The sequence below is a fragment of the Oncorhynchus tshawytscha genome, linkage group LG25 (genome assembly GCF_018296145.1).
Source record: "Oncorhynchus tshawytscha isolate Ot180627B linkage group LG25, Otsh_v2.0, whole genome shotgun sequence".
Lineage (NCBI taxonomy): Eukaryota > Metazoa > Chordata > Actinopteri > Salmoniformes > Salmonidae > Oncorhynchus > Oncorhynchus tshawytscha.
The window spans coordinates 7,716,183-7,989,125 of record NC_056453.1 but is presented as its reverse complement, the minus strand read 5'-3'; the positions used below and the strand labels follow the sequence as shown (position 1 = coordinate 7,989,125).

General features: G+C 43.6%; 5 protein-coding genes across 8 annotated transcripts; 3 read left to right on the top strand and 2 right to left on the bottom strand.

The window, feature by feature from the left end:
* Nucleotides 1-45,509: 45,509 nt before the first annotated feature.
* Nucleotides 45,510-169,657, top strand: LOC112224153 (unconventional myosin-Id). 3 transcript variants are annotated; one of them, XM_042305907.1, is made up of 23 exons: nt 45,514-46,097; nt 46,303-46,395; nt 73,474-73,682; nt 74,345-74,438; nt 81,983-82,148; nt 82,246-82,299; nt 82,765-82,860; nt 83,736-83,852; nt 84,154-84,357; nt 84,699-84,844; nt 85,034-85,148; nt 85,324-85,494; nt 97,280-97,350; nt 98,913-98,987; nt 99,166-99,298; nt 99,642-99,808; nt 102,423-102,630; nt 121,505-121,728; nt 122,223-122,361; nt 122,620-122,724; nt 123,145-123,258; nt 132,550-132,704; nt 168,809-169,656. In XM_042305907.1, the coding sequence occupies exons 3-23, from the start codon at nt 73,541-73,543 to the stop codon at nt 168,963-168,965; spliced, it is 2,853 nt and encodes a 950-aa protein (XP_042161841.1). In that variant the 5' UTR covers nt 45,514-46,097; nt 46,303-46,395; nt 73,474-73,540; the 3' UTR covers nt 168,966-169,656. The 3 variants fall into 3 exon arrangements, with proteins under 3 accessions (XP_042161840.1, XP_042161839.1, XP_042161841.1); XM_042305905.1 differs by lacking the exon at nt 46,303-46,395 and having other exon boundaries at nt 45,513-46,097; XM_042305906.1 differs by lacking the exons at nt 46,303-46,395; nt 123,145-123,258 and having other exon boundaries at nt 45,510-46,097; nt 168,809-169,657.
* A 6,236-nt stretch (nt 169,658-175,893) lies between these two features.
* Nucleotides 175,894-187,053, bottom strand: LOC112224156 (cyclin-dependent kinase 5 activator 1-like). Of its 2 annotated transcripts, XM_024387512.2 has the most exons (3): nt 186,705-187,053; nt 182,421-182,755; nt 175,894-180,187 (listed from the first exon to the last, which is right to left on the bottom strand). In XM_024387512.2, the coding sequence occupies exon 3, from the start codon at nt 179,919-179,921 to the stop codon at nt 179,013-179,015; it is 909 nt and encodes a 302-aa protein (XP_024243280.1). In that variant the 5' UTR covers nt 179,922-180,187; nt 182,421-182,755; nt 186,705-187,053; the 3' UTR covers nt 175,894-179,012. The 2 variants fall into 2 exon arrangements, with proteins under 2 accessions (XP_024243280.1, XP_024243281.1); XM_024387513.2 differs by lacking the exon at nt 182,421-182,755.
* A 40-nt stretch (nt 187,054-187,093) lies between these two features.
* On the top strand, nt 187,094-192,565 carry LOC112224155 (26S proteasome non-ATPase regulatory subunit 11B). The gene is made up of 13 exons (XM_024387511.2): nt 187,094-187,250; nt 188,090-188,191; nt 188,467-188,663; nt 188,847-188,904; nt 189,251-189,445; nt 189,799-189,943; nt 190,058-190,118; nt 190,231-190,293; nt 190,501-190,626; nt 190,720-190,755; nt 190,922-190,973; nt 191,094-191,236; nt 191,379-192,565. The coding sequence occupies exons 1-12, from the start codon at nt 187,160-187,162 to the stop codon at nt 191,234-191,236; spliced, it is 1,269 nt and encodes a 422-aa protein (XP_024243279.1). The 5' UTR covers nt 187,094-187,159; the 3' UTR covers nt 191,379-192,565.
* A 3,555-nt stretch (nt 192,566-196,120) lies between these two features.
* LOC112224157 (vesicle-fusing ATPase) lies at nt 196,121-255,797 on the top strand. The gene is made up of 22 exons (XM_024387514.2): nt 196,121-196,260; nt 217,972-218,057; nt 220,160-220,259; nt 222,680-222,719; nt 225,044-225,210; nt 225,595-225,702; nt 225,995-226,070; nt 230,240-230,395; nt 233,929-234,128; nt 245,631-245,796; nt 246,729-246,803; nt 247,068-247,255; nt 248,042-248,137; nt 248,454-248,610; nt 249,692-249,825; nt 249,935-250,001; nt 250,660-250,739; nt 251,829-251,963; nt 252,118-252,231; nt 254,088-254,143; nt 254,251-254,317; nt 254,439-255,797. Exons 1-21 carry the CDS (start codon nt 196,249-196,251, stop codon nt 254,270-254,272), a joined length of 2,235 nt encoding a protein of 744 aa, XP_024243282.1. The 5' UTR covers nt 196,121-196,248; the 3' UTR covers nt 254,273-254,317; nt 254,439-255,797.
* Nucleotides 255,798-256,039: 242 nt separating this feature from the next.
* On the bottom strand, nt 256,040-263,212 carry LOC112223974 (proto-oncogene Wnt-3). Its single transcript, XM_024387270.2, has 3 exons — nt 262,978-263,212; nt 259,735-260,000; nt 256,040-258,349 (listed from the first exon to the last, which is right to left on the bottom strand). The coding sequence occupies exons 1-3, from the start codon at nt 263,102-263,104 to the stop codon at nt 257,870-257,872; spliced, it is 873 nt and encodes a 290-aa protein (XP_024243038.1). The 5' UTR covers nt 263,105-263,212; the 3' UTR covers nt 256,040-257,869.
* Between the last annotated feature and the right edge of the window lie 9,731 nt (nt 263,213-272,943).

The window sequence follows — 272,943 nt, the reverse complement described above, 5'->3', positions numbered from 1 at the left end:
TGCGCAACTCGGGATTGGAGGCAGTCTCAGATTTCCTGTTAGAAGAAAATAAGGTAAAATCATTTCAAACAATATCAAAATGATATCTACCAAATAAATAAACAGTAAGTTTGCACACGTTTTCACCACTTTTCTACTAAAATGTTAAAGGATAAGTATATATGGCATCTTTGGGCCATTTAATTATTTATGGAGATATGGCCATGTGAACTATGTCCAATACACCCCAAGTAGCTGGTTGGCGGCTGTACAAAAGCCCTCAGAGTGGAGCAGCATACTACTAAGATGAACTTGATCAACCAAGTTGATTTTACCCGTTGACTCTCTCATTACAACACGCTTGTCACTAATTATCAGAACGGCCTACTAATTGGTTGACGATGTAACTGGAAACACTTATGCTCTCTTTTTGACTGCAAAACATAAAAGCGTGCTATTTTCACATACAGTGCATTTGGAAAGTATTCAGACCCGTTCCCTTTTTTCACATCTTGATACGTTACAGCCTTATTCTAAAATTGAATTCATTTTTTCCCCCCTCACACATACCCCATAATGATAAAGTGAAAAACAGTTTTTAGACATTTTTGTATAACTGAATAACTGAAATAACTGAAATACCTGAAATACCTTATTTACATAAGTATTAAGACCCCTTCCTATGAGAATCGAAATTGAGCTCAGGTGCATCCTGTTTCCATTGATCGTCCTTGAGATGTTTCTACAACTTGATTGGAGTCCACCTGTGGTAAATTCAATTGATTGGACATGATTTGGAAAGGCACACACCTGCCTGTATAAGGTCCCACAGTTGACAGTGCATGTCAGAGCATGCTGTGGGGCTGTTTTTCAGCGGCAGAGATGGGAAGACTAGTCAGGATCGAGGGAAAGATGAACGGAGCAAAGTACAGAGGGCTCCGGAGCTCTCAGGTCTTCAGACTGGGGTGATGGTTCACCTTCCAACCGGCCAACAACTCTAAGCACACAGCCAAGTCAACGCAGGAGTGGCTTTGGGACATGTCACTGAATGTCCTTGAGTGGCCCGGCCAGAGCCCGGACTTGAACCCTATGGAACAGCTCTGGAGAGACATGACAATCGCTGTGCAGCAACGCTCCCCATCCAAGCTGACAGAGCTTGATAAGTTCTGCAGATAAGAATGGGAGAAAGCCCCCAAATACAGGTGTGCCAACCTTGTAGCATAATACCCAAGAAGACTTTGAGGCTGTAATCGCTGCCAAAGTTGTTTATTTTTTTTAACCTGTTTTTGCTTTGTCATTATGGGGTATTGTGTGTAGATTGGGGGGGAAACAATTTAATACATTTTAGAATAAGGCTGTAATGTAACAAGATGTGGAAAAAGTGAAGGGGTCAGAATACTTTCCGAATGATGTTGGGGTGGTGCTAGAGATGATGAATATGAAGTTGAATATTTTCCTTATTTGAGATGCAGTATATTGGTTTAATAGACACATCCTTATCACCTTTTATATTATGCAACCTGCTAGTGTCTCTGCCTTTTTGCAGAACCACACAAATCCAACCACAAGTCCTTAATACATACACTATATATACAAAAGTATTTGGACCCCCTTTCAAATTAGTGGACTTGGCTATTTCATCCACAGCTGTTGCTGACGGGTGTAGAAAAATCGAGCACACAGCCATGCAATCTCCATAGACAGACATTGGCAGTAGAATGGCCTTACTGTAGAGCTCAGTGACTTTCAAAGTGCCACCGTCATAGGATGCCACCTTTCCAACAAGTTAGTTCGTATAATGTCTGATCTGCTAGAACTGCCCCGGTCAACTGTAAGTGCTGTAATTGTGAAGTGGAAACGTCTAGAAGCAACAACAGGACCGCCGATTGCCGAAGCGCGTAAAAATCGTCTGTCCTCGAATGCAACACTCACTACTAAGTTCCACACTGCCTCTGGAAGCAACGTCAGCACAAGAACTGTTCGTCAGGAGCTTCATGGAATGGGTTTCTATGACCGAGAAGCTGCGCATAAGCTTAAGATCACCATGTGCAATGCCAAGTGTCAGCTGGAGTGGTGTAAAGATCGCTGCCATTGGACTTTAGAGCAGTGGAAACCCGTTCTCTGGCGTGATGACTCACGCTTCACCATCTGGCAGTCTGACTGATGAATCTCAGTTTGGCGGATGCCAAGGGAATGCTACCAGCCCGAATGCATAGTGCCAACTGTAAAGTTTGGAGGATGAATAATTGTGTGGGCCTTTTTTTCATGGTTCGGGCTAGGCAGCTTAGTTACAGTGAAGGGAAATCTTAACGCTACAGCATAAATCAAATCTAATTTTATTTGTCACATACACATGGTTAGCAGATGTTAATGCGAGTGTAGCGAAATGCTTGTGCTTCTAGTTCCGACAATGCAGTAATAACCAACAAGTAATCTAACTAACAATTCCAAAACTACTGTCTTATACACACAAGTGTAAGGGGATAAAGAATATGTACATAAAGATATACGAATGAGTGATGGTACAGAGCGGCATAGGCAAGATACAGTAGATGGTATCGAGTACAGTATATACATATGAGTATGTAAACAAAGTGGCATAGTTAAAGTGGCTAGTGATACATGTATTACATAAAGATGCAGTAGATGATATAGAGTACAGTATATACATATACATATGAGATGAATAATGTAGGGTATGTAAACATTATATTAGGTAGCATTGTTTAAAGTGGCTAGTGATATATTTGACATTTCCCATCAATTCCCATTATTAAAGTGGCTGGAGTTGAGTCAGTGTGTTGGCAGCAGCCACTCAACGTAAGTGGTGGCTGTTTAACAGTCTGATGGCCGTGAGATAGAAGCTGTTTTTCAGTCTCTCGGTCCCAGCTTTGATGCACCTGTACTGACCTCGCCTTCTGGATGATAGCGGGGTGAACAGGCAATGGCTCGGGTGGTTGTTGTCCTTGATGATCTTTATGGCCTTCCTGTAACATCGGGTGGTGTAGGTGTCCTGGAGGGCAGGTAGTTTGCCCCCGGTGATGCGTTGTGCAGACCTCACTACCCTCTGGAGAGCCTTACGGTTGTGGGCGGAGCAGTTGCCGTACCAGGCGGTGATACAGCCCGCCAGGATGCTCTCGATTGTGCATCTGTAGAAGTTTGTGAGTGCTTTTGGTGACAAGCCGAATTTCTTCAGCCTCCTGAGGTTGAAGAGGCACTGCTGCGCCTTCTTCACGATGCTGTCTGTGTGGGAGGACCAATTCAGTTTGTCTGTGATGTGTATGCCGAGGAACTTAACTTGCTACCCTCTCCACTACTGTTCCATCGATGTGGATAGGGGGGTGTTCCCTCTGCTGTTTCCTGAAGTCCACAATCATCTCCTTAGTTTTGTTGACGTTGAGTGTGAGGTTATTTTCCTGACACCACACTCCGAGGGCCCTCACCTCCTCCCTGTAGGCCGTCTCGTCGTTGTTGGTAATCAAGCCTACCACTGTTGTGTCGTCCGCAAACTTGATGATTGAGTTGGAGGCGTGTGTTGCCGCGCAGTCGTGGGTGAACAGGGAGTACAGGAGAGGGCTCAGAACGCACCCTTGTGGGGCCCCAGTGTTGAGGATCAGCGGGGTGGAGATGTTGTTGCCTACCCTCACCACGTGGGGGCGGCCCGTCAGGAAGTCCAGTACCCAGTTGCACAGGGCGGGGTCGAGACCCAGGGTCTCGAGCTTGATGACGAGCTTGGAGGGTGCTATGGTGTTAAATGCCGAGCTGTAGTCGATGAACAGCATTCTCACATAGGTATTCCTCTTGTCCAGATGGGTTAGGGCAGTGTGCAGTGTTGTTGAGATTGCATCGTCTGTGGACCTATTTGGGCGGTAAGCAAATTGGAGGGTGTCTAGGGTGTCAGGTAGGGTGGAAGTGATATGGTCCTTGACTAGTCTCTCAAAGCACTTCATGATGACGGAAGTGAGTGCTACGGGGCGGTAGTCGTTTAGCTCAGTTACCTTAGCTTTCTTGGGAACAGGAACAATGGTGGCCCTCTTGAAGCATGTGGGAACAGCAGACTGAGATAGGGATTGATTGAATATGTCCGTAAACACACCAGCCAGCTGGTCTGCGCATGCTCTGAGGGCGCGGCTGGGGATGCCGTCTGGGCCTGCAGCCTTGCGAGGGTTAACACGTTTAAATGTTTTACTCACCTCGGCTGCAGTGAAGGAGAAGCCACATGTTTTGGTTGCAGGCCGTGTCAGTGGCACTGTATTGTCCTCAAAGCGGGCAAAAAAGTTATTTAGTCTGCCTGGGAGCAAGACATCCTGGTCCGTGACAGGGCTGGTTTTCTTTTTGTAATCCGTGATTGACTGTAGACCCTGCCACATACCTCTTGTGTCTGAGCCGTTGAATTGAGATTCTACTTTGTCTCTATACTGACGCTTAGCTTGTTTGATTGCCTTGCGGAGGAATAGCTACACTGTTTGTATTCGGTCATGTTACCGGTCACCTTGCCCTGATTAAAAGCAGTGGTTCGCGCTTTCAGTTTCACGCGAATGCTGCCATCAATCCACGGTTTCTGGTTTGGGAATGTTTTAATCGTTGCTATGGGAACGACATCTTCAACGCACGTTCTAATGAACTCGCACACCGTATCAGCGTATTCGTCAATGTTGTTGTCTGACGCAATACGGAACATATCCCAGTCCACGTGATGGAAGCAGTCTTGGAGTGTGGAATCAGATTGGTCGGACCAGCGTTGAACAGACCTCAGTGTGGGAGCTTCTTGTTTTAGTTTCTGTCTGTAGGCAGGGATCAACAAAATGGAGTCGTGGTCAGCTTTTCCGAAAGGAGGGCGGGGCAGGGCCTTATATGCGTCGCGGAAGTTAGAATAGCAGTGAATGACATTCTAGACGATTCTGTGCATCCAACTTTGTGACAACTGACAAAGGCCCTTTCCTGTTTCAGCATGACAATGCCACTGTGCACAAAGCAAGGCGCATAGAGAAATGGTTTGTCAGGCCTCCCAACTGGCACAGCGGTCTAAAGCACTGCATCACAGTATTGAGGCATCACTACAGCTGGGGTTCGATCCCAGGCTGTGTCACAATTGGCCGTGACCGGGAGTCCCACAGGACGGCGCACAATTGGCCCAGCGTCGTCTGGGTTAGGGGAGGATTTGGCCTGGGGTCTTTAGTTGGCAAATCACACTCTAGCTACTCCTTGTGGTGGGTTTTGGAATGAGATGTTTGACAAGTAGGTGTCCAGATACTTTAGGTCATGTAATGTATGTGAACTTTGTCTCTGTCATCTGCTTATTGGAAACGACTGCCAGGCGGGAAATTGCCAAAAATACTCCTTTAGCCCTAGCTGTGTGTGAAATTTGGTATCTCTATCACAAAGTCCAAAAAGGTTTCACACAGCTGCTGGACTATGGTCAAAATGACCTCAATGTGAACCCCATGAAGGTCTTAAGAGTTTTTCATGAAGATAATTATTGTTTATATTATCTATGGGGATGATTTATTGGGTAGATAACATTATAAAGTCATTGTTATATATTTTTTGATTGATTTTACCAGATTTTCTTCAAACAGGAAATCCAGATGGCAAATATTTTATTAAAATGGCTCCTCAGACTGTCTCTAATCTTTAAAATGTTCCCTCTTGATTCTAGCCATCCCGGATCCGGGATTGTGAATACAGCCTCAAGCTCATTACCATAACGCAACGTTAACTATTCATGAAAATTGCAAATGAAATTAAATAAATATGCTAGCTCTCAAGCTTAGCCTTTTGTTAACAACACTGTCATCTCAGATTTTCAAAATATGCTTTTCAACCGTAGCAAAACAAGCATTTGTGTAAGATTATTGATAGCTAGCGTAGCACTTAGCGTAGCATTCAGCATGCAACATTTTCACAAAAACAAGAAAAGCATTCAAATAAAATCATTTACCTTTGAAGAACTTCAGATGTTTTCAATGAGACTCTCAGTTCGATAGCAAATGTTCAGTTTTTCCAAAAAGATTATTTGTTTAGGACAAATCGCTCCGTTTTGTTCATCACGTTTAGCTACGAAAAAAACCTGTATCCAGGAGTGTAATTATCCCCGCAGCTCATTAGCATAACACAACGTTAACTATTCATGAAAATCGCAAATGAAATGAAATAAATGCTAGCTCTCAAGCTTAGCCTTTTGTTAACAACACTGTCATCTCAGATTTTCAAAATATGCTTTTCAACCATAGCAAAACAAGCATTTGTGTAACAGTATTGATAGCTAGCGTAGCATTTAGCGTTAGCATTGAGCGGGCAACATTTTCACAAAAACAAGAAAAGCATTCAAATAAAATCATTTACCTTTGAAGAACTTCGGATGTTTTCAATGAGGAGACTCTGTTAGATAGCAAATGTTCAGTTTTTCCAAAAAGATTCTTTGTTTAGGACAAATCGCTCCGTTTTGTTCATCACGTTTAGCTACGAAAAAAACCTGTATCCAGGAGTGTAATTATCCCCGCAGCTCATTAGCATAACACAACGTTAACTATTCATGAAAATCGCAAATGAAATGAAATAAATACTAGCTCTCAAGCTTAGCCTGTTGTCCAGTACTCTGCTGCCTGTGACTGGAACGAATTGCAAAAATCGCTGAAGTTGGAGACTTTTATCTCCCTCACCAACTTCAAACATCAGCTATCTGAGCAGCTAACCGATCGCTGCTGCTGTACATAGTCTATTGGTAAATAGCCCACCCATTTTCACCTACCTCATCCCCATACTGTTTTTATTTATTTACTTGCTCTTTTGCACACCAATATCTCTACCTGTACATGACCATCTGATCATTTATCACTCCAGTGTTAATCTGCAAAATTGTAATTATTCGCCTACCTCCTCATGCCTTTTGCACACATTGTATATAGACTCCCCCCTTTGTTTTCTACTGTGTTATTGACTTGTTAATTGTTTATTCCATGTGTAACTCTGTGTTGTCTGCTCACACTGCTATGCTTTATCTTGGCCAGGTCGCAGTTGCAAATGAGAACTTGTTCTCAACTGGCCTACCTGGTTAAATAAAGGTGAAATAAAAATAAATAAATAAAAACAACACTGTCATCTCAGATTTTCAAAATATGCTTTTCAACCATAGCAAAACAAGCATTTGTGTAACAGTATTGATAGCTAGCGTAGCATTTAGCGTTAGCATTGAGCGGGCAACATTTTCACAAAAACAGGAAAAACATTCCAATAAAATCATTTACCTTTGAAGAACTTCGGATGTTTTCAATGAGGAGACTCTGTTAGATAGCAAATGTTCAGTTTGTCCAAAAAGATTCCTTGTGTAGGAGAAATCGCTCCGTTTTGTACATCACGTTTGGCTACCAAAAAAAAACGAAAATTCAGTCATCAAAACTTTTTTCCAAATTAACTCCATAATATCGACCGAAACATGGTAAACGTTGTTTAGAATCAATCCTCAAGGTGTTTTTCACATATCTCTTCCATGATATATCGTTCGTGGAAGTGTGCTTTCTCCTCTGAATCCCATGGGAAAATGCCTGCAGCTGAAGATTACGCACCAATTTAGACAAAGGACACCGGGCGGACCCCTGGTAAATGTAGTCTCTTATGGCCAATCTTCCAATGATATTGTTACGGTTTTCTTCCGTCGAAGGAGAGTCGGACCAAAATGCAGCGTGGTAATTTACATACATGTTTAATAAAGAAGAAAAGCGAACAATACAAAAACAACAAACGGAATGTGAAAACCTATACAGCCTATCTGGTGAACAACAAACACAGAGACAGGAACAATCACCCACGAAACACTCAAAGAATATGGCTGCCTAAATATGGTTCCCAATCAGAGACAACGAGAATCACCTGCCTCTGATTGAGAACCGCCTCAGGCAACCATAGACTTTGCTAGAACACCCCACTAAGCCACAATCCCAAAACCTACGAAAAAACCCCAATACACAAACACACCACAAAATAAACCCATGTCACACCCTGGCCTGACCAAATAAATAAAGAAAACACAAAATACTAAGACCAGGGCGTGACAGAACCCCCCCCCCAAGGTGCGGACTCCTGGCCGCACACTAAAACCCATAGGGGAGGGTCCGGGTGGGCGTCTGTCCACGGTGGCGGCTCCGGCTCGGGACGTGGACCCCACTCCAACCACGTCTTAGTCCCCCTGTAACGCGTCCTTTGATTGGCGACCCTCGCCGCCGACCTTGGCCTAATAACCCTCACCAAGGACCCCACTGGACTGAGGGGCAGCTCGGGACTGAGGTAGAAGCTCGGGACTGAGGGGAAGCTCGGGACTGAGGGGAAGCTCGGGAATGAGGGGAGGCTCGGGACTGAGGGGTAGCTCGGGACTGAGGGGAGGCTCGGGACTGAGGGGTAGCTCAGGACTGAGGGGTAGCTTGGCACTGAGGGGAAGCTCGGCACTGAAGGGAAGCTCAGTACTGAGAGGAAGCCCAGTACTGAGAGGAAGCCCAGTACTGAGAGAATGCCTAGTACCGAGAGGAAGCCCAGTACCGAGAGGAAGCCCAGTACTGAGAGGAAACTCAGGCAGGTAGTAGGCTCTGGCAGATCCTGGCTAGCTGGTGGATCTGGAAGATCCTGGCTGACTGGCGGATCCTGGCTGACTGGCGGATCTGGAAGATCCTGGCTGACTAGTAGATCCTGGCTGACTGGCGGATCTGGAAGATCATGGCTGACTGGCGGATCCTGGCTGAATGGCGGATCTGGAAGATTCTGGCTGACTAGTGGATCCTGGCTGACTGGCAGCTCTGGCTGCTCCATGCAGACTGGCAGCTCTGGCTGCTCCATGCAGACTGGCAGCTCTGGCTGCTCCATGCAGACTGGCAGCTCTGGCTGCTCTATGCAGACTGGCAGTTCCGGCTGCACCATGCAGACTGACATCTCCGGCTGCTCCATGCAGACTGACATCTCTGGCTGCTCCATGCAGACTGACACCTCCGGCTGCTCCATGCAGACTGACCTCTCCGGCTGCTCCATGCAGACTGACCTCTCCGGCTGCTCCATGCAGACTGACAGCTCCGGCTGCTCCATGCAGACTGACAGCTCCGGCTGCTCCATGCAGACTGGCAGCTCCGGCTGCTCCATGCAGACTGGCATCTCCGGCTGCTCCATGCAGACTGGCAGCTCTGGGGCTGCTCCATGCAGACTGGCAGCTCTGGGGCTGCTCCATGCAGACTGGCAGCTCTGGCTGCTCCATGCAGACTGGCAGCTCCGGCTGCTCTATGCAGATTGGCAGCTCCGGCTGCTCTATGCAGACTGGCAGTTCCGGCTGCTCCATGCAGACTGACAGATCCGGCTGCTCTATGCAGACTGGCAGATCCGGCTGCTCCATGCAGACTGGCTGCTCCATGCAGACTGGCATCTCCGGCTGCTCCATGCAGACTGGCATCTCCGGCTGCTCCATGCAGACTGGCAGCTCCGGCTGCTCCATGCAGACTGGCAGCTCCGGCTGCTCCATGCAGACTGGCAGCTCTGGCTGCTCCATGCAGACTGGAAACTCTGGCTGCTCCATGCAGACTGGCAGCTCTGGCTTCGCTGAACAGGCAGGAGACTCCGGCAGCGCTGGAGAGGAGGAAGGCTCTGGCAGCGCTAAACAGGCGGGAGACTCCGGCAGCGCTGGAGAGGAGGAAGGCTCTGATAGCGCTAGACAGGCGGGAGACTCCGGCAGCGCTGGAGAGGAGGAAGGCTCTGGCAGCGCTAAACAAGCGGGAGACTCCGGCAGCGCTGGAGAGGAGGAAGGCTCTGGCAGCGCTAAACAGGCGGGAGACTCCGGCAGCGCTGGAGAGGAGGAAGGCTCTGATAGCGCTAGACAGGCGGGAGACTCCGGCAGCGCTGGAGAGGAGGAAGGCTCTGGCAGCACTGAACAGACGAGGCGCACTGAAGGCCTGGTGCGTGGTGCTGGCACTGGTGGTACTGGGCCGAGGACACGCACAGGAAGCCTGGTGCGGGGAGCTGCCACCGGAGGACTGGTGTGTGATGGTGGCACAGGATGGACCGGACCGTGAAGGTGTACTGGAGAGCCTGAGAGCAGGGCTGGCTCAGGACGTGTAAGGCTAGGTAGGTACACAGGAGGCCTAGTGCGTGAGGCTGGCACAATCTTCACCAGCTGACTAACACGCACCTCAGGACGAGTATGGAGCGCTGACCCAGGTGCCATCAAATCCCCGACACGCTCCGTCGGGCGAATATCGTACCTAAAGCACCAACCTAGCAACTCCCTCATAACTCTCTCCTCCACTTTCCCCATTAACTCCTTCACAGTCTCTGCTTCACTCACCTCCAACACCGGCTCTGGTTCTGGTCTCCTCCTTGGCTCCTCACGATAAACAGGGGGAATTGGCTCAGGTCTGAACCCTGACTCTGCCACACTCTCCCTGAGCCCCCCCCCCAATACATTTTTGGGGCTGACTCTCGGGCTTCCATCCGCGTCGACGTGCTGCCTCTTCATACCAGCGCTTTTCCGCTTTCGCCGCCTCCAGTTCTTCTTTGGGGCGGCGATATTCTCCAGGCTGTGTCCAGGGTCCTTTTCCGTCCAATATCTCCTCCCACGTCCAGAAGTCCTGTGATCGCTGCTCCTCACGATAAACAGGGGGAGTTGGCTCAGGTTTGAACCCTGACTCTGCCACACTCTCCCTGAGCCCCCTCCCAATACATTTTTGGGGCTGACACTCGGGCTTCCTTCTGCGCCGCCGTGCTTTTCTCTTCAACTCCATTCTCCTATAGCCCTCCTCGCACTGCTCCAGCGAATCCCAGGCGGGCTCCGGCACTCTCTCTGGGTCGACCGCCCACCTGTCTATTTCCTCCCAAGTAGTATAGTCCATACTCCTGCTGTCCATAACGTCCTCCCATGTCCATTCCTCTTTTCGCTGCTGTTGCTGTCGCTGCCTGTCACCACGCTGCTTGGTCCTCTTGTGGTGGGTGATTCTGTTATGGTTTTCTTCCGTCGAAGGAGAGTCGGACCAAAATGCAGCGTGGTAATTTACATACATGTTTAATAAAGAAGAAAAGCGAACAATACAAAAACAACAAACGGAATGTGAAAACCTATACAGCCTATCTGGTGAACAACAAACACAGAGACACAGGAACAATCACCCACGAAACACTCAAAGAATATGGCTGCCTAACTATGGTTCCCAATCAGAGACAACGAGAATCACCTGCCTCTGATTGAGAACCGCCTCAGGCAAGCATAGATTTTGCTAGAACACCCCACTAAGCCACAATCCCAAAACCTACGAAAAAACCCCAATACACAAACACACCACAAAATAAACCCATGTCACACCCTGGCCTGACCAAATAAATAAAGAAAACACAAAATACTAAGACCAGGGCGTGACAGATATGCCTACAAATACGTCACAATGCTGCAGACACCTTGGGCAAATGGCAGAAAGCTTAGGCTCGTTCATGGCACATTCACAGCCATATAAGGAGACAATGGAAAACAGAGCCTCAAAAATTCTGCTCATTTCCTGTTTGAAGTTTCATCTTGGTTTCGCCTGTAGCATGAGTTCTGTGGCACTCACAGATAATATCTTTGCAGTTTTGGAAACGTCAGAGTGTTTTCTTTCTAAAGCTGTCAATTATATGCATAGTCGAGCATCTTTTCGTGACAAAATATTGCGCTTATCCATAAATTAAAAGAGCGCCCCCTATATCCAAGAAGTTAAGGTGTCTAGTATTAGTGTACCAAGTTTGGTACTTGTATCATAAAATGGAACAATTATTTCACCTATCTGCTGGACTTCACTGTCTCTCAATCACTCAGCTCTCAACACTTTAATAAGTCATTTGCATAATCTATTATAAGAAAACTACACTGAGTATACCAAACAATAGGAACACCTTCTTAATATGAAATTGCACCCCCTTAATCTGTCAAAATTAAATAACATCAGTCACTATATACAGTATTATACTCCTTGGTCTATTCCAATAATCCAATAGCTTGCTATTCACAAATTTCCAAAGACCATTATTTTAGTAGCTCATTGCTGTTGTCATCTGCAGAAGTTTATTTGGATAAGTTGATCATGAAAACCAACAGCCGTTAGTCATCTGACTAACAAGAGACCGGTGCTGTCTGGGCCGTAGCTTAGTAATGCAATGAGCTAAACAACAGATGTATTAAAAAAAACGATCTGGTCAGGCTTTTGTAAATTGACAATGTTTTGGTTGTTGTCTCAGGTGTGCTCGTGTGTATCCTCATCAACAGTAGTCTCTCTCACTCTCTCTATCTCTCTCTCTCTCTCCCCCTCCCTCCCTCCCCCCATCCTTTGCATCCCCATCCCCCAAAAACAACAAGCAAAACAATGTATATGACAATGACCACTGACCGGCAGCAGATTCTGTACTGTTGTTCACCTTCCTAATTACACTTATGAATTGTTCACAAGTAGCACTTCAACGATACACAACATGATGTTGGCATGTCAGTAATGAAATGAAATGCCCTCTAAAGGTGAATGTTGGAGTGGTCCCCCAAACAGCCTCATCCATCCACAATGCAACGGGAACTGATTGATCTCATTAAGTGGCTAAGTGGTGCTTTGGTCCATTTGGAGGAGTGGTTGTTCAAGTTGTGCTAAGTAGGCCATCAGCTCCCCAATCAGGGGTCACATTGCGGCCTGTTATTTACAAGGGGGACTGCAGCCTGGAATGCAGCCAGGACTATTTTAATTGTACCTTTATTTAACTAGGCAAGTCAGTTAAGAACAAATTCTTATTTCACAATGACGGCCTACCCCGGCCAAACCCTGAATTATTATGCAAGAATATATTAGCCGTTAGGTACTAGTAATTACATCGTTACTCATAAGAGCAAGGGTTGGACATTAGACCATAAAGCTGGATGATGTTCTTATGATCACCACATGGGGGTGTATAATCATAAGGGGAAGTGCTTTACATGGCATTTTCACGAGTGACTAATATTACATTTTTGACAACACAACAGATTAAACTGTATTTAGGCATTGACCATCAGTTAGCAAACTGCTGCCAAAATGAATACAGAAAAGTTATACAGGCATAGGTGTAGCAGAATAATTTCACCAGCCGTGACTTGGCTGAAACTCGTGCACCATTCATCATAATTGAATCACATTCAAGCATGTATGTTTTCCAACCTTTTAATCTTACAGCTCAGTGCAGTCTTTGGAGAGGTGTTTTAAATAGCCCGGTTTATCTAAAAGCACAATTGATGAGGTGATTGAGGGAGAAAACACTACATGTGAATGTGCACCTTGTTGGCATTTCTGTTGCTTATGTCATGATGGTGGAACAGCATGACTCTAGCCTGGGTGGCGGTCTTTTTAGCTAACATTCCACTCCTTGCCACTTCTTTTCATTGCCAAAGAGACTGGCCTTTTGTCAATCTTCAAATATGAACATTCTATCGTTAATGAGGAGATCAGAGGATTTGATCCTGATTTGATAACCCTCACAGCTATCATCCAATCACAATGTTTATGCAAATTAGACTGATACTCCTAGTCTGTATTAGATAGAGCATCTCGGCCCAGCCGGCGTGTGGGGAAAACAACCTATGGCTACACCATTGGCTCACAGCAAAAACTTCACCTTTTTCAAATGCAATTTTCTTTGTTTTAGTCAATTACAAAACTACATGTAAGAAAAGTACAGCGTGTCTAAAGTTTACTTTTCAACATTGTCCGCTCCCGAGCATACTCACTACTTAGAAAGACATAGTATTCATGATGGTGCTAGAAGCCGTGAGTGAGTGCAAGTTAGCTAGCGACCAGAACATTAAGTTAGCCAAGCTAGTTACGCTAACATTGGACAGCTTACCGTACGCCATCTGACCTGAAAGTGTAAATAACATAACGTTAGCTAGCTATAGACAATGGTAAGTGGCTAGCTAGTTTCTTAAACCACCATGTGTAACTTAATAACTTAGTTAGCTTTCTACTACTTAGTCAGTCATGCACATGCTGTCTCTTTCTCAGTCTTGTGTGCAGAACAGACACTAGCCTAGCTAATGTTATGTAGGTACAGTAGCTAGCTAGCTAGTCATTTGATTTGTCTCAAAGTTAAGTTAAAGCTGCGCAGTCCTTCAAAAGTTGTCGATTCATCTCTATTAGTCTTTTATTGTGCCTAGACCCATGTCTTCTATCCTCCGAGTGAGTTACTCTATGACTATTTCAGCAAGTGTGTATAGTTAGGCAGTTGATTCTCTTTACAAAACAGTTACAACAATGTTACAACCATCAGTATTTCAACACGTGCATATAGCTAGTTAGGCAGTTTATTGTTTTTATCAGTGCCGACCCGTCATTCAGGGTTTTGAGCCCCACATTTTTATATGTGTCACATATCACTTTACAAACAATGTAAAAATATATATATATATATTATTGAGTTAATAAAGCCGCATACAAACATGGTCTCTTTTTTGTTTTCTTGAGTAAGGCAGCTCCAAAATGCAAGTGCTTCAGCCCAGCTCAATGCTTTCTGTGGTTTTGGGGAAAGCCAGCAGAAAATATGGAGCATTGCACCGTGATACAGTAGCTTTGATTGGACTGATCATGTCAACATCATACTTTCAAAATCTTAGCTAGCAGCCATCATCATGAATCAAGTTGAGAATCTACTGGAAAATCCTTTTTAATCCTTGTCATATGAAGAGAAATATTGAAGAGAAATTATAGATAAAACGTACCAGTGTTCATCGGCCACATTACACAACAAGTTAGAAATCGCCAAGTCTAGGTCCAAGATGCTTCTACTCCCAAGCCATATGACTCCTGAACATCTAATCAAATGGCTACCCAGACTATTTGCATTGCCCACCCCCCCTTTACACCGCTGCTACTCTCTGTTGTTATCATCTAAGCATAGTCACTTTAATAACTTTACCTACATGCACATATTACCTCAACTAACCGCTGCCCCCGCACATTGACTCTGTACCGGTACACCCCTGTATATAGTCTCGCTATTGTTATTTCACTGCTGCTCTTTAATTACTTGTTACTTTTATTTCTTATTCTTATACGTATTTTTTAAAACTCTATTGTTTAGCATTTCCAGCCATCTCTGTTTACCCAACGCAAGACCCACTGGTTAATGCTTTTTAATAAAACCCTCTTAGGCCTCACTCTCCCCTATCTGAGATACCTACTGCAACCCTCATCCTCCACATACAATACCCATTCTGCCAGTCACATTCTGTTAAAGGTCCCCAAAGCACACACATACCTTGGTTGCTCCTCTATTCAATTCGCTGCAGCTAGCAACTCGAACGAGCTGCAGAAAACATTCAAATTGGACAGTTTTATCTCCGTCTCTACATTCAAAGACTCAATCATGGACACTCTTACTGACACTTGGCTGCTTCACGTGATTTATTGTTGTCTCTATCTTTTTGCCCTTTGTGCAAATGTCTGAACCTAACAATGTTTGTGCTGCTGCCATGTTGTATTGCTACAGTGTTGTGTTCATGCTGAGCTGCTTCCATGCTGTGTTGTCATGTGTTGCTGCCATGCTGTGTTGTTGTCTTAGATCTCTCTTTATGTAGTATTGTGGTGTCTCTCTTGTCGTGATGTGTGTTCTGTCCTACAGTTTTATTTTTAATCCCAGCTCCCATCCCCGCAGGAGGCCTTTTGCCTCTTGGTAGGCCGGCATTGTAAATAATAATTTGTTCTTAATTGACTTGCCTAGTTAAATCAAGGTTAAAAAAATAGTGCAAAATTAAGCTGCCTATGGCTGTAGTCCATCTTCAGACAGAGGAGGAGGAGGAGGATGACCACCCAGCATACACGAAGAGAAAATAAAGGTACAACTGTGAGTTGTCAACTATAATTTTGACATCCTTCATGTTCTTAAAACCGCATGATAGCCTAAATATCTCTCTGCATTAATTGCTTGATATGTTTGCCAACTGCCTGACTACAATAACATTTCTTGAGTGAAATAAGCCTTATGTATTTTCAACATCAGGAGCTCTAATAGATAACCAGTGAGACTGAACGTGCGGATTAAAATGAGTCAATGGACAAACCACCAAGGAAGGCCCAGTAAAAGACCACAACGGGACAGAGTTTACCTCCTGCATCAGTCATTAGACCTCCCCAGTGTAGCAGAAAGACACCAGTGAGGGTTGAGCCACTAGATAGCCAGAGCATTCAACAGCAGCCTTTGCCGCAGCAGTCAATGTGTGATAGTAAGTGTTACATGTGGGGGATAAAAAACAAATAAATAAAGTTGCACACTCAAAATATGCTCCCAACAATTTAATGGGTTTTGTTTAAAATGTATGTTCTTTGTGTTTTGTTTTGTATTTTTTTGCCGAAATTCTTTGTGAGATTTTAACATCAGAAGACGCAACCACAACAGCTGATTTTTCTAGAACTGCAAAGGCTACAGTTGAATGGTTCAACCCCATCTGTCAGGTTTCAGGTATGACCCAGATGCAGACAGTGTCGAAGAAACAAAAGTTTATTTCTAGTACAGAGGCAGATCAACAACAGGTCAAAGGCGGGCAGAGGTCAGTAATCCAGAGAGGTTGCAAAAGGTCCAGATAGGCAGGCAGTCTCAGGGTCAGGGCAGGCAGGGGATGATAATCCAGTGAGGTGGGCAAGGTATAAAATGGCAGGCTCAGGGTCAGGGCAAGCAGAATGGTCAAAGCCGGGAAGGGCTAGAAAAGTGGAGCAAGAAACAGACAGGAGCAGGTGAACAAATGCTGATAGGTTTCATGAAACAAAACAAACAGACAAACAGTGAACACAGGTAGAAATACACAGGGGGTAATGGGGAAGATAGGCGACACCTGGAGGGGGGTGGAGACAAGCAAAAAGACAGGTGAAACAGATCAGGGTGTGACAGTAATCCCCCCTCTAGAGGCGCCTTCCTGGCTTCCTACCTGGGCGCATTCCTGGTTGAACATGGTGCCTGCGTTGGAAATCCGTGATGGAAACAGGAGACAAAGGGCTGTGAGACATGGGTTTAACTCTGGACACATGAAAAGTGGGGTGTATACAGAGGGTACGGGGCAACAGAAGACAACCAGTAGAGGGGCTAATGATCTTGGAGATGGGAAAAGAGCAGATGGGGAGAGTTTGTGGGTTTCCACCCGGAGGGGCAGGTCCCAGGTGGACAGCCATACCTTCTGCCCGAGACGATACCGGGGAGCCGGGGTCTGGTGGCAATCCACTTGTCGTCGATACCTGGAGGTGATCTTGAGGAGGGCCGACCGGGCTCTCCTCCAGGTGCGATAACAGCAGCGGACAAACATCTGGGCCGAAGGTATGCCGACCTCTTCTTCTTGCTCAGGGAAGAGCGGGGGCTGATACCCTAGGGAAAAGGGTGATAGGCCCGTGGCAGAGCAGGGAACTGAGCATCTGAGATTTACTATGCTATCTGACACACGTCAAATCAGTTTTCTTGATCTTCTGATCTTGTGTGAAGATAATGTTCTATACACTGATCTTTACAGGAAGCCTACTGATCGTAACAGTTTGTTGAGGGCTGATAGTTGTCACCCACTTCCCTTGAAAAATAGTTTGCCCTACAGCCAATTCTGTCGAATCAAAAGAATTTGCAAAAAACAATCAGATTTCGACAGAAATATGGCTGAGACGCAAAGAAAGTTCAAGGAGAGGGGCTACAAGAATGATCAGATTAATTGAGAAAATTCAAAACAAAACGAGACATGACCTTTTTCAAGGTCAGTCTCGCAAAAAGACGCATTCTTGCGTTCTAACTACCCGCTATTCAAAGTGCTCTGAACAAATCAAGGGAATTGTTCACAAACATTGGCACATCCTAAAATCCGATGATAGTCTTGGTAATGTGTTTTCGGACCTTCCCTTGGTCGTATTCTCGCGGGGCAGAAATCTCAGAGACCAATTGGTAAACTCTGATTTACCACCCCAAGATATTCCTGAACAACGTCTATTTGCGCCCCTACTGGATGGAAATTACAAATGTAATGGCTGTGCTCAATGCAATGGCACTTATAAATGTAGATCCTTCAAACACCCACAAACAAGGAAATCGATCCCAATCAAAGGTGTTATTACGTGCTCCACTAAGGCAGTCATTTATCTTATAACTTGTCCTTGTGGTAAAAGTTATGTAGGTAAAACAAAGCGCGAATTAAAAGTACGTATCTCAGAGCATCGTAGCACCATTAGGTGTAAAAACTTTACTTATCCAGTTGCGGCCCACTTCTTGAAGGCAGGCCACTCGATTTTGTTTCTGCATTATATTGGCATCGAACATGTCACCCTTCCTAGGAGAGGGGGTGACCTTGATAATTTATTGTTAAAATGAGAGGCTGCCTGGATCTTTAATTTAAAGACCCTTGCGCCCTTCGGTCTCAACGTAGACTTTGATCTGAAGCCATTCTTGTGATTATTGTGACTTTGCCATTGTAATTGTTTGTAAGCTTGTGTAGTCAAATTAATCTATGATCGTATGCTATCCATTTGTTGTTTGTATGCTGTTCTTTATATGACATTTTAATATTTGATTATTAACCAATGATATTAGGCCACTCTTGGCCATGATTACAGACACCTGTGTCTTTTGACACGATATAAACGAGTCATCCCGCAGTGTTTGTGATTATACCCTGATGAAGACAGCTTGGCAGTCGAAACATTGGTAATTACATTTTTGCATCTGATCTCCTAGAGTGTGCGGCTCTCTTTTATTTTCAAGAGCAGGGAACTGGCCACAAGCTACTGGCTCCAGGTGGTGGGATTGGTGGAGACTAGGCAGCGCAGAGTAGTTTCTAGGTCCTGGTTGGCTCGCTCTGACTGGCTGCTGGACTGGGGGTGGAACCCGGAACCCGGAAAACAAGCTGGCCCAATGAGGGTGCAGAAAGCATTCAAGAACCGGGACGAGAACTGAGGAGTCTTGTTCTGTGCACAGCCCGTGCAAGCGGCGATGAATGTGGAGACGTTAGGAACCATGGTAGGCCATAAAAAGTGTTGTCACACAAAAGCCAGGGTCCGACTGGAGCCAGCCTGGAGGAGTGGGCCCATTCCAGAACCGAGGAGCGGGCTGCGTCAGGAATGAACATCCGGTTAGGGTTTTGCTGGGTATGCTGGGCCTCACGAACCTGCTTTCCTATTCCCCAGCTGAGTGCCATCGCCAGGCATGAGGTGGGAAGGATTGTGTCAGGTTCCGGGGTAGTAGCTGTGGCATGACAGTGCGTCCTGCTTGACATTCATGGATCCCGGCCGGTATGAGAGGGAGAAGTTGAACCTCGGTGAACAGTAGGGCCTACCTAGCTTGCCTGGAATTGAGGCTCTTGGCGGTGCGGAGGTATTCCAGGTTCTTGTGGTCAGTCCACATAATGAAAGGATGTTCTTCCCCTTCCAGCCAGTGCCTCCACTCCTCCAACGTCATCTTCACCGCGAGAAGCTCACGATTCCCCACATCGTAGTTCCTCTCCGAAGCATCGGCCTCCACCACAAACTGGCGGGACGGGTCAAGATGAACCAAGATGGGAGCCGTGGTGAAGCTGTGTTTGAGATCTCAGAACGCTCGGTCAGCAGCTGGGGACCACGTGAACGGAACCTTGGGAGAGGTGAAGGAAGACAGGGGGGAAGCCAGGGTGCTGTAGCCTCGGATAAATCGGCTATAAAAGTTGGTGAATCCCAGGAAACGTAGCAGCTGCACTCTGGACGTAGGCTGGGGCCAATCCACCACCGCTCTCACCTTCCCGGGATCCATCTGTACACTCCTTGCAGCGATGATGTAACCCGGAAAGGGGATGCTGGAGCTATGGAATTCGCATTTCTCTGCTTTTACAAAAAGCTGGTTTTCCAGGAGGCGTTGGAGAACCTGTCGGACGTGGAGCACGTGTACTTGAGCGGAGCAGGAGAAGATGAGGATTCATCGAGGTAGATGAAGACGAACCAGTTCAACATGTCGCGGAGAACGTCATTAACCAGAGCCTGGAACACATCAGGGGCATTGGTGAGGCCAAATGGCATGACCAGATACTCGTAGTGACCGCTGGCCGTGGTGAAGGCAGTCTTCCAATCGTCCCCTTCCCGTATCAGGTGGTAGGCATGCCATAGGTCCAGCTTGGAGAACGTGGTGGCCCCCTGGAGCGTCTTGAAGGTTGAGGAGATGAGAGGTAGCAGGAGGCGGTTCATCACCGTGATGTTGTTGAGACCCAGAAAGTCGATGCACGGGCGCAGGGTTTTGTCCTTCTTCTCCACAAAGAAGTACCCTGCACCGGTGGGGGAGGCAGAAGGACAGATGAACCCTGCAGCTAGGGAGTCCTCAATGTAGGTCTCCATAGCCTTAGACTCTGGCCTCTAACGTCCATGGGAATGGAGAGGGGCTGAGTGGGGATATCCAGCTCAGAAGCCAGGGTAGGATACAGCTGTCATTGGTCCGAGAGTCGATGAGTACCCGGAGAGATTTCGACTGGGTCCCCCACAGCAACATGGCATGAAAAGGGATGCGAGTAAGGGGAGAGGAAAAGTTCTCCGTATGGCCTACCAGAGTACTCGCTCCTACCGGTGAGCCTGGCCTTTTAGTGGACAGGTGGAGACGAAATGACCAGTAGTCTCGCAATACAGGCAGCTCTTAGTGTGAAGCCTGCATAGCTGTTCAGCTGGAGACAGTCTAGCTCTGCCTAGTTGCATAGGCTCAGGAAGTGGTGAATCGGCAGTCTTCGGAGGCTCTCGGGGGAACTCCGGTAGCCTCAGGTTCTCTCGGCAACAGAGCCATTGGGGCATTCCGGGATACCTCGGAGGCGAAGTGGAATCCTTGGACGGACGAGTGAAATTGAATCTCCTCTCCTTTCTTCATTCCCGTAATCACCCATCGATCCAAATGGTCAAGGTGATGAGCGAGGCGAGATCCGTTGGTAGTTCAGCTTGTCCTTTACTTCCTCCGATAATCTGTGTAGGAACATGCCGAACAGCACTTCCGGGTTCCAAACACTCTGCTATCGTGCGGAAATCCACTACGGGAGTCTTAACAAAGCTGGAGCAGCTTGCGAACAGCCTCTCTCCCGGACCACGGAGAATCAAACATCTTCCAAATCTCCTCCACGAACTCCTCCAGACAGAGGCAGATGGCGGATTGTTGCTCCCACACCACCGTGGCCCAGTTTAGTGCCCTCCTGGACAACAGCGTTATGATGTACACAATCCTCAAGCGGTCCGAGTAAGCATTTTCACTGTAAGGTTTACATCTGTTGTATTCAGCACATGTGACAAATACAATTTGATTTGATTTGATTTAATATCCTGCCTTAAGGTCTTATTTGGAATAAGCTGTTTACATGCACATTTGATATCACACTCACGAGTATCCCTGTATGTGTTACGGATCCCCCCGGTACTGCTGCTCATCCTGTCCACCAGCTCCGGAGGTCTACGTCACTGGCCTTCTACGAGTCATTGAATTGGATTCATTACCTGCCTCGGACAATATTGACACTGCGACTAAATTCTCCTTTGTTCTCAGAATAATGATAATGGATGTCGACAGAATCTCAGTCATTGACACACAACATACTAATGGCTTTTGAATTTTAATTAAACTGCAGAAGTTGTGTATGAATTTCTTGTCTTTCGCTTTAGACAACCCATAAGCCTTGTCTATGTGCCCTCCTATCTTGACCACATGTTTGAGCTTTTCAACATATTTTTAATCTGGCCATGTCTATTGGTCCATCTTCCAGAACGCTATAAGGGCCACAATTGAGAACCATGAAGTCAGCAACAGTCTACCACCCATTCAAGTCATGGTGGCCATTGGAGGAGAGGACCTGTCAATTAAGGTATAGTAAATCCTTATTTAAACCTGTTGTGTAAGATTTGACCCTTACTCATTCTGTTTAATGTTAAACCAAGCCGCTAATCCCTGATAAGATTAACACGATTGGGCCTGCTTTGAATTTCATACTAAGAGCCCATAACCTAGTATTGCAGTAACTTGATCTCAGTACTGCTTGTTATTTTGGAGATCTGACGGTGCACCTGGCAGTGACATAATACAATACAGGGGAAACTGAGGGGCCTGTTGTCCAATTACCTTGACAATATGCAGAATAAATTACTTGGCTTGGCCTATCATCAGGCAGGCTGTTGAATTTGAGCCAATGGCACAAGGGGCACCCACATGTCTTCCTGGCAGCATCTCCATAATTTTATGACTGACATTTCCTCCACGCCAGAGCCAGAGATGGGCAAGCACTCGCAGACACCATTAGTGAGTGTCTACATTCTTTGCCAAGTCTATTTCATAGACCAGAGTCGTATTCAGAAGGGTGCAACGGACTGAACATCTCAGATAGAAATGGCAAGAAATAGAGCTGACATGATTCCTTACTCTACATGTAAGAGAGGCATGTCTGTCTCAGTTCTGCACAATATATTTCTATCCAAAACATTGAGCCCAGCCCAGTCTTCTAAGTGTTTTCACTCACCCCCATGTTTGTCAGTGTATTGAAGCAGCCATGGTTTAACCCTATTGTGTGTCACATCTCCAGGCTGGCTTTGGCTACTGCCTGCCCATCTCCCGCCTCTACGCTCAATACTTCCAGGAAGACCTGCAGCTCTACTCTATGGAGGGATACAGCACTGATGCTGTCATCCACATGAAGGTCAGCTACTGTACATCATTTACATTTGACATTTTTGTCATTTAACAGACGCTCTCATCCAGAGCAATTTACAGGAGCATACTAAGACAATGGGACTTATGTAATTCTCATATAAGTCATCTTGCTATGGATTCATTCCTGGAAACTCTCTAATACCCAAACACTCAAATTGTCATTTCACAACTGTGTATTTCTCCAGATGATTAGAACACAATGCAATACAACCCAATCTCCTTCCCTCCACAGGCCTTGTCCACAGACTCTGTGGAGAGACTCCCGGTAAACAACAAGACGGCTCTGAGGCACTACGAGGTGATCCAGGAGGCAGACAACTGGCGTGCAGTAGCGGTGCGTGGGTAAAATCACTGGGGAAGCCAGAAAAAAAAGCCATATTACAACTTTTGTGTTGTGATAATTGCGTTATTTTCTCTATAACCTCTTAGTTCATATTCTTTGCGACTGTGATAATAACAAGACACAGTGGCAGAATAAATTCAACCACACCTTTGTTTCATCACAAAAGTGGAGAGCAACCCTCTGTCCGGTGAAGTCCACAAAGCATATTGCATGTAACAAACAGTTACATAACCTACAGCATGGTCAAGCTAGTTAATGTTTCCGACATATTTGGACCACTAAACAACTTTTGATTTAGAACCACGGAGAGTTACCGCAAGTCACAAAGAAAACAGGAGCTGCCTCCACTATTCCAGCACCATGTCAACTTCAACATTTCAACATCATCAAATCCCTCTGTCATACAGTACACGATTACATTTTTTTGTTTTCCTAGGCTACCTGACTAAAAAGCTTGCACGCTAGCATAATTTCCTTTTGTGGGCAACGTTAGCTAGTTAACATTAGCATTCTACATCTAGCTGCATTTTGAACTTCCATCCTCTCAGGCCAGGAGCACAATGCATGAATTTATGGTTAGATTAGAATCGCCGTTAAAATCATTGGCCAATATGGAGATTTAAGTAAAACCACAAGTCCAAATCCCTATCTCCATCCATGGTTAATTTAGCAAAGGGACGATTTTAGCTAGCTAGCTAACCACCGGAGTACAACAGCACAACGAGATACACAACGAGTTTCTGTCGGTGAGGTCTGCTCTCAATGCGATGTGATTGGAGTGAAGCCAAATCCAAACTGGCTTCCCTTGACACTTTTTTTTTATACGCCAGGACCATTCCTGGTGTATAACTGGGGCGGCAGGGTAGCCTAGTGGTTAGAGTGTTGGACTAGTAACCGGAAGGTTGCAAGTTCAAACCCCTGAGCTGACAAGGTACAAATCTGTTGTTCTGCCCCTGAACAGGCAGTTAACCCACTGTTCCTAGGCCATCATTGAAAATAAGAATTTGTTCTTAACTGACTTGGCTGGTTAAATAAAATTAAAAAATAAATTCATAGTTGAGCTCACTCAGTTTAACTCAATGCTGATTGGCTATTTTTATTTTTTTTTTTATCAAGGGAGGACAAATGCTCGCTGGGTTCCCTTGCATTCAATGCTACGGGCAGCAACAACGTCATATTCTTTTGGACCAGACAGCATCAGATAGATGGCCTACACATACAGAGACAGGGGGGTGCTGTTTCGCTCACTTGGATGCCTTCTCTGGTGAGATACATTCAGCCGTTTGCCAATTGAAGGAGAATTCTGAAACACAGAGAGACAAAAGATAAATAATTTTCTTATTTTTTTCTTAGTCAATTTTTCTTGACACCCATGAATACAAGGCCACTGCTGGCCACTGCTGGCGCGTGCCCAGTAGAGAACCCCTGGACCTGACCAATTCCAGGGTAGCCAAATGAGGATGATGGCGATGCCACCCTGGTTTTGACTATGAGGCCTGTCAATCTTTATGCTAACCCCCTTTCCCCCAGCAGCAAAGGCAGACAGCTGGATGATGATAATGTGTATTCCATACAGGTTTTGCCATTAGCACATATTCTGCTGTCCTCAAAATGATGCCTGCTATTCATGGTTTGCTTTTAGAGTGTAGATTGGGGACATATGGAAGTGTGAAGAGTAAAAACGCATAATGTCACTTTTAAAAAATGAAAAAATATATCATCTTTGTCCACCTCATGAGGGCCTTTATGTGTCAGATGTTGATGAAATACACCCAGGGCCCACATGGTCGGGTGTCGGGTGGGGAGGCCTCAAAATCATGCTTCATTTTGGGAGGAGAGATGTGGCAGAGTGGGTCTGAAGACCCAGACATTGTGCCCAGTACATTACTGAGTCGGTGTCATGTGACAGTGGGAGAGGGGGAATGTGTGACACCAGGGTAGTGTTCAGTACAGCACAACGTTATAGAACGTTCAGGTAGATACATGTTGTGTAGAATAGCCATGCTCTTTCTATTATGTCGACTAGAGAATCATGGCATCTCTATATATTACATTACTATCTGCAACATTCAGAACGTTGCTTCCTTCTGAAAGTGACCCAGGTCGAAAAGACAAGGCAATGTTTTGGTTGACCTCTCTGCGAGGCTCTTTATGTACTGTTTAATGGAGGTGTAGATGTTGAGCTGTGTTAGAAGTCAGATGAACGAACCAATAATTGAATGTCCTGGTGGGCATTAGATCTCCTCTCTGAATCACCGACTGCCAGAAAATGTCACCTCAGCCTTAGGTGCTCAAAGAAAAAATGTCCACAATCATCAGTCGTGATAAGTTTATTTACTGGAAACATGTTAATTATTAACAATGTAGTATTCAATCTATGAGAAGGGTGCTATTTACTAACTAGTGCCATTGAATGCAGTCTATTTCATTGATTCTAAAAGAATATGGTTAAGTACTGTTCGACAATGTGTCTTGATGGCTGCATGAGTATTGGTCCTGATGCCTATATTGATATCATCATTTCATATTTCAATATGTAGCATTATTGAGTTGAAATAAAAGTGATTGGCAGCCAGCCAGGTTGTGGTTGTCCTGAGTTGGTCCAATGCCAAGTATGGGAGAGGTGGCGGCTACAGTGGGCCCAGAATAAACAAGTGTCTGGGAAAAATCATAGGGTTCAATGACTGTCTCTCTCTGGCACAACCATGGCTACTTTTAGAGTCCCTACACAGGACTATTAATAGATTCCCTCTGTTAACTTTTATAATGCTGTGTCCTATGTGTAGCATGTGCCAACCTCCATTGCTGCCATCTGCTATATACTGTATGTTTAGCATTACCACTGCATTACCATAGACATTATCCTCAAAGTGATGCTCATTTGACATAGCAGACGAATTTACCTGACAACAACTAGCCTTGACGTCATAGGGATTTCTCATTGAGGAAGCCCGTTGTCTGTCTTGACTGAATGGAATCAAGGGTGGCATAGTCAAGTGAGGCTTGTTTTATAGTTAGTCTCATTCTCATATTGCTTGTTCCCTCAGCCAGCCTGTCCATATAAGGCCAGCAAACCTCTGTTTACGTACAGCATTCCAAACTAATGGCCCCTCTGCAATTTCAGATACAGCCTGCATGTATGTGTGACATTTCAGAGTGTGGGGTGGGGGTGGGGCATTTAGCAGACACTTTTATCTAAAGTGACTTACAGTCATGCGTGCGTACATTTTATGAATGGGTAGTCCCAGGAATCAAACCCACTATCCTGACATTGCAAGCACCAAAGCAGCATACTCTACCAACTGAGCTACAGAGGACCAACTCTTTAATAGCATTAAGTCCAAACATTGTTGTTCAACCGTAGATTCTCCATGTGTGTTATTTCTATACATTTCTTTAGTATGTTTTAAGCTATGCCAGTCAATTCGTCTTATCAGTGGCATCATGAAACGAGTAAGCTACCAAATGGGGATGCATATTTGATAGGTAAAGTTGTATTGCTACAATGCCCTGAAACATCATATGCAGCTGCATCCCTCAGTCTAGCAAAGGAAGAGCCTTTTTACTCAGGCATTACAGTGCTGAGTGAATTGCTAACATTTCAACATGTAAAAACTGGACATTTTAAATATAGAGGAGAGGAAATATGAAATAGTACCACATGCAGCACTTTCACACATTAACACGATCTATGTTTGAAGTATCAATGTGTTTAACACATGTTTTGCACACATATGATTGAATGGAAAATGCTGGTAGTGTTTTTAGATTCATACTGTTGCCACTCTTAATTGTGCTGATGCTGGCCAAACATTGTGCCCACCCCATAGCTTCAGCCAATCATATCTTGCATGTGGTTTACACATGCGCTGCCTACCCCATTAGCTGCTTACCCAAGGAACATGTCTCAAACCTAACCCAAAAAGATGAACCTTGTCCTTTGAATACCCATGGCTGATTTTACTTTTCAGATCGGTGTATTAGGTTTATTTTATTTAATGAACAGCATCAAATTTGTGGCTATATATTGATCTATTTTATTGATCTAAGTATCTGTTTTGTTATGATTCCATTTAAATTTAGCCCCATTAGAAGAAGTTTAAACTGTCCTCGTTGATTGTTTGTCTGTTTTCACCAGATGGTTGCCTTAGCTGTGGCTGTGTTCGCTATGTTATCACCCTGAGCAGTGGGCTCGATAAACAATGCCATTTCTGTGAGTATCATTTACTCCAAGTGATGTTCAAAAGGATTTCAAATTGAGCATTGGTATATACAGTTGAAATCAGAAGTCTACATACACCTTAGCCAAATAAATTTAAACTCAGTTTTTCACAATTACTGACATTTAATCTTAGTAAAAATTCAATGTCTTAGGTCAGTTAGGATCACCACTTTATTTGAAGAATGTGAAATGTCAGAATAATAGTAGAGAATTGGTTAATTCAGCTTTTATTTATTTCATCACATTCCCAGTGGGTCAGAAGTTTACATACACTCAATTAAAATTGGGAACCTTGCCTTTAAACTGTTTAACTTGGGTCAAACATTTTGGGTAGCCTTCCACAAGCTTCCCACAATAAGTTGGGTGAATTTTGTCCCATTCCTCCTGACAGAACTGGTGTAACTGAGTCAGGTTTGTAGGTCTCTTTGCTCGCACACATTTTTTCAGTTCTGCCTACAAATTTTCTATATGATTGAGGTCAGGGATTTGTGATGGTCACTCCAATACCTTGACTTTGCTGTCCTTAAGCCATTTTGCCACAACTTTGGAAGTATGCTTGGGGTCATTATCCATTTGGAAGACCCATTTGCGACCAACCTCAGGTTCTGGTGCAGGTTTTCCGTTCATCTTTTCCTCGATCCTGACGAATGCGCTGTATGTCTTTTTGAATCAATTAAAGCTCTCGGTAACAACAAATAACAACATAATGAATACAGACAATCTGGTGTCTATTAATATCTTCCTCTCTGAGGTTGTGTGTGTATACACTCTATATACTCAAACATTTACCTGGCAAGACAGGACTCCTACTTGGTCTGTCATTTTCGGAGGCTGTATAGTTGAGCCGTCCTGCTTCCTGAGGCGGAAACCAGTAGGATTGGCATCATCCTTGGGTGTACCATGCATCCTTGAAGATAAAATTGTTATTTTTTTAAGACCCTTTGTGATTAATATGGCTAGGATTTGGTAAAACCAATCAAACAGTGTTACACTTTCAAGGGCTCCGTTTCGGTGGAAATAGCAGAGCTCATGCATGATAGCTTTAATTATCTAACGTAGAGACTAGTATTTTATTTTCTGCCATTTTGTTTCATAGAGGTAGCTAATCACACATATCTATGAATACCATAGATATTTGATGTTAGTTTGAGCTTGCTCAACTGCTAGCGAAGAGACACATCGGAGAACCTCATCTCTCACAGACAGACATGTGAGTGCAAGTCCCACAAGTATTTGAGAAAGTGTTTAAATGATAACAAATTACTAACAGTGGATGAATCATTTGTTTTATTCATCCACGGTTAATTTCTTATCATAAATACCCCCTTCCTCAAATACTTATATTCAGTGGTGTAAAGTACTGAAGAAAAAATACTTGAAAGTACTACTTTTTGGGGTATCTGTACTTTACTTTACTATTTATATTTTTGACCATTTTTACTTCGCTACAATCCTAAAGAAAATTATGTACTTTCTACTCCATACATTTTCACTGAAACCCAAAGGTACTCGTTACATTTCGAATGCTTATCAGGACAGGAAAATGGTCAAATTCACACACTTATTGTATAAAAAAAATCCCTGGTCATCCCTACTGCATCTGATCTGGCGGACTCACTAAACACATACTTCGTTTGTAAATTATGTCTGAGTGTTAGAATGTGCCCCTGGCTATCCGTAAATAAAGATATCTGGAAAATGATGCGGTCTGGTTTGCTTAATAAAGAATTTGAAATGATTTATACTTTTAATTTTGATAGTGTATATTTTAGCAATTACGTTTCATTTGGATACTTAAGTATATTTGAGATGAGTAATGTAGGGTATGTAAACATTATATTAAGCGGCATTGTTTAAAGTGGCTAGTGATACATTTTTCCCTCAATTTCCATTATTAAAGTGGCTGGAGTTGAGTCAGTGTGTTGGCAGCAGCCACTCAATGTGGCTGTTAGAAGCTGTTTTTCAGTCTCTCGGTCCCTGCTTTGATGCACCTGTACTGACCTCGCCTTCTGGATGATAGCGGGGTGAACAGGCAGTGGCTCGGGTGGTTGTTGCCCTTGATCTTTTTGGCCTTCCTGTGACATCGGGTGGTGTAGGTGTCCTGGAGGGCAGGTAGTTTGCCCCCGGTGATGCATTAAGCAGACCTCACTACCCTCTGAAGAGCCTTACGGTTGTGGGCGGAGCAGTTGCCGTACCAGGCGGTGATACAGCCTGACAGGATTCTCTCGATTGTGCATCTGTAGAAGTTTGTGAGTACTTTTGGTGACAAGCCAAATTTCTTCAGCCTCCTGAGGTTGAAGAGGCGCTGCTACGCCTTCTTCACAACGCTGTCTGTGTGGGTGGACCAATTCAGTTTGTCCGTGATGTGTATGCTGAGGAACTTAAAACTTACTACCCTCTCCACTACTGTCCCGTCGATGTGGATAGTGGGGTGCTCCCTCTGCTGTTTCCTGAAGTCCACGATCATCTCCTTTGTTTTGTTGACGTTGAGTGTGAGGTTATTTTCCTGACACCACACTCCGAGGGCTCTCACCTCCTCCCTGTAGGCCGTCTCGTCGTTGTTGGTAATCAAGCCTACCACTGTAGTGTCGTTCGCAAACTTGATGATTGAGTTGGAGGCGTGCATGTCCACGTAGTCGTGGGTGAACAGGGAGTACAGGAGGGCTCAGAACGCTCCCTTGTGGGGTCCCAGTGTTGAGGATCAGCGGGGTGGAGATGTTGTTACCTACTCTCACCACATGGGGGCGGCCTGTCAGGAAGTCCAGGACCCAGTTGCACAGGGCGGGGTCGAGACCCAGGGTCTCGAGCTTGATGACGAGTTTGGAGGGTACTATGGTGTTAAATGCTGAGCTGTAGTCGATGAACAGCATTCTCACATACAGTGGGGAGAACAAGTATTTGATACACTGCCGATTTTTTTTCCAGGTTTTCCTACTTACAAAGCATGTAGAGGTCTGTAATTTTTATCATAGATACACTTCAACTGTGAGAGACGGAATCTAAAACAAAAATCCAGAAAATCACATTGTATGATTTATAAGTAATTAATTTGCATCTTATTGCATGACATAAGTATTTGATACATCGGAAACGCAGAACTTAATATTTGGTACAGAAACCTTTGTTTGCAATTACAGAGATCATATGTTGTAGTTTTTGATCAGGTTTGCACACTCTGCAGCAGGGATTTTGTCCCACTCCTCCATACAGACCTTCTCCAGATCCTTCAGGTTTCGGGGCTGTCTTTCAGCTCCCTCCAAAGATTTTCTATTGTGTTTAGGTCTGGAGACTAGCTAGGCCACTCCAGGACCTTGAGATGCTTCTTACGGAGCCACTCCTTAGTTGCCCTGGGTCGTTGTCATGTTGGGATACCCAGCCATGACCCATCTTCAATGCTCTTACTGAGGGAAGGAGGTTGTTGGCCAAGATCTCGCGATACATGGTCCCATCCATCCTCCCCTCAATACGGTGCAGTCGTCCTGTCCCCTTTGCAGAAAAGCATCCCCAAAGAATGATGTTTCCACCTCCATGCTTCACGGTTGGGATGGTATTCTTGGGGTTGTACTCATCCTTCTTCTTCCTCCAAACACGGCGTGTGGAGTTTAGACCAAAAAGCTCTAGTTTTGTCTCATCAGACCACATGACCTTCTCCCATTCCTCCTCTGGATCATCCAGATGGTCATTGGCAAACTTCAGACGGGCCTGGACATGCAGGGGCTTGAACAGGGGGACCTTGCGTGCGCTGCAGGATTTTAATCCCTGACGGCGTAGTGTGTTACTAATGGTTTTCTTTGAGACTGTGATCCCATCTCTCTTCAGGTCAATGACCAGGTCCTGCCGTGTAGTTCTGGGCTGATCCCTCACCTTCCTCATGATCATTGATGCCCCACGAGGTGAGATCTTGCATGGAGCCCCAGACCGAGGGTGATTGACTGTCATCTTGAACTTCTTCCATTTTCGAATAATTGCGCCAACAGTTGTTGCCTTCTCACCAAGCTGCTTGCCTATTGTCCTGTAGCCCATCCCAGCCTTGTGCAGGTCTACAATTTTATCCCTGGCGTCCTTACACAGCTCTCTGGTCTTGGCCATTGTGGAGAGGTTGGAGTCTGTTTGATTGAGTATGTGGACATGTGTCTTTTATACAGGTAACGAGTTCAAACAGGTGCAGTTAATACAGGTAATGAGTGGAGAACAGGAGGGCTTCTTAAAGAAAAACTAACAGGTCTGTGAGATCTTGAATTCTTACTGGTTGTTAGGTGATCAAATACTTATGTCATGCAATAAAATGCAAATTAATTACTCAAAAGTCATACAATATGATTTTCTGGATTTTTGTTTTCGATTCCGTCTCTCACAGTTGAAGTGTACCCATGATAAATATTACAGACCTCTACATGCTTTGTAAGTAGGAAACACTGCCGATTTGCACGTTATCAAATACTTGTTCTCCCCACTGCTCCCCACTCCCCACTGTTCTCCTCTTGTCCAGATGGGTTAGGGCAGTGTGCAGAGTGGTTGCCATTGCGTCGTCTGTAGACCTATTGGGGCGGTAAGCAAATTGGAGTGGGTCTAGGGTGTCAGGTAGGGTGGAGGTGATATGGTCCTTGACTAGTCTCTCTAAGCACTTCATGATGACGGAGGTGAGTCGTTTAGCTCAGTTACCTTAGCTTTCTTGGGAACAGGAACAATGGTGGCCCTCTTGAAGCATGTGGTAACAGCGGACTGGGATAAGGATTGATTGAATATGTCCGTAAACACACCAGCCAGCTGGTCTGCGCATGCTCTGAGGACGTGGCTGGGGATGCCGTCTGGGCCTGCAGCCTTGCGAGGGTTAACACGTTTAAATGTTTTACTCACGACGGCTGCAGTGAAGGAGAGCCCGCAGGTTTTGGTAGCGGGCCGTGTCAGTGGCACTGTATTGTCCTCAAAGCGAGCAAAAAAGTTATTTAGTCTGTCTGGGAGCAAGACATCCTGGTCCGCGACGGGGCTGGTTTTCTTTTTGTAATCCGTGATTGACTGTAGACCCTGCCACATACCTCTTGTGTCTGAGCCGTTGAATTGCAACTCTGCTTTGTCTCTATACTGACACTTAGCTAGTTTGATTGCCTTGCGGAGAGAATAGCTACACTGTTTGTATTCAGTCATGTCTCATATGGATATCCTGTACTCTATATTATCTACTGCATCTTACCATCTTTATGTAATACATGTATCACTAGGCACTTTAAACTATGCCACTTTATGTTTACATACCCTACATTACTCATCTCATATGTATATACTGTACTCGATACCATCTACTGCATCTTGCCTATGCCGTTCTGTACCATCACTCATTCATCTATCTTTATGTACATATTATTTATCCCTTTACACTTGTGTGTATAAGGTAGTAGTTGTGGAATTGTTAGGTTAGATTACTCGTTGGTTATTACTGCATTGTCGGAATTAGAAGCACAAGCATTTCGCTACACTCGCATTAACATCTGCTAGCCATGTGTATGTGACAAATAAAATTTGACTTGATATTTGAAACTAAATACTTTTAGACTTTTACCCAAGTAGGATTTTACTGGGTGACTAACTTTTACTTGAGTCATTTTCTATTAAGTTATCTTTACTTTTACTCAAGTATGACAATTGTGTACTTTTCCCACAACAGCTTCTAGTTTGTTCCTAAATGTATTTGTGTGCAAAAAAAATAAATCAACTTAGGAGCACATGTGCTTCTTGTAAAAAATATCAGCGTAGAGTCCTGTGATGCTTTTCAAATTTAAAGTGGAAATGACAGCATTTTAGCAACACGAAATCTTATCCAAATCTGTTCATACCACAATATGACACTATTTAAAAACATTTTCTAAGGGAGCGCTTAGATATGGTCATTTTCAATTCTTAGTGTTGGGGAAGGACATATTCTAAGGCGTTTGTGAAAATTCTATCGCAATATAGAGTGGCAAAGTGGCCGTGCGTTTATACAATTAATTGACATTTCAGTAAATAAAACAAAAAAAACATCCAGGAGCTTCAGTAGCTTCAGTAGCTTCAGTAGCTTCAGTAGCGCTTTATGCAAATTGCACATTTGCCACACGGCCTTCCATAATTCACTTTCAACTGGACTGTGTATATACAGGCAGGAGCAACAGCACAACTTTAGATCATTAGAACGCATTCACCAAAAGCCACAAAATACACCTGAATAGATTTCTGAAAATATGTCAAAACCACAAGAGTCCTCTTACATTTGGGAACTTTATAGTCCTATTGAGCAAACAACCATTAAAAGGTAGGCTCTCTCTGTTATGCACATCAACAACAAATGTTAGCCAGAGTAAGATGAGCTCAAATCTAAAAGGGGAACATTTAAATAAACCCTCTCAAACTTTTTCAGCTAGTTGGTGGTCAACATTGTACTGATAGACGATGAGGAATAGTGACCTACTCGTCCTTCTGCACTGCAGCTTGCCTGCCAATGCATGCTTGTCCCAACCAAGCACTCAAGCTGGCTATAGTTGGCTAGCTTGCTAGTTAGCTACTTCCAGACACAAATGAGAGAACACCTAACTCTGACCATTTTACTCACCCTAGCAGAGCTGGTTATGATGTTTACATATTATCTAGAGTGTTCGTGACTAACTATGACTTTTTTTTGCCTACGTTTACTGACACCGGTCATATTCACCGGATGTTGCGCGTTCCTAAATTCATCAGTAATTCAGAGCTCTGGCACACTCGGATGAGAGTGCTCTGAAATCGGAGTAGATAGTCAGAGTGAATTTGCGAACCCAAGAGATATTCTAACTGAATAACAGTCATTCAAGTTCAGCATAGCAAGCTAGTAATGACACCTGCATCTATAGCTATGTAGCCACCGAAAAACGATATGAGCGAAAAAAGTCAGTCACACACCCACTTCTCCAATGACATGACATCCTCCTAGCTAGCTAGCTATCTATCTATCTAGCTAGCTGCTATCTAATGTTAGGCTCTGTGTTTTTAGCTTGCTACATAAATAGATACGCTAGCCTATTTGCCACATTATGACTGACTTGTGCTAGTTTGATTGTATTGACAAGACATTCCCAGCCTTAGTTACATTTGTCTGTTTTTGTCTCAATGTCCTTGAGTGGCACACTGTGGAGACAGGCCCAACCAATAAGAATGAGTTTTTCCCCACAAAAGGGCTTTATTACAGACAGAAATACTCCTCAGTTTCATCAGCTGTCCGGGTGGCTGGTCTCTGATGATCCCGCAGGTGAAGAAGCCGGATGTGGAGGTCCTGGGCTGAAGTGGTTACACGTGGTCTGCGGTTGAGAGGCCGGTTGGAAGTACTGCCAAATGATCTAAAACGACGTGGTAGAGAAATTATAATTAAATTCTCTGGCAACAGCTTTGGTGGAAATTCCTGCAGTCTGCAAAACTTGAGACATCTGTGGTATTGTGTTGTGTGACAAAACTGCACACTTTAGAGTGGCCTTTTATTGTCCCCAGCACAAGGTGCACCTGTGTAATGATCATGCTGTTTAATCAGCTTCTTGATATGCCACAGATGTCAGGTGGATGGATTAACTTGGCAAAAGAGAAATTATCACAAACGGGATGTGAACAAATTTGTGCACAAAATATGAGAGAAATAAGCTTTTTGTGTGTATGTAAAGATTTTTAAATATGTATTATTTGGGAATTATACATGGGAAACGCTGTGAGCTCCACTGAGGCATATTTTTTTTAACAGCATAGCATGAGTGGAGCCATCTAGTATAATGAAAGCTTCCTCATGTACAGTATCTCCTCATCTGAAAAACTGAAAAGAGGGAGTGTGGTGGAAACATGTTAGTTAGGCCTATTGTGGGAGAGCAGATCCTCCTCACAATGATAAATCCACACATTGATAAAGGCCTAATTTTAATCACAATGTTAAACTTATCTTCAAACTTTTGGAATAGTCTCCAGATTCTACTCTTAAAAGCTTTTCTTTCACAAAGCTGCCTGTGAATCTCTAATGAGAAAAAGGAGATTGAAAATTAACAAGATTAATATTGTCACCAACTGATTACTTTCTTTTTCACACACACTATGATTTGTTTCCTTTGTCTTTGCTACTGAAGAATGCATAGGCTAATTTTTGCTCCCATATCTCTCACAAACACACATCCAGACACAGATCACATCATGGAAGTGATCTGTCTTTTCTGCCAGTGGGCCTGGGCCTGCAAGCAGATGGCCACTAACAGAGGAAGGGAAGAGGAGTGGTTTTGGAAAGCAGTCACACACGCAGCAAGAGACAGAGAGGAGAGAGAATGAGTAGACCAGCATCGAATGTGTCAGAGGTAGATTCATGTACACCGAAAATATTTAGATTAGACAAAATGCCTTTAACCCAAATTAGGCTAGATGTTATACTGTATGTTATAGTTTTGAGACCCATGTGTACATCTAACATCTGATCTACACCATAAAATTGAATACAGGGTGTCAGGTCCAAGTCACTAGTAAATTAGCTGGAATTAGAAAAACTAGTGTTAAATACCTTTGTTCATGAAACTATTTGAAAGTAAAAGATTGTCCACAGCAATTGTGAACTATTCCAACCTAATGGCTGCGATATTTTCCCAGTTACGGCTGTATTTAGTCTGCTTTTGCTCCTGATATGGGCATTGCAAAGTAGCTTTAGTAGACATTTGTGTACATACTCATGTTATTGGTAGGATTTGAACACTAGTCTCCCACTCCCGGAAGCAAACGTCTTGACCATTAGACCAAAAAGATATTCCGTCTTTGGCCAAGGGTGGTTTCAAGTTGCAGGCAAGGCAGCAGCTACTCTTCCTGGGGTCCAAACATATTAAAGCACTTACATTACATGTAAAACAAAATATAAAATAGTACATCATATAACATTATTATACCCCTACATATCTACAATTTAAAAAATTTGATACCACCATACAACAATATCACAATGCATGCGTATGCATGCATCTATCTTTGTGTGTGTCTCTTCACAGTCCCCGTTGTTCCATAAGGTGTATTTTTTACCTGTTTAAAAAAAAATCTGATTCTACTGCTTGCATCAGTTACCTGATGTGGAATAGAGTTCCATGTAGTCATGGCTCTATGTAGTACTGTGCGCCTCCAATAGTCTGTTCTGCACTTGGGGACTGTGAAGAGACCTCTGGTGGCATGTCTTGTGGGGTATGCATGTCAACATCTCTTACAAAAACAACTGGTGATGGAGTCAATCTCTCTTCCACTTTGAGAGACTGACATGCATGTCATTAATGTTAACTCTCCTCTTTGTGGCACCTGGCCACAAGACTGAACAGTAGTCCAGGTGTGACAAAACTAGGGCCTGTAGGACTTGCCTTGTTGATAGTGTTGTTAAGAAGGCAGAGCAGCGCTTTGTTATGGACAGACTTCTCCCCATCTTAGCTACTGGTGTATCAATATTTTTGACGATGACAGTTTACAATCCAGGGTAACTCCAAGCAGTTTAGTCACCTCAACTTGCTCAATTTCCACACGAGAGGCAGTTGAGATTTAGGTTTAGTGATGATTTGTCCCAAATACAATGATTTTAGTTTTGGAAATATTTAGAACTATTCAAATTTTTTCTAGAAGTTTACTAAGGGTCGGTAACAGTCTGATTGGTCGGATATTTGAGCCAGTAAAGGGGGCATTACTATTCTTTGGTAGCGGAATTATTTTAGCTTCCACCCACGCCTTGAGGGCACACACTTTCTTGTAGGCTTAAATTGAATATGTGGCAAATAGGAGTGGCAATATCGTCCGCTATTATCCTCAGTAATTTTCCATCCAGACTGTCAGACTCTGTGTCTTAGCATTGTTGATAGACAACAATCATTTTTTCACCTCTTCCACGCTGACTTTATGGAATTCAAAAGTACAATTCTTGTCTTTCATAATTTGGTCAGATATATATACACTGCTGGTGAAAAGTTTTAGAACACCTACTCACTCAAGGGTTTTTATTTATACTATTTTCTACATTGTAGAATAATAATGAAGACATCAAAGCTATGAAATAACACATATGGAATCATGTAGTAACCAAAAGAGTGTTAAACAAATCAAAATATATTTTATATTTGAGATTCTTCAAATGGCCACCCTTTGCCTTGATGACAGCTTTGCACACTCTTGGCATTCTCTCAACCAGCTACCTGGAATGCATTTCAATTAACAGGTGTGCCTTGTTAAAAGTTCATTTGTGGAATTTCTTTCTTTCCTTAATGCATTTGAGCCAATCAGTTGTGTTGTGACAAGGTAGGGAGCGTATACAGAAGATAGCACCATTTGGTATAAAACCAAGTCCATATTATGGCAAGAACAGCTCAAATAAGCAAAGAGAAACGAAAGAGAAACGACAGAGAAAGGTCAGTCAATACGGAAAATTTTGAGAACTTTGAAAGTTTCTTTACAAACCATCAAGTGCTATGATGAAACTGTCTCTCATGAGGACCACCACAGGAATGGAAGACCCAGAATTACCTCTTCTGCAGAGGATAAGTTAATTGGAATTACCAGCCTAAGAAATTTCATCCCAAATAAACGCTTCACAGAGTTCAAGTAACAGACACATCTCAACTTCAACTGTTCAGAGGAGACTGTGTGAATCAGGCCTTCGTGGATGAATTGCTGCAAAGACACCACTACTAAAGGACACCAATAAGAAGAAGAGAGTTGGTTGGGCCAAGAAACACGAGCAATGGACATTAGACAGGTGGAAATCTGTCCTTTGGTCTGGAGTCCAAATTGGAGATTTTTGGTTCCAACCTCCGTGTCTTTGTGAGATGCGGTGTGGGTGAATGGATGATCTCCGCATGTATATTTCCCACCGTAAAGCATGGAGGAGGAGGTGTTATGGTGTAGTGGTGCTTTGCTGGTGACACTCAGTGATTTATTTAGAATTAAAGGCATACTTAACCAACATGGCTACCACAGCATTCTGCAGTGATATGCCATCCCATCTGGTTTGGACCAAGTTTTTCAACAGGGCAATTACCCAACACACCTCCAGGTTGTGTAAAGGCTATTTGACCAAGAAGGAGAATGATGGAGGGCTGCATCATATGACCTGGCCTCCGCAATCGCCCAACCTCAACCAAATTGAGATGGTTTGGGATGATTCGGACCACAGAGTGAAAGAAAAGTAGCCAACAAGTGCTCAGCATATGTGAGAACTCCTTCAAGACTTTTTGGAAAAGCATTCCAGGTGAAGCAGGTTGAGAGAATGCCAAGCATGTGCAAAGCTGTCAAGGTAAAGGGTGTCTATTTGAAGAATCTCAAATCTCAAATATATTTTTATTTGTTACTACATGATTCCATATGTGATATTTCATAGTTTGGATATCTTCCCTATTATTCTACAATGTAGAAAATAGTGAAAATAAAGAAAAATCCTTGAATGAGTAGGTGTTCTAAAACTTTTGACCGGTAGTGTACTTGGATGTGTAGTGTCAACGTTTGTTGCTGGCATGTCATACCTAAGTTTGTTTTTCCTGCCAATGAAAAAGTAATTAAAGTAGTTGGCAATATAAGTCGGTTTTGTTGTGAATGAGCCATCGGATTCAAAGAATGATGGAGCCGAGTTAACCTTTTTTCCCAAAATGTCATTTAAGGTGCTCCAAAGCTTTTTACTATCACTCTTTGTATAATTTAGTTTTGTTTCATAGTATAGTTTATTTTTATTTAGTTTAGTAAAAAAAAAAATCTTAATTTGAAGTACGTTTGCCAATCAGTTGGGCTGCCAGATTTATTTGCCATATCTTTTGCCTCATACCTCTCAAGCATACAATTTTTCAAATCCTCATCTTTCCAAGGGGATTTTACAGTCATTTTCTTAATGGGTGCATTTTTATTAGTAACTGGAGAAAGCAATTTCATAAATGCGTCAAGTGCAGCGTCTGGTTGCTCCTCATTACACACCACAGACCAGCAAATATTCTTAACATCATCAACATATGAATCACTACAAAACTTATTGTATGACCTCTTATACTCTATATTAGGCCCAGCCGTTGGAACTTTGGTTTTCCTAGATATGGCTACTATATTGTGATCACTACATCCTATGGATTTGGATACTGCTTTACATGTTTGCAGCATTAGTAAAGATGTGATCAATACATGTTGGTGATTTCATTCCTGTGCTGTTTGTAAATACCCTGGTAGGTTGCCTGACAACCTGAACCAAGTTGCAGACACTGGTTACAGTTTGATGTTTTTTTTCTTGATTGGGCAGCTTGATGAGAGCCAGTCAATATTTAAATCACCCAGAAAATATACTTCTCTGTTGATATCACATACATTATCAAGCATTTCACACGTCATCCAGAAACTGACTGTTAGCACTTGGTGGTCTAGAGCAGCTACCCACAAGAATGTCCTTAAGGTGAGGCAGATTAACCTGTAGCCATATTACTTCTACAGTATTTACAACAGAGGTATTCAGGGCAATTAGGGAGACATAATTTAAGTTACTCACATTGTCAGCCAACACCCCTAGGATAATGTACATTTGATGCAGCATTATGATGACTCATAACAATGGTAGCGATTAACTGAGCTGGTCTTGGGTCATTGATGTCATTGTTTCAAAGCAGCCTTGAAATGCGTGGACAGAGTCGAGGAGCCAAGATGATTTGGATGGACTCCGTCATTCCTGTAGAGCATCTTCTGTTTCCAGAAGGAGTCAAAGTTATCTATAAAAGTGATTCCAGCAGAGCAACGGTAATCTTTTAGCCAGATGTGTAATGCCAGTAGCCTGCTTAATCTGTCACACCCGCGGCGACCCAACGATGGTACTGGACCTGAAATGATTGACCATTTTTTGAATCTTTAAATACTAAAATCAGTTCTTTAAAATACATTTTCAGATGTTCCAAGCTAGCCCTCCTGATGTCATTTGACCCCACATGGACTACGACAGTGTCAGCTCCCGGCATCTGCCGTAGAACAGTCGAAAGCAGCCTTGTGCTCCTGGGAGGCACAGGGTTTTTGCATTGGGAACCGAGATGTTTCTCACCATAGAGCTGCCGATGATGACAGCTGGTGATGTTGAATGGGCCGGTCTCTCAGGCAATCCAGAGCAATTTACAGTAGTGAGCGTATACATCTTCATATTTGTTTTTGTACTGGCCCTCTGTGGGAATCGAACCCACAACCCTGGCATTGCAAGTGCCATGCTCTACCAACTGAGCCACACAAATCTGGGGTGGTGCCATATCTACATCTTCTCAGGGTCCATAAACATACCTCTGTTCCAAATTTATTAGGGACCTTAACCCTAATTGCTCTTGTAAGTTACTCTAGTGTCTGCTAAATATACTAAAATGTAAACATTTTCCATGAATCTATCGCCATGCCAAATTTGGTGCGAATTTATCACAAAATGCACAATTGTTCCAGATTTTTCTGTTTAGAAGCTTGATGAAAAGATTCAGGGCTGTGCACAGACCTTTTTGGGGGCATTTTATTTGTATTGATTTATTTAACCTTTATTTAACTAGGCAAGTCAGTTAAGAACAAATTCTGATTTACAATGAACACCTACCAAAGGCCTCCTACTGGGATGGGGGCCTGGGATCAAAAAAAAAAAAAAAAAAAAAAACAATATAAAGATAGGACAAGGCTTAAATTTAGCCACACGGATACTCTTAGTCATCTCCCAACTACTCCCCTATCCCCACCCCCCTCTCTCTGATTAGCTGGCTGATTAAATTTTTTTGTGGACGAAATTATATCAGACAAACAGACTAATTTATACTAGCTGCATGGCTAGCTGGCTAAGATCAAGATCAGGCTAGATAGATTATTATTATTATATAGTACACATTTCTCTCTAACTTTTGACATGCAAAAGTCATGGAATATTTTTTATCTGAAGACATCAAATGTTTTGTGAGAATCTTTTTGTACAATACTTACATGTATCAAGATGAACTAAATTGTCTTCCAATATTGTGAAATTGTTGACTGTAGATGTGTTGTCCACTGTAAATATATTCCTGACAGGAAAAATGTATGAGGATGAAAGGTTCCTATCAAATTCCATGAGAAATGTATATGGGTCATTTTTTACCCGGCATAATGCAAACTTGGGGTAGTAATGCAAAAAAAACCTATATAGGTTAATTAAGAGCGTTGTGAAAGAGCACAGTTTGAAAGATATGGCAAATGGAAGTCAAACCGGGATGGGCATCAGAAATAGATGAGAGGTTGAGGGTAGAAGAAGGACAGTAAAAACAAACAAAATAGAACTATTGTGAAATAGACTGTGTCCATAAAAGGCATATAGTATGTATAAGCTGGAAATACAGGCCTAAGCGTGGTTGTTCACTAGTTTGCTCCAATTGGTAGGGTTGTAGTGTAATCAAGGAAAATATATATTTAAAAAAGAAGATATGTATGTATATGTATTTATATGTATAAACAGTTGAAGTCGGAAGGTTACATAAACCTTAGCCAAATACATTTAAACTCAGTTTTTCACAATTCCGGACATTTAATCCAAGTAAAGATTCCCTGTTTTAGGTCAGTTAGGATCACCACTTTATTTTAAGAATGTGAAATGTCAGAATAATAGTGAAGATAATTATTTATTTAAGCTTTTGTTTCTTTCATCACATTCCCAGTGGGTCAGAAGTTTACATACACTCAATTAGTATTTGGTAGCATTGCCTTTAAATTGTTAAACTTGGGTCAAATGTTTTGGGTAGATTTCCACAAGCTTCCCACAATAATTTGGGTGAATTTTTGCCCATCCCTGCTGACAGAGCTCATGTTTGTAGGCCTCCTTGCTTGCATACGCTTTTTCAGTTCTGCCCACACATTTTCTATAGGATTGAGGTCAGGGCTTTGTGATGGCCACTCTAATACCTTGACTTTGTTGTCATTAAGCCATTTTGTCACAACTTTGGAAGTATGCTTGGGGTCATTGTCCATTTGGAAGACCCATTTGCGATCAAGTTTTAATCTTCCTGACTGATGTCTTGAAATTTTGCTTCAATATATCCACATAATGTTCCTCCCTCATGATGTCATCTATTTTGTGAAGTGCACCAGTCCCTCCTGCAGCAAAGCACCCCCACAACATGATGCTGCCACCCCCATGATTCACGGTTGGGATGGTGTTCTTCGGCTTGCAAGCCTCCCCCTTTTAACTCCAAACATAATGATGGTCATTATGGCCAAACAGTTCTATTTTTGTTTCATCAGACCAGAGGACATTTCTCTAAAAAGTACGGTCTGGCTTTTTTATGGTGGTTTTGGAGCAGTGGCTTCTTCCTTGCCGAGCTGCCTTTCAGGTTATGTTGATATAGGACTCGTTTTACTGTGGATATAGATACTTTGTACCTGTTTCCTACAGCATCTTCACAAGGTCCTTTGCTGTTGTTCTTGGATTGATTTGCACTTTTCGCACCAAGTACGTTCATCTCTAGGAGATAGAACGCGTCTCCTTCCTGAGCGGTATGATGGCTGCGTGGTCCCATGGTGTTTATACTTGTGTACTATTGTTTGTACAGATGAACGTGGTACCTTCAGGCATTTGGAAATTGCTGAACCAGACTTGTGGAGCTCTACAATTTTTTTCTGGGGTCTTGGCTGATTTCTATGTATGTAGGTCATATGTGATGCAAAAACTATTTTTACTTCAAAAATAAGAAATTAGAAAACTAAACTATAATGTTAAAGACACATTATTTAAGGAATTCCTGGAATATTAGATGATGAAACTTTAAAGGATTTGTTTTCTGGCCAAACAAGTGGAGAAGGTGTCTTAAGCATCTACCAGAAACAGTCTTAAAAAGGTATTAGAAATACATCAAAACACAATAATGTTGAAGTAAAGTCCCCTGCAAACTACACTGAACAAAAATATAAATGCAACATGTAAAGTGTTGGTCCCATGTTTCATGAGCTGAAATAAAAGATCCCAGAAATGTTCCAGTCGCATAAAAAGCTTATTTCTCAAAATAAATTTGCTCAAATTTGGGCCAAGTGAAATCCATAGGGCCTAATGAATTTATTTCAATTCAATGATTTCCTCCTATAAATTGTAACTCAGTAAAATCGTTGAAATTGTTGCATGTTGTGTTTATATTTTTGTCCAGTATAATATCAAGACATATTTAGTTTTGAAGAAATTATTTGTCCTCTGAAAGTGTAAGAAACATTGCCTTGTGCCTTGTAATTCCATTACAAAACCCCACATCTTTAAGATATTTTCTCATTTCTCTCCCTCATGAGGAAGGAGGATAATGAAAATTGACTGTAGTAACAAGTAGAGGTAGACCTACCAATTCGTTAAAGTATTTTTACTGATATCAAGTTTGTTTATAAATTACTATGTGATTAAAACTCTTAATTCTGTAACCAAATCGGTAAAGGAATTACTGTAATTTAATTAGCTACAATGGGAAATCGTAGTAGTCATAAACCACAGTTAGGTCACCTGCTACTGTCCTCCAACTGGCATACTGTTATGTTCCGCTAATAACTTTTTTTATTTGCTTTTTTTTGTCATCTGGTGGTCACAGTGAGACTGTGAAAACAGTTTGGACAACCCCTCCCTCTCAGTCCCTCTCTCTCTCTCTCTCCTGCTCTCTCTCTCGCTCGCTCTCTCCACTCATGTCACCTCTCCTGGCTATTACTGACACCAACCACCATGATACCTACCCTCTTTCATTTACTGTAACAAGAATCCTCACCCACTGAGCACCGACCGACACCGGACATCCATGGATGCTACAAAGTACTTGAAATTTGGCCAGTCCTCCCTGGCAGAACCATTTATAGACGTCTATGTTTCATATGTTTGGACAGAAAAGTATAGTACAACAGTATAGTACAGTAAAGTACAGTAGAGTATAATGTACTGTATTATACTGTACTGAACATATCTACTGTACTGTAAGGAACTCTACTCTGTGCTTTGTTGTGCTGTGCTGTACTGTACTGTGATGTCCAAACTTGTGAAACATAGACGTCTATGATTATTTCAGATTTGGTCTGGTCCGGAACAACCAAATGTGGTCTTGTTTGGGAGCAGAGATCAATACAATAATAGCCAGTGTGTGGAATAACCAAATATGCAAAATAAGGATATTGCATATTTCTACCTTTGTGTACTTATTCAGGATACATCACCATAAAGAGAATAATATTAATATCCATAATTATGCATTTCTGTATAGTACAGATCAGGGACCCATGATGTAATTCTGTTACCCGATGTAAAATCCACTTCGACTACTCTAGTACAATATCCAAACCATGTGTTTTTTTCAAACTCTAGGTGTCATGTCAAAGCTGACACCCCATTCTTTCTGCAGGCAGCTTTTCATCTTAATTCAAAGCTATGAGTGCATAAAAAAACAGAAAAAAAAAACAGTTACCAAACTTTGCATTTGCACAGTTATTCCAGGAAATGTGTTTTTGTGAAGATTTTTGTGTTCAATTGTTCAAAGTAGTTCTTGTGCATAGAGTTGGTTTGTTAAGCTTTTAAGTGAGTGGTTTTTGTTTGTTCACTTTAAAATGTTTGCCAATCGGATTCCTTTACAGTGGAACTGCCGAGAGGCAAAAGGCACCAGTAAAAATACTTCCCGACTGTGACGTTCAGAGTAAAATGACGTGTTAGTTGATACTGTATATCACTAAGACAGGCCTTCTGCATTTCAATACGATTACAGTACAGTAGTAAGATATTATAAATTAATACCTCTCTGAAACACAAGATGGCAGACTAGCGTGTACAATTGCCATTAGTAGGCAGATTGCAGCAGCATCAGTGAAGTGATAAACCAGATTGTACCGCAGCATCAGCTGTCTCTCGTAAACCTATGTATTGAGTTTGAGTTTGGCAGTGTTCAGTAGGCCTACTTCCAAGAAACTAGAAGTGTTTTTGTCATATGTTCATCCTCATCACATACATGGTCAGATAGTGGTCCAAATTCTGTGACAGGGAGTTGAGTTAGTTTAACAATTTGTTATATCTTTATTAGGCTATGTCTTTTTACATCTTATTATTTTTTGACACACACAAAGTCCCCAATGTCACAAATGGTAGGCCTGCATGTAAGATAAATTGTAGGCAATGAATGTTTCCTTATATGGTATCATTATAGGGCATCGTTTGAGGCCATGACCGTACCTGCATTTTCTTTGGAGAACTCGTCAAAATGACTCGCCATCCCCGAGAAATGTACTAAACTGTTCACTATTGGTCTTGGGGGATTTGGGTAATATTTTCAAACTTACACACCCGACACGTTCAGAAGGAGGAGCGTCGGGAGGCGGGTGGGATTCTATTCGTATGTATAAAGTCGAGACGAGAAATTCAAGGAAAGGGCTCTATGGATAGGCGTTAGTGTAACCATATCTTCTCGCCGAAAGCAACAAGTCTGGATGTGAATACATATTCTGGAATAACCATTACTTTTTCAAACCGGGTAGAGTAATGAGATAAAAAAAAATTGATATACGTTTTGCTATTGGTTTAGTTTGGCTGTTTTGTGTCGTTTCCTAGCGTGCTTATTTGTTCAGCTTACTCAAAATGAGTAAAAAAAACAACAATGTATGACGCATACTGCTGATTAGACGAACGAAGACCATGCTCATCGATCATTTAGCGCTTGAATCGGTGGACTGACGAGCTCACCATCGTTTACCTGGTGTGGCGGAGGAGCACTTCGCTTCAAAACAGTGAAGTTTTCTTTTATCAAAAAATATATAGATATTTTCCCCTGACCCGATATTTTTTGGGGGACCAAAATACAACATGGCAGAACACGAGAGTCTGGAGTTTGGAAAGGCTGACTTTGTTCTTCTGGACAGCGTTTCTTTGGAGGAATTCATGGCTAACCTAAAGCTCAGGTAGGCAGTGGCGTCCACGGTCGTTCACCTTTGCAGTGTCAGTGAGATATATATATATATATATATATATATATATATATATTAGGCGCAGCCTAGCCTGCTGTAGTCTACTGTAAGGACCAGCGTGGTTCATAAAAATCATGTTACCTTGTATGCTTTTGTTAGCATTAAGACTAAATAATGATACTTGTTTTATTTTCATTAGATTGGACCCGTGTGTTTAGGACTGAGACTGACTAATGTATGAGTGGTTTCCAAGCACCGGAGGTGCTTGAGTGCTTGCTGCTCATTTTGACAGGTCAGAGTTACAATGTTATTTAGAGGTTTGTTGTTGCAATGAACTGTTGCACTTGCAGTGCTACATTCTTACACCACACCTTACGAGAAAATGGTATGAGTTGTTTAGCTTGTTTTGTCAGACCGCCAGTACCACAGCCCGTAAGCTACTATTGAATGAGTGTGTAATTGGAATGGAATCAACGTTCCATTATGGCGTGTACATCTAACAGAGCAACTTTGTTTGTCATAGATGTCCCAGTTATTCATTGTCATTTCACTGTGGGAACAAGGAACAGCGGTTTTATTTCTTGGCCTTTACTACAGGAATGTAGTATCATGTGAGAACTATTCCTCATGTTTTGTTTGCGTACATTTATTATTTTGACCATTCATCCACTGCAGGTCAGACAGAACAATGGGCATTGTTTCCTATTGGAACCTGTTCTGACAGGACACTGAGGGGCATTCCTCTGAGATGTTGTCTTTGTCAGACTGGTAATTCTATGAGCCATGCTGTGTGTGAATGGGGCTCCACCCAGAGAATCAGTGAAAAGCATCATCTGAACAAACAGATCGCCCTAGGCTATTTTGCATCCTGAGTGGTTTCAGTGGGTTGATGCCAAGTATGGTATGTCGTTTGGGAAGGTGAATGTGGTAGAGATTTGAAGTCACTCACTTCCCTGGCCCTCTGTGTGTGTCCTCTGCCGCAGCTGCATGCAACTTTACATGTGGTTTCCGACACCCCCATCTAATGTCAGGGTGGGAACGTGTGGATGGGAGGCATTTTTTAAATGTAATAGTAGGCCTATTCCTGTTTGACTTGAATATGGACAGATTTGATTCTAGTAGAATTCTCCCAAATGCTTTTCTGACAATCCAGTGAAATGATTCTGAACAGTTGTACGGTCGTTCCACCTCCAAAAATACAAGAAAGAGGATTTTGACACCCACCATCTCAGATTGTTCTGAAATCGTTTTTTGTTGTTGTTAGAAACAGATACAATTAGCATTTACTTCAACATTATTTTGTTGAAATGTAATTTGATCTCTAAGAAACTAATTGCACCCAAATTGGCTATTTTAATTTATGGGATTCATATAATATTCAATAAATATAGTAACTAACATTTGATTTGGACTACACTTTTTTCTAACTATGACTTAGAATCCAAAGAAATTGACAAAATCCCACACCAATCCCACCCCAACAAAAAGTATATAGTGTCAGTTTGTCTGTGTCTGACAAGTAGTATGGAGCTGAGGGTCGGAGTATTGTTTCTTCATCCAGTGTCATTTATTCTTTGATTTATTTTTCTCCTGTTCAGAGAAATTAGTCATTGAAGTTGTTAGGTTTATGTCCCATCCAACATCCAGATATTGCCAGTTTTTTTTTTTGTCCCCCCTCCCTCAATGTAAAGGAATAAACAGTCTATGGACAACTCAATGATGTGACTTATAGATTATTTTATATATTTTTTTTTTTTTTTTTCTCGTCAGACACAGAACTGATGCTATATCCATGTGTGGCTTTTTACCATTTCTTTGAATTCCTCATATCTTACTCATTGTTAGAAAAAAGTTTGGGGCAAATCGGTTGTTAGATTCTATAATGATTGCATATTATATGTATGAATCCTACAAATTAAAATGGCCAATTTGGGTGCAATCAGGTAGCTTCATTTCTCAGAGGTCAAATAATAATATAATTCAGCAAAATAATGTTGCCGGAGTGCTTATCTGTTTCTAACAACAACAAAAAAACTATTTAAAAAAATCTGAGATGGTGGGTGACATGGCTTACTGAAATGACCCTGTAGTCGGTTTTGCTGAGCACCTCTTGCCTACATCTGAGAGAAAGAGGTGAAGCGAGAGGTTTATATTTTTGTATGTAGGTCAATGACAGCGTGTTGAATTTGGTCAACACTAATTTTCTACGTGAGGCTTATTTGATAAAAAATAAGTTTCATAGTGGTCAGGTTGTTACGAATGCTCTGATATAAGTGGACACACGTGGCATTTGGTCAACTTAAAAAACCCAGACTTTATATCAGAGTTTTGCCTTTTGTCATAGAGGTAGATAGAGGACTCATGGATATAACCCATTTTCACATGGACATTGCCATTGAGGGCCTCCACCATTTTTTTAAAGTAGTCAACTGGGTGGGGATTCCTATGATTTGGGAGCAGTCAGCCAATGAATATGAACATGTACTGCTTTATAATCCTCAATGGTGCTGCCCATGCTGTCACAGACACTATAATAGCACAGATACAAAGATGAGTCCTGTATCTATCTCTATGGCCTGTTCTTTACACAAATCTGCCCTCTCATTGGCTAGAGTGATCCCACCTGATCTCGCCTTCTTCCGCCTGCCTTCCATCTTTGAGGACATTGTTCGAGCGGTCACTCGAATATCTTGTTAATATAATAGAAAAACTTTGACTACATAAAAGTGCAACTCACACTTATTGCTGACAACCATTTCAATTAAGGACACCTTGAGCTGTTTGATATATAGGAGTAATAGCATTGGGCTGAATTTTAGCTTACAGGGCCATGTTTTAGACTTTTAGGCTTATGGAAAGTATTTATAATGTTATGGTAATGGCAGAGAACCAGACTTCAGGATCTATAGTTTCCTGAATATTCGGAATATAGCTTACCAACAGATCTTATTTTCTAGGTGGCCTCTCCAATATTTGTATCTGCACAAATAAACAAATAACTTGACATCCTGCAATGGGTCTCGTATAATAACCAAGAAAGTGTTAAACAAATCAAAATATATTCTATATTCTTCCAAGTAGCCACCCTTTGCCTTGACAGCTTTGCACACTCTTGGCATTCTCTCAACCAGCTTCACCTGGAATGCTTTTCCAACAGTCTTGATGGATTTCCCACACTTTTCCTTCACTCTGCGGTCCAACTCATCCCAAACCATCTCAATTGGGTTGAAGTCGGGTGATTGTGGAGGCAAGGTCATCTGTTGCATCACTCCATCATCCTTCTTGGTCAAATAGCCCTTACACAGCCTGGAGGTGTGTTGGGTTATTGTCATGTTGAAAAACAAATGATAGGCCCACAAAGCGCAAACCAGATGGGATGGTGTATCGCTGCAGAATGCTGTGGTAGCCATGCTGGTTAAGTGTGCCATGAATTCTAAATAAATCAGTGTCACCAGCAAAGCACCATCACACCTCATCCTCCATGCTTCACGGTGGGAACTACACATACAGAGATCATCCATTCACCTACTCACAAAGACACGGTGGTTGGAACCAAAAATCTCAAATTTGGACTCATCAAACCAAAGGACAGATTTAAACCGGTCTAATGTCCATTGCTCGTGTTTTTCTTGGTCCACGCAAGTCTCTTCTTATTGGTGTCCTTTTTAGTAGTGGTTTCTTTGCAGCAATTCAACCATGAAGGCCTGATTCACGCAGTCTCTTCTGAACAGTTGATTTTGAGATGTCTGTTACTTGGACTCTGAAGCATTTTTGTTCTGCAATTTCTGAGGCTGGTAGCTCTAATGAACGTAACCTCTGTAGCAATGGTAACTCTGGGTCTTCCTTTCCTGTGGCGGTCCTCATGAGAGCCAGTTTCATCAACGCTCTTTGGTTCCACATTGACTGACCTTCATGTCTTTTAAGTAATGATGGGCTGTCATTTCTCTTTGTTTATTTGAGCTGTTCTTGCCATAATATGGACTTAGCCCTATTTTGTAAAAAAGCCATCTTCTGTATACCACCCCTACATTGTTACAACACAACTGATTGGCTCAAATGCATTAGGAAGGAAGGACATTTCACAAATGAACTTTTAACAAGGCACACATGTTAATTGAAATGCATTCCAGGTGACCTACACCATGAAGCTAGTTGAGAGAATGCAAAGTGTGCCAAGTTGTTATCAAGGCAAAGGGTGGCTGCTTTGAAGAATCTCAAATATAAAATATATCTTGATTTAACACTATTTTTGGTTACTACATAGTTCCATATGTGTTATTTATAGTTTTGATGTCTTCACTATTATTCTACAATGGGGTGTCTAAACTTTTTACTGGTACTGTATATACTGAACAAAAATATAAATGCAACATGCAACAATTTCAACGATTTTACTCTTCATATAAGGAAATCAGTCAAATGGAATAAATACTGTAGGCCCTAATCTATGGATTTCCTCGACTCACCTGTACCCCCTCACATTGACTCGGTACCGGTACCCCTTGTAAACTCAGCAAAAAAAGAAACGTCCTCACTGTCAACTGCGTTTATACATGTGTAAATATTTGTATGAACATAACAGGATTCTACTACTGAGACCAACTGAACAAGTTCCGCAGACATGTGACTAACAGAAATGTAATAATGTGTCTCTGAACAAAGGTGGGGTCAAAAAGTAACAGTCAGTATCTGGTGTGGCCACCAGCTGCATTAAGTACTGCAGTGCATCTCCTCCTCATAGACTGCACCAGATTTGACAGTTCTTGTTGTGAGATGTTGCCCCACTCTTCAACCAAGATACCTGCAAGTTCCCGGAAATTTCGGGGGGGAATCGTCCTTGCCCTCACCCGCTGATCCAACAGGTCCCAGACGTGCTCAATGGGATTGAGATCCGGGCTCTTCGCTGGCCGTGGCAGAACACTGACTTTGCAGGAAATCACGCACAGAACAAGCAGTATGGCTGTTGACATTGCCATGCTGGAGGGTCATGTCAGGATGAGCCTGCAGGAAGGGTAGGAGGATGTGGGTCTTCTGTAACGCACAGCATTGAGATTGCCTGCAATGACAACAAGCTCAATCCGGTGATGCTGTGACACACTGCCCCAGACCATGACGGACCCTCCACCTCCAAATCGATCCCGCTCCAGAGTACAGGGCTCGGTGTAACGCTCATTCCTTCGACGATAAATGCGAAGCAGACCACCACCCTTGGTGAGACAAAACTGTGACTTAGCAGTGAAGAGCACTTTTTGCCAGTCCTGTCTGGTCCAGCAACGGTGGGTTTGTGCTAGAGGTCGACAGATTAGGGGTCGACCGAACATGATTTTTCAACTCCGATACCAATTTATTGGAGGACCAAAAAAGCCGATGACAATTACAACAGTACTGAATGAACACTTATTTTAACTTAATATAATACATCATAAATCAATTTAGCCTCAAGTAAATAATGAAACATGTTCAATTTGGTTTAAATAATACAAAAACAAAGTGTTGGAGAAGAAAGTAAAAGTGCAATATGTGCTATGTAAGAAAGCTAACGTTTCAGTTCCTTGCTCAGAACATGAGGACATATGAAAGCTGCTGGTTCCTTTTAACATGAGTCTTCAATATTCCCAGGTAAGAAGTTTTAGGTTGTAGTTATTATAGGAATATTTCCCTCTATACCATTTGTATTTCATTAACCTTTGACTATTGGATGTTCTTATAGGCACTTTAGTATTGCCAGTGTAACAGTATAGCTTCCGTCCCTCTCCTCGCTCCTCCCTGGGCTCGAACCAGCAACACAACGACAACAGCCACCACCGAAGCAGCGTTACTCATGCAGAGCAAGGGGGACAACTACTAGAAGGCTCAAAGCGAGTGATGTTTGAAACACTTAGCGCGTGCTAACTAGCTAGCCATTTCACTTCGGTTACACCAGCCTCATCTCGGGAGTTGATAGGCTTGAAGTCGTAAACAGCGCAATGCATGCACAACGAAGACCTGCTGGCAAAACGCATGAAAGTGCTGTTTGAATGAATGTTTACGCGCCTGCTTCTGCCTACCACCACTCAGTCAGATACTTAGATACTTGTATGCTCAGTCAGATTATATGCAACGCAGGACACGCTAGATAATATCTAGTAATATCATCAACCATGTGTAGTTAACTAGTGATTATGATTGTTTTTTATAAGATAAGTTTAATGCTAGCTAGCAACCAGGCCTAGCCAATCAAAAAGAGTTTTTCTCCTCAAAAGGGCTTTATTGCAGACAGAAATACTCCTCCGTTTCATTAGCTGTCCGGATGGCTGATCGCAGATGATCCTGCAGGTGAAGAAGCCAGATGTGGAGGTCCTGGGCTGGTTACATAGGGTCTGCAGTTGTGAGGCCGGTTGAAAGTACTGCCAAATTCTCTAAAATGACGTTGGAGGCGGTTTATGGTATAGAAATTAACATTAAATTCTCTGGCGACATCACTGGTGGACATTCCTGCAGCTAGCATACCAATTGCATGCTCCCTCAACTTGAGATATCTGTGGCATTGTGGTTTGTGACACAACTGAACATTTCAGAGTGGCCTTTTATTGTCCCCAGCACAAGGTGCACCTGTGTAATGATCATGCTGTTTAATCAGCTTCTTGATATGCCACACCTTTCAGGTGGCTGGACTATATTGGCAAATGAGAAATGCTCACTAACCTGGATGTAAACACATTTGTACACAAAATTTAAGCGAAATAAGCTTTTTCTGCATTTGGAAAATATCTGGGATCTTTTATTTAATTTCATGAAACATAAGACCAACTCTTTACATGTTGCATTAATATTTTTGTTCAGTATATACTGTATGGCTGCAAATATCTTAATAATGCACTAAATCGCAGATGTGGTACATCATTGCTCCCATGTTATTACACATCATTAAATACATTGAGGGGAAAAAATACAGACTGTAGCCTACAACTAGGAAAATATAACTCAAATGAATCAATCAAATGTATTTATAAAGCCCCTTTTACATCAGTAGATGTGACAAAGTGTTATACAGAAACCCAGCCTAAAACCCCAAACAGCAAGCATTGCAGATGTAGAAGCACAGTGGCTAGGAAAAACTCCCTAGGAAGAAACCTAGAGAGGAACCAGGCTCGAGGGGTGGCCGATCCTCTTCTGGCGGTGCCAGGTGGAGATTATAAGAGTACATGGCCATTAAGGCCAGATTGTTCTTCAAGATGTTCATAGGTGACCAGCAGGGTTGTAGATGGTCCTAGGAGTAAATGACAATTTGCTTTTTGAGAGAGCAGATGCTGTAGAGAGAGTGTGGAAACAGCAGGTCCGGTATAATGTAGCACTTCTGGTGAACAGGTCAGGGTTCAATAGCCGCAGGCAGAACAGTTTAAACTGGAGCAGCAGCACAACCTGGTGGACTGGCGACAGCGAGGAGTCATCAGGCCAGGTAGTCCTGAGGCATGGTCTTAGGGCTCAGGTCCTCCAGGTAGGGGAGGGAGAGAGAATTAGAGGGAGCATACTTCAATTCAGACAGGACAACAGATAAGACAGGAGAATATAACAGACTGACCCTAGCCCACCGGCACAGGGGCACTATTGCAGCATAGATACTGGAGGCTGAGACAGGGGTGGGTCAGGGGACACTGTGGCCCCATCCCTTGTACAGGGTCAACCAGGCAGGATATAACCCCACCCACTCTGCCAAAGTACAGCCCCCACACCCCTAGAGGGATATCTTCAGACCACCAAGTTACTACCCTGAGACCAAGCTGAGTATAGCCCATGAAGATCTCCCCCACCGCAGAAGCCCGAGGGGGTGCAAAACCAGACAGGAAGATCACGTCTGACTCAAGTGACGCACCCCTCCTAGGTACGACATGGAAGACCACTAGTAAGCCCCTGTAATCGGGTCAGAGGCAGAGAATCCCAGTGGAGCCAGCCAGGCAGAGACCGCAAGGGCAATTCTTTGCTCCAGTGCCTTGCCATTCACCTTCGCACCCCTGGCCCAGACTACACTCAATCATAGGATCTACTGAAGAGATGAGTCTTCAGTAAAGACTTAAAGGTCGACCGAGTCTGCTTCTTTCACGTGGATAGGCAGACCATTCCATGACAATTGAGTTCTATAGGAGAAAGCCCTGCCTCCAGCTGTTTGCTTAGAAATTCTAGGCACAATAAGGAGGCCTGCGTCTTGTGACCATAGCGTACTTCTAGATATGTACGGCAGGACCAAATCGAAGTGATAGGTAGGAGCAAGCCCATGTAATGCTTTGTAAGTTCGAAGTAATACCTTGAAATGAGCCCTAGCCTTAACAGGAAGCCAGTGTAGAAAGGCAAGCACTGGAGTAATATGATCAAATTGTTTGGTTCTAGTCAAGATTCTAGCAGCCGTGTTTAGCTCTAAGTTTATTTAGTGCTTTATCTGGGTAGCCGGAGAATAGAGCATTGCAGTAGTCTAATCTAGAAGTGACAAAAACAGGGATTTCTGCATAATTTTTGGACAAAACTTTTACAAAGATGGTGGGGAAAAAGCTGTCTTTGAAATATTCTTCATATGTTCGTCAAAAGAGATCATTGTCAAGAGTAACGCCGAAGTCCTTCTGTTTTATTTTAGACGACTGTACATCCATCAAGATTAATTGTCAGATCCAACAGCAGATCTCTTTGTTTCTTGGGACCTAGAACTAGTATCTCTGTTTTGTCCGAGTTTAAAAGTAAATGATTTGCCGCCGTCCACTTCCGTATGTCTGAAACAGAGGCTTCCAGGGTAAACAATTTTAGGGCTTCAACTTCTTTCATCGAAATGTACAGCTGTGTGTCGTCCGCATAGCAGTGAAAGTTGATGTTTTCCGAATGACATCACTGATGTAGAATATATAGTGAAAACAATATGGGTCCTAAAACGGAATCCTGATTTGTCAGAGGACAAACCATCCACGGAGACAAACATATCTTTCAGACAGATAAGATCTAAACCAGGCAAGAACTTGTCCGTGTAGACCAGTTAGGGTTTCCAATCTCTCCAAAAGAATGTGGTGATCGATAGTGCTCCTTGACCTTAGTGCTGCTTTTGACACTAAGGTCTAAAACCAGACTGAAGCGTTTAGTATACTTTAGTTGTCTTCAGGAAGGCAGTGGGTTGCTGCGCAACCGCTTTTAAATATTTTTTTTGATGAATGGGAGAGTCTATATCGGCCGATAAGTTTTAAAAAATCCTGGTCAAAGTTTGGCTTTTTCAAGAGAGGCTTTATTTCTGCCACTTTTAGTGAGGTTGGTACACATCCGGTGGATAGGGAGCCATTTATTATGTTCAACATATGAGGGCCAAGCACAGGAAGTAGTTTAATTGGAATAGGGTCCAGTATGCAGCTTGACGGTTTAGAGGCCACTACTATTTTCATGAATGTGTCAAGAGATACAGGTTTAAAAAACTTGAGTGTCTCCATTGATCCCAGGTCCTGACAGACTCCGGACAACTGAACTTTGGAGAAATACGCAGGTTCAAAGAGGAGTCCGTAATTTGCTTTCTAATGAATGAACATGGAATTGATTTCAATATTTTTTTAAATATAGGCTCAGCCTATACTATAGGCTATTTATATTTTAATGCAGTCATCTCTGTTTTCATTTCAAGCATCTTTTATCCTTCGCTTGTTTGTAACAATTGCAAATACATTGGCAACTATGTACATTGCATTTGAATGGTATTCAGACCCCTTCACTTTTCCGCATTTTGTTACGTTACAGCCTCATTCTAAATGGAATTAATTATTGTCCTTATCAGTCTACACACAATAGTCCATAATGACAAAGCAAAAACATTTTTTTGTTGAAATTTCTACAAATGTACACTGCTCAAAAAAATAAAGGGAGCACTAAAATAACATCCTAGATCTGAATGAATTAAATACTTTTTTCTTTACATAGTTGAATTTGCTGACAACAAACTCACACAAATTATCAATGGAAATCAAATTTATAAACCCATGGAGGTCTGGATTTGGAGTCACACTCAAAATTAAAGTGGAAAACCACACTACAGGCTGATCCAACTTTGATGTAATGTCCTTAAAACATGTCAAAATGAGACTCCACGACCTCCCTTGGGCATACTCCTGATGAGGTGGCGGATGGTCTCCTGAGGGATCTCCTTCCAGACCTGGACTAAAGCATCCGCCAACTCCTGGACAGTCTGTGGTGCAACGTGGTGGATGGAGCGAGACATGATGTCCCAGATGTGCTCAATTGGATTCAGTTCTGGGGAACGGGCGGGCCAGTACATAGCATCAATGCCTTCTTCTTGCAGGAACTGCTGACACACTCCAGCCACATGAGGTCTAGCATTGTCTTGCATTAGGAGGAACCCTGGGCCAACCGCACCAGCATATGGTCTCACAAGGGGTCTGAGGATCTCATCTCGGTACCTAATGGCAGTCAGGCTACCTCTGGCAAGCACATGGAGGGCTGTGCGGCCCCCCAAAGAAATGCCACCCCACACCATGACTGACCCACCGCCAAACCGGTCATGCTGGAGGATGTTGCAGGCAGCAGAACATTCTCCACGGCGTCTCCAGACTCTGTCACGTCTGTCACGTGCTCAGTGTGAACCTGCTTTCATCTGTGAAGAGCACAGGACGCCAGTGGCGAATTTGCCAATCTTGATGTTCTCTGGCAAATGCCAAACGTCCTGCACGGTGTTGGGCTGTAAGCACAACCCCCACCTGGGGATGTCGGGCCCTCATAACACCCTCATGGAGTCTGTTTCTGACCGTTTGAGCAGACACATGTACATTTGTGGCCTGCTGGAGGTAATTTTGCAGGGCTCTGGCAGTGCTCCTCCTGCTCCTCCTTGCACAAAGGCGGAGGTAGCGGTCCTGCTGCTGGGTTGTTGCCCTCCTACGGCCTCCTTCACATCTCCTGATGTAATGGCCTGTCTCCTGGTAGCGCCTCCATGCTCTGGACACTACGCTGACAGACACAGCATACCTTCTTGCCACAGCTCACATTGATGTGCCATCCTGGATGAGCTGCACTACCTGAGCCACTTGTGTGGGTTGTGGACTCTATTTCATGCTATCACTAGAGTGAAAGCACCGCCAGCATTCAAAAGTGACCAAAACATCAGCCAGGAAGCATAGGAACTGAGAAGTGGTCTTTGGTCACCACCTGCAGAACCACTCCTTCATTGGGTGTTTTGCTAAATGCCTATAATTTCCACCTGTTGTCTATTCCATTTGCACAACAGCATGTGAAATTTATTGTCAATCAGTGTTGCTTCCTAAGTGGACAGTTTGATTTCATAGAAGTGTGATTGACTTGGAGTTACATTGTGTTGTTTAAGTGTTCCCTTTATTTTTTAGAGCAGTGTATATAAAAAAAAAATTCAGACCCTTTGCTGTCAGACTCGAAATTGAGCTCAGGTGCATCCTGTTTCCATTGATCATCCTTGAGATGTTTCTATAACTTGATTGGAGTTCACCTGTGGTAAATTCAATTGACTGGACATAATTTGGAAAGACACACACCTGTGTGTGTGTGTGTGTGTGTGTGTGTGTGTGTGTGTATATATATATATAAAGGTCCCACAATCAACAGTGCATGTCAGAGCAAAAACCAGGAATTGGGAATTGTCCCAATTGTCTGTAGAGCTCAGAGACAGGATTGTGTTGAGGCACAGATCTGGGGAAGGGTACCAGAACATTTATGCAGCTTTTAAGGTCCCCAAGTACATAGTGGCCTCGATCATTCTTAAATGGAAGAGGTTTGGAACCACCAAGACAGAGCTGGCCAAACTGAGCAATCAGGGGAGAAAGGCCTTTGTCAGGGAGGTGACCAGGAACCCAATGGTCACTCTGAAAGAGCTGCAGAGTTCCACTGTGGATGGGAGAACCTTCGAGGAGGACAAGCATCTCTGTAGCACTCCACCAATCAGGCCTTTATGGTAGAGTGGCCAGATGGAAGACACTAATCAGTAAAAGGCACATGACAGCCCACTTGGAGTTTGCCAAAAGGCACCTAAAGGATTCTCTGACCATGGAAAAATGAGAGAATTTGGTCTGATGAAACCAAGATTGGACTCTTTGGGCCGAATGCCAAGCGTCATGTCTGGAGGAAACCTGGCCAATACCATCCCTATGGTGAAGCATGGTGGTCGTAGGTGTGGGGATGTTTTTCAGGGACTGGGAGACTAGTCCAGATCGAGGGAAAGATGAACGGAGCAAAGTACAGAGATATCCTTGATGAAAACCTGCCTCAGAGTGCTCAGGACCTCATAGTAGGGAGAAGGTTCACCTTCCAACAGGACCACGACCCTAAGCACACAACTAGACAACGCAGGAGTGGCTTTGGGACAAGTCTCTGAATTTCCTTGAGTGGCCCAGCTGGAGCCCGGACTTGAACCCGCTTGACCATCTCTGGAGAGATCTAAAAATAGCTGTGCAGCGACGCTCCCCATCCAACGTAACAGAGCTTGAGAGGATCTGCAGAGAAGAATGGGAGAAACTCCCCAAATGCGGGTATACCACGCTTGTAGCTTCATACCCAAAAAGACTTGTCAATGGTGCTTCAACAAAGTACCTAGTAAAGAGTCTGAATACTTATGTAAATGTGATATTTCTGTTTTCTAAAATATATAATACATTTGCAAAAATGTCTAAACCTTTTTTTGCTTTGTCATAAATGGGGTATTGTGTTTAGATTTGATGATGGGGAAACCAATGTTATCCATTTTAGAATAAGGCTGTAAAATAACAATGTTGAAAAAGGTCTGAATACTTTCCGAGTGCACAGTATCTGTAGTCAACTTCGTTGTGAAGTTATCGGCGGTCACAGAGAGACAGATGTTTATTTGATTCAATGTTTATCGTAGATCTTCTTTATGTAGGTAAAAAAACACATCTAACGATGGAGGCAATGTTCTATGAGTGGTGCAACTTGAGTAATGATGGTTGTGGGGAAACAGCCAGGATATTTAATTATGTCCCTTACGAAGGTTCTAATGATGAAACCTGGGCCCAGACTGCTTGTCCAGTTGACATTGACTTTGTTTGACTTGAAGTCGGGCAGTCTGGCCTCCGAGAGCACAGTGCCAAGGAACTTCCTAAATATATCCCCAGCAGATGCCCAATCTCTTTGTGGAAACGTTTTGTATGGAAACTGAAATTCCAGTAAAGGTCCTGGGAATTCTGCTTCAACGGACCAGTCCGCAGATAAGGGGCCGAATGTAAGGGAACCATGGCAGATTCTGGAACATCCTTATCTACACATCTCTGGTGGTGTAGCCCACTCAGTGTTCCCCCATATTCATTTAGCACTAAATTGTTGCCGCCCAAAACATAATTTAACAGAACATAAAACGTTTTCAGTGTAACCTCAAATGACCTAAAACAGATATAAAGTATGTAGAAAAAATAATGGAACTATATATTTTTAAATAAGAACTAACAATAACCAAAATAATAACTAGACAATTTTAAAAATGGATTGATTTTGTTATAATGTTTGAGAAAATTAGCTTTAAAACTGCAAATTTTTTTGTTTCTGAGGCTAAGCGGAGGTCCTCTAAAATATTTGGTCGGAATTGTTGCCGTTGGCCACACCCACTACAGTGCTATATGGAACTTTGGCAGTGTTGTTTTGTCTGCAGGAAAACTTTTTGGCAAACCGCTGCCATTAAATATAATTGTTTTCCAAAACAACTAGAGGTGTTTTTTTCCCTTTTTTTTCTTCCTAACAGGAGTCCCTGATTAAATAGCTGATAACTGCTGACATGGTGGAGTGGTTAAGACTGTTGTCTTCTCTCACTGACTCCCAAACCTACATCCTCGATCTAGAGACATTCCTTGGAAAATGTATTTTTTTGCGTGGAAAAACACTTAGAACTAGTGTAATGGTGACCCTGCCCATCACCCCCAGTTGGGTCGGTTAGACTAGAATGTTTCTTTTGCCAGCCTTATCTGATGGTTTCCACCTAATCAAAACATGAAGATGGTGGTGACCCTTGTTGGGGACATCATGACTTAGTGACTGCAGTATTTTTCGTGTAGTATTCAAAGCTACTCTTATTCTGTCTCTCTCTTTGTTCCAATTGGTTTGACCTTTGAACTCCTCTAAGAGGGGATTGGAACAGGAAGGAGTCAAGTATATGGAGCCTGGAGGAGGAAAGCTGCCTCTTCGCATTGGCATTTCTCTTTAACTGGCTTCACATTTAAATGCTTCCTGCATCTCCTCTCTAAGTCTGAATATCAGCTGACAGGGCACAATGTCTTGAGATTTAAAGTCATATGGAAGTTATGATGACAAGATAAAACTGAGAATAATACTCAGATGACAAATAATACGATGAGGAATAGGCTCATATGATTTTCATCTAGGCTAGACACACAACTGGTGCTCAGCTTCCTGCTCAGAGTGGGACTGCATCTGCATGAAAGCACCTCCCAATTCCTCAGGGAGAGTTGTTAGGCATCCCTGGCTAGGGAAGGCTTTCTCTGTGAAATTGTGTGTGTGTAAGACTGTGTCTGGCCTATAGAGCCCAAATGTTACGTACTTGTAGAGTATGTTGCAGGGATTTTGTTGCTAAAGAAATACTTGGGTGGACCGAGCCGTGAAAGCGTTTTTCGGGATGCCTTCAGTGTAAATTTAACCACGCCCCTTGTTGATCCATAAAAAAACTGTATTGTTCCAAACACAACATTTTTTTTAAAATTAACAAAATAAAAAAGGTTGTTTTGAGATATTCATACATTTTTTTTTATTGTTGAATAAATTCATGTGAAAATGTGTATTTCAGAATCAAGACACACTCCATATGTTTGAGCGAATGATAAGGTGTATAATGACACCAAGATCTGTTTGTATCATGTCCGGTTCACGGGAGGAAGAGGCGTGTGTATATATCTGAAAAGGGCCTAAAGTGGCCACTTTTACATGATTTACTCAAAAATGGTTTGTGATAGAAACGTAAAATACATGTCAAATATCCTTCCTCCTAATGACGTTTGTGAGAATTGCCGAAACAATCTGAGATACCAAAAAATATTTCCCGCTCCCATTGGCTTTTAATCACCCTGTAGGTGTCCTATAGGTCTCAATAACATTGTGTGTGCTTCACAGGTACAAACTACCATTGAGCCCCACTGTAATCCAGTATCTGCCATGTATCCTAAGTATTTAACCACTATTAAAGTGCAGGGCCTGGCAGCTTCTCCCGTTTCAGGCGTATAAACACTCATTTGTTGCCGTAACAGCAGATTGAATCGTCGACGAGATGAGAGACACCAAACATAGCAACCCGACTCCCTCCATGTGACTCCTTCCCTGCAGAGCAATCACTGGGATCAAAGTCTCCACGGTTTGGGTGCAGTGAGCAGAAGCAGACGGGATAGGTGAAAGGTTCTACTTCCTCTTTCCATGATACAGGATCGGCCTAATATACAACACCACACTATCTCTTCTAGCATAGAGGAGAGTTTATAGGAGTCCGAAAAGCAAATCTATTGTGGAATACATTGCCTTCGACCAAATCAACCAAATTTTACAACAGGTGTAGTAGACCTTACAGTGAAACGCTTACTTACGAGCCCCTAACCAACAATGCAGTTAAAAAAATAATAATAAAAAAATAAAAGCAACAAGTAATTAAAGAGCAGCAGTAAAATAACAATATTAGATTAGATGTTCAGGAGTCTTTTGGCTTGGGGGTAGACCATGCTCCATTGGAGTTAATGCAATATGGTAGCACTTGGCCAAGAGCCTTTCTTGTGCCAGATCTTGCATATTTCTTTTTTCTTTGTTCTTCCCCTTTGTTCTTCCCCTGATAAAAACAAACTCCAGGAGAACACGTTGTCCTGACAGACATTGCTGAACCCTGGAGCTAAAATAATAATAATTGGCGATAACACGCCACATAGCCTCCAGGAATGTTAGATCCTAAACCCTCATATTAAAGTTTTTTTTTTTTCTCCCCTTAGTGGTAGTCGCTATTTAAAGACACAGAACTCGTCCCGTTTCTCTACTTCTCGCTTGCCTTTGCCCAGCTGAAAGTTCCTCTTGCCAAGAACAGCAAAGAAGGTGGATGGGATGTTGATGAAAGCAGATGACTAGAAGGAGACTTCTACAATGTCACCCCACAAGATCATTGCAAATGCACAGGCAACTACCAAAATAAAGGAAACGCCAACATAAAGTGTTTTTAATAGGGTGTTGGGCCACCATGAGCCAGAACAGCTTCAATGCGCCTTGGCATAGATTCTACAAGTGTCTGGAACTCTTGGAGGGATGCGACACCATTCTTCCATGAGAAATTCCATAATTTTGTTGATGGTGGTGACAAACCGTCTCAGGCAATGCTCCAGAATCTTCCTTAAGTTTTTTTGAGATCTGGTGATTTGAGACTGCTATGGCATATGGTTTACACAGTTGTCATGCTCATCAAACCATTCAGTGACCACTTGTGCCCTTTGGATGGGGGCAATGTCATTCTATGGGGGCATATCCATTGGGAGCCAAAATAATGTCTTGCTCAGCATTTTTATACATGACCCTAAGCATGATGGGATGTTAATTGCATAATTAAGTCAGGATTGACACCTGTGTAGAAGCACCTGCTTTCAATATACTTTGTATCCCTCATTTGCCAAGTTTTTCAATGACTTTGGCAGTTACCTATAGGATGGTAGCTGTATACTCTTACACTGAGTCCGACGCAATCCTCAACATTTTAGCAGCAAACTGTATTCATCAGTGTTTTTGAACTAGACTACTACCAGACTCTACTCCATTCCTCTTTTTCAGCACAATTTGGTAGTATTTTAGACCCCTCCCTAGCCTAGCATACAGTACTCCCCCTCCCTATTTCCTTGACTTTTGCTTCCTCAGTACCCCCTACAGCATTATTTTCTAAAACTGAAAAAGGTAGGACCAGCACATGGATAGCCTTTTCTCAAAAATGTCTCCTTCCTTTTCTCTCTCGCTCTCCAGCATTGAAAAGGCCAGTCTTGCCACAAGAATTTCCATACAACCCCCTGTAATCTGAAACACATTACCGCCCTTACATAAACAGGGCTGTGCTTTTGGAGCCTTTCCCCTCCTAAAATAAGTCCCGCCAGGCTTCAGAGTCACAGACGTCTCATTTGTGGACTGTGTGCGTTGGCAGGCGGACGCTGGCCGTCCAGCGCCATGTTTGTGGTCCTTCTAATGCCTCCTCTTCCCCACTCTTTCATTCAAAATTTTCTCTCGTCATATCCCTCATACAGTTTATTGATTTTTCTCTCTCCAGATTTCTCTCTTTTTCCCTTGCAATTCCTCCCGGGCCGCCCCCCATTATGTTGTCCCCTTCTTGATATGTCTATAGTACAGTAGGATCATAATGTAACCCATCTTATGTAGAGAGTCTGTACTAGTCTTTCAGTAGATCAGTCTGTCTGGCATATGCTTACTGCCCAGGGCAACGTGTCCAAGCTCTGGGAGGACCTTGATTAAATCTTGATAGTTGGAAGCCTAATCTGATTGAATCTAAGGTTGTTTGGCTCATGCTATAACAAGGTGAACCACATCCTCTGTTTAATCAACTTTCTGCTGAAAGACCCCGGAAACTAATTTAGACACGATGACACATGTTGCATACATGTGGATAGTGATCAGAATGACACTTTTGAATTAATGATTTAAGGTGGTTGGTAGGAATCCTGTGTGTCATGTCATGCAGGAATGCTTTAAGTGTGAGTCATTCTAATTCTGCTGTGTGTTTGTAGCGGCTGGGGCGGACAGAGGTCATGTCATTCTCCAGTTCTTCTTGTTCCCTTTGTTCACCTGTTGGCTTTGTTCCCTGAGGCACTGTGAGGGATCTGGCTTTCACAGCCAGGTCTGAGATCAGTTCACAGCACTAGCATGACTCACTTCACACACCTCTGACTGGCCATCTAGCCACTCTTTATCATCATCTCTCTCGCTCCCCCCCTCTCTCTTTCAACCCCCCAGAAAATGTCCACTAATTATAATCCACACAATAATTTCCATTTCCTGTTGCTGCAGGATTATTTTATTGTTGTGAGAAACTGGTCAAATTAAGATACTGCATCTGTAACTTCTCCCTTTTCTCTTTGTCTCCCTCGCTCCTTTTCTGTCTGTTTTTGTGCTTTTCCCTGCCCTCTTTTTACCCGTGACAGAAATCCGAGTGCTTTCCTGAAATATCCTGCTGAGTAACGTCTGAGTCTATTTTGGGTGGCCTTGTCTTTCTCTCTCCAGCGGCCTATCGTCATCCTCCTATGTGCTAGTTGCTGTGCCTTTACATTAGTGGCTGGACAGGCCAACTTGTTAAAGTGCAAACGGGTTCCGCATTGGGCCGGCAGACAGGCCCAACAGCCAGCCAGACTCCCCTCCCCTCTCTGAAGTCTCTTTATTGAATTCTTGAAACTTAATCTGACTAAAATGAATCTTTTCTTCTCTCGCTGAGCTCCCCTAGCTCAGGATTGGCCTGGGAAGTAGCTGTGATCTTCTCCGTCAGGGTATAGACAATAAAGGCCCGAGGCACAAAGAAACACTACTGTCAGCCACCCGATCTCCAGCCAAGCTGTTTACACCTGGCTCCCATTGCCTAAGTATTCAGAGGCGGGCCAATGAAAGTGGAGTGCATGGGAACACATGCTAGTCATGCTAGGCTAAAACTCATGCGCTAATATGAAACATAAATCTGCAGATGTGCTGTCATTAGAGCAGAGGGGAGGTAGAGCTCACCCAGTCAGCCCTGCTCCAGCTGTGCTCCAGTAGCTACGCTACAGTACAGAGGAGGAATCCAGATCCACTCCTACAGTATATGCTTATAAAGATTGATTTGTCTTTGGGCCAAGGGCTGGGAGTGTTAAGTGTTGAAGGCCCCTGGTCTTCCACAGCCAGGCAGACAGGCTGGAGTGGGAGCTAGGAGCTGCTGTTTAGAACTAAGCAGGGTTTACAAAGCAGCGGAAAATCTCCTAATGCAGTCCCCAGATGTTTGACGAGCTGAAAGAGAAGGAGGCCCGTAGATGCATGTAGAAAGAGTGGGGGGGATTGATGCTAGGATTGCTTCATTCAGGTGTAATGGCCAGTAGGCCATCAAATAACATTTTGTATCAGATATACAGTAGTATGTACTTTGACTTGAAATTGTCATTCAGATGATCAAAGTCTTGGATTTGTCAATTGATGCCTGTGACTAAATATTTGTTTTATATTTATGACTTGACCAGTAATGGGTGTTTTGAAGTGAATATCTCTTCAATTTAATCAAACACTTCCAGAACTATGACTTCTTATACAATTGCATTGGCTGAAATCACCCAAAATGGCCTCAAATAACCCTTAACTACCAGTAGAAAAACTTTACGTATCCCTGAATCACCAGTTTCCATTTCTCTCATGAACTGCCCCATAAAAGTGTGAGAGAACCATAATCCATGAAAGGTCATACCCAGCATGCACTGGGCCAGATAAGCTGTAAATCAGTCTAAACAGAGACAGCAGAATGCTGCTTGATGGTATAGTCACGGAGAGAGAGAAAAGTGAAACAGCCGGATATTATCCAAGTCTTAATTACTGGAAGTCCCCAACAATTTGAAGCACTGATAACAGCCAGCCACCACGTGTTGTTGGATCTCTCGACACAGTTTTTGGCTAACACAGTGTCTGGCTGTGTCCAGAAACAACCCCTAGCCCTTTTACCCCTAGGCATCGTCTGTAGATAAACAAGTTATTGAATAGATCAGGGATGGGCAACTGGCAGCCCCCCTTTTGTAGGCCTGTGCATCAATTCCCTCTCCCCCACTTGTTTTCTTTGGGAGGGGGGTTGTGCATCAGAAGTTTTTCTCTTGTTATGTCAGTCACTGACAGTCACTAAATTTAGCTCCATGTCAGCTACAACATTTTAGATTGGTAAGTATGGCTGTAACGGTAGACTTATTCCTACTGAACCGCTCGGTACGTGGAAATCGGTTCAGTCTGCACTGTGAACCCGAATGAATATTTAAAGAAATAAAACAATATTTAAAAAAACACTAGCCCTATAGGCTATGCCTACGCTGCATTGTATGCCATTGCCTCATGAGTAAATCTGAGCTGAAAAAAACATTCTAGGCTATTCTGTTGAAACAACCACAGCCTATGTGCGCGTTGCAATCAACATTTCTATCTTAACTGGCGGATTTCAAATTATTATTTTGTGAGGCGAACTCAAGTCCTTTTGTTCACCTGACCTGGAATTCCTTACATCAAATGCCAACCGCATTATCTACCAAGAGAATTCTCTTCGATTTTATAGTCACCGCCGTGTATACCCCCCCCCAAGCAGATACCTCGACGGCCCTGAAAGAACTTCACTGGACTCTTATGTAAACTGGAAACCATATATCCTGAGGATGCATTTATTGTAAGCTGGGGATTTTAACAAAGCTAATCTGAGGACAAGGCTTTCTAAATTCTATCAGCATATTGAATGCCCGACATGTGCCGGTAGCATTCTGGACCATTGCTTCTCTAACTTCCATGATGCAAACAAAGCCCTCCCTCCCTTCAGTAAATCTGACCAAGACACCATTTTGTTGCTCCCAGCCTATAGACAGAAACTAAAACAGGAAAAGCCCGTGCTCAGGTCTATCCAATGCTGGTCTGACCAATTTGGATTCCACGCTTCAAGATTGCTTCGATCACGTGGACTGGGATATGTGCCGGGTAGCCTCAGACAACAATACGCTGACTCTGTGAGCTAGTTTATTAGCAAGTGCATCGGTGATGTATTACCCACAGTGGCTATTAAAACCTTCCCTAACCAGAAACCGTGGATTGATGGCAGCATGCGCGCAAAACTGAAAGCGCAAACCACTGCTTTTAATCATGGGAAGGCGACTGGCAACATAACCAAATACAGACAGTGTAGCTATTCCCTCCACAAGGCAATCAAACAAGCAAAGCGTCAGTATAGAGACGCTTTGTAGAGTCGCAATTCAACAGCTCGAACATGAGACGGATGTGGCAGGGTCTACAGTCAATCATGGATTACAAAAAGAAAACCAGCCCCATCGCGGACTTTGACATCTTTCTCCCAAACAAATTAAACAACTTCTTTGCTCGCTTTGAGGACAATACAGTGCCACTGACATGGCCTGCTACCAAAGCCTGTGGGCTCTCCTTCACCATGGCCAACGCGAGTAAAACATTTAAACGTGTTAACCCTTACAAGGCTACCGGCTTAGACGGCATCCCTAGCTGCGCAGTCCAGCTGGTTGGTGTGTTTACGGACATATTCAATCAATCCATATCTCAGTCTGCTGTGCCCACATGCTTCAAGATGGCCAACATTGTTCCTGTTCCCAAGAAAGCTAAGGTAACTGAACCAAATGACTATCGCCCCGTAGCACTCATTTCTGTTGTCATGAAATGCTTTGAGAGACGAGTCAAGAATCATATCACCTCCACCCTACCTGATACTTTAGACCCACCTCGGTTTGCATACCGCCCCAATAGGTCCACAGACAACACAATCGCCATCGCACTGCACACTGACCTATCCCATCTGGACAAGAGGGATACCTATGTAAGAAGGCTGTTCATTGACTACAGCTCAGCATTGAACACCATAGTACCCGCCAAACTTGTCACTAAGCTCGAGACCCTGGGTCTCGACCCTGCCCTGTGCAACTGGGTCCTGGACTTTCTGATGGGCCGCCCACTGGTGGTAAGGGTCGGAAACAACATCTCCACCCCGCTGATCCTCAACACTGGGGCCCCACAAGGGTGCATTCTCAGCCCTCTCCTGTACTCCCTGCTCACCCATAACTGCGTGGCCATGCACGCCTCCAACTCAGTCATCAAGTTTGCAGACGACACTACGGTGGTAGGCTTGATTACCAACAACGAGGAGACGGCCTACAGGGAGGAGGTGAGGGCCCTCGAAGTGTGGTGTCAGGAAAATAATCCCACACTCAACATCAACAAAACAAAGGAGATGATCGTGGACTTCAGGAAACAGCAGAGGGAGCATTCCCCCCCCCATCCACATCGATGGGACAGTAGTGGAGAAGGTTCCTCAGCGTATACATCACGGACAAACTGAAATTGTCCACCAAGGCCATTCAGAGACTTGTACCGAAGCCACTCCTGCGTTGTCTTGGTTGTGTGCTTAGGGTCGTTGTCCTGTTGGAAGGTGAACCTTCGCCCCCAGTCTGAGGTCCTGAGCACTCTGGAGCAGATTTTCATCAAGGATCTCTCTGTACTTTGCTCAGTTCATCTTTCCCTGAGGAGTATTTCTGTCTGTACTAAAGCCCTTTTTGTGGTGGAAAAACTCATTCTGATTGGCTGCCAAGTGGGTGGGCCTTTGCCCTCCAAGGCACACCCATGGCTGCACCTAATGGAATGTATTTCAATTGACTGATTTCCTTATATGAACTGTAACTCAGTAAAATCATAGCTATGACAAGCTAGAAGTTAGTATTCTAACGCGAGACGGCTTATGTTTGGTTGCTGTCTCTCCCTCCTTGCTCCCGTGTCACTCGCTCACGGTACACACACCTCAAGGCTCCTCCTCCGCCTCTCCCTTGTGCTGTATCAGCTCTGGTTAATAAAGTAGCTTATAAAATTACTTTTCTGCTGCTTCCCTCGCTCAGATCCGACCATGACTAATACGGAACTGGTCGTCCTCGTGTCCATTCGGAACGGGTCTCCTATATTGAAAAATGTATTTATGCATATTTGTCCAGCTGGGAAAGCCCCAGGTCCATTTTGGAACGGGGACACTTTTTTAAAACTTCTATTTAGACAAATAAACAAAAATGTTCTAGAGTAACTGTTGGCATTTCATTTTCCCGCTGTACCGTAGCCGAACCGTGAACCCAAAACCCCAATACGTACTGAACCGTAGGTTTGTTGAACTGTTACACCCCATTGGTAAGTTAGTCTAGCGACAAGCTATCTAAACGTATAGTAATCATGGTTGAATTACTGACTGTCCCCCATTTTTGATTTTGTTAGTCTCTCTCACTCCGATATCATAAAAACTCTAACATTTCTCTCCGCCCTAGAATTGCAGGAAATTAGCACAACAAAATGTCGCTTAGGGCCGACTGACTGTGGGTATGACTGTGGCTATTCAAAACCGTGAGCCACCCTCATGATGAGTTCTGATTTTTTTAAATATTTTTTTTGTGGACTCCACGTGTGTGTGTGTGTGTGTGTGTGTGTGTGTGTGTGTGTGTGTGTGTGTGTGTGTGTGTGTGTGTGTGTGGCATTGGGATGGTTATACGGACAGGGTGAACTGACAGTCACAGTGTAGTAGACATTAACTAACTAGTTCAGAGACCAGGGCAGGTCTTGAGATTGATTGTTTGTGGTCTAGCTTGTGGCGCAGCCCTTCTCTGTTTGTACTGTATAAGGAGGCCCAGTCTCTATCATCTCTCTGACACGTAGGCAGTCACTTGAAATAGAGACAACCAGTGTAAAAAGAAGAGAGCAGTAGAGGTCAAGTGAAAGCGACAGTCCCAAAGTTTTGGCCACACCTTACTCTCGAGTCCTGAATTCTCTTTTCTCCCTTTCCGACCTCACATTCTCAATTCAAGAGCTTTATTGGCACGGGAAACATATGTAGTGAAGTAGATAATAAACCGTACAAATGTACAGTAAACATTCAACTCACAGAAGTTCCAAAATAATGAAGACATTTCAAATGTCATATCATGTGTGTATATATACTGTGTGTCTCTCTCGCTCTCTGCTCTCTCTCTCTCTGGTCTCGCCCCCCCTCTCTTTTCTGCTCCGGGCCCAGTTGTGAGGGGAAGTGTATCTGACTGGCACGGCCCACAGCCTTGATCTCTCTCCAGTAGGACCCCTCCTTAGTGCTGCCGGGAAACGGAAGGAAAGGGAGGAGAAGGAGGGGTTACCATAGAAACCTCCCACCCACCTCCAATTATTCTAAAGACCATAGCCCGGGACCCAAAGGCCCACAACGTTTCCCAACCTCCCAGAAACATCCACACAATGTTTAGCCTACACTCCCACTCCAGTCTGTTTTATCTTTTTAGTTATCTCTCTGTTACTGAAATTCCCCAGAATGAGAACACACGCTCCCACAGATGTCTCATCATAATACACACACAATTGATTCTGTTTTTGAACTGATGCCCTCTGATACCAACTATAGATTATGATGGAATAGGATGTTAATCATAATGTCCATTTTTATAAAAGCCAGATATTGGGTAAACACTAGGTCACTGCTGGGATTTTACCAGACACTGTCTGTATTGTTGAAACTGGGTGGGACATTGTATTCCCATGAATAATAATTTAGTTTAGTTGTACCGCACACAGATGAGGATATTTCCTTGCCTATAATTTTTTTTCTTTTTCTGTTCCATATTGGGTGTGGATGGAAACCAAACCACAATGACAAAATTACACTCCCTTGTGATGTTCTCGATAACACTGAAATTCGGACTAAAGTATTTTCTCCACGTCCCATCTGAAAGCTGGGCCTACAGTAACCTATTATGTAGATTCACCTTCAATTATTATGCTGTCAATTTAGTTGATTTCACAGATCACTCTCAACTGGTAGTTCATTGTATACATTCTCCCAGAAGCCATTGGACACGTGCACTTTAAGTGGGCAGCTCTCTTTGTTGGCACAGGGTATGTAGGGAGAAGGCGGCCTATCTGTGCTTCTTAGACAAAGACCCCCAATTGACGTCTGAACAATGGAGCAGGCAGTGCACACAGCAGCATTCCGTCCTGGAGGATGGCACAATAGCTCTTTCTCCAGTGCCAGTTCAAAGCCAGGGCAAATTGGTTTTGCAGCAAAGGAGTGTAAAGAAACGACATCGAACATATACAATCCACATGGATCACAATGACACATACAGTTACAATGTGCTGGCATATCAAGTCATAGGGCTGACTCGCACCAGGGGACGTGCCACCAGCCAGCATGCCAGCCTGCCCACCACTTCAACAGGCCCTGCCTGGGGACACAATGCCACCCTGGGCACACGAGCACAGTGTCTTGGTGTCACCCGTGCCCAGTGGTGTGTGGGATTGATGACATGAGGGCTCAAACATGGCTGGGTGCAGAAGAATGAGCTAATCGCCGCCTGTTGACCTGTCAGAGAGTTAGCGGTGGCGTGCTTGTTTGTGGAAGTGGCTAATTGTAGTTTCTGTGTGTACTCTGTGTAGTTTTAATTAAGCTCTCCATTTTAATATCTAAAGCCATCCTTCTCTGCTCTTTCTGTTTGTACCGTTCTAAAACAACCCGTGTTTATGTGTTGTGGCTATTCCTCAGCTGCTCTGTCAATGTTTTGTAGATCGCTCTGTTTTATCTTTTAGATATGGGCAGTATCTAACATCACCAATGCAGCTGCTTTATCGGAGTCCGAATCAAAACGGAATCCGAGAACATGTATGCAGGCTGAACCACTATGTGATCCCTTCACTGACGTTAAAGATTGTGGACAGAGATTAGCAAGCCAAAACAATTCCATGTTCATTGAATGCCAAGGTTTCTAGGGACTCAAGGACATGGATAACCAGGGCTGTAGTAAAGTTAGTTCATTGTTGTAACCACTAACCGGGTCGTTATAGCACTGTAAAATAGGATCGGCCCTCAGTGGCTGACCAGGGTTGAAACGGGTTCAATCAAATAAGTGCATCAATCCAGAGCGTCACTCTTAGGACAAGCAGTGATTCTGAAGGTGTATAGTAGATATGCTGTATTATATTGTTAGTGTAGGCCTCTGGAACCCAGGGCCGCCAGGTGGAACCCTGGGACCAAAGCAGAGGTAGGCCTGACTGGGGTATAGCTGAGAATAAAGGCCCTATTCTTCTGTGTAGGCGGGGGGAGAAACCCTGGTCCACTCAGAGAAGGAAGGAAGTGAGGCAGGCTGCCTGAGGGCATAGAGAGAGAAGGCCCAGATCAGTCCCAGTCAAGACTCTCTCTCTCCCTGGAGTCTGCACAGCTCACTGCTCGAGGATCAGTGTGGCTCGTTGGGTGTAAGTTTTAGAGTTGGGGCCCTGTCATACCATTTTGAGCACCCTATCCTGTCCCATCTTAAAACCACCACCGAAGCCCTCCTTGCCAAGAGGTCTGTGGACAACCTCTTGGGCCTTCGCTACATCCTGCAACACCTCGACAACCCAAGGACATACATAAGGATATTGTTTCTGGACTTTAGCTCAACACAATCATTCTGGACCTGCTACAGCACAAACTCATCCAGCTGATCGTATCTGACTCCCATCAGGATACAGCGTATTAAGATGGGGGTGGAACATATTTCAGCACGGGGCACCGCAGCATCCAGGACAAGGAAGCGTGCAGGTCAGATCATCACTGACCCCTGGACACCCCGTCTTTCAAAGACTCCGCTCTGGCAGACGGTTTAGGTCAATCATGATCAAAGCTTCCCTCCACCTGAACAGTGGCCCTCATCAACCGACCATCGGGCTCATAGGGGTGAAGTGACTTTGCGTTGGGCCGAACACTGCACCTTGCCATCAATGGCCTGTAATACAAATAACTGCACTATACTGCATTTGCACTATGTACACCTGCACAACACTGTATATGCACTGGATACTGTCACCGTGGCAGCATCCCTCTCTCTGCTTACATACAGTATATCCCCCTCTCTAAATGGTATATTCCCACTGCAATCAGTCTAAACTCCAGAGTTTTGTGTTTACTGTACCGATATTGCATATTCTGTATGTTGTCTATGTGGAATACAGACGCGTGTCTATGTATTCTGTTTCTGTATTGTCTATTGCTGGCAGCACCTTCACTCTAAAGCAAATTCTGGTTGTGTGTAAATGTACATGGTGAAAAAAGTGGATTGTCATAGTAGGACCATGTGTCTGGTACACTGTATGTAACTTCTTGCCGATATGTTGACCCCACGCGCGCACAAGTATGTTGACCCCACGCGCGCACAAGTATGTTGACCCCACGCGCGCACAAGTATGTTGACCCCACGCGCACAAGTACCCCACGCGCGCACAAGTATGTTGACCCCACGCGCGCACACCCCACACCCCACGCATCCCTCTCCCTCTGGCTGCTGACCACTATAGAAAAGCTATCATCGTCTGCGTTGTAGTGTTGAAGGGGGGGGATTTACATATAGAGAGAGGGAGGGAAACATGACCTGGTGTTAGCCTGAGTCTCTGCTGCTTTTTGGTGCTAAAATGTTACTTTGGACTGTGCTACTGAACTGCATTTGTGGTGCTGTTTATTACGGAATGTTTTTAAAAAGTGCCTTTTTCTAAATAGTGTACCTGTCCTGTAACAGTGAAATGACTCAGCGGTATGGCATCATGTTGTCAGGTGACGGTGAGTTCCCTGTGCTCTTTCTCTGGTGTACTGCAGGTTTGAGAAGGGCCGTATCTACACCTACATCGGCGAGGTGGTGGTGTCGGTTAACCCTTACCGCGCCATGAACATCTACGGCCGAGACACCATCGAGCAGTACAAGGGCCGGGAGTTGTACGAGCGACCACCACATCTCTTCGCCATCGCAGACGCAGCCTACAAAGCCATGAAAAGGAGGAACAAGGACACCTGTATTGTCATCTCAGGTAACGGGGGGGAGCCCTCTAAACGGCCAACCAAATCACAAAGTTATCTGTCTAGTGAACTAATTCCAGCATATAAATACATAGCTAACGTATTATAAGCTTTATAATAGGACATTCATAAGGGCTCATACATGCTTATAAGAAGTAATACATGTACATATAACACTGGTTCAGGTCAAGTCACGTCTTCCTGGATGCCAACATAGATTTTGTTTGAAAATGTAGCTTTTAAAGTTCAAATTTAATGTTCTCTCAAAATATTTTTGTAATGTCTGACTTTTGCTCTGTTTTCTGGCTGGAGTAATGTGAGATTGTCATTTAGGTGGAGAGTATTTTGGGGGAAATCGATATGACCCTATTTAGTTGAAAATAGCAGGGTCAACGCTGCCTTCTTTCTAAGAAAACAAGCTAAGTAACCACAAGCTGTGACAGCATGGTGAAAGTATTTGGTTGATAAAGCGCCACTTAGTGGTGAAGAGTGGAATATTCTGTCTCGAATGGCTCAAAACCCTAAACTCACCTCAAAAAAGCCCATGATAATGGAGATCACATTTTAGAGGTTCCAATTGAATTCAAATCTGAAATGTCACATACATTGCAGTACAAAGCTATAGCAAATTATGGCACTATATAACAAAAATAATTATGTTTTTCCAATGCAGGGGAGAGTGGAGCCGGAAAGACGGAAGCCAGCAAATACATCATGCAATACATCGCTGCTATAACAAACCCCGGCCAAAGAGCTGAGGTCGAAAGGTGAGAAATGTATTGCCATTAAGTTGCCATTTTAACCTTCTCAGAATGTCCCTTTTTTAAATCTGCATTATGTAATTTTTTGGGTGACCTGACCAAATTCACATAGGAATGTGACCCACCACCTCAATTCAGTCTTATGCAGCAAAATTTGAAATTGTGTTTTTTTACATTGGATAAAAGTAGAGCGATGATATATCATGATATATCATACACTGTAGCTGAGGAATAATGGAAAAGGAATTATGCTTTGGATGCTAAATTTGTAATCCCACTTTTGAGAAAATGGACCTTCACTGTTTCGGTACACCAACTGGAGAGCTCTTCTTTGTCTACACCCATTCAGCATCATTCACACCCTCTTAAGCCTTAGGTCCACCCATCTCTTTAAGGATTCACATGTGAGGCCATGTGCTAAACAGAGTGAGCTAAACGAGTAACCATAATCCTAACGCATACTACAAGCAATACAAACTGATTGTCATAGCTAGCCACCATGCATGAATCTGCAGGTAGTTAAAGCTAACCAACTACACTACCGGTCAAATGTTTTAGAACACCTACTCATTCAAGGGTTTTTCTTTATTTTTACTATTTTCTACATTGTAGAATAATAGTGAAGACATCAAAACTATGAAATAACACATGGAATCGTGTAATCACCAAAAAAGTGTTAAACAAATCTAAATATATTTGAGGTTCTTCAAAAAGCCACCCTTTGCCTTGATGACAGCAAGGATTATCCACACACTTAGCAGCTCATGTTATAGACAGAAGCATGCTACATGGCAGACCAATCCGAACTCATCTCTCAGCATGTCCAGCCCTTCCATTATCTTTTTATAATTTTTATTATTATTATTTTTTAATTTTACCCCTTTTTCTCCCCAATTTTGTGGTATCCAATTGTTTTAGTAGCTACTATCGCCCATCCATTATCTACGCCAATCATGGCTAGCGGGAAGGTTCCAGCTTTTTCCGTGGCTAAACCAACTAGGCTCATAATAAAAAATTAAAATGGTAGTTACAGATGGCATACAAGTTTGTTATTAAGGCACATGAAAGTTCACATGTTTACGTTCAAATGCATCTCCTGTGAAGTAGTGACGTGTGACGTACACCTAGCTTCTTGAAACAGGTCACAAATGTGTTTATAGATCTGTCATTCTCATTGAAAGCAAGTCTGAGAAGCGGTAGATCTGAAAATAATTTAAATTGGTTTTGAAGTTGCATTGGTATTCACTGCAATGTTGTAGTTCCCAAGGTGTGTCAATTCTGATTAGCCAATAGGCTTTCATGATTTTGCAGGAGTTTCATATTATTAATTCAGAGCAAGACTACCCGCCTCGCCTCTCCTGCCAAATTGAAAACCACGGCAGCGCTGAAGGTGAGAGATTTGTTTTCACATGGCTAGCAAGCCTTCTTTTGTTATTTAAAAGGGTGCAAAAATGTCATCAGCTAAGAAAAATAAGGCAATTGTATGCTCGTTTATTGCGTCTTGGACAAGGGAATATGGATTTGTCTTACTGAAGTACTGGTCTGTTTGCGCTCCCTGTTGTAAAACTGTTGTTTGTCGGACATCAAGTGCCTGGCGTCATTTTGAAACCGAGACATGAGGAAGAACTCCAAGGATGAGGCAGACAAGCCTGAAGGAATCGAGGGCCGTGTCCAGGTATGAAAAGCAAATCAGTGGGTTTACAAATCTACAATGCAGTCAAAAATCAAGCTACAGAGGGGAGCTATAAAGTTGCACAGTGCAATCCTAAACATGGAAAACCATTTACTAAATGGGGAATATATCAAACTTTCCTCAGAAGTTTGCAGGTTTTATTTGATGGATTGCCTAACAAAGACCCAATCATCTCAGAAAGAAGTCATGCCTGTGTCTTCATGTAATGGAGCGGCACACTGTAGAGTTAAAAGACGCACCTGTGTTTAGTGTGGATGTGAATGAGATTCCACGTCTGGCAGTTGTTGCAAGATACTGTGACTCACAGCAGGTACGTGAGGAGCTGCTTTGTCTCAAACCCATGCATGGTACTACTAAAGGGGAAGATGTAGCAAAAACCTTCACAGATCATTTTGGGAAGAGGTGTCGATTTATTAAAAACATATTCGCGATTACAACTGACCGTGCCCCCGCTATGGTGGGGAAACCTAAAGGATTCGCAAAGCTGACTGAAGAGAAGATTGGCCACCCCGTGGTTAGATGTCACTACCATTCACCAAGTTAATCTGTGTTCCAAGATCAAGCCTGTGGTGCTAAGGGACAGTGCCTCTGTTTAGCGAGCTATGGAATTCTTCCGTTTGTGGGCAATTAGATATTCAGTAGACACAATTAGTTGTAATGCACACATGGAAATCATTACTGGCACGCAGATCTTTAGAAATGGTAGGATAAATTGACACAACACACCAAAAAGTATACCGACCCCATCCTCTACACTGTACTTTCTTGTTTTGCCACATAAACTGAAATTAGGCAAACTACTAGAATTTGAAAATGCATCTTTTCCGGACGTTGAAATTAGGTTAATTTTTGGTTCTGAAAGAATCCGGTGTGCTAGCTCTGGAATAGATCAATTACATTGAACGGCCTGGGATCCCCTTGGAGAGATTTGAGAACCACTACTTCACTATACTGTACTGTCTAAATTTGGGAAACATAGATGTCTATGATTGGTTCAGATTTGGTCCAGTCTGGAATTTCCAAACGCCTGAAGGTACCACGTTCATCTGTACAAACAATAGTACGCAAGTATAACCATCATGGGACCACGCAGCTGTCATACCGCTAAGGAAGGAAACGCGTTCTGTCTCCTAGAGATGAACGTACTTTGGTGTGAAAAGTCCAAATCAATCCCAGAACAACAGTAAAGGACCTTGTGAAGATGCTGGAGGAAACAGGTACATAAGTATTTATATCCACAGTAAAATGAGTCCTATATCGACATAACCTGAAAGGCCGCTCAGCAAGGAAGAAGTCACTGCTCCAAAACCGCCATTAAAAAAAGCCAGATTACGGTTTGCAACTGCACATGGGGACAAAGATCATACTTTTTGGAGAAATATCCTCTGGTCTGATGAAACAAAAATTGAACTGTTTGGCCATAATGACCATCGTTGTGTTTGGAGGAAAAAGGGGGATGCTTGCAAGCTGACGAACACCATCCCAACCGTGAAGCACTGGGGTGGCAGCATCATGTTGTGGGGGTGCTTCGCTGCAGGAGGGACTGGTGCACTTCACAAAATAGATGGCATCATGAGGATGGAACATTAGGTGGATATATTGAAGCAACATCTCAAGATATAAGTGAAAGCTTGGTCGCAAATGGGTCTTCCAAATGGACAATGACCCCAAGCATACTTCCAAAGTTGTGGCAAAATGGCTTAAGAACAACAAAGTCAAGGTATTGGAGTGGCCATCACAAAACCCTGACCTCAATGCTATAGAAAATGTGTGGGCAGAACTGAAAAAGCGTGTGCGAGCAAGGAGGCCAACAAACCTGACTCAGTTACACCAGCTCTGTCAGGAGGAATGGGCCAAAATTCACCCAACTTATTGTGGGAAGCTTATGGAAGGCTACCCAAAACATTTGACCCAAGTTAATCAGTTTAAAGGCAATGCTACCAAATACTTTAGCGTATGTAAACTTTTGACCCACTGGAAATGTGATGAAAGAAATAAAAGCTGAAATAAATCATTCTCTCTACTATTATTCTGACATTTCACATTCTTAAAATAAAGTTGTGATCCTAACTGACCTTAGACAGTGAATTTTCACTTGGATTAAATGTCAGGAATTGCGAAAAGCTGAGTTTAAATGTATTTGGCTAAGGTGTTTGTAAACTTCCGACTTCAGCTGTATATGGGTAAAGGGGACAAGGCAATAAGATACACCTGGTAGCAGCAGCCTGTATGTGTGTAGAGTCAGTTACAATGTACAGTGGGGCAAAAAAGTATTTAGTCAGCCACATTGTGCAAGTTCTCCCACTTAAAAAGATGAGAGAGGCCTGTAATTTTCATCATAGGTACACTTCAACTATGACAGACAAAATGAGGGGAAAAAATCCAGAAAATCACTAGTATTTTTAATGAATTTATTTGCAAATTATGGTGGAAAATAAGTATTTGGTCACCTACAAACAAGCAAGATTTCTGGCTCTCACAGACCTGTAACTTCTTCTTTAAGAGGCTCCTCTGTCCTCCACTCGTTACCTGTATTAATTGCACCTGTTTGAACTTGTTATCAGTATAAAAGACACCTGTCCACAACCTCAAACAGTCACACTCCAAACTCCACTATGGCCAAGACCAAAGAGCTGTCAAAGGACACCAGAAAAGTGTAGACCTGTACCAGGCTGGGAAGACTGAATCTGCAATAGGTAAGCAGCTTGGTTTGAAGAAATCGACTGTGGGAGCAATTATTAGGAAATGGAAGACATACAAGACCACTGATAATCTCCCTCGATCTGGGGCTCCACGCAAGATCTCACCCCATGGGGTCAAAATGATCACAAGAACGGTGAGCAAAAATCCCAGAACCACACGAGGGGACCTAGTGAATGACCTGCAGAGAGCTGGGACCAAAGTAACACGTCTGGCACTGCAGGATTTGAGTCCCTGGCGGCGTAGTGTGTTACTGATGGTAGGCTTTGTTACTTTGGCCCCAGCTCTCTGCAGGTCATTCACTAGATCCCCCCGTGTGGTTCTGGGATTTGCAAATAAATTCATTAAAAATCCTACAATGTGATTTTTCTGGATTTCTTTTCCTCATTTTGTCTGTCATAGTTGAAGTGTACCTATGATGAAAATGACAGGCCTCATCTTTTTAAGTGGGAGAACTTGCACAATTGGTGACTGACTAAATACTTTTTTGCCCCACTGTATATGCATATTATGTGTTAGTGAGAAAATGGAATGAGCGTTTGTGTGTGTGTTGGAGTGACTGTGTGTGAGTGTGTAGGGCCCTGTGAGGGTCCATAGAGACAGAGCAAAAATTGAAATAAAAGGTCAATAAAAACGTAAGGTTAAGTCAGATAGACCGTGTAGCTATTTTGTTAGCTATTTATCAGTTGTATTACTTGGGGATAGAAGCTGTTCAAGAGCCTGTTGGTGTCCAGACTTGATGCACCGGTAACTCTTGCCATGCGGCAGCAGAGAAAATAGTCTATGGCTTGGGTGGTTGGAGTCTTTAACGATTTTCCAGACCGCCTGATATAGAGGTCCTGGATGGCATAGAGCTCAGCAGCAGTGATATACTGGGCTGTACGCGCCACCCTCTGTAGCGCCACGCGATCGAGGGCGGTACTATTGCCATACCAAGCAGTGAGGTACGGGGCTGTCCGCGCCACCCTCTGTAGCGCCACGCGGGCGGTACTATTGCCGGTACCAAGCAGTGACGCAGCCAGTCAAAATGTGTCACATGCACAGAATACAGAAGGTGTAAACGTACAGTGAAATGTTTACTTGTACAGTGGCGTCTTTTGTTTGTTAAACAATGAACCATAATTCCTACTCATAACATTACTACCCTGCATGTATATACAGTGTATTCGGAAAGTATTCAGACCCCTCAACTTTTTCCACATTTTGTTACGTTACTTTTTGAATCCTCAATCTACACACGATACCCCATAATGACAAAGCAAAGACATTTTTCTTATTTTTTTGCAATTATCTTGAAAATAAAAAAACCTGTTACAATATCACATTTACGTAAGTATTCAGACCCTTTTACTCGGTACTTTGTTGAAGCACCTTTGGCAGCGATTACAGCCTCAAGTCTTCTTGGGTATGATGCTACAAGCTTGGCACACCTGTATTTGGGGCGTTTCTCCCATTCTTCTCTGGAGATCCTCTCAAGCTCTGTCAGGTTTGATGGGGAGTGTTGCTGCACAGCTTTGTTCAGTTCTTTCCAGAGATGTTCAAGTCTGGTCTTTGGCTGGGCCACTAAAGGACATTCAGACACTTGTCCCGAAGCCACTCCTGTGTTGTCTTGGTTGTGTGCTTAGGGTCGTTGTCCTGTTGGAAGGCGACCGTCATCCCAGTCAGGTCCTGGGTGCTCTGGAGCAGGTTTTCTTAGCTTCGTTCATATTCCCTCGATCCGGATTAGTTTCCCTGCCACTGAAAAACATTCCCCGTGCTTCCCCGTAGGCATGATGCCAGGTTTCCTCCCGACGTGATGCTTGGCATACAGGCCAAAAAGTTCAGTCTTGGTTTCATCAGGCCAGAGAATCTTGTTTCTCATGGTCTGACACTCCTTTAGGTGCCTTTTGGCAGATTCCAAGCAGGCTTCATGTGCATTTTACTGAGGAGTGGCTTCCATCTGGCCACTCTACCATAAAGGCCTGATTTGGTGGAGTGCTGCAGAGATAGTTGTCCTTCTTTTAAAAGTTCTCCATGTCCACAGACGAACTCTGGAGCGACCATCTGGTTTTTGGTCACCTCCCTGACCATGGGCTGTTTTTTTTTAAGCCAGTTAAGAACAAATTCTTATTTACAATGACGGCCTAGGAACAGTGGGTTAACTGCCTTGTCCTGGAGGCCTTGTCAGCTCAGGGATTCGATCTAGCAACCTTTTCAGTTACTGGCCCAATGTTCTAACCACTAGGGTACCTGTCACCCCTGTTTATAGCATTTTTGTGCTGAATATATTGCGCCTGACCCACTACATATTCCCTGTAGATATTTATCTGAGACTGTATTTTTGTGTTTTTTAAAGTCAATACTAACCCACAACTCTCACAGTTCTGCCCTCTAAGTCTGCCCTATCAGTCAGGAAACGCTACAGTCTGTATGGAGCTCAGATTTATGCGAGAGCCACAGCAGGCTGTGTCTCGTGTGTGTGTGTGTGTGTGTGTGGGCCATGACAGCCATGCAGCACAGTGTATGGGTGAGGAGCCTGTGTTCTGACCTAGCACTACACAGCATCAATCATCAGTGCCAAAGCAGTCTTTGTGTTAAGTAGAGTTGTGGTATACTTCTGCGAAAGAACTTGCCGATTTAAAAGACATTTCAAACAACTATAAACATGTCCAGACCCAGATGGGCCCCATAAATTACAGACAACTCTAGGATTTGAGTGAGTAATGACCCTACTACTGAATCAATGTGAAATGAATAACTTCAATCTTAAAGTTGAGAGCCACATAAGGTGAAACAGCGCCACCGGTCACCCCAGGCGCATTTGTTATTGTTTCTTGTTTTGTTTATGAAATGGAGCAGATGAGCACCCAGCATTGTGGTAAACCTCCTCTGCTTTTCTATTGCGTGTGCAAGGTTGTCAGAGGGGGAAAAAAACTGTGTTCGTTGTTTGAAGTAACATCTTTGTTGTTATAATACCACAAATGGACGTGGCAGTTTTCACCGCTACGGATTCCAGCTGCGACTCTAGCTCACACTACTGTATTCAGTCTAATCATTCGCTTTTGGCCACCTTATTGTTTGTTGATCTCTATGGGCTGAGGATCAGCTGAGTAATAGGTCATAGGAGCCAGGGGAGCTGTTAGTAGTACTTTAAAAGATGTGTTGCCTCTCTCTCCAGGGTGAAAAACATGCTGCTGAAATCCAACTGCGTCCTGGAGGCCTTTGGCAACGCCAAGACCAACCGCAACGACAACTCCAGTCGCTTCGGCAAGTACATGGACATCAACTTCGACTTCAAGGGCGATCCCATCGGGGGACACATCAACAACTACCTGCTGGAGAAGGTAGGGGGCACTGGGGGAGCAGTGAGATCACCTGTTATAAATAAATGATCAATTATGTTTCACTCTGTCTGACTCAAACCATCTGTTTCTCTTATAGTCCAGAGTCATCTTCCAGCAGGAGGGGGAGAGAAGCTTTCACTCATTCTACCAGGTGTGTGTGTGTGTGTCTGTGAGTATAGATGCGTGTGTGTATTACATGCCAGACTAGACCACCATAAGCTGGTATACAGACCAGATGGGCCGTGGGTCTGTGACTGTGTTGATCATACAGGCTTGGTGATATCAAAGGTCTTACAACTTTGCTGTGCTGCTGTTTAGAAATATCCATCCTTTCACCCGATTTAACTCCTCAAATACACATGAATCTTTCTCACTCCATAAACTCCCCCATTCTCAAGGTACTTCACCCTACATTGGTCAGGACACATTATTGATCTAGAATCTAGATTATTCTTGACTTTTGCTCCATATTACTGTGGAGTTACATACTGTATGACTCACCGCACCATTTGAAATTAAATGGTTTAGAATGTAAATACTGAACAGTCTCCGACATGTGTCACTACTGACGCTGTGTCTTCCTCTCTCGCTCTCTTTCTTTCTTTGTTCTCTTCAGATGGTTAAAGGGGGTTCTGAGTCCCTCTTGCGTTCCCTCCACGTCTCGAAGGACCCCACAGCCTACAGCTACATCAAAGTAGGAGGCCAGGTCAAGGTAGGTTACCACAGAAGTATATCCGCTTTGACCCTTTTGTATAAACAATCACAAAATGTCACTTTATTTCTCACGTTTTAGACCGTGAATGTCACTAATGCTGAGTTTATTTGGTAACACTGTTTATTTTTACAGGAATAAATAAAAGGCAAGCCCATGCTCAGCAGATGTGCACGGTTGTTTGAATTTCTGATCACGTGAGCAGCTGTGTTTACAACTGATGCTTTTGTGTTGCGTAACAAAATGTGCAGCTATTGTATGAATTCAAAGTAATACATTACGTATGAATATCCAAAGGGGTCAATGATGTCATGGTTTTGAGTGTCCGTCCCTCTAAAACAAGCCTTTGAAGTTTTTGGGAGCCGTATAATTCCAGCTGTTAACACACGCCAGCAAGCATCTCCGTTCTGCTGTCTCTGCACTTGCAGTTTAATAAGTAGGAACAAAACAAAGTTGTATAACAAACAATGTGACGTCATGGAACAGAGCAAGGCCAAAACAGCTGAAGTGGTTTGTACATGGTGTGCAATGCTCCCATTTTTATAGAAACGGTCCTCGGTTGATGCTCACACCATCCTGTCTTAGAGATATTTGTGGTCATCTTGTCACTCCTACTTTATGACTTTGGCTGCTGGGAGTAGGAACATGTCATGAATAAACTCATACTTGCCAAAGTGAGGAAGTGGTGTACAGTATTTGGCCGGTGTTACAGACTAGTGAAAAGTATGTGTCAAGTAAATCATTTTTGGACTAAATTTTACTTCAAAATTGACAAAGTTGAACGTGTTTTGTGTGAAGGGAACAGAAACGTTCCTATTGTTTCCAGTTTGATTGTCCTACTCATCCATTCCGTCCCTTCTTTCTCCCCGCCACAGTCATCCATTAACGACGGTGCTGATTTCAAAGCTGTGGCGGATGCCATGAAGGTGATCGGCTTCACACCAGATGAAATCCAGACTGTTTACAAGGTCCTGGCCACTATCCTGCACCTGGTAATACCCCATATTAACTCCTAACTCTTGGCCTTCCAGCAGGGTTAGCATAGGTTACAATTAAATGGGGTTAAAGGTTTACTCAGTAATATGACAACATCATATACTGAGGGGTGACTCCCTGTTGTGTGCCCAGTGTCCCTTTTTAAAAATGGAACAGGTTTGAATGAAACAGTCCTGCCCTTATTTGTCCTATTCCCCTACCCTTTGCTCCAATGCGATCACTCCTACCCTACACTCCACCTAGTCTCTTTAGTTTACAGGTAACTTCCTTGTATTTATCTCCATGTGACCTCTCCCAGGGAACCTGACGTTTGGTGTGGACGGCGACACTACGCTGATTGAGAACTCCAAGGTGGTGGCGGTGATCGGGGTCCTGCTGGCCACTAAGGAGGAGAATGTGGGAAAGGCCCTGCTCTACCGCACCGTTGCCACCGGCCGTGACGTCATCGACAAGCAGCACACGACCCAGGAGGCCAGTTACGGCCGGGATGCCTTGGCCAAGGTAGCTAATGCTAGTACGCTACGTTAACCGATTAACAGTTAACTGTCAAAATGCTGACTCTTAGCTAAGCTAGCTAATGCTGGCACGCTACGTTGGCCGCTTCACAGCAGTGAACGCTAACTCTCAATGGTAGTGCTAACCCTCAAAAAGGGTTTGAGAAATGGGCCCCAATGTTAGATGTGGTAGGCCTAACCAGTTTTTAAAGTAGCCAGGGTATTATTTTGAAGGCTTTTGGGTAAAATAGCAACCAGTGTAGGTAGCTGACCTATAGCACCCTGCTGTCTCTCATGTGATCTTTATCTACTGTTGTCTGCCTTGGTGTTGGGGCGTGTGACCCACAGGCTATGTACGAAAGAATGTTCTGTTGGATCGTGGGAAGGATCAATGATGTCATTGAAGTGAAGAACTATGACGCCAAAGTCCACGGGAAGAACACGGTCATTGGAGTGCTGGACATCTACGGCTTTGAGATCTTTCAGAACAACAGGTTAGGAGACGTGTCCGCTATAAATAATTCAATATTGAATATATTTCAGTGTAGAATCTCTACATCAATATGAAATATACTGATTTTATACACAATCTCTCTGTCATGACACTTGTATGTAACACGAGTATAAAACCAGGGTCACAGCCATTCACTCACCCTCTCCTTGTCTGTCTGTCTGTCTGTCAGCTTTGAGCAGTTCTGTATCAACTATTGCAACGAGAAGCTGCAGCAGCTCTTCATTCAGCTTGTGCTGAGGCAGGAACAGGAAGAGTACCAGCGCGAGGGAATCCCCTGGAAACACGTAAGGCCACATCTTGGTTCCACTCCACTCATGTCTTGTATTGCCTCCAACAGCATGGTCAATTTGCGTCAAGTCATTCTCCTTCCGTTGATTATGACTATTAGGAACGTCTTACTCCCTGTGCTGGTTGTAATGATATACCGATCCCCTGTTTTCTCTCTGTACCTGGGCGTAGATTGACTACTTCAACAACCAGATCATTGTGGACCTGGTGGAGCTGCAACACAAGGGCATCTTCTCTGTGCTGGACGAGGCCTGTATGACCGTGGGCAAAGTCACCGACGAGGTCTTCTTACAGGGACTCAACAGCAAGCTGGCCAAGCACGCCCACTACACCAGCCGCAAGGTGCGTTGAAAAACAATTTGGACATCATTTTCAATTCATGAATTGAATTTCAATTCGTTGACTGAATTGAAAGTGGAATATACCTGAACAATGTGGACACATGGATATGTTAGAGGCTTGTTCCCAGCGATTACCTAAGTAATTCTATTAGCCCAACAACCTAGCCCAGTGATTTTGAAACATAAGACAAGACTGAGGACTGTGTACGTTTGTTAGTTTAAATGATCAGCTCCATCAAATGCTGTTTAAAGGTCCAACGCAGCTGTTTTTAATCTCAATATGAAATCATTTCTGTGTAACATTAAGTGCAATACTATGATTGTTTTCAATTCAAATGGTCAAAAAGAAACATAAATAACTTCTTAACAAAGAGTAATTTCTCAGGCAAGAATTTTGCTATGACTGTCTGGGAGTGGTCTGAGTGGAGAGAGGGAAAAACTGAAAATTGGCAGAGATGTTTGAAACACTTTCTTATTGGTCTATTAACTAATTTACCGCATGGTGATGTCACCACGTTGGCCAAAACTCAATCCCACCAAAAAAGGCAAAAATTCAGGCATTCAGTAAAAGGGCATTATCATCATCATTCACCATTTCACAGTATTATTCCAACCTCATAGTGTGGAAATGTATATAAAACACTACACTGGGCCTTTAAAGTCAAATTGGCATTACAGCCATTGTACACCACCAGACTAAGAAAACATATGGAATTGTTTTAAGAAGGTCATAACAAGAATAATTTAGATATTCCATTTTTTATTTTAAGACTCCTTGAAGTATAAAACAATGTATATAAAAAATGATTTGAATTTGGCCCTACTGCTATTAGCCCATACAAACGCATTTAATAGCAGATTCTCTACATGGAACAATAGATAGTCCAGAAAATAATTGAAAGGAAGTTTGTTCTGAAGTGTCTGTCCTATATCTGAGCAATATAAGAAAGATCAGGAAACAATAAAAATATATATTTTTATTTAAACATGTATTTAACCCCTTATTTTTGGCACTTAACTATTCCCATATATACTGCACTTAAATAAATAAATAAATAAATACTGATACCGGGGGACCTTCAGATGAGTCTTGTGGTCATCCAAGAGCAAAACAACCAACATGTTTGTAAGAGTCTCACTTTTCCATAGAGGGGTCATATTAGTTGTAGCCCAAACGGTTCGGATGCTACAGACAGAAGTTGTCAGATCAGCTGTCAGACGAGTCTCGTTCGGATGCTACAGACAATTTAGTGAGAGAACCAATTTTCAGGATGTCCCATGGTTTGACAAACATCGCTCTGTCACCTTTCACCGCAGATACAGAAGTGCAACATCAGCGGCTGCTGTGGATTGAGATGCATCCCCCCAAATGTTTTATATATTTATAGCTTAAACTGGTGGATTTTGATGGGGATTGTTTTTATTATGCTAATTAGATTTCTGCGGGGCAGCGGAAATCCACTCTAGGATATTTAACAGGTTAGATGGCTGCATTTTACAGGGTAGTATTTCACTCAGTGGACCACAAGAGGGCAACAGGCGTCAGAGAAACGAGTGCTGGGCTATCAGACTCGACACTTTGCTCTCGGTGATGTCACTGGCAGCCAATGAGAGTCAATGGAGCTGGCGTCTTGCTGCGCTGGCATGGGTGTTACAGAGAGGGGGAGAAAAGAAGAGACTGAGGATCATAGCAAGAGAAACAGATATTCAGGTGGAGGGGAGGGAAAGGGTGCCCGGTAAAGATAGAGGCCGTGTCACTGACATCCAGGTTGTTTTTCCCTCCAACATCTTAGAATCAGTGTTATGTGTCATCATCCTGGCTGTTGCTGTCTTGTACCCTGTAAAGATGGTTCTTTAGGCAATGCTACTAGCCACGGTCTCATTCAGTCCAGTGGGTGATGTTCTACAGTGCCTTCGGAAATTATTCAGACCCCTTGACTTTTTACACATTTCGTTAAGTTACAGCCTTATTCTAAAATGGATTAAATTGTTTTTCCCCCTCTAACCAATCTACACACAATTCCCCATAATGACAAAGAAAAAATCGTTTTTTAAAATAAAATTGTGCAAATTTATTACAATACAAATAAACTAAATATCAGATGTACATAAGTATTCAGATCCTTTACTTAGTACTTTGTTGAAGCACCTTTGGCAGCGATTACAGCATCAAGTTTTCTTGGGTATGACACGACAAGCTTGGCACACCTGTATTTTGGGCTCTGGCTGGGCTACTCAAGGACATGAGCCACTCCTGCGTTGTCTTGGCTGTGTGCTTAGGGTCGTTGTCCTGTTGGAAGATGAACCTTCATCCTGAGCGCTCTGGAGCAGGTTTTCATCAAGGATATCGTTGTACTTTGCTCCGTTCATCTTTGCATGTGGGAGAAGTCCAGGGGACTGAATACTTTCCAAACGCACTGTTGACTGCAATTCCCCCTCAGGTGAATACATCGATTACATCTATATGTCATTCATCTAGTCATCGACCAAGTCATAGATTAGCTCAAGGCTGAGGCCTAGAGGACTGGCAGGCAGGTGGCTATCATACTCTGTGTGTGTGCACTGCCCTGTGCAGAGATAAAACACCTGGCGCTACTCAGAGTCCCCATAGGCTCCGGCGGAGAAGATTGATAGGCAGACAATGAGAGAATAAAAAATATATAATCAATGTGACCTTTATTTAACTAGAGAAGTGGAAGGAAAAGTAGATTCGATTGCTGGTGCCACGTGAGTATGATGATGTGGATGTCTGTTCCCGTAATGTATTTATGCTATCATCTACAATCTGGTTGGACACAGTAACTAAGCTCTGTAACAGTACAGGAACTTCTACTTAACAGTATCAGGAGTCAAGCATCTTTATCAGTAAAAAAAATAAACTCAAATGTTACTTTTAAAAGTTTGATTTATTGCGTGAGCATGATGTTATTGCAGCATAGCAGAGAATGCTCCGAGGCTCATCCCTGGTGCATTGGAGGGATCCATTTTAGATGTTTTTGATTCACAGATTCCCCTCACCTCACGCCCCGTACTCTAGAAGCAGCTCTGATTGGAAAGTTTTGAAATGTTCATGGCTGCCAGGTTCAAAGTGACTCACAGACTCTGCGGGCCTGAAAGACCTCAGGCAGTTTTTTATTTTTTAAACATTGCAGTTCTTGTCGGGAATCTTCCAAAGTGAGTGTGGAAATTGGAAGTGTGAAAGGGAATGAGGGGGAGGTAAAGATGGGATGAGGAAGAGATTGAGCGGGACCGAGCGAGGGAGTGAAAAAAGACCAAATGAGGGATGTGTGCGAGAGAGAGCGGGAGAGTGAGAAAAAGGGGGGAGAGTGAGAAAAAGGGGGGAAGAGTGAGAAAAAGGGAGGAGAGTGAGAGAAGCGGTGCTGTCGTATTCGATTAGCCTGTAATAGGAACCGCACTGTCTGTCAGCACTAATGTCCTCACCCTCCTTTCTATAAAGGACAAGTCCTGGAGCTGCTAGACACCAAGGTTTCTCTGTGTTCTCCTGGCTGACTGTCGCCCTGTAATAACCCTCACAACACACACACGTTGGCAAAGACCTCACACTCCAGATCGGAGAGCGAGAAGGCGAGAGGGTGGAAACGAAGCAGTGTCTTGATCAGTGGCGGCATCTTCAGGCGCGTCTTTGCTTCAAAAACTCCTCCAGATCTAGTCGCTATGTTATTGCTCTGAGTGTCTGATGGAAACATCCCTTTAAGAAAAATCCCTGTTATTGGTTTTCCAGACCTGTTAGGGCTGTTAGATATTAATCAAGGGGGTGTTTGAAGCGGTGGAGCTGTGTTGATAAAAGTACTGGATGTAATTGATACGGTATATAATGGGACTGTGATGGGCCGGGGGGGTGTCTTGCCTTCATTGTGTGAGATGGTAGTGGTTACTGACAACTGTATATAATGGGACTGTGATGGGCCGGGGGAGGGTGTCTTGCCTTCATAGTGTGAGACGGTAGTGGTTACTGACAACTGTATAATATAACTTTTGAAGACACGTTTAAACAGGACTGCAATTGTTCTTGCTCGATAAAAGTTAAGGGGAAACTTCCCTGCTTCTTCGAGAACTCTCTGTGTCGATACCATACTCGATCCTCCCAATTTCCTCTCTGACTCATGCCTTCTCTTCTGCACTTTATGAGGTTGTACCCCTTTAATACCATGTCGGAAGGCTGAGAATGAATAGTTTTAAGGGCAACTTTTCTACCACCTTTGCATGGGTCCTGGTCCTCTGCCACACGTAGGACTTGTTGTCGTCTGCTTTCCTTCTCCAGGTCGCTTTGATCCTCCCAGATGTTTTTTAAATATATTTTTTACACTGAACTATTTGCTGACACAGGCCTTCCTGTTGGGAGCGGTCGTCATGGCAGCCTCTACCCACCCCTCCCTTGCTCTCTCTCCCTCTATCACTCCCTCTTCATTTCCACCTCTTTCTCTCTCTCTCTCTCTCTCTCCCTACTATCATACACACACACACACACACACAGACACACACACACACACACACACAATCTCTCTCCTCTCTCTCCGTCCCCCTTTTCTCTTTTACCGTCTACCCTCTGATCCTACTATTTGCAGTCTCTGCACATGCCCTGTACAGTCGCAGCATAGGATGCTGTGTGTGTGTGTGTGCCTGTATGCTTGCGAATGCATGCAGCAGCAGCGGCAGGCTGCCCAAAAGTGATTACCCTTTCATGCACCATGTGGTGGAGATGCTAATAACGTGGTCCTGCTGTTCATTAGCTCTAATGTATTTACATTACAATACAACACAAGGATGGGGGGGGCAGGAAAGAGGTACGTCTAGAGTGGTTTCATGCATGTCTACGAGAAACCTTTCAAACAAGCGCTTCCGGTTCCAACACATAGGCTTTTTACCTTCTCAATGCAGCATATTCTTGATGTCACGTTTTGAACTTCTCCTCGAAGTGGGTGCTTAGTCTCTGTTGACGTTTCTGTTTTTAGAGAATGCAGTAATGATTGGCTCCTGTGGTGAGTGAATGACCGGTTTGGAGCAAGTCAGTTGGCCGGCGTGGCACATGTGCCCTGCAGGTGCCAGCTTAGTTAGCAGGCGAGACTGTGAGGCCCTGGTGGCGAACATGATGGCAGGTGGAAGTGGTAGAGGGGAAGCGCTGGAGGGAGGGCAAGGTTTGGGCAGGAGGACGAGGGACAGCAGGTGTTAAGGTGATCAGGGTGGTCTCTGCTATAAAGCTGTTCACATTTACACGAGGCTATTGGACTCGTGTGACAAGAGAAAATCAGAGTTGGACAGATATGAATGGCAGTGTCTAATTCAAAATAATGAATGTGGAACTAAAAGACCCAAGAGCGCCGTGGCCGAAAGAAGGGAAATAATACCAAGGTTTCCAGTTCTGTATACAGACTGTAATCCACACAATAGGTCTGTTCTGAACCTGTTGTGGCGCCACCTGCTGCCTTAAATGCTCCATCTGCCCTTTCTCTATCTGTCAAGAACCCAATAATCCCCCCCCTGTTCAAAACAAACGTCTCCATCTTCTCCATTCTCATTTCTCTCTCGCTCTCTCCCTCTGTCTCCCATCGTAACTCTCTCGTTACCTCTGTCCCCATCACCTCATCCCAAACGTAGCTCTGTCCTTCTCTTTAATTTCCCTTTCTCTTTATTTTCTCCCTCTCTCTAAACCCCCCTCCCCCCCACCCTTCCTCTTTCTCATCTGAAATTGGCATTAGACTGGATAAAGAGTGAGGCAGACGCGGAGAGAGACGTGGCAATAGCATAGCTGGTAGTGTCTGTGGAGGGGGACGTATTGTGGTAGATGAGGACAAAGGGGCCTCCGTCTGTCTGGCTGTGTGTCTAGCTGCCAGGATCACGGTCTGTTTGACTGGCTGGCTGCACTGGCCTGTATAGAGCACAGGGCCCTTCATGGATCAGTTCCCTATCACAGTTCGACTGAAGTATTTCTGCGATGGCCATTCCCATTCATTTCCAAGGCTTTGAATAGGAATTTGAATGCGTTCACACAGATTTACACACAGTATAGAGATTTGTATATTTTCGTCCACGGTTTTCGGCCTGTCAGGTGTTCTCGTTAGCAACATCCTCATTCCAGTCTTCAGGGACTTTCCCTTCTCTCTTTGTGTGTGTGTGTGTGTGTGTGTGTGTGTGAGCTCTCCGCTCGATGACTCATCCACTTCGGCTCTCTCTGTTCCTCCTAACATCTTGGCTGTCCCTCTTTTATGTAACACTCTGGCTGTCCCAATAGCTTAGGAGGCTCTGTATCATTGTACCCCCCACTATACATCCTGCAACCTCGTCCTTCTAGCTCTAATTTCTGCCTTGTTTTTGAATGGGACTGGATGCCCCTCTCTCTCTGATGTCAGTGTAATATTTGATGAATGGCAGTGTAGTAGTGGCACTAATATCATGCTACCTGCTTGCCTTGTATGTTGCCATGCCACATGGATGGATATGCAGACACAGACAAACGGGTACAGTCAGGTATACACGCATGCCCACAGACAGGTAAAGGACAGGTGGAAGAGGACTGCGGCAGACCTCTAAAGTCCCCTGCATGTTCCTTTTCTCTCCTCTCTGCACTCCACCACTGGCCTACATACAGTTGGCCACATCCAGTTCCTGCGTCACCACACACGGCTCATTCATATTTCACGTGCACACATTGCCCTCTCTCTCTCTCGGTCTCTCTCGCTCACACTCCAGTGGGAGAGAATAGCATGTGTCCCACCTGACTGTGCTGTTGTTTTAGCGACCTTGTTGTCTGCACCAGTGGCTCTGCAGCTTCTCTCTCTCTAATGGGGATACAGTACCGTAGGTTATATCTGGGGAAGCAGCTTCTCTCTAATGGGGATACAGTACCGTACGTTATATCTGGGGAAGCAGCTTCTCTCTCTCTAATTGGGATACAGTACCATAGGTTATATCTGGGGAAGCAGCTTCTCTCTAATGGGGATACAGTACCGTACGTTATATCTGGGGAAGCAGCTTCTCTCTCTCTAATGGGGATACAGTACATTATATCTGGGGAAGTAGCTTCTCTCTCTCTAATAACGTACGGTACTGTATCCCCATTAGAGAGAGAGAAGCTACTTCCCCAGATATATAACGTACGGTACTGTATCCCCATTAGAGAGAGAGAAGCTGCTTCCCCAGATATAACGTACGGTACTGTATCCCCATATCTGGGGAAGCAGCTTCTCTCTCTCTAATGGGGATACAGTACCGTACGTTATATATCTGGGGAAGTAGCTTCTCTCTAATGGGGATACAGTACATTATGTTATATCTGGGGAAGTAGCTTCTCTCACTCTAATGGGGATACAGTACCGTAGGTTATATCTGGGGAAGCAGCTTCTCTAATGGGGATACAGTACCGTAGGTTATATCTGGGGAAGCAGCTTCTCTCACTCTAATGGGGATACAGTACCGTAGGTTATATCTGGGGAAGTAGCTTCTCTCACTCTAATGGGGATACAGTACGTTATATCTGGGGAAGTAGCTTCTCTCTCTAATGGGGATACAGTACGTTATATCTGGGGAAGTAGCTTCTCTCTCGCTAATGGGGATACAGTGCCATACGTTATATCTGGGGAAGTAGCTTCTCTCTCTCTAATGGGGATACAGTACGTTATATCTGGGGAAGCAGCTTCTCTCGCTAATGGGGATATAGTACGTTATATCTGGGGAAGTAGCTTCTCTCTCTCTAATGGGGATACAGTACGTTATATCTGGGGAAGTAGCTTCTCTCTCGCTAATGGGGATACAGTACAGTACGTTATATCTGGGGAAGTAGCTTCTCTCTCTCTAATGGGGATACAGTACAGTACGTTATATCTGGGGAAGTAGCTTCTCTCTCGTTAATGGGGATACAGTACAGTACGTTATATCTGGGGAAGTAGCTTCTCTCTCTAATGGGGATACAGTACGTTATATCTGGGGAAGTAGCTTCTCTCTCTCTAATGGGGATACAGTACGTTATATCTGGGGAAGCAGCTTCTCTCTCGCTAATGGGGATACAGTATGTTATATCTGGGGAAGTAGCTTCTCTCTCTCTAATGGGGATACAGTACATTATATCTGGGGAATCAGCTTAACTCTCTCTAATGGGGATGCAGTACGTTATATCTGGGGAAGCAGCTTCTCTCTCTCTAATGGGGATACAGTACAGTGTTATATCTGGGGAAGTAGCTTCTCTCTCGCTAATGGGGATACAGTACATTATATCTGGGGAAGCAGCTTCTCTCTCTAATGGGGATACAGTACATTATATCTGGGGAAGTAGCTTCTCTCTCTCTAATGGGGATACAGTACGTTATATCTGGGGAAGCAGCTTCTCTCGCTAATGGGGATACAGTACGTTATATCTGGGGAAGCAGCTTCTCTCTCTCTAATGGGGATACAGTACGTTATATCTGGGGAAGCAGCTTCTCTCTCTCTAATGGGGATACAGTATGTTATATCTGGGGAAGCAGCTTCTCTCTCTAATGGGGATACAGTACGTTATATCTGGGGAAGCAGCTTCTCTCGCTAATGGGGATATAGTATGTTATATCTGGGGAAGCAGCTTCTCTCTCTCTAATGGGGATACAGTACGTTATATCTGGGGAAGCAGCTTCTCTCTCTCTAATGGGGATACAGTACGTTATATCTGGGGAAGTAGCTTCTCTCTCGCTAATGGGGATACAGTACAGTGTTATATCTGGGGAAGTAGCTTCTCTCTCTCTAATGGGGATACAGTACAGTACGTTATATCTGGGGAAGCAGCTTCTCTCTCTAATGGGGATACAATGTCGTACGTTATATCTGGGGAAGTAGCTTCTCTCTCTAATGGGGATACAGTACGTTATATCTGGGGAAGTAGCTTCTCTCTCTCTAATGGGGATACAGTACGTTATATCTAGGGAAGCAGCTTCTCTCTCTCTAATGGGGATACAGTATGTTATATCTGGGGAAGTAGCTTCTCTCTCTCTAATGGGGATACAGTACAGTACGTTATATCTGGGGAATCAGCTTAACTCTCTCTAATGGGGATACAGTACGTTATATCTAGGGAAGCAGCTTCTCTCTCTCTAATGGGGATACAGTACAGTACGTTATATCTGGGGAAGTAGCTTCTCTCTCGCTAATGGGGATACAGTACGTTATATCTGGGGAAGCAGCTTCTCTCTCTCTAATGGGGATACAGTACAGTACGTTATATCTGGGGAAGCAGCTTCTCTCTCGCTAATGGGGATACAGTACGTTATATCTGGGGAAGCAGCTTCTCTCTCTAATGGGGATACAGTACATTATATCTGGGGAAGTAGCTTCTCTCTAATGGGGATACAGTACGTTATATCTGGGGAAGCAGCTTCTCTCTCTCTAATGGGGATACAGTATGTTATATCTGGTTTCCGAGCCGGTCAAGGGTGCACCTCAGCCACGCTCAAGGTACTAAACGATATCATAACCGCCATCGATAAACGACAGTACTGTGCAGCCGTCTTCATCGACCTTGCCAAGGCTTTCGACTCTGTCAATCACCATATTCTTATCGGCAGACTCAGTAGCCTCGGTTTTTCGGATGACTCCCTTGCCTGGTTCACCAATTACTTTGCAGACAGAGTTCAGTGTGTTAAATCGGAGGGCATGCTGTCCGGTCCTCTGGCAGTCTCTATGGGGGTGCCACAGGGTTCAATCCTCGGGCCGACTCTTTTCTCTGTATATATCAATGATGTTGCTCTTGCTGCGGGCGATTCCCTGATCCACCTCTACGCAGACGACACCATTCTATATACTTCCGGCCCTTCCTTGGACACTGTGCTATCTAACCTCCGCTTCAATGCCATACAACACTCCTTCCGTGGCCTCCAACTGCTCTTAAACGCTAGTAAACCAAATGCATGCTTTTCAACCGTTCGCTGCCTGCACCCGCACGCCTGACCAGCATCACCACCCTGGATGGTTCCGACCTTGAATATGTGGACATCTATAAGTACCTAGGTGTCTGGCTAGACTGTAAACTCTCCTTCCAGACTCATATCAAACATCTCCAATCGAAAATCAAATCGAGAGACGGCTTTCTATTCCGCAACAAAGCCTCCTTCACTCACGCCGCCAAACTTACCCTAGTAAAACTGACTATCCTACCGATCCTCGACTTCGGCGATGTCATCTACAAAATTGCTTCCAACACTCTACTCAGCAAACTGGATGCAGTTTATCACAGTGCCATCCGTTTTGTCACTAAAGCACCTAATACCACCCACCACTGCGACTTGTATGCTCTAGTCGGCTGGCCCTCGCTACATATTCGTCGCCAGACCCACTGGCTCCAGGTCATCTACAAGTCCATGCTAGGAAAGCTCCGCCTCATCTCAGTTCACTGGTCACGATGGCAACACCCATCCGTAGCACGCGCTCCAGCAGGTGTATCTCACGGTTCATCCCTAAAGCCAACACCTCATTTGGCCGCCTTTCGTTCCAGTTCTCTGCTGCCTGTGACTGGAACGAATTGCAAAAATCGCTGAAGTTGGAGACTTTTATCTCCCTCACCAACTTTAAACATCTGCTATCTGAGCAGCTAACCGATCGCTGCAGCCCACCCATTTTTACCTACCTCATCCCCATACTGTTTTTATTTATTTACTTTTCTGCTCTTTTGCACACCAATATCTCTACCTGTACATGACCATCTGATCATTTCACTCCAGTGTTAATCTGCAAAATTGTAATCATTCACCTACCTCCTCATGCCTTTTGCACACAATGTATATAGACCCTCTTTTTTTTTCTTTTTTGACTTGTTAATTGTTTACTCCATGTGTAACTCTGTCTGTTCACACTGCTATGCTTTATCTTGGCCAGGTCGCAGTTGCAAATGAGAACTTGTTCTCAACTAGCCTACCTGGTTAAATAAAGGTGAAATAAAAAATAAAACATCTGGGGAAGCAGCTTCTCTCTCTAATGGGGATACAGTATGTTATATCTGGGGAAGCAGCTTCTCTCTCTCTAATGGGGATACAGTACAGTACGTTATATCTGGGGAAGCAGCTTCTCTCTCTAATGGGGATACAATGTCGTACGTTATATCTGGGGAAGCAGCTTCTCTCTCTCTAATGGGGATACAGTAGGTTATATCTGGGGAAGCAGCTTTTCTCTCTCTAATGGGGATACAGTAGGTTAATTCTGGGGAAGCAGCTTCTCTCTCTCTAATGGGGATACAGTAGGTTAATTCTGGGAAGCAGCTTCTCTCTTGCTAATGGGGATACAGTATGTTATATCTGGGGAAGCAGCTTCTCTCTCTCTAATGGGGATACAGTATGTTATATCTGGGGAAGCAGCTTCTCTCTCTCTAATGGGGATACAGTATGTTATATCTGGGGAAGCAGCTTCTCTCTCTCTAATGGGGATACAGTAGGTTAATTCTGGGGAAGCAGCTTCTCTCTCTCTAATGGGGATACAGTAGGTTCATTCTGGGGAAGCAGCTTCTCTCTCTCTAATGGGGATACAGTAGGTTAATTCTGGGGAAGCAGCTTCTCTCTCTCTAATGGGGATACAGTAGGTTAATTCTGGGGAAGATGCTTTCCAGTAAAGAAAAATGGAGCATAGCACATCTGAAAATAGATGCCCTTAATATTACAGACTAAAGTGCCCCATTGTTTTCGCTCCTTTGCAAAGGAGCTATTAGATTTCTAGGCAGAGTCAAGTGAACTCACCTCCTTGACTGTGGGAATGTATCCCTCCCTACTTCTCCAGGTTTGTTACTCAATTTCTCTCTCTCTCTCTCTCTCCATCCACAGCTCTCCCCGACAGACAAGAGTTTGGAGTTTGACAGAGATTTCCGTATCCGGCACTATGCAGGGGATGTCGTGTAAGTTACTGTATACAGTGGTGTACAGTACTGTATGGCACCACCCTTTTGTTATCAGTCATTGTGGTGGCAGAAGTGACTTCCTTACACTTCACTTTGTTGTTTAAATACCCTTGTTGGTTTCCATTTTCTGGGCTCCGTTATTTACTTAACAAATAAGGAACACTCAAAATGTGCACTTATAAATCAGAATTAAAAAAAAATCTAAATACAGCTGAAGACAGAAGTCATAGATCAAACATCACACATACAACTGATGTCTCTACTGAGTTCTGCAAAATTGGAAAAGTCCAATTTGCTTTTAATGTGCTTGCAGTCAACCCATAGTGATGTAACTGCCTACGTCAACACCTTCTACTCATGAGACCAAACCCATGCATATACAGTTATACAAACCTGCAGGAGAGAACAATAGTTTGTGTTTTCTAAGGGAACAACAGTAATTTTCCACTCCTCAAGTTGCTTTATAGTGGTATGTCTGACTTGTCTCTTATCTCTTTCACTCCCCTGCAGGGTTCTGTGTCTATGGATCTCTTTTAGCCTTGAGGCGCTTTCTCACAGACACCCTGTTTTGACTGCAATAACTCTCACAGCTCTCAGACCGTTTCTTGTAAGAGGCAAAGACTAGAAAATAACTGGGGAACGATATTAAACCTTATAATGAATATATATATATATTGCTAATCTGTAGTCTAGGACCCTATAAATGTAGTGTGGGAGGGGTCTTATAACCCCTCCCCTTCTATTAATACAACCTAAGCATAATCAATTATTATAATACATCAAGCATTTGGTGCAGCCCCTATCATGACCCTAAGGTGACTCCATCACCCTCATCATTACAAAAACACGAGATCATCAAACACTATCATCAACCAAATCACCAGCTGTGTATGCTACAGTATGCAAGTCATCCTCAACGCCTGCATGTCTGTCCTGCCCAGCATCTCCGAGCTACATCCCCATGGTTAATATCTTTTATTTAACCTTTGTTTTATCAGGGAGTCATACTGAGACCAAAGTCTGCTTCACAGAGCCCTGAATTACATGAATTAAAGAAAATAGACATCAATTATATGTCTTTAAATATGAGCGATAAATACCATGGACTGTGACATCCACTCTGCCTGCAGCCTAGCCTAACTGGTTCAGAGAGTACTCAAACTTGAGATCCACCGCGTTCCAAATGGCACCCTATTCCCTATATAGTGCACTACTGTTGACCAGGGTCCATAGGGCTCTGGTCAATGGGGTCCTGGTCAAAAGTAGTGCACTATATAGGGAATAAGGTGCCATTTGAGATACAGCCTGAGACTGTGGAGTCAGGCCTTTAATGGGCCAGTTTCCTCCTGCGTCTTACTGATGGCTCCAACACTCCCACTGTTTTTCTGGAAACAGAGGATTTGTTCTCTAATTCTTCTGTGATTCATCCATTGTAATCATTTCTGAGTAGGTTTTAGGAGACGCTGTTGTCATTTTTAAGCACCGTCTTTGGTGCTGTATGTTGTCTTAGTGTCTGAAAAAGATGATCAAAGTGTGTGTGTACTTATGTACTACCGCAGGTACTCTGTGGTTGGCTTCATCGACAAGAACAAGGACACTCTCTTCCAGGACTTCAAAAGGCTACTGTACAACAGGTTAGAGTCAACACACACCTGCTATCCCCTCTCCTCTCGCCCTCCTCCCTCCCTATCTCATGGTCCCACTGTAGCCTTCTATGATGCACTGATAACCAATTTTTCCTCCCCTTTTTTTCCCCCCGCTCCTCTCTTTCTCACTCTTTTCCTCTTCCCCTCTCTACCTCTCTCTCCGTAGCTCCAACCCAGTGCTGAAGATGATGTGGCCGGAGGGCAAGCTGAGTATCACTGAGGTCACCAAACGACCCCTAACGGCCGCCACCCTCTTTAAGAACTCCATGATCGCATTGGTGGAGAACCTGGCATGCAAGGTGAGGGTTGTGGCCACCTCCTGGCAACTATTTCATTGGCCAACAACAACATGACATTTTTTTTGAGAACGTGTACTACTGACTTGACAGAGCGAGTTCATCTCAATAGTCTACTCCTCTGAAATTATACATGTAAATTCACAGGATGTAAAAAAAATTTTTTAAATAAAGTCTTAAAAAAAAAAAAACATGTTGGATATCCTATAGGAATTAGCTTTCACCTGTCCAGTTGTTCCACATCCGTGCCGATAGAGGATAGGAGACTGGGGGGGGCTTTGTCTCCTCGCTTTGTCTCCTCGCTGTGTCTCCTCGCTTTGGTCATCCTGGTGGTTTGTGTGTACAGGAGCCCTACTATGTGCGCTGCATCAAGCCCAACGACGTCAAGTCGCCCCTGCTGTTCGAGTACGAGCGTTGTCGCCACCAGGTCGAGTACCTGGGCCTACTGGAGAACGTTCGTGTGCGCCGCGCCGGATTCGCCAACCGCCAGGAGTACCCCCGCTTCCTCCAGAGGTACGAGCTTAAACCTCATCTCCAGGTAGAAGGAGAATCAGGTCCCGAGTAGTGGTGATTTAGGGTCAACTCCCTCCTTTCCGTATAGTCTTATTCATTATGATATAAAAGGCCAGATCCCCATCCGATAGCAGCATTCCTAGTCTGACGGACATTTTCCCAGAGCAAAATCATTGTGCAAAGTTACAAAAATGCATTAAAACTGCTCGCAGTGGGATTTAATTTGAAGATTTTCTTAAACAATTCCCTCTTTGTGAATACGAGCCCACCCCAACACAATGTTCCTGTGCCCTGCCCTTCACTAGGAAAACAGCCCTGCAACAGAGTGGGTGTGTTTTTAATGACGTGTCTTTTCCATCGAATGCAGTTGACGCGCTGCACTTTAGTGGGGGGTGGGGGGGGGAGGGGGACATGCTCTGTCGTATTGAGACAGGATTCATCAACAATATGAACCTCACAATGATCACTTCTGATTCATTTTACGCTTTCAATGTGTCACTACTTCCTGCCTCTGTTTTCGATCCGCTCACCTACTGAACATTCCTTCATTCTTTTTTTTCTCTACCATTATACCATGACATTCATTTACGTACACCACCATTCAAAAGGTTAGGGTCACTTAGAAATGTCCTTGTTTTTGAAAGAAAAGCACAGTTTTTGTCCATTGAAATAACATAATCAGAAATACAGTGTAGACATTGTCAATGTTGTAAATGACTATTGTAGCTGGAAACGGCAGATTTTTTAAAATTTTATGTATTATCTACATAAGCGTCCAGAGGCCCATTATCAGCAACCTTCACTCCTGTGTTCCAATGGCACGTTGTGTTAGCTAATCCAAGTTTATCATTTTAAAAGGCTAATTGATCATTAAGAAAACCCTTTTGCAATTATGTTAGGGCAGCTGAAAACTGTTTTAAAGAAGCAATAAACCTAGCCTTCTTTAGATTAGTTGAGTATCTGGAGCATCAGCATTTGCCTTCTAGAAAGAGTTCCTCTGTCCAGTGTCTGTGTTCTTTTGCCCATCTTAAGCTTTTTGTTTTATTGGCCACTCTGTGATATGGCTTTTTCTTTGCAACTCTACCTAGAAGGCCAGCATCCTGGAGTCGCCTCTTCACTGTTGACGATCTGTTGACTATTTAATGAAGCTGCCAGTTGAGGACTTGTGAGGCATCTGTTTCTCATGATCAAATAGCCTTTTAAAATGATAAACTTGGATTAGCTAACACAACGTGCCATTGGAACACAGGAGTGATGGTTGCTGATAATGGGCCTCTGGACGCCTGTGTAGATATTCCATAAAAAATCAGCCGTTTCCAGCTACAATAGTCATGTACAACATTAGCAATGTCTACACTGTATTTCTGATATTTTATGTTATTTTAATAGACAAAAAATGTGCTTTTCTTTCAAAAACAAGGACATTTCTAAGTGACCCTAACCTTTTGAATGGTAGTGTACATCCAGTACTCTTAACACCAAATCGTGACTAAATTAATAGACTGGGGCTGGCCTTGAGTTTGGTAAAGCAGAATCCAGTCAGTACTGGACTAAATCATAGAGAGCTTTGCAGTGGGGAGGAGGGCCTTAGCATCATCACATCGGCTTGTGAGTGGGCGCTATGTGACAGCAGTGTTGTCACTTATGATGCTGCAAGTCTCTCGCATCAGATTAGACTAGACGACACCGTAGACAACTAAATGAGATTCTGTCTCTCAATCATACAAACGTGTGCACTCACACACTTGTTTTACATAATAAATTAGGACAAAATATAGCAAGATATTTCTTCTAAAAGTGTGATATTAAACATCTGGGAAACAGAGGCAGGTTCATATTGTGTGCAAAAGGAGGATTTTTAATAGGATTTATTTTGGACTCTTGGCAGTTCAATTAGGATTTTGTTCAAACTGCACTCACACACAAGCTCCAAATGGTCCCAAACAAATGGAAATACACGTGCAAACACACCTTTTTAAAAAAAACCTTGCCCCTAATACATTCACAGCTGTCTCGCCCTGTCTCGCCCCTGCCCTTCCTCAGTCAAATTAGATGAGGTAATATCTGTGGTAGTTAGCGGTGATAGTTTTGCATAACACACTTCTCCTCTAACTCTGTCCCTCATTTCCTTCACTGATGAATTTGGACTGTGTATTACATCATGCTTTGGCAGTAAAATGCCAGCGAATAACTAATGTAGGAATCGGTTGACAGGCCTGCTCGCAGTGTTTTGACCTCTCTTGGCCGTCCAATAATATCTTGTCACAGTGTCCTGTAATGTTGCCAATCGTTCTGTTTTCTCATGTATTTTGCGGGGCATTTTTTTCTGTGAGTCACTGTCAAAGAACAAATCACTTCAACAAAGTGTATGTTTTGTGAAAGAAGAAGAGTGATGCAGACACAATTGGGAATTCAAGTCAGTCATTTAGTCCAATGTGACGAACAGTTAACACACTGTTTGCAGTGTGTTTGGGCCCTTTCAGCAATAAACCCAATTACTGCATTGTACGCACCATGCTCTGAACTATCAGAACCACTCTGGTTAGCGATGGTGCTAAAGTGTTTTGAGGCCCACTAATATTGGACCCTCTCTGCCTCCATTCCGCCCCCTCAGGTACAAGATGATCTCGGAGTTCACGTGGCCCAATCACGACCTCCCGTCGGACAAAGAGGCAGTGAAGAGGCTGGTGCAGGGCTGCGGCTTCGAGCACGACGTGGCCTACGGCAAGACCAAGGTGTTCGTCCGCACGCCGCGCACCCTCTTCTGCCTGGAGGAGCAGAGGGACGAAATGGTTGGGAGAATAGTCCTCTTCCTTCAGAAGGTCAGTTTCAATGTTGTCACCTTTGTCCCTTAGCCTGGTCTCCATGGCAACAGCCCTATGTCGAGTGGTAACATTTGTATAGGTGTGACCTCTCCAGGTAAATCTGTTAAATTCAATAGTGTACACGTATTATATTCAATATCCTATTGACAATGAGAAATGAAAAGCCACTACTGTCACTAACATCATTCTATCAGGGAGATGGATTACTAGTCAAAGCTACCCATTCTCCAGTAACCTCATTATCTTGTTTCTTCAACACTCATTGTGTTCTCATTTAAATTCACTCTCTGTACTTTTCATATGAATAGCCAACTCTCGAGGCTTGATATGCCACTATGCGCCGAGATATTTTCTGGGCCTAAAATTATTATAGCGTTAGCTCTCTCTCTCTCTGGGTTCTCTCTCTCTGGGTTCTATCAGCCCGTACAACCCCAGCTCAGTAAATGTGCTGGAGGAGAAAAAAGAGCAGAGGTCCACACATCCGCACTGCAGACTTCTGGGAAGCCGCCGGCATTCCTGCACAGTAAAAGAACAAACAATCTCTGGGACTGAGAATATAATGTTCACATAACCCTAAAGCCATTCAACCCTTATTATTGACCCCTTATAATAGTTGGAATATATTACAAATATACCACAGATCCTGAGGTGCTCTGGGAGCATTCAGAGGATGGAAAACAAGATATGAATCTTAATATAAACCATTAGCTATGTAACAGTGTGAATATACTGGAGCCATAGGGAAAATCTATTTCGTATATGTGAGCACCTTCTATCATAAAGACAGTTTTACGACATTGATACAGACTAGAATGTAATCCCATGTTATTGCTCCATTACGACCGATTCTCCATTTAGTGTTCTCTATGCAATATAATTGGGATATGGATATTGACTTTCTTTTTTCTTTTTTACATCTTCCTCCCTTGATTGGCTGGTAAAGAAAGTCATGTGATTGTGTTGTGCACGAGAATGCGCCACTGACTTTCAGACACCTCTGGTAAGAATGATAGCATGTGTCATAACATGTGCCATTACACACCCATTAAGCCAGCCTAAGACATACTGTATAATACTTCTGTATAGATGGGAATAGGTGGAGGAAATAGTTTTTTTTAGAGTGTAGTGTTGAATGTGGCCCTGTCATTTTGCTGTCAAATCTAGCTGACCTTCTCAAAAGGTAATGCCCCCTCTGACTGACAGATACAGAGATCAAAACGTCCATTTGTCAGCATCTGACTGCTCCGTTTCATGTTTCCTTCTTCTTGTTTGGGATTTGAGCCCCTGTTTTATTCAATCACCTGGGAGCCATTCATACGATTGGTGACAGAATGAAGATTGACGGGCTATACATTTACCGCGCATGTTATTGCTACTCAAATTGCTAGGAGTACAAATACGTTCGTTCACAACACCTTTCATTCGGACAGCTCTCTCCAAGGACTGGGCTGCAATATGACTGCCCGCAGACACCAAAGGGTTAAAGCAACCAAATTGCTTCGTTGCAGGATTGATTGTTTGGCCTCTGTATTGATCTACAGGGCCCCGGTTGGGCTGCCCGGCAGACGAGCTCGGCGTGTGTTCCTATTCGCTCTTAGGACTATCTCAAAGGATGTCGCCACTTTGATAACCAAGTACAAAGACCAGAGATGAATTCCAGATGTTCGACCCAAAGAGAGGTTTTGGGGTTGAAGGAATGGTATAGGGCTCGCTCAGTCAAAAAAGAAGAAGCACCCAGGACTACACACACTCCCATTCACCACCCTCCACAAATAAGTAAAATAGACCTCTAACGTTAGTGTATTTGACTCCATTTTCCACCCTGCCCCCTACACACACAGCTCATCATCTGTGCCAAGCAATCCCCTTATCAGCAGCTGGCACACCACTGTGGCTTATGCCAACAGGCCCCACCATGCCAGGGGTGGCAGTACCTCAAGCTCTCTTCCCCTCCCCCTATGAGCCTCCTTCCCCAGACAACCACAATACCCTGTCATTGTCTGCACCCTACACATAAAGGAGTGAGGGATCCCATATATTACATTTGAGGTGCCCTTCTCCATACTTGGTTCTAGTACACAATGTGGCCTTTCTCCCTACCGCCCCTCCTTGCACCCTGACTCTCTCCCGCCGCATCTCATTTCACACTGCCTTTTGCTCCGTCGTTCCTCGTTTCTGCTCCGTCGTTCCTCGTTTCCGCCCCGTCAAAGCCGTTCCGCTCTGGCTCTCTTCTCCTCCCCGCGGATAGAACTCTGGATCCACTGAATCCACCCTCACGTTCACGGCTATCAACTCTGCCCTCACCACTGACTGACTGCACTACATCCCCGCAATCAGTGGTCCATATCTGCTCCACTAGACACTCCCTAGTGTGGACTGTGCAGTCAGTTGAACACACAAGCATGCATCCATACCACAATCAGAGCCTTATCCTCAGGACGGGGCAATAGTCCCAATCTGAACCAACCTAAAGGGGATTAAATACTACAATCCAACACAAATACATACTTTATGAATGATTCATGAGCTTCCCCATTTTTTTTTAATGAGTATTTCATAAATGGAAGCTCATCCATCCACATCGGTGTCTGTCAGGGCTGGGAATGGCGAGAGAGAGAGAGGGAGACATGAGAGTCCCCTGTGTATTGGGAGCCAGGGAATTAAAGCTGCAATCCGCAGACAAAAAAAATAACAACGCGTACTCACCGCCCCTGGTTCTGTAAAAATCTGAGGGATGGGGCTGGAGAAATGCAACCATTCTCAAATTCCATAGACTGAGCTATGGAGGCAAGGACTGACCCTCCACGATATCAAAATGATAGTTTTTACATTTACTTTGTTTACAAACATTTGGAGTAAAACAAGCTTATATTTTTGGGTTCTGATGGGATACGCCAGTTGAGCAACACTCATGAGGCATTTATAAGGTATATTCTTCAAGAATCAATGGGTACATATCATTCATTTATAAGTCCAAAAATGGATGTTGCAATGCACATTGCCCCTTTTAATTGCTGCTGTTACATGTGTCTGAGCGACTGTGGATTTATCAGTGAGACTGTAGGCTAGCATTAGCCTAGCCTACAATCTGCCGACTGGGCCAGAACTGATCCCACCTCTATCCACACGCCTCAGCAGTACTTAACCTGATCCTAATTCATCGGATGTAGGCATTATTAAAATAGCGTGTGAAGTGTTCTGTTACTTATGGTACATTTACAAATGCATGGCACCTGCAAAACACCTACAGTAGCTACCTCCCAAAATGGTCACTCTTCCAGACAAAATCAAAGGGAAACATGTTTCTCTTGTCACTCCTTTGTATCAGTGACTTTGGCTTCGCTTAGGGAGATGCTGTACCTGCACCCTCTGTTGTTGTGGAAGACTTTGATGATGAAATATCTCTTGATTAATACTGAAGGATTTTTCCCTTCCGTCTCTCGGAGCTCATCCGTGTTCACATCTTGTGTTCTTTGATGCTCTTTGTTTACCACTGTGCTGTCAACTATGCTCAGTAACCGTTTGAGTGTTCTCTTACTGCAATTTCACACTGCCTCAACCTAACAACTTCCCACTGTTAAAGAATGAAACGCATTCAGGCACGTGTCCTTTTGAATTCACTAACACTTATACATGAATAGTGTTTTTATATTTGAGATACAATGCAAAATAAATTAATACCGGCTTATATTTTATTCATAAATCCTGGTCTGTGTATCCTTGAGTTGGTAATGTAATTGATTCTCACCAGAACAAAACGTTGCAGGCTATTTGAGTATAATAATTCACACTTGGATTCACTGCCTTAACAACAAGAAGAGAAAATAGTGCCGGGCGTTTTACACTCAAAACGATCCACTGACCTGACAGCAATGCATCTCCTCGACAGTGTGGAAGGATATGGGTAGACGGGGGGCTCTCGCCATGGCAACCAAGGTTTGGCTCCCAGCCAAGGTGCACTGCTTTCCTCTGATATGACCTTCACTTGCCATTCTCTCTCTTTCCTCATAGAATCGCCCCTTTTCTTTCTATCCTTTGATATCCTCTATCCGTCTATTCATGTATAATACAGTATGTTATAATTAATAGACCTGACTGGAAGATACAAGCATTCATTTCTAAAGGTTTATTTGTTTCAGTTAGTGGCTGACAATCTGTCCATGGAGGCAACGCAAATTGCTAACAAATTCCAATAATTTCCATCAATATTTGTATCGATCAACATGACAAAGAGTCTATTCTATTTTAACCTCAATTCCGCACAATACATGAACCAAATGATGGAACATAATGAACATGTATAGAGGATGTTAGTCTAGAGAGGGTTTTGGAGCAAGCCACTGGCTGCTACCTTGAGCATGTGGTGATGGTGTTGTTCACCCGAGCGCTGGATTGATTTATCCGAAAAACCCATTGGCCCAGTGTCTCGGCCCAGTGTCCCCAGTGCTTGCCTGAGGTCAGTGTGTGTGTGTGTGCGTGGTGCCCTTGATAAATTGTGTCACACACACTGCTTGATGCCGTCTCCGCCCACCTCGGTGTATTGAGCATTTCACTGGAAAAACCAAATGTCCCGGGAGGACAGGGAAATAGTGGCACTCGGCATTTGATTGCAGTCAAGTGTGTCGCCCCGCCGGTCTTTCCATGTTTGATTTGTTTTGTGGATGACATGAATGATATTTTGTTTAGCATGTTTAGTCAGAGACTATAAATGGTATTGCCAACCCTTGCTTGTTTTACGGATGGATTGATGGCCTCTTTATTAGGCCTTAAGCAGTTGCAGCACTTAGTCTAACCTATAGTGTATGATTTACTATATATTTTTTTATTTAACCTTTATTCTACTTGGCAAGTACATATTTTTTTACTTTAGTTTATTTAGTAAATATTTTCTTAACTGCATTGTTGGTTAAGGGCATGTAAGTAAGCATTTCACTGTCAAATGCTTACTTTACAAGCCTTTAACCAACAATGCAGGCGCATGTGACAAATAACATTTTATTTGTTGCAGGAAAGTTTGCAGGAATTTGAAAACGTGTAATGTATTTGAGGCTTCTGAAATTCCAGACTAGATTTTCCCTCCAAAAATGTCAATTAAAATCCACATAATAATTCACATTTCCTGTTGATGCAGGATTATTTTCCTGCTGCGGCAGGATCCTACATCTGTATGTGATTTGTGCTGGACGGGCTCTCTCTACCCAAAATGCATTTCAAAGTGCCCTAATAAAGCCGTACCAATCTGTCCCACTTTGTCTGCCCGAGACGCCCCCAATTTGGCTTTGACGAGCTCGTAAATCTGGATCCCCAGAGCCATGGGAGTGTGTGGTTAGTACGACTCCATGATGGAGGGAGGGAGTCTGTTAAAGGATGATCAGATAGCTTTACTGGAGAGGAGGGAGTTTCGGCCTTGTTATTGACCTGATTTACCCACGCTCCCCTGGGTGTCGTCTCCTCTCCTCTCACCACCTTCCCACTCGTGATAATTCTACACCGTCTGCCCCTCTGTGTTTAAGCACAGCCAAGCAACCGTGTGTGTGGGAGATGGAGCCATCGGCATTTGAAATAATTGTACCATTTGAATAATATCATGATAATTTAGGATATATGGATAGTCGACATGTTTTATTTAAACTTTGTTTAAACTTGGATACTTGTTTGCTGCGCAGCCTGCACACTAAGCAAGGCGGGGGATGGACAGAGGCCGGTGGTGTGTGTGACCATAGAAATAGAATGAATAGAACGGTCTTGGAACGTCTATCCCTGGCAATTTGACTGGTAAACTCATGGGAACACGATGCAATAATTTCCATGGTATCAAATCCAATTTTATTTGTCACATACACATGGTTAGCAGATGTTAATGCGAGTGTAGCGAAATGCTTGTGCTTCTAGTTCCGACAATGCAGTAATAACCAACAAGTAATCTAACTAACAATTCCAAAACTACTGTCTTATACACAGTGTAAGGGGATAAAGAATATGTACATTAGGATATATGAATGAGTGATGGTACAGAGCAGCATAGGCAAGATACAGTAGATGGTATCGAGTACAGTATATACATATGAGATGAGTATGTAAACAAAGTGGCATAGTTAAAGTGGCTAGTGATACATGTATTACATAAGGATGCAGTCGATGATATAGAGTACAGTATATACGTATGCATATGAGATGAATAATATAGGGTAAGTAACATTATATAAGGTAGCATTGTTTAAAGTGGCTAGTGATATATTTACATTTTCCATCAATTCCCATTATTAAAGTTGCTGGAGTTGAGTCAGTGTCAGTGTGTTGGCTGCAGCCACTCAATGTTAGTGGTGGCTGTTTAACAGTCTGATGGCCTTGAGATAGAAGCTGTTTTTCAGTCTCTCAGTCCCAGCTTTGATGCACCTGTACTGACCTCGCCTTCTGGATGATAGCGGGGTGAACAGGCAGTGGCTCGGGTGGTTGATGTCCTTGATGATCTTTATGGCCTTCCTGAAACATCGGGTGGTGTAGGTGTCCTGGAGGGCAGGTAGTTTGCCCCCGGTGATGCGTTGTGCAGACCTCACTACCCTCTGGAGAGCCTTACGGTTGTGGGCGGAGCAGTTGCCGTACCAGGCGGTGATACAGCCCGCCAGGATGCTCTCGATTGTGCATCTGTAGAAGTTTGTGTGCTTTTGGTGACAAGCCGAATTTCTTCAGCCTCCTGAGGTTGAAGAGGCGCTGCTGCGCCTTCTTCACAATGCTGTCTGTGTGAGTGGACCAATTCAGTTTGTCTGTGATGTGTATGCCGAGGAACTTAAAACTTGCTACCCTCTCCACTACTGTTCCATCGATGTGGATAGGGGGGTGTTCCCTCTGCTGTTTCCTGAAGTCCACAATCATCTCCTTAGTTTTGTTGACGTTGAGTGTGAGGTTATTTTCCTGACACCACACTCCGAGGGCCCTCACCTCCTCCCTGTAGGCCGTCTCGTCGTTGTTTGTAATCAAGCCTACCACTGTTGTGTCGTCCGCAAACTTGATGGAGTTGGAGGCGTGCGTGGCCACGCAGTCGTGGGTGAACAGGGAGTACAGGAGAGGGCTCAGAACGCACCCTTGTGGGGCCCCAGTGTTGAGGATCAGCGGGGTGGAGATGTTGTTGCCTACCCTCACCACCTGGGGGCGGCCCGTCAGGAAGTCCAGTACCCAGTTGCACAGGGCGGGGTCGAGACCCAGGGTCTTGAGCTTGATGACGAGCTTGGAGGGTACTATGGTGTTGAATGCCGAGCTGTAGTCGATGAACAGCATTCTCACATAGGTATTCCTCTTGTCCAGATGGGTTAGGGCAGTGTGCAGTGTGGTTGAGATTGCATCGTCTGTGGACCTATTTGGGCGGTAAGCAAATTGGAGTGGGTCTAGGGTGTCAGGTAGGGTGGAGGTGATATGGTCCTTGACTAGTCTCTCAAAGCACTTCATGATGACGGAAGTGAGTGCTACGGAGCGGTAGTCGTTTAGCTCAGTTACCTTAGCTTTCTTGGGAACAGGAACAATGGTGGCCCTCTTGAAGCATGTGGGAACAGCAGACTGGTATAGGGATTGATTGAATATGTCCGTAAACACACCGGCCAGCTGGTCTGCGCATGCTCTGAGGGCGCGGCTGGGGATGCCGTAATGTAGAATGTTCATTCAAATGATGTTAGCCAGAGTCATATACAGTGAGCTACAGAAGTATTCATAGGTGTCACCTCCGGCACTCGGTCGCGTCATGCCATTGTTATGAACGTTCTCAAGCCGCCTTTCCCCGACGGCGCCATAGTGGTGCCCGTCCAGAATGTCTAGGTTTAATTACTGTTTCGTCTAAATTACACTATTGCCTGGAAATACGATGACATTGCTAAAGTAGTCAAATATTCAGTAGGAAACACACTACTTTTGCCATCAAATTTACTTTAGACAGTTGACAATGTTGTCATTAACTAACAAAGTTCATCAAAATAGCTAGCAATGCCAACGTTAGCTAGCTAAAATCAATCCCCATTCTTTTGTTTTTCTACAAGTTATTTGCCTCCTTTTCAATGTCATCGTATTTCCAAGCCACTGTAATGCATTTTTGATAATCTTCATCAGCGCTCATTGACAATGCATTGAGCAGAATGCTCAGTCAGGCATCAGTCCAAAATATTGTGACGAATTGGAACTTTGGCAATTTTTGTTGTTGTTTTTGGCTCTGTACTCCAGCACTTTGGATTTGAAACTATACAATGACTATGAGGTTAAAATGCAGACAGTCAGCTATAATTTGTGGGTATTTTCATCCATATCAGGTGAACTGTTTAGAAATTACAGCACATTTTGTACATAGTCCCCCCATTTTAGGGGACCAAAATGAAACAAGCAAGATTTCTTGGGACAAATACACTTTTGAAAAAAAAAGACACCTATAAACAGTATATTTCACCAAAGAGCTTTATTTAATTAGGCAGCTTGGTTTGAAAAATGGAAGAAATGGAAGACATACAAGATCACTGATAATCTCCCTCGATCTGGGCTCCACGCAAGATCTCACCCCGTGGGGTCAAAAGGATCACAAGAACGGTGAGCAAAAATCCCAGAACCACATGGGGGGGACCTAGTGAATGACCTGCAGAGAGCTAGGACCAAAGTAACAAAGCTTACCATCAGTAACACACTACGCCGCCGGGGTCTCAAATCCTGCAGTGCCAGACGTGTCCCCCTGCTTAAGACAGTACATGTCCAAGCCCGTCTGAAGTTTGCTAGAGAGCATTTGGATGATCCAGAAGAAGATTGGGAGAATGTCATATGGTCAGATGAAACCAAAATATAACTTTTTGGTAAATGCTTTTTGCTAAACGTCATGTTTAGAGGACAAAGAATGCTGAGTTGCATCCAAAGAACACCATACCTACTGTGAAGCATGGGGGTGGAAACATCATGCTTTGGGGCTGTTTTTCTGCAAAGGGACCAAGGTTTCCAGGTGCAGGGTGTTTCCTCCGACACATTGGTGCGGCTGGCTTCTGGGTTGGATGCGTGCTGTGTTAAGAAGCAGTGCGGCTTGGTTGGGTTGTGAATCGGAGGACGCATGACTTTCAACCTTCGTCTCTCCCGAACCCATACGGGAGTTTTAGCGATGAGACAAGATAGTGGCTACTAAAACCAATTGGATACCACGAAATTGGGGTGAAAACGGGGTATAAAAATAAAAGCAAGGGCATTGAAGATGAAACGTGGCTGGGTTTCAAACGTGGCTGGGCAGCATGACAATGATCCCAAACACACCGCCCGAGCAACGAGGGAGTGGCTTCGTTAGAAGCATTTCAAGGTCCTGGAGTGGCCTAGCCAGTCTCCAGATCTCAACCCCAATAGAAAATCTTTGGAGGGAGTTGAAAGTCAGTGTTGCCCAGCAACAGCCCCATAACATCACTGCTCTAGAGGAGATCTCCATGGAGGAATGGGCCAAAATACCAGCAACGGTGTGTGAAAACCTTGCGAAGACTTACAGAAAACGTTTGACCTCCGTCATTGCCAACAAAGGGTATATAACAAAGTATTGAGAAACTTTTGTTACTGACCAAATACTTATTTTCCACCATATTTTGCAAATAAATTCATTAAAAATCCTACAATGTGATTTTCTGGAGAAAAAAATTCTAATTTTGTCTGTCATAGTTGAAGTGTACCTATGAGGAAAATTACAGGCCTCTCTCATGTTTTTAAGTGGGAGAATTTGCACAATTGGTGGCTGACTAAATACTTTTTTGCCCCACTGTACAACAACACAGAGTTACACATGGAATGAACAAAACATGCAGTCAATAATACAGTAGAAAAAAATAATACAAAGTCTATATACAGTTAGTGCAAATTAGGTCAAATAAGGGAGTTAAGGCAATAAATAGGCCATGGTGGTGAAGTAATTACAATATGGCAATTAAACACTGGAATGGTAGATGTGCAAAAGATGGATGTGCAAGTAGAGATACTGTGGTGCAAAAGGAGCAAAATAAATAAATACAGTATGGGGATGATTTAGATAGATGGGCTGTATACAGATGGGCTATGAACAGCTGCAGTGATCTGTGAGCTGCTCTGACAGCTGGTTCTTAAAGCTAGTGAGGGAGATGGGAATCTCCAGCTTCAGTGATTTTTGCAGTTCGTTCCAGTCAGTGGCAGCAGAGAACTGGAAGGAAAGGCGACCAAAGGAGGATTTGGCTTTGGGGGCAACCAGTGAGATATACCTGCTGGAGCGCGTGCTACGAGTGGATGCTGCTATGGTGTCCAGCGAGCTGAGATAGGGCGGGGCTTTACCTAGCAGAGACTTGTCGATAACCTGTAGCCAGTGGGTTTGGCGACGAGTATGAAGTGAGGGCCAGCCAACGAGAGCATACAGGTCGCAGTAGTGTATGGGGTTTTGGTGGCAAAACGGATGGCACTGTGATAGACTACTTCCAGTTTACTGAGTAGAGTGTTGGAGGCTATTTTATAGATGACATCGCCAAAGTCAAGGATTGGTAGGATGGTCAGTTTTACGAGGGTATGTTTGGCAGCATGAGGGAAGGATGCTTTGTTGCGAAATAGGAAGCCAATTCTAGATTTAATTTTTGATTGGAGATGCTTAATGTGAGTCTGGAAGGAGAGTTTACAGTCTAGCCAGACACCTAGGTATTTGTAGTTAACCACGTATTCTAAGTCACAGCCGTCCAGAGTAGTGATGCTGGATGGGCGGGCAGGTGCGGGCAATGATCGGTTGAATAGCATGCATTTAGTTTTATTTGCTTTTAAGAGCAGTTGGAGGCCACGGAAGGAGAGTTGCATGGAATTGAAGCTCGTCTGGAGGTTAGTTAACACAGTGTCCAAAGAAGGGCCAGAAGTATACAGAATGGTGTTGTCTGCGTAGAGGTGGATCATAGAATCACCAGCAGCAAGAGTGACATCATTTATGTATACAGAGAAGAGTCGGCCCGAGAATTGAACCCTGTGGCAACCCCATAGAGACTGCCAGAGGTCCGGACAGCAGGCCCTCCGATTTGGCACACTGAACTCTATCAGAGAAGTAGTTGGTGAACCAGGCGAGGCAATCATTTGAGAAACCAAGGCTGTTGAGTCTGCCAATAAGAATGTGGTGAATGACAGAGTCGAAAGCCTTGGCCAGGTCGATGAATACAGCTGCACAGTAATGTCCCTTATCGATGGCGGTTAGGATATCGTTAAGGACCTTGAGCGTGGCTGAGGTGCACCCATGACCAGCTCGGAAACCAGATTGCATTGCGGAGAAGGTACGATGTGATTCAAAATGGTCAGTAATCTGTTTGTTAACTTGGCTTTCGAAGACCTTAGAGATGCAGGGTAGGATAGATATACAGTGCCTTGCGAAAGTATTCGGCCCCCTTGAACTTTGCGACCTTTTGCCACATTTCAGGCTTCAAACATAAAGATATAAAACTGTATTTTTTTGTGAAGAATCAACAACAAGTGGGACACAATCATGAAGTGGAACGACATTTATTGGATATTTCAAACTTTTTTAACAAATCAAAAACTGAAAAATTGGGCGTGCAAAATTATTCAGCCCCCTTAAGTTAATACTTTGTAGCGCCACCTTTTGCTGCGATTACAGCTGTAAGTCGCTTGGGGTATGTCTCTATCAGTTTTGCACATCGAGAGACTGACATTTTTTCCCATTCCTCCTTGCAAAACAGCTCGAGCTCAGTGAGGTTGGATGGAGAGCATTTGTGAACAGCAGTTTTCAGTTCTTTCCACAGATTCTCGATTGGATTCAGGTCTGGACTTTGACTTGGCCATTCTAACACCTGAATATGTTTATTTTTGAACCATTCCATTTTAGATTTTGCTTTATGTTTTAGATCATTGTCTTGTTGGAAGACAAATCTCCGTCCCAGTCTCAGGTCTTTTCCAGACTCCATCAGGTTTTCTTCCAGAATGGTCTTGTATTTGTCTCCATCCATCTTCCCATCAATTTTAACCATCTTCCCTGTCCCTGCTGAAGAAAAGCAGGCCCAAACCATGATGCTGCCACCACCATGTTTGACAGTGGGGATGATGGGTTCAGGGTGATGAGCTGTGTTGCTTTTACGCCAAACATAACGTTTTGCATTGTTGCCAAAAAGTTCAATTTTGGTTTCATCTGACCAGAGCACCTTCTTCCACATGTTTGGTGTGTCTCCCAGGTGGCTTGTGGCAAACTTTAAACGACACTTTTTATGGATATCTTTAAGAAATGGCTTTCTTCTTGCCACTCTTCCATAAAGGCCAGATTTGTGCAATATACGACTGATTGTTGTCCTATGGACAGAGTCTCCCACCTCAGCTGTAGATCTCTGCAGTTCATCCAGAGTGATCATGGGCCTCTTGGCTGCATCTCTGATCAGTCTTCTCCTTGTATGAGCTGAAAGTTGAGAGGGACGGCCAGGTCTTGGTAGATTTGCAGTGGTCTGATACTCCTTCCATTTCAATATTATCGCTTGCACAGTGCTCCTTGGGATGTTTAAAGCTTGGGAAATCTTTTTGTATCCAAATCCGGCTTTACACTTCTTCACAACAGTATCTCGGACCTGCCTGGTGTGTTCCTTGTTCTTCATGATGCTCTCTGCGCTTTTAACGGACCTCTGAGACTATCACAGTGCAGGTGCATTTATACGGAGACTTGATTACACACAGGTGGATTGTATTTATCATCATTAGTCATTTAGGTCAACATTGGATCATTCAGAGATCCTCACTGAACTTCTGGAGAGAGTTTGCTGCACTGAAAGTAAAGGGGCTGAATAAATTTTGCACGCCCAATTTTTCAGTTTTTGATTTGTTAAAAAAGTTTGAAATATCCAATAAATGTCGTTCCACTTCATGATTGTGTCCCACTTGTTGTTGATTCTTCACAAAAAAATACAGTTTTATATCTTTATGTTTGAAGCCTGAAATGTGGCAAAAGGTCGCAAAGTTCAAGGGGGCCGAATACTTTCGCAAGGCACTGTAGGTCTGTAGCAGTTTGGGTCTAGAGTGTCTCCACCTCTGAAGAGTGGGATGACCGCGGCAGCTTTCCAATCTTTGGGAATCTCAGACGATACGAAAGAGAGGTTGAACAGTATACACTTACAGTATATGTGTAATGAAGTTTAAGTATTTGGTCCCATATTCCTAGCACGCAATGATTACATCAAGCTTGCGACTTTACAAACCTGCTCGATGTATTTGCTGTTTGTTTTGGTTGTGTTTCAGATTATTTTGTGCCCAATAGAAATTAATGGTAAGTAATGTATTGTCATTCTGGAGTCACTTTTATTGTAAATGAGAATAGAATATGTTTCTAAGCAATTCTACATTAATGTGGATGCTACCATGATTACAGATAGTCCTGACTGAATCGTCAATAATGATGAGTGAGAAAGTTACAGATGCACAAATATCATAACCGAGGTACAGATCTGGGGAAGGGTACCTAAACATTTCTGCAGCAGTGAAGGTCCCCAAGAACACAGTGGCCTCCATCATTCTTAAATGGCATAAGCTTGGAACCACCAAGACTCTTCCTAGAGCTGGCTGCCCGACCGAACTGAGCAATCGGGGGAGAAGGACCTTCGTCAGGGAGGTGACCAAGAACACGATGGTCACTCTAACAGAGCTCCGGAGTTCCTCTGTGGAAATGGGAGAACCTTCCAGAAGGACAACCATCTCTGCAGCATTCCACCAATCAGGCCTTTATGGTAGAGTGGCCAGACGGAAGCCACTCTCCAGTAAAAGGTACATGACAGCCGGCTTGGTGTTTACCAAAAGGCACCTAAAGGACTCTGACCATGAGAAACAAGATTATCTGGTCTGATGAAACCAATATGTAACTATTTGGCCTGAATGCTAAGCATCACATCTGGAGGAAACCTGACACCGTCCTATGGTGAAGCATGGTGGTGGCAACATTATGCTGTGGGAATGTTTTTCAGTGGCAGGGACTGCGAGACTATTCAGGATCGAGGGAAAGATGAATGGAGCAAAGTACAGAGAGATCCTTGATGAAAACCTGTTCTAGAGTGCTCAGGACCTCAGACTGGGGCCCTAAGTACACAGCCAATACAATGCAATAGTGGCTTTGGGACAAGTCTCTGAATGTCTTTAAGTGGCCCAACCAGAGCCCGGACTTGAACCCAATCGAACATCTCTGGAGAGACCTGAAAATAGATGTGCAGGGACTCTCTCCATTCAACCTGACAGAGCTTGAGAGGATCTGCAGAGAAGAATGGGAGAAACTCCCCAAATACACATGTGTAATCGCTGCCAAAGGTGCTTCAACAAAGTACTGAGTAAAGGGTATGAATACCTATGTAATATAAAAAAAATTGTCTAAAAAACAGTTTTTGCTTTTGTCATTTTTGCTTTGTAATTATTGTGTGTGGTTTGATTCTAATCAATTTTAGAATAAGGCTGTAATTTAATAAAATGTGGATGAAGTCTGAATACTTTCCAAATGCGCTATATATACTGAACAAAAATATAAATGCAATGTGCAACAATTTCAAAGATTTTGCTGAGTTACAGTTCATATAAGGAAATCATTCAATTGAAATACATTTGTTAGGCCCTAATCTATGGATTTCACATGGGTGGGCCTGGGAGGGCGTAGGCTCATCCACTGGGGAGCCAGACCCAGCCAATCAGACTGAGTTTATCCCCACAAAAAGGCTTTATTACAGACAGAACTACTCCTCAGCACCCCGCCCTCCCCCCTCAGTTGTCAGGCCGGTTGGATGTACTGCCAAATTCTCTAAAACGATGTTGGAGGCAGCTTACGGTAGAGGAATTAACATCAAATGATCTGGCAACAGTTCTGGTGGACATTCCTGCAGTCAGCATGCCAATTGCACACTCCCTTAAAACTTATTTGACATTGTGTTGTGTGACAAATGCACATTTTTTAAGTGGCCTTTTATTGTCCACAGCACAAGGTGCACCTGTGTAATGATCATGCTGTTTATTCAGCTTCTTGATATATACCACACCTGTCAGGTGGATGGATTATCTTGACAAAAGATAAAATGCTCACTAACAGGGATGTAAACACATTTGTGCACAACATTTGAGAGAAATTAGCTTTTTGTGTGTATGGAACGTTTCTGTGATCTTTTATTTCAGCTCATCAAACATGAGACAAGCACTTTACATGTAGCGTTTATGTTTTTGTTCAGTGTAGGAGTAGATCTATGGGATCAATATCATGCCAAATGTAAATCACCAATCCACAAATGTAAATTGCTTTCCACAAATGCAATTCACTATCCACAAACAAACACCTTTTGATTTGTATTTGTAAATCCATGTATTGCATTTGAAACCTTTTTTATAACTGCAGACATGCAGGTCATTTCCAAGGGCCGTAAGTAAAATGACTGCCTTAAAGAAAGCGATTTGTATTCGGAGAAAAAATAGTTGATCCCATTGATGCTGTTGACCCGGGTCACTTGTTGCTGCGGAAAAGGAGGCGGTCAAAGGGGGTGAGTGTAACTGGTGTGAAATGGCTAATTAGTTGATGCGCGCTAATAGCGTTTCAATCGGTGACGTCACTCGTTCTGAGACCTTGAAGTGAACTCAGCAAAAAAAGAAATGTCTCTTTTTCAGGACCCTGCCTTAGAAAGATAATTCGTAAAAAATCCAAGTAACTTCCAAGATGTCATTGTAAAGGGTTTAAACACTGTTTCCCATGCTTGTTCAATGAACCATAAACAATTAATGAACATGCACCAGTGGAACGGTCGTTAAGACACTAACAGCTTACAGACGGTAGGCAATTAAGGTCACAGTTATGAAAACTTAGGACACCTAAGAGGCCTTTCTACTGACTCTGGAACAACACCAAAAGAAAGATGCCCAGGGTTCTTGCTCATCTGCGTGAACGTGCCTTAGGCATGCTGCAAGGAGGGATGAGGACTGCAGATGTGGCCAGGGCAATACATTACAATGTCCATACTGTGAGACGCCTAAAACGGGCTTCCTGCAGGCTCATCTCTTCCGTCCTCCATTATTTATAAGTCCGCTAGGGCAGCGAAATGGAGGGGCAAAGGGGAGTTTGAGGTCATAAGTGAGGGACAGTTCACTCTTGACTGTCCTTCATTTATCTCTGTGTGATTGATCCACTAGACTAGAGGTGGCCTCTGAATGGACCGTAGTGTTACTGTAGCGAATCTTTAAAGTAGATTTAATTAGATTTTGGATACTTAAGACATCTTTTTGGCATTATATTCTGTGTATTTGTACTTTGTAGGTTAAATGAATAAAAGCTAACAGGCAGAAATCAATGTTGTTTAGCTACAGTTGAAGTCGGGAGTTTACATACACCTGAGCCAAATGCATTTAAACTCAGTTTTTCACAATTCCTGACATTTAATCCTAGTAAAAATTCACTGTCTTAGGTCAGTTAGGATCACCACATTATTTTAAGAATGTGAAATGTAAGAATAATAGTAGAGAAAATGATTGATTTCAGCTTGTTTCTTTCATCACATTCCCAGTGGGTCAGAAGTTTACATGCACTCAATTAGTATTTGGCAGAATTGCCTTTAAATTGTTTTAACTTGGGTCAAACGTTTCGGGTAGCCTTCCACAAGCTTCCCACAATAATTTGGGTGAATTTTGTCCCATTACTCCTGACAGAGCTGGTGTAACTGAGTCAGGTTTGTAGACCTCCTTGCTCGCACATGCTTTTTCAGTTCTGCCCACACATTTTCTATAGGATTGAGGTCAGGACTTTGTGATGGTCACTCCAATACCTTGACTTTGTTGTCCTTAAGCCATTTTGCCACAACTTTGGAAGTATGCTTGGGGTTATTGTCCATTTGGAAGACCCATTTGCGACCAAGCTTTAACTTCCTGACTGATGTCTTGCGATGTTGCTTCAATATATCCACAATTTTCCTTTCTCATGTTGACATCTATTTTGTGAAGTGCACCAGTCCCTCCTGCAGCAAAGCACCCCCACAACATGATGCTGCCACCCCCGTACTTCACGGTTGGGAGGGTGTTCTTCGGCTTGCAAGCCTCCCCTTTCTCCTCCAAACATAAGGATGGTCATTATGGCCAAACAGTTCAAATTTTGTTTCATCAGACCAGAGGATATTTCTCCAAAAAGTACAATCTTTGTCCCCATGTGCAGTTGCAAACCGTAGTCTGGCTTTTTTATGGTGGTTTTGGAGCAGTGGCTTCTTCCTTGCTGAGCTTCCTTTCAGGTTATGTCAATATATGACTCGTTTTACTGTGGATATAAATACTTTTGTACCGGTTTCCTCCAGCATCTTCACAAGGTCCTTTGCTGTTTTTCTGGGATTGATTTGCACTTTTCGCACCAAGTACGTTCATCTCTAGGAGACAGAACGCGTCTCCTTCCTGAGCGGTATGATGGCTGTGTGGTCCCATGGTGTTTATACTTGTGTACTATTGTTTGTACAGATGAACATGGTACCTTCAGGTGTTTGGAAATTGCTCCCAAGGATGAACCAGACTTGTGGAGGTCTACAATTTTTTTTAGCTGATTTCTTTAGATTTTCCCATGATGTCAAGCAAAGAGGCACTGAGTTTGAAGGTAGGCCTTGAAATACATCCATAGGTACACCTCCAATTGACTCAAATTATGTCAATTAGCCTATCAGAAGCTTCTAAAGCCATGACATCGTTTTCTGGAATTTTCCAAGTTGTTTAAAGGCACAGTCATCTTTGTGTACGTTAACTTCTGACCCACTGGAATTGTGATGAAATTGTGAAATAATCTGTCTGTTAACAATTGTTGGAAAAATCCACTTTGTCCATGACACAAGTAATGTCTTAACTGACATGCCATAACTATAGTTTGTGAACAAGACATTTGTGGAGTGGTTGAAAAACCAAGTTTTAATGACTCCAACCCGAGTGTATGTAAACTTCCGATTTCAACTGTATATTTAATAACCACATAATCAACCTCCCCAGGTGAAACACTTCCCCAATATTTAATATGCTAATGTCAGAGACTATTTTTCAAATCAACCACCGCCAAACATACATACGTTAAGGAATCAAATATTCATGATCTGCAGAATTACAGCATATTAGAATTCATGTACTGTGTGACTAAGACTGATGCGTTACCATTGATATACAGTATATGAATTATATGACTGCAACATTAATGAGTTGCTTTTGAGTCTCAACATCAAACACAATTGAGACTGTCAGCACTGTATAGTCTTTGTTTGTTGTTTACAGTAAGTTAAATAGACTGGTACGGGTCTATGAATCAATATGAAGTCAAAAAGGAGCATATGGCAGTGGTTTTAGTGAGGAAGGAGCAGAAGACATGTCTCCCTGGGGTCCCACTACCATTTATTATTCATGTTTTGTGGGGGTGTTCCGGAGCGGTTGATAGGGGGGTGTGTGTAACTCAAAGTTTGGTTACGCCGGCTCAGAGCATTCTTTTCAATAAGAGTCCAACACACATGCTGTTCAGATTTACAGTAACATTTTATGATGTGAATCTTTGTTTTGGCTTTCTTGCTTCAGATCATAAAAATGTACATAAGTTATTTTAGACATTCTTTTCAATAAGACTCCCAACATACAAGCTGTTCCGATTTACAGTTACTAACATGAATGTGTCATTGAATTATGTGAATCTTTTGGTCTGTCTTGCTCGAGTTTATGCATCTGAACGTACTGTATCTCATTTGAAATGTGTCCGAGAAAATGTTGCTCAAATATAGGCTGCCTTCATTTATACGTTTTTGTTATATTAACAGTGTGTTTCATACTCTAGACATACATCCTGTTAAACTAATAGTTGTTATTGGGAGGTACAGGATCCATAGAGGCTTACTCATTCCCACTGTGTTAACCTATCCATTCTCTTCACCAGGTATGGCGCGGTACCATAGCCAGGATGCGTTACCGGCGCATGCGAGCCGCCCTCATCATCCTGCGGGCCTACCAGCACTACAAGGTCAAGTCCTACATCAAGGATGTCAACCGCAAATTCAAGAACGTGCGCTCCATGAAGGACCATGGCAAGCACGTCAAGTGGCCCACGCCGCCCAAAGTCCTGCGGAAGTTTGAAGAGGCGCTGCGGAGCATCTACAACAGGTAAACAAAGTGTCACGCGTGCACACACACAAACACACACACAAGGGGTTGTAGTATGAGTAATCCCACCTCTGTTTGGGTAAAACATCAACCCTTGAACACGATGCACTGTAAGCCCTTCCATCAGTATTATCAGTGTAGTACGAGTTGTGTGGAGTGGACAGTTTTCTACTCCAACTGGTTTCCTTTGAAGGTTCTTACCCATGTGTCTTCCAGCCTCAGGTCTGTGGTGGACATAGATTTTTCCCCATCAAAGCCTCGTTCAATACTTTCATCCGGAGAAAGTGAAATTTCACACTTGATGCTTTGAAAGTACAGTTTAAAGGCAGGATGTTTCATGTCAGAGAGAGTGCAGCCCCCCCCAAAATCCCTGTTATGCAGTATCATCACGTCAGAAATAGCCAATCATGTTATCAAGACCATAGACTCTACAGTGTCAGAGTCAATATCTTGGCTCCATTACTATTCCTGTGGGTGTTTCCATGCTGCTCTAGGTGGTGGGCGTGGACTCTGATCAAAGACCTGACACCAGAGGAGAAGCTGCAGATCAGGGCCAAGGTGGCCACCCTGGAGGCCCTCAAGGGCCAGAGACCTGACCTGGGGCTGCAAAGGACCTGGGAGGGCAACTACCTGGTGAGTTGGATTGGCTAGGGGGGTTCTGACACTTGCTCTGAGCTCCTCAAAGGGAGAGGTTAGAGGTTGATGTGTTGTTTCTGATGTTGTTTTTAATTTTAATATAGTTGTAAATGTGTGTGCGTTTTTGTCGGTGGTGGTGGGGGGGGTGCGACGTGTGTGTTGTTGAACTAAATTGTTATGGAAAGTGTTTTTTCTTTGTAGAGGAGTTTCTTAATGACAGTCTTTGTCTCTCTCTCTGTGTATGTGTGTTTTCAGAAGCGAGACAGTCCTGACACAGCGTCCTCCTTCACCTTGGTGTCCTGTGAGTTGCAGCGTAAGGACAAGTTCATGAGAGTGCTCTTCTCCTGCAACGTGCGCAAGGTACAGTAGGGTTGGGGACTATTACCTAACCCAAACCCTATACCACACAGGTGGACACATACACCATACACAGAATAGAGAATACGATCACATCTATTGCGCACACACCCTCCACACACAGGGGCAGACTGGGACCAGAAATCGGCCCTGACATTTTTAACACACCAGACAATTATTTTCCTTGAGGCCCCAGAAAATTCTAATTTTGCGGAGAAAAAAAATTACAATAAAATGTTACAGGCCCACTGGTCCAAAAAATGGACCAGCCATTTGCCCAACATGCCAGATGGCCAGTCTGCCCCTGCACACACACATTCTCACCCAACTGTCCCTGAGTTTAGCCAACTCCCAGTTGTGTGTGTTGGCTGTGTGTGTGGGGTCTCCTGTGGGGTGACGGATAAGGGTCTTTGTGTATCCCAGATCAACCGTTTCCACAAGGCAGAGGACCGGGCCGTCCTCATCACAGACCGCCACCTATACAAGATGGACCCCCTCAAGCAGTACAAGCCCATGAAGAGCATCCCCCTCTACAATGTAAGAGCACCTCCCCTGTGTGGTTAATATAGTGTATTGTGTAGTTGAAATGAATAGACATCTTACTATCTGTGGCTCTAAACAGTCTAAAGGGTCTCTCAAAATCATTCTCAATTGATAATTGATTAATAGCATGGTTTGTGGAACAGGAAATGAAACACTATGTAGAGATAATGGAATAATTGCCCTTTTCACGTCTCCGTAGACTGATTTTAAAGGAGATGAAATGGAATTTAGTTTTGTTTGAACTAATCGTAATTGTTATCAACTCTCGTCTTAGATGATCTTATCATACTACGTATGGAGACTGTTATTTGTCGCTAAGGCAACAAGGTTTAAATGTTCAACTCTTCCCATCCTTTATCCACTGCATTAATGTTGTGTTTAAAAAAAAACGTTCTCACTGATTTGGTGGACGATAAGGCACACGGATCCTATGATCCTTGTTTCCCGTGGTTAAGTCCTCTGGGTTCTTTTTCGATTTACAGCAGCACGTCCCTGCTATTGATTTATTTTTTCATGGCTTTTCATCACAACTCTGTTTATGTAACCTACAGTACACCTGAATTTGAACCTCTCGTTTTCAAGTAGTCAAAGTGCGTCTCAAAGTATAATCTCTAGTATTGCAGTACAGGCGGCTTATATCTTGAAAGTTGACCTTGTGGATAAAGAGCAGAAAGGGGGAAGAAACAGCGAGTGAGATGGGGGGGGTGAATGAAAGAGAGGCTGAGGAGTGAGAGAGGTAGTGGTAGCGAGGCAGAGGGGGAAGAAAGGTAGAAGGAGAGAGAGAGGGGGGCCAGATATCCCCTCCTTTCTTTTGATAAGGAAGCACAGTGTTCAATCTGACAAACTGTCAGGAAAGAATTATAGGACAAACACCCGGTCTTATCGTTGCATCTGTAATGGAAATGAGAAATGGAAAAGCAGGGCTAGGAGAAGAATAGAGCTGCCTGAAGGGCTATCGGCTATTGTTTACACACACACACACACACGAGAGCCCGGAGAGGGAAGGCTGTGTGTTGGACACTCAGTCTAATGCACAAGGTAACCAGACAGAATCATGAGTATTGTTAAATGGTGCAGACTTGGAGATATAGACTGAGTGTACAAAACATTAGGAACTCTTTCCATGACAGACTGATCAGGTGAACGCTATGATCCTTTATTGAGCTCACGTGTTAAATCCACGCCAATCAGTGTAGATGAAGGGAGGAGACGGGTTAAAGAAGCATTTTTAAGCCTTGAGACAATTGAGACATGGATTGTGTGTGTCATTCAGGGGGTAAATGAAAAACATGTAAGTGCCTTTGAATGGGGTATGGTAGTAGGTGCCAGGCGCACCGGTTTGAGTTAGTCAAGAACTGCAATGTTGCTGGGTTTCCTGTGTGTCGAGAATGGTCCACCAGCCAACTTGACACAACTGTGGGAAGCATTGGAGTCAACATGGGCCATCATCCCTGTGGAACGCTTTCGACACCTTGTAGAGTTAATGCCCCGGTGAATTGAGGCTGTTCTTGAGGGGAAAAGGGGGTGCTAAGAAGGTGTTCCTAATGTTTTGTACACTCACTGTATAACAAGACGTACGCAGAGGGGTAGAGAATGACATAACACACAATACAGACAGTATAGAACATTGTGTATAGTTACATGTATGACATCATGTATTGTAACTAACACACACACCACACACAACATATTACATGTGTGCCACCCCTCTCACTCTCTCTCCCACCACAAGTTTTATGACTTTACGATAGGTCATAAATTCCTGGCAGAGACTCTCTCCCTGGTCATGCAGAAAGAGAGGGGAAATAAACCTGTGGAACAAAGAGCTTCTCTTTGTTCAACTCCCAATCCCCAAAATTGTAGGATTAAACCATATTTATATTTTTCAGAATGTGGGAATGGTCCGTGGGTATTTTAAAGAACAATCCTGTCGAAGTTGTTTTTTATTTTGAGACATCGGGAAGGACGGTAGCACAGAATAACAGTAGCTTTGGAAGTGTACATTTCTCAGTTATTAGTTTTCTACCTGAAAAATATATGTAAAATATATGATTAAATATGAAACTATTTGTGTCATGTTGGCTTTCTAAATGAGATAATTGTTTAGTTTTAACTAGTCAGTGGCCACACCCCCGTGAGCCCAGACATTATGTCGGCATCATGGACCTATAAAACCCACGAAATGTACATGAGACCAGTCAGCGTGCAGCAGTGGCTACATGGCTGACAAATGGTTTAAAACTACAAGACCAGTGTTGGCCACACGGCTGGAAATGGTTCAACTCTGAGACTCTCGATCACTACAGAATAAGAGCAAGGAAGGGTATTGTGACTTCTGGGGACGTTAACTAGAGACTCTCTGATGAACTGAATTCCAACAGAGAAGACAACAACGACATACGGGCATAAATATATACATTGCAATTATTCTCGAATGAGCGGCCGTTCATGTGCAAAGGATTAGCATTTCAATTAATATAATTATCAACTGTGTGTAGTGAATCCATTTGGTCTTTTCTCCGCTTTCTCAGTCCCCACCCCTTTCCTTTGTTTACCAAGCCTTCATATCGGCTTCGTCCGCTAGGGACTTTTTCTTTGTATCATGTAGTAACCCAAATATCTACCGTTTGTTTGTTTAATGTAATTCTGTGTCATTATTTAGTTAGTTAGTAAATAAATCAGCCAATTTGTTTATCGCTGATTCATGATTTGGGTTTGTGCAGATATCCAAGAGTTTGCTGGTGAGGTAATAATAATAATACATTAATGAGAATGACTAATCGATAAGATATGAAAATATCTGAAGAGTTATATTCGTGAAATTGACACTCTATAAACAACATTTTTCCGTGGTGTGCCCCGACTTCATAGTTAATCAAAGTTACATGATTAGTTTAATCGCGTAATTAAAGGACACATGGAGAATTGATTTGCTAAAATAAGTTTTCACATTTAATCATAGTCACAGACACCAAATATGAACATGAAATAATCCATCATACTAAATGTCATCAAATCAAACGTTATTGGTCACATACACATGGTTAGCAGATGTTATTGCGAGTGTAGCTTGTGCTTCTAGTTCCGACAGTGCAGCAATATCTAACAAGGAATATCTAACAAGTAATATCTAACAATTTGACAACAAATACCTAACACACACAAATCTAAGTAAAGGAATGGAATAAGAATATATGAATATAAATATATGGATGAACAATGTTAGAGCGGCATAGACTAAAATGCAATAGATAGTATAGAATACAGTATATACAAATGAGATGAGTAATGAAAGATATGTAAACATTATTAAAGTGACTAGTGTTCCATTTATTAAAGTGGCCAATGATTTCAAGTCTGTATGTAGGCAGCAGCAGTCTGTGCTAGTGATGGCTGTTTAACAGTCTGATGGCCTTGAGATAGGGGTGAGAGAACTGGTCAAGGTGAGCGAGTCGATGAAGATGGAGACGTATTGTTGCTAGGGGAGGCATGAGCAGGAGCCATTGATTACTGGAAGGTCGGATGGAGGGGAAAGGCAGTTAGCGCCTGTTGATTAGCAAGCCAGCAACGTTGCTGCCCTACTAAACCTTGGCTACCCTTCTGCTTATTTTCTACCCCTGCTGGAACCAAAGGCATTGATTCCATCCCAAATGGCACCCTATTCCCTATATAGTCCATAGGGCTCTGGTTAAAGGTGGTGCACTACGTAGGGAATAGGATGCCATTTGAGACGCAACCTCTATACCAGACACCATCCTTTGCTATCTACCTCTGCCGCTGTCATGCCAACTTTGCAATAGATGTAGTTGTCATGGCGATTGTGCGGGAGGGCAGATCAGCTGATGTCTGGTATTGTTCAAGCATGTTCACAAATCGCCTGGCTGCAACATGTGTGCTGTCCACTTTCCAATAAAGCTTTTTGGTCTTTCCTTTGTCACTCTATTTCACTATTTCTATTCCTGAATCTTACTCCCCCTCTCCATTTCTCCAACCATGCGTTCTTTCTCTTGATTCCTTCTCTCCTAGATAGAATATTACTTATTTGTCATAGAGTACAGTAAAGTAGTGCAATGTATGGATCCTTTAATTTACAGGTGCTAAATGGGAATGTAATGTGTTAGTAAAGATTGATTGCTGGCTGACTGGGGATCCCATTAGAGGCAAGTTGCCAAAGCTTGTCTCATGGACACATGGATGTACCCTTCACCTCCTCCCCTTTCCTCTTGCTCCATCTTTGTTTTGCAGTGTATTTCTTTCTCTCTCTCTCTCTCTCTCTCTCTCTTCATATCTCTCTTTCTCTCTCTCTGTCTCTATCTCGTAGGGATTTTTCAATTTGCTAGTCAGAAAAAGAGTCTGCCAAGCCCTCTCTCGCTACAGTGAACAATATACATCTTTTGATAGGAGGACAGATGCCTGTCAGTCACAAAGTGAGCGATGACCGGGAAACACTACTGGTACGCAGAGGGGTAGAGAACGACATAACACACAATACAGACAATATGGAACTCTCCTCCCGCTGTGGTTGCAGTCAAATGTCTTTACACAGACGGAGAGAGCTTGAATTCGCACATCCCGTATAATATGGTAACAATCCACTAAGCCAATTTTTTTTCTGGCACGTCCATTTATTTTCTTTTGTTTACAGGTTTCGACATTAACGATGGCCTGCTGGCCCGCGGCCTGTAAAAACATGTCGGTCGGGCCAGTGGATGTTGTTAGTCTTGACCGACAGGGCCAGTAACTTTTCAGCACTTTTTTGCATTACAATTCAACATTTACCTTCTCTGTTGCAGTCTACCATTGAAAACCGTTGAAGACTACACTCGTAAATGTCAAGCTATTTGTATTTGAGCAATATGATTGGCCATTCATTCAAAAACCACAACGCTCCCGAGAGGCACAACTTCTCGAGCAGTACATGAGTTGATGCCTTCACACAGCTATCCAGAGCAATAAAAGTGCCCATCAATCTACTCGCTGAGCTTATTTATTTTATGGAAAGTGATTTACAAAATGAACATATTAGCAATATTCTGACTACTGTTGATAGTCTGCAAAAAGAAAGCTATACAAATACACCTAGCTTTCGTATTGGCTAGCCTACTGTATCCATGTTGATGTCTCTTTTGGAACGTTTGTCTTAAAGGGGCAGAGTCCTATTTTCAAATATTTTCAAAATGACATACTTTAGAAGCAAAATTGATTGCAATTAATACAATGCAATTATTTCCATGACATAATTTTAAAGCAATTTTGGACTGGCCATTCAGATACACTGACAAAATATAGAAACACAACATGTACAGTGAGCTGAAATAAAAGAGCCCAGAAATGTTAGACACACAAAAGCTTATTTCTCTCAGATTTTGTGCACATATTTGTTTGTATCCCTATTAGTGAACATTTGTCCTTTGCCAAGATAATCTATCCACCTGACAGGTGTGGCATATCAAGAAGCTGATTAAACAGCATGATCATAAAAGTCCACTCTACGATGTGCAGTTTCGTTACACAACACAATACCACAGATGTCTCAAGTTTTGAGGGAGCCCACAATTGCCATGCTGACTGCAGAAATGTTCACCAGAGCTGTTGCCAGAGAATTGATAGTTAATTTCTCTACCATAAGCTGCCTCCAACACCGTTTTAGAGAATTTAGCAGTACATCCAAACGGCCTCACAACCGCAGACCATGTGTAACCACGCCAGCCCAGGACCTCCAAACCTGGCCTTATCACTAGCGGAATCATCTGAGACCAGCCACCCGGTCAGCTGATGAAACTGTGGGTTTGCACAAACAAATAATTTCTTCATAAACTGTCAGAACCCATCTCAGGGAATTCTCATCTTTGTGCTTGTGATCCTCACCAGGTTCTTGACCTGACTGCAGTTCGGTGTCGTAACTGACTTCAGTGGGCAAATGCTCACCTTCTATGGCCACTGGCATGCTGGATGAATCTCAGTTTCAACTGTACTGGGAAGATGGCAGACACAAGTATGGTATCGTGTGGGCGAGAGGTTTGCTGATGTCATTGTGTGCCCCATTGTGGCGGTGGGGTTATGCCATGGGCAGGCATAAGCTACGGACTTTGAACACAATTGCATTTTATTGATGGCAATTTGAATGCACAGAGATACCGTATCCAAACCCTGAGGCCCATTGTCGTGCCATTCATCCGCCGCCATCACCTCATGTTTCAGCATGATTAATGCATGGCCCCATGTCGCAAGGATCTGTACACAAATCCTGGAAGCTGAAAATGTCCCAGTTCTTCCATGTCCTGCATACTCACCAGACATGTCACAGATTCGGCACAGCCATTGAAGAGGAGTAGGACAACATTCCACAGGCCACAATCAACAACCTGATCAAATGTATGTGAAGGAGATGTGTCGTGCTGCATGAGGCAAATGGTGGTCGCACCAGATACTGACTGGTTTTCTTATCAACGCCCTTATAATTTAAGGTATCTGTGACCGATAAATGCATCTATCTGTATTCCCAGTCATGAAATGCTTAGGTTAGGATTCATTTCAAAGATATTGAAGTATATGGACACCTGTTCAAATGAGTGGATTCAGCTATTTCAGCCACACCTGTTGCTGACAGCTGTATAAAATCGAGCACACAGCCATGCGATCTCCATAGAAAAACATTAGCAGTAGAATGGTCCGTACTGAGGAGCTCAGTGACTTTCAATGTGGCATTGTCATAGGATGACACCTTTCCAAGAAGTCAGTTCGTCAAATTTCTGCCCTACTAGAGCTGCCACGGTCAACTGTAAGTGCAGTTATTGTGAAGTGGAATCGTCTAGGAGCAACAACAGCTCAGCCGCAAAGTGGTAAACATTTTCTGTCCTCGGTTGCAATACTTACTATCGACTTCCAAACTGCCTCTGGAAACAACGTCAGCACAATAACTGTTCGTCGGGAGGTTATTGAAAATTGGTTTCCATGGCCGAGCAGCCGCACACAAGCCTAAGCTCACCATGCGCAAAGCCAAGCATTGGCTGTAGTGGTGTAAAGCTCTCCACCATTGGACTCTGAAACAGTGGAAATGCATTCTCTGGAGTGAGGAATTTGGGTTTGACGGAAGCCAGGAGAACGCCACATGCCCCAATGCGTAGTTCCAACTGTAAAGTTTGGAGGAGGAATAATGGTCTGGGGCTGTTTTTCATGGTTCAGGCTAGGCCCCTTAGTTCCAGTGAAGGGAAATCGTTATGCTAGAGCATAGAATGACATTCTAAACAATTCTGTGCATCCAAATATGTGTTAACAGTTTGGGGAAGGCTCTTTCCTGTTTTAGCATGGCAATGTCCCCGTGCACAAAGCGAGGTCCATACAGAAATTATTAGTTGAGATTGGTGAGGAAAAACTTGACTGGCCTGCACAGAGCCCTGACCTCAACCCCATCAAACACCTTTGGGATGAATTGGAATGCCGACTGCGAGCCAGGCCTAATCGCCCAACATCACTAATGCTCTTGTGGCTGAATGGAAGCAAGTCCCTGCAGCAATGTTCCATCATCTAGTGGAAAGCCTTCCCAGAAGAGTGGAGGCTGTTATAGCAGCAAAAGGGGGGACCTATTCCATATTAATTCCCATGATTTTGGAATGAGATGTTCGACGAGCCCCAGTCCACATACTTTTGGCCACGTAAATCTGTAGGTCTACAGATTTAATCAAAGTGTTGACATCTGCTGTTATCTTCAATCATACCTGTATTACAGATGGCTGAGAAAATGCCTCGTAAAAAGAAGCTTGAAACCTTTGGAAGTCGACACTCGTACAGGATTCTTTTAAAAGTGCAGTCAAAATTAAGTTTTTCCTGTGTTTTACAGTATATCATATTTACAACAGCTGATTCAACTAACACTGTAAAACGTGGGAAAAATGTGATCAGTGTTATTTCTTGATACAATCTAGCAATAGAATGTACCAGAGGCCAGCAAAATAGAGCTTGTTCTGCCTGGCTGGCTACTTTTTCTATTTGGCTGACTACTCCAACTCTATGTGTTTGTGGAAAACACTGGGATTTGTCTGTGTTACGTAACGACAGACTCGTCTCCCTCAAGAATAGACCAAAGGTGTACCGAACGGGACACTCGCTGCAGTACCATCAGTATCGCTATGAGAACTCGAACACTCATTAAAAAGAAACCAGGCTCATTTCGATCAATTAACCCTTTCATGTACTGTACATGTAACCTGACCCTCGTAAACTGCTCTCATGAACACAAGCATGTGGTGTTGGGGTATACCTGTTGAAATCGTTTCTAACCACGGGGCTCATTTCGCATTCTGTTATTTAGCTATTGGTAAAGCAGCTAGCTGTTGTTCACACCTCGATGTGTGGTGCCGTGGTGGCGGTGTCACATTTACTTAACCTGATGGAGATTGAATAATGATTATTTTTCTCCCAGTATGGTGCCCCTGCAGTTCTGGGCTGAAGGGATAATGTGTCTGACTCCCCTGGCTGTTTCCAGGGTCTACACTGTGCTCAATGGGACCTGGACTCGTGGGGGAAGGGTGTAGGAAAAAGGGAAGGAATTGAAAAAGAGTAATTCCAAGCAGATGCAATCTACTTCTCATTATCTTCCTTAGAGATGTTATGTTTGGTAAAACAATAAAATAAAACATTATCAGGACCATTAACCCTTGAAGCAGACAAACATTGCACACATAACCTTGGGGTTTTACTCGTCCATTGCAGTCTGTGTGAAGGACTAGGGCTGGGAATTGCCGGGGACCTCAAGATACGGTATTATCGCGATACTTAGGCGCCAATACGATATGTATTGCGATTCTCACGACTCTATATGTATTGTGATTCAATAGTGGGATTGTATTGCGTTTTTATGTTCCAAACATATTGCTCACCATATGTCTGCTGCAGAGGGACAATGAGAAAATGAGTTTTGATCAGTCATGGAAATAAAAGTGCTGAAAACAAATTTCAAAAGATGGCGAACAAGCTATGAGTTTTGGCGCAGGTACACCAACTAGCGCAAAAATAAGATTGTGATATTGTCAAAAATAATATCCCGATATGTAACTGTATCAAGTTTTCCCCCATCACTATATAGGACCATGTCAGAATCCCCCTGCACCCGTTCCTTAGCAAGTAAATGACGGATTACAGTTTTAATTCAGTGTGAGAACCCCTAGTCTATTGCTGTGTCCATTGAGCCATGCTAACTCAAACTCCCGTGGTGTTTTGTCTGAATGTGTGTATGCCCGTGTGCGTGTCTGCGCGTGTGTCCTCTCTCTCTCTCTGTCCTCTCAGGTGACGGGGGTGAGTGTGTCCCCAGGTAAGGATCAGCTGGTGGTGTTCCACACTAAGGACAGCAGGGACCTAGTGGTGTGTCTACAGGGCATGGTGCCTGCTGGGGACAGCCGCATCGGAGAGCTGGTGGGCACCCTTCTCAGCCACTTCAAAAGGTAACCTGTGTGTGTGTGTGGCATGCATGTGTTTGTCTGCCTGTCTGTCTGTGTTGGATGGTCGGGTCAGTGGGTAAGTCCGTTGGGTGAGTCGGGCAGGTCTTTCTACTTCTCGTTCTGTCTATCTGCCTGCCTGCGTCCTTCTGTCTTTTCATGTGTGCGATGTTGTGTGTCTGTCTACAGTAAAATATACTGCATGTATGTGCTGGGAGCAAACTATGCAGTACCTCTCCTCAAAGCAAAGTCCAGTACCTCCTTGTGTGGCGCATTCTCCCAGAGAAGCGCATGGTGCAGACGGTGGAGATTATCGTACAGACCAGCTGTGTGCCTCCCACATATTGCGGAGAGAAGTACATTATTACTTACTGTCCCTTCAGTCAACCCTGGAAAAACTACACAGGTAGCAGATTGGAACTGCTATACTGCCCCATCTGATAGGGTACTGTACATGTAAAATTATAGCATACTGTCCTGCTTTTTGAATGATCTTTAAGTGGATATAGGAGAATGGAAAAAAAGGGCAAGGCATCATTGTGATCATTTTACTGCGCTTTAAGTTGGGGCTTGTGTGATAATTCAGTAATGTATGATAGATGATTTGCGGCATATATTATATTTAAGCTGATCTCTCGTGGAAAGATCCTGCGCGTAAACCGAGAGAATCTGCCGGGACTGAATGGGATGTGAGGATTAGAGCAGGGTAGTTCCAGTGTTTGGGTTTTTCCTCACTGGTTATTTAGGGGGAAACTCCCGGTTTTCGCATCTTTTGAATTTCAGAAGGGGAGGGGACATTCGGCCCGTGACTTTGAAAAGAGAGAGGGTGGAGCTCCTCGTGCCACTTCCCTTAACATTTACGGACTCGGGACTTAATCGAGCAGCTGACCAATTACGTGAACCTTAGTTCTGGGTTAACCAAGATTATTTTTAAGCCATGCTGCTTTATTATATCCTTGGTCTGGTCTAAAACTGGTCTGATCTGTGTGTGAATGTGCCTGAACACGGCCCATCTTCGACGATATCTTGTCTCATTGTATACAGGCTCACAGTGACAGATGGCAAGGGTCCCTCTTATTGACTCTCCATGTGCTTCCTATAGAAGCCCATCCATCACAGTGAAACATGGGCACAAGAAAAGGCCGTGTGTGGTGTGTCGGTAGATGTAGATTTAACCTTTATCTCCACTTGAGCGTGGTGCACAGCCCACACAATGCAGAGCTCTGTAGCAGTTTACAACACACACAGGGACCTAGAGTCAATGGCTGGCTTTTTATCCTCCAAATGTACAGCATTGGAAAAACTGTGTGACCGTGTCATTGAGCCTAAGCCCCATTCCAATTAACTCTGTTTTGGTTCCAACTTACAAAATGGCATCTTGTTTTCCTGGAGGTTTTCAAAATTTGTCCCCTCAAAAGTCTGCTTTTTAGATTGAATTTGCGACTTGACAAGTTTCAACAAAAAAAAAATGCCAACACTGTCACATTTTAGGAGTAGCTTGTCAAAAGGCGTCATGGCCAAATCTGTTGAGAGTTAAAACAGACACTGCGAATTCTGCTCCACGTTAAACTTCTTATCCCCTGTGACGCGCCACAGTTGTTTAGAAACTCACAAATAGTCCAGAGGCTTTTATATCCCCATGGCCTCACTTCCTCCCTCACCCTTCTTCTTTCTCAACCTTTTTCCCTTTTTTGTCATTCCCCTATTGTCATCCCTCTTCTTTGTAACTCCCTCTCTCTCTCTTTGCACCCTCTATCTTCCTCTCACCTCTTTCCCTATATCTGTTTCTCTTCCCCACTCTCCAGCTCTTTTTCTCTCTTGTTCTTCCTCTTTCTTTCTCTGTCCCCACCAATCTGTCATTCTCTTTCCCCCCACCCTCTGCCCCCAATCTGTCATTCTCTTTCCCCCCCCTCTCCCCCCTCTATCCCCCCTCCTCCTCTCTCCCCCCCCCTCCATCTCAGAAGAGGAGACATGCAATGTTTAAGGAGATGCGCTGCTCCACTGTGAAAGCTTGCATGGGCTCTAGTCTATATTTAGCCCAGACCTCTGCTCTATTGACGTGCACCCCACACAGCTCGCACCAGGCAGCCACTGCTACTGCAGCACACCACACACACTTCACTCCTGGGACAGAGGGGGGAGAGACGCTCTACATCTGTCACACACACGCGCACACACACACACACACACACACACACACACAGATGTGGATAGCACAGTCTCACACACTAGCACACACACAAACACAGAGCAGGTTTTCATCAAGGATCTCTCTGTACTTTGCTCCGTTAATCTTTCTCTCGATCCTGGCTAGTGTCCCAGTCCCTGCCGCTGAAAAACATTCCCACAGCATAAAGTTGCCACCACCATGCTTCACCGTAGGGATGGTGCCAGGTTTCCTCCAGACGTGACGCTTGGCATTCAGGCCAAAGAGTTCAATCTTGGTTTCATCAGACCAGAGATTCTTGTTTCTCATGGTCAGAGTCCTTTAGGTGCCTTTTGGTAAACTCCAAGCCGGCTGTCATGTACCTTTTACTGAGGAGTGGCTTCCGTCTGGCCACTCTACCATAAAGGCCCGATTGGTGGAGTACGGCAAAGAAGGTTGTCCTTCTGGAAGATTCTCCCATCTCAACAGAGGAACTCTGGAGCTATGTCAGGGTGGCCATCGGGTTCTTGGTCACCTCCCTGGCCAAGGCTCTTCTCCGCCGATTGCTTAGTTTGGCCGGGCAGCCAGCTCTAGAAAGAGTCTTGGTGGTTCCAAACTTCTTCCATTTAAGAATGATGGTGCCCACTGTGTTCTTCAGGAAAAAAATCCTGTTTTCGCTTTGTCATTATAGGGTATTGTGTGGAGATTGATGAGGGGGAAAAAATATTTAATCCATTTGAGAATAAGGCTGTAAAGTAAAAAACATGTAGAAAAGTGGAAGGGGTCTGAACACTTTCCGTATGCGCTGTACAGTAGCATCAGAAATATTCATATCCCTTGACTTATTCCACATGTTTGTTTGAATTTAAAATATTTTTTTCACCCATCTGCACTCTATATCTCATGATGACAAACTGAAAACATGTTTTTTTTTGTTTTTTTAGCAAATTTATTGACAATGAAATACAGAAATAATTAATTTATGTAAGTATTCCCAACGTAAATCTTACGCCCCAGTCTAAAGTTGTTTGCACTCTGAAGCAGGTTCTCATCAAGAATTTGCCTGCATTTGGCTCCATTAATTGTATCCTCTATCCTTACTTGTCTCCCATTCCCTGCTGGTGAAAAACATTACCATAGCAAGACACTGACACCACCATGCTATGGGATATTATGGGGTATTGTGTGTAAATATTTTATCCATTTTGAAATCAGTCAGTGACACAACAAAATGTGCAGTATAGTCAAGGGGTATGAATACCTTTTTGAAGACATTGTACATTACATTTACATAATATTCAGCTTAATGTTACCTGATAATTATTTCTCACTGGATCTAACACATACCCCTTGGTTCACACCCGTCATAAAAATGGCCTCCATGTTAATTTATTCAGCTGAGACTTCATTTCTCTCTGGAATTATAACTGTGAAGGTAAATCAGTAACTCAGCGAAAAAGCAGCAATGCATAAAATCCGTATCCATTACAAATCTACTTTTGATTTTGATTTTATTAGGATCACTTTTAGTCCCCATTTGGACTAATCTTCCAAGAGTCCTTAACATTAAAATACAATTTTATAATACAAACACACTTTCACATATAACACACTATTACAAACATACATAATACTGACCCATAATGACCCAATAAATACTCAATCTAAAAAATAAATATATTGATTCTTCATCTACTATAGTCCCACAACATTTCTATATACTATATTTAAATGGTTTTAAAATAATGTTTAAACTTATATATTGAAAGGTTTCTAGTTTGCTCAGTTAATGTATTCCATTTCTTTATTGCTCTAAATCGAAATGTTCTTTTGCCCATTTCTTTTTTCTGTCTGGATAACGCATAGATGGTGGACAATCTATTCCTAGTATTTACGGAATGTCTGTCTCTTACCAACTGAATACCATTGTGAATAGAACTTGGCCGTTTTAAATGATGTATATTATAAAATAATATAAGCATGTTTTTTTTCTTGTCGATCAATCTTGTCGATTGATGACCAACCAAGAACACTGCGCATGACTGCAACAGAAGAACCATATCTTCGCCTTAAAACAATCCTTGCTGCTTTATTCTGTGCATTCTGCAGCCTCCTAACTTCACTAGATGATGCATTTCCCCAGACCACCGAACAATAGTTCACTTGACTCTCAACCAATGCCTGTGTTATTTGCTGAAGGATTTTCCCTGGTAAATATTTAGCTATCCTTCTGATTATGCATGCTGTTTTAATATTTTTTTTTACATAGATTAGTTATTTGAGACGACCATGATAAGCAGTTGTCTAGCTGCACTCCCAGTAGTTTGGTTTCTGCCACTTCTTCAATTTGATACTTAATTGTATCCCATGCTGTTTTGGCCTTTTTCTAGTTGAACAGACCAACATAACTTTGGTTTTCTCGGTGTTTAAAGCAAGTTTGTTTTGGCAAACCCATTTCCTGATAATCTCAATCTCCTTGCAAAGCTTGCTGTACCTGTTGAACCGATTGTCTTGCTGCATAAATTGTAGTATCATCTGCAAATGTAGTAGCTTGAGTTTCAACCAAGGCATAGGGAAGGTCGTTGGTGTATATTAAGTAGAGAAGTGGCCCAAGGCAGCTGCCCTGCGGTATTCCACAGTATAACACATTAGGGGAAGAAAATGAACCATTGATATAGGTGGACTGTTTCCTGTCAGTTAGATATCACTGTACCCAATTCAATGCTACCTCCTTAAAATCATAATGCATTAATTTTGTCAAAATAATTTCATGATCCACTAAATCAAATGCTGCACTGAAATCTAAAAATAGTACACCTACAAACCTGCCATTATCCATAGCATTGAGCCACTGGTCAGTCATGTCAACCAATGCAGTGGTAGTGGAATGGTTTTTGCGATAAGCATGCTGATTGGCTGTAATCAGATCATTCTTTTCCATATACGCCCACATTTGTCTACTCACAATACCCTCCAATATCTTACTGAGTGTAGGGAGTAAACTAATTGGTCGACTATTGGCAGGAGTAATGGGTTCTTTAAGCCTACTTACAGTACATGGGAACTTTTCACTTTGTTGCCCTTTCTAAACTATAAATAGCGCTTCAGTGGAAACCAATCGAATGAGAAAATTCTACTGAGTTGTGTAAGTGTTCTAGATTGTTGTGTAATGCTGTGTTTGATCTACTGGGATCTCAGAAAATGGCTTTCTGTGGCAGCTTGTCTTGCTGTTGTCCACAGTGACTACTGAAATTCCAGACAGTATTGACACGGGCGATGGAGGGAGAGACCGTTATGTAGAGCCAAAAAGCATATGATGTGTGTGTGATGTTATTCTGGGCTCAGCCTAACCCTATAATGAGAAGGAAGGCGTCACTCTCTTATGACCGTTAGGGAAAGATACTGTAGGAAGACACCAGTTTGTGGACTTACCTACTTCCTTCATCTTTATTCATGTTTTCTCTTCCTTTGTTCTCTCTCTCCCTCCTTGCCATGTCACTTCCTTGTTATGTGTAGCACAGACTGGAGGTTGGCCCAGATTTGTCAGGGCAGCAGGGTTACGTGATCAGTTGAGAGCGAGAGAGACAGAGAGCGAAAGAGATGCACGCATGACTGTAAGTCGCTTTGGATAAAAGCTCCTGCGAAATGGCATACGTTATTATATTATGTGTTGCTTCTCAGCTATGTGGCAGATCCCCGATTTGCTCTGAAACATCCTCTGCTCCCATTGTGCATTGGGCTGTCCTCATCATTGTCTGACCCCATGATATCAGGGTTCTGTCCTCTTCCATTCAACTCCAGCATGAAACCCCTCTGTCAGTGCCGGTACATCAACATTTGAAATCGTTTTCTAAGGAATTGCATTTCTGAGCCACAGCAGCCACCTGATCGAGCCGCTGTCCCTCTCCATCTTTGGAGGATGCGTGCGCTCAAAGACTTGATGTGTTTCTTGTTTGTTTTTTTGCTTTTCAAGCCTTTTTGAGATTCTTATGAAAAGCATTATAGAAATGTAGTAAATGGATTATTATTTTCCCTTTTTTATTCTGTGAAAGCGATTTTAGATTTTGAAGCTCAGCTTTAATGGAGGAATCCGTGAGAAGATAAGTTGATCTGTTTTCCTCTCCGGAGAAAGACGATCCATTACGTTTGTGTTACAGTACGAGGGAAGCGTGAGGAATATTCAAAGTGCTGCAATGCGTGAACAAATGTGCGGTACTGCACTTTCCTGTGTAATTGGAGATGGCATCACCATCATCATTCAAGACACTAAAACAGAGAGACAGAGGCGCTGTGTGTGTGCTGCTAGCTGGTGCTTTTTTTCTCCCTACCCCATCAAGGTCACCCTTTATGCTGAATCCAATATTTCAGACTTGAGGAAGTCATTCTCCCCTCCCATCTCATCTCTTCCTCTATCTCTATATCCCTCCCTCTCACTTCCCCTCCCTCTAACAGCCTTCCTCTCCAGCCCCCTGTTTTTAGCTCTCACTCCACCCTCCCCTTTTCTCCTCTTTCCTTCCTCCTCCTCTCCCTCCGTCCCTATGCAGTGCTGCAGATGCAGTTGCCATAGCGACCAGCCAATCCATGTTTGTCTGATATTTAGTCCAATAATAACACTGCTGCCTGAGAATACTAACGACTCATCTCCTCTGGGGGGAGAGAGAGAGAGGGTGGGAGATGGAGGGAGAGAGCTGGAGAGAGGCAGAAAAACTGTGTGAGAGAGGTAAACAGAAGCTGAGGGAGAGGAGAAACAAGGGGGTGGAGAGTATTTTTAAAGCTCATCTTGTTTTAGCCGTGAATGAATCCGTCTCCATCATTATACACTATGGATTGGATGGATTGGATAGTATTCCTGTCATGTAAAACTATGCAGAGCACCAATTCCAGTCATCCATACAAACACTAATTTGCCATCCAAAAACATATGCAAAGATTGTTTTTGCTCCTCCTGCGTAAATGTTATGCAACATGTAATTCCCCAATGCGCATGGATGCACGTGTGTGTGTGTGTGTGTGTGTGTATTGTCACAAACTCTTACATTTGGCTACAGTCCCCGAACACACATACTCACCTACACTCAAATATTTTCTAGATTAACACACACACACAGACATACTGTTTAAGCTGGACAGTAGAGAGTCCTGCTCTGTTTGGTTTATTTCCTTACCCTGCGGCCTGGGGGGGTTGGTTGGTGGAGTGATGGAAGAGGAGGGCTTTAGACTGACTGTGTGTGTGTGTGTGTGTGTGTGTGTGTGTTATGAATGTGTGTGAGAGCTGGATCTGACCTAGTTTCCCTCTGTGTCGATCCCTGCATCCCTGTGGTGCTCTCTGCCTGCCCGCCTGCCAACCAACCATTGGGAGATGCAGTGAGGTACAGGTAATGAGGCCTCTGCCATGCACATAGAGCAGTGCTGCAGCCCAAGACATCCCCTCCCCTGACCTCCCTTCCATACCTCCAGCCTTTCCACCTACCCAGAGCCTGTTACTTATTGTGCTATCTTGCTGCTCTCACTGGTCATAATGTGAGCCACTTTCTTTCTTTCTCTCTTTCTTTCTTTCTTTCTCTCTTTCTTTCTTTCTCTCTCTTTCTTTCTCTCTTTCGCTTTCTCTCTTTCTCTCTCTCTTTCGCTTTCTCTCTCTTGCTTTCTCTCTCTAGCTTTCTCTCTCTTCCCCATTTTGTCTTTTCTCCTGTCATCTCCAGCTTGGGCCTGATCAACATGATTATCTTGGTTCAATACAACCTAGTCCCCTAGCCCAATGTCTCTCGAACCCGTGAAGCATTGATAAACTGGAATGAATGGACTCATCATTGACGTATTGATTTGATGGGGTGACCAAGTATGAGCCACTGTATGTGTCTTTAAAAGTGAGCGTGTGTAATGGATAACTTTTATAGTTATTTAACCTTTATTTAACTAGTCAAATCGGTTAAGAACAAATTGTTATTTACAATGACAGCCTACCCCGGCCAAATCAAATCGAACTTGAGCCATGAGCCAAATACAACAAGTGTAGACTTTACCGTGAAATGCTTACTTACAAGCCCTTAACCAACAGTGCAGTTCAATAAGAAGAAAATATTTTCCAAGTTGACTCAAATAAAAAGTAACGCAATAAGAACAACAATAATGGGGCTATGGACAGGGGGCACCAGTACCGAGTCAGTGTGCAGGGGTACAGGCTAGTTGAGGTAATCTGTACATGTAGGTGGGGGCGAAGTGACTATGCATAGATAACAAACAAACAGCGAGTAGCAGCAGTGTATGGGGGGGGTCTGTCAATGTAAATTGTCCGATTTTTATAAATTTTTCAGCAGTCTAATGGCTTGGGGGTAGAAGCCTTTTGGTCCTGGACTTGGACGATGCTGGGCCAATTGTGCGCCACTCTATGGAACTCCCAATCACGGCCGGTTGTGAAGCAGGGTCTGTAGTGACGCCTCTAGCCCTGAGATGCAATACCTTAGACCGCTGCTTTTCCTTCTCTCCGCTTGGCTCATCCTCAACAACCTATTGATTTCCGTAATGGTCCTTTAGCCAAGTCCAACCACCCTTGTGATTATACTGGGTGCTTCAGAAGACAAGAGAGAGACTAGGGGTGCTGGTTCATTGACGAGCAGACACGGTCAGCTATTAGTGTCATGATAGGCCTATTGAACAGAATGGAGAGAAAAGTAACTGGAGGAGGGAAGAGCCAAGCGTGATTGTTTAAGACCGAAGGAGCCTCCTGCTGTGAAGCCATTGTGGCTCCAGCAGTGTTAAGACTCAGCCATCTGTGTAGGGTGTACTACTATCAATGGTCCCTCAGGGAAAGTGCTCCCTTGCTTTGTCCACCACTGGCACACATCACCATCATTGACCCTATGATCCTTTTAAAGAGAGGATCACAACACAGATCACAGCACAGGGAGGATGTGTGTGTGTCTTTGTCTAGGATGAATACTCTCTACTACCCTTGGTAATAATAGTCTCTTTACCCTTATGGAAGTAGAGTTGGGCTCACATTACTATGCGTTAAACCTGTGGCCGCTACACGTGTTCTGTTCACACTCACATTATCAATCCTATCGGTACTTATATTGATATATGGTATACCAGGGTATTTAGAAATACCATTTAAAAAAAAAATTATGCGAGGGTTGGGGAACCCGACCTTGCGGGTGCTTTGGGAGTGCGTGCCTCACTGCTTATAACTAACTAGAAGTGAACTATCTAAGAGGTGCCAAATAAATTATCTCCAGCTCAGGACTCCAGCAATGCATTTGGTTTGCTAACTTGCTAGCTAATCGGCTACCTTACTAGATCAACCTACTTGGTTACAGTAGAGACAATCAATCCCCTCTGTGATCAAGATCCCTGCTGCCTAAATTTGTTTTGTGCGGCCAAAAATGTGTGTGCACTGCCGGTAACACCATAAGGTACAGGAACGGGATGAAAATCTGTATATCATCTAACCCTAGAGGAAGTCCTATGGAAGTGTATTGTTAGTACAGTTTGTCACTCCTGTTAATTTATCGTGCTCTTATAATTCATACCATATGAATGAAGCACATAATATACAGTTGGCACCCTTTTTTTCTATTTTCTTTTTTTATAGTTCCCTTTTTCCTTCTACAATACATTTTTGTATACTTAGGTCCAGCAGGACAAATCAAATGTTATTGGTCACACGCGCTGAATACAACAAGTGTAGACCTTACAGTGAAATGCTTACTTACAAGCCCTTAACCAATAATGCAGTTTTAAGAAAAATAACGGTTTAGTAAAAAATAGATATGTAAAACATTAGAGTAACAAATAATTCAAGAGCAGCAGTAAAATGCCAATAGCGAGGCTATATGCAGGGGGTACCAGTACAGGGTTAATGTGCGGGGGCACCGGTTAGTCGAGGTAATATGTATATGTTGGTAGAGTTAAAGTGACCAAGCATAGATAATAAACAGAGAGTAGCAGCAGCGTAAAAGTATGGGGGGGTGTAATGCAAATAGTCTGGGTAGCCATTTAATTAGCTGTTCAGGAGTGTTATGGCTTGGGGGTAGAAGCTGTTAAGAAGTATTTTGGATCTAGACATGGCGGTCCGGTACCGGATAGAGTCTTTTCCAAATTTTAGGGCCTTCCTCTGACACCGTCTGGTAGAGAGGTCCTGGATGGCAGGAAGCTTGGCCCCAGTGATGTACTGGGCCGTACGCACTACCCTTTGTGGTGCCTTGTGGTCGGAGGCCGAGCAGTTGCCATACCAGGCAGTGATGCAACCAGTCAGGATGATCTCGATGGTGCAGCTATAGAACTTTTTGAGGATCTGAGGACCCATGCCAAATCTTTTCAGTCTCCTGAGGGGGAATAGGCTTTGTTGTGCCCTCTTCACGACTGGCTTGGTGTGTTTAGACCATGATAGTTTGTTGGTGACGTGGACACCACAGAACTTGAAGCTCTCAACCTGCTCCACTGCAGCCCCGTCGATGAGAATGGGGCATGCTCGGTCCTCCTTTTCATGTAGTCCACAGTCACCTCCTTTGTCTTGATCACGGGAAGGGAGAGGTTGTTGTCCTGGCACCACACGGCCAGGTCTCTGACCTCCTCCCTATAGGCTGTCTTGTCATTGTCAGTGATCAGGCCTACCACTGTTGTGTCATCAGCAAACTTAATGATGGTGTTGGAGTTGTGCCTGGCCATGCAGTCATGAGTGAACAGGAGGGGACTGAGCACGCACCCCTGAGGGGCCCCCGTGTTGAGGATCAGTGTGGCGGATGTGTTGTTACCTACCCTTACCATCTGGGGATGGCCCATCAGGAAGTCCAGGATGCAGTTGCAGAGGGAGGTGTTTAGTCCCAGGATCTTTACCTTAGTGCCCTCAAAGCTCATCACTATGGTGTTGAACGTTGAGCTGTAGTCAATGAATAGCATTCTCAAAATAGGTGTTCCTTTTGTCCAGGTGGGAAAGGACAGTGTGGAGTGCAATAGAGATTGTATCATCTGTGGATCTGTTGAGGCGGTATGAAAATTGGAGTGGGTCTAGTGTTTCTGGGATAATGGTGTTGATGTGAGCCATGACTAGCCATTCAAAGCACTTCATGGTTACAGATGTGAGTGCTACGTGTCGGTAGTAATTTAGGCAGGTTACCTTTAGGCAGGTTACCTTTTAGTCTGCTTGAAACGTGTTGGTATTACAGACTCAGTCAGGGACAGGTTGAAAATGTCAGTGAAGACACTTGCCAGTTGGTCAGCGCATGCTCGGAGTACACGTCCTGGTTATCTGTCTGGCCCTGCGGGCTTGTGAATGTTGACCTGTTTAAAGGTCTTACTTTCATTGGCTACGGAGAGCATGATCACACAGTCATCTGGAACAGCTGGTGCTCTCATGCATATTTCAGTATTACTTGCCATGAAGTGAGCATAAAAGTAATTTAGCTTGTCTGGTAGGCTCGTGTCACTGGGCAGCTCGCAGCTGTGCTTCCCTTTTTGTAGTCTGTAATAGTTTGCAAGCCCTGCCACATCCGACGAGCGTCGGAGCCAGTGTCGTACGATTCAATCTTAGTCCTGTATTGATGCTTTGCCTGTTTGATGGTTCATCAGGTGGCATAGCGGGATTTCTTATTAGCTTCCGGGTTAGAGTCCCACTCCTTGAAAGCGGCAGCTCGACCCTTTTGCTCAGTGCGAATGTTTCCTGTAATCCATGGCTTCTGGTTGGGGTATGGACGTACAGTCACTGTTGGGACGACGTCATCAAATCAAATCAAATTTTATTTGTCACATACACATGGTTAGCAGATGTTAATGCGAGTGTAGCGAAATGCTTGTGCTTCTAGTTCCGACAATGCAGTAATAACCAACAAGTAATCTAACTAACAATTCCAAAACTACTGTCTTATACACAGTGTAAGGGGATAAAGAATATGTACATTAGGATATATGAATGAGTGATGGTACAGAGCAGCATAGGCAAGATACAGTAGATGATATCGAGTACAGTATATACATATGAGATGAGTATGTAAACAAAGTGGCATAGTTAAAGTGGCTAGTGATACATGTATTACATAAGGATGCAGTCGATGATATAGAGTACAGTGTATACGTATGCATATGAGATGAATAATGTAGGGTAAGTAACATTATATAAGGTAGCATTGTTTAAAGTGGCTAGTGATATATTTACATCATTTCCCATCAATTCCCATTATTAAAGTGGTTGGAGTTGAGTCGGTGTCATTGTCAGTGTGTTGGCAGCAGCCACTCAATGTTAATGGTGGCTGTTTAACAGTCTGATGGCCTTGAGATGGAAGCTGTTTTTCAGTCTCTCGGTCCCAGCTTTGATGCACCTGTACTGACCTCGCCTTCTGGATGATAGCGGGGTGAACAGGCAGTGGCTCGGGTGGTTGATGTCCTTGATGATCTTTATGGCCTTCCTGTAACATCGGGTGGTGTAGGTGTCCTGGAGGGCAGGTAGTTTGCCCCCGGTGATGCGTTGTGCAGACCTCACTACCCTCTGGAGAGCCTTACGGTTGAGGGCGGAGCAGTTCCGTACCAGGCGGTGATACAGCCCGCCAGGATGCTCTCGATTGTGCATCTGTAGAAGTTTGTGAGTGCTTTTGGTGACAAGCCGAATTTCTTCAGCCTCCTGAGGTTGAAGAGGCGCTGCTGCGCCTTCTTCACGATGCTGTCTGTGTGAGTGGACCAATTCAGTTTGTCTGTGATGTGTATGCCGAGGAACTTAACTTGCTACCCTCTCCACTACTGTTCCATCGATGTGGATAGGGGGGTGTTCCCTCTGCTGTTTCCTGAAGTCCACAATCATCTCCTTAGTTTTGTTGACGTTGAGTGTGAGGTTATTTTCCTGACACCACACTCCGAGGGCCCTCACCTCCTCCCTGTAGGCCGTCTCGTCGTTGTTGGTAATCAAGCCTACCACTGTTGTGTCGTCGGTGAACAGGGAGTACAGGAGAGGGCTCAGAACGCACCCTTGTGGGGCCCCAGTGTTGAGGATCAGCGGGGAGGAGATGTTGTTGCCTACCCTCACCACCTGGGGGCGGCCCGTCAGGAAGTCCAGTACCCAGTTGCACAGGGCGGGGTCGAGACCCAGGGTCTCGAGCTTGATGACGAGCTTGGAGGGTACTATGGTGTTGAATGCCGAGCTGTAGTCGATGAACAGCATTCTCACATAGGTATTCCTCTTGTCCAGATGGGTTAGGGCAGTGTGGTTGAGATTGCATCGTCTGTGGACCTATTTGGGCGGTAAGCAAATTGGAGTGGGTCTAGGGTGTCAGGTAGGGTGGAGGTGATATGGTCCTTGACTAGTCTCTCAAAGCACTTCATGATGACGGATGTGAGTGCTACGGGGCGGTAGTCGTTTAGCTCAGTTACCTTAGCTTTCTTGGGAACAGGAACAATGGTGGCCCTCTTGAGGCATGTGGGAACAGCAGACTGGTATAGGGATTGATTGAATATGTCCGTAAACACACCGGCCAGCTGGTCTGCGCATGCTCTGAGGGCGCGGCTGGGGATGCCGTCTGGGCCTGCAGCCTTGCGAGGGTTAACACGTTTAAATGTCTTACTCACCTCGGCTGCAGTGAAGGAGAGACCGCATGTTTTCATTGCAGGCCATCAATGCACTTATTGATGTAGCCAGTGACTGATGTGGTGTACTCCTCAATGCCATCGGAAGAATCCCGGAACCTATTCCAGTCTGTGCTAGAAAAACACTCCTGTAGCTTAGCATCTGCTTCATCTGCCCACTTTTTTATTGCCCGAGTCACTGGAGCTTCCTGCTTTAGTTTTTGCTTGTAAGCAAGAACCAGGAGGATAGAATTATGGTCAGATTTGCCAATTGGAGGGCGAGGCAGAGCTTTGTATGCATCTCTGTGTGTGGTCTAGAGTTTTTCACCTCCGGTTGTGCATTTAACATGCTGGTAGAAGTGAGGTTAAACGGATTTTAGTTTCCCTGCATTAAAGTCCCCGGACACCGGGAGCTCCACCTCTGGGTGAGAATTTTCCTGTTTGCTTATCGCCGTATACAGCTTATTGAGTGCGGTCTTAGTGGCAGCATTGGTTTGTGCTGGCAAATAGACAGAAAACTCTCTTGGTAAATAGTGTGGTCTACAGCTTATCATGAGATACTCTTCCTTAGATTTCTTGCACCAGCTGTTTACAAATATACATAGACCGTCACCCCTTGTCTGACGAGAGGCTGCTGTTCTATCCTCACAAAAAAGCTTAAATCCCGCCAGCTGTATGTTATTCATGTCGTTGTACAGCCACGATTCTGTGAAAACATAAGATATTACAGTTTTTAATATCCTGTTAGTAGGATATACGTACTTGTAGTTTTTCAATTTTATTATCCAATGATTGTACGTTGGTTAATGGGACCGATGGTCAAGGCAGATTACCCACTCGCTGTCAGATACAAGGCACCCAGACCTACCTCCCGATATCGCTGTCTCTTTCTCTTGCGAATGACGGAGATGAGGGCCTTGTCGGGTGTCTGGAGTAAATCATTTGTGTCTGACTCGTTAAAGAAAAAATCTTCTTCCATTACAAGGTGAGTAATCACTGTCCTGATATCTAGAAGCTCTTTTTGGTCATAAGAGACGTGGCAGAAACATTATGTACAAAATAAGTTACAAATAATGCAAAAAAACACACAGAATAGCACAATTAGTTAGGAGACTTTAAAACGGCAGCCATCTCCGGCACCATTATCAACCCAAACACACCTAAAAAAACTGTAATGATTCCAGAAGAATTGCTGGACTGTTCTGGATCTGAATCTCATCCAAAACCTATGGTGAGATCTGAAAACAGCAGTTGGTTGAAAACATTGAAAAAGTGTGCCAAATTGCCAGTAGAAAGGTGCAACGAGCTCATTGATGGCTACAATAAGCATTTGTATTCAGTTATCTTGGCCAAAAGCTGTGCAACCAAGTACAATCTCCAGGTGGCCAATATTCTTGTTATTGCCATTTGTCTTTATTTTCTCAATTCAGATTGTAAACTTAGGTTGTTGAAAAATCCAATGACAACGTGTGGTGACCCAATGTTTTTTTATTTAAACTTATTTAATAAGAAATAGGGAACTCTTTTTTTTAAAGTGCAAGGGTGTCAATATATTTGGTCGCAACTGTCAGTGTTAATTTCATCAACCAAAATAGTGACTCAAATATTCATCAAATAACACATTTTCGGTGGCAATTGTCGAGACTCTAAGTGACTAAATAAACCCAGAAAAAACTACAACAAACAGAAACATATTTTTAATTTCAGTTGACTAAAACGAGACGAGGCGAAATTGTCTCAGACTAAAATCTGCCTACTAAATGGACTGGACAAGTGTTTTTGGAGAAATCGAGAGCTTTTCTGTGATAAGCACAACTAATATTAGCAGCAGAGATATGCAGCGCTGTTCTGTTCATCAGTGAGAAGGATATGCCACACCCAGCACACACAGCCTACATCAGCTGGTGAACTGCGGGAGCAAGCGATAAGTGTGGGTGGACTGGCTCCCTCCGGCTCCACCTCCAATAATACAGCTCGCGCAGGCGACTCTTGCTTCCCCGTAGCTAACCAGTCACCACCAGCCTTCTAGTTAGCTACCCTTTGCCTGGTTAAGAAACACATGCTGCTTCACAACATTTTGAACAATAGCAGTATCGAGTTTAATAGTAAAACAACAGTCTAGCTATGTTTTTCTCTCCCTTGAGTATGGAAAAGTAGACTGTCTTTCAATTTGGAGTCTCGCTCAAGCTCTCATTTTCCCAACTGCATTTCATAGCCAGGCTCTGTAGCCAATGTAGCCAAGTCTCCCTCTTTTCCTCAGATAAAACGGCTTGAGAGATTACCGTTGAAGTTATGTCCCATAATACCGGCACTACGTTTTTTTCTTTCGATCATGCATCGGCAGGTCGCATTTTACATTCAAAAGCATATCGCAGGCCGTTCTAAAACTAGGCTACTTGCGGACTGGACTGTTAACCATTTGTTTAGGCTACACCTTGTTCAGTCATGTTACCTCATTAGCTAGCTATAGCTAACAACCTGGGGCACATTCAGCAGGACACGTTTTGGAAAGAAATATGCTATGCAGAACAAACATGAATCTCTAACATGTTGAATCAGGAATAACGTTGGCTTTATTCATGACATGTCTATCTGCAACTTTCGAGAATGTTTTGCATCTTAAAGTGGCCCTGGTAATTGCCAGGAGCCTATATGTTAACATTTTGTGGCGCAAAAAGAAAGGAAAAGGGATAGCAAAACAATATATTGACTAAATTCCTCTTGCCACCACACTATCTGTTTGGTTAAATAACTTTATTTTTAGTTAATGTGGACCCATTGACTCCTGACTTGAGCACTTGGACCAGGACTCGAGCACTGAGACTCGGACTTCAGCTATAGGGGACTTCGGGGTCGATTCAGACTCAAGGTTTAGTGACTGGACAACATCACTGGGCGAAATGGTCATTAGATCCTGTTCGAAGTCATTAGCACCTGTTCTACACTGTACAAAATAAATGCAATGTGTAAAGTGCTGGTCCCATGTTTCAAGAGCTGATATAACAGATCCCAGAAATGTTCCATACTCAAAAGCTTATTTCTCTCAAATTTTGTGCACAAATGTGACCCGAATCAGGAAACTAGGCGTATGTCGCAAGTCACGATTTCACATGAGGGCAGTTTTATCAAAATGTGTTTTGGGGCAGAAATACCTTCTCGACCATTGTGAACTTTAATGTGCCTTAATAACAAACCTTGTATGCCATCTGTTAATACAAATAAAATTGTTAAATTACGAGCCTTATTGGTTAAGCCACAGAAAAAGTGAGCAACCTTCCCACTAGCCATGATTGAGTGGGCTGGACATGCCGAGAGATGAGTTCAGATTGGTCTGCCGTATAGAGGGCTTCTGACTATTTGAGCTCGTCAGTCTGTGTTGGTAATCCTGTCGAACGCGTCTCTTTTTTAAATGTATTTTGTAGTGGAGCTGCATAAGTGTTGCTCTCCACTTTCTGGAGGATCACGTTTTTGGATTACATCTTCAAATTAAGGGCAACTGTTGTATGGCATTCCTGACAGGGAGACGCATCCATCATGCATGATGATGTATACAGGTAAGATAGTCTAGCGTAAGCTAGCTACATTTTCAGATATTACATGTTTCTAATTTTGACAGAAAGTGGTTTAATTTCAAGTGTACTATTAGCTAGCTTGCGGTATTCATGCAGGGTAGTAACGACATGATTTGGCACTGTGTTCATTGTTGTTTAACTAGCTAACGTTAGCTGGCTGGCTCGTTAGCAAACGTTACGTGACGTGTGATCTTAAATGTTGTTTACATAGCTAGGTTAATTTGTATCCCAGAGACCTTAGCTTTTCTACTTAGAGCCTAATGTTAGCCAGCAAACATTGAACCTGGTTGGTTTGCTCCCGGGACTGTGGCATTGTTGGCACTGTTCATTGTTGTTTAACTAGCTAATGTTAGCTGCCTGGCTCGTTAGCTAATTTTACATGATGTGTGTACAACACCCGTTGATTATGGCGTAATGCGTAAAAGCGTAATGAAATTGTTGCTAGCAGAGCTGGTTAGGCTCTTCATTCTCTTCATGTTATCCAATCATCGGCCAGTCAAGTGTTCGCTCTGACAGCTAAACGAGATGGGTGGGGCTAAAGCTTAAGAGGGTGTGAACGATGCTGAATGCGTGTAGACAAAGAGCCTTTCACTAGATACCAAAACATTCAAAGTCCATTTTCTCAAAAGTGAGTTAACAAGTTGATCAACTTTAAAAGCATAATTACTTTCCCATTGTTCCTCAAATGCAGTGTATGATATACCATTTTGTAACTCTGAGTCTCTACTTTTATCCAATGTAAAAAACACAATTTCAAATTTTGCTACATAAGACCGAATCCAGATGATCAGTCACAATTTGATTACATCCCTGTTAGTGAGCATTTTAATCTTTGTCAAGATAATCCATCCACCTGACAGGTGTGGAATATCAATAAGCTGATTAAACAGCATGTACATTCCACAGGTGCAATAAAAGGCCACTCTAAAATGTGCAGTTTTGTCACGCAACGCAATGCCACAGATGTCTCAAGTTTTGAGTGAGTGTGCAATTGGCATGCTGACTGTAGGAATGTCCACCAGAGCTTTTGCCATAGAATTGAATGTTAATTTCTCTACCATAAGCCACCTCCAACATCGTTTTAGAGAATTTGGCAGTACGCCCAACCGGCCAGATAATTTTTCTATATTCTTATATACATGTTTGTTTGTCATATTTCTGCTATTGGGAAGAGAAAATCATTATTCAGAAAGATATGTTGGTAGGAGAAGGTTATGTATGTTTGTGCACAACACAGTCAGTGATTTATGTTTACTATAAGTTAATGAGGCAATACAAATGTGATGTGACTGGGTCACTGTTTTCGTCATTTTGACAGTAAGTAGACTAAATCATTATTCAAGTACAAAAATGTGATTAATGCTTAATGATATTTTAGTGAATATCCAAACACTTATTGTCAATTGTCAGTGAAGGTTGGAATGAACACCTGCATAATAGCTGTGTCCTTCAGGAGGAGGATAGGAGTGGAGTGGAGTATAGAGGTGAGGAGAGGAGTGGCGAGGAAGGGCGGCAGGTAGCCTAGTGTTTAGAGTGTTGGGCCAGTAACCGAAAGTTTGCTAGATCGAATCCCCGAGCATTCTGCCGCTGAACTAGGCAGTTAACCAACTGTTCCTAGGCCATCATTGTAAATAAGAATTTGTTCTTAACTGACTTGCCTAGTTAAATAAAAGTTAAATAAAAAATATAAAAAATTCTGCACCAGCTTGAAGAACCTCCACTATGATGACACATGGTGTAGAGATACATTATAGGATCTCTATAACTAAGAAAGGGACTTCTAGTATTATTGTCCCGTCCTTTTGACCCACCCCTCTCTCCACTTCTACAGTACATTAGGCGCTGAGCTAGGCTACACTATGGAGGCGTTTGGCTGTGATCAATGCTCTCCTTGGCAGCCGCACTTCATAGCTCCTGTGTGGCTGTTGTGTGAGTGTGTTTGTGTGTGTGTGTGTCTCTCTCCCTCTTTCTCAATCTTTCTCTCTCCCTCTTTTTCAATCTTTCTCTCTCCCTCTTTCTCAATCTTTCTCAATCTTTCTCAATCTTTCTCTCTTTCTCAATCTTTCTCTCTCTCTCTTTCTCAATCTTTCTCTCTCCCTCTTTTTCTCTCTCAATCTTTCTCTCTCCCTCTTTCTTTCTCTCTCTCTCCCTCTTTCTTTCTCTCTCTCTCCCTCTTTCTTTCTCTCTCCCTCTTTCTTTCTCTCTCCCTCTTTCTTTCTCTCTCTCTCTTTCTTTCTTTCTCTCTCCCTCTTTCTTTCTCTCTCCCTCTTTCTTTCTCTCTCCCTCTTTCTTTCTTTCTCTCTCCCTCTTTCTTTCTTTCTCTCTCCCTCTTTCTTTCTTTCTCTCTCTTTCTCAATCTTAACCTCCTTTTAAACCTCTCAGATTGCTGTTGTTCTTCCTCCTCTCCTCTCTAAGTTCAGCGGGGAATGTCTTTGATCAATAGACTTTTTGCTGCTAAGCCGTTTTCCCCAACATTTTTAGATGACCTACTTAGTAATCTCCCCAGTTAGAGTATATAGCTCTTCTTTTCATTAAAAAAAAGGAGAAGAGGAGAAAGAGACAGAGGAGGAGATATCCGCAGGCAGATTTGCCGCACTCTCACAGCTTAATAAATATTGGAGGAGAAGGCTGGCTTCCGTAATGATTTGGTCAATAATAACCTGGGATTAGGGTGGTTTTGAAGGGCAGCTATTGCTGCATTTGAGCAGGTTTTAACTTGGGAGGGGTTCTTTGCCTCCTAGTGTTGTATTGTATGTGGTTCACAGTCTAGTCTTCAGGTTCAATATTTTATTTTATTTTTTATTTCACCTTTTATTTAACCAGTTAGGCAATTTTGAGAATACGTTCTCATTTACAACTGCGACCTGGCCAAGTTAAAGCAAAGCAGTGCGACAACAACAACACAGAGTTACGCATGGGGTAAACAAACGTACAGTCAATAACACAATAGAAAAGTCTATGTACAATGTGTGCAAATGTAGTAAGATTAGGGCGGTAAGGCAATAAATAGTCCATAGAGGTGAAATAATTACAATTTAGCATTAACACTGGAGTGATAGATGTGCAGATGATGATGTGCAAGTAGAGATACCGGGGTGCAAAAAATAAAAAGTAACTATATGGGGATGAGGTAGTTGGATGTGCTATTTACAGATGGGCTGTGTACAGGTACAGTCGGTAAGCTGCTCTGATGTTTAAAGTTAGAGAGGGAGATATGTTTCCAGCTTCAGTGATTTTTGCAATTCGTTCCAGTCATTGGCAGCAAAGAACTGTAAGGAAAGGCGGCCAAAGTAGGTGTTGGCTTTGGGGCTGTCCAGTGAAATATACATACTGGAGCGTGTGCTATGTGTGGGTGTTGCAATGGTGACCAGTGAGCTGAGATAAGGCGGTGCTTTACCTAGCAAAGACATATAGATGACCTGGAGCCAGTGGGTTTGGCAAGGAATATGTAGCGAGGGCCATCCAACGAGAGCATACAGGTCGCAGTGGTGGGTAGTATATGGGGCTTTGGTGACAAAATGGATGGCACTGTGATAGACTACATCCAATTTGCTGAGTAGAGTGTTGGAGGCTATTTTGTAAATGACATCGTCGAGGATCGGTAGGATAGTCCGTTTTACGTTTTAATTTCTGTTTGAAAAAGCTAGCCTTAGCTTTCCTAACTGACTGTGTATATTGGTTCCTGACTTCCCTGAAAAGTTGCATATCGCTGGGGCTATTCGATGCTAATGCAGTACACCACACGATGTTTTTGTGCTGGGGCAGTCAAGTCTGGGGTGAACCAAGGGCTATATCTCTTAGTTCTACATTTTTTTAATGGGGCATTCTTATTTAAGATGGTGCGGAAAGCATTTTTAAAGAGCAACCAGGCATCCTCTACTGACGGGATGAAGTCAATATCCTTCCAGGATACCTGGGCCAGGTCGACTAGAAAGGCCTGCTCGCTGAAGTGTTTAAGGGAGCGTTTGACAGTGATGAGGGTTGGTCGTTTGACCGCGGACCCATTACGGACGCAGGCAATGAGGCAGTGATCACTGAGATCCTGGTTGAAGACAGCATTTGTGTATTTAGAGGGCAAGTTGGTCAGGATAATATCTATGAGGGTGCCCATGGTTACGGATTTAGGGTTGTACCTGGTAGGTTCCTTGACAATTTGTCTGAGATTGAGGGCATCTAGCTTAGATTGTTGGACGGCCGGGGTGTTAAGCATATCCCAGTTTAGATCACCTAGTACGAACTCTGAAGATAGATGGGTGGGCAATCAATTCACATACGGTGTACAGGGCACAGCTGGGGCAACGGTGAGAGACTTATTTCTGGAAAGGTGGATTTTTTAAAAGTAGAAGCTCAAATTTTTGGGGCACAGACCTGGATAGTATGACAGAACTCTGCAGACTATCTCTTTTGCAACTCTGCCCCCTTTGGCAGTTCTATCTTGTTGGAAAATGTTGTATTTGGGCATGGAAATTTCTGAATTTTTGGTGGCCTTCCTAAGCTAGGATTCAGACACGGCTAGGACATCAGGGTTGGCAGCCTATTATGGCTGCAACCCTTTGTTCTCAATTTCCGCCTGAAGACATACCCAAATCTAACTGCCTGTAGCTCAGCCCCAGAGGCAAGGATATGCATATTCCTGGTATCATTTGAATGGAAACATTCTGAAGTTTGTGGAAATGTTAATTGAATGTAGGAGAATATAACACAGTAGATCTGGTGGAAGAAAAGAGAAAGAAGGAGCATACGTTTTCTGTTTTTTATTGTTGTAGTATCTTTCACACGTACTAGAATAGGATGCTGGAGATAATTTTGATGGATAACACAAGAGGGCAACTGTAGGTGTGCAAAGTTTGAGACTGAACTTCAGGAATGGTTGAGCTACATGACATTTAGCATGAAGTCACCCAGGTGTCCCACACAAGTTGACCAAATGTACCCAAGTGGCCGAATTGGTGAAAGGACCTATAACTATATACAGCAGTGCAAATAACTATATACAACATATCAAAAATCAATTCTAACACACACACACACACACAAAAATGTTTTAAAAAATATTAGAAAATAAATATTTAAAAAAAACCAGTACACACCCCTTGGAAGTTCTCGTCATAATATTTTGCTGCCTGTGCCATGTCCCATAGCAGTCTCTTTCTGATGTAAAGCAGAGGCAAACTGAACAAGTGGTGCATTTAATGCGACACAAAACACAACGACGCCTCCATGCTGTGCCCTTTTGGCTCTGAGGCACAGTCATGCCTGCAGTAATGAACTGTGGCATATGAACACCACTAGGGGCACAGGTAGAGCGGGCAGCTTGGCACCGGGGCCTCCCAGTCGGAGTCGCTATCACTGTGAAAGAAAACATTTAAAAAATATTTGTATTGTATGAGCCTTTTATCATCACATAAAATAAACAGATATGTATTGATTGTATAGAGCAGAGGGAACAGTCACTAAGGTGTTCCATTCAACTCCGGCCATTGTTTTGTGTGTGTGTATATATACATATATACATAAAAACAAACTACACATTTCATTGCAAAAAAAAATATTTTTATTTTTTTATATATAATATATATATTTTTTTTATATTTCATAAAACGGCATTAGCACTTACCCGTCCAGAAGTACGTCCTGTCCTTGCAGAAACCGCTTCTCAGTTGGTTTGAATCATAACACTCCAAGAGAATACTTCCGGCGCCGACAGAGATGGCCGCCTCGCTTCGCGTTCCTAGGAAACTATGCAGTGTTCTGTTTTTTTACGTGTTATTTCTTACATTAGTACCCCAGGTCATCTTAGGTTTCATTACATACAGTCGAGAAGAACTACTGAATATAAGATCAGCGTCAACTCACCATCAGTACGACCAAGAATATGTTTTTCACGACGCGGATCCTGTGTTCTGCCTTTCAAACAGGACAACGGAATGGTTCCCATGCAGCGACCCAAAAAACGACTCCGAAAAAGAGGAAAACGAGGCGGTCTTCTGGTCAGACTCCGGAGACGGGCACATCGTGCACCACTCCCTAGCATTCTTCTCGCCAATGTCCAGTCTCTTGACAACAAGGTTGATGAAATCCGAGCAAGGGTAGCATTCCAGAGGGACATCAGACTGTAACGTTCTTTGCTTCACGGAAACATGGCTCACTGGAGAGACTCTATCGGAGGCGGTGCAGCCAGCGGGTTTCTCCACGCATCGCGCCGACAGAAACAAACATCTTTCTGGTAAGAAGAGGGGCGGGGGCGTATGCCTTATGGCTAACGAGACATGGTGTGATGAAAGAAACATACAGGAACTCAAATCCTTCTGTTCACCTGATTTAGAATTCCTCACAATCAAATGTAGACCGCATTATCTACCAAGAGAATTCTCTTCGATTATAATCACAGCCGTATATATCCCCCCAAGCAGACACATCGATGGCTCTGAACGAACTTTATTTGACTCTTTGCAAACTGGAATCCATTTATCCGGAAGCTGCATTCATTGTAGCTGGGGATTTTAACAAGGCTAATCTGAAAACAAGACTCCCTAAATTTTATCAGCATATCGATTGCGCAACCAGGGGTGGAAAAACCTTGGATCATTGTTACTCTAACTTCCAGACGCATATAAGGCCCTGCCCCGCCCCCCTTTCGGAAAAGCTGACCACGACTCCATTTTGTTGATCCCTGCCTACAGACAGAAACTAAAACAAGAAGCTCCCGCGCTGAGGTCTGTCCAACGCTGGTCCGACCAAGCTTACTCCACACTCCAAGACTGCTTCCATCACGTGGACTGGGAGATGTTTCGTATTGCGTCAGATAACAATATTGACGAATACACTGATTCGGTGTGCGAGTTCATTAGAACGTGCGTTGAAGATGTCGTTCCCATAGCAACGATTAAAACATTCCCTAACCAGAAACCGTGGATTGATGGCAGCATTCACGTGAAACTGAAAGCGCAAACCACTGCTTTTAATCAGGGCAAGGTGACTGGTAACATGACCGAATACAAACAGTGCAGCTATTCCCTCCGCAAGGCTATCAAACAAGCTAAGCGTCAGTACAGAGACAAAGTAGAATCTTCAACGGCTCAGACACAAGAGGCATGTGGCAGGGTCTACAGTCAATCACGGACTACAAGAAGAAATCCAGCCCAGTCACGGACCAGGATGTCTTGCTCCCAGGCAGACTAAATAACTTTTTTGCCCGCTTTGAGGACAATACAGTGCCACTGACACGGCCTGCAACGAAAACATGCGGACTCTCCTTCACTGCAGCCGAGGTGAGTAAGACATTTAAACGTGTTAACCCTCGCAAGGCTGCAGGCCCAGACGGCATCCCCAGCCGCGCCCTCAGAGCATGCGCAGACCAGCTGGCCGGTGTGTTTACGGACATATTCAATCAATCCCTATACCAGTCTGCTGTTCCCACATGCTTCAAGAGGGCCACCATTGTTCCTGTTCCCAAGAAAGCTAAGGTAACTGAGCTAAACGACTACCGCCCCGTAGCACTCACTTCCGTCATCATGAAGTGCTTTGAGAGACTAGTCAAGGACCATATCACCTCCACCCTACCTGACACCCTAGACCCACTCCAATTTGCTTACCGCCCAAATAGGTCCACAGACGATGCAATCTCAACCACACTGCACACTGCCCTAACCCATCAGGACAAGAGGAATACCTATGTGAGAATGCTGTTCATCGACTACAGCTCGGCATTCAACACCATAGTAGCCTCCAAGCTCGTCATCAAGCTCGAGACCCTGGGTCTCGACCCCGCCCTGTGCAACTGGGTACTGGACTTCCTGACGGGCCGCCCCCAGGTGGTGAGGGTAGGCAACAACATCTCCACCCCGCTGATCCTCAACACTGGGGCCCCACAAGGGTGCGTTCTGAGCCCTCTCCTGTACTGCCTGTTCACCCACGACTGCGTGGCCACGCACGCCTCCAACTCCATCAAGTTTGCGGACGACACAACAGTGGTAGGCTTGATTACCAACAACGACGAGACGGCCTACAGGGAGGAGGTGAGGGCCCTCGGAGTGTGGTGTCAGGAAAATAACCTCACACTCAACGTCAACAAAACTAAGGAGATGATTGTGGACTTCAGGAAACAGCAGAGGGAACACCCCCCTATCCACATCGATGGAACAGTAGTCGAGAGGGTAGCAAGTTTTAAGTTCCTCAGCATACACATCACAGACAAACTGAATTGGTCCACTCACACAGACAGTATCGTGAAGAAGGCGCAGCAGCGCCTCTTCAACCTCAGGAGGCTGAAGAAATTCAGCTTGTCACCAAAAGCACTCACAAACTTCTACAGATGCACAATCGAGAGCATCCTGGCGGGCTGTATCACCGCCTGGTACGGCAACTGCTCCGCCCACAACCGTAAGGCTCTCCAGAGGGTAGTGAGGTCTGCACAACGCATCACCGGGGGCAAACTACCTGCCCTCCAGGACACCTACACCACCGATGTTACAGGAAGGCCATAAAGATCATCAAGGACATCAACCACCCGAGCCACTGCCTGTTCACCCCGCTATCATCCAGAAGGCGAGGTCAGTACAGGTGCATCAAAGCTGGGACCGAGAGACTGAAAAACAGCTTCTATCTCAAGGCCATCAGACTGTTAAACAGCCACCACTAACATTGAGTGGCTGCTGCCAACACACTGACACTGACTCAACTCCAGCCACTTTAATAATGGGAATTGATGGGAAATGATGTAAACATATCACTAGCCACTTTAAACAATGCTACCTTATATAATGTTACTTACCCTACATTATTCATCTCATATGCATACGTATATACTGTACTCTATATCATCGACTGCATCCTTATGTAATACATGTATCACTAGCCACTTTAACTATGCCACTTTGTTTACATACTCATCTCATATGTATATACTGTACTCAATACCATCTACTGTATCTTGCCTATGCTGCTCTGTACCATCACTAATTCATATATCCTTATGTACATATTCTTTATCCCCTTACACTGTGTATAAGACAGTAGTTTTGGAATTGTTAGTTAGATTACTTGTTGGTTATTACTGCATTGTCGGAACTAGAAGCACAAGCATTTCGCTACACTCCACTAACATCTGCTAACCATGTGTGTATGTGACAAATAAAATTTGATTTGATTTCCTCAAACAAAAAGTCTGTCTCACTTTCACTTTTACTCCCCGCAAAAAAAACAACGTTGTTTGACTGTGTTGCAAACATCCAGAGGAATGCACTGACACCCACCATGACTATGTAAACGATTGTTTACAGGGGCGAAACACGCCGAATGCTCCGTAAAAAATTGATAGAGATGGAATTCACTGCACAAATAGTTTACAAAATGTTTAGATTTAGGCTATTAAAATGGATTTTATCAAAGAAAACGGCACTTCATTTGATCAATGGGATACTCAGGAAGAGAAATCAGTGCAAGATATCAGAATGTAAGTCATAATTTTACCTTCAGATGTAAATGTGTAAAAACTGTCATGGTGGAAAATGTTTCTGTTCTTGATTGCTCTTCTCAAACAAAAGCATGGGATTTGTTCTCTGTAATAACTATTTTAAATTGGAAAACGTAGTTTGATTAACAAGATTCTAATCTTTTGAAGGGTGTAAGACACTTGCATTTTCAAGAATGTTTAATGTTATGAAATTGTATTTTTAGTTGTCACTCAGAAATTTCCCCTGATGTTGGTCCCTGTACGGGGACAGCAGCCATAACAGGTTTTAAGGAGAGGCATGTGTAGCCGAGTGATCATGGGGTTCAATGAGCAGCAATAGGTGAGTCGTTGGTAGTCACTACTACATGAGGCGAGCTGGAGACACGGCGATTCAGAAAGCTAGCGGGCTAGGGCCAGCAGATGGGTCTTCGGCCTGTTGAAACCATCTCGGGTGATTATGTCGGCAGACCAGTTGTGATGGATTGGCGGGGCTCTGTGTCGGCAATAAAGGGTTCAGGCCAATAGGCAAAAGAGGTATTGTAGCCCAAGAATTAGCTGGTAGACCTCTTCGGCTCTTCGGAGATGGGCCTAGCTCGAGGCTAGCTCAAGGCTAACTGGTGCTTGCTTCGAGACAGAGGCGTTAGTCAGGAGTATTCACTCGGATTGCTAGCTAACTGCAATGCAGTCCGATATTCTCTGGGTTGATATCGCGCTGTGCAGACTGGCAGGTATTGACCTAGCTGAAGCTGGCTGGTGTCAGAGTTAACGGTGAAGACCGCTAGCAGTGGCTAACTGACTACTAGCTAGTAGCTAGTTAGCTGTCTAGCTTCTGATGGGGGTTTCGGTTCTAAAGTATAAAAATAGCAGATCTGTACCACATTGGGTGAGACGGGTTGCAGGAGAGTATATTCAGTCTGTAGATGGAAAGTGAGATTAAAATATATATGGGAAAGAAACGAGAAGCGATTATTTACACGGGACAAGAAAAACACACGTCCGACTGCTATGCCATCTTGGATCTATGAATTACATTGGATTTTTTGGGGCAGGAAAGTCAGGAGGAGACATGTCTGAGAAGAAATAGAAGGAACTTAGAGAAGGTATAATTATCTGGAGCCAGTGGTCCATAGAGCTTTTTTCATCTTTTCCCATCTATTCCTTCTCTCCTCCTCCCCCTTCTTCTGGATATCAGCTCCTATCTCATCCTCTCTCACCTCCTTGGGGGGAGGTTTTTTGCTTGTGTTCTGGAAGACTGGATTGGGGGTTGGCCGCAAGACGTGTGTTGAATTTGGGAGGGGAGTTTGCTATCTATCAAACACGAATGGACTATCGGTCCATCTCTACACTCTACTAACCTCAGCCCCCTCCCCCGTCACACAGTAGTAACAGGCAGAAACACCTGAACATGCTGTCCACATACACTGCTCAAAAAAATAAAGGGAACACTAAAATAACACATCCTTGATCTGAATGAATGAAATATTCTTATTAAAGACTTTTTTCTTTACATAGTTGAATGTGCTGACAACAAAATCACACAAAGTATCAATGGAAATCAAATTTATCAACCCATGGAGGTCTGGATTTGGAGTCACACTCAAAATTAAAGTGGAAAACCACACTACAGGCTGATCCAACTTTGATGTAATGTCCTTAAAACAAGTCAAAATGAGGCTCAGTAGTGTGTGTGGCCTCCACGTGCCTGTATGACCCCTCTACAATGCCTGGGCATGCTCCTGATGAGGTGGTGGATGGTCTCCTGAGGGATCTCCTCCCAGACCTGGACTAAAGCATCCGCCAACTCCTGGACAGTCTGTGGTGCAACGTGGCGTTGGTGGATGGAGCGAGACATGATGTCCCAGATGTGCTCAATTGGATTCAGGTCTGGGGAACGGGCCAGTCCACAGCATCAATGCCTTCCTCTTGCAGGAACTGCTGACACACTCCAGCCACATGAGGTCTAGCATTGTCTTGCATTAGGAGGAACCCAGGGCCAACCGCACCAGCATATGGTCTCACAAGGGGTCTGAGGATCTCATCTCGGTACCTAATGGCAGTCAGGCTACCTCTCGCGAGCACATGGAGGGCTGTGCGGCCCCCCCCAAAGAAATGCCACCCCACACCATGACTGACCCACCGCCAAACCGGTCATGCTGGAGGATGTTGCAGGCAGCAGAACGTTCTCTACGGCGTCTCCAGACTGTCACGTCTGTCACATGTGCTCAGTGTGAACCTGCTTTCATCTGTGAAGAGCACAGGGCACCAGTGGTGAATTTGCCAATCTTGGTGTTCTCTGGCAAATGCCAAACATCCTGCACGGTGTTGGGCTGTAAGCACAACCCCCACCTGTGGACGTTGGGCCTTCATACCACCCTCATGGAGTCGGTTTCTGACCGTTTGAGCAGACACATGCACATTTGTGGCCTGCTGGAGGTCATTTTGCAGGGCTCTGGCAGTGCTCCTCCTTGCACAAAGGCGGAGGTAGCGGTCCTGCTGCTGGTCCTACGGCCTCCTCCACGTCTCCTGATGTAATGGCCTGTCTCCTGGTAGCGCCTCCATGCTCTGGACACTACGCTGGCAGACACAGCAAACCTTCTTGCCACAGCTCGCATTGATGTTCCATCCTGGATGAGCTGCACTACCTGAGCCACTTGTGTAGGTTGTAGACTCTATTTCATGCTACAACTAGAGTGAAAGCACCACCAGCATTCAAAAGTGACCAAAACATCAGCCAGGAAGCATAGGAACTGAGAAGTGGTCTGTGGTCACCACCTGCAGAACCACTCCTTTATTGGGGGTGTCTTGCTAAATGCCTATAATTTCCACCTGTTGTCTATTCCATTTGCACAACAGCATCTGAAATGTATTGTCAATCAATGTTGCTTCCTAAGTGGACAGTTTTTGATTTCACAGAAGTGTGATTGACTTGGAGTTACATTGTTGTTTAAGTGTTCCCTTTATTTTTTTGAGCAGTGTATATACACACACACAATCTCAATATTGATCAGAAGAGGCTGGCGGGTTTTTATTTTAGACCGGCTGTTAAGGAAAGCAGGGCCAGAGATCTGACAAACAAACAGTGGGATGTCTTCTCCCTCTCCCATCCACATAAACAGAACCTTGTGGAGACCCTCCCTCGGGTTTGGGTGTGCATGCGTGCATGTGCCTGCGTGCACTGTGGGCATGTGATGCTCTTGGCACAGAACCTGTGCTCTTGTTGATCATCTGGCCCGTCATTGCGCCGTCTGTCTCTGCCACAAACACTCTATTCACATGCGCTGCCCATATTTGCAATAATCTGCCAGTATTTGCATCATACTACTACAAAACCTATTTGCCATTAGTTAGTTTGATAGATAATTTGCAGCATTGCACTTCGAAAGAGACTTTAACATCTCTTAGGTCTAAATTAGGTCTAAATGTAACCTATATAACCTGATCCTGAGCACAAGTCCAGAGTCTTCTGCAAGTCATGATGGTTTTGCTGAGTGACTTTACCTGTATATCTTAAGTATGGGAATTTCTCATATATTTTGCAGGAGAGCTTGGCTCCATGATGAAAAAAAATACCTTTTTAAAAGAATGAGTCAATTGTGTTGCCTGGATGCAGATTGCCATGTCGATTTCCCTGAGTCTCTTCCTCCACTCTATCCTCGGAGAGGCTGGGGTAGATGGGCCAGAAGATCTCTAGTGAAGAAAATACACAGTTACTGCGAAAGAGATGAGGAAATAATAGATTTTCTATTAGGAGAGTAGAGGCAGTGGTGTCTGTCTCTCCCTGAGGAGATGGCTTGACTAAAACTGGTCACTCAATATTGGATTGAGTACATTTACATGCACACTAATAATTCTGTATTAAACCGATTATGGCAGTAGGCAGATTATGCAATAGTCATGTAAACAATGTACTCAATTTACCTTAATCTTGTCTCAAAATTGAAGTACGCATACGCTGATTAAAACCCCTGGCATTCTGAGCAGTCTTTCGAATGATTAGGACATGTAAACACCTTAATCGATCTCCAGCGGTGTATTTGATCAGTGCATGTGCTACAGTAGCACCAGCCGATCGAGCCTCCCTCTTTAGTGCGAGTGAAGTGTGTTCGGAACAACTGAATGAATGTGTCTTAGAAGTAGTTTTCACACTTTATGTCCGTACTCAGAATCAAATATGCTTCCCAAAAATAACATGCTCGCTGGGGTAGAATGTCTATTTTGATTGGTGTTTTCCTGCATTCATCAGAGTGCCACCAGGTAGACCTGATTTCAGATGTGTCCATGTAAACAGAATGATTAGGGAAATCATTATTCTCGCAAATCATGTACTTTTTAATCAAACTATTTTATTAATCTGACTTTCCACAATAATCGCATTATTTGGTGCATGTAACCGTCCACAAATGACCATTTTTTTCCACAGCATTTTTGTGTGCCAGGGATTTTACAAGGGATATTACATTTTTTTTAAGCGTTTCGTAGTATTTACCACATATAAAGGTGTCCAATACATTGTCTGTATATTCTATGCACAACGTCTGTCTGTGCATACTATGTGTATTTGTAAGCTTAACCCTGCTTGTCCTTCAAGTGATCTGATAGCAGCCCCGTGGATATGCTTGCTATGCTATCCTCTGAGACAGACAGACAGACAGACAGACAGACAGACAGACAGACAGACAGACAGACAGACAGACAGACAGACAGACAGACAGACAGACAGACAGACAGACAGACAGACAGACAGACAGACAGACAGACAGACAGACAGACAGACAGACAGACAGACAGACAGACAGACAGACAGACAGACAGACAGACAGACAGACAGACAGACAGACAGACAGACAGACAGACAGACAGACAGACAGACAGACAGACAGACAGACAGACAGACAGACAGACAGACAGACAGACATCAGAGCTGCCGTCCTATTGGCTGTCAGGGGCCATGACAGATGTAGAGGTTCACATGGTTTCCATGGTAACCCTGCACCGCCGCAGCCCTCATCGCTGGGCTACAGTAATGTATGTATAATGCAGACGAAGAAGTCTGGCATGGGTAGTTTGAGTTGATTGTTGTTGCTTGTGAGGCGTTGTTGCGTAACTAGACGTGTCAAGGTCACGCTGATTAATTTCTCTGGATTTAATACCACTGGCTGAGTGGATGCTTTGGCTCCGGGCATTTCCGCGAATCACCATGGGTGATTTTAATTAATGGGTGATTTTAATTAATTAATTATGTATTTTGACAAACGGTGCGAGCGGTCGTTGTTAACAGTGCCTAGCGAGAAATGGTGTCAGGGTGAGAGGGAAGCATTTCTCTCTCCCTTTCAATGAGCTGTAGTTCTCTCTCTAGCATGGTAGCTCTAGTTACAGTGCATTCAGAAAGTTTTCAGACCCCTTGACTTTTTCCATATTTTGTTGCATTACAGCTTTATTCTAAAATGGATGGAATCGTTTTCCCCCCTCATCAATCTACACACAATACCCTGTTTTTATATTTAAAAAAAAATGGCATATCACATTTACATAAGTATTCAGACCCGTTAGTTACTCAGTACGTTGTTGTAGCACCTTTGGCAGAGAATACAGCCTTGAGTCTTCTTGGGTATGATGCTACAAGCTTATCACACCTGTATTTGGGTAGTTTCTCCCGTTCTTCTCTGCAGATCCTCTCAAGCTCTGTCCGGTTGGAGAGGGAGCGTCGCTGCACTACTATTTTCAGGTCTCTCCAGAGCTGTTCAAGTCCTGGCTCTGGCTGGGCCACTCAAGGACAGTCAGAGACTTGTCCCGAAGCCACTCCTGCGTTGTCTTGGCTGTGTGTTTAGGGTCGTTGTTGGAAGGTGAACCTTCTCCCCAGTCTGAGTTCCTGAGTGCTCTGGAGCACATTTTCATCAAGGATCTCTCTGTACATTGCACTGTTCATCTTTCCCTCGATCCTGACTAGTCTCCCAGTCCCTGCCGCTGAAAACATCCCCACAGCACGATGCTGCCATCACCATACTTCACCGTAGGGATGGTGCAGGTTTCTTCCAGATGTGACGCTTGGCATTGAGGCCAAAGAGTTCAACCTTGGTTTCATAGACCAGAGAATCTTGTTTCTCATGGTCTGAGAGTCCTTTAGGTGGCTTTGGGCAAACTCCAAGTGGGCTGTCATGTGCGTTTTACTGAGGAGTGGCTTCTGTCTGGCCACTCTACCATAAAGGCCTGATTGGTGGAGTGCTGTAGTGATGGTTGTCCTTCTGGAAGGTTCTCCTATCTCCATAGAGGAACTCTGGAGCTCTGTCAGAGAGACCATCGGGTTCTTGGTCACCTCCCCTCTATTTCGAGTCTCATAGCAAAGGGTCTGAAAGCTTATGTAAATAAGATTCTTATTTTTAATACATTTGCAAACATTTCCAAAATCATGTTTACACTTTGTCATTATGGGGTATTGTGTGTAGATTGATGAGTAAAAAATGTAATTTAATCAATTTTAGAATAATGCTGTAACGTAACAAATGTGGAAAAAGTGAAGGGGTCTGAATACTTTCCGAATGCACTGTATGTTTCTTAAACACACTTTAGAACACACACTTTTCAACACACTTTTTTTTTGCAGACACTCACACCCTGACTCCCTTACAAATAACTGTTTCTTCCTCAACACATTTTTGATTTGCCTCATTGATCCTCTTAAAGAGGGAATAGTGCAAAATGGCCGTTCAGACAGAAAATCCCTAACTAGATGTGACAAGCACTTAAAAGCAATCGGCTGGTGAGCCATACCAACAGTACAGGCACATGGATAGTTCCTGGGGTATATGCTAAAATGTTCTATAGTCTATATCTATGCCCATTAGCATCAAGTTTGCTTTAGGTCTTTTCCATATTATGACAATGCATATCCACAACAGTGTAGGATGCACAGTCAATTGAAGGTGAACCATATAAATATTTTTGGTGTAAAAAGCCCTTTAGCATTTACTACATATCATACACCATACTTTCTCTCTCTCTCTCTCTGTTAATATTGATGTACCAGCTGTAAGGTATATACGATACATGCTTAACAAGGTGCATCAAAGCTGGGACCGAGAGACTGAAAAACCGCTTATCTCAAGGTCATCAGACTGTTAAACAGCAATCACTAACACAGAGAGGCTGCTGCCTACATACAGTGGGGCAAAAAAGTATTTAGTCAGCCACCAATTGTGCAAGTTCTCCCACTTAAAAAGATGAGAGTGGCCTGTAATTTCCATCATAGGTACACTTCAACTATGACAGACAAAATGAAGAAAAAAAATCCAGAAAATCACATTGTAGGATTTTTTATGAATTTATTTGCAAATTATGGTGGAAAATAAGTATTTGGTCACCTACAAAAAAAGCAAGATTTCTGGCTCAGACCTGTAACTTCTTCTTTAAGAGGCTCCTCTGTCCTCCACTCGTTTCCTGTATTAATGGCACCCGTTTGAACTTGTTATCAGTATAAAAGACACCTGTCCACAACCTCAAACAGTCACACTCCAAACTCCACTATGGCCAAGACCAAAGAGCTGTCAAAGGACACCTGAAACAAAATTGTAGACCTGCACCAGGCTGGGAAGACTGAATCTGCAATAGGTAAGCAGCTTGGTTTGAAGAAATCAACTGTGGGAGCAATTATACAAGCAATTATGCAATTATACAAGACCACTGATAATCTCCCTCGATCTGGGGCTAGTGAATAACCTGCAGAGAGCTGGGACCAATGTAACAAAGCCTACCATCAGTAACACACTATGCCGCCAGGGGCTCAAATCCTGCAGTGCCAGACGTGTCCCCCTGCTTAAGCCAGTACATGTCCAGGCCCGTCTGAAGTTTGCTAGAGAGCATTTGGATGATCCAGAAGAAGATTGGGAGAATGCCATATGGTCAGATGAAACCAAAATATAACTTTTTGGGAAAAACTCAACTCGTCGTGTTTGAAGGACGAAGAATGCTGAGTTGCATCCAAAGAACACCATACCTACTGTGAAGCATGGGGGTGGAAACATCATGCTTTGGGGCTGTTTTTCTGCAAAGGGACCAGGACGACTGATCCGTGTAAAGGAAAGAATGAATGGGGCCATGTATCGTGAGATTTTGAGTGAAAACCTCCTTCCATCAGCAAGGGCATTGAAGATGAAATGTGGCTGGGTCTTTCAGCATGACAATGATCCCAAACACACCGCCCGGGCAACGAAGGAGTGGCTTCGTAAGAAGCATTTCAAGGTCCAGTCTCCAGATCTCAACCCCATAGAAAATCTTTGGAGGGAGTTGAACGTCCGTGTTGCCCAGCAACAGCCCCAAAACATCACTGCTCTAGAGGAGATCTGCATGGAAGAATGGGCTATAATACCAGCAACAGTGTGTGAAAACCTTGTGAAGACTTACAGAAAACGTTTGACCTCTGTCATTGCCAACAAAGGATATATAACAAAGTATTGAGAAACTTTTGTTATTGACCAAATACTTATTTTCCACCATACTTTGCAAATAAATTCATTAAAAATCCTACAATGTGATTTTCTGGATTTTTTTTTCTAATTTTGTATGTCATAGTTGAAGTGTACCTATGATGAAAATGGCAGGCCTCCCTCATCTTTTTAAGTGGGAGAACTTGAACAATTGGTGGCTGACTAAGTACTTTTTTGCCCCACTGTACATACTTGAAATCATTGGCCACTTTAATAAATGGATCACTAGTCACTTTAAATAATGCCATTTTAATAATGTTTACATATCTTACATTACTCATCTCATATGTTTATACTGTATCTTATACCATCTATTGCATCTTGCCTATGCCGCTTGGTCATCGCTCATCCATATATTTATAAGTACATATTCTTGTTCCATCCCTTGAGACTTGTGTGTATTAGGTAGTTGTTGTGGAATTGTTAGATTACTTAGATTATTACTTTTTAATTTTTTTAATTTAAACATTATTTAATCTCTTTTTCAAGAGAGACCTGGTCCAATAGCAGCAGGGGGAACAAAGTTTCAAACAAAACAATTTCCATACACTAACACAACATTAAACAAAACTATATACACACACAGTACAACAATTACATATTATGTTAAAAAAAAAAACACAAATGTCTTGACTAAAAAACAGCTGTCCTAAAGACAATTGCACTCTTATGATATTTACATCAACCAAGTGTTTAAACGAGACTAGATCATCAAATGTTAAAATGTTCAGGAGAGAATTCCAGGACCACGGAGCTGAGTAACTAAAACTATTTCTACCATAACCTGTTCTAATTCTTGGTACTGTTAAATATTAAATATTACTGCTCTGTCGAAACTAGAAGCATTTTGGGACCAATACGATTTGATTTGACACGTTTTTCTTTTTATCTCCCTTTCTCCCTCTCTGCAGTGAGAAGAGGAAGCTGCAGGTGAATATCGCCAGTCCCATCCAGTGCAGTATGAATGGCAGGAAGTGCACTGTCATTGTGGAGCCCAAGATCAACCAATCGCAGCCAGACTTCACCAAGAGCCGCTCCGGTTATATCCTGGCAGTGCCTGGAAACTAAAAGGGCCACTCGGTCTGTGACAAGGACAAGTGACGATGAGGTGTCAAATGAGGAATATGTGAATCATAACTCTGTTTGTATAGAGCTCATTTGTGAACTAGATGGCATGATATGATACATGGGAGTGTAGAACTCTCAGAATGAAAGCCATGCCAAATTTGTAACTCTGATTAGATATTTATTTGACGTAACTCAATGTTTTTCAATAGGACATGTAAGACGTTTAATACATACACATGTGTTTAGTTAATTAGACAGACTCACACACATGCACAACATTAATTCACCAAAGAGTAGATTTTTTCCCCTCACTTTTCGATATCAAGTTGAGTTCACATGTACAACCGAGCTGTTTTGTCGGGGCGTCGATCATTATATGTTACGCTAGGTTTGGTTAATCATGATTAGTGTCACATTATCCGGCATTTCATTTGAGTAGAATATCTTGTTCAGAGATGTATATTCTCACGGCTACAGTGCCTTCAGAAAATATTCATACCCCTTGACTTATTCCACATTATGTTGTGTTACAGCCTGAATTCAAAAAGTGATTAAATAGATTTGTTTTCTGACCCATCTACACAAAATACCCCCATAATGGAAACATTTGAAATGTTAGCAAATGTATTTCATTTTCAATACAGAAATAAAATTTTACATAGGTATTCACACCCCTGAATCAAGGCATGTTAGAATCACCTTTGGTAGTGATTACAGCTGTGAGTTCTTCTGGGTACGTCTTTAAGAGCTTTGCACACCTAGATTGTACAATATTTGCAGATGATTCTTTCAAAAATTCTTCAAGCTCTGTCAAGTTGGTTGTTTATCATTGCTAGACAGCCATTTTCAAGTCTTGCCATAGATTGTAAAGCTGATTTAAGTCAAAACTGTAACTTGGCTCCAGTGAATATTTGGCCTTGTATTTTAGGTTATTGTCCTCCTGAAAGGTGACTTTGTCTCCAAGTGTCTGTTGGAAAGCAGACTGAACCAGGTTTTCCTCTAGGATTTCGCCTGTGCTTAGCTCTATTCTGTTTATTTTTATCCTAAATAAACATCATATTCCTTGCCAACGACAAGCATACCCATAACATGATGCATCCACCACCATGCTTGAAAAAAAATGGTACTCAGTGTTGAGTTGTGTTGTATTTGCCCTAATAATAATGCTTTGTATTCAGGACATAAAGTTTTTCTTTGCCACATTGCTTGCTGTTTTAAGATAGTGCCTTATTTCTACAGGATGCATATTTTGGAATATTTCTAATCTGTACAGGTTTCCTTCTTTTCATTCTGTCATTTAGGTTAGTATTGTGGAGTAACTACGATGTTGTATCACTGCCATTAAACTGTTTTAAAGTCACCATTGACCTCATGGTGAAATCCCTTAGCGGTGTCCTTCCTCTCCGGCAACGGAGTTAGGGTTAGGAAGGATGCCTGTATCTTTCTAGAGACTGGGTGTATTGATAAACCATCCAAAGTGTAATTAATAACTTCACCATGCTCAAATAGATATTCAATGTCAACATTGTTATTGCACACACAACGTGTCCATGCAACTTATTATGTGACTTGTTAAGCACATTTTTACTCCTGAACTTATTTGGGCTTGCGATAACAAAGGGGTTGAATACTTATTGACTTGAGACATTTCAGTTTTTATGTAAGTGTAAAAAAAAAAAAAAGTAAAAACATCACTCTAATTTGACATTATGGGGTATTGTGTGTAGGCCAGTGACACACAATCTAAATGTAATCCATTTTAAATTCAGGCTGTAACACAACAAAATGTGGAAAAGTCTAGGGGTGTGAATGCACTATGTATGTTTTCATTATTTATTTGTATCTAAAATGGATATTTGATGGAAATATGTTTAACACAACCCTTGTTTTAGACTACAGATAGACCACAGCCAGTCCTACATACACACATTTTCCATTCCTTTTGTTTTTTGGAAGAAGAATGGGAGAGAATGTTGTTCTATGTACTTCAATGACGGAACAGTGTCAGAGGCACAGATGAGAAGTGTGTCGTTCTTAAGTTAGTTTGTCACAGGGTGTGAGTGGGATGTGTTGAGCATATCCTGAACCTGAACGTCACGACATGCTCTGAGAGGAGCATTAAAATATATATTTTAACCTCTTATTTCTATGCATATACTGTTTCAGATGTAGCATCATGTTATGGGTATGCTTGTCACTGGCAGGGACTGGGGAGTTTGTCAGGATTAAAATAAATATGAAAGGAGCAAAGCCCAGATAAAAAGTTAGAAACCCTGCCTCATTCTTCTGAATACCTAACCCCCGGATAATTATATTTTTCAGTGGGACAATTGCACAAATGTTAATGCCAAAGACACACCAGAATGGCCTTCCAATAGGTGTTGAGTGTTCCTGAATGATCCAGTCTGTCATGACTCATATCGGCTTGAAAATAAGAGACTAGGCTGACAAAAACAATGGATATATGTTGCCCTAAGAGTTGTGTGAAGTTGATAGAATCTTATTCCAAATGTTTTACAGCTGTAATAGCTGCCAAAGGTTATTACACAAAGGAATAACTCTCCGGTGTGAAGATATACGCAATCAAGACATCTTTGTGTTTTATATTTTATTTATTCAGACGATTTTCTATCATTTTCTTTGAATTTGGAAATGTGCAGTAGGTTGTGTAAATCAGTAGTAAAAAAAACATTTAATTAATTGTTTTAATTTTATGGCAGCAAAATGTGAAGACTACAAGGGGTGTGTAGTCTTTCATTAGGGACTGTATCACTCTGTCAGTTGGCATTATTTTCAGTTAAATCTCCATTCAGTTTCAGAATTGCTGCCGAGTGCTAATTGCTTTGCAAATTGGCCAGGAAAATTGGTACATAATTAGGTAATTAGCGTGTCTCATCTCAACTAAAGAAATCTTCCTTTACCTTGCAACAATGGCGTATGATGACCTTGTTCTGTTGCTTGATAAGGCACTTTAGACCAGAAAATGGCTGCAACCTGCTGGAAAATGTCCCTCTATTAGGGGAAAGTTGTAGGCTATGTATTGTGGATAGTATCTCTAATGGCAGGTGTTTTAATATGTGGTTAGTCCTCAGGGCTGCCTGTAAAACTTGCTTATTATAGCTCGCCCCCATATCCCGTGACTGTCTGTGACAGTCACATCCGACTGAAATAGGTTTCTCTCTCCTGTCTCCCGACATGCCTGTCTTGAAAGGAAGGATACTTTTATCTGAGAACAAAAGCCTGGCTTGGCTGCCTCTCCTCTCCTCCCCTCTATTCTCTCTCCTCTCTCTATCGCTCTCTCCTCCTTCGCTCCATCACATCTCTTGGCACTCTGCCCGGGTGGGTAGACTGACACTGCAGGGCCAATGAGGAGTTTATTCTGAACCCCCCTGTTCCCCGGAGGAGAGAGGGGGGGAGAGAGAGAGAGAGGAAAGGGAGAGAGCGTATCAATGAAGACAGAGAGCTGGATGAGATGCCCACTTTCCTCACCACTACATAAATAAGACCGGTACAAACGCTTGATTATTTAGCTGAGTAAGGATTCTAATGGTTCACTGTCACTCTGGAATGCAGCATGGAGACTGTTAATATCCTGAGTCATCTACTGGACATTCAGTACACATGGATAAAAAGAAGGCGTTTGAAAATAGTTTACCTGTGCCATCACATTCTTTCAGCTTTACCCTTCAGTTTGTGATCTGTGTCTAGAATGGTGTTGTGCCTGCCGAATCCTTGCCCTCCTTGGTTTGTGTTGGGCTTGACTTTTCTTTTCTTATCCTTAGCTTAACCTACAGTACGGTAAATCCCCTTGATTGTTTGTTTTTTTGCTCGCCAGATAGCACTCATAGTGCCTTCAGAAAGGGAACCCAGTCTATAACATTTCATTGAGTTTCTTCTGTTGGTAACCATTTTGATTACAATTGTAAGATGTGTACCCAATTCTCAGCAATTGTTTTAATTTTAGTGCAACGATATCTGCACATTGAGAATTGAGGAAGGTTGATAACATGTTGGAACATTGTTGTAATCTAGGGGGTGGTAACGTTGAGTTTCTGTAATGAGTATACAGTGAGGGTGAAAAGCTATTTGATCCCCTGCTGATTTTGTACGTTTTCCCACTGACAAAGAAATGATCAGTCTATCATTTTAATGGTAGGTTTATTTGAACAGTGAGAGACAGAATAACAACAAAAAAATCCAGAGAAACGCATGTCAAAAATGTTAGAAATTAATTTGCATTTTAATGAGGGAAATCAGTATTTGACCCCCTCTCAATCAGAAGGATTTCTGGCTCCCAGGCGTCTTTTATACAGGTAACGAGCTGAGATTAGGAGCACACTCTTAAAGGGAGTGCTCCTAATCTCAGTTTGTTACCTGTATAAAAGACACCTGTCCACAGAAGCAATCAATCAGATTCCAAAACCATGGCCAAGACCAAAGAGCTCTCCAAGGATGTCAGGGACAAGATTGTAGACCTACACAAGGCTGGAATGGGCTACAAGACCCTCGCCAAGCAGCTTGGTGAGAAGGTGACAACAGTTGGTGCGATTATTCGCAAATGGAAGAAACACAAAAGAACTGTCAATCTCCCTCGGCCTGGGGCTCCATGCAAGATCTCACCTCGTGGAGTTGCAATGATCATGAGAACGACGAGGAATCCGCCCAGAACTAGATGGGAGGATCTTGTCAATGATCTCAAGGCAGCTGGGACCATAGTCACCAAGAAAACAATTGGTAACGCACTACGCTGTGAAGGACTGAAATCCTGCGCGCTGGCAAGGTCCCCCTGCTCAAGAAAGCACATATACATGCCCGTCTGAAGTTTGCCAATGAACATCTGAAGGATTCAGAGGACAACTGGGTGAAAGTGTTGTGGTCAGATGAGAACAAAATGGAGCTCTTTGGCCTCAACTCGTTGTGTTTGGAGGAGGAGGAATGCTGCCTATGACCCCAAGAACACCATCCCCCACCGTCAAACATGGAGGTGGAAACATTATGCTTTGGGGGTGTTTTTCTGCTAAGGGGACAGGACAACTTCACCTCATCAAAGGAACGATGGACGGGGTCATGTACCGTCAAATATTGGGTGAAAACCTCCTTCCCTCAGTCATTGAAAATGGATCGTGGATGGGTATTCCAGCATAACAATGACCCAAAACACACGGCCAAGGCAACAAAGGAGTGGCTCAAGAAGAAGCACATTAAGGTCCTGGAGTGGCCTAGCCAGTCTCCAGACCTTAATCCCATAGAAAATCTGTGGAGGGAGCTGAAGGTTCGAGTTGCCAAACGTCAGCCTCAAAACCTTAATGACTTGGAGAAGATCTGCAAAGAGGAGTGGGACAAAATCCCTCATGAGATGTGTGCAAACCTGGTGGCCAACTACAAGAAACGTCTGACCTCTGTGATTGCCAACAAGGGTTTTGCCACCAATTACTAAGTCATGTTTTGCAGAGGGGTCAAGTAGTTATTTCCCTCATTAAAATGCAAATCAATTTCTAACATTTTTGACATGAGTTTTTCTGGATTTTTTTGTTGTTGTTATTCTGTCTCTCTCACTGTTCAAATAAACCTACCATTAAAATTATAGACTGATAATTTCTTTGTCAGTGGGCAAACGTACAAAATCAGCAGGAGATCAAATACTTTTTTCCCTCACTGTATATATATTCGAATTTCCTTCAATATATGCAATACACTATATATATATATATATATATATATATATATAGATTCATTTGCTGATCAAACTATTTGCCTAATTTAATATTTTGTGTATTTTTGTAATATCTGTCTCTCTCGTGTGTGTGTGTGTATATATATTGATAATGAATGTTTGGACCAAATCTGAAGGGTTAGGGTTAAATATACAAGGACCCACAGTGATTGTTATTTGATTGAATCATTTAATTAATAAACATATTTGTTCCAGTGGAATGACTCTTTAGTTAACAAGACATTTGATGTTGCTCACCTAGTGTGTCTTTGTGTGTGTGAATTTGTGTTTACAACCAGGAAAACACATGCTTCATCAAGGTCTGCTGGTATTTAGGCTAGTCTATGATGTTTTCGCCTTCTCCCAGCTGTTGTCTCTGTGCTGTCGGTAATATGGTGGAGCCAAACCACGCTAATCCGCCTGCTAACCAAGCAGCTGTTTCCCAGGATGCTAATCCGCCTGCTAACCAAGCAGATGTTTCCCAGGATGCTAATCCGTCTGCTAACCTACCAGCTGTTTCCCAGGATGCTAATCCGCCTGCTAACCTACCAGCTGTTTCCCAGGATGCTAATCCGCCTGCTAACCTACCAGCTGTTTCCCAGGATGCTAATCCGCCTGCTAACCTGGCACCTGTTTCCCAGGGTGCTAATCCGCCTGCTAACCAAGCAGATGTTTCCCAGGATGCTAATCCACCTGCTAAAGCATCCTGCAGTCAGGTCAGGATGACGGCATCACCACTTCCCTGTCAATGAGAGCTATCTCAACAGAGGCATCACTAGCCTCCTGATGGACTAAAGTGGGTGGGAGGTGTGGGAGAGCAGGTTAGAGACTAAGAGTCATCTTTCATAATCTTTGATTATATCGACTTTGATTTACCCCATATGGCCAATGGAAAACAAATGGAGGCAGATTGAATGGTCATTGACTTTATGATACGATGATTCAAAAATACTGTTATTTGTCTCATAATTTTACAGTATGTACAGGTGTAACCAGATGGATTCTCCTCTAAATTGAGGATATATGTCATTTTAATCTTCAAATTATTATTTAATGGATTTAATTCCACGGATTAGTCCCTTTTTAAATTCATAACCCTGGCAACTCTTAAATGATATATGGGCCAATGTTGGGTCTAGTAAACAAATAGTGAAAAGTATGTGATTATATCACTGAAGGGTCCAACTGCAGATGAAGACACCACTCATTTGTGCATCATGAGCAATCAGTGCATTTTATTTTCCATCACAGTACAAAAATAAATTAAAGAAAGCAGAAACAAACTGGAAAAGGTTCAATTACAGCAAAGGCTTTTTCAAAATAACTAGTAGCCTATCAGTGTAGAGTATCCTCTTTTTCCACTTCCTATTGGTTATAAGAAAACAAACTTCACACATTCTTCTGTACAAATAAACTCTCACACACACACACTCACACACTCGGCACACATGCAGTCAATGAAATACCCTTTTGAAGTTCTTTAACACTGTTTCTTTTTTGTTCTACAAAGTAAGTAACAAGATACAGAAAAAGTCAACAGAAATGTTCTAATGTCTTTTTTCTCTCTTTTTGTAAGGTTTTTCAAGTCTTTTTCAAACAACTACTCAGTGATACAATTGAAAAAAATGGCACATTTTAGTGAGTTGCTTTTGACCCTTGACCCCATATGCCCTGCCTTTTCCCCAGAGCAGTAGCCTGTCAAGTGCATGTCCCCCCCTATTGCACCACACAACACCCAACAACCCATTTCCTATTGCATTTCATCTCCCCATGACAAGGAACAATGCCACGGTACTGCTCCACAACACATGTACACTTGCACCATTCATTTTTCTCTTTGAGTCCAACTGATACAGCAGAGGAGAGAAATGATCATATCAACCAACAGTCCCTAAGAACAACCTTCATCACATGAGAAAAGTGAATAGCCTTTTTTCAGCATTAATTATTATTTTTTTAAACCACAACAAAAAAGTATTGTCTGCATATGACTGTCAACCATTTCCAGAAAGAAATTTGAGAAACAACTATGAAACAAAGCATGCATCATTTCTCACTGTTGAGATGATGAAATACGGGCATATACTCTTGTTATCATAGTTATGATTTTTTTTTCTTTTTTTTCCCCCCCAAGGTCCAGTTTAGTGTATGTATACTATTGACAACTTACTCCTGTTAAATTGTGGATTCAATTCCACTTATCTCTTACAACATATACTGTAGCAGTGGTTGACAGAAAAACCTACCAGCTCCCTTTATCTTATTAGTTATTGGAGATGGAGTTACTATCATTCTACCCGTTTCTAGCCTTTACAGTTATTCAATGGAAATGATAGCCATGTACCTTGACAGCTCCATTTGCTCTCACGTAGATGTAGTCATGGCTGTCATGGTGTTCCTATTGCCCTCTATGCTCGTCCATTTCTCAGAGTAGCTTCAGCTGATTGAAAACCTGATTATCTCCATGGAGGTCAACTTGGATATAACCTACAGTTTAACCTAATCTCATCTCCTCCCCAGCTGAATAAATTGTCTTAGATTTGATTAATATTGGCATTAAGAGATTATTCCAGGGGAGTCTACCTGTCATATTCTCTGGTGTGACTGAGTGAAATGGCCTGCCATTGGCTGGTGGTTATGTTGTCTTGTTGATATGTGGAGCTGGGTGGTGTGTTGGGTTTGGGATTGCTCTGTGTCTAGGGTTCTAGGGTCTTTGTCTTTACTCAAGGTCTCTCTGATGTGGTAGTTACTTTGGCGATGGTCAGACTTTTTTTAAATTGGTTTTTAATCTATGGTCAATCTATAGCTTATTCCCTGCAACATTCATTTGCAACAACCATTGATCTTCATTCCCACCAAAGATAAGCTCACCAGTTACTCACAAACAGACCAATTTATCATTCATTCATGATCTTTTGAATACATGGGATGTGCCAAAATAACCAATTGAGTTTCAATTAGTTATAAGATGGAAATCCACCCAATCGCTCAACATGTGGATGTGTTTTCAGACCTACAGGATTTTCATCAAAGATATGGCACTAGCTAAACATTTGTTCAAGTTAAATGTCTTGTAGCAGAATATGGACCTTCATTCCAGTGTTTTTAGACAAAAATACACAATTATTCCTTGGTAAACAAATAGCCTATTTTAGCAAGCATAGCTAAATAAACTAGTTTTCACTTTTCTCACAGCATTCTCTAATGCAGATGCAGTTGGTTTAATTACAGATCAAATGGAAAGAAGTAAAGTAATTATTGTCATCAGAAATTCAAGAAAAATTGCATGGCACACATGCATTAGTTTATTATTTCTAAGTAAAAATTAAAAGCTTTTAAGAAAATCAATAAATAAACCACCCTGGGCTTGAGCATTTGAAGAGTAAAACAATTTTTTTCTGAGATGAAAATAAAGTAGGTCTTAACATAAAGTGTGATAATCAAGCCTTGTTTGTTGTATGTCCTATTGTCTTGTTGTAAAAAAAAAAAAAAAGAAGCCCACAATGCAATTCAAGCCTGTTGTCAAGTCCTTCTGAACCAATCTTTCTCCACCAAACCCCTCTAGCCAAGTCACAGACAATAAAGCCACAACAACATGAATCCAGCATCCATGCCCCCACTTTTCCATTCAGATCAGATACTGTTTGCACCGCAGCAGAACTGTCGAGTCCATATCCTTCCTTGCAGTGGGGGTACATGGGTTTTCACTTCAGTCTAAAGAGCCAGCGTTGCAGCTTGTCTGTTGATGTGAACACTAGCCCAGTCACGCAAGGGCCCTTGACCATCCCGTTGTAGGCAGTGCATCTCAGACAGTCAGAACAAACAGCAGGTAGTTGGTAGGGTGCTGCAGCCTCAGTCCTCTCCACATTCATAGCTGTAGATGTGTTCCTTTTCTATTTTTTTCCCACCCATTGTCGGTTTTGTATTTTTCAAATGTATTTATACATGTGCGTAAGCAGAGAATGTACCCGAGTCTGGCATTTTTGTTAGGTGTCAAAAGTGAAGTGAAAATGCAATTCTTTCCTTCGAAAAATATTAGTTTGGTCTTCAGAAAACTTGAGATAAATAAGATTTTTACCATAAAATGTTAGATTTTTTTCAGCAAACTGCATTCCATTGTCCCTCTGTTGTACCGTTAGCTCTCAAACATGCTTATAATCTAAAACGTTTTGGCTAGATCTGAGCCAAATTAACCCTAAAAATGATTTTATCTTCCCATCAAAACTTCCCCTCCCCACTCCCTACTCCCTCAACCAATCTCCCATTTTGAAATACTAAACTGGTGTAGGCCCCTCTCCCCTGGTTTCCCTCCCCTTCCCTGAGCCCCGGGACCCTCACCGGTCCAGACCAATGAGCAAGCGGCTCCTCTCCTCCTCCTTCTGGCTTTCGTTCTTTAGGTCGGCAAACACCTGGGTGAAATAGTGCGGGTCCGAGTTGATCTGGAGCATCTTAGCGCTCATCAGGTTGATTATGGACAGGCAGCGGTCCCAGAAGGTCTCCTTGGAGCTCTCCACCAGGAAGGGCTTGAGCGGGTAGGAGATTTCATTGCCCATGTATGAGTAGGACAGGTAGAGGCAGGTGAGCAGCACGGCCTGCAACTCGTGCTCATTGGCCACCTCGGAGGAGACCACGTCGCGGCACAGCATGTAGACAAACACCACGTTGGCCGGGGTGATGAACCCCTGATCTTGCCAACCCTGAAGAAGCAGCGAGCGGTCCACGCTCCGCAGCCACAGCACCGGGTCAGTGGGGGGCAGGTGTTTAAGTCGGTAGCAGCGCCGGCACAGGAACTCACCCAGGCAGCGCAGGAGCTCGCTGGTTGAGGCCTGGACGATCACCCTCTTGGGCGTGCCGGGGGCTGCATTAGAGTTGGTCAGGGGGGCCTTCTTGACTGACGAGGCGGCATTGTTGGAGCTCTTGACGAGGGCCGGGGTGCTCTGGTCCTGAGCGAAGGTGGACAGGTTGGCGCAGGACTGAGACTTCTTCAGGTTCTCGTTGTTGAAATGGGTCACATTGTTCTGGTATGTAGCATTGGGCTGCACCTTCTTTGAACTTTTTTTCTTGGCCGACACAGCCACGATCCGCTTCCATGGCAGAACGTTGATGAGAGAGTGACGCTTCAGGTTCTTGTCTTTGGCGTTCTTGCTGTTCTGAACGGCCGCGTAGTGGCCCACTGTGGCTGGCCCGTCTTCGCAGAGGGCCGCCTTCCTGTAGCTGGGCGAGAGCGACAGCACGGTTCCCATGGTGACTGAGTAGCAATATCCAGGGGCGTTAGCCTCTCTAGGTTAGTGGATGACCGACCAAAGAGAATGGCAGGGGAGGTCCTGAGGATCTCAATGCTTCTGAGCCGGGAGACCCTGGCTACAAGGGTCAGTTCCTTTCAGGCATCTAATGCCACAGTAGGTCCTTGTTGTCCTGACAGGAAGGTACGTACTGGATGGATCAGGAGTCGGTCTGAGCAGATTCTCTCTTTGCACTTGGCTCTCCTTCTCAGCTAGGTCAAAAGTGCCTGTGGAAAACAAAATGGTTCAATGTTAGCAAAAATTAAATGCATGTCTACAGTAGCTATTAGCTATATTTTACCACTCATTGCGTGTTCATAAATGTGAGCAATGTACAATGTATTTGATGTTGAGAATTAAATAGGCCCATCTTGATTGTGATAATTAAATAAATGCAAAGATATTTCCTAATTGAAAATAATTATGGATTATTTGGCTGCAAGCATTGTTTGGCTACATTCTGTTTTGGTTGTGTACGTCGGCTGCTGTCCAAGGTCCTGAAATCACCTGTCTGTGTCCTTATAAAAGGAGCATGTCATAAGTGATGCTGTGAAGGCTATTGTGTTGATATCTTGGTTGGCTCTAATAATTCACAGGAATTTCCATAACATTCAGATATGCTTTCATAAGCATGGACCCCCTCCCAGGCAACCCAGGGACCCCCATAATACGTTATTGTTTTTGCTAAGTAATCCACATTTTTAAGATGAATAGATTTGGTAAACATATTTGTTTTGACCTACCCACATTATAATTGGAAGAGGAAGTGTAAACTCAATTCCTTTTAGCTAGAAAGGTAACTTCAAACGCATTTTCACTCAAAGCAGCTGTTTAGCTGGTTTTAAACAAAGGTTAGCCATGTGTTGGCAAATTGTATGTCCAAGTCAAGAAAGCTTACCAGCGGCACATGCCGCACTGAGGGCGGTCATGCACCTATTATTTTAGAGGGAGCACAAAGTAGATGAGGATGGAGTGGGGGTGATTGGAGAATTCAGATTTTTCTTTTAAACACCTGAAACATTTTTCCTGCAATCTAGAGCCCTAATAATTATAGTGATTTAGTAATTAACTTTACATCTGAACATTTTAAAAACAGGACATATGAGGGGGCATGTGCCCCCTATGGGCATGACACCTCTGGCACTGGAAGCCTAATCGCTGGTGCTTTTCAAAGCCTGTCAGATACTCTAGTTAGTGTATTTTCCTCAATAATAGGATTTGAGAAATAAAGAAATCCTCAGAAACAAGATATTTTACTATTTTCTACTGTAGATATGTAATTCAAAATTCGTTTATTCTGTTGTTGATAGATATTCATAAAAACAATGACCCTTAGGGGGCAGCGGGCCCTCGGTGGAATACGCCTGGTGTATACAGTATATTTTATATCGACAAGTGCTCGGTGGTCCAATTTGAATGATCTAATTAAGCTGTATTGTTTTTACTTGGTAAATGAAAAACAGACGGGTGAATCTAGGCATATACCAGGGAATGTTACGGTGCCTTCAAAGCACTCAGCAGTTCTGACAGCAAATAACAACAAGTTGGATTAGCAACTACACTGCTTGCTTGTCGACTATCCGCATGGTAAACCAAAGTAAACACATCCGAAGGGCCACAATGCCTTTAATTTAAAAAATCAAACAGCCGTCCAACTTACAACTTTTATATTGATCTCAACACATCCAATTCCTCTTGAATTATACATGGACATGCTTTAATTCGATCGAAGCCTAACGAATGATGGATGTATCCATGCTCATACAGTAGTACCGTTTTAAAATGGAAGCCTGAAATGTAAACACCTTTATGTGAAGGTCACATTTGCTATAGCCTACGAAATCATTGAAAACGATGTTTGTAAAATTATATAAACTTATTATTGCTATGCACTGTTTCTTAACTTTTGCATCTATTGGCTAGCCTAATAATAATAGTATATTGTTGAGGAGTCATGTGCGCTGAGAAACATTTCAACGAGATAAGATTAAGCCATAACCAAAACAACAAAAAAGTGATTGCGACTCAAAGATTTTAAGTTGATTTCAAGCAGGCTATTCGATTTGTCAGAAAATCCCATATGTTTGGCTATTTTACTTGTTAATTGAAATATAAAGACAGTTTGTCTAGCTGCAAGCTTTGGTTTCAAGGCTGTTACATGTGGTTGTGTAGATCGGCTGCTGTCCATGGTTCTGAAATCGAAAGTCCGCGTCCTAATAAAAGGCGCAAACTCGACGCTGAGTAATATGGAATTCCAACAAACCCTTTTGACATGACTCCTCATTATATTGGTAGCTTCCTGCAAAAAAAAATATAGGATATCTCAAAATCTATCAGTTTAGCCTATTTTCCCAAGTGATGTTGCCTATTCTCACATGTTGATGTTTACCATTTAGAATTCAGTATGTTATCCTTCGAAATAGGCTACAATATTAGACAAATTATACAATCATTACTTACAGTGTGATATTTGTCCTCCAGTAAATGAAAAAATGGCACTGCAGTGATGGCTTCTTAAACAGTAGCAGCCAATTCATTTGATATTGTGCACATCAAGGTGAAACCTCAAACCATCTTGGAAAATGCAGATTAAAAAAAAAACAGTACAATCCAAGGAAAGAAAAGGCATTAATCAAGCAAAAGCATCGCACGCCTTGACATATCCTAGTTATCGCCCGTCTCTGGTGCGCAGCCGATGGTAGGCAACTGTGGAATGGATGCTGATATGAAGATGTGTTGTTGGTCCTCACCGCGAGATGCGCTTTCAAGGGTTGCAGTGCACTCCCACTGGCTCCCTGGTGTAAAAAGGGAGAAAGGCAGTGGTCGAGCTCTGTCCGTGGTGCTGCAATTTGCCACTCCGTCCAATCACAACAAAGCTGCACTCAATTAATGGATTTTAGCATGTAGCCCCAACTGTTTTAATTAAACAAGAAAAGTAGCCAATAAATAAATATCCACAGTTATGAAAGATATTTTTATTTATCAATAACCTACATTTCAGATCACATCTAGGCTGTCAAAATAAGTCGCATAAATCTAAATGTAGGGATAGCCATGATAGAATTCAAATAAATGACATTTTGCAGTATGAAATCTCTTGAGATGCACCATCCTGTTTTTAAGTGTCCAACTTATCATTGTTCAGACCTAGTAAGGGTATATTAATCTCCTTTTCACTTTTTTTTTCCATGAACAGACCACTTTGAATTAAATGGTGTAGGCCCAGTGGTGTAGTGGTGCCTAGAGAAGGGGGTGTACTCCAAAGTTGCCAAAAAATTCTCAAATGGCCCACCCCGCAAAGGAAAGGCGCCCTGTGTGAAAAATAATTTGAGAATAGTGACACACTCTGAAATTGGTCTTTCACAGTCAGGCCAACCGACGCTGTACTGGGTAAGTGCTAATAGTAAGCCGTGTCAGAAATTCAGTTTTTCCAGATTTTCACTCTCAAAGTCACACTTTTTTAATAGAAAAACAACCCAAATTTGATGTTCTAAATCAATAACAATGCTTAAAACACACCAGGAGACCACTTTTGAGGTCTGGGAAAAAATCGAAGAAATTTATATTTTTGAGTGTAGTTACCCTTTAATTCAAGTGAGCAGGCACCTAGTACTGTTGTTTGTTAGTGGTATTTCTGTAGCACATGAAGGAGTTTGCAAAACAAATGGCCACTGGATTGATGCAAATAATCATGATATCATTCTGCCAGGTAGGCATAGGCTACTTTGTAGCTAGTTAACATTTAATTGAGAAGGTTTTTGGGAAAGCCTTTCCATCTACCAGAAGATGGTTAGGCCTATTATTATCATCATCATAGCAAGGCTATATTTTTCCTGTTGTTTGAAACCTGTACATTTTACTTCATATTATAATGAAGTCACCTAGTAAAATACTACTAAAAGTCAAAGTATTTGGTTTTAAATATACTTAAGTATCAAAAGTAAATGTAATTGCTAAAAAAAATACTTAAGTGTGAAAAGTAAAATAAAACAAGTAAAACAACATGACCACAACATGGTAGCAGCACAAAACATAGTACAAACATTATTGGACACAGACAACCGCACAAAGGGCAAGAAGGTAGAGACAACAATACATCATGTAAAACAGCCACAACTGTCAGTAAGAGTGTCCAGGATTGAGTCTTTGAATGAAGAGATGGAGATAAAACGGTCCAGTTTGAGTGTTTGTTGCAGCTCGTTCCAGTCGCTAAATGCAGCGAACTGAAAAGAGGAGCAACCCAGGGAAGTGTGTGCTTTGGGGACCTTTAACAGAATGTGACTGGCAGAACGGGTGTTGTATGTGGAGGATGAGGGCTGCAGTAGATATATCAGATAGGGGGAAGTGAGGCCTAAGAGGGTTTTTATAAATAAGCATCAACCAGTGGGGTCTTGCGATGGGTATACAGAGATGACCAGTTTACAGAGGAGTATAGAGCGCAGTGATGTGTCCTATAAGAACCGTTGGTGGCAAATCTGATGGCCGAATGGTAAAGAATATCTAGCCGCTTGAGAGCACCCTTACCTGCCGATCTATAGATTATGTCTGCGTAATCTACCATGGGTAGGATGGTCCTCTGAATCAGGGTTAGCTTGGCAGAGGGGGTGAAAGAGGTGCGATTACAATAGGGGAAACCAAGTCCAGATTTAACTTTAGCCTGCAGATTTGATATGTGCTGAGAGAAGGACAGTATCATCTAGCGATACTCCCAAGTACTTATGAGATGACTATCTCAAGCCCTAAACCCTCAGAGGTAGTAATCACACCTGTGGGGGGAGGGGCATTCTTCTTACCAAACCACATTACCTTTATTTTGGAGGTGTTCAGAACAAGGTTAAGGGTAGAGAAAGCTTTTTGGACACCAAGAAAGCTTTGCTGTAGAGTTTAACACAAAATCCAGGAGGGGCCAGCAGACTATCATCTGCATATAAATGGATGAGAGCTTCCTACTGCCTGAGCTATGTTGTTAATGTAAATTGAGCATAACATGGGGCTCCGGATCCAGCCTTGGGGTACTCCCTTGGTGACAGGCAGTGGCTGATACAGCAGATTTTCTGACTTTATACACTGCACTCTTTGAGAGGTAGTTAGCAAACCAGTTCAAAGACCCCTCAGAGACACCAATTTTCCTTAGCCGGCCCACACGAATGGAATGGTCTACAGTATCAAAAGCTTTGGCCAAGTCAATAAAAATAGCAGCACAACATTGCTTAGAATCAAGGGCAATGGCAACATCGTTGAGGACCTATAAGGTTGCGGTGACACAACCATTACCTGAGCAGAAACCAGATTGCATATGAGAGAGAATACTATAGACATCAAGACAGCCAGTCAGTTGATTGACAAGTTTTTCCAACACTTGATAAACAGGGCAAAATAAAAATAGGCCTATAAAAGTTAGGATCAGCTTGATCTCCCCCTTTAAATAAAGGATGAACCGTGGCTGCCTTCCAAGCAATGGGAACCTCCCCAAAAAGAAGAGACAGGTTAAAAATGGTTGATGATAGAGGCAGCAACCTTAAAGAAGAAAGGGTCTAAACCATCTGACCCAGATGTTTTTTGGGGTTAAGTTTCAGGAGCTCCTTTAGCACCTCAGACTCAGTGACTGTCTGCAGGGAGAAACTTTGTAGCAGGGCAGGGGGAAAAGTGGGAGAAGCATCGGGGATAGTCGCATTAGAAGGGCTGGGAGATGAGGAAATGTTGGACGGGCAAGGAGGCATGGCTGAGTCAAATAGGAATCCTGACTTAACGAAGTGGTGATTAAAGAGCTCAGCCATGTGCTTCTTGTCAGTAACAACCACATCAAATTAAGGGACATGGGCAGCTGTGAGGAGGAGGGTTATTCTCCAGGTCTTTAACCGTTTTCCAGAAGTTCTTGGGGTTAGACCTAGAGAGAGAGAACTACTCCTTAAAGTAACTAACTTTGGCCTTCATGATAGCCTGGGTGCACATATTTCTCATTTGCCTAAACGAGAGCCAGTCAGCCTGAGTATGTGTGTGCTGAGCCTTTCGCCAAATGCAATGCTTGAAGTGGAGTAACTGTGCAAAATCACAGTCGTACCAGGGGCTGAACCTGTTTTTAATTATCATTTTCTTTGGGTCATGTTTAACAATACCACTGAAAATATCAAAAAAGGTCCAAGCTTCTTCGACAGAGGGGATAAAGCTAATTCGATACAATTTGAGGCCAGTTCACGAAGGAAGGCTAATTCATTAAAGTTTTTTAGCAAGCGTCTATGACAAATCAGGACAGGTCGTTTCACTGAGCAGCCATTACGAACACAGGCTGTAAAACAGTGATCACTAAGGTCATTACAGAAAACACCAGATGGATACCCATCAGGATAATTGTGAGGATAACATCGAGTGGCCTTATCTGGGTGTTATTAAGCAAACCAGAAGGCACAATTTTCTTGTTTTTTTTAAATTTAAGGATAGCCAGGGGCACACTCAGACATAATTTACAAATCAAGCATTTGTGTTTAGTGAGTCCGCCAGATGACCAGGGATGTTTTCGTAATAAGTGCATTAATTTGACCCTTTTCCTGTCTTGTTAGCCATTCAAAATGTAACGAGTACTTTTGGGTGTCAGGAGAAATGTATGGAGTAAAAAGTACATTTATTTTCTTTAGGAATGTAGTTTAGTAAAAATAAAAATTGTCCAAAATATAAAGTAAAGTACATATACCCCCAAAAACGACTTAAGCAGAAGTACTTTACACCACTGATTGAGGCATGTCTTACCTTGCTTCAAAGTAGCCTATAGCCCAAATTCCACCATAGAAACTTGGACGCAATTATTTATAGACATCATATGCGTTTTCCTGTTCTATTAGTTTTCTTTCAACTTTCTTTCATTGTCAAGTAGCCAACATGGGGATGAAGAAGTGAGTGTATAGCGTACCCTCGCTACACAACTGTGTAGGCCCTACACTAAATGCTGATTATTGGGCCTAAGTGAAATTGGCATCACATTCTGCTCCTACAATTTATTTGATTGGGTGAGTCAGTCAGCACGGCAAAATATAACCGTAATATAACCGTATACTGTTTACTATAAATACTGAACTACAAATCCCCAAAACGTATATTTGGCTCCCTCTCCCGTGATGTAGCTGCGTAGTCCTTGACGTATTTCCTTATGGCATTGTTGATTGTTGTAGACAGGCAGCTTTTGAATCGGTAGCTGGCTAGCTAAGATGGCGGCTGCGGCAGTGGTTGAGTTTCAGAGAGCTCAGTCTCTCATTAGCACGGATCGTAACGCCTCTATTGATATTCTGCATTCTATCGGTAAGTAATGGTGGTGGGCATTTAGACGAGAAAGACCCGTATTGTTGTTGTATTTATGTTCGATTTAAGTCACCGCAAAGTCAGTTTTATACACTGACGAGAGCCGGTTTGTGTGCGGTGCTGACTCACTGTAGAATCGTTGGGTTGCTAGCTAGATAGCTAGCACGGTGGTCGTTGGGATGACTGGCTAGCTATAGTAGGCCATGATGATCTGGAACGCCCAGACTGACTGCAAAGACGTTAGCTAGTTATTATGTTGTTTTTATGCAACATGTTTGTAACTAACAGTTATCAAAATTCAATTCAAAGTCGCTAGATAGCTAACGTAGGTAGCTAGCTAGTGTTGTTGGCTAGCTAGCAGCCTTGTAATAAAAGCTAGTTAGCCAACTATAGTAACCAGTCAGCTAGCTAACTAGCTACCTCAATGCACCTGATAATTGAATTAATCTTAGTTAGGTATGTAATTTTGGTGTAGACAATGTAGCTACTGTTAGACGCTCTAAAATTAGTTACTACGTTTGCTTGCTTACGTTGCCAAATGACCAGTGAGGTCAAATCTACTGTTCTTCAATAGCTATCGCTAGGTAGCTAATTAACTACCAACTTGTTGTTGACAGTTCTGTAGTTAGCTTTGTAGCATGCTATTCCCTGTGTTGTAGTTGTCATCAAATGCATTAGTCACAGTGCCCCAGGTAGCTGTTGACTTGCAAGCCTAGTAGACCCAGATAAGCAGTAACTAAGACAAGGAACACAGTAGTGTTAGCTAGGACTAGGAGACTGACATTGGCTATGTCTTTTCATACACTGACAATCTGTGCATTATTTTCCTTGTCGAACAGTGAGGAGAGATATCCAGGACAGCGATGAAGAAGCCGTTCGGGTTAAAGAACAAAGCATCTTGGAGCTGGGGTCACTCCTGGCCAAAACAGGACAGGCTGCAGGTGAGCCTCAACACAAACACCATATCTGGTCTATTATCCTGGCTGCTGACCTAGACTAACTTGGGAGTGTGTAATCCATTAGCTGCACCATGATTCACAGTAATTGCTTAACTGTTCAGTAGTACCCAATAACAGATTATTTCCAGTTATGAAGCTAACATCACTATTTTGACAGACACAACACAACCTTGGATAGATTATTGGGTTGACAAGATATGCTTACTGTTGTAATTCATTTAGCCCTAATTTCTGCTGTGGTCATTCCTCTACCCCAGAGTTGGGGGGTCTGCTGAAGTTTGTGCGGCCATTCCTCATCTCCATCAGTAAGGCTAAGGCAGCCCGGCTGGTCCGCTCCCTGCTTGACCTCTTCCTAGACATGGAGGCAGCTACAGGCCAGGAGGTGGAGCTGTGTCTGGAATGCATTGAGTGGGCCAAGGTGGAGAAGAGGACCTTCCTCAGGCAGGCTCTTGAGGTAAGCTGACCCCCTTCACCTAGAAGACGAGCTGTTGTAGACTGACGATTTAGTTTGAAGACCATATGTGATTTAGTCTCTCAACATATTTCCCTACCATCCCAAAGTGATATCATTCATATTTTTACACTATGATGTGTTTCAATGGCAATCAATGACACATTACTCTTCCCCTCTCCCCAGGCCCGTCTGATCTCGCTCTATTTTGACACCAAAAGATACCAGGAGGCCTTGGCGCTTGGTGAGTGACAGTTCTATCTGTATGGACTGACAATATTATCACTGCTCCATGAGCTCAGCATCTGTCTGAGCGTGAAGGGCTAAGCATTGGATATGTTCACCCATAGCTCTATCCAACGCTATGTAGCGTGACTTAGTATCCCATTCACCCCCGTCTCCTGGACGCCTTATAATGAGCTGTCAAACAGGTCGAGACTCATGACATTGAGTTGATCTTTAATATTCCACAACACCAAGATTGTGGGCCACACACATGTATACTAAAGATGTGTTAACTAGAAGGCACTTTAGATAAGTGTCCGCTAAATTACTATATGACCATTCTATTATGTTTTTCTGGTGTTCAGGCACCCAGTTGCTCCATGAGCTGAAGAAGATGGATGACAAGGCGCTGCTGGTGGAGGTGCAGCTGCAGGAGAGCAAGACGTACCACGCGCTCAGCAACCTGCCCAAGGCCCGTGCCGCTCTCACCTCAGCCCGCACCACGGCCAACGGCATCTACTGTCCCCCCAAGCTGCAAGCTGCCCTGGACATGATGTCAGGTCAGTCCCAGTGAACGAGCCTCCATCCATAGCCCCCTACAGTTGCTAAGCCATTGAGGAACACTAATGGCAGCTTATGTTGTTATTTTGTCAGAAACAACAAAGTTATACAATAGAATACACTCTGAGCTCTTGTTTTGTTCTATCAATAAAATAATCAATGAATCTGTCAATTCATCAGAAAAATGGCCTATATTCATTGTGTATTAATTTACAAAGGATTTCAATGTCAATACCTTACTCATTTGTAACACCCAGAATTAGTTTATTGACCCAAATTTAAGGAGGTGGTGTGTTAAGGTGGTGAAGTGCCATGCTTAGTGTGGATGACTGACCATGCTTCCTCCCTGCAGGGATTGTCCACGCAGCTTCGGAGAAAGACTGGAAGACTGCCTACTCCTACTTCTTTGAGGCCTTTGAGGGCTACGATTCCATCGACCACCCTAAAGCCATTACCGGTCTCAAATACATGCTGCTCTGCAAGATCATGCTCAGCCTGTAAGTGATACTACCTCCTAGCTGTGTCGCAATGATATGAAGCATACAGGTATGGCTTGGTGTAGCGTTGATGTGTTCCAACTTGGTTGACCCTCTGGTGCTGGTCTCTTTCAGACCAGAAGAGGTGCAATCCCTGATCAGCGGTAAACTGGCCCTGCGGCATGCGGGCCGACAGGTAAGAACCCGCCATTTGCGTGTGTGGGGGTGGTTTTTCCTCAACTTGCATTGTGTAACAAGTTTAAATTGGTTGGTACCTGGCTGACCGTAGTCTCTACCTCCCTTTGCAGACAGATGCACTGAAATGTGTTGCACAAGCCAGCAAGAACAGATCATTAGCAGACTTTGAAAAGGTAACAACTCTCTTTTGCCCTCATTGTTGGTGCAATGTTTTTTTTGTGTGTGTCTGTCTGAGGACCTCTATTGTGACGGGCCCATTTGTATCCTCCCTTGTCTCACCTTCCCTCTCCTCCCCACTAAGCCTCTTTCTTTTCTCCCTCTTTCTTTCCTCTCTTTCTTTCCTCTCCGTCTCCTCCTATTTCCCCCCCCTCCATCTCTAGGCCCTTACAGAATACAAAGCAGAGTTGAGAGACGACCCCATCATCAGAACCCACCTGGCCACACTGTATGACAACCTGCTGGAAGGGAACCTTATCCGTGTCATCGAACCCTTCTCCAGAGTACAGGTATGTACATCCGGGGATGGTAAATATGGCTTGATGTTGGATTTCTAACTAACCACTCATATCATAATCCTTTATCGTGTTTTTCCTTTCCAGATTGAACACATATCAGGTCTCATCAAACTGTCAAAGGTATAGCGGTTTCTGCTCTGCTACCTTAATTTCTTTGGTATTTGAGAAGGGGGAAAATCGGCAAGCATTTAGTCCTGTGTTATAATAGTCACACATCTTATGAATCCTATATGCCTTGATGTATTGTCAGTAATCGGTGGATATGTGTTGTTTTTTTCCCCCTTAGGCGGATGTCGAGAGGAAATTGTCACAGATGATCCTGGACAAGAAGTTTCATGGTAAATCAATTCTCTACTTGCTTGATACATGTCTGGTATAAACTACTGTATCACACCTCTACTTGTATTCTGTTCAGTGAAATGTTGTTTAGTCTAAATTGCCTTTATGACTCATTATAGGGATCCTGGACCAAGGTGAGGGTGTCTTGATCATATTTGATGAGCCACCAGTTGACAAGACTTATGGAGCGGCCTTGGAAACTATTCAGAACATGAGCAAAGTTGTGGACTCGCTTTACAACAAAGCGAAGAAGCTAACATAGGTGGGGCTCTTCAAGAGCGACACATGCACACTTGCCACATGTTCTGTCAGATTGCATAACTCGCTGCATCCTTCCAAACAGGAAAGGATGACTTTTCAAACCACTGTGCTTACTGTAGATCTTGTGTATTTTTCGTCCTCAGAACAAATGGCGGGACCACAGCAGCACAGCGGCGGGTGTGTGTGTGACCAGAGTGTGTAACGTTTTAAGAAGGGGACATGGGAGAGCGACCAAAAAAGTCAACAGGATTCCCGGTTCCCCCTCAACGGACAATTCCATCACCCCCCTAATTCGCATTATTTTATTTTTTGATGTTCTTTCAGGATTCTGTTAAAATCTCATCGGCCACAGCAGGCCATCAGGGAATATTGTACAACCACAATAAAAGTTTAAGAAAGAGAAATACATGTTTATCTCCTGTAGAATAAAGATTGGGCTTACAAAGCCTACAGCTGACTCCGTTGCCACAGGAAAAGGTGCAATATCGAGCGCCACCAACACTGCTTCTTTTACAGGCCCGGGACAAGGCTTTTGGTCAAGGTGGTCTCTTCATTTCTCTCTGTTCATATCTTTCTGAAGCAGATGGAGTTTTAGCTAGTTGACGGTAGGTTAGAAAACATTGGGATAGCCCAGCTATTAAATTTGCATGTTGACATTTCTCTTGAGTCTTGTCCTGGAGGAAGAACTGCAATTTCCCCTTAGACGCGCCAGCTGAAAAGTCAAAAGGGGCTATACTGTAGGTATTCATGAAAACAGAAATGAGCTTTTTGGTCATAATTTAAGGTTATGCATTAGGGTTAGCATTGTGGTTAGGTTTAAAGTCAGATTTTTGTGCCAGCTAGTGACCACTCTGCAGAGCTACCTCCAGAAGATTTGTGGTGACAAATGCTAACCTGTGTTAAATTTAGTAAAACTAACTCCCTCTAAATCTTGCTGTGCTCATCATATTCATGCCAAGAGTCAGTCAATTCCCCTTCATGATATTTCAAATGGTTGTCAACATCACTTTATTTGGGTTGCGTTTTGTTTTTAACTCCAATAAATCGGACACTTTTGTCCCCTTCATACTGTGAGTGCAGAATGGATGCCATTTCACACCACTTAGTGCCCTCTTTTGGCCCTCTACTTTGCCTCAACGTTTGGCTACATTTATATAATTTAGGGGTGCAGAAGTGGAGATGTATTGGTTGCTTCTGAGTGTCTGATCCCGAGTGACCGATTAATCCATTGTTAGATCCTGGTATGCTAATAACCAAACAACAATTTGTATGGTTTAGATTTTTTTTTTTCATTTGTCATTTTCAGAAATAAACATTTTTGTATTTTTAAGGATTTCTGTCTGCCTCTTGGAAAATATCACTGACCCCGGCAAAGTTCGATTGGGCCAGTTTAGCCCTATGATGTGCTCTTGTGCTAAGGTCATTTGGGTTGGGTGTCCCTTGTTGGACAAGTGACTTCAGTTGATTTGGACACCAGTGTAGAAATAAAGGTCTAATAGTCGAAGGCCTGCGAAGTAAATGTGTGCTGGGACTAGCAGCTTCAACTGGGTGGGGATGAATGAATCTCTCCAGTTGCTTACTGGGTGGAAGTAAGGAAGAAGGTCAAATCAAAGGGAAGAGCTGTGTAGGAAAAATCCCTGTCAAGTCAACTCTGGGATTGCCATGTTGTGAACTGCAATTGGAGGGTTATGAATACTTTGGCATTGTGTATTGTCTTTTCTCCTGCTGGGCAAATATTCCTGTGTTGGAAAATGGCCTCGTTCCATCAAAGGGCATTAAACCACAATTTCAATGACATCTTTGGATTGTTTTTTACAGAAGGCAATGTAAATATTTTATGAACCTGTTTGTGTAATGAAACGTAGTCATTGAGTTAAAAAAGGAAGGATTTGTATTCTGACATGGTGTTTATGCACTATAGAAGACCATTATATTCCGTTTTAGCCCAGTCTTGGTTCAGAGGCTGCATCGTTGCAAAGAGTTCATGATTTCTGCACCAGAGTTCTCCAATATCATGCCATAAACTGCACTGAACTGACTTTCCCTCATTTTTTGTCAGTGAAGCATTTGAGTTTTACAGTATGTTAACAAGGAGCAGTCACTAAACATTAGTGGGAGTCCCATTTCAAGAATGTCCACATCTACATTTATCTGTTAGGTAGGTGCCAAATGTGTAAAACCATACATTTTGGGACAAAGTCTGAGGTGAATAGATGTAATGCACAGTACCAGTCAAAAGTTTGGACACAGCAACTCATTGAAAGGTTTTCATTTTTTATTATTTTCTAGATTGTAGAATAATAGTGAAGACATCAAATCTATGAAATAACACATGGAATCATGTAAGCAAAAAAGTGTTAAACAAATCAAAATAAATGTTTTTTTGAGATTCTTCAAACTAGCCAACTTTTGCCTTGATGACACCTTGGCACACTCTTGGCATTCTCTCAACCAGTTTCACCTGGAATGCTTTTCCAACAGTCTTGAAGGAGTTCCCACAAATGTTGAGCACTTTTGGGCTGCTTTTCCTTCACTCTGCGGTCCAATCCACCTCACAATCTCAATTTGGTTGAGGTCATGTGATTGTGGAGGCCAGGTCATCTGATGCAGCACTCCATCACAGCCTGGAGGTGTGTTTTGGGTCATTGTCCTGTTGAAAAATAAATTATAGTCCTACTAAACGAAAACCAGATGGGAAGGCGTATTGCTGTAGAATGCTGTGGTAGCCATGCTTGTTAAGTGTGCCATGAATTCTACATAAATCACTGACAGTGTCACCAGCAAAGCACCATCGAACCTCCACAGAGGGAACCACACATGCAGAGATCATCCGTTCATCTACTCTGCCTCTCACAAAAACACTTCGGTTGAAACCAAAAATCTTAAATTTAGACTCATCAGACCAAAGGACAGATTTCTACCTGTGTAATGTCCATTGCTTGTGTTTCTTGGCCCAAGCAAGTTGTCCCAGATGTGCCCAATTGGATTCAGGTCTGGGGAACGGGCGGGCCAGTCCATAGCATCAATGCCTTCCTCTTGCAGGAACTGCTGACACACTTCAGCCACGAGGTCTAGCATTGTCTTGCATTAGGAGGAACCCAGGGCCAACCGCACCAGCATATGGTCTCACAAGGGGTCTGAGGATCTCATCTCGGTACCTAATGGCAGTCAGGCTACCTCTGGCAAGCACATGGAAGGCTGTGCGGCCCCCCAAAGAAATACCACCCCACACCATGACTGACCCACCACCAACTGGTCATGCTGGAGGATGTTGCAGGCAGCAGAACGTTCTCCACGGCGTCTCCAGACTGTCACGTCTGTCACATGTGCTCAGTGTGAACCTGCTTTCATCTGTGAAGAGCACAGGGCGCCAGTGGCGAATTTGCCAATCTTGGTGTTCTCTGGCAAATGCCAAACGTCTTGCACGTTGTTGGGCTGTAAGCACAACCTCCACCTGTGGACGTCGGGCCCTCATACCACCCTCATGGAGTCTGTTTCTGACCGTTTGAGCAGACACGTGCACATTTGTGGCCTGCTGGAGGTCATTTTGATTTGATTTGATTTGATTTTGCAGGGCTCTGGCAGTGCTCCTCCTGCTCCTCCTTGCACAAAGGAGGGGGTAGCGGTCCTGCTGCTGGGTTGTTGCCCTCCTACGGCCTCCTTCACGTCTCCTGATGTACTGGCCTGTCTCCTGGTAGCGCCTCCATGCTCTGGACACTACGCTGACAGACACAGCAAACCTTCTTGCCACAGCTCGCATTGATGTGCCATCCTGGATGAGCTGCACTACCTGAGCCACTTGTGTGGGTTGTGGACTCTATTTCATGCTATCACTAGAGTGAAAGCACCGCCAGCATTCAAAAGTGACCAAAACATCAGCCAGGAAGCATAGGAACTGAGAAGTGATCTGTGGTCGCCACCTGCAGAACCACTCCTTCATTGGGGGTGTTTTGCTAATTGCCTATAATTTCCACCTGTTGTCTATTCCATTTGCACAACAGCATGTGACATTTATTGTCAATCAGTGTTGCTTCTTAAGTGGACAGTTTGATTTCTCAGAAGTGTGATTGACTTGGAGTTACATTGTGTTGTTTAAGTGTTCCCTTTATTTTTTTGAGCAGTGTACTTTGTATCCCTAATTTACTCATGTGTTGTCTTTCTTTTGGCAGTTACCTGTGGGTATGACATTGAGCAAAAACATGATGGACCTGTTTCACTCGAGTGTTTACAGAAATACAGTGTCCACCAATATTCCACCAAAACCAACTTGTGTATTTAGATTTTATATATTTTTTTATTGATATTTCACAGGTTTGAAATATAGCCTCCTATGCAGCATCCACAGCTTCACACAGTTTTCCAAAACCCCAATAGTATTTCTTGTTTTGGTTTCTATACACATCAATATCAAATGTGCAGACGGTTCTTGCTGACTAACAATTACCAAGTATATCTGATGTTCAGATAAATTCAAATAAATATGTTTGCATTCTCTTTTCTGTTTAGTGTTTTTATGATCGGCCTATTTGCAATACAGTATTCACTTTTCCATTTGACTTCATAAAATAATCTCTCTGACCATTTGTATACTAGCAAATTTGGAAATTCACATATTGAGAATAGGCATAAAAAAGTAATCCTGATAATGTACAATATATACTTTTTTGTTTATGAGCGTGTTAAAAACAACTACTTATGCTCACAATATTGAAACAGTTTATTAGATCGTTTGATTGTGCAGTTTCCGAAATATGTACACACCTGGAATAAATTTACCTGCGGAGTGCATATTTATATGCTCTCCCGCTGGCAAACATTTCCAACAGTTTGGGTAATCTGTAACTTGTCCAAATATTGCAACACCAACGTGTGCGTCATGACATCACTTCGTAAGTCACGGCGATCCCGCCCACTTAGCCTGTGTAGCATTAGTGGAGTTCAAGGATTGTGCTGTCAGCAGTGCTGGGAACATTTACGCTGAATTGTATTTGAAAAACGACAACAAACAGCAATATGGCCGGCCGGGTGAGTTTCCTTTAAATAAATGGCTTTAGGTAAACATATTTAGTCATAGATGAGAATGATAACAATGCTGTGTTTTAAGGTTGTTTCAGCTAATACTAGCTACCGTTAGCTAGCTAGCTACCTCCAACACACACACACACACACACACACACACACACTTACTAGCCTGTGTGGCAGAGTACGTCATTCAAACCTCGGCCCGGAAGACGAGTATCTTAGGGATAGTGTCCACTGCAAGCCATGTAATATCAAGCTAGCTACACAATACACTCAAATAGTATCTCTCTATGCTGTATCTCTAGTCAGTCTCGAACAGGAAACCCCTTAGTGATAGTAGCTTGCTAGTTAAGCCAGCGCAGTATGAAAGGATACATCTAGCGAAACAAGTTTCATCTCTACTGCCAGCAAGGTTTGACCGCTGACTAACTTGTTGACTAGCTTTCAATACCAGGCAAACTATATAGATAGTCCAGTGCACACACACACACTAGTCCCACCAGGGAAGTGAAATTGAAATGCCTGACTGCTGGGAAAGAGGCACAACAACAGAAAACGAACTCCTTTTTAGTCCAAATATAATTCAACATTAGCTAGAGCGTTCCACTTTCAAGATACTTGAACAATGTGGACTAGATAGGTATCCACTGGCTGACAGTGGCACTGTAGCACAGATAAAAGGGGTTTAATTCATCTTTGACTGTAGAGTGTGAAATCTGTTATTGACACAATGTTATGATGAAGTAACTAGGACCCCTATAATGCAAAGGCTGCAGCTGTCAAACAGTCTTGCTCACGTCTAGGGGTTGTTTTTCCTATAAGTATTTTGTGTACATTTAGACCGTTTGAGTTGATTACATTTGGATAGAATGTGAGGAATTCCCTTAAAGGTAGACTTAGTGATTATGACTCACTACAGGTCAAACGTTATAGAGCAGGGGTTTTCTTTATTTTTACTATTTTCTACATTGTAGAATAATGGTGAAGACATCAACACTATCAAATAAAACAAATGGAATCATGCAGTAACCAAAAAAAGTGTTAAACAAATCAAAATATTTTTTATATGATTCTTAAAATTGCCACCCTTTGCCTTGACAGCTTTGGATACTCTTGGCATTCTCTAAACCAGCTTCATGAGGTAGTCACCTGGAATGCATTTCAATTAACAGGTGTGCTGCCTTAAGGTACAGGTATGCCAGCAGCATACCACCCTGCATACCACTGCTTGCTTGCTTCTGAAGCTAAGCAGGGTTGGTCCTGGTAAGTCCCTGGATGGGAGACCAGATGCTGCTGGAAGTGGTGTTGGAGGGCCAGTAGGAGGCACTCTTTCCTCTGGTCTAAAAAAATGCCCCAGGGCAGTGATTGGGGACATTGCCCTGTGTTGGGTGCTGTCTTTCGGATGGGACGTTAAACGGGTGTCCTGACTCTCTGAGCTCATTAAAGATCCCATGGCACTTATCGTAAGAGTGTGTTAACCCCGGTGTCCTGGCTAAATTCCTAATCTGACCCTCGAACCATCATGGTTACCTAATAATCCCCAGTTTTGCTCATTCACCCCCCTCCTCTCCCCTGTAACTATTCCCCAGGTCGTTGCTGCAAATGAGAACGTGGTCTCAGTCAATTTACCTGGTAAAATAACGGATAAATAAAATGTTTATTTGTGGAATTTCTTTTCTTAATGTGCTTGAGCCAATCAGTTGTGATGTGACAAGGTTGTGAGGTATACAGAAGATAGCCCTATTTGGTAAAATACCATGTCCATATTATGCCAAGAACAGCTCAAATAAGCAAAGATTACTTAGACATGAATGTCAGTCAATACGGAAAATTTCAAGAACTTTGAAAGTTTCTTCAAGTGTAGTCGCAAAAACAATCAAGCTCTATGATGACATTGGCTCATGAGGACCACCACAGGAAAGGAAGACCCAGAGTTACCTCTGCTGCAGAGGATAAGTTCAATAGATTTACCAGCCTCAAAAATTGCAGCCCAAATAAATCCTTCAGAGTTCAAGTAAAAGACACATCTCAACATCAACTGTTCAGAGGAGACTGTGTGAATCAGGCCTTCATGGTCGAATTTTTGCAAAGAAACCACTACTAAAGGACACCAATAATAAGAAGAGACTTGCTTGGACCAAGAAACACGAGCAATGGACATTGCACCGGTAGAAATCTGTCCTTTGGTCTGGAGTCCAAGTTGGAGATTTTTGTTCCAGCCAGCGTGTCTTTGTGAGACGCGGTGTGGGTGAACGGATGATCTCTGCATGGAGGTGTTATGGTGTGGGTGTGCTTTGCTGGTGACACTGTCTGTGATTTATTTAGACTTCAAGGCACACTTAACACAGCATTCTTGAGCGACTACACCATCCCATCTGGTTTGGGCTTATCAATTATTTTTCAACAATGACCCATCACACCTCCAGGCTGTGCAAGGGCTATTTGACCAAGGAGAGTGATGGCGTGCTGCATCAGATGACTTGGCCTCTACAACCCCCTGACCTAAACCAAATTGAGATGGTTTGGGATAAGTCGAACTGCAGAGTGAAGGAAAAGCAGCCAACAAGTGCTCAGCATATGTGTGAACTCCTTCAAGACTGTTGGAAAAGCATTCCAGGTAGCTGGTTGAGAGAATTCCAGGAGTGTGCAAAGTTGTCATCAAGATAAAGGATGGCTATTTGAAGAATCTCAAATATAAAATATTTTTGGATTTGTTTAACACTTTTGGTAACTAACATGATTCTATATGTGTTGTTTCATAGGTTTGATGTCTTCAATATTATAATACAATGTAGAAAATAGTCTTATAAAGAAACCCTTGAATGAGTAGGTGTTTTAAAACTTTTGACCGGTAGATGTAGAAAGTAAACAGCATTGTAGGTAAATTTCCCCTAACAACTCAGAGCCTTGAAGCACTAACCCGTGCACATGCGCAGATACCGTGTGACTGTGTGAGAGCAAAGTCTTGCGTCTCATTCATCTCAATGTCATGAGCAGCACCACAGATTATCTCATTTTATTGAGTCTACCTTTAAACACAATCAGCAACTTAAAACAGCTGCTTAGCTAAAACTGTGCTTGCAGTGTTCCACAAATCATTTGAAAGTATTTGCCTTAGTGGAAAAGCTCCAGGGATTTGCTCCGGTCAGCCCAGTATCCAACTCAGTTTCCCATGATGTTTATTAGCATCATTGGATTAGTTACAAAATATAGACCTAAATAACATTTGTATCTTTGATGTTGGTTGGTAAACAGGGCAGCTCAAATGTACTCAACCTATGCTTTTTTTCTGGCTACTTTTGCACCAAAGTGGTTTCTCAGAAAATCACTGACTGTAAGCATCACTTTTGATTTCAGTAATACCATCCTAAAAATATAAAAGATCAAGTCTGTATTTGGGGAAACAGCGCTGCTGTTCACCACAGCACCTTTGTTATTTTTTGGGGGGTTGTTGAAATGGAAGAGAGAAGCGTGTGTGTCCCCCCCCCCCTCACAAAAAGGTGTTATTATTAAAATAAATTATAGTGGCCCTTGTGTGCACATCAAGTAATACTGTATACCCCAGTATGGTACAGTATGAAAATCTGTATACCGCCCAACTCTACCGAACACATCCTTTTCACATGGACAGGGTGTAGTGGAGCGAGTTGAAAGATTCCTTGGTGTCCACAACCCTAAGGATCTATCATGGTCCAAACACAACAACACAATCGTGAAGAGGTCACAACAACAACTCCTCTTCCCCCTCAGGAGTCTACACCCATTGTTTCTCTTAATTTATTGGTGGGACGCCACAGTTAATGGCGCCGGAGGAGATGGCTGCCATTTTAATGGGCTTCTAACCAATTGTGCTATTCTGTGTGTGTTTTCATGTTTCACTTTTATTTGTACATAATGTTTCTGCCACTGTCTCTTATGACTGAAAAGAGCTTCTGGACATTACAACAGCGATTACTCACCTCTGACCAAACAAAGATGTTTTATTTAATGAATCTGTGGTGAGAAATGTACGGCTCCTCCCGGACCAGGCCCAAATCCCCATCATTCGCATGAAGAGGAGATGCCGGTACAGGGGGTGCATATCTGGGTGCTTGGTAAGAATTAGTTGGTGAGTGGATAATCTGCCTTTACCATCCGTTCTACTGGCGACCGTGCAATCCCTGGAGTATAAACGGGACATATCTTCTATTTTGCATGCAAAGCTCTCCCTCGCCCTCCATTTGGCAAATCTGACCATGATTCTATCCTCCTGATTCCCACTTACAAGCAAAAGCAGGAAGTACCAGTGACTCGCTCATTACGGAAGTGGTCTGATGATGCGGATGCTAAGCTACAGGACTGTTCTTTTGCTAGCACAGACTGGAATAGGTTCCGGGATTCATCCGATGGCATTGAGGAGTAAAGCACATCAGTAAGTGCATCGACGACATCGTCGTACATATCCCAACCAGAAGCCAAAGATTACAGGCAACATCCGCACTGAGCTAAAAGCTATAGCCTTCGCTTTCTAGGAGCACGAGACTTGTAGAAATCCCCATATGCCCTCTGACGAACCATCAAACAGGCAAAGCATCAATCCAGGACTAAGATCAAATCTTATTACACCGGCTCTGACGCTCGTCGCATGTGGCAGGGCATGTAAACTATTATGGATTACAAAGGGAAACCCAGCCGCGAGCTGCCCAGTGACGCGAGCCTACCAGACAAGCTAAATACCTTTTTTATGCTCGCTTCAAGGAAAGACACACTGAAGCATGCATAAGAGCACCAGTTTTTCCGGACGACTGTGTGATCACGCTCTCCGTAGCCGACGTGAGTAAGACCTTTAAACAGGTAAACGTTCACAAGGCTGCAGGGCCAGATGGATTACCAGGGCACGTACTCTGAGCATGCGCTGACTAACTGGCAAATGTCTTCACTGACATTTTCAACCTCACTCTGGCCGAGTCTGTAATACCCGCAATGTTTCAAGCAGCCACCACCATTGTCTCTGTGCTCAAGAACGGCAAGGTAACCTGCCTAAAGGACTACCGCCCTGTAGCACTCGCGTCTGTAGCCAAGAAGTGCTTTGAAAAGCTGGTCATGGCTGTCGTCAACACCATCATCCCAGAAACCCTAGACCCACTTCAATTTGCATACCACCCTAACAGATCCACAGATGATGTAATCTCCGTTACAATACCCATTCCCACCTGGACAGAAGGAAAACCGACAGCATTCTCACATAGGTTGACTACAGCTCAGCGTTCAACACCATAGTGCCCTCAAAGCTTATCACTAAGCTAAGGACCCTGTGACTAAACACCTCCCTCTGCAACTGGATCCTGGACTTCCTGACGGGCTGCAACAACACATCTGCCACGCTGATCCTGAACACTGGATTCCCTCAGGGTTGCGTGCTTAGCCCCCGTACTCCCTGTTTACCCACGAGTGCGTGGCCATCCAACACCTTCATTAAGTTTGCCGAAGTCACAATGGTGGTAGGCCTTTATTTATTTATTTTTTATTTTACCTTTATTTAACCAGGTAGGCAAGTTGAGAACAAGTTCTCATTTACAATTGCGACCTGGCCAAGATAAAGCAAAGCAGTTCGACACATACAACGACACAGAGTTACACATGGAGTAAAACAAACATACAGTCAATAATACAGTATAAACAAGTCTATATACAATGTGAGCAAATGAGGTGAGAAGGGAGGTAAAGGCAAAAAATGCCATGGTGGCAAAGTAAATACAATATAGCAAGTAAAACACTGGAATGGTAGTTTTGCAGTGAGAGAATGTGCAAAGTAGAAATAAAAATAATGGGGTGCAAAGGAGCAAAATAAATAAATGAATTAAATACAGTTGGGAAAGAGGTAGTTGTTTGGGCTAAATTATAGGTGGGCTATGTACAGGTGCAGTAATCTGTGAGCTGCTCTGACAGTTGGTGCTTAAAGCTAGTGAGGGAGATAAGTGTTTCCAGTTTCAGAGATTTTTGTAGTTCGTTCCAGTCATTGGCAGCAGAGAACTGGAAGGAGAGGCGGCCAAAGAAAGAATTGGTTTTGGGGGTGACCAGAGATATACCTGCTGGAGCGTGTGCTACAGGTGGGAGATGCTATGGTGACCAGCGAGCTGAGATAAGGGGGGACTTTACCTAGCAGGGTCTTGTAGATGACATGGAGCCAGTGGGTTTGGCGACGAGTATGAAGCGAGGGCCAGCCAACAAGAGCGTACAGGTCGCAATAGTGGGTAGTATATGGGGCTTTGGTGACAAAACGGATTGCACTGTGATAGACTGCATCCAATTTGTTGAGTAGGGTATTGGAGGCTATTTTGTAAATGACATCGCCAAAGTCGAGGATTGGTAGGATGGTCAGTTTTACAAGGGTATGTTTGGCAGCATGAGTGAAGGATGCTTTGTTGCGAAATAGGAAGCCAATTCTAGATTTAACTTTGGATTGGAGATGTTTGATATGGGTCTGGAAGGAGAGTTTACAGTCTAACCAGACACCTAAGTATTTGTAGTTGTCCACGTATTCTAAGTCAGAGCCGTCCAGAGTAGTGATGTTGGACAGGCGGGTAGGTGCAGGTAGCGATCGGTTGAAGAGCATGCATTTACTTTTACTTGTATTTAAGAGCAATTGGAGGCCACGGAAGGAGAGTTGTATGGCATTGAAGCTTGCCTGTAGGGTTGTTAACACAGTGTCCAAAGAAGGGCCAGAAGTATACAGAATGGTGTCGTCTGCATAGAGGTGGATCAGAGACTCACCAGCAGCAAGAGCGACCTCATTGATGTATACAGAGAAGAGAGTCGGTCCAAGAATTGAACCCTGTGGCACCCCCAGAGACTGCCAGAGGTCCGGACAGCAGACCTTCCGATTTGACACATGGAACTCTATCAGAGAAGTAGTTGGTGAACCAGGCGAGGCAATCATTTGAGAAACCAAGGCTGTCGAGTCTGCCGATGAGGATGTGGTGATTGACAGAGTCGAAAGCCTTGGCCAGATCAATGAATACGGCTGCACAGTAATGTTTCTTATCGATGGCGGTTAAGATATCGTTTAGGACCTTGAGTGTGGCTGAGGTGCACCCATGACCAGCTCTGAAACCAGATTGCATAGCAGAGAAGGTATGGTGAGATTCGAAATGGTCGGTAATCTGTTTGTTGACTTGGCTTTCGAAGACCTTAGAAAGGCACGGGAGGATAGATATAGGTCTGTAGCAGTTTGGGTCAAGAGTGTCCCCCCCCTTTGAAGAGGGGGATGACCGCAGCTGCTTTCCAATCTTTGGGAATCTCAGACGACACACAAGAGAGGTTGAACAGGCTAGTAATAGGGGTGGCAACAATTTCCAGATTGTCTAGCCCGGCTGATTTGTAGGGGCCCAGGTTTTGCAGCTCTTTCAGAACATCAGCTGAATGGAGAAGGATAAATGGGGAAGGCTTGGGCGAGTTGCTGTTGGGGGTGCAGTGCTGTTGACCGGGGTAGGAGTAGCCAGGTGGAAAGCATGGCCAGCCGTAGAAAAATGCTTATTGAAATTCTCAATTACAATAGATATAGTTATAGAGGCCCAAGAAGATCTGATCACTGACAATGATGAGACTAGAGGTCGACCGATTTCATTTTTCAACACCCTTTACCGATTGGAGGATCAAAAAAAGCAGATACCGATTAATTGTCCGATATTGTTTTATACACACACACACACACACAATTGAAGTCAGAAGTTTACATACACTTAGGTTGGCGTCATTAAAACTCATTTTTCAACCACTCCACAAATGTCTTGTTAACAAACTATAGTTTTGGCAAGTTGTTTAGGACATCTACTTTATGTCATGGCTTTAGAAGCTTCTGATAGGCTAATTGACATAATTTGAGTCAAATGGAGGTGTACCTGTGGGTGTATTTCAAGGCCTACCTTCAAACTCAGTGCCTCTTAGCTTGACATCATGGGAAAATCAAAAGAAATCAGCCAAGACCTCAGAAAATAAACTGTAGACCTCCACAAGTCTGGTTCATCCTTGGGAGCAATTTCCAAATGCCTGAAGGTACCACATTCACCTGTACAAACAACAGTGCGCAAGTATAAACACCAATGGACTACGCAGCCATCATACCGCTCAGGAAGGGTCACAAAGTCAGCTCATTTCCACTCCATTCATATGCAAATCATTTTGATTCATACACTGACTTTTCTTTCTGCCATGTTTTTATTTTATACCTGCCCTTCCCTTATCTAGAGTAGATCTTGGGTAGATCCAAGATGGCGTAGCAGTCGGACGTCTTGTCGTGTCCTTTGTATATATCGTATATATCGTTTTTTAAACATTTTTCTTCGCATATCTTTTAAAACATTTTGCTAAACCTCAACTTCTAAATACTCTCCTGCAACCCGCCTCACCCAATGTAGCTATTTTTTTCTAAAGTTCTTATATTTACTTCGGATCCCCTCAACTGAAGCTAGCCAGCTAACTACCAGGTATCAGTCAACAAACCATTGCTAGCGGTCTTCAGCTAACCGGTCGTCAGCTAATCTTTAGCTCGGAAAGCTCTCGCCAGTTCGAACAACGCGACTCTAACCAGAGCATAACGGACCTATATATTATTTTATTTTTTTATCCCCGGATTCCCACCGTAAACGGAACATTTTCAGCTGGATCTTCACAACTAGCTAACCGCAACCCCGGATGATTACTCCTGGCTAGCGTTTCCACCCACTTAGCTTGAAGCTAGCCCGGCCAGAGCTCCTGTGCTACCACCGAAGCATACTCCTGGGCTACAATATCCGGACCCACGACCGGTCTATCGATGTCACCGCATGAAGAGGCATAAACAGACTCACCCCATCGCGACGCCCCCCAAAGGCTAACTTTCTAGCCCTTGCTATCTGCTTGCTTGCTAATTCGGCCTGCTAACTGCTAGCTTGTTTAGCCCCGGTCCGCTAACTGCTACCTTGCTCAGCCCCGGCCTACTAACTGCTAGCTTGTTAGCACAGGCCTGCTAACTGTCTGAATCGCCGCGTCCCCAGCCAGCCCAACCACTCACTGGACCCATATTTACTTTCAATCTCTTTTCGATTTTTAATTCGATCATGCCTTCCGGTAACCTGCCTCACCCAATGTGATACGGAATCGCTATTATTTTAAATTTTTAGAACCCATTCAAGAACCTCCAGAAGCTAACCAGCTAACTAGCTACAAGCTATTTAGTCATTGTTAGCCACTGCTAGCGGCTTTACGTTCTGCACAGCCAGCCAGTTTTTTTTACCTGGATAATACTCGCCAGTCCCATCCACCGCTGCCCCCTGGACACTGATCACTTGGCTACATAGCTGATGCATGCTGGACTGTCCATTAATCACGGTACTCCATTCTGCTTGTTTATGTTTTATCTGTCGGCCCCAGCCGCACTCAGGCTCTGTGTGTAGTTAATCCGACCCTCCCTGCCTAGTCAACGCCATTTTACCTGCTGTTGTTGTGCTAGCTGATTAGCTGTTGTTGTCTCACCTACTGTTTAGCTAGCTCTCCCAATTCAACACCTGTGATTACTGTATGCCTTGCTGTATGTCTCTCTCAAATGTCAATATGCCTTGTATACTGTTGTTCAGGTTAGTTATCATTGTTTTAGTTTACAATGGAGCCCCTAGTTCCACTCTTCATACCCCTGATACCTCCTTTGTCCCACCTCCCACACATGCGGTGACCTCACCCATTACAACCAGCATGTCCAGAGATACAACCTCTCTCATCATCACCCAGTGCCTGGGCTTACCTCCGCTGTACCCGCACCCCACCATACCCCTGTCTGCGCATTATGCCCTGAATATATTCTACCATGCCCAGAAATCAGCTCCTTTTATTCTCTGTCCCCAACGCTCTAGGCGACCAGTTTTGATAGCCTTTAGCCGCACCCTCATTCTACTCCTCCTCTGTTCCGGAGGTGATGTGGAGGTAAACCCAGGCCCTGCACGTCCCCAGGCACCCTCTTTTGTTGACTTCTGTGATCGAAAAAGCCTTGGTTTCATGCATGTCAACATCAGAAGCCTCCTCCCTAAGTTTGTTTTACTCACTGCTTTAGCACACTCTGCTAACCCTGATGTCCTTGCCGTGTCTGAATCCTGGCTCAGGAAGGCCACCAAAAATTCTGAGATTTCCATACTCAACTATAACATTTTCTGTCAAGATAGAACTGCCAAAGGGGAGGAGTTGCAGAGAGAGCCTGCAAAGTAATGTCATACTTTCCAGGTCCATACCCAAACAGTTCGAACTACTAATTTTGGAAATTACTCTCTCCAGAAATAAGTCTCTCACTGTTGCCGCCTGCTACCGACCCCCCTCAGCTCCCAGCTGTGCCCTGGACACCATTTGGGAATTGATCGCCCCCCATCTAGCTTCAGAGTTTGTTCTGTTAGGTGACCTAAACTGGGATATGCTTAACACCTCGGCAGTCCTACAATCTAAGCTAGATGCCCTCAATCTCACACAAATCATCAAGGAACCCACCAGGTACAACCTTAAATCTGTAAACAAGGGTACCCTCATAGACGTCATCCTGACCAACTGGCCCTCCAAATACACCTCTGCTGTCTTCAACCAGGATCTCAGCGATCACTGCCTCATTGCCTGTATCCGCTACGGAGCCGCAGTCAAACGACCACCACTCATCACTGTCAAACGCTCCCTAAAACACTTCTGTGAGCAGGCCTTTCTAATCGACCTGGCCCGGGTATCCTGAAAGGACATTGACCTCATCCCGTCAGTTGAGGATGCCTGGTCATTCTTTAAAAGTAACTTCCTCACCATTTTAGATAAGCATGCTCCGTTCAAAAAATGCAGAACTAAGAACAGATACAGCCCTTGGTTCACTCCAGACCTGACTGCCCTTGACCAGCACAAAAATATCCTGTGGCGGACTGCAATAGCATCGAATAGTCCCCGCGATATGCAACTGTTCAGGGAAGTCAGGAACCAATACACGCAGTCAGTCAGGAAAGCTAAGGCCAGCTTCTTCAGGCAGAAGTTTGCATCCTGTAGCTCCAACTCCAAAAAGTTCTGGGACACTGAAGTCCATGGAGAACAAGAGCACCTCCTCCCAGCTGCCCACTGCACTGAGGCTAGGTAACACGGTCACCACCGATAAATCCATGATTATCGAAAACTTCAACAAGCATTTCTCAACAGCTGGCCATGCCTTCCGCCTGGCTACCCCAACCTCAGCCAACAGCTCCGCCCCCCCCGCAGCTACTCGCCCAAGCCTCTCCAGGTTCTCCTTTACCCAAATCCAGATAGCAGATGTTCTGAAAGAGCTGCAAAACCTGGACCTGTACAAATCAGCTGGGCTTGACAATCTGGACCCTCTATTTCTGAAACTATCCGCCGCCATTGTCGCAACCCCTATTACCAGCCTGTTCAACCTCTCTTTCATATCGTCTGAGATCCCCAAGGATTGGAAAGCTGCCGCAGTCATCCCCCTCTTCAAAGGGGGAGACACCCTGGACCCAAACTGTTACAGACCTATATCCATCCTGCCCTGCCTATCTAAGGTCTTCGAAAGCCAAGTCAACAAACAGGTCACTGACCATCTCGAATCCCACCGTACCTTCCCCGCTGTGCAATCTGGTTTCCGAGCCGGTCACGGGTGCACCTCAGCCACGCTCAAGGTACTAAACGATATCATACCCGCCATCGATAAAAGACAGTACTGTGCAGCCGTCTTCATCGACCTTGCGAAGGCTTTCGACTCTGTCAATCACCATATTCTTATTGGCAGACTCAGTAGCCTCGGTTTTTCAGATGACTGCCTTGCCTGGTTCACCAATTACTTTGCAGACAGAGTTCAGTGTGTCAAATCGGAGGGCATGCTGTCCGGTCCTCTGGCAGTCTCTATGGGGGTGCCACAGGGTTCAATCCTCGGGCCGACTCTTTTCTCTGTATATATCAATGATGTTGCTCTTGCTGCGGGCGATTCCCTGATCCACCTCTATGCAGACGACACCATTCTATATACTTCCGGCCCGTCCTTGGACACTGTGCTATCTAACCTCCAAACGAGCTTCAATGCCATTCAACACTCCTTCCGTGGCCTCCAACTGCTCTTAAACGCTAGTAAAACCAAATGCATGCTTTTCAACCGTTCGCTGCCTGCACCCGGCACGCCTGACCAGCATCACCACCCTGGATGGTTCCGACCTTGAATATGTGGACATCTATAAGTACCTAGGTGTCTGGCTAGACTGCAAACTCTCCTTCCAGACTCATATCAAACATCTCCAATCGAAAATCAAATCAAGAGACGGCTTTCTATTCCGCAACAAAGCCTCCTTCACTCACGCCGCCAAACTTACCCTAGTAAAACTGACTATCCTACCGATCCTCGACTTCGGCGATGTCATCTACAAAATTGCTTCCAACACTCTACTCAGCAAACTGGATGCAGTTTATCACAGTGCCATCCGTTTTGTCACTAAAGCACCTTATACCACCCACCACTGCGACTTGTATGCTCTAGTCGGCTGGCCCTCGCTATATATTCGTCGCCAGACCCAATGGCTCCAGGTCATCTACAAGTCCATGCTAGGTAAAGCTCCGCCTCATCTCAGTTCACTGGTCACGATGGAAACACCCATCCGTAGCACGCGCTCCAGCAGGTGTATCTCACTGATCATCCCTAAAGCCAACACCTCATTTGGTCGCCTTTCGTTCCAGTTCTCTGCTGCCTGTGACTGGAACAAATTGCAAAAATCGCTGAAGTTGGAGACTTTTATCTCCCTCACCAACTTCAAACATCTGCTATCTGAGCAGTTAACCGATCGCTGCAGCTGTACATAGTCTATCGGTAAATAGCCCACCCATTTTTACCTACCTCATCCCCATACTGTTTTTATTTATTTACTTTTCTGCTCTTTTGCACACCAATATCTCTACCAGTACATGACCATCTGATCATTTATCACTCCAGTGTTAATCTGCAAAATTGTAATTATTCGCCTACCTCCTCATGCCTTTTGCACACTATGTTTATAGACTCCCCTTTTTTTTCTACTGTGTTATTGACTTGTTAATTGTTTACTCCATGTGTAACTCTGTTGTCTGTTCACACTGCTATGCTTTATCTTGGCCAGGTCGCAGTTGCAAATGAGAACTTGTTCTCAACTAGCCTACCTGGTTAAATAAAGGTGAAATAAAATAAATAAATCTACACTGAAATAATATAATTTCAGTAGTCTTCTATTTACCATGGATTTTTTTGTTTTATATCTCGCATTGCTCATTAGTACACCCTTGTGGTAGAATTCATATGTATCTATTGTAGGCCCTAGGATACAACAAAGAATAATGTGGAACAAATAAATACCACCAAAGGTTACCTTCCAATAATGAACACCTTGTGAAACGGCTGTAAAAACCAACCTGGCATTTAAGATTAAGACAAACTTTTGATATGTTTTGGTACAGTTGTGTTATTCATTTTTTCCCTTTTTTTTCACACACATGGCAATTTAATACAATTTAAGACTAAAATACTGAATTCTGGTGTGTGGAATATTGAGGAAGTGGTTGCTGTGTGGGTGGGAGGTTCTGCCTCTCACTTGCTCTAAGCAGGCAGCCAGTCTTGGAAGGGGGACTTGAAGAGGGAGACTGTAAAGTCCAGGCACTGCTGCTCTCTTTGTTCTGAGTGCTTCCAGTGCTAGTGTTTTTAGCCAATCTGTGTAGCTCTCACATTCTGTGCCCAGTATGATAGAGCAAGAACATTTCTTAGAGGATAATGACAACATGACAATAACAGTAGCTGTAGATGATGTAATGAAAAGTTGGAGGGTGGTTGGTAATGGAGGACATCAGGTGGATCACTATCATGCCAAATGAATTGTGAACTCACAGCATGCATTTTGTATTAGTGTATCATGATTTGTACCAATCCACAATTGTAAATCACCAATCCACAAACAAACACCTTTTTGATTTGTATTTCTAAATCGATATATAGCATTAGAATTGTTTTATAACTGCAGACGTTCAGGTTATTTCCAAGGACTTTAAGTAAAATGACTGCCATGAAGACAAAAATTCTCACGAGTAGAAATTGATGATCCCATAAAAGTTGATCCCATTGATGCTGTTGACCCGGATCACTGGTTGCTGCGGAAAAGGAGGCGGTCAAAGGGGGTGAGTGTAACTGGTGTGAAATGGCTAGCTAGATAGCGTTGCTCTACAAGGGCTGCGGCTTTTGTGGAGCGATGGGTAACGATGCTTCGAGGGTGACTTGTCGATGTGTGCAGAGGGTCCCTGGTTCAAGCCCAGGTTGGGGCGAGGGACTGAGGCAGTAAGTACTGTTACAAAGTCTGTATGATATATCCTTCACATTTAGTGGCGCTATCACACTGGCCAGCTATAATTCAACTATTTGTGTGATGAACGGATGTACACTGCAATAGTGTTGCAAATACAGAGTAATCTTGGGCTTTCAATTATTTAAGTTGGACATACTATGGTTATGTATATGATTAACTCTTGGAACTCTAGGGGCAGTATTTTTGGAAAATAAACGTTCCCGTTTTAAACGGGATATTTTGTCAGGAAAAGATGTTCAAGTGTGCATATTCTAGCGTTTCCAACTGTAAAGATATTGTCTGTGAGTATAACAGAACTGATGTTGCAAACGAAAGCCTGAGAAAAATCCAATCCGGAAGTGCCCCAGGTTTTGAAAGCGCTGCTTTCCAATGACTCCCTATTTGGCTGTGAATGTACCATCAACGAGCTTACGCTTTCTACGTATTCCCCAAGGTGTCTACAGCATTGTGACGTAGTTTTACGCATTTCTGTTGAAGAATAGCCGTATGCGGGCACATTGCATAAGTGGTCACATGGTGGCTCCGAGAGAGATTCTCACGTAAAGTACAGAGGTAGCCATTACTCCAATCGGTCCTAGAGAAAAACGAATTGTCCCAACGGATATATTATCAAATAGATATTAGAAAAACACCTTGAGGATGGATTCTAAACAACGTTTGCCATGTTTCTGTCGATATTATGGAGCTAATTTGGAATATTTTTCGCCGTTGTGGTGACCGCAATTTCCGGGCGATTTCTCAGCCAAAAAAAATAACCTTTTGGGAAAAAATGAACTTTGGCTATCTACCTGGGAGTCTCGTGAGTGAAAACAACATCCGAAGTTCATCGAAGGTAAACAATTTAATTTGATTGCTTTTCTGATTTCCGTGACAAGGTTGCCTGCTGCTAGCAAGGCATAATGCTATGCTAGGCTATTATAAACTTACACAAATGCTTGTCTAGCGTTGGCTGTAAAGCATATTTTGAAAATCTGAGATGACAGGGTGATTAACAAAAGGCTAAGCTGTGTCTCAATATATTTCATTTGTGATTTTCATGAATAGGACATTTTTCTAGGGATATTTATGTCCGCTGCGTTATGCTAATTCGTTTCAGGCAATGATTACGCTCCCGCATGCGGGTTTGGGAGTCGCTAGAGGTTTTCATTAACATTATGTTTACCATACTATAATTTCTGCAGCCTTAAGTCAGGCATCAACATGGCCCAACGAGAGGCTGCCAGCGAATTTTATAAAAATCGCTTTCTATGGATACAAACCTTTTTTCTACGACTACAAATCGCTTTCTATGGATACAAACCTTTTTTCTACGACTACAAATCGCTTTCTACTGTGACAACTTTTTTCTACGTGTGAAATTCTTTTCTTGTCATCAAATCCCTGCCAAAAGTCAGGTGACCAAATCACTTCCAAAGTAGAGATATGCAACTCCATATATGTGAATCTTTATGGCAGTCATTTTACTTAAGGCTCTTGGAAATTACCTGCATATCTGCAGTTCTAAAAGAAATTGAATGCAATATATCGATATACAAATCAGAAGGTGTTTATTTGTGGGTAGCGATTTACATTTGTGGATTGGTACTTTATTTGTATAGATCATGATACATGAATACAAAATGCATGCTGTGAGTTCACAATACATTTGGCATGATATTGATCCCATAGATCCACATCTGGGTGTTGGCAGAACCCAAAGGTCCTGGAGAACAGGAGCAGAGTTAAAGGGAACAGGGTAGGAGACCGAGACAAGCAAACACACAGGTTACACTTTTTACAGGGAGAACATTTGATGGATTAGTGCAGTGTTATAAATGGGAGGTATGTACTTTTAACACTTTTGGAAGGTATAGCCTACCTAAAGCTTTTCATCATTGCATTGGAGGTGACCTTGCCAGTCTCGTCCTTGATGGGTGCCATACAAAACTAACATCTATTTTTGGTTCCAAGCACCCTTTTTAATGGTTTACAGAAGGGAGTTAAGCACGCACTCTTCCTTTACTGACCTTAATGGGTATTGCCTCCACCCACTTGGTAAAGTGATCAGTTGCCGTCAGACACCAGCAGTTGCCGTTCCTGGATTTCGTGAAGGCTCCGATGAGGTCCACCCCTAACATTTTAAAGTCTTAGTGACATACATTATGCAGATTTTCCTATTTGTAAACATACTGACATACACACTATAATATTGAACTCTGTTTTGGTAAAATACAGTTACCATTTATAAAACAACTCATCAGGGCAAAATTTGAATTGGGACACTTACCGATCATGTGCCATGGTGAAACAACTTTGATGCGCTTCAACACCGGCGCCACAGTCTTTGCCCTCTCAAACTTCTGGCAGGCTAGACAGGGTACTGACCTTTTTTTAAGCAAAAAGTGACAAATTGAAACATATTTTTTGCACTCTGACATTCATTTAAATCATAATTTCAGATATAATAGAATGCGATTTGATAAACAAAAGGTTATTTCACTTGCCCAGCTGTCCACCTCCTTGACAATTCCCTGTCAGAAGAAGCGTAGGTTGATTTATGGCAATCATGCGCTTCACTCCGAAATGGCCAGCGTGCATCTTGGTCAGCACGGCCTCCTTAGTAGAAACCACCCTCCTCTGTGGCTGGCCATCCTTCCTTCGTAGGTACATATGATTGTCTAACAAGTTGGGAGAAAAGAGTTGAAATAAGTTTAAGTACATTTGCACTGCTCGCTCGCTCTCGCCTCCCTCTGTCTTCCACTCTCTTCCCACCTCACTGTCCCTCTTTCACTTTAATCCCCCCCCCAGCACAATCCTGTCTCTGAGTTCCTTGGACAATTCCTTCAACCACATGGTTTGGTTTTTGATCTGACATCACTATCTACTGTGGGACCTTATATAGACAGGTGTGTGCCTTTCCGTATCATGTCCAATCAATTAAATTGACTAAAATCAAGTTGTAGAAACATCTCAAGGATGATCAATGGAGCAGCATGCACCTGAGCTTTATTTTGAGTCTCATAGCAAAGGTTCTGAATAATTATACAAGATATTTCTGTTTTTAATTTTTAATACATTGGCAAAAATGTCTAAAAACCTGTTTGCTTTGTCGTTATAGGCTGTTGTGTGTAGATAATCGATTTTACAATAAGGCTGTAACGTAACAAAATGTGGATAAAGGGAAGGGGTCTGAATGCTTTCCGAATACACTGTACATGTTTGCTCTAGGATGCCTCACAAGACTTGTCTGAAGTCTGTTAAAAAGATGATAGCAAAAAAAAGTACTAATTTTAGGCAATAAACGAATTGTTTCCTGCTCTTTCTTATATCGCTCAGATATAGGACAGACACTTCAGGGGGACTATTATTCAATGGGCTAATGGCAGTGAATCCAAATTCAATGTTTCATGAAATAATTTATATTATTTTGATACCTTGTTTAAGGGGTCCTAAAACTAAATCAAATAGCTAAAGGATCTGATGGTATGACCATCTTAAAACAATTCCATATGTTAGCTTAGTAGAACAGCCATTGGCCATGCCCACTTTGCCGCTGCTGTTAAAAAGATCCTAGGGAAAACACTGCTGTACACTGCTGACCCTATTGCAATTGCATATCTCTCTGAATATATATATGGTCAAGCTTTCTATAAGTCGTTGTTAATAAAACGTCACAATAACTTGCAGAGTGTTCGATTTGCCTGCTGCGTGGCAATGAGACCCCCCCCAGCTCCAATAAAACCATTGACAGCTATGTGCCGTTTTCAAGGGATTGTTAAATAAATCTATTTGGTTGTAATATCATCACCTCTTGAATACCTATAGTCAAAGTACACATTTCTGATTATTCCATGCAAAACAATTGTGCACATTTAGCTCCATCAGTGTTGTACAGCAAGTAACTGCATACTTTTTCAAGATCAGTAAACATTAACCGATCATGTCATTTCAGATACGTGAAGGTCCCGATATCGGCCACAGTTAATTGGATATTTGAGTGCTGTAGAAGTGAACAATACCTGACAAGTATGAGTGGTTTAGGTTAATTTCCCATACTGTGTGGTTTATGCCTGTCAAGCAGCAGAATGGTACATTTTGCCAATGTACTGTTAGCTTGCAAAGTAAACATTATCAGCTAACGTTAGAAGCTATGTACAGTTGTGGCCAAAAGTTGAGAATTACACATTAATTTTCACAAAGTCTCCTGCCTCAGTTTGTATGATGGCAATTTGCATATACTCCATAATGTTATGAAGAGTGATCAGATGAATTGCAATTAATTGCAAAGTCCCTCTTTGCCATGCAAATGAACTGAATCCCCCCCAAAAACATTTCTACTGCATTTCAGTCCTGCCACAAAAGGAGCAGCTGACATGTCAGTGATTCTCTGGTTAACACAGGTGTGAGTGTTGACGAGGACAAGGCTGGAGATCACTCTGTCATGCTGATTGAGTTCAAATAACAGACTGGAAGCTTCAAAAGGAGGGTGGTGCTTGGAATCATTGTTCTTCCTCTGTCAAACATGGTTACCTGCAAGGGACGTGCTGTCATCATTGCTTTGCACAAAAAGGGCTTCACAGGCAAGGATATTGCTGACAGTAAGATTGCACCTAAATCAACCATTTATCGGATCATCAAGAACTTCAAGGAGAGCGGTTCAATTGTTGTGAAAAAGACTTCAGGGCGCCAGGATCGTCTCCTAAAGTTGATTCAGCTGCAGGATCGGGGCACCACCAGTACAGAGCTTGCTCAGGAATGGTAGCAGGCAGGCGTGAGTGCATCTGCACACACAGTGAGGCGAAGACTTTTGGAGGATGGCCTGGTGTCAAGAAGGGCAGCAAAGAAGCCACTTCTCTCCAGGAAAAACATCAGGGACTATTCTGCAAAAGGTACATGGATTGGACTCCTGAGGACTGGGGTAAAGTCCTTTTCTCTGATGAATCCCCTTTCCGATTGTTTGGGGCATCTGGAAAAAAGCTTGTCCGGAGAAGACAAGGTGAGCGCTACCATCAGTCCTGTGTCATGCCAACGGTAAAGCATCCTGAGACCATTCATGTGTGGGGTTGCTTCTCAGCCAAGGGAGTGGGCTCACTCACAATTTTGCCTAAGAACACAGCCATGAATAAAGAATGGTTCCAACACATCCTCCAAGAGCAACTCTCCCAACCATCCAGGAATAGTTTGGTGACGAACAATGCCTTTTCCAGCATGATGGAGCACCTTGTCAAAAGGCAAAATTGATAACTAAGTGGCTCGGGGAACGAAACATCGATATCTTGGGTCCATGGCCAGGAAACTCCTCAGACCTTAATCCCATTGAACTTGTGGTCAATCCTCAAGAGGCGGGTGGACAAACAAAACCCCACAAATTCTGACAAACTCCAAGCATTGATTATGCAAGAATGGGCTGCCATCAGTCAGGATGTGGCCCAGAAGTCAATTGACACTGAGCCACTGAGTGTACAAAACATTAGGAACATCTTCCTAATATTGAGTTGCACCCCCTTTTGCCCTCAGAACAGCCTCAGTTCATCGGGGCATGGACTCTACAAGGTGTCGAAAGCATTCCACAGGGATGCTGGCCCATGTTGACTCCAATGCTTCTCACAGTTGTGTCAAGTTGGTGTTATGTCTTTTGGGTGGTGGACCATTCTGGATTCACACAGGAAATGGTTGAGTGTGAAAAACCCAGCAACGTTGCAGTTCTTGACACACTCAAACCGGTGCACCTGGCACCTACAACTATCCTTTGTTCAAAGGCACTTTAAATATTTTGCCTTGCCCATTCACCCTCTGAATGGCACACACAATCCATGTCTCATTTGGCTCAAGTCTTAAAAAGTTTCTTTAAATCTACCTGATTTGAAGTGGATTTAACAGGTGGCATCAATAAAGGATCATAGCTTTCACCTGGATTCACCTGTTTTAGTATGTGCCATTTGAAAGAGCATGTTCCAGTTTATACTGTGAATCGCTAGGAAAAAATCTAGATTTTTAGGCCATGTCATTCAGTAGAAGTTGGATAGTGGAGGCATGGGTATTTGAACTCTACAAAATATATTTTTCTGGAGACTTATAACATGTTACACTTGTAACTCTTTGCAGTGTGAGAGGCTATGGCTTGTATAAATCACCATCATCCCTGTGGAGAACTTATAGCTGTGATATATTACAAGGTTACTATCAACCGTTATGAGAAAGTTGCGTAGGCCTGGAAAATAGCCTGAAGTCCGAGGTGTCACGTTGCTAGAATTTTACCATAGCTCTTCAAAGAAGTAGCTAGGAGTAATGACTTTATTCTCAGGAAGATGCAAAACAACAACCCCGGCCTAGACAGTTGATTTCTTTCTTGAAATGTGTAATAGTTTGAGTTACACTGTTGGTTTAAACAGAATCCCTCAAGGGAGAACTTTAGCCTACACTCTATGAAATGGGGTTCATTTTTTGTTTGTTTTTTTGTTTTTGGTTAACAAACCTGAGTTGTTTTGCATCTGTATGAGGCTTGTCAACCATCCTACATGTCTTCACTACCCACAAAGCCCTATTCCTTTAAGTAACACTTATCTCTTTTCAGTTTACATCAATATATTTTCAATGCTTCCCTCCCACTTCTGGGGATATGTATGAATGGATAGCCAATAGCAGGAAAAGCTTTTCCATCCAATCAAATTAGCAGGAGTGGAGGGACAACTCCATTCATTGCCTAGGCTAAATTGAATTCGTCTTAGACCCACTAACTTGCACAGAGGTAATATGGGAAGTTTGGCACACAGGCAAAAAAAAAACAATGTTTATTTGAAAAGAAGCGATCTGGTTTAAAAGAGCGTAGGTTGACAATCGACATGGGAATGCAGTTTGTCCCATATGTAGCCTAGGCCTATCTGTTTGTTTGCTATACGCCTCCAAAATACACTTATCTCAATATTTCATTTAACCTGTAACTAGACCAGTCAGTTAAGAACAAATTCTTATTTGCAATGACGGCTTACCCCGGCCAAACCCGGATGACGCTGGGCCAGTTGTGCGCAGCCCTATGGGACTCCTAATTGCTGCCGGTTGCGATACAGCCTGGTTTCGAGCCAGGGTGCCTCTAATGAAGATCTCTAGCGCTGAGATGCAGTGCCTTAGACCGCTGTGCCACTCGGGAGCAATGTTGAGGAAATGACGCAGGTCCTTTCTACTTAACTGGATTGGAGCAGCCTTTAGTAGCACAATATTTTCAAATAGCTGAAACTTATGAAAAGGCATGTGATACCACAGACAAGGGGTGTGAAAGAGGAAATATTTTCATTACACCATATCAATTGCAATTGGTATGTCACCGGGACATGTTCCTTTTAAAAAAAAACATTTTTACGGTTATTGAGTCTCTTTTTTTTTTTTCTGTTCTCCTTGCCAGACTATGCAAGCGGCGCGATGCCCAACAGACGAACTGTCACTTACCAACTGCGCAGTCGTGAGTGAGAAGGACCCACAGTTTGAACAGTAAGTAATGTGTGTGTGACCATTATATGGTTGTATGCTGTTTATGCATGTACATGTGTTTTGATCCCCAGCCCTGAGGTGCCTCTGCCACATCAAAGGCCTGTGTGTGTGTGGCGGTAGATCACAGTGGATCACTGGGGCTCAGCTCTCTAGCCAGGATGCCAAAAGCCCCAGGGCTGTCACATTCTGTCTGTGGCTGCTCTGATTTCATTCTCTATCACCAAATAATGTTGTTCTGTCTTTTCATCTCTGGCCTTGCAACTGTCCCTCTGGGGCAGGTGTGGGACTCACCAAAGCTCTTACCTGGTGAAAGAAGTAACCCACCCCAGCAGAAAAATGTCACCATGGAACATATGGTCTCGCTGTGTCTCTCTGTCGGGTCTTGAACCAATAAAGGGGATTCAAAAATTCTCTCAATATCATGCTTGCTATCCATGTAAACATAGTGGGGCAAAAAAGTATTTAGTCAGCCACCAATTGTGCAATTGTTCTCCCACTTACAAAGATGAGAGAGGCCTGTAATTTTCATCATAGGTACACTTCAACTATGACAGAAAAAATGAGAGAATAAAATCCAGAAAATCACATTGTAGGATTTTTAATGAATTTATTTGCAAATTATGGTGGGAAATAAGTATTTGGTCACCTACAAACAAGCAAGATTTCTGGCTCTCACAGACCTGTAACTTCTTCTTTAAGAGGCTCCTCTGTACTCCACTCGTTACCTGTATTAATGGCACCTGTTTGAACTTGTTATCAGTATAAAAGACACCTGTCTACAACCTCAGTCACACTCCAAACTCCTCTATGGCCAAGACCAAAGAGCTGTCATAGGACACCAGAAACAAAATTGTAGACCTGCACCAGGCTGGGAAGACTGAATCTGCAATAGGTAAGCAGCTTGGTTTGAAGAAATCAACTGTGGGAGCAATTATTAGGAAATGGAAGACATACAAGACCACTGATAATCTCCCTTGATCTGGGGCTCCACGCAAGATCTCACCCTGTGGGGTCAAAATGATCACAAGAACAGTGAGCCAAAATCCCAGAACCACACGGGGGGACCTAGTGAATGACCTGCAGAGAGCTAGGACCAAAGTAACAAAGCTTACCATCAGTAACACACTACGCCGCCAGGGACTCAAATCCTGCAGTGCCAGACGTGTCCCCCTGTTTAAGCCAGTACATGTCCAGGCCCGTCTGAAGTTTGCTAGAGAGCATTTGGATGATCCAGAAGAAGATTGGGAGAATGTCATATGGTTAGATGAAACCAAAATCTAACTTTTTGGTAAAAACTCAACTCATCGTGTTTGGAGGACAAAGAATGCAGAGTTGCATGCAAAGAACACCATACCTACTGTGAAGCATGGGGGTGGAAATATCATGCTTTGTGGCTGTTTTTCTGCAAATGGACCAGGATCACTGATCCGTGTAAAGGAAAGAATGAATGGGACCATGTATCGTGAGATTTTGAGTGAAAACCTCCTTCCATCAGCAAGGGCATTGAAGAAGAAATGTGGCTGGGTCTTTCCGCATGACAATGATCCCAAACACACTGCCCGGGCAACGAAGGAGTGGCTTCGTAAGAAGCATTTCAAGGTCCTGGAGTGGCCTAGCCAGTCTCCAGATCTCAACCCCATAGAAAGTCTTTGGAGGGAGTTGAAAGTCCGTGTTGCCCAGCAACAGCCCCAAAACATCACTGTTCTAGAGGAGATCTGCATGGAGGAATGGGCCAAAATACCAGCAACAGTGTGTGAAAACCTCGTGAAGACTTACAGAAAACGTTTGACCTCTGTCATTGCCAACAAAGTGTATATAACAAAGTATTGAGATGAACTTTTGTTATTGATCAAATACTTATTTTCCACCATAATTTGCAAATAAATTCATTGAAAATCCTACAATGTGATTTTCTGGATTTTTTTTTTCTCATTTTGTCTGTCATAGTTGAAGTGTACCTAATGATGAAAATTACAGGCCTGCCTCATCTTTTTAAGTGGGAGAACTTGCACAATTGGTGGCTGACTAAATATGTTTTTTTTGCCCCACTGTACATATCATAGTTTTCTCTGTATGATATGATAGTCCTCTTCTCTATGCAGTCACGTGACCGTGAGAACCACGCCGACCCACAAGTTTGTGTTCACAGTGAAGACCCACCAGAGTGTGGTCCCAGGGACCATCGCCTTCAGTCTGCCACAGGTAGGAGACACCATCATGGCCTTCATAAAATAGGCTACACACACTGTGTTCAAAGCTATCCTTACTTGATAGATAAATGATACATTGACCAAGTCGAACCCACATGTTATAACTAAAGTCATCATTTAATCGATGACGATGATAAAGTTGGTTTCTACAGGTGCAGCGCAGTCACAATGTGTGGATGATCTTCTGACTGTATTTGACTTTAGCTTTCTGGCTTACTATGGCCCGTCCTGTGTGCATGCTCCTCCTCCACTCTGTTGTCTCCTATCATGTCTGTCGCTGCTTTTGACCTTTGCTTGTCTCTGCCTGCTCTTTCTCCTTCTATAAACTCTGCAGCCACAGCCGGCACTCAGGTACTCCAGCAACGTCCTCCTTGGCCGGTCTTATTTCACAACTAGATTGGAGTAATGAACCGAAGCAGTTGTAAATAGGACCGTAGACATTTTATAAGATTGTAGCAATGCGCTACATGATAACTCTTGGCTGGACATGTATCAATGGCCTAATGCGCCGTACAGTAGCTTAGAGCTTCGGCTGCCATGTAAAGTAGGTGACACGTGGGTTCAACTATCAGTCAAAAACCCTTAGCCCGGACCGGATGTTTTTTTTTAACCTGTTGTGGGACTGATGTTCTTCTTGAAAGATGTTGTAAAATAAGACCGTGTTTAAGAGAGCCTACATCACTGTCTTTGTCAGAACACCCTAGTTATCACTGATGGTTCATTGGAGGTGTACTGTCTAGTAGTTGCAAAAATACAGTATCAGTCAAAAGTTTGGACACACCTACTCATTTGGCGGTTTTTCTTAATTTTTTCTACTATTTTCTACATTGTAATAATAATAGTGTAATAATAATAATAAAAGTGAAGACGGACATACTATGAAATAACACATATGGAATCGTGTGTTATTTGGCACCTTTGCCTTAATCACAGCTTTGCACACTCTTAGCATTCTCTCAACCAACTTCACCTGGAATGCTTTTCCAACTGTCTTGAAGGAGTTTCCACATATGCTGAGCACTTGTAGGTTGCTTTTCCTTCACTCTGCGGTCCAACTCATCCCAAACCTTCTCAATTAGGTTGAGGTCGGGTGATTGTGGAGGCAAGGTCATCTGATGCAGCACTTAATCACTCTCATTCTTGGTCAAATAGCCCTTACACACCCCTGGAGGTGTGTTGGGTCATTGTCCTGTTGAAAAACAAATGATCGTCCCACTAAGCACAAACCTGATTGGATGGTGTATTGCTATAGAATGCTATGGTTGCCATGCTTGTTAAGTGTGCCATGAATTCTAAATAAATCACTGACAGTGTCACCAGCAAAGCACCATCACACCACCTCCATGCTTCACGGTGGGAACCACACATGCGGAGATAATTTGTTTACCTACTCTGCGTCACAAAGACACAGTTGTTGGAACCAAACATCGCAAATTTGGACTCCAGACCAAAGGACTGATTTCCACCGGTCTAATGTCCATTGCTTGTGTTTCTTGGCCCAAGCTAGTCTCTTCTTCTTAATGGTGTCCTTTAGTAGTGGTTTCTTTACAGCAATTCGACCATGAAGGCCTGATTCACGCAGTCTCCCCTGAACAGTTGATGTTGAGATGTGTCTGTTACTTGAACTCTGTGAAGCATTTATTTGGGCTGCAATTTCTGAGGCTGTTAAGTCTAATGAACTTATCCTCTGCAGCAGAAGTAACTCTGGGTCTTCCTTTCTTGTGGCTGTCATGAGAGCCACTTTCATCATAGTGCTTGATGGTTTTTGTGACTGCATTTGAAGAAACTTTCAAAGTTCTTGAAGTGTTCCGGGTTGACTGACCTTCATGTCTTAAAGTAATGATGGACTGTCGTTTCTCTTCCTCATTTGAGCTGTTCTTGCCATAATATGGACTTGGTCTTTTACCAAATAGGGCTATCTTCTGTATACCACCCCTACCATGTCACAAAACAACTTATTAGCGCAAACGCATTAAGAAGGAAATTCCACAAATGAACTTTTAAGGCGGCACACCTGTTAATTGAAATGCATTCCAGGAAGCTGGTTGAGAGAATGCAAAGTGTGCAAAGCTGTGATCAAAGCAAAGAGTAGCTACTTTGAAGAATATAAAATATATTTTGGTTACTATGTGATTCCATGTGTTATTTCATAATTTTGATGTCTTCACTATTATTTTACAATGTGGAACATAGTAAAAATAAAGAACCCTTGAATGAGTAGGTGTGTCCAAACGTTTGACTGGTACTGTATGTTAGAAGGTCTCTTTTTCCTGAGCCTGTTTGTACCTTGTTGCTGGGCAACTGGATTCTATAGATAGTGATGCCCTTTTTATATGGTCTTTGTTTGCATAGTTAATACAAATGAAATGTGTGAACTGTACACTGACTAGGATACATTACTTGTTTTCCCAGAGAAAATGGGCAGGCCTCTCCATTGGTCAGGATGTGGAAGGTAAGACTAAAACATGATTGTATTGAACTGTGAGGTGAATGCAGGAAGACAAAGTGCAGTCTCTCTCTGAATTCTTCTCATTGATTGCCATTGTATAACTGCTGTCCTATCATTAGCCACCAGATGGGGCGGCAGGTAGCCAAGTGGTTAGAGTATTGGGTCAGTATATGAAAGGTTGCTAGATCAAATCCCAAACTGACAAGGTAAAAAAATCTGTTGTTCTGCCGACGAACATGGCCGTTAACCCACTGTTCCTAGGCCGTCATTGTAAATATGAATTTGTATGAAAAATAAATGGCTAGCTATGGTCTGTATCTTCAATAAAAGCTTGGTTTTGACAATAAAACCCCAACATCTCTCTAACAAAAACCCTGTAACTTAATCATGTTTCACTCTAAAGGTTTTAGAGATATTTCCCCTCTGCCAGAGAAATGCCAATTATCCCATGGTCCTTTGCTGCAGTGATAGAGCATCAAATGCCACCCCCAGCCTGTTGATTTGGATTTATAGGTTGTTTCTCAACAGCCATGCTACCGTGCTCCGAGCACGCAAATTGGAGCATGGGAGGGTCGGAGTATGAGTTAAAATCAAGTTTTGCGAAACGGAGCATGGAGGGCACTTCTCCGATGTACGTATTTTGAACAGAGTAGCCAAGGATATAGAGTTTCTGTATCTCAATTGGCCCAGGTAAAACATTTCGAAATCGGGGCATGAACTCCAAGGTGTCGATAGTGTTCCACAGGGATGCTGGCCCATGTTGACGCCAATGCTTCCCACTTGACACAACTGTGTGAAACATTGGAGTCACCATGGGCTAGCAGCCCTGTGGAACACTTTCGACACCTTGTAGAGTCCATGCACCGATGAATTGAGGCTGTTCTGTGGGAAAAAAGGGGGTGCAACTCAATTTTCAGGAAGTGTTCCTAATGTTTTGTACACTCAGTGTAAGCGTGACACATACCCACTGTAGTGTGCGTAGTCTGTTAGCCACGAACAATTAGCAGCTAGCTACCCACAAAGAATAGACATCTACCTTGCACAACATTTAGTTTTATGTCATTTTTAACAAGCTGGCTAGCTAGATCATTACAATTCACAGATAGTTAGCTGACAATTATGATGGAAAACCTTTTTGCTTTGTGTATCTTGTTTAGTCTCTATTGCAATTGTCCTCGCTGGAAGAAGGTTCAGTGAATGGGGAGGTGCAGTGTGAGGTAATACAGTAGGGGCGAGTGTTTTATGCTTTCTCCACCCTCTCGTCCTCAAGAGAACGTCTTCTGAGAATGCAATCCGAACATGAGTGTGGAGCACGGTAGTATGCATATTGAGAAACACCCATAGTTTCAGGAGGGGGGGGGTTGGTCTATGTGATGTGGTCGATGTGATCTATGTGGACGCAGTGAGGGGGAAGTGATTGATCTAGCACATCGTGGTGGTCTTGAAGCTCGGCCAGGTTATCAAAGCCCTAGCCAGTATACACCCATTTTCTGATAATATCTATAGCGGCGATGCTTGCGGTAATAGCCTAAGTCCTATAGCTCTGCCTTACATCCTTCACAACAGCTCTGCTCCGCGAAGCGCAGGAAGTATGAATGCTCTGACTTGAGCGGAGGCCGCATGGCAGTAAATGGTATACGGCCACTGCGGAAGACTGATTGACCACGCAGAGCCTTTTTTCTTTTTATCCTGGTGGTCCAGATCTGTTTAGAACTTTGGCTAACTCCTCTGTGTCCGTTCTTTGTCAAGCCAAACATGTGGTGTTGTCATCCATACATGTAGTATGGGACCAGACTAGCTCTGCCTAGGATAACAGCATAATATTATTTGAAATATGCCCCTCCTGAAAGTGTTATTAGCAAAGTGTCCCTACGTAAAGACACCTGATCTGGAATAGAGCTGGTAATTGGCTAATTTGCATAATTACGGTACTGCTTAGGTGGCTGTGAACAGCTGTTGAAAGAACCGCTAGTTCCTTCATCAAATGCAGCCCTGTGTTGCAGACTACGCTCTCTCAGGTGTGAGGCCCTGAACAACAGAGGCCTGTTTGAACTCGCTGTAACGTGTTAGTGTGCCGTTCACGTGGTCATTGCATTATTGAACCAAGTGATTCAATATGCAAAATCCATTAGAAAATAATGATGCTAAAGGTGTTTGTCCTTGACTAGGTTGTTCATGGAATATGCTGCAAAGTGAATAGCACTATTGGGCAAGGTCCTACAAATGAACACCGATCAGACTTTTGACATTGTACTTGAAAATGAAAACGGAGTAAAGGGGTGAAAAGCTACCGGGCTACTCTTCTGCTATGTTTCCTTTCCATGTAGTGACCGACTACAACTTTGACAAGTCCAAGCAGTGTGTGGGCACCATGATGGTGGAGATTGATTTCCTGCAGAAGAAGAGTGTGGACAGCAGCCAATACGACTCAGACAAGATGGCTGCAGAGTTCATCCAGCACTTCAACAGCCAGGCCTTCAGTACGGGCCAGCAGGTACGGGAACTGTAACCTATAGAAGGACGCTGGGGTGACAGGGTGGGGTTACTTGCGTACCTCTTAGAAGACTTTGGTGGTCTTGAGGCTCTTGGTAGAAGTTGCCCGTAGAAACCGATCTAGGATCAGCTTAACCATTGCAAAGTGGCAAAACTGACTGTGGATCATTAACATGGGCTGACTTTGTCGTACTCTTGGCTTTAGGTTGAGGGGTAGCATCGAGCGAACTTCTCCTCAAATTATTTAATAGCACAAACATTTTTGTTGTATTCTTAGATTGTGCCAAGTTGCCACGCTTTTGTATTTGTGTTCTGCATGCTGATGACTCTACGTTATTCTAACCTTCTAACGTTGTCCACTCTTCCTCTTTCTTGATGTCTCTAGCTGGTGTTTAGTTTCTGTGACAAGCTGTTTGGCCTGCTGATAAAAGACATTGAAGCCATGGACCCAAGCATCCTCAAGGGAGAAGCAGGCTCTGGGAAGAAGCACAAGGTATCTAGAGCACCAATCAACCTACCTTAGGACCTCGATTATCACCATAAGATATACCATTTATATATGATTAATATACTTTACATTACATAGTAATGTTCATACACTTGAACTAATCGTCGTTACAGTAGTAATCTAGTTACACTAGCTATACAGTAGTTATAGTTTATATAACATGGTGAAGTCACACCCAAGGTGCTTGATGGTAACGTAAATTCTCGTGAAGAATGGGCACAATTCTCTGTCCACCATCTACTCACTCCTAACTGTCTTCTGTCTCTGGTCTATACAGATTGACATTGGCTTGTTGCTGGGAAACAGCCAAGTGGTTTTTGAGAAGGCAGAGAGCTCTTCTCTTACCCTCATTGGTAAGTGTCGTCCCTGGCTCGCTCCGATGCAGAAAACTGGCCATGTGTGACGCTGTCTTGTATTACGTGACTACAGCACATCGATTTAGTCTCAATCCATTACAGTATGTGTAAATCAGGGTCATATATATCTGACAGGTTGATGTGCTCAAATCGTGTTCCTCAGCATAATACAATTTGAATTACTAAGGCTTGAGATTTGTGTAATTTAAAGTAGGTTTGCTTACAAGGCTAAACTAACTGACTGACTTTATCCATTTGTGGCATGTGCTTGTTGTTACCCAATACCGCCACAAGGTGGCACCCTGTCCACAGTTTGTTGGCCTTTCGTCTTGCTCTCAGAAGTTTTGAGTGATGAAATTCTAGATGGCCCTAGAGAGGAAAGTGCCATTTTTTTTCCAATGTTAAGTACTTTTCTTTATGTCATTGATGGAATATTTAGTTAATACATTAAAAGCTTTACACCGTTCCCCTGTCTATGAGCTAAGAGTTGTCACTAGTGCCAGGATTCAAATCAAATTGTATTTGTCACATGCGCCCGACTTCAACAGGACCTTACCATGAAATTCTTACTTACAAGCCCTTAACCAACAATGCAGTTCAAGAAATAGAGTTAAGAATTTTTTTACTAAATTAAAGTTTTAAAAATTAACACAAGAAAATGACATAACAATAACGACGCTATATACAGGGGGGGGTACCGGTACCGAGTCAATGTGCGGGCGTACAGGTTAGTCAAGGTAATTTGTAAAGTGACTATGCATAGATAATAAGCGAGTAGCAGAATTGTAAAAACAAAGGGAGGGGGGGGTCGTCAATGTAAATAGTCCGGGTGGTCATTTTATAAATTATTCAGCAGTCTTATGCCTTTTGGGGTAGAAGCTGATAAAGAGCCATGTGGACCTAGACTTGGCTCTCCGGTACCGCTGGCCAGGCGGTAGAAGAAAGAACAGTCTGACTTGGGTGACTAGAGTCTTTGACAATTTTTTGTCACCGCCTAGTATATAGATCCTGGATGGCAGAAAGCTTGGCCCCAGTGATGTACTGGGCCGTACCCACTACCCTCTGTAGTGCCTTACGGTCAGATGCCGAGCAATTGCCATACCAGGCAGTGATGCAACCGGTCAGGATGCTCTCGATGTTGCAGAACTTTTTGAGGATCTGGGGACAAATCTTTTCAGTCTCCTGAGGGGGGAAAAGGTGTTGTCGTGCCCTCTTCCCAACTGTCTTGGTGTGTTTAGACCATGCTAGTTTGTTGATGTGGACACCAAGGAACTTGAAACTCTCGATCTGCTCCACTGCAGCCCCGTTGATGTTAATAAAGTCCTGTTCGGCCCTCCTTTTCTTATATTCCACGATCAGCTCCTTTATCTTGCTCACATTGAGGGAGAGGTTGTTGTCCTGGCACCACACTGCCAGGTCTCTGACCTCCTCCTTATAGGCTATCTCATTGTTGTTGGTGATCAGGCCTACTACTGTTGTGTCGTCAGAACTTAATGATGGTGTTGGAGTCGTCCTTGGCCACGCAGTCGTTGAACAGTGAGTACAGGAGGGGACTGAGCACGCACCCCTGAGGGGCCCCAGTGTTGAGGATCAGTGTGGCAGATGTAGTTGCCTACCCTTACCACCTGGGGGTGGCCTGTCTGGAAGTCCAGGATCCAGTTGCAGAGGGAGGTGTTTAGTCCCAGGGTCCTTAGCTTACTGATGAGCTTTGAGGGCACTATGGTGTTGAACGCTGAGCTGTAGTCGATGAACAGCATTCTCACATAGGTGTTCCTTTTTTCCAGGTGGGAAAGGATAGTGTGGATCAAGAATGAGATTGCATCATCTGTGAATCTGTTGGGGCGGTATGCGAATTGGAGTGGGTCTAGGGTTTCCATCATGATGTTGTTGATGTGAGCCATGACCAACCTTTCAAAGCCCTTCATGGCTACTGAAGTGAGTGCTACGGGGTGTTAATCATTTAGGCAGGTTACCTTCGCTTTCTTGTCCACAGGGACTATGGTGGTCTGTTTGAAACATGTAGGTATTACAGACTCGGTCAGGGAGAGGAAAATGTCATTGAAGACACTTGCCAGTTGGTCCGTACATGCTTTTGAGTACATGTCCTGGTAATCCGTCTGAGCCTTGACCAGCCTTTCAACTGTAATTGTCCTTGGATAAAAACATCTGCTAAATGCCATTTTTATTATTCTAATAATAATATATTACATTTTTCCCTCTATGTACAGTGCCTTCGGAAAGAATTCAAACCCCTTTCACATGTTGTTACTTTACAGCCTTATTATAAAAGAGATTAAATAAATAAAAAATCCTCAGCAATCTACACACAATACCCCATAATGACAAAGTGAAAACAGGTTTTTAGAAATGCGGGTAGAGGAACAATGGTGGCCATCTTGATTCATATGTGGACAGCAGACTGTCATAGGGAGAGATTGAATATGTCCGTAAACACTCCAGCCAGCTGGTCTGCACATGTAGTGTTTATTCTGAAAGTATTCAGACCCCTTCTCCTTTTCCACATTGTGTTACGTTGCAGCCTTATTCTAAAATCGATTTAACAAAAACATTGTCCTCAATCTGCACAGAATACCCCATAACGACAAAGCGAAAACAGGTTTTCAGAAATTTCTGCAAATGTATTAAAAAGAAAAACATATCTTATTTACATAAGTATTCAGACCCTTTGCTGTGAGACTTGAAATTGACCTAAGGGTGCATCCTGTTTCCATTGATCATCCTTGAGATGTTTGTACAACTTGATTAGAGTCCACCTGTGGTAAATTTAATTGATTTGGACATGATTTGGAAAGGCACACACCTGTCTATTTAAAGTCCCACGGTTGACAGTGGATGTCAGCGCAAAAACCAAGCCATGTGGTCGAAGGAATTGTCCGTAGAGCTCAGACAGGATTGTGTTGAGGCACAGATCTGGGGAAGGGTTCCAAAAAATGTCTGCAGCATTAAAGGTCCCCAACAACACAGTGGCCTCCATCATTCTTAAATTGGAAAGGTTTGGAATCACCAAGACTTCCTAGAGCTGGCTACCTGGCCAAACTGAGCAATTGGGGGAGAAGGGCCTTGGTCAGGGAGGTGACCAAGAAACCGATGGTCACTCTGACAGAGCTCCAGAGTTCCTCTGTGGAGATGGGAGAACCTTCCAGAAGAACAACCATTTCTGCATTACTCCACCAATCAGGCCTTTCCTGGTAGTGGCCAGATGGAAGCCACTCCTCAGTAAAAGGCACATGACAGCCTGCTTGGTTTGCCAAAAGGCACCTAATGGACTCCAACCATGAGAAACAAGATTCTCTGGTCTGATGAAAACAAGATTGAAATATATTTTTTACATTTATTTAACCTTTATTTAACTAGGCAAGTCAGCAAGTCAAACCCTCCCCTAATCCGGACGATGCTGGGCCAATTGTGCGCCGCCCTATCTCCCGAATGCCAAGCGTCACGTCTGGAGGAAACCTGGCAACATCCCTATGGTGAAGCATGGTGGTGTTAGCATTATGCTGTGGGGATGTTTCTCAGCGGCAGGGACTGGGAGACTTGTCAGGATCGAGGCAAAGATGAATGGAGCAAAGTACAGAGAGATCCTGCTCCAGAGCGCTCAATACCTCAGACTAGGGCTAAGGTTCACCATTCAACAGGACAATGACCCGAAGCACACAGCCAAGACAACGCAGCAGTGGCTTCAGGACAAGTCTCTGAATGTCCTTGAGTGGCCCAGCCAGAGCCCAGACATGAACCCGATCTAACATCTCTGGTTTAGACCTGAAAAAAAGCTGTGCAGCAACGCTCCCCATCCAACCTGACAGAGTTTGAGAAGAAAGGGAGAAACTCTCCAAATACAGGTGTGTCATACCCAAGAAGACTCCAGGCTGTAATCGCTGCCAAAGGTGTTTCGACAAAGTACTGAGTAAAGGGTCTGAATACTTATATAAATGTGATATTTAAGTTTTGGATATTAGTTAACATTCATAAAAATAAACTGTTTTTGCTTTGTCATTTTGGGGTTGTGTGGGGTGTGGATTGATGAGTTGAAAAAACAATTTAAATCAATTTTAGAATAAGGCTGTAACAAAATGTGGAAAAGGTTTTTGGCCTGAATACTTCCAGAATGCACTGTATGTTTGTAACTGTGTCTGTGTCCCCTACAGGGAAGTCTAAGACCAGAGAGTCTCGCCAGTCTATCATCAACCCAGACTGGAACTTTGAGCGCATGGGCATCGGTGGCCTGGACAAAGAGTTCTCCGACATCTTCCGTAGGGCCTTCGCCTCCCGAGTCTTCCCTCCAGACATTGTGGAGCAGATGGGTGAGCTTCTTCTCTATCCTTCTCTCGGTCTCTGCCTCTCTTTTGCATTCTCTCTTTCGCACTCTTTCTCTTTCACATGCACTCTTTCTTTCGCACTCTTCCTCTCTTTTGCTGTCTCTTTCTCTTCATCCATATTTCTTTCTCAACAGAAGTTTCTCTTTCTCGACTTTCACTCAATCCATCGTACTCACTCGTACTTTCACATGCCTGTTGTCTTACACACACGTGTTCTTTTCGCTCTCTTTCTAGTGCTTTCCTTCACTCGTTCTTTTTATAGCTCACACTATGTGTATTTGTCTCCCACCACATCCCCCTGGTAACCACTTTTCGAGGTCCCAGGGAGCCTGTGTTCCAGCCTAGCGTTAGACAGACCGAACCATTCGCCACTGTGAGGAGGGGGGCTGCCTGCCTGCCTGCCAAAACAAATCACTCAATCAGTCTCTGGAAGGAACACCATGACATGAATAAGCCTCTGTGTTCAAATGGCATTGATTCTCAGACCAGTACTGCACATTGTGACAAACACGTCAGACTATTTTCGGGGGAAAAACTCTAACAAATGGACCCAATGGGAATAATATTATTGGACTGACAATGTAGTAGTGTCAATCTTTTCTCTTTGTTTGACAATACTACTGCACCCTGGACTGAAACTAGTTATTGAAAAATAAATTGTTGTCTGACTCCCACGGTTAGGCTCAAGAGGTCTTCCATCATTGGACAGACAATGCAGTGTCCTCTCAGGATGCCGCTCTCAGTCGTCAGTGAGTGAGTTATGACACAGGCACCCCCCCCCCCAAAGCGTACACTCGTAAATAGTTGTTTGACATGTCTCAAATTACAATGCTGATTCCCATCGCTAAATGATGGTTCATAGTGAAAGCAAGTTAGGTGCTATTCTGCACACACGCAAACACACACAAACTCTCACACTCCACACCACACACACACACACACACAGAGCCCCAGTCCTATCCTCATGGCGTCCAGTTTGAGAGGGGCTGATACGTCGGGATTTTGGCAGCGAGGCCCTTTATCTACTTCCCCAGAGTCGGATGAACTCATGGATACCATTTTTATGTCTTTGTCCCTAGTATGTCGAAACTTAGTGGTGCAGTGCCTTAAGAAAGCAGTCATACCCTTTGACTTATTCCACATTTTGTTGTTACAGCCTGAATTCAAAATCAATTGATTGATTTTTCTCACCTATCCACACACAATACCCCATAATGACAAAGTGGACACATGTTTGCAAATGTAAATTAAAAATGAAATTCAGAAATATCTCAGTTGAGTCAATACTTTGTAGAAGCAGCGATTTACAGCTTTGAGTCGCCATGGGTATGGCTCTATCAGCTTTGCACATCTGGTTTTGGGGATTTTCTCCCATTCTTCCTGGCAGACTTTTTTCAGGCTGTGTTAAGTTATATGGGGAGTAGCGATGATCAGCAATCTTCAAGTCTTTCCACAGATTTTCAATAGGATTCAAATCTGAGCTTTGGCTGGGCCACTCAAGGACTTTCACATTCTTGTTCTGAAGCCTTTCCAGCATTGCTTTGGCTGTATGCTTGGGGCCATTGTCTTAGATCGTTTGCACTCTGAAGCAGGTTCTCTCAAAGGATTTGCCTGTCTTTGGCTCCATTCATTGTTCCCTCTAGCCTTACCAGTCTCCCAGCCTCTGCTGCTGAAAAGCATCCCCATAGCATGATGCTGCCACTACTGCGCTTCAAGGTAGGGACGGTGTTTTCTCCAAACATGGTACTTTGCATTAAGGCCAAAGAGTTACATTTTTGTCTCATCAGACCACAGAATCTTTTGCCTTATGCTCAGTCTTTCACATGCCTTTTTTTTTTTCAAACTCCAGTCGTGCCTTTTTATCTCAGGAGTGGCATCCGTCTGGCCACTCTCCCATAAAGCCCAGATTGGTGACGTGCTGTAGAGACCGTTGTCCTGGCAGGATCTCTCAACTCAGCCAAGAAACTCTGACAGAACTACAGAGTGGTCGTTGGTCACCTCCCTGACCAAGGTCCTTCTTGCCCGGTTGCTTAGATTGGTCGGGGAAAATGTGTTCCATTTTCCAATGATGGCGACTGCTGTGCTCTTGGAAACTTTCAACACTCTCTGGAAATTGTTTTATACCCTTCCCCAGATATATTCCACCTCGCAATTTTATCTCGGAGATCTACGGACAGTTCCTTGGACTTCATGGTATATTTATTTAGTATTCAAGGCACACTTAAACCAGCATGGCTACAGCATTCTGCACCGATATGCGAACCCATCTGGTTTTCGCTTACTGGGAAGATAATTTGTTTTTTTAACCGGACAATGATCCAAAAACACACCTCCAGGCTGTGTAAGGGCTATTTGACCAAGAAAGAGAGTGATGACCTCGTCGCCACAATTAGGATGAGTTGGACTGCAGAGTGAAGGAAAAGCAGCCAACAAGTGCTCAGCATATGTAGGAACTCCTTCAAAACTGTTGGAAAAGCATTCCTCATGAAGCTGGTTGAGAGAATGCCAAGAGTGTGCAAAGCTGTCATCAAGGCAAAGGGTGGCTACTTTGAAGAATCTGAATTTAACATATTTTTTGCTTACTACATGATTCCATATGTGTTATTTCATAAGCGGTGTCCACAAGTTCATCTGGCTCCGGGGAAGTAGATAAAGGGCTCCATGGCCAAAATCTTGAATTATCTCTTTAAGTGGGACTTCTCGGTGCTACGGTGTGCAGGAGTTGGCCCCTGGCTGTGTACAGCTGGATGGTCTAATGAGATGACGAGCCCTGATAGACGAGAGTCTAAAGGTGAGGGTGTAATTGGGGAGTGTCGGGGGGCAGGTGCTGAGACTTGATCCTAGGGTGTGTGTGTGTGTGTGTGGCCAGCCTCTCTCTCACTCCATGTCTCCCCACGTTCTCGCAAAGGTCGGGCAGACAGCAAGGGGTCACACACATACTGCAATGCTTTACCTGGAGCCCCTCCTCACTACCCCTAACTGTCTTCCCTTCAGCAGGTCTAAATGGGAGGGCTGACGTTTATCTCTGGCCTCTCAATGAGTGTGGAGCAAATTTCACTGAACAGTTGCAATAAGCTACGACAGGACCAACACAGTCTGGTTTTCAATCGAGACCCAACACTGCTCCAAATTGGTTGATTCCAATAACACGACTTCAGAGTCCACTTGTATTGAAACACATCAGAGTCAACTTGTATTGAATCATAGCTGTAATTGCAGTAAATCTAGGCTTTTTCATCTTGTTTTTCCGCCTCTTTTCCCCAAATTGAACCTGTGAAGTTTGAGTACCTTGGGGATTTTTCATACTCTGGTATTTATGTATGAATTAGAGATGAGATCAGACAATGACGTAAAGGCAAAAGTCACCTCATACAATGCATTGTAGATATAGCACATGGAAGTGTCCTTAGCGTAGAGTGCTACAGTGGCCTAAGGGCTTTTCTCACCAACTGATAGGATCGTGACGCACCTAAACCATTCGATTTTATAACATTTTTGACGGCATCCCTCCCCTGCAGGTTGTAAGCATGTGAAGGGCATCCTGTTGTTCGGGCCTCCTGGCTGCGGTAAGACTCTGATGGCCAGGCAGATTGGGAAGATGCTGAACGCCCGCGAGCCCAAGGTGGTCAACGGCCCCGAGATCCTCAACAAGTACGTGGGAGAGTCCGAGGCCAACATCAGGAAGCTGTTCGCCGACGCAGAGGACGAGCAAAAGAGGGTGAGAGGGACACGCAGGCATACTCTGTAACATGCATGAAAACTCTTAAGAGCCATGCGCACACACACACACCAGTAAATACACCCAGTACCTTCATTGCAATTACTCCTGTGGTTATCAAGCTCAACATACCTGATAAGTCAATGAAATAGATGTCAGACTAAAAGTATTCCTTACCCCGAGGCCAATATGCAGCCTACGAACCAAAGATAAGCATCACACAAATCCACACAGAGAAGCAAATGTCTTCTGGAGAAGATTGATTTGCCCTTTTTAAGGAGGCATATTAGTAATAATAACGGTGGTAAAGTCATTGGGTTTCTCCATACCGGGAGGGGGCAGTTGTGTATTGAACACCCGTAGTGATGACTGTGTGACAGTGACAGCCTCACTCTTCACCACCTAATGAGGTGCTGGGTTATCTCGAACCCTGCCCTCCCTCTCTCACCTAGCCCATAATAAGCCCAGCTCCTCACCTGATTTAAATGCTACGTCTGGAGACTGACAGGGCCAGAGATGGACGGAAAACCCCGACTCTGCTCTCGCTATCTCTAGTTTTTGGTCACTCACTCACTCACTTTTTCTCTGTTTGGGCAGACTCTGTCCCTCCATGCCATAGCAGAGGGAGGATGAAGAGACTTTGAAAGGTTCTTAGTTTTCACCCAGGTCATACCAAGGAGAATTTAGCCCAGAATAGCCATGGGTGTGAGGGGTTGACATTCTACACTGAACAAAAATATATAAATGCAACAATTTCAAATATTGTACAGTTCATACAAGGACAGTTTAAATCAATTCCTTAGGCCCTAATACACTGCTCAAAAAAATAAAGGGAACACTTATACAACAATGTAACTCCAAGTCAATCACACTTCTGTGAAACCAAACTGTTCACTTAGGAAGCAACACTGATTGACAATACATTTCACATGCTGTTGTGCAAATGGAATAGACAACAGGTGGAAATTATGGGCAATTAGCAAGACACTCCCAATCAAATCAAATCCAATTTTATTTGTCACATACACATGGTTAGCAGATGTTAATGCGAGTGTAGCGAAATGCTTGTGCTTCTAGTTCCGACAATGCAGTAATAACCAACAAGTAATCTAACTAACAATTCCAAAACTACTGTCTTATACACAGTGTAAGGGGATAAAGAATATGTACATTAGGATATATGAATGAGTGATGGTACAGAGCAGCATAGGCAAGATACAGTAGATGGTATTGAGTGCAGTATATACATATGAGATGAGTATGTAAACAAAGTGGCATAGTTAAAGTGGCTAGTGATACATGTATTACATAAAGATGCAGTAGATGATATAGAGTACAGTATATACATATGCGATGAATAATGTAGGGTATGTAAACATATTAGGTAGCATTGTTTAAAGTGGCTAGTGATATATTTTACATAATTTCCCATCAATTCCCATTATTAAAGTGGCTGGAGTTGAGTCAGTGTGTTGGCAGCAGCCACTCAATGTTAGTGGTGGCTGTTTAACAGTCTGATGGCCTTGAGATAGAAGCTGTTTTTCAGTCTCTCGGTCCCAGCTTTGATGCACCTGTACTGACCTCGCCTTCTGGATGATAGCGGGGTGAACAGGCAGTGGCTCGGGTGGTTGTTGTCCTTGATGATCTTTATGGCCTTCCTGTAACATCGGGTGGTGTAGGTGTCCTGGAGGGCAGGCAGTTTGCCCCCGGTTGTGGGCGGAGCAGTTGCCGTACCAGGCGGTGATACAGCCCGACAGGATGCTCTCGATTGTGCATCTGTAGAAGTTTGTGTGCTTTTGGTGACAAGCCAAATTTCTTCAGCCTCCTGAGGTTGAAGAGGCGCTGCTGCGCCTTCTTCACGATGCTGTCTGTGTGGGTGGACCAATTCAGTTTTGTCTGTGATGTGTACGCCGAGGAACTTAACTTACTACCCTCTCCACTACTGTTCCATCAATGTGGATAGGGGGGTGTTCCCTCTGCTGTTTCCTGAAGTCCACAATCATCTCCTTTGTTTTGTTGACGTTGAGCGTGAGGTTATTTTCCTGACACCACACTCCGTGGGCCCTCACCTCCTCCCTGTAGGCCGTCTCGTTGTTGTTGGTATCAAGCCTACCACTGTTGTGTCGTCCGCAAACTTGATGATTGAGTTGGAGGCGTGCGTGGCCACGCAGTCGTGGGTGAACAGGGAGTACAGGAGAGGGCTCAGAACGCACCCTTGTGGGGCCCCAGTGTTGAGGATCAGCGGGGTGGAAATGTTGTTGCCTACCCTCACCACCTGGGGGCGGCCCGTCAGGAAGTCCAGTACCCAGTTGCACAGGGCGGGGTCGAGACCCAGGGTCTCGAGCTTGATGACGAGCTTGGAGGGCACTATGGTGTTAAATGCCGAGCTGTAGTCGATGAACAGCATTCTCACATAGGTATTCCTCTTGTCCAGATGGGTTAGGGCAGTGTGGTTGAGATTGCATCGTCTGTGGACCTATTTGGGCGGTAAGCAAATTGGAGTGGGTCTAGGGTGTCAGGTAGGGTGGAGGTGATATGGTCCTTGACTAGTCTCTCAAAGCACTTCATGATGACGGAAGTGAGTGCTACGGGGCGGTAGTCGTTTAGCTCAGTTACCTTAGCTTTCTTGGGAACAGGAACAATGGTGGCCCTCTTGAAGCATGTGGGAACAACAGACTGGGATAGGGATTGATTGAATATGTCCGTAAACACACCAGCCAGCTGGTCTGCGCATGCTCTGAGGGCGCGGCTGGGGATGCCGTCTGGGCCTGCAGCCTTGCGAGGGTTGACACGTTTAAATGTTTTCCTCACGTCGGCTGCAGTGAAGGAGAGTCCGCATGTTTTAGTTGCGGGCTGTGTCAGTGGCACTGTATTGTCCTCAAAGCGGGCAAAAAAGTTATTTAGTCTGCCTGCGAGCAAGACATCCTGGTCCGTGACTGGGCTGGTTTTCTTTTTGTAATCCGTGATTGACTGTAGACCCTGCCACATACCTCTTGTGTCTGAGCCGTTGAATTGAGATTCTACTTTGTCTCTATACTGACGCTTAACTTGTGTGATTGCCTTGCGGAGGGAATAGTTACGGTCATGTTTCCGGTCACCTTGCCCTGATTAAAAGCAGTGGTTCGGGCTTTCAGTTTCACGCGAATGCTGCCATCAATCCACGGTTTCTGGTTTGGGAATGTTTTAATCGTTGCTATGGGAACGACATCTTCAACGCACGTTCTAATGAACTCGCTCACCGAATCAGCGTATTCGTCAATATTGTTGTCTGACGCAATACGAAACATATCCCAGTCCACGTGATGGAAGCAGTCTTGGAGTGTGGAATCAGATTGGTCGGACCAGCGTTGAACAGACCTCTGCGCGGGAGCTTCTTGTTGTAGTTTCTGTCTGTAGGCAGGGATCAACAAAATGGAGTCGTGGTCAGCTTTTCCGAAAGGAGGGTGGGGCAGGGCCTTATATGTGTCGCGGAAGTTAGAATAGCAGTGATCCAAGGTTTTTCCAGCCCTGGTTGCGCAATCGATATGCTGATAAAATTTAGGGAGTTACAGTCTCTGAGGTCCCTCTGGAATGCTACCCTTGCTCGGATTTCATCAACCTTGTTGTCAAGAGACTGGACATTGGCGAGAAGAATGCTAGGGAGTGGTGCACGATGTGCCCGTCTCCGGAGTCTGACCAGAAGACCGCTCCGTTTCTTCCTTTTACGAGGTCGTTTTTTGGGGTCGCCGGCTGGGATCCATTCCGTTGTCCTGGGTGAAAGGCAGAACACAGGATCCGCTTCGTGAAAATCATATTCTTGGTCATACTGATGGTGAGTTGACGCTGCTCTTATGTTCAGTAGTTCTTCTCGACTGTATGTCATGAAACCTAAGATGACCTGGGGTACTAATGTAAGAAATAACACGTAAAAAAAAAAAAACTGCATAGTTTCCTAGGAACGCGAAGCGAGGCGGCCATCTCTGTCGGCGCCGGAAGTTATGACACAGGAGTAGTTCTGCAGGTGGGGACCACAGACCACTTCTCAGTTCCTATGCTTCCTGGCTGATGTTTTGGTCACTTTTGAATGCTGGCGGTGCTTTCACTCTAGTGGTAGCATGAGACGGAGTCTATAACCCACACAAGTGGCTCAGGTAGTGCAGCTCATCCAGGATGGAATATCAATGCGAGCTGTGGCAAGAAGGTTTGCTGTGTCTGTCAGCGTAGTGTCCAGAGCATGGAGGCGCTACCAGGAGACAGGCCAGTACATCAGGAGACGTGGAGGAGGCCGTAGGAGGGCAACAACCCAGCAGCAGGACCGCTACCTCCGCCTTTGTGCAAGGAGGAGCAGGAGGAGCACTGCCAGAGCCCTGCAAATTGACCTCCAGCAGGCCACAAATGTGCATGTGTCTGCTCAAACGGTCAGAAACCGACTCCATGAGGGTGGTATGAGGGCCCGACGTCCACAGGTGGGGGTTGTGCTTACTACAGCCCAACACCGTGCAGGACGTTTGGCATTTGCTAGACACCAAGATTGGAAAATTCGCCACTTGCGCCCTGTGCTCTTCACAGATGAAAGCAGGTTCACACTGAGCACATGTGCCAGACGTGGCAGAGTCTGGAGACGCCGTGGAGAATGTTCTGCTGCCTGCAACATCTTCTAGCATGACCGGTTTGGCAGGTGGGTCCGTCATGGTGTGGGGTGGCATTTTTTTGGGGGGGCCGCACAGCCCTCCATGTGCTCGCCAGAGGTAGCCTGACTGCCATTAGGTACTGAGATGAGATCCTCAGACCCCTTGTGAGACCATATGCGGTTGGCCCTGGGTTCCTCCTAATGCAAAACAATGCTAGACCTCATGTGGCTGGAGTGTCAGCAGTTCCTGCAAGAGGAAGGCATTGATGCTATTATGGACTGGCCCGCCCATTCCCCAGACCTGAATCCAATTGAGCACATCTGGGACATCATGTCTCGCTCCATCCACCAACACCACGTTGCACCACAGACTGTCCAGGAGTTGGCGGATGCTTTAGTCCAGGTCTGGGAGGAGATCCCTCAGGAGACCATCCGCCACCTCATCAGGAGCATGCCCAGGCGTTGTAGGGAGGTCATACAGGCACGTGGAGGCCACACACACTACTGAGCCTCATTTTGACTTGATTTAAGGACATTACATCAGTTGGATCAGCCTGTAGTGTGGTTTTCCACTTTTAATTTTGAGTGTGACTCCAAATCCAGACCTCCATGGGTTGATAAATTTGATTTCCATTAATAATTTTTGTGTGATTTTGTTGTCTGCACATTCAACTATGTAAAGAAAATAGTATTTAATAAGAATATTTCATTCATTCAGATCTAGGATGTGTTATTTTAGTGTTCCCTTTATTTACTTTTTGCAGTATATATGGATTCCACATGACTGAGAATACAGAAAAATGTAAGGGCGTGGATCAGTATCTGGTATGACCACCATGTGACTCATGCAGTGCGACACATCTCCTTTGTGTTGAGTTGATCAGGCTGTTGATTGTCGACTGTGGAATGTTGTCCCACTCCTCTTCAATGGATGTGCGAAGTTTCTGGATATTGGTTGAAACATGTTGTCGTAGACGTCGATCCAGATCATCCCAAACATGCTCAATGGGTGACATGTCTGGTGAGTATGCTGGCCATGGAAGAACTGGGACATTTTCAGCTTCCAGGAATTGTGTACAGATCCTTGCGACATGGGGTCTCAGGATCCCGTCACGTTATCTCTGTGCATTGAAATTACCATCAAATAAAATGCAATTTGTGTTTGTTGACCGTAGCTTATGCCTGCCCATACCATAACCCCACTATCACCTTGTCAGCGTTGTGAACAGTGCCCCATCAGAACACCGCTCACCCACACAACGTCATCTGCCCGGTACATTTGAAACCGGGATTCATCCGTGAAGAGCACACTTACCCAGCTTGCCAATAGCTATCAAAGATAAGCATTTGCCCACTGAAGTTGGTTATGACGCCGAACTGCAGTCAGGTCAAGACCCTGGTGAGAACGATCAAACACGCAGATGAACTTCCCTGAAACGGCTTCTGACAGTTTGTTCAGAAATTCTTCGGTTGTGCAAGCCAACAGTTTCAACTGTCCAGGTGGATGGTCTCGGATGATCCCGCAGGTGAAGAAGCCGGATGTGGAGGTCCTGGGCTGGCGTGGCCACACGTGGTCTGCGGTTGTGACACCGGTTGGGTGTACTGCCAAATTCTCTAAAACGACATTCGAAAGGCTTATGGTAGAGAAATTAACATTCAATTTTATGGTAACAGCTCTGGTGGACATTCCTGCAGTCAGCATGCAAATTGCATGCTCCCTCAACTTGAGACATCTGTGACAAAACTGCACATTTTAGAGTGGCCTTTTATTGTCCCCAGCACAAGTTGCACCTGTGTAATGATCATGATGTTTAATCAGCTTCTTGACATGCCACACCTTTCAGGTGGATTGTCTTGGCAATGGAGAAATGCTCTCTAACAGGAATGTAAACAAATGTGTGCACAACATTTGAGAGAGATGCGCTTTTTGTGCATATGGAAAATGTCTGGGATCTTTTATTTCAGCTCATTTGATTTGATGTGGATCTCTTTTAGTCCCCATTTGGACTAATCTTCCAAGAGTCCTTAAGACATTAAAATACAAAAAAATTATAATACGAACGCATTTCCACATATAACACACTATTACAAACATACATAATACACTAACATAATGACCCAATAAATACTCAATCAAAAATATATTGATTCTTCATCTACGATTGTCCCACAACATTTCCAACATTTTTAAAATAATGTTTAAATGTATATATTGAAAGGTTTCTGGTTCGCTCAGTTAATTTATTCCATTTCTTTATTGCTCTAAATCGAAATGTTCTTTTGCCTTTTTCTCTTTTCTGTCTGGACAACGCATAGATGGTGGACAATCTATTCCTAGTTTTTACGGAATGTCTGTCTCTTACCAACTGAATACCATTGTGAATAGAACTTGGCCAGTGGGGCAAAAAAGTATTTAGTCAGCCACCAATTGTGCAAGTTCTCCCACTTAAAAAGATGAGAGGCCTGTCATTTTTATCATAAGTAACACTTCACCCATGACAGACAAAATGAGAAAAAAAAATCCAGAAAATCACATTGTAGTGATTTTTAATGAATTTATTTGCAAATTATGGTGGAAAATAAGTATTTGGTCAATAACAAAAGTTTATCTCAATACTTTGTTACATACCCTTTGTTGGCAATGACAGAGGTCAAATGTTTTCTGTAAGTCTTCACAAGGTTTTCACATACTGTTGCTGGAATTTTGGCCCATTCCTCCATGCAGATCTCCTCTAGAGCAGTGATGTTTTGGGGCTGTTGCTGGGCGACACACTTTCAACTCCCTCCAAAGATTTTCTATGGGGTTGACTGGCTAGGCCACTCCAGGACCTTGAAATGCTTCTTACGAAGCCACTCCTTCATTGTCCGGGCGGTGTGTTTGGGATCATTGTCATATTGAAAGACCCAGCCACGGTTAATCTTCAATGCCCTTGCTGATGGAAGGAGGTTTTCACTCAATCTCACGATACATGGACCCATTCATTCTTTCCTTTACACGGATCAGTCGTCCTGGTTCCTTTGCAGAAAAACAGCCCCAAAGCATGATGTTTCCACCCCCATGCTTCACAGTAGTTATGGTGTTCTTTGCATGCAACTCAGCATTCTTTGTCCTCCAAACACGACGAGTTGAGTTACCAAAAAGTTATATTTTGGTTTCATCTGACCATATGACATTCTCCCAATCTTCTTCTGGATCATCCAAATGCTCTCTAGCAAACTTCAGACAGGCCTGGACATGCACTGGCTTAAGCAGGGGGACACGTCTGGCACTGCAGGGTTTGAGTCCCTGGCGGCTTAGTGTGTTACTGATGGTAGGCGTTGTTACTTTGGTCCCAGCTCTCTGCAGGTCATTCACTAGCGCCCCCCGTGTGGTTCTGGGATTTTTGCTCACCGTTCTTGTGATCATTTTGACCTCACGGGGTGAGATCTTGCATGGAGCCCCAGATCGAGGGAGATTATCAGTGCTCTTGTATGTCTTCCATTTCCTAATAATTGCTCCCACAGTTGATATCTTCAAACCAAGCTGCTTACCTATTGCAGATTCAGTCTTCCCAGCCTGGTGCAGGTCTACAATTTTGTTTCAGGTGTCCTTTGACAGCTCTTTGGTCTTGGCCATAGAGGAGTTTGGAGTGTGACTGTTTGAGGTTGTGTCTTTTATACTGATAGCAAGTTCAAACAGGTGCCATTAATACAGGTAACGAGTGGAGGACAGAGGAGCCTCTTAAAGAAGAAGTTACAGGTCTGTGAGAGCCAGAAAGCTTGCTTTTTTGTAGGTGACCAAATACTTATTTTCCACCATAATTTGCAAATAAATTCATTAAAAATCCTTTTCTCATTTTGTCTGTCATAGTATTTAAGTGGGAGAACTTGCACAATTGGTGGCTGACTAAATACTTTTTTGCCCCACTGTATATTACGAAATAAAGCATGTTCCTTTCAATTATCTTACTGATTGATGACCAACCAAGAACATTGCGCATGACTGCAACAAAAGAACCATATCTCCACCTTAAAACAATCCTTGCTGCTTTGTTCTGTGCATTCTGCAGCCTCCTAACTTCACTTGACGCATTTCCCCAGACCACAGAACAGTAGTTCACCTGACTCTCAATTAATGCTTGTGTTATTTGCTGAATCATTTTTCCTGGTAAATATTTCGTTTTTTATTTTTATTTTTTTTACATAGATTTGTTATTTGAGACGACCATGATAAGCAGTTGTCTAGCTGCACTCCCAATAGTTTGGTTTCTGCCACTTCTTCAATTTGTACTCCTCCCATACTTAATTGTATCCCATGCTGTTTTGGCCTTTTCCTAGTGGAACAGACCAACATAACTTTGGTTTCTGTTGGCAAACCCACTCCCTAATATTCTCCAAATCTCCTTGCAAAGCTTGCTGTACCTGTTGAACCGATTGTCTTGCTGCATAAATTGTAGTATCATCTGCAAATATAGTAGCTTGAGTTTCAGCTAAGGCATAGGGAAGGTCGTTGGCATATATTAAATAGAGAAGTGGCCCAAGGCAGCTGCCCTGCGGTATTCCACAGTTTAACACATGAGGGGAAGAAAATGAACCATTGATATAGGTGGACTGTTTCCTGTCAGTTAGATATGACTGTACCCAATTCAATGCTACCTCCTTAAAACCATAATGCATTAATTTTGTCAATTATTTAATGATCCACTAAATCAAATGCTGCACTGAAATCTAAAAATAGTACACCCACAAACTTGCCATTATCCATAGCATTGAGCCACTGGTCAGTCATGTCAACCAATGCAGTGGTTGGAATGGTTTTTGCGATAAGCATGCTGATTGGCTGTAATCAGATCATTCTTTTCCATGTACTCCCATATTTGTTTACTCACAATACCCTCCAATATCTTACTGAGTGTAGGGAGTAGACTAATTGGTCAACTATTGGCAGGAGTAATGGGTTCTTTGCATCCCCTTTTTCCAGTGACCAATTAAATATGTATCTCAGTGGAACTGCAATCTGGGGAGCAGCACAGTGAAGCAAAAAATTGTCCAATAACCATAACCTGTAGATTTACCATCAGGTAATGACTTCAATAGGTTTAGCACCTCCTCCACTGACACCGTTTGCAGACTAAAAGAACAGATCTTGTTGCTCATAATATGATCATCAATCCATTGGACAATAGCTTGTTTGGAAGAATGTATGTTTACATTATTGCTCAGTAAATTAATTTTCTTTGTAAAAATAAAAAATCTGCAAAATGATTGGCAATATCAACTGGTTTTGTTATTATTCTCCCGTCAACCTCTACACCAGATGGGCATGATGAGATAGATGTACCAAGTAAGCCCTTAACTGTGTTCCATACCTTAGAATCATTTTTACAATCAATAAAAGCATTGTTGTAAAATAACTTTTTATTTCCATTCAATTTAACTGCATAATTACGTAATGTTCTATAATTCTGTTCATCAATTGCTAATTTTGAATTGGCTGCTAAGTCTTTTGCCATATTTCTTTGAGAAAAAGCCTCACCCAGTTCATCAATCCATGGAGATGGACAAGCACCAACTGTACTCTTTCTTATAGGGGCATGATGGTCCATTATTTCAGTGAGCAAATCAATAAAACATTCTGTAGCGTGATTTAAATCATCCTCTAGATGAATCAGCTCCCAGGGTACAGCAGCCAAATCATTTAGAAATAGCTCATGATTAAATGTTTTAACATTTCTCTTAACCACAATCCTAGGGGGTTTCTTTGGAACCTTGGAGTTCATGGTTATGGTCACAAATATTATGGTCTGTCCAGCCCACTGGCATTGATCTGGCTTTTAAGCATTGCAATGGTATATGACAGAAAATCAGATCAATGCATGTGTCTGAACGATGACCCAACTTAATTGATGATCTAGTAGTATCATTAACCATTTGTTTCAAACCACAGTTTTTGCACATCTCATACATTTTGTTCTATTCAAATTATTGTCATCCTTCCAATTTATATTAAAATCACCCAAGATAAATACATCTCTGTTGCCATCTGTGGCCTGGTCAAAATCAGTACATAAGTTATCCAGATAGGACACCTTAGAGCTAGGAGGTCTATACACACATCCTACCAATATGGCTGCCTGGTGAGGCAGATGTACCTGAGCCCATAGTGCCTCCATTTGACCTACATTAAGGTCATCCCTTCTCTTAAAAGGTATATGATTCTGAATGTACAGTGCTCCGCCATTCCTGTCTCTTCTCAGTAGACTATATCCATGAATGTTCATTTGCCCATCATTTACAGATGCATCTAAATGTGTTTCGGTCAAAGCCAAAATACAAATATTATTTATGTTGACCAAGTTAAAGACTTCATGTATTTTGTTAGGAAGGCTACATACATTAACCTGAGCCATATGCAACCCTTATCAAGTGAAGATCAATAGAGCATGTATTTTGTTAGGAAGGCTACATACATTAACCTGAGCCATATGCAACCCTTATCAAGTGAAGATCAATAGAGCATGTATTTGTTATATTTGAAGTTGTCATGATACACTACAACACACAAACTCAAATTTGAACATTAAATTAAAATAGCCAGGGAGTTACTCCAGAGTCCTGATACAATTGCCCATTGATGTAAAGTTTATCCATCACCATGGACACCCGTTGATTCAGGCAACGCTTTTCCTTCATGATGAGATTTTTTTTCTCTCCTTTCATTGATCTTGGTGGGGAAGTGATCATTCATTCCAAAATCAGTGTTTCTGAGTTCTCTGCCTATGTTCTTTGTCATTTCCTTTTGCTTAAATCTGTCAAAACATACAATAATAGCCTGTGCGTCAGTAGCGCTGCGTTGACTTTATGAGGCCATTGGTATCCTCCTCCATCATTCACCCATATCTCTCCCCCAATAGCTGGGCGCCAACAGTGGGCTGCACATCATCATCTTTGACGAGATTGACGCCATCTGTAAGCAGCGTGGCAGCATGGCGGGCAGCACGGGCGTCCACGACACAGTGGTCAACCAACTGCTGTCCAAGATAGACGGAGTGGAGCAGCTCAACAATATCTTGGTCATAGGTACACACACACACACACACACAGACCTTCTGCAGGACTGCCAACGGAGTAGAATTATTTTTGCTGGGGGGTTGCCCACGAGCGGTCTTTCAATCACCTGCGAGCGACTGCTCTTTTCAGATCAGAGCTTAAGTCGCACATTTGTTGATATTCTTAGCGAGTTGGCGCGTTATTAGCCAAATTATAGATATGTATAGGCCAGCAATGGGGAGTTGCTGCTTCCTTCAAGAGGACTGAACTTGTAGGTTACATTTCAAGCTGGTTTTGAAAAGCCAGTCAGGTAAAAAGCTTATGTTTTAAAGGGGCAGTGTTGTATTTTGAGACAGGCTTGACTATGCCAATAGGCAGAGGGGTAAGCCTACATTGTCTAAGTCTCTGTATGGTAATGATAATTAGTTAATGATAATTAAAGTGGTTTCTTGTGTCATACTACACAATACAATGGAATTGACAGTCACCTATTTGGCCTATGGTGTTACAGACCAAGTAAAGTTAATGTCAAGCCCTTCATGTAAAAAAAGAAGAAGAAAAATATGTTAGTCTCATGCAGTGTCGGCCTGCATTGAATACCACGTGTAGGCTACATCATAGAAATCAAAAGCTACTTCCATGTGAAAATGTTCTGGGATTTGATCCGTTTGGTTTTGTTGGTAGGTTTACATTATGCTCAAATGCTGCCGTCTGAAACTAAGGGTACAGCATCAGTGTGCGCTGTAAACGTGCGCCAGAAGTTGCACAAAATTCTCAACGTTCAAGTTTCCGCTCACAAGACCCAAAATTTGCTCAGCGGCCCAAAATATTTGAGGGAACATTGACACACACGCATACTTTTCTGATTGACTGACAGGTCAAATTGTGGTCTGAGAAGATCATTTGGGTGCTGCCTTTCTCGTCCTCCCTCTCTTCTATCTCTCCATCTGTGCCTCACTCAGGAATGACCAACAGGCCTGACCTGATAGACGAGGCCTTGTTGAGACCAGGCAGGTTGGAGGTCAAAATGGAGATCGGTAAGAAACACCACAAAGCATCCACTCTAACCAATGGCCTTGCTTAATTTCTTTTAGGTTAATATATTCAGGTCTTAGGTAGTTTATTTCCTTCTGTGAAGGACATTGTTATTCATAGATGTTGCACCTTTTACATGACAAACACCCAGGTATTTCTACTTTTCCAGTTCTGTCCCCTGTGCAGTATGTAGTGACATGGTGACGGCAGCAGATTAACATACAGGATATACAGAAGATGTTTCCCTTCTCTATTCCTCCCCTCAGGTTTGCCTGATGAGAAGGGGCGTGTCCAGATCCTCAACATCCACACGGCCAAGATGCGTCAGTTCCACCTGCTGGGCAGCGACGTGGACGTCAGCGAGCTGGCCGCCGAGACAAAGAACTACAGTGGAGCCGAGCTGGAGGGGCTGGTCAGAGCTGCCCAGTCCACCGCCATGAACCGACACATCAAGGTCACTATCACACACAGGCGGACATTTTTATTAGTCTATGTAGGGGGGGGACTTATCCTCAACATTAACTCGACAACCGACAGTGTCAAGGGGCTGTAGGTCCCTTAGGTATTGTGCAATTAGTCATAAAACAATGTGCTACCTCAGAGTGGAAATGTCTGACAACTCTCGTCTGGGAGGAAGAGAACGAGTGACTAGGACAGAGAGAGGGAGAGACTGCTCCAGCCATTCCTCCTGTGTAAGCCCTCTGTCCATGTTATCGCCCTCCAAAAGATGCCAAGAGTGTGGCGAGCTGCAGAACGCTTAACAGACTTTACCTGTGTGTGTGTGTGAGAGTGAAACACTTAGGGCAGACACTCCTGGACTCTCTAAGCCTCGCTTCCACAGACACACGATTTCACACTAACGGTACCCACTTCACAGTGGGCTAAACAACAGTGTTTCAGTTGATTGAGTCGACCGGGGAGGTGGAATGTTGTAAACTTTTCACTTGACCAAGCTAGATCAGTGACACCTAGAAGTCCAAACCATCACGTCAGCATCATTACAGGACAAAATAAAGCTTGGTACTATACTGTGAGTTGTTTGCTGGAACAGCGTTAACTTATTTGGGGTCATTTTGTCAACACTCCTCGACATCACAGTGCCATAAATCTTCTAGGATCAGGGATTGAAGTTAGTGGCTAGTTAGTCGAACAGTTTGTTGATAGTTAGTTGAACATCTATTAACCGTCTGTATTGGATCGTCCTAATGACATGTTCCCCTTGTCCTCTGTCCCCCTGCAGGCCAGTGCCACAGTGGAGGTGGACCTAGAGAAGGCTGAGAATCTGCAGGTCCACAGAGACGACTTCCTGGCCTCGCTGGACAACGACATCAAACCTGTGAGTAGATCCCCTTCCTCCCGCCATCTCTTTATCATTCTCCATCCTGCTCTCTCTTTACCATTTGCCTACATCCAAGAGTCTTCTTTCCAACGTTTGGGTAGACTTTCAACAATTCTATCATCACATCGAGTAGATGGCAATGTCCATTTTCTACTATATACAGGAAATTGGCCAATAAATCTTGGATAACATTTTGAGATGTTTCTAAGAAGCGGTTTTAATAAGGGACCCTTTTTAAGGCAATGATTTAATGGGTCTGACGCTCTCTCTTTCCGTCCACCTATGTCTCTCTCTCGCTCGCCCCCCTGGCCAGGCATTTGGTACCAACTCCGAGGACTATGCCAGCTACATCATGAACGGCATCATTAAGTGGGGCGACCCGGTGACAGCCGTGCTGGATGACGGGGAGCTGCTGGTGCAGCAGACCAAGAACAGCGACCGCACACCACTGGTGTCTGTGCTACTGGAAGGTAAGGCACACACACTCAAATACACTAAAATGTGTATATTTTAGTCAGTTAGCAGATGCTCTTATCCTGAGCGACTTACAGTGCGTTCGTTTTAAGGTAGCTAGTTACGTCCACCACAAGTCATATTAATAATGTTTCACTTGTAGAGCACATATCCCGCACAATTAAGTGAAACGTACCTCAACAAAGCAGATATCAGCGAAGTCCGTGCTAGTAAGAAAATGCTGGGGTTAAGTGCAATACACACAAAAAGATGAGCAAGGACACAAACAACTTATACTATTTTAATTTCCTTTGGTACAAATAAAATAACATCACATTTTATTTGTCACATGTGCCGAATACAACCATACAGTGAAATGCTTACTTACAAGCCCTTAACCAACAATGCAGTTTTAAGAAAAATAAGTGAGAAGTAAAAACTTTTTTAAGTAACAAATAATTGAAGAGCAGCAGTAAAATATCAATAGCGAGGCTATATACAGGGGGTACCGGTTCAGAGTCGATGTGGTTAGTTGAGGTAATATGTACATGTAGGTAGATTTAAAGTGACTATGCATAGATAATAAACAGAGTAGCAGAAGCGTAAAAGAGGGGGGGGCCAATGCAAATAGTCTGTGTAGCCATTTGATTAGCTGTTGAGAAGCCTTTTGGACCTAGACTTGGCCCTCCGGTACCGCTTGCCGCGCAGTAGCAGAGAGAACAGTCTATGACTAGGGTGGCTGGAGTCTTGGACAATTTTTAGGGCCTTCCTCTGACACCGCCTGGTATAGAGTTCCTAGATGGCAGGAAGCTTGGCCCCAGTGATGTACTGGGCCATCCGCATTACCCTCTGTAGTGCCTCGCGGTCGGAGGCCGAGCAGTTGCCATACCAGGCAGTGATGCAACCATGCTCTCGATGGTGCAGCTGTAGAACTTTTTGTCAGTGAAGACACTTGCCAGTTGGTCAGCGCATGCTCGGAGTACACCTCCTAGTAATCTGTCTAACCCTGCGGCCTTGTGAATGTTGACCCGTTTAAAGGTCTTACTCACGTCGGGTATAGGGAGTATTGGTTTTTAAATGTTATGCTCTCTCACCTAGGTCCCCCCAACAGTGGAAAGACGGCTCTGGCAGCTAAGATCTCAGAGGAATCCCAGTTCCCCTTTATAAAGATCTGCTCTCCAGACAAGATGATTGGCCACTCTGAGATCGCTAAGTGCCAGGCCATCAAGAAGGTGAGGAAAGGGATACACACACACACACACACACACACACACACACACACACACACACACACTGTGTCAGTACCTGTGTCTTCACCACCCTTAACCCTCTTTGTTCCAGATATTTGAAGATGCCTATAAGTCCCAGCTGAGCTGTGTAGTGGTAGATGACATTGAGCGCTTGCTGGGTAAGGTTCTGCTTGCATTGTGGTAACACCATTCTTCTTTTTTAAGTCTCCTTTTAAGTTCAGGGTTATAACAGAGAACAAAATGCTCATAAAGCTAAAACAGCATTGACCAGTTAAAAACACCATTCTCCTTCTGATAACCCTGCCTCGACCAGCTAAAAACACCATTCCCCTTCTGATAACCCTGCCTTGACCAGCTAAAAACACCATTCTCCTTCTGATAACCCTGCCTTGACCAGCTAAAAACACCATTCTCCTTCTGATAACCCTGCCTTGACCAGCTAAAAAGTGCCATATCTACGTTTATGTATCTACAATACCGTGGCAGGTGTCGAGAGCTGTGTGTAGCTTGAAAGTGTATACGGTTGGTGCTGTTCATTTAAAATGGTATTTCATTGAAAATGTAATACAATTATAAATGAAATAGCTAGAGCTTCAATACAAGGGGTTATTGCACGGTTTCTGCAGAGGTTAGAACGCCTACATTGAAGATGGCCAAATAAAGATCTATAAAGTCAAGTTAGTTATTTGACCACATTTGGCATTAAATGCTGAAAAACTATATTTAAGCGTACTGATAATGATGTATAATACATTATTACATACATACGCAGCCTAAAATAAATATGGGAGCGTTTATGAGTGTCCTTGTTCTCAGACTATGTCCCGATTGGCCCTCGTTTCTCAAACCTGGTCCTTCAAGCTCTGCTGGTCCTCCTCAAGAAACCCCCTCCCAAGGTGAGTGCTCTGTGGGCTGCGGCTCTTCTTGAATGCGTGCGTGTGTTGGTTACTCTTTAGCGTTTGACATTTTCTGTGCTCATGCTCCGGTTGTTATTTTGGCAGTGGCAGAAAGATGGCAGCAGATCATGCCTATGGCCTCAGTCGTTTCCATGCGGAGTGAATCAAAAAGTGTTTCCTAGCTGTGTGATCGTATATATAGCTTTACCACTGTGCGTGTTCATGTGAGCTTTGTCTCCTAAATATAGCCGCCAGGCCTCTATGGCATTTTAGGCGGTAAGGCCCAAGTCTAGGCTACGTTTAGCTGTGAATGTGTTTCATGTGTATGAGAGTGTTTTGGTCAGGCTGTTGTTTTGTGCTGGGTGTGAATGGGGAGCTGAGCCGTTTCTCCTGGATGTGTGTATGTAAGGGAGTATATGGCAGTATAGATGTGTTTGTAATAATGTATTGGTCTGGGCAGGCTGTTATGCTTGGTGTGAATGGGAGCCGGGGCTGTTTCTCCAGGGTTGTAAAGCTCCAGGCCCAGCGGGGAGCCCGGGCTAGGGGAGGCCTGTCTCTCGAGGTGGGGGGGGGAGACAACGGAAGAGAATGGGCTCTGTGAGAGAGCCGGGGGGACCTGGCAGCACCGCCGCCTGTGTGGCACCTCATCTGCATGCAGGGAAACACCCCCTCAGCATCATGGGGGGGCAGCCGGCCCATAATCCCCCTCTCTCCTCTCCTCTGGCCCTGACTGAGCGACCAGGGCCTCTGGGGAAAGAAACAGGCCACTTCCCTGATTCAGAGTCAACTAGACTAGAGCATCTAGGTAGATGTGGTCCACCTCTGACAGAGACTGAGCAGAAGCTTTAAAAAGCTTTATAAATAGGCACAAGGCTAGGAGTTGACCCCACCTTACCCATACACATGTCCCCATACCCTTTCTCTGTATTTTGATGCTGTGAAGCATGCTGTTTGATGAGGGTTTTATACACTTCCGCACGTCATTTAAAAAACGTTTGAAAAGTTTTACAGGATGGTCCGATCTGTCCCTGAGCTAAATGTCCATCTCCATCGTGTCTCTGCGTCATGTCCCCCCCCTCCCCAACACAGGGCCGTAAGCTGCTGATCATCGGCACCACCAGCAGGAAGGACGTGCTGCAGGAGATGGAGATGCTGGACGCCTTCAGTACCACAATCCACATCCCCAACATCTCTAGAGGAGAGCAGCTGGTCGAGGCCCTGGAGGTAGGCATAGACACACACAAACGCGCAGACATGCACACACAGGCAACACACACGGGAATGTATGTGCCTCACTCTCCAGTTTTGAAGTTGGGAGGGTGATATGTAGCGATGCATTGGTCGTGGGTTTTTCAAACGGCTTTTGTGTCTGTTGCAGATGCTAGGTAGTTTCCAGGAGAAGGAGCGGGCAGACATCGCCAAGGCGGTGAAGGGCCAGGGGGTGTGGATCGGCATCAAGAAGCTGACGATGCTTATCGAAATGGCCGTGCAGGTGAGAAATACCTGTTTAGTGGACATGTCTCAGCTCAGCACGAACCATCAAATAATCACCTAGTCATGGCCTCCTTCAATATGGACCACGGTTAGTGGGTTCAGGTGTGTTACTGCTGTGCTGGAACAAAAGCCTGCACACACCCTTTAGCTCTCCCAGAGTGGGAGTTGGAGAACCTTGGCCTAGACAACCACAGTCTGGGGAGTCACGGATTCTCGTCTGGTTTCAGTCAAAACAGACCGCCATTAATTACGAGCTTTTTTAATTAAAAGCAGTTTGGATTCAACAATGATTTGTGTGGTGAGCCCCAATAATGTCATCGCTGTGCTTTCCCGACCATTCTCCGCATTCTTCCCCCTGTCTTATGTGCTCACATGCTGTGAATTGTAGAGGAATGCTAGCCACACACAAACACCACGTAGCGCCTTGGAAAGGTCTTATCTACTGTTGTGAGGGTTGTTACTGTCTTAGGCCCTGTCCAGAAATGACCCTAGGGTGCAAAGTTTTCACTGATCCCCAATAGCTACGGGCAATTCAAAAGATAGGTTATTGCATAAACTGACATACATTTTCTTGCCCAATCCTACCCTTTCAAATCCTCTTTCCTCAATACGAAAGCATGAACACGAGGGCCTATTTGCCACCACTGGGAATGTACAGGTTACTGCCAACATAGTGTCTTAATAGTGCGTTGGGCCACCAGAACAGTTTCAATGTGTCTTGGCATAGATTCTACAAGTGTCTGGAACACTTTTGGAAGGATGCGACACTGTTCTTCCACTAGAAAATAATTTGTTGTTTTGTTGATGGTGGTGGAAAATGCTGTCTCAGGCGCTGCTCCAGGATCTCCCATAAGTGTTCAATTGAGTTGAGATCTGGTGACTGAGAGACAAAAACTTTAAACCCCATATGCTCCTTTGAGGCCCCTCTTTCAAAGTCACTGAGATCTCTTCTTCTAGTAATAATAATAATGGACAACTGGGAATTTTCATACATGACCCAAAGCATGATGGTATGTTGATTGCTTAATTAACCACACCTGTGGAAGCACCTGCTTTCAATATACTTTTATTTAACCTTTATTTAACTAGGCAAGTCGGTTAAGAACAAATTTTTATTTACAATGACGGCCTACCCCGGCCAAACCCTAACGACGCTGGGCCAATTGTGCGCCGCCCTATGGGACTCCCAATCACAGCCGGTCGTGATACAGCCTGGAATCGAACCAGGGTCTGTAGTGACGTATCTAGCACTGGAGATGCAGTGTCTTTTAGAACGCTGCGCCTCTCGGGAGCCCAACTTTGTATCCCTAACTTCTCAAATCCCAAACTCCTCAAGTGTTTTCTTTATTTTGGCGGTTTATACCTTTTACATGCAATGTATGACATTCCACTTCTTTCATGGAACACAGCTAATCGTGTTTAGGCCAGTCATATATATCTCATATCTAACCCATAGTCAGGATGACTAGTTGAGTGCTACCATGTATTTTGCATTGTCTCCGTCTGTCTGTCTGTCTGTCTGTCTGTCTGAGTGAGTGAGTTGGTTCTCCCCCTCGGTTAACCAGACATAAGACCCACTCTCCATGCTGCGACTATTCAGATTGCCAGATGTATCACTCCCTCCTGTCCCCCTACTGTTGATTCACTTCCCTCTAAGCCCGCCTGCTCAAACCTTCCCAGCCAATTAGACAGCCCTGCAGGCACCTGTGCTGTGCTGGCCCCAGGCCCACTGAGAAACATCTGCAGTCTACTTTTAAACAAGTTGTTGGAAAGGAGGTTATATAGAAAATGTAGGCAAAGATGGGCACATGCCCAAAGAGAGCTAACAAGCGTGTGTGTGTGTGTGTCTTCCAGATGGATCCTGAATACAGAGTTAGTAAGTTCCTTACCCTGCTGAGAGAACAGGGAGCGTAAGTAGAACACTCTTCTGTTCCGTCCCCTCACACCACCTAGTTCTTGTTTGGGTTCGTTGTTGGTTGACGGATTTAATGAATGTATGTCTCCTTGCTCCCCACAGGTTGGGTTCTATGCCCATCTAAGTCCATGGTGGAGCTGCATTGCCCAGCAGTTAGCTGCCTCTCCCAGTAAGTACTTGAACAAAGCGTAGAGCAGGGCTGTGTTAGAGTAGGGTTGGAATCAAAAAAATATGCAGATTCTCCCTCCTTCCTTCCTGTTCTTCTAACTCCCTCTCACTTTTACCCTCAGTGGCTGAGGAGCGGAAGCCTGGGTGCTGTCCATCCCGAACGCTCCCTGTGTAATCTCTGTACCTCGTGTTTCCATAGCAACACCGAATGACCCAGCCTCTTCCTCATCAACACGACCTCTCTGTGTGTGTAAATTTAAGTGAGAATTAAGCACTTGTTCTGTGTACAATTTTTATTTATGATTCAAATGGCACTCTATTCCCTATATAGTGCACTGCTTTTTGATCGGAGCTCTATAGGTCCTGGTCAAAACAAGAGCACTGAATAGGGTGCCATTAGAGACGCATCCAAAGTGTTGTGATCTGTGCTGCTAGCACTCTGTGGGATTTTATGTATAAAAAGCAAAAATAAGGTGTTTGTATGTTTATAACTAAGTAGTATTAGATGAGGAAAGTGTAAGCACAAACGTGTATACGATAACCTATTGTGTGTTCGATATTATGCGCGTAGATCTCTAATCATTCCAGGAAATGATGGTTCCAAGCCTTTACCCTTAGCTCTGCTCACTTTTTGGTTTTTATTATGTTTTCATTTTTGACTCTCTTTGTTTTATGAATAATTGTCATGGATACTTAATCATGTTACAAACAATATTGATTAGATAGTAACTGGAAAAACGGATCCATTTTCAGACCAAGACCATTTTAGAAGGGAACCCCCCCCCAACCCCACCTGATATTCCTGTTGAAATTGTTTCTGTATCGTGCTGTTCTCTATGAATGACCTCTGTTGTGCCTTTGCCTGCTGGTGGATGGCCGTGCTGTTTCTCTGTGGACAAGAGGCGAGGGAGTGATAAGTGGAGGTATACTAGGTTTAAAGCATATCGTTGTTACTCTCTGCCGTTACTGGTGGTCCTCTCTCAGTGTTTCTGCGGTGTTGTGAGCTTGTCGTTCTGTGTAGCTAACAGAAATAACATCCTATGCCAGAAAGTGTCTGCCTTATAGAACAGGAGAGATGTGGTTCTTTTTCAGGATGGCACTACCCTCTTTTGACTTATGAACCCATGTGCCTTATCTCTACCTCCTAGTCCTGATACATCCGAGTCTCTGTACACTGTTCTGTATAAAGGCTATATGCCCGACATTATAGCTCGCCTCCCCCCCCGTCCCCCATCCGTGTGCATGCCTAACACACTGCCATTTATTTACAGAAGTACTGTATGCAGGTTTGTTTCAGATAAACACAATTCAAGTGTAAATGTATGGATATATCAACCAGATGTATACATTATTTGCAGTGACCAGTGTGCTTTTTGTTCTCTAAATCTATTTGTAATGAAGTCTTGAACGCTGTAAAACTTATGACAAGTTGCAATTGTATTATCGCAATAAAATTGGACACATTAACATTTCGTACAGTACTTTTCTAAGTGTGTGTGTATTATTGATTGATGCAGATGCACTTGTCATTTACCTATAGATTTTATCAGAGACAAATGGACTTGATTGAGACAAATTGCAGACGTTTCACAGAGTTCTAGAGCAGATTGAGACATTATTTTGAGTTATAGTGAGGATCGGACTATTTATTAAGCATGGATAACTGTCTATCACAGTTTGGAACACCATCGCAGCTTGCCATTTAAAAATGAGTTCAAAAGTGTTATGTGCAATGTCTATATACATGATTTGGTAAGGAAATGTAGAGGAATCGAAGCTTACAAACTGAAATGATTAGAAAAGTACCACTGGCTAAGAAGCAAAAGCATGAGACAGTAATTTGTTCTTCAAATATATAATCTTAGTTCAGATATATACACATTGTATAATAAATAATATTTATAAAAACATAACATTTTCAGATTATAAAATAAAAAGGTAATTATTAACTTTAAAACCTTTGTACAAAACTTTGGATATAGCGGGCAGGAAAGGAAGGAACGACAAAGTGCCCTGGTAGGGAGGGCTTTTTAGAGGGTGACGCAGACTGCCGTATGTCACAGAGAGGAGCCTATACTACCTGGGGTAAATTGTATTTTTTGTTAAATATAATGAATAGGAACCATGTGGGACTGTCAGAACATGTGTGGAAACCTCTCAGTTTATCCCACGTGCCTGCCATCCCTAACCCTTACACCCCTGTCACTGGCAGTCAGCACATTAGCTGTATCCCAATAGGCTTACGTAACCTTCTTACCCTCGTCTCCTCCATTTGTCTCCCACAGACACGTCGTCTCTGAACAAGTTTCCAACATATTGCTTCTATTGTCAAGACGTTTCACATCACTGGCAATTAAGGGAAGGAGATGAGGAAAGGGGGCTATTGATGACTTGACACTTTCTGCTTTCTCCACTTGTCATCTTTCACTGGTGAGCAGGGTTTCGCTTAGAACAAGGACCTCACAGCACTATGAGGAACCTAATGAAATGGACCGTCCGTGTGTTCGATACAATTATAATCTCATTGTCGTAGTATGACCCGCTATTAGTATAATTGTTCATTAGCATTGGGCCTATTGCAAGTGCAAAATGACCTGGTGATCCATGAATTCAATGTTAATCCAATGAAGTACGACCTCTTAAACCTGAACCCTGTACCTGTTGTTTTGTCGTGAACGTTTTCTTCTCTATGACATATCGTTATAATTTCCTCAAAGACTGTAAAGGGAAATTCCAGAAAAGTGTATCTGATCTTGAGATCAACAAGAAGACTGCATTTGCTCTCATAAATAACAATTGCTAAAGTTTCACCTCCTCCAGACAGTTCGTGTACAGCTGAATAGTGCATACATGTGCAGAAATGTCCATGAGTGGAAACCAGCATGTTTGGTTCGTGCACATGTCCCTTCCTGCTTACCACCTCCAGTCCCGGCCCATTGCTAATATTTCAGAAATGTGGGGCTATAAAATCACGCTCTAGCACATCTTCCAGGCGTCTCAGCTAGGTGACTGCTGCAGTACAGTACCAGTACAGGGGTTGAGAAAGTTGAGATTTCATCCGCTCAGTAGCTTAGTTTAGAAGGGGGTCCAGTAACAGCCCGCTCAGTAGTTAAAAGTGGTAGGTTCCTGGGCTGCCGCCGTGTGTACAGTACGGTTTGGATTGACGAGTGACGTTGGGGAACTGCTTTCGTTCACAATAGTCCACCAGCCAGGTGATTGACTGGTGAAATCAGGTGTTAGTTAAAAAGGATGTCCATTCGATAGCAATAAATAAAGAAGGGGTCATGGCCCAATGCTGCAGGAATGTGAACTGGTCAAACTGACAGATTGTTCCAATGGAAATGGGCTGTCCCATATGGAGGATGCAGGGCTTGGAAGAAGGATATGAGGGACATTTTTATCACAAGGGTCCAGAAGTATGGAGTTCCAGTACAAAAATGCCACTCCCCATTGGTGTCTGTCTGTACTTAAGTCTGTATGCATGCGATGACTGCAGTGTGTCTGCGATGGCCGCTGTGGTCCATCATTCTGTCCGAGCGAGCGCACAAGGCTCTCACTTGCACGTGTGCACGTCGTAGACGCGCACACACTCCTGGCAGCTGACGTAGCAGCACCAGTGGAAGATGCAGTGGCACTTCTCCTTGCGCTTCTCAGTCCGAGTGTTGTGGCCCCTGCCGCAGCAGAGCAGGTCGCAGCCCTCGATGCCGTGCGAGGACACATTGCAGGCGCGGTCGCGCGTGCCGAATGAGCCCGTCTCCGGGTTGGGCTCGCAGAAGTTGGGCGAGCCCTCGTAGTAGACCAGGTCGCGCTCCGTGGGGTGCTTGAAGAAGGCGTACTTGGCGCGCAGCGTCTCCACCCAGCCGCGCGACTCGCGGTGCTTCTCCACCACCATCTCCGAGGCGCTGTCGTACTTGTCCTTCAGGTAGTCGCCCAGCATGCGGAAGTCGGGTTGCGCCCACCAGCATGTTTTCACCTCGCAGCTGCCGGACAGGCCATGGCATTTGCAGCGCAGGTGCATGTGGTCCAGGATTGTCTGAGAGAAAAAGAGAAATGAATTCACCACAGTGTACAGTAAATGTGATTGGTAGCTTGTCAATATAACACATTCTGTCTAATGGTGATTTGTTTAGTCTGGGTTTCAGTTTGTCTAGGGGCATGTTTGTTTTGTCTATCGCCCTTATTGTTTAGTCTTTCACCAGACAGCCCATTTTTGAACAACTATTCTTATCAATAACCTGAGTGACTACTGAGTACCGACCTGTAGGTTGAGAACAACATGCTACCTGGCTCGGTCTACAGCTGTGGTTCAGGCAGCTGTGAAACAGACAGGCATTTGTAGCGTGCAGCCGCTAATTCATTCTGAAGTCACTGCGTTTACGTGAGCAAAGCTCTCTTCACCTTTGTTTAGATTTGTTTTGCTTTAATTCCCCAACTATATTTAGCTGCAGAATTCCCCCAGCTGCGGCGGAAGGCAGGTGTGTGTGGCACCTTTGGGCGAGAGGGGAATGGGGGCGGTGAAGGGTGGAAAGGTTCTCAGTTCTGACATCATGTCCTGGGCTTGTCAGGCCCCTGGCATCTCCCACGGGACCCGAGGTAAACAACGGAGCGTGAGAGGGCCAGGTGGGGCGGCTGGGATCAGGGTTGAGAGAGAGAAAGGGGTCCTGACTGGGCTGCCTGCCGTTTTGCAGCTCCTGTGGTCTCCCTGCTCCTGTCTAGTCAGATCAAAGGACTGCCTTGTTGCTGTTGTGGTCTCTCCAATTGCCCCTCAGCATGTTGGTGAGGAGTAGCTCACCAGATATTGCACTGAGCAATGACAGCAGCGAGTGATGGTTTAAGTCCGAGCTGATTCACTCCTCTTCCCCCTCACACTAACTCTGGTTATTTGTCTCTCAGGGAATTTCAGTTAGGAAAGGCAGGGGCATTTTTTTTTTTTTTTTTTAAACATCAGATAATTACCCAATCATTCAAGTTGAAGTGCTACTTTTCAGGCAGGAACTCGCAGAAATGTGGACTGAACTTAAGTCAAATACCAAAATCCTTCCTGTCATAGAATTAGTAATCTGGTACTGTAATGTTTACTGTGGATAATTCCATCCGTTTGCCAAACAAGCAGATCTTTGTTCATTGTATCTTTGCTACTGTGCTTTTATATCTTTCTTTAGTTACAGGCCTGGGTGTGTTCAGGGTGTGTCCTGTATCATTGTCTACTGATATATGTGTACTGAATATACTTACGTTTATACACTGCATCCCGCTTGGCTGTGTAGTAAACTGTGGTACATATGTGTATTTACATTACGTGCATGCCTTTGTGTTACCAACAGTTGTATACTTAACTACTTAACTGTATAGCATGTACTACCAATATATCCATTCTAGCTGTGCAGTACAGTAAATCCTCAGTGTAGGTCTATTTACCGTGCGTCCTGCTTCGTTGTTGTGCCGATTCATAGCCGAGCGCGCGTCGGGGCGGTTCTCTCTGGCATCGGCAAACTCTCTGGACACCAGCACCCCGAACTCGGCGTCCTCGCTGCAGCCGCCCCACTTCCAGCCCTCCCCCGGGGGACCCTTGTGGTGGGAGTCACAGCCACACATGGTGGACGTGCCCTCGGCGCAGGACCGAGTCACAGCAAACGCCACCCCAGCTGAGGCGACGGCGTGGACGAACGCCGACTCTCTGGTCGCTAGAGAGAAAAAGATAAGAGTACATTAAAGGAATCAATCTTTAGTGCCACATCTTCTTAACGCAGCAAGTTTCACTGCTGCCAACTTTAATACGGCAGGGTCAATGAAAAGGATACTGCAAGAATTTTTAAAAAAGATTCTGAGACATGTCCTTGAGAGGCGTTAAAACATTAGACTCTGATCACTACCTATGATTTTTGGAACACGTCGTAGCGATGGCTACAGTAGACAGTGTCCCCTGGCTGTGACATCAACCTATTGTGGCTGGTGTCAGTCGGGCCTAATACTCAGTGAGATCTCGGTGACCTCCTGTCATCCCCGAGGTGTGCTGTTTTGCATCTGGATAGTGTTTCAGGAATGTTGTCCCCCTCTCCCCCCCCTCCCTCCGTCAGAGCCCACAGGGCCTCTGGGTAGAAACTGAGCAGGCCATCTGCTCTGCTCTGCTGCCGTGTTCGTGCTGAGAGATGGAGTTACGCCTCCTTTGAGCGCAACCGCTTATTATGTAACCAGACACCATTGTTTCGCAATCACAGCACACTTACTGTGGGCTCATCCATTTCTCTGCTGCACCACCTCAGACTGCACACACACACACACACAGGCAGGCAGGCAGGCACGCACGCACACACACACACACAAACACAGGCAGGGACGCACACACGAACACACACACACACAAACCCGGAGGGTAAGGGGAGGGCCTACTCCCTGCAATGGATTCACTGTTAAATCTAGGGAGGCCTAGCCCCCCTAAAACTGACTGTAGTTAATAGTGTTCTCTACTACATACCTGCAGGGACGTTAGTTACTCTACAGTGTAAGCCGATCTACAAGTCTTTGTAGTGCTGATTTGCATTAAACAGAGAGAATCATAATTGAAAAAGGTGTAGTCTGGGTTGCCAGGGGACATTTCATGCATTCATAAAGTGAATTAGCGTTCACAGCCTTTCATGAGGTTACCCTTTTTTATTTTAGCATTTTAAGTTACACATCCTTTGTTTGAATGAAACCTTCATGTGAACGGCTGAATAGGGTCATAAGTTCATAATAGGGTGAGAGGTCATATGGCTGCTCTGATGGGAAATCCGGGGAAGTGGAAACGTATTAAAAGTCACTAGATTACCACTAAACCTCACCTCTTATCTGCATGAAAGCATGTCGCACACTATCTAATCAGTTAATACATCTTCTAAACGTATAGTCACTAAACCATGACTAAAGAAATTGTCTCAAGTGTCCACAATCTACATTTTTCCCCCCAGTGTGCTTCATTCTAAGTGAACAACAAGTAAAGCAACATTTTTGTGCTAAAACCTGTGAATGTTTGTTTGATTGGATCACATACACCTCTGGTTGGGAGGCGACCGGGAGTCCCAGCTACCCTGGCAAGCCCTGCTGGGCTCTCCACAACAGGGGCCTGTGAGCTGTGGGCCCCTGGAGCTCTGGTTGTCAGCCAAGGCTAGCGCTGCTCCTGCTACCTGCTGGGCCCATCAATCCGCCTTTGTTTCCCTTGTGTCACACTGTATTACCCACACAAAGGGCCCAGCGACTCGCGCCCCCACAACTCCGCTCTGCCCAGAGCTGGCATTCCCTTAACCCCCCCAATACCCTCCCTCTGCCACCACCCTGAAACACCATCCTCCAATACCACCACCACCTCCACTCCCCATTTCCCCCATAGTAGTTAAGGTGGTGGTGGACTGGTATAGCCACCCTGGTCTGGGGCCCCTTCCATCCTCGCCAACCCCTTGCCCGTCACTCCGACTCAGGCTGCCCCCCTCCCTCGCCAGCACCCCCTGCCTTCCTTCCACTTCACCCCAACGTGCCGGCCCGGGGTAGGTTGGGAGATTCCCTTTCAGCCTGTTTTCATGACAGAGTCAAAAGGGCGTGTGAATGGAGCGTCCGTGGGAGCCGGGCTGTGTGAGGCGCGCACTGGTCTTCATGCACAGTAGGGGTTGAGCTGAGCCCCCCAGCCCTTTTATATTGCCTGTAATCTCATTTGGCCTCCCCTCTCCCTTTTTATTTATTTTATTGAGGAGAGCGAGGGAGGTTCACACTACCCATTCCTGCCCAGATCCCTTCCCCTCTGACACACAAGCTAATTCATTTCCAATCAGCAGCCTCACTCCACAACACAAAAACCCATCTTCATCATTAGGGATTTCAAGGCGTACTCCGAGCACCCCCGGGTTCTGTTTTTGTGCGTTCTGTGTTTTTGCATCAGATTGTTTAAAGCAACCAGTCAGTGTCAAGACCGTCGGTGCTTAGTATTTAGTGTGAAAAGCCTGATAGATGATCTCCAGTGTGTCAACTGTAACAACTGCGTATCAAATTGAATTGTGTGAGCTAATCTTGAGCGATTCACAACACCGACTAACCTTCTTTCACTGTCTAAAAACGTCAGCGAGGTTGGGAAACCCGGGAAGAAGACACACAAACTCAAAAGACGCGATGTTGAAGGTAGAGCGGTGGATGGACGTTGAATCATCTGTCCCTCCTTGTATCGGCGCTCATTTCTCACTGCAGTAAGGAAAGGTGTATAGATAGTACTGGTATTACCCTGCGAGTCATTTGTCAACCGGAGCACAGGGGACAGGCAGTGCTCATCTGCAGAGTAGCGGGTTCTTCTATTCTTATGTCAGCTTGCTGTACTTTCCTCACACTTGTTCACACTTTTTCTCACGTTTTCTCACTGACATGTCCTTTAATGTTTGTATCACCGCCATGAGAAAAAGTAGAACCGGCAAACCCCCTAGAACCTGCAAACCTTGGAGTAGTCCAATATCATTCTTGTTGTACATCAATTTGTTTTTTTGTATGTTTTATATGATACTTGGCTGTCATTCATATATCCCCCCCAAAAATATAGAAATGATATCCCTCATATAAATACCTCATTAGTAGTATTCGGCCATTGGGGAGAGGAGTATATTTGTATTCTTTAGACAAACAGTCCTGTTAGAGTAAGAAGCCTACCCTTGTCCAGCACAGGGCCGAAGATGGCTAGGTTGTCCTTGATGGTGGTACAGTTCCAACGCCGGCCCCTGAACTGGTGCTGGCACTCCTGGATGCCCAGCTTCACGCCCTCGGCCACGCTGGGCATGATCTCGATGTAGTTGCGACAGAAGCGCAGCTGCTTGGGCACCAGGCCAGGGATGGAGCCGCACAGAATGGGTTGGGAGCCCAGAGACGAGTACTGCTGCCCCAGGGCTAGGGACCTGCAACACACAGAGAGAGGGGGGGGGGGGGAGTATGTCACGTACCACCCCAGCCAGACATAGTATCACTACCTAGCGCCTATGCTACACAGTCTCCCACAGTCTCTCCATACAGGTTTCTAAGGAGAAGCTATCTATAGGATCTGCTGCCATTGAGTAAAATAGAGTGCCCTCTCTGAACTCACTGCCTCACTGAGAGGGAGGGTTATACAGTATATGCCAGGGGAGGCCCTCCACAGAGGCAGATTGTCCCAAAAAAGAGGATTGCCTCTCAATATACAAATGTAGCTTTTTTGTCCCAGTGGTTTAAAATATTCTGTGCTCATAGTTGGATTTGCAGCCGGTGGCGTTGATTTTAGTTTTTCTGTCCGGAATGGTTTGACTTGGTGAGTGTTATTGACTTTATGAGCCACCCCCCCCAGTAACAGAAGCTAATAGCCCCTCTTCAGGGAAGGGATATGACCTATTCGTATTGACTTTTCAAAGTGCTCCCTCTTGTTAGCCTCCAGAGACCCTGATGATTCGAAAGATAACACACACACAAACCTGTCTGTTTGTTTCTCCTCTGGGGAAGGCCCCATGTACAATAATAAGACACAAACACACCAGTGGCTCATTTCTTTGTTATTCGTTTGTGGTTTACCTATTGATGATCTGTGTCTGTGTGATTTAAGATTGACTGGGTGTTTGTGTGCAGTTCAGTGTGTGGTAATGGACATAAGGCATTCCTAAAACTCCCAGTGCCTCACTTTGGGCTGGCATATAAACTCAGCCAAAAAGAAACGTCCCTTTTTCAGGACCCTGTCTTTCAAAGATAATTCGTAAAATTCCAAATAACTTCACAGATCGTCATTGCAAAGGGTTTAAACAGTGTTCGCCATGCTTGTTCAATGAACCATAAACAATTAATGAACATGCACCTGTGGAACGGTCGTTAAGACACTAACAGCTTACAGATGGTAGGCAATTCAGGTCACAGTTATGAAAACTTAGGACACTAAAGAGGCCTTTCTACTGACTCTGGAAATCACCAAAAGAAAGATGCCCAGGGTCCCTGCTCATCTGCGTGAACATGCCTTAGGCATGCTGCAAGGAGGCATGAGGACTGCAGATGTGGCCAGGGCAATAAATTGCCATTTCTGTACTGTGAGACGCCTAAGACAGTGCTACAGGGAGACAGGACGGACAGCTGATCGTCCTCTCAGTGGCAGACCACGTGTAACAACACGTGGTACATCCGAACATCACACCTGCGGGACAGGTACAGGATGGCAACAACAAATGCCCGAGTTACACCAGGAACGCACAATCCCTCCGTCAGTGCTCAGATTGTCTGCAATAGGCTGAGAGAGGCTGGACTGAGGGCTTGTAGGCCTGTTGTAAGGCAGGTCCTCACCAGACATCACTGGCAACAACGTCACCTATGGGCACAAACGCTCTGTCGCTGGACCAGACAGGACTGGCAAAAAGTGCTCTTCACTGATGAGTCGCGGTTTTGTCTCACCAGGGGTGATGGTCAGATTCGTGTTTATTGTCGAAGGAATGAGCGTTACACCGAGGCCTGTACTCTGGAGCGGGATCGATTTGAAGGTGGAGGGTCCGTCATGATCTGGGGCGGTGTGTCACAGCATCATCAGACTGAGCTTGTTGTCATTGCAGGCAATCTCAAAGCTGTGCGTTACAGGGAAGACATCCTCCTCCCTCATGTGGTACTCTTCCTGCAGGCTCATCCTAACATGACCCTCCAGCATGACAATACCACCAGCAATACTGCTCATTCTTTGAGTGATTTCCTGAAAGACAGGAATGTCAGTGTTCTGCCAAGGCCAGCAAAGAGTCCGGATCTCAATCCCATTGAGCACGTCTGGGACCTGTTGGATTGGAGGGTGAGGGCTAGGGCCATTCCCCCCAGAAATGTCCGGGAACTTGCAGTTGCCTTGGTGGGGTAACATCTCACAGAAAGAACTGGCAAATCTGGTGCAGTCCGTGAGGAGGAGATGCACTGCAGTACTTAATTGGTATTTTTAAATCACTTATGATCTTGATACTGATTCCCTGACCTGTCAATGTTTTTAATTTGCTGTTTTTGATTTTGTTATACTCTTGTGAATTCTATGTTTTTTACTAGATTACTTGTAGTTTTTCATGTTGTTTGTCTGTAATTTTTGTAATAACTTGGTGCTGCCTATCTTGGCCAGGACGCTCTTAAAAAATAGATTTTAATTCTCAATGAGCCCTTCCTGGTTAAATAAAGGTTTATTAATAATTTTTTAAATGCAGCTGGTGGCCACGCCAGATACTGACTGTTACTATTGATTTTGGACCCCCCCTTTGTTTTCGGCGACATATCGTTCCATTTCTGTTAGTCACATGTCTGTGAAACTTGTTCAGTTTATGTCTCAGTTGTTGAATCTTGTTATGTTCATACAAATATTTACACAAGTTAAGTTTGCTGAAAATAAACGCAGTTGACAGTGAGGACATTTCTTTTTTTGCTGAGTTTAGATGTGCCTAAACATGGATTAATCACCACAACGAGACAGCCCAGATCAGCCAGGGATGCCAGAAACCATTATAGTTTCATTGAAGTAATTAATTTTAATTGACAGATTTTTCTCCTAAGATAAGGGGGGGGTGTGATGTTTGCTATGTCCATGTTTTAACATGCTTACTATGATGACAAGCTCAAACAAAACTGCACGGCGTCTTCCAGAAGTTGTTATGTTTGCCATAAAGTAGTTATGGGATTTTGTAGTTTTATTGTTTATTTATTCAAAGTGTATGCCACTTTCATAAACATACAAACATGCCCTTACCTACCTACAGATATAGGACCTGTTGAGGTTTTTCCTGCACACCAGGAAATGCAAACTTGTAGTGTATTCAAGGTTGAGAAAATACTAATGAAAAATGTACCAACCCCTACAAAAAATGTCCATTAATTATAATCCACGTAATAATTCACATTTCTTGTAGTCTAAGGCACTGCATCGCAGTGCTAGAGGCATCACTACAGACCCGGGTTCGATCCAGGGCTGTATCACAACTGGCCGTGATGCGGAGTCCCATAGGGCGGCGGACAATTGGCCCAGCGTTGTCCTGGTTAGGGGAGGGTTTGACCGGCAGGGCTTTACTTGGCTCATCGAGCGCTAGTGACTCCTTGTGGCGGGCCGGGTGCCTGCAGGCTGACCTGTTCATCAGTTGAACAGTGTTTCCTCCGACACATTGGTCCAGCTGGCTTCCGGGTTAAGCAAGCTGGTGTTAAGAAGTGCGGTTTGGTGGGTCATGTTTCGGAAGACGCATGACTCGACCTTCGCCTCCCAAGCCTGTTGGGGAGTTGCAGAGATTGAAATTGGGGAGAAAAGGTCATAACAAATAAAAAAAATGTTTTATAATAATAATAATTCACATTTCCTGTTGCTGCAGGATTATTTTCCCGCTGTAGCAAACTGGCTCAAATTAAGATCCTACATCTATCTGTATGCGATGTGGCGCAATCCCCCATGCACCACATCTGCATTGCTGTAGATTTTAAAGTGATGCTCCAGAGTTTCAGGCAGATATTTTACAAATTCCAATTTATACAATATGTTACGAATTTGTAAGTGCTTAAGATCCCAGACTGCATCTTTACGTACTGTAAGCTAATTCAGAGACAGAACATTCACGATCCTTATCTGTTTTATGACATTGCTGTACTGTACTGCTTTTTTTATCAGCATACATAGACATTTTTGAGTTTGATACAGCTGGAACAGAGCATTGGATATTATGTGTGTAGTTCCCTGGCCCATTTGAAGTACAACTGTGACTGTGTGTTTGAGTGTAAGATGAGAGCTAGCTAGTGTGTGTGTGTGTGTGTGTGTGTGTGTGTGTGTGTGTGTGTGTGTGTGTGTGTGTGTGTGTGTGTGTGTGTGTGTGTGTGTGTGTGTGTGTGTGAGAGCGATAAAGAGAAAGTGAGCAAGAGAGATTGAAAGAGAATGTGTACTGTATGTGCTGTAAGACAGAGAATCCAGGGGCCCCAGACAGGGCCAGCGACACCACACTACACGGCAGCATGATCAGCGAAAGAGGCCTTGCCAATGTAACTGCAGACACTCTGACACTCTGCCGAGCCTGGGCTGTCTGAGTGCCGCTGGAGGCCTTGAGACAGGGAGAGAGAAAGAGGTAGGCAGAGGGAGACAGAAAGAGAGAGACAGAGAGGGAGAGGATCATGGGGGAACAATCGCTGCTGATCAGATCAGAGTGCCACTCGGGATGACCTCAGGCCCCCCGCGGGGTGCAACCCTATCACGGCAGCCTCTGACTCTGACAGATTAGTGCGCCGCTGCACCCCACCCCACCCTGACACAAAAGCCATTGAAGTGAGGGGGGGAGGGGAATCCCCCCTCAGAAAAGTTCATAGCTCATGTGCGCTTTGCCTTCTCCCCCCTTCTCCTGCCACACACTTTTGTTTTTTGATCTCCTTTGGAGTGCAGGTGAGCATTGTTACAGCAGGCTCCCATGTATCACTGCTTGCCAATGGGGCTTACCCACTGAGACAGCAGGCTGAATGGCTTGGCTATTAATGCAGCTGAGCTGAAGGAACATGTGAGGCCGTCAACAGCCATCAATGCCTGGTCTGCCACATGTGGTACTAACTGACCTATAATGTTCAGAAAGCTCGTGCAATTTCTGGACTTAATAAAGATGTGAGGCAAGACTGCTGACGATATCAAGGTCCATTATAGTAAGCAGTCCTATCTCAAAATACAAAAATATGCCAGCCAGGTAAAGCTACAGTAATTTCGCCTGCATTCACCCAGGTTTCAGACCGCTAATTCATTTCAATGCTTGGGGTTGTTCTTTTAAACCATACCTGAAATATGTGTTCGTATTCACAAATACCTATCCCAATGAGATCAACTGAATAGTTCCCTAACATTTCATGTTCCCTTGCACGAAAACTGACTTCTGACTGATTTGCTGGTCATTTGGGAGTAATCGTTATTCATCTATCCATTTTTTTTTTCTGTTATCCATTAATTTAAGGTCGTATTTACTCGGGCGGCGAGCAAAAAACGTATGAACTCATCTGCCAATCCCAGAAATCCCACTGAATTCAAGTGTTGCTGACTTCACTCTGTCTGGAGTGACTGAGTGACTAAGTAGCGTAATTACACAGTCTGCTAGCTGTGCTACTGCCCATCAATCACCCAGTCTGCCATGGGGCGGACCTGAGTGGATGCCCTGGCCCTGCATGGAGTTGCCTGCAGTGTTGGAGCCGATCCCTGGCAAGGCAATAGCCAATCGGCTCACCTCCCCTCTCCCTGGTGTGTTTGCTGCAGTGGTGACGCACCAGTTTCGGAGGCAACGTGTGGATGTCTTGATGAAGTCAATTACTTAACCACATGGGGCTTACTTGTGGACATAGCGTGTTTAGACTACATGCTGAGGCTCTGCGTGTCGATTTTATTTTGTTTATAAAGGATGCGCCTCACTTTGTCTGTGACGGTTTGAGATGAAAGCAAGGGGTGTCTTTGGCTAGGTGCTAATGAGAGTCTTAGACCTGAGGGGAAGTCTGTGGGTGCCAGGTGTATCGCGCGCACACAGAGCGTTGTGCGTATATCACGCGGAGCCTGCCTGCTTCGCCTCGCTTATTGGAAGCCAGGAACTACGTGTCTGAACCGAGTGGGAGAGGAGCACGAGGCAGAAGGCCGGGGGAATCCGCTGTAGGGGAGTAGACAGAGGAGCAGAAACTGTGGGGCTTGGCAGGTGCATGCCTAGGCAGGTCTATGACTGTGGGGCCTCCTCTGGCCTCGGGGGGTTTAGTACTGCTGGTTAGGGGGTTTCTCAGTATCAAAACCAACCTGACGTGAGCACATGGGCCACTGTAAACCACAGACACAAAGAAGAGGAAACAAAGGGATTCCACCACACACTGCAGAACATTTGAAATTTGGACATATCTATGAAGGATATTTTCACAGGGGCAAAGCCTCTGGGAAGGTTGCGATTCTGCTCCATATGTCTTCTATGAAGGTTTGCTCCACCACTCCCGTTGCGGCTGAATAACCTTGGATTCAATCACTATGTGTGGCTGGAATGTTTTGCAGCCATTTCTGTTGGAGGTCTACACCACAGGGGGTCAACATGTTGTACTTGTCTAAGAGCAGACAGATGAACTTTCTCTTTGTGACAGGTACTCCATGTCCAGAGGCACAGAAAACACTGCGCCCCTTCTGAACTAGCTAATGCATGACATCTGACCTCACCGCCGTGGGCTTGGTGGCCTCTAAGAGTGGGTTTGAAGTTTGTGACCAGCTAGAACTCCTATCCTATCGTCGCTTTGACCTCCCGATCACGCATTCGGCTCACCACCAGTCAAGGATAATCATGTAACATGTGTAGCCCTTCTCATCTCCAATAGTATGAGACCAATGTCAACTGTAACATGTGCCACATCATTCAGTGGTATTAGGCCTATAGGCTGACTTTGTATAGGGAGTAGGCATAATCCTGACAATGATGTCATTATGATAATGCTATTATATACCATGTCAACACCTTTCTTCTCTCAATATGCCCATTCTCTTTCATTTAAAGTTAACTAGGCAGGCTATCACATGGCTATCTAAATTCACCAATATTGCTAGTTCGTCACCCATCCACCCCTACTACCACACTACGTCCATCCAATACAAGAACAGGACACTGAGAGGCGGGCCTACTATGTCATTTGGTGTTTTAAATGGCTTCAGTCGTTATATTAGTAGCCTAGACACATTTCAACTAAGCCTATTTAGGATTTCCAAGAAAGCTTTGAGGTTTTTGTTAATAACGTCATAGCTCAACTCACTGTTTCGTTGGAGCCCTCCCCATGAGGAACACTTCAGATACTAGACTTGTGGTTGCTTGGTCCATTATTATTTACTTTACTTGTTGATGTAAATAGCCTGCCCTAACACATTTTTCACTCTGTAGGAAATGTCAATCAACGAGTTGACATAACGGCCATCGACATGGCGCCACATTTAGGTTAGGATGAACCTGACAGGTTAGGATGAACGTGACAGGTTAGGATGAACGTGACAGGTTAGGATGAACCTGACAGGTTAGGATGAACCTGACAGGTTAGGATGAATCTGACAGGTTAGGATGAACGTGACAGGTTAGGATGAACCTGATAGGTTAGGATGAACCTGACAGGTTAGGATGAACGTGACAGGTTAGGATGAACCTGACAGGTTAGGATGAACCTGACAGGTTAGGATGAACGTGACAGGTTAGGATGAACGTGACAGGTTAGGATGAACGTGACAGGTTAGGATGAACCTGACAGGTTAAGATGAACCTGACAGGTTAGGATCATTCGATTAAGGCTAGGAAAAGGGTTAGTTCAAATGCAAAAATGATCCCGCCGCAAATCGAAAATATCTAGCTACAACCAGGCCTTCCCTGAGAACAGTCTTGGTTTCCACTAATGGCAATGGATTCTGCTTCATTTAGGCAGCATTTGTAAGCTAGCGGTTAACCAAACCGATATAGTATTAAATAGAACCGCCACTAGCCTATGTGATATTTGAAAAACAAACCAAGAGCAAACCGACACACGCTATCCAGACAGGACAGTACCGTACCCGAACCCTTACCTAACCGTAACCATTTTAAATGTCAACTTCAAGTGGGTAGAGAAGTCCCATGGATCCCGGATAGTACAGACCCTACCAAACCGGACTGATGGACTGCACGCTATAACAGGGAAACGGCTGTGTCAGGAGCATGCTGTCCGTTTCCTCCCGTGCTTTTGTTACGGCTTGTAATCTTTCCCCTCACATTTGGCCTACAAGAAAACACACCACAAACACAAATTGTAACCTTTCACCTTGCGAAGTTATCATGTAAGCATGCAAGCAAGCAGTGTTACAGTGTTGGGGTCGATTCAGTTTTCAATTATTCGATCGACAATGAATTTAAGCTACTGCTCTCTGGCAAGGATAGGCCATTTGGCTCGAGGCTCTGCTAGGGGTTTTAAAATGTTTCTTACCCAGGGAGCCCTGCCCAGGTAAACATGAGACCAGGGACCCCGATCATATGTTCGCAACAACAAAAAAGTCACATCTTATCATCAGGCGAATGATACTAGTAAGTAGGCATAGAAGTCATCTGCATTGGTAGACAGTTTAATTCTTTTAACTTCACAGTTCATTGGATGAGGAAATGTCAACCCTAAACACAGTCTATTAAGCTAGAAAGGTATCATGGTGGCATAGAGAGCATGTTTCTGTTGTAGGCCTTTAAGAAAGTTTTCTGCAATTCTACACTTTTGTCCATTGAGCTGAGAGAAAAATTTGAGAAAAACATTTTTGATGCACATTTCAAGCAATTCTACACACTTTGGCATGGAGCTAAGAGATCATTTTGAAGTTCTAATTTCCTGCAATTCTATGCATTTTGCTTAATGCTGCGTTCCTCTGCTCAAAGGTTATAACAAACTCAAAGGGCATGTACCGTGAATGTCTGGTGTTTAGTACTCTTCCTGACTTTCTATCTTTTATTTGATTGTTCGTAAATAAAGATGGTTATTCAAAAATATTTATAGTTCAACATCTTTTCTGCATGCGTTCTATCTGGTTTTGGTTACTTAAATTGACACTGAAACTGTTTTTCCATCCTGAAAATGATCGCTTAGAAGGCCCACATAAGAATTATCTATACAGAAAACCCCCTGTAAGTAGCTCCAATGACTGTAATGACCTCCATATTAAATTAATAGTTAGAGATTTTGGCAATGAAGCCCTTTATCCACTTCTCCAGTGTCGGATGAACAAGAACAGCTAGCATGCTAACTGTTCCTGTAGACTTCCAGTCATTGCGCTAACACTGGTTTGCATTTTGCATTGCCGTGTGAAAATAGCTCTAACTTCCTTCATACTGGACGCAGAGACATAAAAATGATATCCCATGATGGTATTCTGTTGCAGCTAGTGATGGTCTTAAAATAATCATTTTTCACATAAAAAATCCCCACAAATCGTTTTTTTAAAATAAACAAATACGGACCCCGTGCAGTACTAGGCTACTCACACACATGACGCTACACACATGCAACAATAAAGACTTTTAATGAAGAGCAGAAACTGTAGGCCCTACAAAACTGACAAACTCACCTTAGCTTGAGTAAGGTGCAGGCAGCAAACAATATTGTCAGGAGGGGTAGCCTATTACTGTCTTCTGAGATGACTGTGAGTATATTTAAAGTTGACTTTTTTTGTCGCAATCTTGCATGTCCAATGTGTTATGGAAAATGCTATGTTTTCCTAGGAGGAGAGACAGAGCAAGAAAGAGGGAGAGGAATTAGAGAGAACCAGCCTGTCACAATCCATCCTCAGGCACTGTTCATAGCTCCATGGAAAGTAGGGTGCGTGTGCGTGCCCATGTGTGTGCGCGTGTGGACGAGAGAAGCAGGAGGGCGGGGGGGTTTGCTCTGTTACTACTTGTACTCAAAAGTCTCACTATCATGCCATGCATTTAGGTGCACACATGGTAAGATACCCTGTCTTAGTTATTGTACCGTTTTTTTTCTGCATAGAAAAGTAGGGGAGAGTGGGTTAGGTTAAGGGTTAGTTGAGCCACCCCATGTTTCTAGGAAACAATACACAAAATGAATCAGGTGACCAAATATTTAAGAAGATCCTGTTAGGAACTAACAACATGGAAAAAGTGGTATATAAGTTAGGTCCAA

Coding starts and splice junctions, on each gene's coding strand:
- LOC112224153 (XM_042305905.1), top strand. CDS start 46,003: ATGGCAGAACACGAGAGTCTGGAGTTTGGAAAGGCTGACTTTGTTCTT. Junction 74,439..81,982: donor CAAAGAGCTGAGGTCGAAAG/GTGAGAAATGTA, acceptor CTCTCTCTCCAG/GGTGAAAAACATGCTGCTGA. Junction 82,149..82,245: donor ACAACTACCTGCTGGAGAAG/GTAGGGGGCACT, acceptor TTTCTCTTATAG/TCCAGAGTCATCTTCCAGCA.
- LOC112224156 (XM_024387512.2), bottom strand. CDS start 179,921: ATGGGAACCGTGCTGTCGCTCTCGCCCAGCTACAGGAAGGCGGCCCTC.
- LOC112224155 (XM_024387511.2), top strand. CDS start 187,160: ATGGCGGCTGCGGCAGTGGTTGAGTTTCAGAGAGCTCAGTCTCTCATT. Junction 188,192..188,466: donor CAAAACAGGACAGGCTGCAG/GTGAGCCTCAAC, acceptor CCTCTACCCCAG/AGTTGGGGGGTCTGCTGAAG. Junction 190,974..191,093: donor CCTGGACAAGAAGTTTCATG/GTAAATCAATTC, acceptor GACTCATTATAG/GGATCCTGGACCAAGGTGAG.
- LOC112224157 (XM_024387514.2), top strand. Junction 218,058..220,159: donor AAGGACCCACAGTTTGAACA/GTAAGTAATGTG, acceptor TTCTCTATGCAG/TCACGTGACCGTGAGAACCA. Junction 220,260..222,679: donor TCGCCTTCAGTCTGCCACAG/GTAGGAGACACC, acceptor TTGTTTTCCCAG/AGAAAATGGGCAGGCCTCTC.
- LOC112223974 (XM_024387270.2), bottom strand. CDS start 263,104: ATGCCCAGCGTGGCCGAGGGCGTGAAGCTGGGCATCCAGGAGTGCCAG. Junction 260,001..262,977: donor CGGCCCTGTGCTGGACAAGG/GTAGGCTTCTTA, acceptor TTTTCTCTCTAG/CGACCAGAGAGTCGGCGTTC. Junction 258,350..259,734: donor ACAACGAAGCAGGACGCACG/GTAAATAGACCT, acceptor TTTTTCTCTCAG/ACAATCCTGGACCACATGCA.